Below are 288358 nucleotides of genomic sequence, written 5' to 3' on the forward strand. Positions count from 1 at the left end.
TTCAGGCTTGTTCTTTAATGTTCTCTGCAGTGAGATGAATCTGGATAAGGCCTGTTCTCTGTTGTTAGGAAGCCTGGTCCTTGAAGCCTTGAAGGGTAAGGGAGCAACCCAGCGGTCAGATTCATTTTTGAAGAATCCACTGTCCATGATTTTAAGAAACTCCTTGTCTTCTATGGATAAGGCGACTTTGTTATCATCTTTTGTTGTGTGAAACACTGTTCTCCCTAAGTCATCACCGTAGGGAGTGGGAATGATGTCAGGCTCCTGGATGCAATCAGAGAACCTTTCTTTCACTTCGTAGTGATGAAGGCATGGCTTAAAGTGAGTTGCGCGACCATTTTGGAGCACATACGTTTTACAGGCGTTGACTTCAGATGCCTTATGACTCCTATCCAGACATACATCGCCCACGATTACCCAGCCTAGGTCGAGTCTTTGGGCGCATGGAGCATCATCTGGGCCGTTGCATTGTTGGCGTACCTTGTGGACCTTCAGAATGTCCCTTCCGAGTAGGATTAGAATATCAGCATTCATGTCCAGAGGAGGAATTTCATTAGTCAGGTGCCTCAAGTGGCGATGATGAAGTGCGGCTTCCGGAGTGGGGATCTCCTCCCTGTTATCAGGTATCTGGTCACATTCAATTATGGTTGGCAAGGGTATATGCACGTTTCCCTTGATTGAAGAGACTATGTACCCAGAGGCTCTCCTGCCAGAAGTCTCAATACGACCAGAGCAGGTGTTGAGGGTGTATGGAGTCGTTTGTCCCTTTATGTTGAAGATCTCAAAGAATTTGGGCCTTGCTAGAGATCGGTTACTTTGCTCATCTATTATGGCATACATTTTAGAGGCCTTGTCGGGTTGTCCTTCTGGATAGACCTTAACCAGACATACCTTGGCACAGCATTTAGGAACGATCCCTTCTCCACATACCTCAGTACATGAGGAGGAAACAGCAGTTGCAGTTGGGTCAGGGACTTGTGGCTCCCCGCCATGCTTTTGAGCAGGGTCGGATGCTGCAGAAGGTTGTGAGTTGTGTGGAGCTGGCGTGGGATGCATGGCTGTGACGTGTTTATCACTGCTGCATTCAGTGCACTTAATGGCGGCCTTACAGTCCTTAGCGAGGTGGTCTGAGAAGGTGCAACACTTATAACATATCCCTAGCTCCTTGAGGGTGTCTTTACGCTCCTGCAGAGTTCTTGCTCTGAATCCACGGCATTCTTTGAGTGGGTGAGGCCTTTTGTGGATAGGGCACATACGGTTACTGTCCATGACTTTAGGAGCAACATTATTTGTTTTAGTGAAGGCAGGTGTAGTAAGTGGAACGTCAGTCTTTCTCACAGATACTGTGTTCCTTGAATCTCTACGTTTGGCAATGTTATCATACCTTGTAGATGATGATGATGCTGGTGAAGTAGGCTCAGTGAAGTCGAAGCTGGGATCATTCTTCTTCCGAGCTTGGTCACTGATGAACCTGGAAAAATATGAAAAGGGGGGAAAGGACACATCATACTGCCTTTTATACCGTGAGCCGTGGTCTGCCCAAGTATCCTGCATGCCGTGTGGCAACTTGGACACTATTGGATTAACGCCATGAGCAGTATCTAGGTAGCTCAGTCCTGAAAGACGTGGGTCTAATTTTGCCAATTCTATTTCCTTTAGCAGGTCGCTCAAATCTTGAAGTTTTCTATTGTCCTTGTTAGTTATCTTTGGGAAGGTTTGCAGTCTTTTAAATAAGGAACTTTCTATTGCTTCTGAGCTGCCATAGGTTTGTTCCAGTCTCTCCCAGGCTGCAATAAGACCTGCATCTGAATAGTCCACATGAACTGCCCTTATTGTCTTTATGCACTCTGCTGATTCAGGGCCTAACCAGTTAACAAGCAAATCCAGTTGTTCCTTGCCAGTGAGATTAAGGTCTTGGATCACTGCTTGGAAGGTGGATTTCCAGGCTCTATAATTCTCAGCACGATCATCAAACTTTGAGAGACTAATGTTTATTAACTCCCGGCGAATCATGTATCTGGCGAAGTCAGACATGTCCGATCTCCCGGTCATTGTTGCAGGATGAACTTGTGGTATCCGTAGGGAAGGTAAGTTCTCTGGCTTATATGACTGCGACAAATCAGGACGAAATGATGCGGCATGAGGGTTAAACTGCGGTTTAGTCTCTAAAGGTTCTGTTGGCTGTTGCCTAAATTGTGGGTTAGTGCTGGAAGTTACCTTGTCGGCAGTAGGTGGCGACATTTCTTGACTTGCGGGCACATCCGTGTTAGAAACTGGAGGTGGCGCTGGTGCAGATGTTGAATGTCTTAGCACGTAGTCAGTGGTGCGATCAGCTGCGTCCTCCATTTCTTCTGGAATAAGACAGTCCGAATTATCATCTTGTCCCAGTGCTTGTTCAAGGACCTTCAGTTTAGCAAGGGCTGTTGCTTCTTCCCTTTCTGCTTGGAGTATTTTTAATTTCCTTTGAGCTTCAATTTTGTTTCTTTGAGCTTCCATTTCAGCTTCTACCTCCACTTCAGCCTCCCTCTTAGCAAAGGAGCTTTTTACTCTAGCTTCTTCTGCAGCCGCACGGATCTCCAGTAGCTTGTTGGACAATGTTGACTTCCTGGAGTGAGATGATCTGGAAGACCGAGCTGTGATTTTGGTCGATGTTGTGTGATGTGACCTAACCTCTTGGAGGTGAGCGATGCGGAGTTCTGCTTTATCCTGAGCATCTCGGACTAATGAGGTCTTTTCTTGGAGAAGAGTTTCCCTTTCAGTTAGTTCTGCTGGGGCATCTTCCATGTCACAGTTACTCAGGAATGTGATGTACTTTACAGACAGTCTCTGGTAGCGATCATAGGCGGCAGATAAACTCTTCAATGTGGCGGTTAAACCTGCGGCGTCACTGTGATAGCGTGGAAGAGCTGCTAAATAGTGATCAACTCTGCCCCATAAATGTTCTAGGTTATCATGGAACTCGTCTCTAGTAGTCTCAAAGTTCTCTCTGGCCTTTTGTGTCGGCTTGGTTACACGTCTGGGTCGTACGTCCTGCTCTGTAGTAAGTGTGGACTCTGCTCCTGCAGCATCTATGGTGTGGGGAACCTGATGTGCTTCACTTGCAGATGGGTCCACGGTGCCCTTTGTGGACATGTTTTAGCTAAGATGGTGGACGGTTAAGACTTGCTAGCAGACAATGCATATGCACACAGACACTGTAGACTTAGATTTCTTGTTACTATTCTGCCACCGATATACGTGGATGAGATGTGTCTGAGGGATGTGATCACAAATCGCTATATAAACAATGGCGGACAGCGTTACTCACTAACTGTGCTCCTAGTCCTTATCAGCTGTGCGTGGTGATCCGGAAGGATGATGCAGTGATACATTCAACAGGTTTTATTTACAGTACCTTGGTGAGATGAGGACTGTAGGTTAGAGGTATTACAGGATCACCAGATAGAGATAGTAGAAGCTCCAGGTTAGAGGTAACAAGAGAATCCTTTCTCCAGCTCTGCAGCACATGTGAGATCTAAGATGGCACAGAGTACAAAACAGGAAAAGAAGGAAGAAGATAGGAGGAACTAAAGACAGAAAGGCATTGTGGGAAAGTTCCTTAAGGAATATTACAGTGTGATAGAGCAATGGCCAGTAGATGGCAGCAAAGTATAACAAATACAATAAACGATAGAACTAGGTATATTACCATTACATAAATGTCCATGTATGGCTGAAAGTCTATCAGAATAAACTGAACAGCACAATATATACGTGGGAAAGATCCTCAGGTATATGGTAAGTGTATTCATATCTTTTAATGATACCAAGGTAAAAAAACAGTGATATGACCCGAACATATTTTTCTCTTTATTTAAAAGCAAGGGTCAACTAAACTAAAAGGAATTATTCATCACCAAATTGCTACTGGATCTAAACATCTTTCAAGAGTAGTTTCTCCCAACAATCGAGGAGCAATATGGTGATGAACAATGCTTTTTCCAGCATGATAGAGACCATGTCACAAGTAGAGATGAGCGAACATTGTCGGCTCCCTCCTTATTCGGCAAGTTATAGCGCTTACCAAAGAAGCTGCATCTGGAACCCGGATACCTGGAGCGCTCCTGATAGGTGTCCGGCGCCACAGCTGCATGTGTCACGGCTATGTGACAGTCACAACACACAGGTTCTCCATGTATGTGATGTGACTGTCACACAGCCGCGACACAGGCAACTGCAGCGCCGGACACCTATCAGGAGCGCTCCATGTATCCAGGTTCCCGATCCAGCTTCTTCGGTAAGCGCTATAGCTTGCTGAATAAGGAGGGAGCCGACGATCATCTTTAGTCACAAGGCAACTAAGTGGCTTGATGAACAAAACACTGCCACTTTGGGTCCACGGCCATGAAACTCCCCAGATCTCAATCCCACCGAGAACCTGTGGTCAATCCTCAAAAAGCAGATGGAGAACCAAAATTGCAGAAAAGGCTCATTCGCACTACCGAATTTTTGGTCTGAATCTGTGGAAAAACCAGACCACACTCAGATCAATGTTATTCAATAGGGGACTACAGATTAGCGATTTTTTTCACTGACTGAATCTGCATGCACTAGTTTTGTCTATAGATTCGATGAGACTGACCCATTCAAATTCTGTATTATAGGAAACTATAAGTGGTGTTGTAAATGATTAATAGCTGCTGCTCTAAAAACTGATTGTATACGGATAGCAAGCGAGAAAAATATCTTCCCACTTTTCTGGATGAAACTCGTGACTAATTTGGATGAAATTCTGATGCTCCTGTGAACCTACTCAGATTGGGATAAACTCCAAGCACTGATTAGCAAGAATGGGTTGTCGTAAGTCAGGATTTGGCCCAGAAGTTGATATTTAGCATGCCAGGTAGAATTACAGAAGTCTAGGGAGCCTTTGGTCCAGTCCGATGGACATAATTTCTCATAGTCTGTGCTCCTTCTTTGCCACAAAAAGCCATCCACTAGATTTGAATGATGTGGATGACACGTCCAGCATCATCCACATAGCCAAAAGAGATCCTGCGCCTGCGCATTAGCATAGTCAGATAGCGCTGGCACACTGTGCTCTGCTCTACTGCGAGCAGAGCAAAAAACATAACTGCTTTGCCCGGGAAACTTCATTCCGGCTAATTGGTTCTGGCAAAAAAAAAATAATTAAAAAAAAAGGGCGGTAGTAATGACGGTCATTTTCAGCCATTTGTGATACCGTAGCTCTTCTGCTGAACCAGATCAGACTGGCAAGTTTTCACTCCCTACATATATCAATGAGCATTAGGCTGCCATCACACTAACAGTATTTGGTCAGTATATTACATCAGTATTTGTAAGCCAAAACCAGGAGTGGAACAATTAGAGGAAAAGTATAATAGAAACATATGCACCACTTCTGTATTTATCACCCACTCCTGGTTTTGGCTACAAATACTGATGTAAAATACTGACCAAATACTGCTAGTGTGACGGCAGCCTTAGGCTACATTTACACATCTGTGAGACACCTCCTTGTGTTGTCCATTTTTTCTCAGACAGGACGCTGACCCAGAATTTCATTGTTCCCATACACATATCAGTTTTAAAAAGAGTCCGTGTCTCCGGTCTTTGAGACTCAGAACATGGCCTATTCTCATCAGTTTTGCAGATCAGATAAAACTAGAAAGACAAGCTTTGTATTCTAAAATGTCATCTCTTTTTAAGTGTTAAGAGCCTTAAGGGGAACCTGTCACCAGGTTTTATTTCCATATAAAGTAAGGCCAGCAACTGTAAGCCCTCATACACAGCATTCTGGAATGTTGTGTATGTGTCCCCACTCCTCTCTGCAAGGCAAGAAATAAAAAACAAAACAAAACTTTTATTATACTCCCCTATGGTGCAATCCGGTCCAATGGTCATCTCAGGTCTTGATCCGACACCTCACCCCTCTTTGCGATCGCTGTCCTCCTTCTCTGCTACTTGTGAATGATGCGTCCAATGTCATACACAAAGTGGCCTCCATTGCGCTCCTATGCAGGCATACTGCTCTCTACCCCACCCTGTGGGCAAAAAGACTGAATAAATTTACATATTGATATTTGCAATCCAATATCTTATTCCAGAGAAATCCACATTTTTCTAACATGTAAACGAGCTGTTAAGATCTGTGGGCCGGACATTGATCTGCATGAGAATCTGCCTCCAGAGCTTATTTTACTTGAAAGAGGTGGTTACCAGTATGAGACATGGCACTATCACAGTACAGTGTCTTATAGCAAACAAGTAGCAGCTACAGTTTTACTATACACAATCCATCTCTTCTGATCCAGCAGTCTGGACTATAAATTTAGAAACATCCTTAGGGGTGCACGCATGTGGGGTGCACGCAAGCATCCCAGAAGCTAAGCGTCGTGATACAGCAGTTATTCCATGGCAGTCAGTCAGGGCAGGAGTCAGGTAACCCACACTCTGCTCTCCCTTCTATCCATGTGCTTTATTCCTATCCTCCTATGTTCCCTTGCAGTCCACATTCACTGCCCAATCCCCCTCCATCACAAATCATATACCGTATTTTTCGCTTTATAAGACGCTCAGGATTATAAGACGCACCCCAAATTTTGTGGAGAAAAATAGGAAAAAAATATTTTTAATAAAATGGTGGTGCTTCTTATAATCCTTGCATCTTACTGCTTACCGGGGTGGTGGCTGTGGTGAAGCGGGGTGTCATGTCGGACACTGTTCAGACCAGGTCGTCTGACAGACAGCGGTAATTCCGCGTTTGACCACTGTTTGCTCATTGGCGTCGGCTAGTTTTCGTCTGGCTGCTCCTGGGTTAATTTATCTGATCCTCGGATTGGAAGCTGGGCCATGCCCATTTCCTTTAAATGGTTCTCCTGATCTTTGGGCGTCGCCGATTATAGCTTCTGTCTTATCCGTAGTTATCTCGGTCTGGAGTGGAGAGCTGGTTGTTGGAGAATCGTTGCTGGTGGTGTATTTTCCTTTGTCTTATTTACTCCTTCCTATATTTGTATTTATTTTGCCCTGCACATTTATAGTGTATTCCTGATTGACTGCGGCGTGGTGTATATTTTCCTTTATCCTTGTTTGTTATAACTGTGGGTATTGGTCTATTGCATTCACTGGGTGGTGGGCGGTGGTGTTCAGTCTAGGGCTGAATCAGGAGTCAGGGTGAGGGTGGAGGCCTGGACATGCACACCTTCAGTGTAAACTTCAGGTAGAGGGTCAGACAGGGTTTCCCTAGTCTGAGGGAAATTGCAGGGGCCCGGGTTATTAGCTCTCGCCCTCCTTGTCTCCCCGTGACATGGGGTCTCAGCGTTGCTGCTGCAGAAGGTGGGTGTTGCCGTCGCACTCTGTCCCATGCTGCCATGTGCTGCCGTCATGCTGTGTCCACGAAGCTTGCCATAGCACTCTGTCCCTTGCTGCCGGGTGCTGTCACCATGCTGTGTCCCTGATGCTTGCTGCCACACTCTTTTACTGGGTGCTGCTGCCGCAGTGTATCCCTGATGCTTGCTGCCACACTCTTTTACTGGGTGCTGCTGCCGCAGTGTATCCCTGATGCTTGCTGCCGCGCTCTTTTACCGGGTGATGCTGCCGTGCTGTGTCCCCGATGCTTGACGCCATGGTCTGTCCAATGCTGCCGGGTGCAGCCGCTGCTCTCTGTCCCGTGCTGCATGGGGGAGCTCTGCAGTTCCATCCATGCTTTCCTGTGCAGTGGATTTCTTCCGGAAAAATGGCCGCCAGGAGGTGGCGCATGTGCAGATCAAGATCTCGGGAGATGAGATTTCAGCACTGAGATCTCATCTCCCGGGACCTCCCGGCGGCCATTTTCCTGGAAAGAATCGACTGCACAAGAAGGCATGGATGGAACTGCAGAGCTCCCCCACGCAGCACGGGACAGAGAGCGGCAGCAAGCACCTGTGCCACAGCGCGGCGGCAGCAGCACAGGGGACACAGCGCGGCGGCAGCAGCACAGGGGACACAGCGCGGCGGCAGCAGCACAGGGGACACAGCGCGGCGGCAGCAGCACAGGGGACACAGCGCGGCGGCAGCAGCACAGGGGACACAGTGCGGCAGCAGCAGCACAGGGGATACAGCGCGGCTTCAGCAGCAGCACACGGCAGCATCGGGGATAGTGTGGCGGCAAGCATCGGACACCCACAGCGGCAGCTCCGATAAGGTATGTCCGCATTGTAAGACGCACCCCCCATTTTCCCCCAAATTTTGGGGACAAAAAGTGCGTCTTACAAAGCGGAAAATATGGTACATCAGCCCCTCTATACTTCCCTCTCCCATGTACAGCTCCCATGCACTACTCACCTTCCTGAAAAACCTCAGCCCATCTTTCCCAAACACACTGCACAAAAAAACTTCATACAATTCCAAAAACTACTTGCTTTTTATCTTCCTACTCCTACTGATTTCATCTCCCCCAACCCTGGTCCACCATCCACCAACCTCAAACCCTACTCCACATCGAAACCTTAATAATCTTACTAATATTAATTGCACTCCATCTCCTTCCTTTAATTGTGCCCTTTGGAATCCACGGTCTGTATGTAACAAGCATCCTTTCCTACACAATTACTTTCTGAAAAACTCTCTTAATCTGTTGGCCCTCACGGAAACCTGGATTCAGGATTCTGACACTGTCTCCCCTGCTGCCATTTCCCATGGTGGCTTACAATTCTCACATTCCCCGAGACCCACAAACAGACATGGTGGTGGAGTAGGCATACTCCTGTCCCCACAATGCACGTTCCAGGTTATCCCTCCAGCTCCATCACTCTCATTCTCTTCTTTTGAGGTCCACACCATCAGGCTCTTTCGTCCCCTCTCCCTTAGAGTAGCGGTTATATATCGGCCCCCAGGCTCACCCACCCACTTCCTGGACCATTTCTCTGCCTGGCTGCCACACTTCATGTCCTCAGAACTACCAACTCTTATCCTGGGAGACTTCAACATCCCCATTAACAGCCCCACTTCCACATCTGCATCCCAGCTTCTATCACTAACTACTTCTCTAGGCCTCTCACAGCTCTCAACCTCTGAAACACACAAAGACGATAACACCCTGGACCTGGTCTTTGTCCGGCTCTGTTCAATCTCCTACCTAGATAACTCACCGCTTCCCCTCTCTGACCACAACATTCAATCCTTCACACTCACAATTCCTCGTCCACCCCAGCACTCTCCTACCTACCACACATTCAGAAATCTACATGCTATTAATCCTCACGTACTTTCAGACTCCCTAAACTCATCATTGTCCCCAATCTCTTCTTTTTCTTTTCCTGGTCTGGCTGTACATCACTTCAATCACTCTTAGAACACCCTTGACCAAGTAGCTCCCCTCACCCTCAGAACCTCCAAACACAGAGTGAAACAGCCCTGGCTCACATCGCAAACCCGATTTCTCCAGCAATGCTCTAGGTGTGCTGAACGCTTATGGAGGAAAACACGCACACCAGAAGACTTCATACACTTCAAAATTATGTTAAGGACCTATAACTCTGCCCTTTACCTCGCCAAAGAGACCTACTTCACCACTCTGATCTCCTCACTATCCAACAACCCCAAGAAACTTTTTGACACCTTTCACTCCATCCTCAGGCCAAAAGCACAAGACCCTATCACAGACATTTGTGCTGATGACCTAGCCTCCCACTTTATAGAGAAAATAGATAATATCCATCAGGAAATCCGCTCCCAGCCACCAAGGTCAGTGTCTCCCATCCCTCCCTGCATCTCCCCTGGCTCACTCTCCACATTCGATCCCATCACAGAAGAAGTCTCCAAGCTCCTCTCTTCTTCTCGTCCGACTACATGCACCACAGACACCATTCCCGCACACCTCCTCCAGTCTCTCTCTCCAGTCATCACAACTCACCTAACTACAATATTTAATCTCTCCCTCTCCTCTGGCATTTTACCCTCCTCCTTCAAACACTCTATCATTACTCTATTACTAAAGAAACCCACCCTCAACCCATCCTGCACAAATAACTACAGACCAGTCTCCAATTTCCCCTTCATCTCTAAACTCTTGGAGCGCCTGGTCTACTCCCGCCTTACCCGTTACCTCTCCACTCACTCCCTACTAGACCCTTCACAGTCCGGTTTCCGCCCCTTACATTCGACAGAAACTGCACTCATCAAGGTGACCAAGGACCTTCTGACAGCAAAATGTAACGGTGACAACTCTGCTCATTCTTCTTGACCTCTCTGCAGCTTTCGACACTGTTGACCACCCTCTTCTACTCTCTAGGCTCCAGTCACTAGGCATTAAGGACACTGCTCTCTCCTGGTTCTTCTCCTATCTTTCTGACCACTCCTTCGGTGTTCTGTTCTCTGGCTCCACTTCATCTCCTCTTCCTCTCACTGTTGGGGTACCTCAGGGCTCAGTCCTTGGCCCCCTTCTCTTCTCCTTCTACACAGCCCCAATTGGACAGACCATCAGCAGATTTGGCTTTCAGTACCATCTTTATGCTGATGACACACAACTATACACATCATCCCCTGACCTTACCCCCGCTGTACTACAGAACGCCACTGGCTGTCTGTCTGCAGTCTCCAACATCATGTCCGTTCTCTATCTGAAACTCAACCTCTCCAAAACTGAACTACTTCTGCTCCCGCCATCTACTATCCTCCTTAAATCTGACATTTCCCTCTCCGTGGGTGACACCATAATAACACTCCGGCAGCAGGCGCGCTGTCTGGGTGTTATGTTTGACTCCGATCTTTACTTCACCTCCCATATACAATCTCTTGCCTACTCGTGCCACTTATACCTAAAGAACATCTCTAGAATCCGCCCTTTTCTCACCATAGAAACAACAAAAACCCTCACTGTCGCCCTGATCCACTCCCGCCTGTACTACTGCAATGCTCTATTAATTGGCCTCCCCCTTACTCGACTTTCCCCTCTCCAGTCTATCCTTAATGCAGCAGCCAGGGTTGTCCATCTAGCAAATCGTTACTCTGATGCGTCTGCTCTTCGCCAGTCATTACACTGGCTGCCCATTCATTACAGGATACAATTCAAAGTACTTGTTCTCACCCACAAAGCTCTCCACAGTGCGGCACCCCCATACATCTCCTCCCTCATTTCGGTCTATCGGCCTAACCGACCGCTGCGCTCTGCAAATGACTTTCGACTAACCTCTGCACTGATCCGTACCTCCCACTCCCGACACCAAGACTTCTCCCGTGCTGCGCCAATCCTCTGGAATGCTCTACCCCAAGATATTAGGACCATCCTCAACTTGCATAGTTTTAGGCGCTCGCTCAAAACACATTTGTTCAGAGCAGCCTACCACGTTACCTAATCAAAGTCATTTTATGTTTGTGTGTGTGTAGCCCATTCACTATCTCCATCTATCCCCCATCCCCTGAAGATGGCTGGACCATCATTGTAAATACATCATTGTAAATACACACCTGTACTTTGTATCTCCCCCACCTCATTGTAGATTGTAAGCTCTCACGAGCAGGGTCATCGTATTTTGCTTTAATTATTATATTGTTAACGTTGTTACTTATGACTGTTGTGTTTGAAACTGTAAAGCGATATAAAGATTATTATTATTATTATTATATTGCAACACTATTGTCACCCTGTCTGCCTGTTAGCTGGAAGCTGAAAAGAACCTGCAGATGTGCCGTTATAATCACACACAGCTCTGCAGTGAGATCAGGAACGCAACTATTACATGTCTCACTCTAGTAATGCCCCCATTTCATTTATAACAAGCTCTGGAGGCAGATTCTCATGCAGATCAGTGTTCGGCCCATCGATCTTAACAGCTCATCTACATATAAGAAAAACATTGATTTCTCTGGAATAAGAAGTCGGATCGCAGATATCAAGCTATGATTTTATTCAGTTTCCTATTACCTGGGTACTATTATAGGGCTCCTGCTGACAGAATCAATTTAAGTGCTCTGTGATGTCCAGAGCACTTAAAACCTCATCTGTATATGAATGAAAACATGTATTACTCTAGAATGCAGCGACAGATTGAAATTTCAATCCAACAACACATTTACATTTTTAAAGACTCGCATGTCCATACTTGCAGTATGGGGTGGTTGATTTTTTGGACAGATTCCCTTTAATATAGCACATTACCCACAACAGCAGCTGCAGAATGAGCCAGAATATTATAATTAAGGGTAGATTCACACTGGTCAGATGCTAGAAAATAGTGAAATAATAAACACATTATAGGCTGTGGCAGCCTTTTGTTGTTCTCATTTGTTTCTTTATAAAAATATTAAAAAGCTTAAAAAAAACCCAGAATGAGTTCCATACCTTTTTAAAGCAATAATAAAAAAAATGCTGCAAAAAATAGAGTTTCAATAGTGTTATTTGCAAGACATGTTTTTTTTTTACCACTCACAATGGCAACAGCCGTGACCTAGATGGATACTAATGAAATCTTAATCCCCTTTGCTGCTTAATGTCTATTAACAGACATGGACAGCCTTCGTCCTAGGGTACTCGAGCTGTCCTAGTCCTAAAATGCTGGTGAATCACAGGATACATAAAAAGCTATTGAGCATTTCTGACAAACACTTCATTACACATCTTCCACATTGAAAATATACTTGCAATTAGGTGATCTGATGGCAGCAGAACACTGGTCGATTAGAGAGAAAATAAATAAGTCACAAATATTCACTATTTATTAATATCTTAATTGTTCTAGAATATAAACCACATTTCTAAATAGTTTCTCCTTTATATTAATACAAAAATATTAAATAAAATAATTAAAACATCAAGTGTTGTACAAATACATAGGTACAAGATAGGCTTGTACAGACATTTTCTATCAGCAGAACACTTTACAATCAAGAATAAAAATTCAGATATGTGGCACGAGTGATCTTAAAAAAATAAAGTAAAACTTTTATACAAATGACTTTACAGTTTAAAAATACATATTATATGTATATCTCAAAATGGTTATCCATCATGGACAATAAATGATATATGGCATATTATATAGCTGGCAATACCTTGAGGTTCTAATAGGCTGGCTGACTGGCACTGGGGCATAACTACATTATCAATAACAGGTATCCAGTCAGCAGCACTTAAAATTAGCAATGTAGTAGATTATTGCTTCTCATATCTAAAAACAAAGTTAGGACTAATTCAGACAGCTGTAATTTGGGTGCATTATAGCATTTGTATTACGATTACATGTCGTGATTGTGAATCAATGAACCTGGGCTACCGGCATCATACATCCCATTGGTGCGGTTAGTGCGCATGCTAAAACTCTAATATGCATGATAAAATGCAGCCACATTACAGACGTCTATACGAGGTTTTAATCTGGGGATAAAAGACAACTAATCCATTACTCATTCCCCCTTCCCCTACACACGCTGCTCCTATGCACTTCATTCTGGCTTCCCAAACCATGTTTGCCTACAAAGACAGCAGACATAAATAAACATTGGAAAAGCCCGTCACCTTCAGAGTCATAACTAGATGGACCTGTAATGGAGTAACAGATGAGCTATTTGTGTGGAGAAACCATAGCATACTTATTATCTGTGAGGGTCTGAAACCTACACCAATCAGCAGAACAGGACATTTTTATCAAGTTGGGGCACTTTTGTCTCCATTACAAAATGGAGAGGCAGGTCGGATTCCTGACTGCTTGCCATTCATTCTCTAAAGTTGGCTGCCAGAAAAAGCAGCCCTATAGTGAATGAATGGAGCAGCAGACTGGCAAGTGCATTCTAATGGGGATAAAGGCTCCCCGTTCTGCTAATCGGTGCTGGTCCCAGCGATTGGACATCCCCCAATCAACAGGTTATCACTTATCCTGTGGGTTGTCCAGCAAAAACAAGTATATTAGGAATATGTTCCAAATCTTTTAGACTGTTAACTACTTTGGCACACTGAATGTCTAGATATGTTATGAACACCTTTTCAGGACTACTGGATGGAGCTCCAGTAACCAACTTATGTACTATGGTTCATGGAAGACATGATTATACTATTGTGGCACCACGTTAGATCAGATGAACTATTTAATCAGTGTAACATTCATATTTTTGGATTGAAACACTGCTAGCTTTCAATTGAAGGGAATATTTCATACCCTGCTCTCTATAGGGTAGCATGGTTGTAAGAGAGACAATGTTATTGTGAGTGCATCCCAACTGTTCTAAATGGCATCATACATCTGCATTTTATGGTTTGTGTGTAGATGCCAACCAGGAGACCTGCGGCCGGCCCAGAGAACACAGCCTATAGATGTAGTGTAAAATACAGACATATGAAGTAGGCCTCATAATATACAAGGCCATCACAGATGTGGGCATGTCACTGTGACAACTGGGAACAAAAGCATTAGCATTGTCAGATAAAACGTTATAATGTAAAAATACAGTTTTAAAAAAGGACCCCCTAAAATGGAGTTAAAAACCTGGTAAAAAAGCCAGAGCTACTATTGTAGCAGAGTACGTGCAATCTCTGCGTGCAGTCCAAATGGGCATTTCTTCAGTCTTCTCTAGGGGTGTGTTCCTTCGCCCCTCCCTCACAGGCACTACAAAGCTCAGTTCAGCAGTGTCTGAGACTGATGGACTCCTACATTCTAAGCTGTGTTTGGCAACATCTGGGAAGCGTGAAGGCACACGCCCCTAGAAGAGACTGAAGAAACATCCAGTTGGACTACAAAACAGAGATTTCACACACTGCCCTCCAGAAGAACCAAATGTGAATATCTCTGCAATGCAGTGATGCAGAGAAAAACAAATGCACAGTAGAATCAGGGGAACTGAGGGATTTTTATATGGTTTTTCGCTCAGTTTTTTAAGCAAGTGATAGGTCCTCTTTAAATGTTACACAAGATATGCTTTACAAATAAGTAAATAGCAATCCACCAATATACTACTGAGTAGGTAGGAAATAATCACTTAATTTTGGGGGGGAATTTTAGATCAAAATGATGAGAGCAATTGTTATTACCAATGCTTTGTGTAATTGTTATTTAAGCAGTTCTTAAAGGGAACCTGTCACCCCCAAAATTGATGGTGAGGTAAGCTCACTGTCATCAGGGGCTTATCTACAGCATTCTGTAATGCTGTAGATAAGCCGCCGATGTTACCTGAAAGAGGAGAAAAAGACATTAGATTATACTTACCCAGGGGCGGTCCCGCTGCGGTCCGGTCCGATGGGCGTCTCAGGTCCGGTACAGCGCCTCCCATCTTCATTCCATGACGTCCTCTTCTGGTTTTCACGCCGCGGCTCCGGTGCAGGCGTACTTTGTCTTGAGGGCAGAGCAAAGTACTGCAGTGCGCAGGCGCCGGAGAGGTCGGAGAGGCCCAGCGCCTGCGCACTGCAGTACTTTGCTCTGCCCTCAACAGGGCAGACAAAGTACGCCTGCGCCGGAGCCACGGCGTGAAGACCACAAGAGGACATCATGGAATGAAGATGGGAGGCTCCGGACCGGACCTGAGACGCCCATTTGACCGGACCGCAGCGGGAACGCCCCTGGGTGAGTATAATCTAACCTCTTTTTCTCCTCTTTCAGGTAACATCGGGGGCTTTACAGAATGCTGTAGATAAGCCCCTGATGACGGTGAGCTTACCTCACCATCGATTTTGGGGGTGACAGGTTCCCTTTAACAAATAAAGTAAATTATGTCTAAAAGGTTGAACTATTAAATTCTGGGACGAATAACCGATTTAGTTGTGAAATGAATATGAAAGGCTGTACCCTAAACGTATTGTCAAGGTAGTGGTATGTATATCACCAACGGTGTTTCATCCATTGCACATCATATCATAGGGTACAGCTTATTTAAAGGCACTCTGGTATTTGCTAGGAGTCCCTCCCGGAAATCGACAACATAATAAAATAGAATTCATATGAACAAATGATATTTACAACCAGGATATAAGAAAAAGATGGCAGATCAAACAGCATCCCAGACACTAAGGACTTTCTGTTGCAACGAGGAACTGCTGAATAAATTCCTGACACTTTCTCTTGTCCAGGTTGCTGGGTGTTGACTGATCAGGCAGGGGTCGGAGCAACAGGTTTCCAAATATACTGGCTGTGAATAAAACAAAGTTATTAGAAGAGGAAAACCTTGTACTGTGTACATGCTAATCATGGCATCCATTCTGCAGGGAGCATGAGCTCAGCAGATGAAGTATGGTTTTGTCAGATTAACTTCAGGTGGAATTTATGGAGATGAGCAACCTGATTAGCGCTACCCTGGTCCAGGCCTACATGAGAGTTTGGTCTTCACTTCTGTGCCCAGAATTCTTGGCCCTTACTAGGCCCCACAAAGTTATGACGTCACAGGGCCTACTAAGCAGATTAGGCACCAAGCAAGCTGAGTGCAGAAGTCAAGTCTGGCTGCAACGGAGGTCCAGACAATGGCAGCGTGAACAGATTTTTTCATCTCTAGAGGGAGTGATTCCTTCATTTTCTATTGGATTACAGGAGATGATTTACAGCGGTCATTTAATGCCCGCAGTCCAATTGACAAAGCATAAAGCAGTGGCACATTAAGAGGGTATTCAAGAGGCCTTTTCTTAGGAGAGGTGAGGGTTTAGGTGACCAGATGCCTAGTGTTTCTCAACGCAAGCAATGAATAGCCAGGTTTATAGTCTTTTCACTAGGCACTGCTCCTAATAGCCAGTTTCCTACTCCACACTGATGAGGGGCAAATACCCCGAAACGGCTGTCTGTGGATGGATACCATGTTTTGGCATAGGTGGTTTTCCTTTATTGGATGCTGCCCTTCCCGTGGTTGTTCCTTCCCGGTGAAAGACCTGGCTATTCATTGCTTGCGTTGAGAAACACGTGATGGTGTCTCCGTGGCTTTTCTACATGCATTTGCATATTTCCCATAAGGGATGGGGGCAGTGTTCTGGATCACTGCGTTGAGAAACACGTGATGGTGTCTCCGCAGTGTTGGATGTTTTGATCTCCCCGAGGTCATTCATTCTTATGTTTATAGTTTTTCATAGGCACACTTAGATTCATTGCCTAGCACACTTCACACCATGTGTCTATTTTACTGCTATACTTAGATTGTTAATATCAGTTGCATTTCTCCCTATTACCCCAATCCTTTTTCCTGGGATTATTACCTACATCTAATAGGGTCTATTAAAATATGTGACAGCAATATATTTGAAGTAAACATTTATGCTTGCATATTATCTGGGTGTACCCACTTTTTTTTTTCTGTACCAGAGGTGTTCTCTCTTTTATATGTTTTTAAGATATCTCTAATAAACTTTATATATATCTTTTACAAAATTTACACTTTTGGCCTTACTTTTTTTGGTGTTTCTATGTGATTTCTGCTTTACGGCCATATTAATTTAGGATAATCAGTTGGTGTATTTATACTTACTTACAAGAGATCAAACACTTGGTGCATTTTTAATAATTTATTATTCAACTGTGATTAAAAATAATCAAAGTGTTGATAGTAACAACAAAAAAAACAACTTACCTAAAATGTTGACATCCAAATGATTCTGTAATGCGTTATTTAGCAGCCCCCGTAAAAATGAGATTAAGTAGTTGAAGACATTTTTATGATGCAGTGGTAACATGGAAATGATCTAGATGACATAAAAGGTTTTGTTTAGTTTTATATTAATATAAAGGGCTCATTCAGACGTCAGTGATTTTTCATAAGTGTTTGCATGCCAAAACCAGGGGTGGAACATGCAAAAAAAAAAAACTCTAATTGAAAGATGGACACCTGTTGGAGACACTCCTGGTTTTGGCATGCAAACACTGATGACAAATCACTGACCTGTGAATGAGCCCTACTTGTATTTTCAGGCACATGTTAATTCACTAAGCAAGTTTAATTGGGAAATATCACATCTTTAGAAAGGTACACTAGCTACAGTCTATATTTAGTGATTTCAATTTGTTCTGATGGATAGACAAGTGAAAAAAAAAAAAACTCCCTCTGCAGTTTTGTAACAATACATAAAAAATAATCATGTCTTCCGGGTGTAGAGTATTTTTTACGTGGATTTTAAAGTGGAACCACTTAATGTTGCACATCAAAAGCTGCTACGTTTTTCTGATTCTTTGTAATCATTTTCAACTGATGCCAAGAGAGGTTGAGTATTAATAACCCAGGATAAAAACAACTGAGCAAATACCCTGTAGTGAGTAAATGGTAATAGTACATGTAAATAACATCAGTACTTAGTTGACACTATTTTGATCAAAAGAGCGTAATAGTCATTTCACCACGACAAGGTGTGTGTACCTGATTGGGATGGTCCCTAACTAGTTCACCTTGCCATGTGATAGCAGGCCTCAAATAGATGAGGGGCAGAGCAGGACCCAGATCTGGCCACAGTGTACATGTGCATTGTTTTTATCCCCGCTTCTGTCTGTTAAGTGTGAATGTTCACTTACACATTGCACTTATACCAACACATATATGGGCCCATTTCTTCGGTTTTGTTTTAGGTTGAGCATTAAGAATAAAATATTTTATTTCTCTGAAGTTTCTAATTAAGTTCACAGGAGGGGACAACTCTTTAAGGGCTCGCTCACACTGGAATATAGTACGGAGAAGTGCAATGCGAGAAAACATCGTATTGCACTCTGATCAATGTTATTCAATTCAGCGTCAGGAAGAAATTGCAGCATGCTGCAATTGACTCCGTAAATAAGACGAGACTCGGCAATGAAAGTCAATGGGTGCGAGAAAAAAAACAAGCAAAAATCGTATGGCACGTGGACCATTCAATCTTTATGCACACATCTCAAAAAGGAACCACAAAATTTTATCAGCCAAGTACAGTACACTCACAACCAGTACCGTCAGAATAGATAGACAAGATATGTAGAATAGATTTCCTGTAGATATTTAATGTCACAAGCCCCCAACATATAATAAACTTTAACTCTTTGGTGTGGGGTGCCCCTATTTTTGATAACCAGCAAAGGTAATGCAGACAGCTGTGAGCTGATATCATCAGGTTGGGAAGGTCCATTGTTATTGGGCCCTTCCCAGCCTAAGAATACCAGCCCGCAGCTGCCCCAGAAGTGGAGTAACACATGAGATGCTCCAATTCTGCAATTCTGGCACTTTGGCTCACTCTTCCCGATTTGCTGTGGTGCACTGAGACTTGATTCGGAGCCTCTGATGAGCGGTATAGTTATTCTGAGCCGTCGGGTCTCGGAGCGCAGAGGGAGCCGGCAACTCTGATAAGTGGTGACGTCAGTACCCGTCAACTGTGAATAGCAGTAACGTTACTTACTGCTATTTACAGTTGCCGGGCCGCAGTCGGGGAATGCTGTACTACATCGGACCTGCGTGGGAACATTTTTTTTGTAATAAATTGGTGAACAAGGCACAGTGTTTTGTTTTTTTATTCTCTGTTTTTATGTTTTTCAGGTAGCCATTTGTGGACAACGTCGGATTCGGGGGACTACGGCGGACCTGCATGTTATTTAATAAATTGGTTAACCATGGAAAGGGTTTGTTTTTTCAATTAAATTATTATTTTTTTGTGTGTGTTTTTATTTTTAATTACTGAGTTAGTAGTTAGTAATGGTGGGTCTGATAGACGTCTTTCCATTACTAACACCAGGGCTTGATGCCAGATGTGAGTTTTGACAAGTCACAGCTGACATCAATCCCAATTACCATTAACCCGATTGCCACCACACTGTAATGGCAAAAATCGGGGAGAGAGAGGCAAAGCGCACCACTTCTGGAGTGGCTGCAGGCTGGTATTTCAGGCTGGGAAGTGCCCAATAACCAGGTACCTTCCCAACCTGATATCAGCTCACAGCTGTCTGCTTTACCTTTGCTGTTATCAAAAATGGGGGGACCCCATGTTGTTTTTTAATTTATTTATTTGGTTAAACAAGGTTAAACACCCTTTAGTGCCACATGAAAGCATGAAAGGCACTAAAGTGTGCAAGTTTATTATATGTAAGGGCAGAGGCATATCTAGAGGGAAGCAGCCAGGGCATGTTTCCCGGGTTCAGCCGGCGGGGGGGAGGGGCGCAATCGGACCGCCTAATGCAGCTGTCGGAAGTTTCTCCCCCAGTGGTTGGCAGTGTGAAGAACATGTACCATAAGAGGAACAGTGTGGGGTCATATTTTCTGCAGGGAATATAGTGAGGGGCAGTTATTTAATCCGGTGGCTCAGCGTAGGGCAGATATTTTTATTCAGGAGCATTGTAATGACACTGCCATCTTTAAGGGCATCGTGTGGGGATGTGCTGCAGGAGACTAAAGAAGATGGAAGTCTGCAGAAATGAGCTGTGGATGATAGAACTCACCATGGAGTCTTGACAAGATGAAGAAACAAAAGAAAGAATGACTCCAGAGGCGACGTCATCTATAAGATACCTGGGTGTAAATGTTATTTGTGATACTGGCTAATTCTCATATTTTTATTTATGTTAGGAGCATTAAAGGGGTTGTCCAAATTTATCATGAGACTGCAGTTATTCTTTGTGACTTCACACTTTTGAGTTCTCACAGTGCGCCCTGCACGCTGTCAGGATTCTCTCGTGCCAGCGATTTACATACATGTGATCATGTGCCGATGAGACATAAGTGGCCTCACTCAATGAAAATGAACTGAGCGAGGCCGGGCACGTCTAGTTGGAATGTGGCTAGAAGTATAGAAAACACATACTTGTGCTGACATGACCGTCCGCTCTTGCCACCGGTAAGGCTACTTTCACACTAGCATCGTTTGGTATACGTCGCAATGCGTCGTTTAGGAGAAAAAAACGCATCCTGTAAAGTTGTCTGCAGGATGCGTTTTTTCCCCATAGACTAACATTAACGACGCACTGCCACGTGTGGCCACACGTGGCAACCGTCGTGCGACGGTTGCGTTGTGTTTTGGCGGACAGTCGGCACAAAAAAACGTTACATGTAACGTTTTTTTTGCACGTCGTGTCCACCATTTTCGACCGCACATGCGCGGCCGAAACTCCACCCCCTCCTCCCCGGACCTTACAATGGGGCAGCGGAAGCTTTGTAAGACTGCTTCCGCTGCCCACGTCAGGCATTATTTTCACAACCGCGTCGGCACCTTGCCGACGCTAGTGTGAAAGCAGCCTAAGGAAGAATACTGAAAGTGTGCAGTGCATGTGCTGTAATAATTCAGAAACCTGCACATAGACTTAAATCTCAAACCTGGACAAGCGCTTTAATTATAAAATGAAGCCCTGCAGCCAATCCTAACAGTGTGTGTTCTCCTCACTGTCAGGATTCAGCTTTGCAGGTTCCAGCAGTCATCGTATGGCAACTTCACTCATATGCGATTTTCATACTTACGGCCATGTGACAGCTCGCATTTCTTCCTGCTTCTCTCAGTTTTTCACTGAACGTTTAGAGAATTAGTTAGAGCAGTTTGGCACATGACTAAGTGTTCAAATCGCATGTGTGTTTGTGGGTGTGTTTGTGTGGGGGCGCAAAACTTAATTCTTGCTTTGGGTGCCAGAAAACCTAGATACACCTCTGTGTAAGGGACTTGTGAAATTATATATGTGCAGGATATCTAGCTATCCATGTATCTATATGTTTATATAAGATTGCTTTATTACTTTTGTAAACTAGTTTTAAGCTACATAGAGCACTACAGTATGTAAAAGATGTTAAAAATGCATTGCATAGGCAATTCTAGAAGAAAATAATCACACACTTATTGCACTCACATGGCAAGTTCAACCATACAGATTCCACTTGTCTAACTTTTCAGGAGCAAAATTGGATGGATTTTTTTTATATGTGAATGTGAGCGAGCCCTTACAGTGATTTTATTTTCATTTTAGGGACAGTGCAGGTACAGGGATGCAGTAATAAAATGAGTTTTGCCATTTTTAAAAAAATCCTCTAAAAACTTTGGAACAAGCCATCCATCACTTAGCCTTCAGAGCCTCTGCTGGTTATGGCGTAATGTATCACCTCTTCCAGAACTCCTCTAAGAAAGCCGGGTTTGCAACATCAGTGTATATTACAATAGTGGCCATATTAGTTGTAACCCGGCTTTCCTAAACTGAGAAAACTAAGGCAGAAAAGGACAGAATTTTCAGTGACTTGCATCAGTTACATGAGAAACGTGCCAGATACTAATATGGCGATACTAATGTAGCTGAATGTTTCCTGTACAGGGGTCTCTAATGTATACACTTGTAAGGCTGAGCTCACGTGCTAGCTACACACTAAGGTAAAAGAAGCCTTTTAAAACAAAGAAAAAGAAACCTCTAGTTAGCTTTGGCTAATTACCCTAACAACTAGTAAAAGTAAAGTTAGTGACCACCTAGTGCTCTTAGGATCCAATGATTTACCCAAGAGAGAAATTCTGTCTTCTTTAACAAAAGTCTGTGAGGAATAAGAGGCCTTTTGGTCCATTGCCACCAATCAGTTTGCAGTTTCCCAGTGACTTTTAGGCCAATAATTTCTAAAATCACTGCTCTGGGCAATCACGTCACTTTTCCATGAGGTTTTAGGGAGGTTTATAAAGACTACAAAAATATTACTAAACTATTAGTTTTGCTTGTGGGTCTGGCTTCTACAACTGCTAGAGCCAACCCGGCAGGCGGCTAAATGATATGGCGATCATCATTTTTTGGCTAGAAGATAAGCAATAAAAAATGATGTACTGTACATGCAAGTCATTACCTCTCCACTGCCGATATAGTCTCCAGCATGCTGTACACATCTGTCATAGAAGCTGTAGCAGATAACAGGCTCTGGGAGGCCTTCTAGAAATAGCAGCAATGCCTCAATAATAGAATGGTTGCTTCCAGCTTGCAGAATATTAAGGAAACCAGACTGCTCCACAAAAGCACACACACGTACAAGAGCCTATCAGATTTCCATGTGGTAGAAATCTGCATATATTGAGTGTACAATACATTATGGGGCTTTCTTCACCTTAATTAAAAGCCCTGTATCAATGGAAGACTGGTCACATGAATAACTTCTTAAAAGACACTCAACGTTAACTATTCGTTATATTAGCCATGGCAGGAGGAAGTCAGCATTATTTTTATAATTATATTATGGGGTGAAGCTGTATAATTGCATTTCCACGGTGGGCGTAGACTGCTGACATTTATATACTGAATGCGATGCTAACAATCAAAGGTATACGCTGACCATGTTGTGCATCTGTCCTCTACCATCACCTAATGGCTTCCTTTTTGTACTACCAATCCTTTATTTCCCATCACAGCCATGTGTGAACAGCATGCGGCAGTTTAGCTTTTAGACTGCTGAGACTAGCTGTCCCTTTCCTGTCCACCTGTGTTTTGCTGCAGTGAGCTGGTATGTAACTAGCTCTTTGCTGGGAACCATGGATGGGGCTCCTTTTTATGTAAACCCCAGCAGACAGTCTCTTGCTGCCAGTTATTTAGTTTAGCTAGACCTAGTTAGTTACGGTTCTGAGCCATTTCTCCTGTTGTGCTACTTTGTTGATTCCATTTTGTGACTTTGGCTTGTGTTTTGTAAACCCGCTTGCTTTCCGATTTCATCACACATCTGATCTTTTGCAATCAACCCCTTCTTACCACAAGCTTGCTTCACATGTCAGCAGCTTACTGCATGGCCTCACCCCAAGGGTCACTGGGTAAGTCTAGATCCCTGTACAAAGGTTAAAAAGTGAGGGCCAGGGAAACCCCTAGTAGCTAATTAACAGAACTGCTTGTGCTAAGCCTGTCCATGGAATCCCTATTAACAGCTGCCAGCCCATGGACCGTGAGCCTGTGACACTTCCATTCTTGGCATTATAACTGTGCATGTATTGTATTTCAAATGCACATCAGTTTTTCATTGTTATTGTTATTATGTGGTCAGGGACACATTAATCCATAGCTCGACGCTAAAAGCTTTCAGGTCTGTTAATCTTTAACCCCCCACTACAGCATAGAAGAGATGCGATGGGATGCAATATTGCTAGTGAAACATAAACCAAAAACTAATGAAAACAGATGTAGCACAATGATAAAAAAGTCAGTTTTTTAAAAGCATATAGGAAAAAAAAAGGAACATCTGAATGAGCTATATTTTACCACTTAAAGGATACGGATAGACTCTGGAAATCCAGTATCTAAATAGTCTCTAATGGCTTCAAATTCAGATCTTAGCCCAGGCTGCTGAAATAAATCTTCCTAAAACAAACAGAAAAAAAATGTACAGTTATGTCTAATTCCATATCCATTATTTCATGTCACAAGCACTGAAATTAACAGATCTTCCACATGCAAAATTAGAGCTATCGGCTGCATAAAATATTTTGCTCAAAGGGGTCTATACGCCACAGAGAAAGGTCATGTGAAACTTATATTAACAGGAGAACCATCTAATGTGTCCCAACGTTTCACTGCAGATTTCAGGGGACAAAAACTGAATCACAACTGATCATGTTGAAATCCATTGTGAAAATAAAGCTGCCATAAGTGCTGCCCTATTAAGACCCATTAGACATGAATTCATGTGTAATATATACGAGTACTGTGGTGGGGCAGGATTAATAGCTGCCAACCAACGGTGCCTTATACAAAGGTTTGGTGGAGATGTATCTATTAGTGTACATTTAAAATTAGGGGGCACGGATTAGAGCGTGACAGCTCCATAGAAATACATGGCGTCATGCTCGGGTCAGGAAAGTCGCCAGCCAGTCCGAGCATAGCGACTGTCGTCCATGTTATACGCCGTCTGACTACTTTAGGGAGGAAACTGTGGTATGCAGCATGGTGGCTCAGTGGTTAGCACTGCACCCTTGTCCCACCAAGGACAACATCTGCAAGGAGTTTGTATGTTCTCCCCGTGTTAGAGTAGGTTTCCTCAGCTACTCTGGTTTCCTCCCACACGCCAAAGAAATACTGATAGGGACTCTAGATTGTGAGCCCCAATGGGGACAGTGATGATAATTTCTCTAGGCACGTGGAATTAATGGCGCTAGATGTTAGTAAAGTAAAGACATTAATATGCTGAAAAAGCTCAAGTGCAGGTGACACATACACTGTATATGAGTAATACGTTCTTCCACAAGGCATTATATTGGTATGTAGTCAAGATCTAAAGCAATCCTGTGGCATTTAGGTTTATTAGTGTATTGATGACCTGTCCATGAAAGGTTACGTTATAAAACCCATCTCTTCTACCTATAAACTCCTCAATAATGGCTCAAATTGAGTGAGGAATCGGAATAATCTGACCTGCAGGGATGCATTCCGGTATAAGTGATCCACCATCATGCACAGCTCTTTTGGCACATCTAAAGGTTTCTCTGCACCAACAAAATCATCCTTCATTTGAAGAGGCATATGTGCCTAATGTGACAAGGAAAACATGTAATTTTTATATAGTCATAAAGATATAGAGCTATAGCATTTGGACCACTATGACAGGATGACCATACCAGTTCTTGGATTTTGTTGGCAGACATGTCTCTGATGGGCTCTCTCATATAACACAACATCTGGATGGAGGATCCAAAGCTGCTGTACAGATATTCTCCGCTCACAGACAAGAAGAAATCTTTTCCTCTATCTAAGTGTAGAATCAAAATGTCCTCCAATTTCTCCTCCCCAGAGTTTAGTCGAGCCGCTGTCTGGTTATTGACGAATAACTCCAGCTCTATTTGTGCTTCTGATCCTACAAACAGAAAATAAAAGGCTTGGTTGGCCTTTTCAGACTGGTAAAATATGGATTACTATTATGTAAAATGTTAGGACACTATACAGACTGTCATTCCTGACAGCAGGAGAATAGTCATTGGAAATGCCAAAGATGTCTAGCTTGCCCTTGTACCTATAAACAGGCCACCGATGTGCAACAGTCTATAGCAGTGGCGGCGTACCTATGGCACACGCCACCTCCTCAGGACTAGTCCCACCACCACTCTTCTCAGCGCCCTCGCCATCTCCGTCATCACTAGCACTGTGGCCAATCTCCTCTGCACGCGCGCCATCCCATCAGGTCACGCATCCTCCCTCAGCCTGTGCACGGGCTGAGGAGAGTGGCGGTGCTGGTGCCCACAGGTAGGGTTGTGATATATATAGAGACCAGATCAGCATTGGAATGGGCAGAAATGAGTAGTTACCGTATATACTCATGTATAAGCCGAGTTTTCTGCATTTTTTTTGTGCTGAAAACGCCCCCCTCGGAATATACGCGAGTCATTGTGACAGAAGACGTCAGGGTAGGGGGAGCAGCGGGTCACAGGAGGCAAAGGCCGGCGGCTGCGGCTAAAGCCTGTACCTGCTGCTAAAGAGAAATGAATTTTCAATGCACTGGCAATGAATATTAATTTCTCCTATAGTGCGCACACAGTTACAGCCGCCGGCTTCCTGCAGCGGCCGGGTGATCACAGGTGCCCACTCACTAACCCCTCAACCCATGGAGCTTTTCTAAGTTTTGCGTCTTCGTTTTTTTCGCTCCCCTTCTTCCCAGAGCCATAACTTTTTTTATTTTTCAGTCAATATGGCCATGTGAGGGCTTATTTTTTGCGGCATGAGTTGTACTTTTGAACAACGCCATAGGTTTTACCATGTCGTGTACTAGAAAACGGGAAAACAATTCCAAGTGCGGTGAAATTGCAAAAAAAGTGCAATCCCACACTTGTTTTTTGTTTGGCTTTTTTGCTAGGTTTACTAAATGCTAAAAATGTTCAAAACAGCTGACATGTCCCGGCTTTGATGCGGGCTCACCGCTGGAGCCCCCATCAAAGCAGGGGATCTGCCATCGGACGTACTATTCCATCCGATGGCAGAAAGGGGTAAAGGTAATGAATATTCACCTCTCTCCACTCCCATAGGGGATATGGAGCCATGCATACAAGGATGGGGATAAGGAGCCATGCATACAAGGATGGGGATGAGGAGCCATGCATACAAGGAAGGGGATGGGGAGCCATGCATACAAGGATAGGGATAAGAAGCAATGCATACAAGGATGGGGATAAGGAGACATGCATACAAGGATGGGGATGAGGAGCCATGCATACAAGGAAGGGGACGGGGAGCCATGCATACAAGGATAGGGATGAGGAGCCATGCAATCAAGGACGGGAATGAGGAGCCATGCATACAAGGATGGGGGATGAGGAGCCATGCATACAAGGATAGGGATAAGGGGCCATGCATACAAGGATAGGGATAAGAAGCCATGCATACAAGGATGGGGATAAGGAGACATGCATACAAGGATGGGGATGAGGAGCCATGCATACAAGGAAGGGGATGGGGAGCCATGCATACAAGGATAGGGATGAGGAGCCATGCAATCAAGGACGGGAATGAGGAGCCATGCATACAAGGATGGGGGATGAGGAGCCATGCATACAAGGATAGGGATAAGAAGCCATGCATACAAGGATGGGGATAAGGAGACATGCATACAAGGATGGGGATGAGGAGCCAGGCATACAAGGATGAGGAGCCAGGCATACAAGTATGGGGATGAGGAGCCATACATACAAGGATGGGGATGGGGAGCCATGCATACAAGGATGAGGGATGAGGAGCCAGCATACAAGGATGGTGATGAGGAGCCATGCATACAAGGATGGTGATGAGGAGCCATGCATACAAAGATATAGATGAGAAGCCATACATACAAGGATGGGAATAAGGAGCCATACAGACAAGGATGGGAATGAGGAACCATGCACACCAGAATAGGGATTAGGGGACAATGCATACCTGGCTTATACTCGAGTCAATATGTTTTCCCAGTTTTGTGTGGCAAAATTAGGTGCCCCGCCTTATACTCAGGTCAGCTTATACACGAGTATATACGGCTTTTTGTTTGTTTTTTTAATGTGAGGCCATTATACTGTATAGAGTACTATGTGGGCACATTATACAATATGAAACACTATGTGGGGCCATTATACAGTATGGAGCATCGTGTGGGGCCATTATACAGTATGGAGTATTGTGTGGGGCCATTATACACTATGGAGCATTATGTGAGGCCATTATACTGTATAGAGCATTGTGTGGGGCCATTATACAGTATGGAGCACTATGTGAGGCCATTATACAGTATGGAGCACTATATGGAACCATGATACAGTATGGAGCATCGTGTGGGGCCATTATACTGCATGGACCATAATGTGGGGCCCATTACACTGTATGCAGGACTATGTGGGGGCCATTACACTGTATGGAGGACTATGTGGAGCCATTATACTTTATGGAGATCTATGTAGAGACATTGTACTGCATGGAGGACTTTATGCACCCATTATACTGTATGGAGGGCTGTGTGGGGTTTACAGTTGGAGAATCATACTGTGATGGGGTTCACCATTCTTTTTTGGGGGGACTTAGGGAGGGGGGTACAGTAGGGTCATCACTGTGCCTGTGGAGTAGTTCACTATTGGGGTATCATACTGTGTTTGGGAGCACTTTTGTTTGCATCATACTTTTATTATCAGTTTTATTTAGTGTTTTTTTTATCCTTTGTTTTTACATATTTAAATTAGGCCATTGGGACGTATGCCTTTTACTGCTGTTATATAACATATTATATTATTCCACTAGAATTCCAAAAGTTAATTGTTTTATTTGATAAGGAAAAACGTCCTCAATTGTAGACATTTTTTTTAACAAATATCAAAGCTGGCCTGCAACTTGCAAGCTTTTAACATTGGCCTTCTGTGCATTTGAGTTTGGTACCCTGCCTTAAAGGGTTTGTTCTCATCATGAAAAAGGGTTACAATTGCAAAGAGGTTGTAAAAACAAAAATTTTTTCAATTTTACTTTTGATTAAAAATCCTCTCCATTCTCAAGAACAGAAATTCACTACAATTGGTGGCTAGTATCTTAGGCTTGGAGTGCAGTGCTTACAAGCTCTTTGATATTGACTCTATAGCGTGCTAATGAACGAGTTGTCTTTGTAATCTAAAACCTCAGCATTCACAGCACTTTGCGAAAAATAAGTTGGTTTTGTATTGCAGTTTGGGCACTTGGTCTCTAAAAGGTTCACCATCACTTGTCTATAGTCTACAAATGGGATACAGGCTATGGCCAGTCAGAAACAGTCAACAGCCAGGCAAAACCTTACAGCAATATGATGGGGATGATAAGTCTCCAGTGGCATTATACTCCATATATACAAGCCTAGCTTGTAATCCACACTAATTGTTAATGGGCTCCATATACTTCTGCACCAAGGCTTCCAATATGACAAAACCAGGTACAATGCTGTACCCAGGACAGGGCCCATGGACCACACTGCCCTAATATTGGTGCCCATATGGTTTAGACAGCAAGAACAGCTCAGCCTGATCAGAAAGGGTAACATTTTATATAAATATAGCCATTGGGAGATTTAAATGCAAGTATGAAGACCGCTTAGGCCTCTTTCGTCCAATAGTTACTAGTTCACAAACACTCTTTGCAAGAACGTTTTGGCGAGTTTGAATGAGTGTAATGGTTAACATAGATGAAAATGTGTATGGCTGTGGACTCCCTAGTCATCATCATGACACACCAGTTATTCAACCATTAACCTACTTTAATAAAATATATGGCATCTGAGTTCAAGCTGCCCAAGCCTCCTCTCCCGTGACAGCTGTAGGGAAGCGTCCAGGGGGCCCATAGCTGAAATTAGCCAGCTTTGTCAGGTTTCATCGAGTATATCTGGAGGGGTGGGGTTGTGTGTCTTTAGTCTTTTTTATCTTAAAATATATAAACTGATAAATTCTAGATTCTCATGATAATTCACAATTTTTCCTTACTTGTGAAAAAGTAATGTTATTTTATGCAAGGACAACAGTAAGACATTTTATCTTGGTTTTGTACATGAAGACCGCTGTGTATATGAATTGGTGTAACCATTAGCATTTCCTAAACTGTAATAGAAAGATATTTCATTTCATAAACGGGTATGGCAGTTAGATTCACTGGGAAAATGTAGATATAATACCATACCTTATCATGGTTTCCAAATTAAAGGGTTTCTCAAGACATCTAACACAATTCCTAAATATAGATTTACTTGTGGGAATACAGTGAACCCCAGGAGTGGCGGCACACAATAGAAAGTGCACATACCTGGGGTCAGAAATCCTTTGCTTGGATTCGCTCGGAGCCATTGCTTGCTGTACGACCGTTCGTCCAGCTTACTTATGAATTCATACTGGCATGCCACCTGCCCATCATTATGAATGGTGAATGTCTGGACTTGCAGCTGCATGTACTTCACATCCTTAAAGGAAAACTGTGGAATAGATGACACATCAGAATGCTGAGTTTCCTTTATCAGTAACGCTGATCTATCGTTTCACTGTGTATGTGTGGGCATGGTATAGAAAACAAAGAAAAATTATGAAAGAAGTCTACCATCATGTTATGAATGACAAGTTTGATATGAGGTGATGGAAAGCCATCTTTAGCATGAATTAGTATTCAGTACCTAAATCACTAAGCAGAAACATTTAAAAGAAACCTAAAAGTAGACAACCCCTTTAAATGCATACATCCCCCAAGTAACATCAGAAAAGCTTAATCTCACCTTCTGCATCAGCGCCATAACAGCAATGTCGGAACCGGGTCTCTTAGTGCTCATGTGACACTGGCTGCAGTGCTCACGTCACATAATCAGTGGTAGCTGATCGGCTGCTGCTGCTCATCACTATTTCGCCAGATCAGATGTCCACTCTGATAAAATAGTAAAGGCGACCCAGTGCAGACAGACATTGCTGGAACGGCACCAGTGCGGGAGGAAAGAACAAGATTTTATTTTCCTCGGGGAACTCGGCATTTAACAAGAAGCTGTCCAAGCAGTGGACTATCCCTCTAAAACTTGACCTGAAAAAGTCAATTATTTCCTTTCTATTATCTTTAGTAGAAGTGTATGCTTATGTACATTTATATGTCATTCACGCTAGCAGTTGCACACTATGTAGAAAGCCATGTAAGGTGGGTGGCCATGTTATCTTCTTCCAACCTCAGCAAGATTGTTTGATTTTTCTTTTCCAGTTTTTCATCCCTGCATTCCAAGAACCATGACCTTTTGCCATTGTGCGATGCTGCAATCAGACATGAGTATTGTAATTCTCAACATGACAGGCAGGCTGCACATTAGATCTGCGCCTTGTCCATGCCCATGAAGTACATATCTGTTATATACAATGCAGAATTATTAGGCAGTGAGTATTCTGACCATATCATTTTTATGTAGATTTTCCAACTCCAAGCTGGGCCAAAAAAGATATTTAATTGTCTCTGAGAAATCAAAAATTAATACAAGTTTTTTCAGAGGGATGCAACACTCTTGAAATTGCTAAAATGATTATGTTTTGCTTATATAGTGCCATCATATTCCATAGTAGTACATAATACAGACATTATAATCGCTGTCTCCATTGGACCTCACAATCTAAATTCCCTATCAGTATAGAGTGTGGGAAGAAACCAGAAAACCCGTAGGAAACACACACACACAGGGAGAACATACAAACTTCTTGCAGATTTTGTCCTTAGTGAGATCAAGGATCCCGGCGCAACAGTGCTAACCACTGAGCCACCATGCTGCCCTAAGATATTGGGGTGTGATCACAGAATCATCAAAAGTTTTGTTACAACAGGGTCACAAAATGATGTTTAAAAATAGATGCACATTAACTGCCAAAGACTTCAGAAGAATCAAATGTGGAGCGACAAAGAATACGTTAGCATATTTCATAACTGCAACTTCCCTGGAGAGCCCAGAAGTATAAGGTGTTCAGTGGTCAGAGACAAGGCCAAGGTAAGGTAGGCTGAAATCCAACCACCACTGATCAAGACACAGATGTTGAAATATCAAGACTGGGCCAAGAAATATCTCAAGACATTATGGACAGATGAGATGAGAGTGAATCTTGATGGACCAGATGGACGGGCCCATGGATTAGTAATGGGCACAGACCTACACTTCGACTCAGATACCAGCAAGGTGAAGGTGGGGTACTGCTATGGTCTGGTATTATTAAAGATGAGCTATTTGAACCTATACAGGTTGCAGATGGTCTCAATATCAACTCCCAAACCTACTGCCAGTTTTTAGAAAAGACTTTCTTCTATTAGTGGTACAGGAAAAAGTTTGCATCTTTCAAGAAAACCACAATTTTGATGTACAACAATGCATTGAAGTCTCCACTGCTTGGCTAGCCATTTCTTGGCCCAGTCTTGATGTTTTAACTTCAGTGTCTTGATCAATGGTGGTAAGCAGTAGCGTAGCTACCGGGGGGGCAGAGGGTGCGAGCGCCCCGGGCCCGGTGCTCTGAGGGGGCCCACCCGGAGCTGCGCTACTGTAACTGTATCGGCGCGCACCGATACAGTTACATTCTGGTGCAGAGCAGGGAGAATCAATCTTCCTGCTCTGCCGCTATGGAGCCCTGAGAAGGCGGGGGGCCCGGTGCCATCAATGATCGCATTGATGGGAGAAGGAGCGCTACGCTCGTTCTCCCATCATCCCCCTGTCAGTGTCGGCGTCTGACGTCGCCGACACTGACAGCGGGCGCGATGACGTCATTGCCCGGCGCCCGCTGTCAGGAGATCAGCGGGAGCAGCGCAGGAACCAGGATGAAGAGAGGTGAGTATTTATTTATTTTTTTATGGGTTTTGCTGCCTTATTACAGGGTCTGCCTATGGGGGGGCTGCCTTATTACAGGGTCTGCCTATGGGGATCTGCCGCCTAATTACAGGGTCTGCCTATGGGGGTGCTGCCTTATTACAGGGTCTGCCTATGGGGGGCTGCCTTATTACAGGGTCTGCCTTATTACAGGGTCTGACTATGGGGGTGCTGCCTTATTACAGGGTCTGCCACCTTATTACAGGGTCTGCCTATATGGGGGTACTGCCTTATTACAGGGTCTGCCTATGGGGGCTGCCTTTTTATAGGGTCTGACTATGGGGGTGCTGCCTTATTACAGGGTCTGACTAAGGGGGCTGCCTTATTACAGGGTCTGACTATGGGGGTGCTGCCTTATTAAAGGGTCTGCCTATGGGGGCTGCCTTTTTACAGGGTCTGACTATGGGGGCTGCCTTATTACAGGGTCTGACTATGGGGATGCTGCCTTATTACAGGGTCTGACTATGGGGTTGCTGCCTTATTACAGGGTCTGCCGCCTTATTACAGGGTCTGCCTATGATGGTGCTGCCTTATTACAGCGTCTGACTATGGGGGCTGCCTTTTTACAGGGTCTGACTATGGGGGCTGCCTTATTACAGAGTCTGACTATGGGGGTGCTGCCTTATTACAGGGTCTGCCTATGGGGGCTGCCATTTTACAGGGTCTGACTAAGGGGGCTGCCTTATTACAGGGTCTGACTATGGGGGTGCTGCCTTATTACAGGGTCTGACTATGGGGGCTGCCTTTTTACAGGGTCTGACTATGGGGGTGCTGCCTTATTACAGTCTGACTATGGGGGTGCTGCCTTATTACAGGGTCTGACTATGGGGGTGCTGCCTTATTACAAAGTCTGACTATGGGGGTGCTGCCTATTTACAGGGTGTGCCTATGGGGGCTGCCTTTTTACAGGGCGACTATGGGGGTGCTGCTTTATTACAGGGTCTGACTAAGGGGGCTGCCTTATTACAGGGTCTGCCTATGGGGGTGCTGCCTTATTACAGGGTCTGCCTATGGGGGTGCTGCCTTATCCTACAGAGTCTGCCTATAGGGGGTTGCCTTATTACAGGGTCTGCCTATGGGGGCTGCCGTATGCTATAGTCTGCTTATGGGGAGTGCATTATATTATATTGCGGACTATTTGGTGCATTATGCTACTGTATATGGAGGCTACCTAGGGGGCCATCATACAGTATGGAGATTACAGTGTGGGGGTCATTATACAGTGTTGAAGCCATCAAACAGTTTGGGGGCTACTAAAAAGTCAGTATACTGTGTGGGTGCATTATACTGTGAATAAGAGAGCATTATACTGTGTATAGGGGAGCTGTACAGGGGGAGACTCGGGACATTATTAAATGTAAAGTGGGCACTTATTGCTATAGGGGAACTCAGGTTACTGTGGCTATCAAAGGGGCACACAGGGCAATATTACTTTCTAGGGGGCAAAATATGGGCAATGTTTTCTAGGGCACTTGCACCTGGCATTACTATATTGTAGAGAGTTGCTTTAGAATTTAGAGGGCACAGAGAACCACACAGCAGGTGCAGTAATAGGGACACATATGGCAGCAGTGGCTCAGTATTGGGGTATCAGGTGCAGTAATAGGGTCACATACGGCAGCGGCTCAGTATTGGGGTATCAGGGGCAGTAATAGGGACACATACGGCAGCAGCGGCTCAGTATTGGGGTATCGGAGGCAGTAATAGGGACACATACGGCTGCAGCGGCTCAGTATTGGGGTATCAGGGGCAGTAATAGGGACACATACGGCTGCAGCGGCTCAGTATTGGGGTATCAGGTGCAGTAATAGGGACACATATGGCAGCAGTGGCTCAGTATTGGGGTATCAGGGGCAGTAATAGGGACACATACGGCAGCAGTGGCTCAGTATTGGGGTATCAGCAGGATGAAGAGTTTGTGCAGGTTGGGAATAGATGGTGATGGGTCTGGAATATGAGAAGTGAAACGTGTCTTTGTTGTATTCTCTGCAGCCGAGTCCTGGCTGGAAGAAGTTGTCATGTCGGTCTGGGCCAGATGGAAAAGACGGGAAAAGTGACGATTCCATCAGAAAGAACGTCAGCGTTAAGTCATTATCTGTAACTGTGCTGTGATCTCTAATATGTTCTGTAGGGCTGGTATCTACCACTGACCATATGAGGGTAATATCTATGTTGGACTTTATATAGAGATTATCTTCAGTAACAGCGCGGTCATCTGCTGAGATTCTCCTCCACTATTAGGGTGCATTACCGAGTTGTAATCAAGGTTACCTGGTTAGGGTCCCACTCAGAAGTTTCGTCCCCCCTGAACCAAAACCCTAGCTACGCCTCTGGTGGTAAGGTTTCAGCCTTCCTTACCTCCCTTGTCTCTGAGCACAGAACACCTTGGAGGCTGCAGTTCTGAAATATGTCAGCACTGGAGGAATAATGGGTTCCTGGTCGTTTCACGTTTGATTCTTCTCAAATTCTTGGCAGCTAACATGGATCTTTATTTCTCAACACGTTTTTTGCGACTTGTTGACTTTTTGAAACAAAACTTCTGATGATTCTGTAATCACACCTCAAAAACTGAGTAATTTCACGAGTGCTGCATCCCTCTGTAAGACTAAACATTTTTTTTACTTTTCAGAGTCAGTTAAATCTCTTCTTCGTTTGAGGAAAACAAGCTGCCTACGAATTATGCACACTTTAAGCCTTACCCTCCTTCATTACACAAATTCACATTACATGATCTGCTGCATCCAATAAGTATTCAAGTTTAGACAGTTTAGAGAAAGGAAATTCAAATTAAAAATGATGATATGGTTAGAATACCCACTAGCCTAATAATGTTGCACACAGTGTATACTGATTTAGTGAGTGCAAGCTCTGCAGCAGAAATGGTGTAACTGCAGAGGTCCGAGATAATGCCAATAGTAGTCATTTAACCCTTTGAATGCTGCAGGCAAAAGTGCCCAAAGCTGTTTAGTGGTCCCTCTGTAATCCCGTTGCTCTGACACACACACACACACACACACACACACACACACACACACACACACACACACACACACAATTTGCCACAGCATTTAGGGTGCAAACAACGGCAGAGCTGTCTCCAATTTTCTGCATTTTTTTTGTAACCAAATCCAAAACAAATCTGCCACAGTACTAAAAATTCCAACACATACAAACCACCATATTGCTCCTTACTAATATACCTCTCGCTGAGATAAAGTAGCTGAAGGAATGCAGTCATTTTCCATCTTGTCCAAAGAACGGACAATTTCTTCAAACATTTTTCTATATAGCTCTTCATTAACCACTTTTACCTGCACAGATAAAAGATGATAAATATACTGTGTTCATCGACTATTAAATTGGTAAAAGTTAATTATATATACCACATATTATATATATATATATATATATATATATATATATATATATATATATATATATATATATATATATATATATATATACACACTGTGTTCCAAATTATTATGCAAATTGGATTTAAGTGTCAAAGATTTAATTGTTTTGTTTTTCAAATAAACTCGTGGATGGTATTGTGTCTCAGGGCTCAGTGTATCACTGAAATCAATCTTAAACACATGTGATAATTGGTTTTCCAGGTGATTCTAATTAAAGGAAAACTACTTAAAAATGATGTTCCACATTATTAAGCAGGTCACAGTTTTCAAGTAACATGGGAAAGAAAAAGGATCTCTCTGCTGCCGAAAAGCATCAAATAGTGCAATGCCTTGGTGAAGGGATGAAAACATTAGAAATTTCCCGAAAACTTAAGCGTGATCATCGTAGTGTTAAGAGATTTGTGGCTGTATCTGAGCACAGATGTGTTTATGCTGATAAAGGCATAATGAGGAAGATTTCTGCCAGGCAAGTTCATCGGATTAAGAGCAGCTGCTAAAAAGCCATTACAAAGCAGCAAACAGATATTTGAAGCTGCTGGTGCCTCTAGAGTCCCTCGAACCTCAAGGTGTAGGCTCCTTCAAAGGCTTGCTGTGGTGCATAAACCTACTATTCGGCTACCCTTAAACAGTGTTCACAAGCAGAAATGGTTGCATTGGGCCCACACATACATGAAGACTAATTTCCAAACAGTCTTGTTTACTGATAAGCGTTGAGCAACGCTGGATGGTCCAAATGGATGGAGTAGTGGATGGTTGGTGGATGGCCACCATGTCCCAACAAGGCTGCAACAACAGCAAGGAGGTGAAGGAGTCATGATTTGGGCCGGAATCATGGAGAAACAGCTGGTAGGGCCCTTTAAGGTTCCTGAAGGTGTGGAAATGACCTCTGCAAAGTATACTGTATAGAGTTTCTGACTGACAACTTTCCTCCATGGTATAAAAAGCAGAAATGTGCCTTCTGGAGAAAAATCATCTTCATGCATGACAGTGCACCATCTCATGCTGCAAAGAATACCTCATTGGCTGCTATGGGCATAAAAAGGAGATAAATTCATGGTGTGGCCACCATCTTCCCCTGACCTCAACCCTATAGAGAACCTTTGGAGTATCATCAAGCAAAAGATCTATGAGTGTGAGAGGCAGTTCACATCAAAACAGCAGCTCTGGGAGGGAAGAAATACAAGCAGAAACTCTCCAAAAACTCACAAGTTCAATGGATGCAAGAATTGTGAAAGTGATATCAAAGAAGGGGTCCTATGTTAAACATGTCACGTGGCCCGTTAGGATGTTTTGGAGTTAAATAGATTTTTTATTCAGTGAATGTGACCTCCTAATGCTGCTAATTCCACAAATGAGCATTTTCAGTTCTTTAAAACATATCAAATGTTTAGAAATTCTACTGTGCCTAATAATTTGGAACAGTGCATTTTATGTTTTTATTCATTTTGGAGATTATACTGTTATCATTGGGAGGTTTCTTCCATAAAATTCAATGTATAATCTAACGGGTGATGACTTTTATTAGACTGACTGTCATTTGCACCGACCATTTAGAAAAATCTGATAAAAATGTCAGTTGCATAATAATTTGGAACATAGTGTATATATAAACCTCGACTATGGATAAAGAAAAAAAAAAATCTCTAAAGCTGCCATTGTGTTTTTGGACTATTCTATTAAAATTATCTATTGGCTACAAGCGATTCCCCACATGAGACATTTGTAGCATGTCCACAGAATTTCAAAACGTGTTCCATAGGTAGAATTCAGAACGCTGCTCGTCTACCTCTTGTGAGATAGCGCTTCCTGAGTGCGTTGGAGACACTCGCTTGGCAGCGGGATTAAAGCACACAGGAACGTTTTCTCACATAAACAGTCTATTTGGTTTATTAACTCTGCATAAACCACATAAAGTCCATTTCATTACATCCACGAACATGTCATGACCACCAGTCTGTTCATGCAGCAGATAAACCTCTCTGCCGTATATTACAACCCCCTTTGTCTGGGGTTACCTTCCAGGAGCTCCGCTCCTCAAGCTGACTCCATGTCAGTCCTGGCTTTGCCAACACTGAAGCCGTCCCACGCTCTGCAGGTACATGGTCTCACCAGGTGCTATTCAGGAAGTCTAGTCTATCCATTGCTAAGACCTTCCAACACCGACCTTCAGTCCATGGCCTCACCATGTGCTTCCAGGAATCCAGTCCACTCCAGGACATTTCAACACTGACAATTCAGGACTTCAGATTCTGAACATTCAGGTCCATCCACTCTGAACCATGTGACGAAACCCTGGTCACATTATGTAGCTGTAACCACCCCCAGAGGTGGGAGATGTGTGTGGTTTGTCAGTCTCGCCCAGCTCTCTGACTAACCCTGCAAGCCTCCCTTTCAACTATACAAATACTTTTGGGACTACAGGTCCCACAACAACAATACTACAGGCTTACAGCGCAGACTCCCTCTGCGACACATACCGGCCATTTACAATCATGCCGGACACTGTTTCATTATCACCATTACAGATACACCTCCATGCGTATCCTGAGGAGCACATACAGCACCCCCTGGCTGTAACATGGGTCACTGCATCACACTCTGTAACTCCATTAGACTTCAACAGAGCAAGAAAGAGAACCATGTTCTCCATTCATCTCTTACTTATATGCTCATTTCTCAGACAGACATTCATGACGTATCAGTGGAAGTCTGTATGCTGACACTTTCAATGATCCTTAAATTGAAGTCACATAGTTGCTGGTTGACCATTTGGCCTCCAGTCTAAGCTCTGTACTTTCCTCTTGTCTTAGGCAGTAGTCACAGCCATTGGAGTGCTCAGACCTGACAGTAATGGCATATCACACATGAACCAACCCCTTTAACTCTATGAGGATTTTGGCAAATGCTGGAATTCCACAGAGGTCAATGGGACCTGACACACTACACAAATAAATCATAGCTACTTACCCCAATTTTAAAGACAGATCTGACTGGTTTATGGTCGCTGGTTTTTAGACACATGACGCTTTGATAATCCAGCTGTGTCACATGTTTGCCTTTCCAGAGAATGCGATCACACCAGGCAGGTGCACGGCATTTTTCACTACAAATAAAAATGGAGCATCATATTGACATCATTAAAGCAGTTACAATCACAGGACAACCAAAAATACAGTGTCAGGTGGAAATAAAATACCAGTAAACCACATAAACCTGGTATGGGCCTGACCTCTGGATTCCCAACCGATCCTGAGAAAGTAAAGCAAAAACCTGTTGCTATTTAAACTGTGTCACAGGGGTCATTGTGAATCAAAACTGTGAATAAAGCACATATGTGTCAGTGGGGTTCATGCATTTGGTCAGGATGTTATGTTATATGCTATTGACAAGACATTTGGTGGAAAATCTGTCACCACCTTTCTGTTGCCCTGAAACTAGTGGCAGCCACGCTGATTTCAGCAATGTGTATTACATGTGCCAGCAATGTAGTTTTTATGAAATGTAGATCCTTAGTCACAGCACAAGCGAGCTGGGAGCCCCAATTACTGTGTAGGGAGAGGACGGTCAATCAGCGTCCAGCGAGCAGGGTTACCCTGCAGCTCATGAATGTCGAGGACTCCTGGCTCATTGGTGCTGCTACATGCATATATAGAAGACAGTGTCCTGAAATCAGCATGTCTGTCTCTATCATAAGGGCACCATAAAGGTGTTTTCCAACCAAAAGTCTTGACATATTAATAACATATTGAATCACATCCAGACCAATGGGAAAGATGCATTGTCCCATAAAATGCCTCATTCACACGTCCATGTTCTATCCATATATTTCATGTACATGTTCAGTATTTTTCAGGGATAGAACACCTACCCATTATAATCTACGGTGCTGTTCACGTGTCTTTATGTACACAAAATAAATCATGGAGACATGTCCTTTTTTGATGCAAGATACTGATCAAAATTACCCACCTGTGTGCTGTCAGTTTTTAACATTGCACGTTTTAGGAGAAGCTTTGCAATTTACTGTACTTTTACTTCCTCATATAAATAAAATCACTAATGGAGCACGGATTTTAAAAATTGACACAATGAGGGGCGCAGATGCAAGTAGAGGAGCTTCGTACTAACCAGCCCTAAATCCAACGTAATCCATGAAAGAGATACCCTTCAGGCAATTCCAAGAGGCAAAAACAGGACCCAAGCGTCCTGAGGAGCATTTTGAGCCCTATTTTCCAGATCTGCAGGGTAATAATAAGATGAGGTCTAATATGTGGCCAGTGTATACTCTGCCGAGACCAAGGGCCCAGAGGTTTCATCCCTCTTCTCCTTTGAAGCTGCAGAGTGGATGTGGAGGACAATTAGATCCTTGACACTCTGCTTGGAAAGATTTTCTGCCCCCCAGCTGCCTGAGAGCCCCAGACATGTCCCCAGCATGCACACCAAGATTCGCATGGCCATTGCCCGCTAGCCACTGCCATTTTGTGGTCCGTTGGCTCTGCACTGTGCAAGAGCTGTGTGTTCCTGCCTTTGGCTCTTACAACCTGGGAGACGCACCTTATCTCCTCTCTGGGCTCCCACATTGTCTTTCTGCCTCACTGCCTACCAGCCTTGGTCCCTCAGAGCACTTCTGACTGCTGCCCTGTGGAGAGTAAACTTGTGAAAGTTCTCTCTACGGGAGGGTGGTGTGCATGTGTGAGTGTGTGTGTGGTTTCCAGCCATGAGAAGAGAGCTACTGTCACTTGGATTGAGCAGTCTTATCTTCTTTTAAAGTTGAAGGGACTTTCCAAACATGATATGGGAGTTCCTTCTTCAGAGAGGAAGAGGGCCAGAACTCTATTGCCACCTATTGGAAGTAGCAATCCTAAAAGTCAATACTTACTCTTTAATAAAGCTTGCCACATAACTTAGGCTGGTTTCACATTTGCGGTTGTGTCCGCAGCGTTTGTGCCGCAATTTTCCGCATGCATCGTGTATTCCTATCTTTAACATTAGGGACGCAGGTGTCTGCGATTGGTTGCATTTTGCCGCGTTTGACGACACATGCATCGTTTCGTCGTCTGCGGCTTGGCGCGGTAAACGCTACATGTAGTAATTTTAGTGCCGTCAATTTTCCGCCTAGAAACATATGCGGTTGTTAGCGGAAGGAATGCGGCAAAAAAACGCATTACGGTCTATGTGAACGCATGCGTTCGCAAGCACATGCATTTGCTTGCATTTATGAACGCATGCGTCACACCACAAGAAAACCTGTCTAGACACTGATTAGCCACCCCCCACATACAAACGGATAAAAGGGGGGAGTGGGCATTTGCAGTCCACAACTCAGCAGACTGGGAACAAGAGCAGACAGACGCAGGAACCTGGGAGGAATCAACACTCTGAACAATGTGAGTATCAAAGCCAAAGCCAATTTTCTATTTTCTGTCTCTATATGTCCTAATTTCTGTCATTTTTTTCTTTCTGCATGCATCAGAATGTCATCTTCTTCTTCTGAGGAGGAGCAACGGCCTGGGCCTGAAAAGGGGAAAATGTCAGTGAAGTGAGTACTCACCTCTTCAGATTGGTAAGTATTCACTGTCAAATCTACACATATGACATTTTTTTTTCCTTTTAGAGCAGTTCTTCCACTGCGGCAGAGGCTGAGCAGGAGCAGCGGGGAAACGGTTGGGTGGCAAGGCGGCAGCGTGTACGTATACCTGTGTCAGGACTCTGAACATTTTTTATTACCTTTTTGTGCATTACTGCCCTTTTCCAAGATGGCGTCTTTGGTCTCATGTGCACTGTGTCTTCCTGCTATAAAACTACACCCCAGCTTTCAGTCTGTGCTAGAGTATTCTGCCTTGCATCCAGCTCCTGACCTCTGGTGACTCCCTGGCTACATACCTGCTCCTGTGAACCTGTGGGGTTATCCTGCTACTCTGCTCTGAGTTCCTGCTGCATACACCAGTTCCAGTAATCCTCCTTCATCTGCTGCTCGTGTTTGCTTCCATCTGCATTTGCTGGACATGTAAGCTGTTTCTGCTCTGCAAGAACCTGAGACTATTACCCAGACCTCCCTGGTTGAGCTAAGATATTATTTGAACTGGCTTATAAGCATATCTATCTGTGTTGTGGACTAAGCAAGGACTTATTCGTGTCAAGTATCCTCAAGAATAATTGTGCTTCATAGACTTTCTGCGTTATTGCATTTTCCTCTGAAGTTTCCTATAGACTGCTGAGCTGCATTTGATATTTGCACCAAGTGTTGTGGACTTGAGTTTCTCTCTGCACCTGTTTGAATCACCATGTGATAATATAGACTTTACCACTTATAAAACTGTGTCCTGTAGTTGTCTTGTTCCACGCAAAGAGTCTCCTGAGTTATTCCATATAATTATTACAGGATACTCTAGCCTAAAAAAAAAAAGGAGACTGCTGGAACAATGACTGCAGAAAGCAGACTAGAGCCGGTGTTTTCCATTTAGATCACTGCAGAAAGATGTGGAAGGTCTGCAAAAGAAGTTTGGAAGCTTTGAACTCAATCAACAAGTGTTTGGACAGACTTTGCAAGACTTAAGCACCCGCATGGCAGCCCAGGAAAACAAACTTGCTGGCATAGAGTCCCAGTATGGACGGGCTTTTCAGGACATAAGCACGCAAATAGCTGCACAAGCGACTTTTCCCTCTGGGCAACCGCCACCAGCTAGCCCGCCTAAGTTGCCCCCATTCAGATTTAATGGTGATCGCGACAAATTTCGTTGCTTTGTGAATCAATGTATGCTATATTTTGATGTGCATGCTGACCGTTTTCCTAATGATAGATCCAAAGTATTGTGTGTAATAATGCTGCTGACCGCACGAGCGCTCGCCTGGGCAAATCCGATGATTGAGTCTCGTGACCCACGGTTAAATAACTTGGATGTTTTCTTGGCCGCTATGGAATTAATGTTTGATGATCCTAATCGCCGTGCAACCGCTGAATCTGCTTTATTGTCTTTACGCCAGGCAAAACGTTCTGTTATTGAGTATACTACTGAATTCAGGAGATTTGCGGTAGATACCAATTGGGACAGTTATGCACAATTGCCTATTTTTAAAAGAGGTCTGTCTAGTATTGTAAAAGATGAACTAGCTCGCTCTGAGTCACCACAAGAGCTAGAGACATTTATACAGCATTGGGTGCGCAATGACATTCGCCTTACTGAGCGTAGGTAAGAGAAGTTTGCTGCATATAACCGTATTTCTAACTTTTCCCTTCCTTCCAAAGATAAAGGTAAAACATCTCGGGAGGTGGAGGAGGTGGCCATGCAAATTGATTCTGTTCAGAGGCGCGAAATCAATGAGCGCCGGGAGCATCGCCTTCGTGAAAGTCTATGTTTCTACTGCGGCCAGTCTGACCACTTCTTGATCAATTGTCCTAAGTGTCCCAGACACTAACAAGGTGCTAGCAGCAGTAGGGGAGTATGACAACTGTGATGATGAATCTGACATCTCTGAATGTAGCCTGCCTTTAAACGCTGTATTCCATTCACTTTCTATGACTTCACCCCCCAAGGAGCTTAAGGAAAAGAACTCTCACTGTTCTCTCCCTATTAAGATCCTGTGTTCAGGACAGTGGATTTCCAGTGCAGCTATGATTGACTCTGGTGCAGGTAGCCATTTCATGGATATCGCATTTGCCAAGGAACATGGTATTAAAATTCAGCAAAGAGCTTCTCCAATTACCATGGAAACAGTGGATGGGTCACCTTTAATCTCTGGGCCTGTGGATCAGGAGACCGTACCCCTTGAAATTTTGTTGGAGCCTAATCATCAGGAGCAACTTTCTTTCTTGCTAATTTCTTCTCCTCATTTTCCTGTGATTTTAGGCATTCGTTGGTTGCGTTCTCAGAACCCAATTATCAACTGGGAGACCAAGGAGATTATCTTTCCAACAAGGAGCAACTCAGCGTTAACAGAAGCTGTCCCTGAGTCCACGGCTACGAAACCATATGTACAGGTATTTTCTTTACCTCCAGCATATAAAGAGTTCTCTGACATCTGTGACAAGAAGAATGCAGATCAGCTTCCTCCACACAGGCATTATGACTGTCCCACTGAGTTGCTTCCTGGGGCAGCTATTCCTTTTGGTAACGTATACCCTTTGGCGGCACCTGAGCTTCAAGCCTTAAAGGAGTATATTGATGAAAATCTGGCCAAAGGCTTCATACGCCCTTCTTCCTCACCAGCAGGGGCACCTATCTTTTTTGTAAAGAAGAAGGATGGGACCCTGAGACCCTGTGTTGACTATCGGGAACTCAATAAGGTAACCGTACGAAACCGTTACCCTTTGCCTCTGATTCCCAAATTACTGGAAAGAGTCCGCCATGCTAAGGTGTTCTCTAAACTGGATCTTCGTGGGGCTTATAATTTGGTGCGTATTTGTCCAGGGGATGAGTGGAAGACAGCATTCAGATGCCGGTATGGACACTTTGAATCTCGTGTGATGCCCTTCGGGCTTTGTAACGCCCCTGCAACATTTCAACACCTTGCTAATGACATTTTCAGAGATTTGTTGGACCAGTTTGTAGTGATCTATTTGGACGATATACTAATCTTTTCTGACTCTCTACAGGAAGATGAAGAACATGTCAAAACTGTTTTAAGACGTCTGAAAGAGAACCATCTGTATATTAAGCCAAAGAAATGCGAGTTCCATGGTTCTGAGATACAGTTCTTAGGTTATATCATCTCTCCCCAGGGGCTGAACATGGAATCTGGTAAGATTCAGGCTATCCTTGACTGGCCGGTACCCAAGAACGTTAAGGAGGTCCAACGTTTTATTGGTTTTGCAAATTTCTACAGACGCTTCATTCGAAATTTTTCTGATATTGTCTGTCCCATTACTGCCTTGACAAAGAAGGAAAAGCCCTTTAAGTGGTCATCACAGGCTCAAGCAGCTTTTGATCGGCTTAAGATGTTTCACATCAGCACCGCTGTTGATACACCCAGATCCAACACTTTCTTTCATTGTGGAGGTGGACGCTTCTGATAATGCTTTGGGGGCTATTCTCTCCCAAAGAACTGGAGAGAAGGGTCTGCTACATCCTTGTGCTTTCTTTTCCCGTAGACTAACCTCAGCAGAGAAGAATTACGACGTGGGAGACAAGGAATTGCTGGCTATTATTGCGGCTTTCAAAGAATGGAGGCATCATCTGCAAGAAGCTGCACAACAGATCATAGTGCTAACTGACCATCGCAATTTAGAGTTCCTTAGATCCGCTAGATGTCTTTCTCCTCGTCAGGCTCGTTGGAACTTATTTTTAAATCAATTTAACTTTGTTATCTCGTACCGTCCAGGTTCTCGTAATGGGAAGGCTGATGCTTTATCCCCAATCCATGCTGAGGATTCCGTACCTGGAGCCCCGTCCAAGTCCACTCTATCTGATGCCAATTTCATCGGAGTTATCCACGATCAGGACTTGTGGAAGGAGTGCAGGGAGGCCTATGACGGTGATGTATTTTTGGCCAACCCACCTGTGGATATTAATCTTGTCTTTAAGGGTGGCATGTGGTTCAGAGATCGACGTATCTACGTCCCTGAGGTCGTCCGTCTGCAGATCCCCAAGTTGGTACAAGACTCCAAGTTGGCTGGTCACAGGGGGGTACAGAAGACACAAGAGTTCCTGAGCCGATTCTTCTGGTGGCCAACTTGCCTGAAGGATACCAAGGACTATGTTCTCTCTTGCGAGGTATGTGCTCGTTACAAGACTTCTCATGTGGCACCTACGGGTCTTCTACAACCATTACCTGTTCTGTCCCGCCCTTGGGGGTCTATATCAATGGACTTTATTGTGGAGCTGCCTACATCGGGGGGCATGAATACAATCATGGTGGTAGTTGATCGCCTGACTAAAGCTGCTCATTTTGTTCCGTGCACCGGCCTCCCTTCAGCTAAAGATACAGTGAACTTGGTTATACAGAATGTCTTTCGGTTGCATGGGGTTCCGGATGAGATCATCTCTGACCGTGGAGTGCAGTTCACTTCAAGATTCTGGAAGGGGTTTTGCTCAGCACTCAGTCTGTCTCTCTTCCGCTTACCATCCCCAGACAAATGGTCAGACTGAGCGTACCAACCAGAGGCTGGAACAATATCTAAGATGCTATGTCAGTCATCTCCAGGATGATTGGCTGGAGTTGCTGCAGTTAGCTGAATTTTCATATAACAATTCTCAGAGCGCCTCCACTAAATTTACACCTTTCTTTGCCAATCTGGGTTATCATCCGTGTATCTTACCTAGGTCTCCAATTAATTCTCCGGTTCCGGCAGTGGAGGAAAGGCTGACTGCGATGAGGCAAAATCTGGAGGTTCTGAAGGAATCCCTGACCACAGCTCAAGAACGTTATAAGAGATCGGCTGATAGATTCCATAAACCTGCACCCATGTTCAAGGTAGGAGATTCCGTGTGGTTAGCAACTAAGAATCTGAAATTAAACGTTCCTTCACAAAAACTTGGGACAGAAATTCATTGGCCCTTTCAAGATCAACGGTATTGTGAGCTCTGTGGCCTGCCGGCTGAAGCTGCCTAGGACTATGAAGGTACACCCAGTTTTTCATGTATCTTTACTAAAGCCTGTATCTCCTAATACCTTCCAGGGATGTGTTGTGCCACCTCCGCAGCCTGTGGTGATTGATGGGCAAGAACAATTTGTGGTGGAGGAAATTGTTGATTCTAGGATTCGCAGGAATCGGCTCCAATATCTGATAAGATGGCAGGGATATCCTCCTGAAGAAGACTCTTGGGAACCTGTGGAAAACATCAATGCCCAACAGAAGATTTCTCCTTTTCATCAGAGATTCCCCGAGAAACCAGGTCCAGGATCGTCCTGAGGCCGCTTCTAAGCAGGGAGTAATGTCAGGACTCTGAACATTTTTTTATTACCTTTTTGTGCATTACTGCCCTTTTTCAAGATGGCGTCTTTGGTCTCATGTGCACTGTGTCTTCCTGCTATAAAACTACACCCCAGCCTTCAGTCTGTGCTAGAGTATTCTGCCTTGCATCCAGCTCCTGACCTCTGGTGACTCCCTGGCTATATACCTGCTCCTGTAAACCTGTGGGGTTATCCTGCTACTCTGCTCTGAGTTCCTGCTGCATACACCAGTTCCAGTAATCCTCCTTCATCTGCTGCTCGTGTTTGCTTCCATCTGCATTTGCTGGACATGTAAGCTGTTTCTGCTCTGCAAGAACCTGAGACTATTACCCAGACCTCCCTGGTTGAGCTAAGATATTATTTGAACTGCCTTATAAGCATATCTATCTGTGTTTTGGACTAAGCAAGGACTTATTCGTGTCAAGTATCCATAAGAATAATTGTGCTTCATAGACTTTCTGCGTGATTGCATTTTCCTCTGAAGTTTCCTATAGACTGCTGAGCTGCATTTGATATTTGCACCAAGTGTTGTGGACTTGAGTTTTTCTCTGCACCTGTTTGAATCACCGTGTGATAATATAGATTTTACCACTTGTAAAACTGTGTCCTGTAGTTGTCTTGTTCCACGCAAAGAGTCTCCTGAGTTATCCCCTATAATTATTACAACCTGGCTGACTGTTAATTGTATCCTGACTTTACATTTCTTGAATGTTCATTTCTTTACTTTCCTCTTTCTTTACCTTTTTCTTCTTGACTCCTTTTTTTACTTGACTTTCAATATTCATGCCAGTTTTCTGTCTCTGTTTTCTTTCTTTTCTTTATGTTAATGTCTCCAACATTAATATCTTTATTCATTTTTTAGGTTCCAGAACGGGATGAGGACTTCATTGAAAATGACCTCCTAATCTCCCTGGGTCCATGAGCGAGTCGTGTTGTGGGACACCCAGGTTCCACAGGACTTGGACAACGTGACGATCCGGCGGCTATGGAATGAGGTGTCCAAAGCGATGTGGGATGGCTGGGACCCCAACTCGGGTCCTAAATGGATTTTGCAAGTATTGCAATGTGGTGTGCTGCAGCAGTGACCTTGGAGGGGATCACACAACTGTGTGTGATGAGAGAAACTCTCAGGAGTTTCTCTCATCACAAACAGTTGTGTGATCACGGTCAAAAGTGCATTGTCTAACCATTATTTATATTTTTCAACAGTGCTCAGAGTCAAAACACATTGGCGTTCGATGAAGGATCGCTTCAACAAGGACCTTCGTCAAGAGAGCCGGGTTCCTAGTGGTTCTGGAGCAAGAATCCGCAAATACAAATATCACCGCATCCTTGCATTTTTGAGACCGGTCCTTGCCCAGAGAACGTAAGTATTGTTTGTGGTGTAATGGGTTGTGTTGGATTGCCTAATCTGTATTTTTCTATTCAATAGGAGTTGGCGCTTTACTATTGTAAATGTTTTGTATTAATGTATTTTTTTCTTCTTTTTCACAGCACATAGAGCAGCAGTCTTGACCCTGGTTCTGGAGCGGTTCTTCATCAAACAGCCACGGACCCGTCCCAGCCTTCCAGCAGCGCTGCAGCAAGTGGGCCTGCCATACAGACTGGAGACCAGGAAGCTGGTCCATCAGGTGTTCCCCTGTCCCAGTCCTCTGCCTCTTTTTTTTGGGCTCTTCCCGGCAGCGGCAGAGGGCCTCGGACAGGTCACTCATGCCTGAGTTTTTGCACTTGAGCTCGGTCTTTCATGATGGACTCAAGGCGATGGGTGACCGACTAGATAGTGCCATAAACCATATGAATACACTTATTCAGGAGGTCACCAAAAACCTTGACCAAGGGAAAACCGACCTCCAGAGGCCAGCACATCATTTTTCAATCTAATAGAGAAGGGCATAACGGAACATCTTACTCCTGATCTCCAGCTTAGTGTCATGCAGGCCTGCAATGCTGCTTACAGAACTGGTACAGACCCAAACCCAACAGGACATTTTACACAATAATGTCTTGCCATGCCACATGTCCAATATCAGAATCAAAATAGGCAGCAAATTGGTCCGGCATGTGGCCAACTTCAACAGTTGACCGCAGCGGGTGATGCTGGTAATCTGGCAATGGGTTTGCAACTGGTTCATGCAGTTCAATGTTGGGTCACTCCTTACCCTTTATGTAATTGTGGAGAACCACACAGGCTTTGACCACCTCATCGACTGTCTCCATTTTCAGATTAATGGCTGTCCCAAGAATGCGCCATTTTTAAACTAGAATCCCAAAGGTTTCAGTAGGTTTTCACACATCTGAAAGGCCTCATCCCCAACCATAACAAATGGCATCGGTGGGAATTGAGTGTTGGGGAGAGGTCGTGGCAGTGGAAAATGTAAAATTTTTGCCATACACACGTCGGCCCATATCAGAGTTCTTGAAAGTCTGTGAGTCATTGCCACGGCCAAAAGCTCCAATGTCCACGGCGATGAAGCGACAGTCCGCATTTGCTATTGCCATGAGCACACACACTCCAGAATTTTTCTGCAATTTCCATCTATATGTTCTCCGTGGGTAGGGGGATAAATTAATCCTGGAGAAGGTTCCACAAAGCCCGACAGGTGTCCGCAACTATTCCAGACAGGGTGGAAATTCCAAGCCGGTACTGAAAGTGGAGGGATGATAAACTCTCTCCGGTTGCCAGAAATCTGAAATAAAATTAAAAAATAAAATTACAATCAATTCCATTTATGGTGGTGTTTAGCTAAAGACATAAAGGAAAATACAAATAATACATGGCAGACCAACAATAATTATGCCAGCCATTTGTTTAGAATTATTACGTACCTTAATGTAACGAGACATTCCTCTGGTGGAATCGCTCTACGGAGCTGGTTGTCCTGTCTCCGGATGGCTCCTTGGACACGACCAAGCAAATCCCGAAAAGAGTCTTGAGACATTCAGGTATATTCCGGGAATTTGTCCGGGTTGGCATTGAACTCGCCATATAGCGTGTGATAGGCTCCACGGCTCTCCCGGAGTTCAATAATGGGGTGTCTCCGAAAACGCCTACTACGCGTCCTTCTCTGTCGTTCCCTATTTCTTTGTTGCTCCCAAGCAAACGCACAGGCAAGAAACAGCTTGATGCTTAAATCCAGGTTGAAATAAAAGCTCTCCATGTGAAGATCCATCATGACACAGGATACAGTAGCAAACTTAAGATTTCAGCAGTCCAAGGGTCTATATATAGATATCTCATAATACACGCCCACTGTAGTCCCATTGGCGGTGTCTGTTTATCTAGATTTTTCTCCTGTTTGCGTTTTCTGTGCGCATGGTAGAAAATTTAACGTATGCAAAACGCATAAAAAAAGCATATAAACGCCACTTTTTTTAACCGCTTGTGTTACCAATGCGTCTAAAAAACGCTGCGTTTGTAAACGTTTGCATGCGGTTTTTCGTGCGTTTGAGGTTGCGGATTAAATGCTGCGGATTGTAACGCAAATGTGAAACTAGCCTTAGGATAAAAGACAAACTAGATTCTCAATTTGCAGACAATGTTTCGGGGTGCTGCCCCTTATCAGTGCAAAGTGTGAGATCTGCTTTGGCTGGGTGCACTTGGTTCATAAACTCAATATAATCAAACTTTGGTGGTGCTCTACTAACACTTCTTGCAATTGCAATAATCCTTTAAAACGCACATTAAACTGGCCATATCTCAGCTATATAGGAGTTTAACCTGACTATTGAACGAATGCATTTACACAGATAATAACTTACAATGACCACAGCAGCCTATGTGGAAGCAGTGCTTGACAGCTATGTGGAAATCCATTTACCAACCTTTCAATCCCTAGAGAGAATAGTGCTGTGATCCTCAGATGTATTAGCCGTTTGAAGGATTAACTTGTACTAGCGTTCCTGTTAAAACACTGAGACTGGTATTCAGCCGTATGAGATTATAACCCTATTACATCCAACTTGAAAACAAGCCAGCTTGGGTACATTGCCCAAACATTATGGAGAGCAAACAAGTGTTATTAGTGCTCTGTGGTTCCAGACTCTTGACATGGACTTGCTCTTTTACATAGGGGATGCCTGGAAAGGAAAGCACCAAGATCATAGCATAAGATCTGCAAGGTCAGCTTCATGCTCCAAAGGAACACAAGGCAATAACATTGAATGGTGTTTTACACCTGCAATCCCGAACGCATCCTGTCCTTCCGCTAAAATGGCGCATCTGCCTAACCAGCCAGTGGGCTCGTGTGGAGCCCCTATAGCCAACTCAAGTGACCCACTGAAAAACTACAAGTATCACTTCCAGAGAGGATACCCCGTCTCCCTCTTCTTTGGACACTTATACCCGTCCTGTCAATATGAAGGACATGGATACATTACAGTCCACGCAGTCAGGTCTGCTGCTACATGTGTCATCAGTTACAAACAATACACCCTCTCTGCTGTACTCAGATCTCCAGATGTTACATGATCTCATACAAGCCTTGCCAACAAAACAAGACCTTGATTCCTTAGCCCAGAGAACTGAAGCCTACGACAAACGGGCCATTGATTCCTTACAGAACATTAACCTTCCTTCTTCTAAGACCACGGCAACGGAAAATGTCTCTACTGAACCGGATCCAAACCCTGGAGAGTAAACACAAGACCCTCAATTCTCAAATGCAGAATATAACCCTGCTTCTTGATGACCAACAAAATAGGGGGTGAAGAAATAACAGTCGCATCTAAGGTCTACCAGAGGATGCTGGCAAGGAGGATCTCAAGATGGTGATCACTTCCTTGGTCAACAAAGTCACACAGACCTTTAGATGCCCCCTATGTCATCTACGGAGTACACTGGATCACCAGAACAGGACCCCTAAAACCCAACAACCCAAGAGATATCTTGTGTAGACTTCACTACTACACACGGATATCCTGGGCCGTGCTTGGTCCTCCAATCCTATATCCATGGATTGCAAAGTGTTTAAGCTCTTCCCTGATGTCTCTGGCCATACCCTTTAAATGAGGCTTTGCTTCCCCCATCTTTTAATGGGTGATTCCTATGCTGGCCCGGGGGATGTCGTTTTCTCATTTACTAAGTGTCTAGTGTTCTACGGTACTCTGCTCCATGGTCACTCACCCCCCCCTCCAAAAGTTTGAAGGCTACTATGGATTTTTCACTGAGCAACTAGTGTTAGATTTGATCTTGTTTTGTCTTCCTTTTGGTCTTTTCTGTTTGCTTTCTGCTCTATTATTTTGACTAGGTTGTCTTTCACCTTTCTTTTCACTCCCTAATCTTACCATTCCGCCATCTTCACAACCCCTAAGAATGTAGTCAGACCATAATTATCAACTAACAGTGAGCTCCTCAAATGTTAAAGGTCTACATAGTCCTGAAAACCAGTCTATATTCCTTTATTTTCTTTATATAAGAAGGTTGGATGTTGCCTTAGTGCAGGAATCTCAGCTCCTCTTTCCCAAGGGACTCCTTACAAGCTCATATATTTGTTATAAATAAGAAAGGGAAAGATCCATCCCAATGTGCAAGCTATAGTCCAATCTCACTCCTAAAAAGTTAGATATTAAATTGTTTGCGAAAATGATAGCATCAAGACTATCCCCCCTTTATCGGATGTCATCCACCCAGACCAGGCGGGGTTCATGGAGGCAATGTACAATACTACCAAGGCATTGAACTCACACACACACATATATATATATATATATATATATATATATATATATATATATATATATATATATATATATATATATATATATATATATATATATATATATATATATATATGCAGTGCCTACAAGTAGTATTCAACCCCCTGCAGATTTAGCAGGTTTACACATTTGGAATTAACTTGGCATTGTGACATTTGGACTGTAGATCAGCCTGGAAGTGTGAAATGCACTGCAGCAAAAAAGAATGTTATTTCTTTGTTTATTTTTTTGTTAAATTGTGAAAAGTCTTTTCAGAGGGTCATTTATTATTCAACCCCTCAACCCACCAGAATTCTGTTTGGTTCCCCTAAAGTATTAAGAAGTAGTTCAGGCACAAAGAACAATGAGCTTCACATGTTTGGATTAATTATCTCTTTTTCCAGCCTTTTCTGACTATTTAAGACCCTCCACAAACTTGTGACCAGCACTCAAACATGGTCAACATGGGAAAGACAAAGGAGCATTCCAAGGCCATCAGAGACAAGATCGTGGAGGGTCACAAGGCTGGCAAGGGGTACAAAACCCTTTCCAAAGAGTTGGGCCTACCTGTCTCCACTGTTGGGAGCATCATCCGGAAGTGGAAGGCTTATGGAACTACTGTTAGCCTTCCATGGCCTGGACAGCCTTTGAAAGTTTCCTCCCGTGCCGAGGCCAGGCTTGTCCGAAGAGTCAAGGCTAACCCAAGGACAACAAGGAAGGAGCTCCGGGAAGATCTCATGGCAGTGGGGACATTGGTTTCAGTCAATACCATAAGTAACGTACTCCACCACAATGGTCTCCGTTCCAGACGAGCCCGTAAGGTACCTTTACTTTCAAAGCGTCATGTCAAGGCTCGTCTACAGTTTGCTCATGATCACTTGGAGGACTCTGAGACTGACTGGTTCAAGGTTCTCTGGTCTGATGAGACCAAGATCGAGATCTTTGGTGCCAACCACACACGTGACGTTTGGAGACTGGATAGCACTGCATACGACCCCAAGAATACCATCCCTACAGTCAAGCATGGTGGTGGCAGCATCATGCTGTGGGGCTGTTTCTCAGCCAAGGGGCCTGGCCATCTGGTCCGCATCCATGGGAAGATGGATAGCACGGCCTACCTGGAGATTTTGGCCAAGAACCTCCGCTCCTCCATCAAGGATCTTAAGATGGGTCGTCATTTCATCTTCCAACAAGACAACGACCCAAAGCACACAGCCAAGAAAACCAAGGCCTGGTTCAAGAGGCAAAAAATCAAGGTGTTGCAGTGGCCTAGTCAGTCTCCTGACCTTAACCCAATTGAAAACTTGTGGAAGGAGCTCAAGATTAAAGTCCACATGAGACACCCAAAGAACCTAGATAACTTGGAGAAGATCTGCATGGAGGAGTGGGCCAAGATAACTCCAGAGACCTGTGCCGGCCTGATCAGGTCTTATAAAAGACGATTATTAGCTGTAATTGCAAACAAAGGTTATTCCACAAAATATTAAACCTAGGGGTTGAATAATAATTGACCCACACTTTTATGTTTAAAATTTATAAAAATTTAACTGAGCAACAAAACTTTTTGGTTTGTAAGATTTATGCATCTGTTAATAAATCCTGCTCTTGTTTGAAGTTTGAAGGCTCTAACTTATTTGCATCTTATTAAACCTGCTAAATCTGCAGGGGGCTGAATACTACTTGTAGGCACTGTATATATATATATATATATATATATATATATATATATATATATATATATATATATATATATATATATATATATATATATATATATATTTTAGCATTTCACCCGCTACGGGTCTAGGGGACACTTGCTTAGGTGCGGCGGATGACACTCAGGAGACACGTTTCCTTAAAAGTTCACAGGGTTTATTGCTCCATAACCCACATTGCAACAGGAACAACAGGTAAACAGTCTTACGTTAGACAGATGATTCCTCAATGTCCATAATAGAGCTCCGCTCTCTCTCAAGTCTGTGGGCACACAGACCGTGCTATGTCCAGCACGTAGGCTCTCCAGCCTAAATGGTCTCTACTGTTCAGGACGTCTGTCCCCACGTGGAACCGTCCAACACACAGGCCACTCTGCAGTGTCCAGCCAGGACACATGGAAGTGTGTCCACCCTGACACACACCCACACACTCACTATCCATGTGCTACACACACCTCCTTACATAGGTGTAACCACACCCAGGTACCTGTCACATGGCTAGTCAGGTGAGCGTGACATCACCACAGGTCCTTCAACAAAACCATCTTACGTGTTCAGACATGCCTCTTTGGCAGGGTTAGTACGTGACTGAACCCACCCATCTCTCCAATCACCTGGAAGCCTTCCCAATGTAAACAAATCCCTCAGCAGTAGGGCCACCCACCCCTGCGATACATACCGTCCATCAATCACATGATAGCCAAAATGAAGTCCCAGTGTTATATGTAATGGTACACATCAAGGCTGCCCGCTATAACCTTTAATTTTTATACTTCCACTGGAGTCCCTCCTCGGGAGAATCGGATCTAATACTAACATTATGGGCTCTAGTATTTGCGGCTCTCCTTAGAAGACTGTTGCATATACAGATGACCTGCTTTTCTTGATCATCAACCTGGTCATCTCACTTAAAAACTTGATGGCAGAATTTCACTTATACAATAGCCTACCTAACATTAAAATTAACTTCACTAAGTCAGAGTTCCTGAATATTAACACTTCTTCCTCCATTCTAATGCCCTTAAAATATGCCATTAGTTTTAAATGGGCCAACTCCCTAAATATTTTAGAGCTATTACCAAGAAACTTAACTTCCCAAAACTACTCCAATCGGTACACGAGAACTGCTTAAGATGGACAAGGAACGCTTTTACCTTGTTTGGTAGAAGCACAATCTTTAAAAAGAACATTTACCCTCGGATCTTGTACGTTATACAGGCTCTCCTGGTTGTGGTTCCCTTGTCTTTCTTCAGGAGTCTCGCAGTGGTCCAAACTCAGTTCAAAAGGTCTGGTAAACCTCCACGTATCAGAAGAGCTATTTTATATCATTCTAAGACATCAGAGGGTATAGCTTTGCCAGATGTCAAATCTTATTACATAGCTTTCCACCTCGTGTGGTTCGCAATTGAGCAAAGCTTCACAAATATGCCTACTTAAGAGACTCTATGGCTGGACTTGTCTCTGGTTAAATCACTCAAAACACAACACACTATCGGGGCTACTCTTTGCTTGTTGCACCAATCCTGCAGTCCGTTCATATATTATACTGCAATCCTCCTCCATGTATCCCATCTTGGGTAATCTGCTTTTTCCCCCGGGTTTGGAAGACAATGTTTTCCAAACTCGGGTAAACAATGGATGCTTCAAAGTGTCCCATTTTAGAGGTAAGCGTGTTTGGCTCTCAAAGATAGACCTTCTCGTCATCGCTATGTCCACTACCCTGGGAACTTGAAGAGTTGGTCAGCTTTCCCATTTTTTTTCATTCATTCCCAACCAGACCTTTTTACAGTAATGTTCAGACGTCTTTTGAAGCAGCATGCATGGGTACAGGACCCCTAAGACATACTTTATCCTTCTCACACTCCTTGCTGATTGAACCCCCAGACCAACCTGCCACCCATTCCCAAATCCAATTGGAGGGCGATTTAGGACTCTCCATCAAAAGAACAGTGGAGGTATATCTTCACTTTAACACATAAATCATTTATTTGCTCTTGTTTTCAAGAGGCTGGTTATAAAATTGCTGTCTCAGTAGTATAGAGTCCCAACTCACCTACACTCTATTTCCCCTATAGCCAATCCCATGGGTTGCAGATGTAGAGAAGAGGAATGTGATCTCTTATTTTTTGGTCCTGCAAACTCCTTATTCCTTTCTGGGAAAACGTGCAACTCGTTTTGCATAAATTCGCAGACCTTACAATTGATCGTAACCCAGCTCTTGTCCTTCACCACCATTGCGACATTCCAATAAAAACACCTATGCACTCTATATTAAGGCATTTAATTGTGACTGCTCAAGCATGTATTCAGCTGCGGTGGAAAAAATATTACAACAGTTCCCCTCTGTTTTTCTAAAATAAATGAAGCGATGTTAAGGGAGGAACTAACCTCTACTGTCAATTATTCCTATGATTGCTTCTTTAAAACCTGGTTTTATTGGCTGGAATTCAGATCCTCTGTGGAACACTGACCCCTTATTGGGGAAAATTGAATTGGTAAACACAGGATCTCATGCCTGCTCACCTCTCCCTCTTCTCTCACCTTTCCTCCCTTCTGCCTTTTTCTTTTCTCGCAAAAATGTTGGGTCAGCCGTAAATTTTTTATTTCCACAAGGGTGAGAGGAGAAAATAGACAGTGCAATATGTTGTGCAATTTCCCCTGAGTAAGGCTGGCTTCACATTTGCGTTTTTTGCCGCTGGATTTTAGCGCAAAAAAACACATGCGTTTTTTTTCCCTATATTTAACATTAAAAACGCATGTGTTTTTTTTATATGCGTTTTGCTGGGAACTTTTTCCCACGCTCGACGTCATATGAGGACATCCAGCAGAGGGCGCATCACCGCGACTGAAGGTAACTATAGGTCATTGACCTACATTACCTTCATTCCCCGGGGTTTACAAGCAGGAGAACAGCTGCATTATAGCAGAGCTCCTGCCTGTAAAATATTTTAACCCCTTCAGATGGATTTACATCGTGGGACGTTACAGATCTACGGAAGGTATGCATATTGTTGGTTTATTATTTTTAATTTGTTACAGAACAATGGTCTTCAGGTGGATTGAGAGAGCAATAAAATATTACAACAACCTGTGTGTTTATGACTGCGGAGACCCGTGTATCGTAAATAGTGCCTTCCCCCCTACCACCAATCCCAAAAAGACAACACGAACAGGCTCGGATGGGTTGAACTAGTCGGTCACAGTTTATTAATTTAAAAAGCAGGGAGGGGCAAATTACATTTCGCAACGGGCTCACAGCCGTGGGCCCAGTCTGCGACCGACCGGCGGACAGCCAATGAGCGGCTACGAAGCTTCGCCCCTCCCTCCATTTCCGCTGTGACTTAAAAATAACAGTATTATAATCATCAGCTTTAAATTTCAAGTAATAAAAACATTTTAAAGTCATAAACACAGTAGTTAATATGTAGGGGAGGGAGGGTGGGACAATTGCTTCCAGAGGGTCAGCCGGGGAGAAAGAGGAAGGAACCGACCCCGGCACCTGGATTTAACCCTTGTGGGTGTGGCCAGACGCCCCTTCCTCTCTCTTCCCGTTGGTCAGCTGGGTGTCCCAATTAGTGCATCACCTGGGGGAGTAGTGTGAGGGGGGAATAGGCACTGCACGGTGTTTTCCTATTAGCTTTTTCCATAAGGGGCTCCACAGTCAGAGGCACATTCCCTATGGGTACCGTGCCTGCCAGACTGCGGAGACCCGTGTGTCGTAAATAGTGCCTTCCCCCCTACCACCAATCCCGAAAAGACAACACGAACAGGCTCGGATGGGTTGAACTAGTCGGTCACAGTTTATTAATTTAAAAAGCAGGGAGGGGCAAATTACATTTCGCAACGGGCTCACAGCCGTGGGCCCAGTCTGCGACCGACCGGTGGTCAGCCAATGAGCGGCTACGAAGCTTCGCCCCTCCCTCCATTTCCGCCACGGAGGATCATGTGTACTACCTACACGTGACTCCGACCCCCACCCTTCAGCCTTAGTGCCTGTTCGATACCGTCTTGTAGACCTGACAAAAATATATCGAGACCAATGTCTGTGAGATGAATGCCGTCGGGCCTCAGCATTCCTGATTGGTCGCCTTCCAGCAGGTGGTGGCGAACCACAATGCCGAATTTTGATTTTACGAATCTTGCCACTCTCAGGTTGACCTTTTTTCTTGATCGTCCTAAGCCTCTTGGGTTCTTAGCCCCGTGCCAGACCGCACACGGCACCATCTCCGACCACACCAATATCATATCGGGTAACAGGTGGAAGAAACGCTCGATATCAGCAGTCATCGTTGAACTGAGGTCAATACATCTCCGTTTTCCCAGATCGTTGCCACCAGCGTGCAAGACTAGTATCACCGGCCCTTTGGCCCTCTTAGCGATGTCGATGACTTCTGGGAAGATTTTTGGCCACTGTAGGCCTCTTATCCCTCTGTTATGATCTGGTGGCCTAAGAGCAGCATGGGACGTACTCTGGAGAAGGTGGTACCTGTACTGACAGCAGACCCTGAACCTAACACCGCAACTAGAAGTAGCCGTGGAATGTACCTAGAGCTCCCTAGACATCTCGACACAGCTGGAGGACTAATTACCCCTAGAGATAAAAAAGGGAAAACCATCTTGCCTCAGAGAAAATCCCCAAAGAACAGGCAGCCCCCCACAAATATTGACTGTGAGAGGAGAGGGAAAAAACATACACAGACTGAAATGAGAATTTAGCAAAGGAGGCCACTTCTAGCTAAATAGAAAGGACAGGACAGAGTACTATGCGGTCAGTATTAAAATACTAGAAAATATCCACCACAGAAAATACAAAAACTCCACAGCTAACTAAAGACATGGAGGGTATATCTGCATCTCCAGAGATACCAGCTTGGCTAAAAAAATCCTTATACAGACCAAGCTGGACAAGACAAAACATGGAAAATAACTGAACAATAAGACCACAGCATGTGGACAGCAAAATAAAGGCCAGAACTTATCTTTGTTGAAAAGAACTGCAAAGCAGAAGAGACCAGGCAGGGATGTGAATCCTCCAGGAACAATGGACAGCTGGCACTGACTAAAGGGTGAAGCAAGACTAAATAGCCCTGTCCAAATTGCAAAAAGTGAAAACACCTGATAAATGCTGTGATTCAGAGACAGCAGCGCTACCACTTACAACCACCGGAGGGAGCCCAAGAGCAGAATTCACAACAGTACCTCCCCCCTTGAGGAGGGGTCACCGAACCCTCACCAGAGCCCCCAGGCCGATCCGGACGAGCCAAATGAAAGGCACGAACCAAATCATCAGCATGAACATCGGAGGCAACAACCCAAGAATTATCCTCCTGGCCATAACCCTTCCATTTGACAAGATACTGAAGCCTCCGCCTCGAAAAACGAGAATCCAAAATGTTCTCAACCACATACTCCAACTCCCCATCAATCAACACCGGGGCAGGAGGATCAACAGAGGGAACAACGGGCACCACATATTTCCGCAACAAAGATCTATGAAAAACATTATGGATGGAAAAAGAGGCTGGAAGGGCCAAACGAAAAGACACTGGATTGATAATCTCAGAAATCCTGTAAGGGCCAATAAACCGAGGCTTAAACTTAGGGGAAGAAACCTTCATAGGGACATGACGGGAAGACAACCAGACCAAATCCCCAACCCGAAGCCGGGAACCAACACAGCGACGACGGTTAGCAAAACGCTGAGCTCCTTCCTGAGACAACACCAAATTGTCAACAACATGAGCCCAAATTTGCTGCAACCTGTCAACCACAGAGTCCACCCCAGGACAATCAGAAGGCTCAACCTGCCCTGAAGAAAAACGAGGATGAAAACCAGAGTTACAAAAGAAGGGTGAAAACAAGGTAGCAGAACTAGCCCGATTATTAAGGGCAAACTCGGCCAATGGCAAGAAAGCCACCCAATCATCCTGATCAGCAGACACAAAGCATCTCAAATAAGTTTCCAAAGTCTGATTAGTTCGCTCGGTTTGGCCATTTGTCTGAGGATGAAATGCGGAAGAAAAAGACAAATCAATGCCCAGCCTAGTACAAAAGGCCCGCCAAAACCTAGAAACAAACTGGGAACCTCTATCGGACACAATGTTCTCCGGAATGCCATGCAAACGAACCACAATCTGAAAAAACAACGGAACCAAATCAGAAGAGGAAGGCAACTTAGGCAAAGGTACCAAATGAACCATCTTAGAAAACCGGTCACAAACCACCCAGATAACTGACATCCTCTGGGAAACCGGAAGATCCGAAATAAAATCCATAGAAATATGCGTCCAAGGCCTCTCAGGGACCGGCAAAGGCAAAAGCAACCCACTAGCCCGGGAACAGCAAGGCTTGGCCTGCGCACAAGTCCCACAGGACTGCACAAAAGAACGCACATCCCGTGACAAAGAAGGCCACCAAAAGGACCTACCAACCAAATCTCTGGTACCAAAAATCCCAGGATGACCGGCCAACACAGAACACTGAACCTCCGAAATCACTTTACTAGTCCATCAGTCAGGAACAAACAATTTCCCCACTGGACAGCGGTCAGGTTTATCAGCCTGAAATTTCTGAAGAACCCGTCGTAAATCAGGGGAGATGGCAGAAAGAATCACCCCTTCCTTCAGAATACCGACCGACTCAAGGACCCCAGGAGAATCAGGCAAAAAGCTCCTAGAGAGGGCATCAGCCTTAACATTCTTAGAACCCGGAAGATACGAGACCACAAAATCAAAATGGGAGAAAAACAGGGACCATCGGGCCTGTCTAGGATTCAGCCGTTTGGCAGACTCGAGGTAAATCAGATTCTTATGATCGGTCAAGACCACAATACGGTGCTTGGCCCCCTCAAGCCAATGCCCCCACTCCTCAAATGCCCACTTCATAGCCAACAACTCATGATTGCCGACATCATAATTGCGTTCCGCAGGCGAAAACTTTTGAGAAAAGAAGGCACACGGTTTCATCAAGGAACCATCAGAATTCCTCTGAGACAAAACGGCCCCTGCCCCAATCTCAGAAGCGTCAACCTCAACCTGAAAAGGAAGAGAAACATCCGGCTGACGCAACACAGGGGCAGAAGTAAATCGGAGCTTAAGCTCCTGAAAGGCAGAAACAGCCTCAGAGGACCAATTAGCTACATCAGCGCCCTTCCTCGTCAAATCGGTCAGGGGTTTAACCACACTGGAGAAGTTGGCAATGAAACGGCGATAAAAATTAGCAAAGCCCAAAAATTTCTGAAGGCTCTTCACGGATGTGGGCTGGATCCAATCATGAATGGCCTGAACCTTAACCGGATCCATTTCTATAGATGATGGAGAAAAAATGAAGCCCAAAAAAGAAACCTTCTGTACTCCAAAGAGGCACTTAGACCCCTTCACAAACAAGGCATTATCACGAAGGACCTGAAATACCATCCTGACTTGTTTCACATGAGACTCCCAATCATCTGAAAAAATCTAAATATCATCCAAATATACAATCATGAATTTATCAAGATAATTCCGAAAAATATCATGCATGAAGGACTGAAACACAGATGGGGCATTAGAGAGTCTGAATGGCATCACAAGATATTCAAAATGGCCCTCGGGCGTATTAAACGCAGTTTTCCATTTGTCACCCTGCTTAATACGAACAAGATTATATGCCCCTCGAAGGTCAATCTTAGTAAACCAACTAGCCCCCTTAATCCTAGCAAACAGATCAGAAAGCAAAGGCAAAGGGTATTGGAATTTGACCGTGATCTTATTCAAGAGGCGATAATCAATACAGGGTCTCAAGGAGCCACCTTTTTGGCAACAAAGAAAAAACCTGCTCCCAATGGTGAAGAAGATGGCCGAATATGCCCCTTCTCCAAGGACTCCTTCACATAGCTCCGCATGGCGGTATGTTCTGGCACAGACAGGTTGAAAAGTCGGCCTTTAGGGAACTTACAGCCTGGAATCAAGTCAATAGCACAATCACAGTCCCTATTCGGTGGAAGGGAACTGGACTTGGGCTTATTGAATACATCCTGGAAATCTGACAAAAACTCAGGAATTTCAGAAGAGGGGGAGGAGGCAATTGACATCACAGGAACGTCACCATGAACCCCCTGACAACCCCAACTAGTCACAGACATAGATTTCCAATCTAATACCAGATTATGCACCTGTAACCATGGGAAACCCAGCACAATAGCATCATGCAAATTATGCAACACCAGAAAACGACAATCTTCCTGATGGGCTGGCGCCATGCACATGGTCAGCTGTGTCCAAAACTGAGGTTTATTTTTAGCCAACGGTGTAGCATCAATGCCCCTCAAAGGAATAGGACTCTGCAAAGGCTGCAAGGGGAAACCACAACGTCTGGCAAATTCTAAGTCCATTAAATTTAGAGCGGCGCCTGAATCCACAAATGCCATGACAGAAAATGACGATAATGAGCAGATCAGGGTCACAGATAACAGAAATTTAGGTTGTACAGTACTGATGGTAACAGAACCAGCGATTCTCTTGGTACGCTTAGGGCAATCAGAAATAACATGAGCAGAATCGCCGCAGTAAAAATACAACCTATTCTGACGTCTGAATCCTTGTCGTTCAGCTCTAGACACAATCCTATCACACTGCATAGGCTCAGGACTGTGCTCGGAAGACAATGCCATAGTGTGCACAACTCTGCGCTCGTGCAAGCGCCGATCAATCTGAATGGCCAGAGACATAGAATCACTCAGACCAGCAGGCGTGGGGAACCCCACCATAACATCTTTAACGGATTCAGAAAGACCCTTTCTGAAGATTGCCGCCAAGGCATCCTCATTCCATTTAGTCAGTACAGACCATTTTCTAAACTTCTGGCAATATGATTCTGCCGCTTCTTGACCCTGAGACAGGGCCAACAAGGTCTTCTCAGCATGATCCACTGAATTAGGTTCATCATACAATAACCCAAGCGCCTGAAAAAAGGTGTCTACATTAAGTAACGCCGGATTCCCAGGTTCCAGGGCAAATGCCCAATCCTGGGGGTCACCACGCAGCAGAGATATAATAATTTTAACCTGCTGGATGGGATCACCAGAGGAACGGGGTTTCAGAGAAAAAAACAGTTTACAGTTATTTTTAAAGCTCAGAAATTTGGACCTATCCCCAAAAAACAAATCAGGAGTTGGAATTCTATCTAAAACTGGTCTGAACGACATATAATCGGAAATACCCTGTACTCTAGCAGCAAGTTGATCCACACGAGAAGCCAATCCCTGAACATCCATACCAGCGCCGAACTCCTGAGCCACCCAGAGGCAAAGAGGGAAGAGAAAAAAAAAACACAACAGACTACAGAAAAAAAAAATGGATCAGCACTTTCCTTCCCTTCTTCTGAGATGCGGTTAACTCATTGTTGGCCAGTTGTACTGTTATGATCTGGTGGCCTAAGAGCAGCATGGGACGTACTCTGGAGAAGGTGGTACCTGTACTGACCGCAGACCCTGAACCTAACACCGCAACTAGAAGTAGCCGTGGAATGTACCTAGCGCTCCCTAGACATCTCGACACAGCCGGAGGACTAATTACCCCTAGAGATAGAAAAGGGAAAACTATCTTGCCTCAGAGAAAATCCCCAAAGGATAGACAGCCCCCCACAAATATTGACTGTGAGAGGAGAGGGAAAAAACATACACAGACTGAAATGAGAATTTAGCAAAGGAGGCCACTTCTAGCTAAATAGAAAGGACAGGACAGAGTACTATGCGGTCAGTATTAAAATACTAGAAAATATCCACCACAGAAAATACAAAAACTCCACAGCTAACTAAAGACATGGAGGGTATATCTGCATCTCCAGAGATACCAGCTTGGCTAAAAAAATCCTTATACAGACCAAGCTGGACAAGACAAAACATGGAAAATAACTGAACAATAAGACCACAGCATGTGGACAGCAAAATAAAGGCCAGAACTTATCTTTGTTGAAAAGAACTGCAAAGCAGAAGAGACCAGGCAGGGATGTGAATCCTCCAGGAACAATGGACAGCTGGCACTGACTAAAGGGTGAAGCAAGACTAAATAGCCCTGTCCAAATTGCAAAAAGTGAAAACACCTGATAAATGCTGTGATTCAGAGACAGCAGCGCTACCACTTACAACCACCGGAGGGAGCCCAAGAGCAGAATTCACAACATCCCTCTCCAGTTGACCACTACGTTCCTGAAGCCTAGATTCATGCCCCCGGGCCGATGTTCGGCCCGCTTCTTTGCCCAGTAGATGTATGAATGTCCAACCACCCAAACTGCAGGTTTTTTAGCGCCTGGAAAAAAACAAGACATGTTACTTAAGCAGGTCGGGTCTTATGTATCTGGCGAAGCATGCGGATTTCCACCGACCCAATCGCTGCACTTCAGCCTCGGGGATACCGGCCTTAGCCGCCTCGGTGGCAGCCCCTATACGGAAAGAATGTGTACCGTATTCCGACGGATCGACGCTAATGGCTTCGAGACACCGATTAAAAATTGTGTGGAACTGGTATTTGGTAAGGGGGGAGCCATCAGCATGTGCCAGAAAGAATCTACCTGCGCGTTTCATTTCCGTGTATCTTTTTACTACGTTTAGTGGGCATACGGGGCCATCCGATGACTTAACGAGGACCCACGTCCCTCTCCCGGCAGGGTCGCATTTGGATTTGCGCACCTAATGCGCAGTGCCTCGTTACATATGACGAGGTCTTCCTTGATTAGCCCGCCATCTAGTGAGGTTTTTGAACGCGGCACCAGCTCGCTGATCTGAAGCGCTCCGAAAAAGGCGATGGCAAACGCGGCTGACACTAGGACTGACTCGTAATGGGAGGTGCACACCGACGGGGAAATCGTGATAATATCGTGTAGTAAACTCAAAGAAATGGGACGACGACACTCCTGACTAGGTTGGAGCCTTTTCCAGCCTTTTACGGCTTGTCAGATGAAAAAATATTTCGTCACGTCTGCCCACCCCGAAAGCTGGAAGAAAAAGGCTAATCCCGAGAGATGTCGCTGCGCTGATGTTCCCGACGCGCCTCTGCCTGAGCAAATTCAAAAGATCGACCAGCACTTCGCATCTCGCCCGATCGCACCTATCGACTGGTCTTCCGTGAATTAGTGAGCACCACTCGTCCCATGCCTTACCGTAAACCTGCCAGGTAGCCGGCGTAACTGATGCGCGGACCAGTGGCATCATTGATTGGCTACCGTGTCCAAAAGGAGTGTTGGACACTGGACACCCGATGGTTGCGCGGTCGGAAGGAGAGCTTTGAAAGCCTGCCAATCGGAGAATAACAGAGCGTTAACAAGATTATCATCAACCGACGTAACTGTGGCACGACACCAGATGTTGTGCTTCAAGCATAGTAATGCCAGGCGGTGTAGCAGCGCGAGTAAAGGTGGGGATGCAGAGGACATGCTGTTCAAGCTCTTTGCTGTGCCGGGGTGTTTTGTGGAGAATCTTATGTTCCTGTTCTCTAGTTGTGTGCCCCAGAGCTCTACTGCGGCTACGATCGCAAAGACTTCTAGCAGGGCAGGGTCGCGGCCCCAATTGGCGGAGGCCCATTGGTCTTGGTAGATTGCCACAAACCCGTCTCTGAGACTTCCACCTGCTGCTAGCCCTAGCTCTTTGCTTGGCGTTTCCTGGGACATGAGGCAAGTGTGGCCGTTGTAGGAATATAGGAATGTTTTCCAGACTAGCAAGTCTTCCTTCAGTCTGCGAGTAAGCCTATTTCTATGGCCTGGCTGGGAGATGCCCTTCGTTGCTAGCGATAGTCGGCGTGAAAAGGTTCTGCCCACTGGCATTACGCGGCAAGCAAAGTTGAGTAAACCTAGCAGGGACTGCATCTGTTGGAGGGTGACTTTTTTAACCCTGCAGAAATCTTCGACCGTTTTCAGCAATTTATCCTCTGGCAATCTAAACACCATTGCGTTAGTATCTATCTCTATGCCGAGGAAAGGCAGCACATTACACGGGCCGACCGTTTTTTTCTGTTGAGAGAGGCACGCCGAAATGGCTGGCTAGAAATTCAAATTTGTTTAGGAGGAAATAACAGAGTTTCGAGTCTTTTGGCCCCACGAACAGGAAATCGTCGAGGTAGTGAACCTTCGAATTGCTGCCGGTTTCGTAACGTACTACCCAGTCAAGAAAAGTGCTGAAAAGCTCGAAGTAGTGACAGGAGATGGAGCAGCCCATCGGTAGGCACATGTCAAAGTAAAAGAGCTGGTCCACCTTACAACCTAACAGGTGGAAGCACTCAGGGTGAACGGGTAGTAGGCGGAAGGCTGACTCTATGTCTGATTTTGCCAGCAGGGCACCGGGCCCGGCGGTCCGCACGAGATCGACTGCCCTGTCAAATGAAGCGTAGGTTACTGATGCCTCTTCAGGGAGTATCGCGTCGTTAACCGAATCGCCTTTAGGGTATGAGAGGTGATGGATTAACCGATATTTTCCCGGTTCTTTTTTAGGGACGATGCCCAGGGGTGAGATTCTAAAATTCCTGAATGGCAGTGATGTAAATGGGCCCGCCATCCTGCCTAGTTCTACCTCTTTTTGAACTTTTTCCCTTAAGATCTCGGGAAATTCACGAGCGGATTTAAGATTATTTGCCGATTTCGTTTCGCGACTAAAGTTAAAGGGGATAAAGAAACCAAATTTAAAGCCGAGATCGAGTTGCTGCGCGGCCTCTTTATTGGGGTAGAGGCTTAGCCAAGGGCCCATTGCGGTAGCGTTCACCGGGGTTATGCCGTGAAGGTGCTTGGCGGGTACATCTCGCTGCGGGGTGTCCGCCACCACAGGAGGAGCAGTCGTGTTTGTATCTACAGGAACCGTGAAAGCGGCAGTACCCCTCGTTGCACAGCAAGCAGGCCCCTGGTCTCCGTACGACCACTGAATTTTGGCCTGCGGTGGCTGGGTAATTAGTGGCCGATGACGAAAAGGGGGGCTGTTTTTGGGATAGTATAAGACACAGCCAAACATCCGTCGCTTTTACGCCCCAGCCTAGGTCGGGCTGCATAGCAAGCCGCCTGCAGAATTCTTCGTCGTACCGCCTCCACGCTGACCCGCCGTGAGACTTATACGAGTTATATACTAAGTCTTGGTATATGAAGAGCTCGGAACAGCGTTCCGGGTGTTTTTGACCCATGATGCAGCCTAAGACTGCGAAGGCCTGAAGCCAGTTATTCATGGTTTGGGCGATCTTAGGTCTCTTTCTTTCGAATCCTGCCCTCCGCTCCTTATCTACGGATTGTTGGTCTTCTGACAATAGCGACCATATATCCACGTAATCGTTATCCCATTTTTCTGTTTTATCTCTGGATCCACGTGTGTACCTAGGGGACTAATTCCGCAGAAAAAGGCATCTTTGTGGAGGCTAGCAAGGCTAGCTGATTGAGCTGTCCTTGTGTCAGTTGGTCCGGCCGAGCGAGTCAGCTGGTGGACCAGCGCCCTGATAGTGGATGCTAATTCTCCTTCCCCTGTGATATGTATGGCGTGATGCTCGCCAAATTCAGAGCTCTTACCGTTGTCTGACGCAGGCCGAGTGTCACCCGGTAGTGGGGGTACTCCGACTCCCGTCGTAGCTATAACTTGTTGGCAGGAAACCCAGGGAGGTAGATTGGTAGCCCGGGGACATGAGGGTAGGTATCCCCTGCCGGTAGCCGAGGCTAGGGACGTTGACGGCAATGGCTCGTCGTGTGGCTGAGCGGTTACCGCTAGTGGTGTCGCTCCCGCCACGTTGATGTGTGGCTGAGCCGTTACCGCTGATGGTGTCGCTCCCGCCATGTTGACGTGTGGCTGAGCCGTTACCGCTGATGGTGTCGCTCCCGCCATGTTGACGTGTGGCTGAGCCGTTACCGCTGATGGTGTCGCTCCCGCCATGTTGATGTGTGGCTGAGCGGTTACCGCTGTTGGCGTCGCTCCAGCCCTGATGGATCCTCGGGGTGAGCGCCGCCTCCTACGGTAGCGCCTCTCGCTGCACTCGGAACGGTCAGACTGTCCCGACGTGGATGGCGAGCGCCACCTAGCGGACCGAGATCTGTGGCGATAAGTATGCGCGCAGCGTCTACAGGGGGAATAGTGGGGATTTGGGGGGCCGTGGACGTAATGTTGGGAGTCTTCGGAGGAGGATGGGGACGGTCTGCGGCGTATACGCCTGTGACTGTCGTGGTTAGGGGATGAGACTGGGGCGCGCTGGCTGTGTGTCATAGCTGGCGGTGTGGGGCGCGGCGACTGCGTTGGCGATAAGGCGACGGCGTTAGCCCCCGGGGGTGTGTGGGAAGGGACCGTGGAGGGTGTATTAAACAGCTCCGTTTGCGCCTGGGTGTATGGGGGTGTCGGAGGCGCGCCGTTTATTAGTGGTGTGTATGTGTTGCGTGTGCACGTGTTTGTGCCATACTGTACTGGTTGCGGAGCGCGCTGGTTGGACGAGATGGCCCGATCAGCGCGCTCTGTGACCGCGTTGTTGGGTGAAAGGCCTGACCCCACGACCCCTCGTGCAGGCATTGCAGCGATGCCTGCTGGAAGGGCGCAGTGGGCCAGGCCGCGGCTGACGGATGATCTGTGCTGGGGTGGTGGGTGGACGAGTGGGACCAGACTTGGGGGGCCAGACCGCGCTGCCTGTGAGGCACCCCCACGGATGATTTGGTGTGCAGGGGCCCCACAGGCTAGCGCTGTGCTCACTGAAAGTGCAGGGGCGGAAGTGGGTGAGGCGTAATCGCCCCGAGCAGGCAGCAGGGAGGGGGATCTGACTGCAGCTGCGGGGGCTGTGCGGCGCGCCCGGGCTGTTTGGTGGCGCCGCACCGCTATCCCGCTGAGCGTCTGGCGCGCAGCCAGGCTACCAGAGGCGGCGGGCGGTCCCCCGTGATGCCCGGAGCTCCGGGCGGAAGTGGGCGTATCCCTGCCGGCCGGCGGTGCGCTCTGGGAAACAGGGCGGGCCTGCATCCATGAGGAGTGCAGGGGTTGCTCCACGCGCACCGGGCCCCGGTCTGCAGGGCAGGGACCGGAAGTGACTGGGGCCTGCGCGTATGTAGGAGGAGGGGGGCAGCGTGGACAAGCCCGATGTTGTGGGACCTCGCGGCGTGCAGCAGCGCCCGGCGAGGACGACCCAGTGCGCGGGGCGGCAGACAGAGCGCGGCGGCTTGGAAGCGCCGGCTCCCCGCCGACACGCAGGCGCTCGGGGGGGCGTGAGGAACGCCCCGAGCGTCTATCAGGAGGAACTGCAGCAGCATGGAGAGGAGCGCCGGTGGCACAGTACGGAAGCTCCGGCGGAGCGGAGGAGGAACCGCCTGCAGCACCGGCGATTGACCGAGGTGGGTCCGCGGGTGGGGGAGGGGGTGCAGGCAGTCCGGGAGAGGGGGCGGCGGTAGTCCGGGAGACCCCGAGGTCCGCGGGCAGGGGAGGGTGATTTGTCAGCCCCGGGACGGCAGGAGAGGACGAGGACCCGGGAGAAAGTGTATGGGAGGACGGAGCCCTGGGAGACGGCGAGGAGGCTTGAGGGGAGACTAGGGGGTGAGGAGAGGGCACTGGAAGGTGAGCGCCCAGGCCAGAAATAAGGGAACGCAACCATTGCTCACTTTCCTGTGCAGCTCTCCGTTGTATGGCCTCGATCATGGGGTCAGACATGGCAGGCAGGATATCCGGGGACAATTGCTTCCAGAGGGTCAGCTGGGGAGAAAGAGGAAGGAACCGACCCCGGCACCTGGATTTAACCCTTGTGGGTGTGGCCAGACGCCCCTTCCTCTCTCTTCCCGTTGGTCAGCTGGGCGTCTCAATTAGTGCATCACCTGGGGGAGTAGTGTGAGGGGGGAATAGGCACTGCACGGTGTTTTCCTATTAGCTTTTTCCATAAGGGGCTCCGCAGTCAGAGGCACATTCCCTATGCGGTACCGTGCCTGCCATTCATTAAAATACTTTGCAATATTGTGTGTGTGTTTTTTTTAACCATTTCATACAACTGGATTAATAATGGATAGGTGTCATAATTGACGCCTCTCCATTATTAATCTGGCTTAATGTCACCTTACAATAGCAAGGTGACATTAACCCTTCATTACCCCATATCCCACCGCTACACGGGAGTGGGAAGAGAGTGGCCAAGTGCCAGAATAGGCGCATCTTCCAGATGTGCCTTTTCTGGGGTGGCTGGGGGCAGATGTTTTTAGCCAGGGGGCGGCCAATAACCGTGGACCCTCTCCAGGCTATTAATATCTGCCCTCAGTCACTGGCTTTACCACTCTGGTGGAGAAAATTGCGCGGGAGCCCACGCCAATTTTTTCCGCGATTTAACCCTTAAATTTAATAGCTACAGCGCCGAAATTTTGCACATACACACTACTAACATTAGTAGTGTGGAATATGCAAAAAAAAGGGGGATATGACATGCTTTACTGTATGTAAACCATGTCTCATACCATGTCGGGCAATCGGCTTTTCTGCTATATTGCGCTGAAGTAAATATATATATATATATATATATATATATATATATATATATATATATATATATATATATATATATATATATATATATATATATATATATATATATATATATATATATATATATAACAAAACCCGACTTTGCCAAAAGTCGGCGACTTTTGAAATTGGCCGATCTCTTTCGCTCAACCCTAATTTTGATGATTGGCAGCTGTCACACGCTTCTCAGCATGCGTTTCAAAAACGCAAACGCAGGAAAAAACGCATGTAAACGCGGCAAGACGCCGCGTTTTTTTACCGCATGCAAAAACGCAGCGTTTGCACGCGTTTTTTCACCACCTGCGTTTGCGTTAAAAACGCTGCGTTTTTAAACGCAAATGTGAAACTAGCCTAACGCGTATACCCTAAATATGGTGGAAAACTACTGTTTGGGCACATGGCAGGGCTCGGAAGGGAAGGAGTGCAATTTTAGCTTGATTAAATTGCATGTCTAATTTTGAAGAGCGCCTGACATGCCAAACTACACTTCTTCAGGAACTCATCTAGTGGAGTAGTGAACATTCATTTTTAACCCTCATGTGATTCACATAATTGTATAACATTGGTCTGTGTGATTGGAAAATTACCATTTTTTCCACTAAAAATGTTGCTTTGGCCCCAAGTTTTCAAAAGGGATAATAGGAGAAAATGAACAGTACAATTTGTTAAGCAATTTCTTCCAAGTATGTCAATACTGCATAAGTGGCCAAAAACGATTTTTGAGTCACAATGCAAAGCTCAGAACGAAGGGAAGACGCATCATATTGGGAGTTAAAATTTTACTGGAATGGTTTGAGGGTGCCGTGTTCCATTGGCAGAGCCCCTGGAGGTTACAGACAGAACCCGTCCATAAGTGACCCCGTTTTTCAAATTACATCTCTTAATTAATTCATCTACGGGTGCTCTTCATATCATATGTGATCATATCGACACCACAGGTGTGTCACTGAATTTTATACCATTGGGCAGCGAAGAAAAAATTACATTTTTACTACAAAAATGCTGTTTTAGCTGCAGATTTTACATTTTTACAAGGTGAAATGGGCAAAAATAGAAACAATATTTGTCCCACAATTTCTGCTGAAAGTGGCAATACCCCATATTTGGCTGTACAGTACTGCTTAGCCATACGGAGAGACTCGGAAGGGAAGGAGTGCCATTTGACTCTCAAAAGAACAAATCTTAGAATACCAGACACTAAAAGTAACACACTGGCGCTATGTTCTGGCCCGAAACTCCAGCTGCAGGCACCTTGGCACGTGGTGTGCGACCCTGCCAACCAGTAATCAAAATCAAAATAAACATATAGGTGCCGCGCTAACAGGAGGAACTGTGACTACGAATGAATCTCAGTCACCTACCTCGCTGTTATGAACTGACGTGTCCACTCGGGACACTGGGCTGCTGCAAAACGTCCTCTGTAGTCTTGAAAGATCTACGATCCACACAGTGCAGCAGCACTGGCAATGCACTACCAGCCAGGAAGCGTCCTCCCGTAGTGCTAGAACCCCACTAGTCTCGCCGCTGTAGTTCCCGGCAGGCAGCTACGGCCGATAACGCCGCCGAGCAGAAATGTACTACACTCCTCCCAGCATACCTGAAGGATACAGGGGATACTATTAGGGCATTAGAAACTGTAAGGTGGTCTGAGAAGTATGTATTGGGCACCTTAGATGTTAAATCATTGGACACAATTATTGATTACGATAAGGGGTGCGTAGCAGCGGAACATTTCCTCAAACGTTTATCTATTTATGATGTTACTCAGGTCTCATTCATTGTTGAGAGTATTAAATTCATTTTAACCCATAATTATTTTGTTTATGGTAAACAATTTTATTTGCAAACCTGGGGCACTGCAATGGGGACGAAATTTGCCCCAAGTTATGCTAATGTTTATGTTGGATTATGGGAGGAGTAACATATTTACAGGGGGGGGCCAATTGCACAAGGGCCTTATTTTGGGGCGTCGCTTCATTGACGATGTGCTTTCTATATGGGAGGGGTCACAAATGGACCTACAAAGCTTTTTAGCCGGACTTAATGATAATGCCTTTGGCCTTGAGTTCACTCCCACAATAAGTAGCACTGATATTAATTTTTTAGATTTGAATATTTTCGTAGATCACGATAGGCTCTCTACTAAGTGTTACCGGAAGGAGGTTGATTGCAACAGCTATATACATACGGATAGTTGTCATCTACCAGCATGGTTGTTAAACATTCCAAAGAGTCAGTTCACACGTGTCAGAAGGAACTGTACTAGAGATCAGGACTATGATGTGGAATCTAAGTATTTGCTGGATCAGTTCACAAAAAAGGGTTATCATTTGCCATTCCTGGAGGAGGCAAGGGAAAAGGCAAAAACCCTATCGAGAACTCATTTGGTTCATGGCGTAAAACCAAGAAATGGGGCTCGTAATATAGCAGAAGAAATCGGAAACCTTCCGTTTATTACTCAATTTCATGTTAACAGGAAAAAATTTACGAGCATCATACAGAGACACTGGTCCATCTTAAAAGAGGACAAGAATGTGGGGGAATTATTACCGGTTAATCCCAGGTTCATTTATAGAAGGGTCCAAAACATTGGGAGTATTATGGCCCCCACCATGAAAATGGGTATGGGGGGCCTGGGACATAAACCAACTGGCCACCAACAGTCCATGAATATAGGATTTACTAATTGCGGAAGGTGTTCGTGTTGTGTACGTACAGAGAGTAAACATTCGGTTCAAAAGCTGTTCTGGAATGCGGATAAAACTAAGTAATTCAAAATCAGGGATAGTATCACCTGCCACTCTAAAGGGGTTATTTACATTGTGAGATGCCTGTGTGGCAAACTCTATGTAGGCCGCACGAAAAGGCAGCTTAAAGAGAGAATAAAGGAACACCTGGATAATATTAGAAAAGGTTTTTTGGGGCACCCTTTATCTCGCCATTTTGCGGACAAACATAATCGGTCATGTAGTCACACCTCCTTCTGTGGGATTCAATTAGTAAAGGAAAATCCAAGGGGCGGAGATTATCTGAGAAGCATGTCACAAGTGGAATCCAAATGGATTTTCACACTAGATAGTTTGGCTCCTAAAGGACTCAATTATGAAATTGAATTGTTTGCCTTTTAACAGGTAGGGTCCTTTTTAAATTTGCACGGGTTCAAACAAACAACACAAAAAAGTTTTATGGTTTGGATGAGGTTTCGAGTGTTATAATTATTATAATCATTAGTCCAAAATAGTTTTAAAATAGTTTTAAAATTGTTTTAATAATAAAAAAAATTTTAAAAAAGAAAATGGATTTTTTGCAAACGGCGTATAGTTATCCCCATGTGTATATTGTTGGGACTTAGAGATCTAGGGGTGGGGTTCACTAACAGTTTTTGGCATTTTTTTATAAAATGAGGAATCGTCAGGTTTTATTGAGTGTAATGGTTTTAGGGTAACTTATTTATTTGTCTAGGGGTTTATACTATGCATTATAATGTTTTTTAGAGGTCTAATAAAGGTATATAGTTTTAACTAGTAAAGAGAGCTTTGGTTATGGGATAGCAGAAAGGGGTATCTTCCATGGGGAAGAGTGGCGTAACAAGCATTTTTCCACTAGTATTTTTTCCCCTGGCATTATCACAGGGTTTAGGTATCCTCCAGTGGGTCACCCGAAGGGGTGGCCAGTATGCATTTGCTTGTGATCTGGTTTCTGCAGACGTCCCCAGGTAGTGGGCGGCTCTACGCTGTGCATGACATTAGGAAGTGTGGCTATAAAGTAACCAGTGCTGACAGGGAAGCCATACCTTGACAAAGAGGGTCGGTACCCTCGAAACGCGTCGGGATTGGCCCTTGTGAGTGTCCGTCATACGGACTGGTGACGTCACCTATTAGCCACGCCCCCCACTCACCACACCACTGCTCGGCGGCGTTATCGGCCGTAGCTGCCTGCCGGGAACTACAGCGGCGAGACTAGTGGGGTTCTAGCACTACGGGAGGACGCTCCCTGGCTGGTAGTGCATTGCCAGTGCTGCTGCACTGTGTGGATCGTAGATCTTTCAAGACTACACAGGACGGTTTGCAGCAGCCCAGTGTCCCGAGTGGACACGTCAGTTCATAACAGCGAGGTAGGTGACTGAGATTCATTCGTAGTCACAGTTCCTCCTGTTAGCGCGGCACCTATATGTTTATTTTAAATCTTAGAATAGTTTGTGGACTCCATATACAGATCCCTCAAGTGCCAGAAGAGAAGAATCCCCCCTCAAGTAACCCCACTGTAGAAATTACACCCCGCTGGGAGTTTATGTACAGTGTACAGGTGTAGAGACTATTTGGGCTCCGTGGGTGTTTTCCAGAAACAAGCAGCAGTGGATAATGCTGAGGCGGAAAAAAATTAAATAAATGTAAATAAAAAATCGTAAATCTGTCATTGTAGTGCCCTGTACATTATGCCCAGCTCATGCTTCTGGAGACACGCACCTGTAAATTAGGCGGGTTCACATCTCTACAGAAATGTCAAACATGGAGAACTAAATGTAGTTTAGGCACACTGGGGCTCAGAAGGGAGGGAGGCATTTGGATTTGGGAGCACAGAATTAGCTGGATTTCTTTTGGGGGGCTAGAGCCATAGCGCTGCTCCAGAGCCTTTGTGCTACCAGTAACGTGGAAGCCCCCTATATTTCCGTTGACAGATGATGGAGCTGAGTAGGGCTGTCATGATCCATTTTTTGATTTGTGACAGCTCTGGCTCTGCTTTAATTTAAACGTTGTTTTTTGTTTTGTGCCAGCATGGGTTACTGTCAGTTTTCCTTGCTGTAAGCTTCTGAATTGCTAGGTCAACTGATGTGGGTGGTGACCACTCCTACCATCCTTTAAATAGTCACATGATGCATCAGCTGACTGTTGGTGATAGAATTATTCTATGTAGACCAGCCCTGGATTGTGCAGCTCTCTGGTGTCAGTCCTGTATCAGCTATTTCTGTTTCCGTGTCCCCTGTTGTGTGGAGCTAAGTTACTTGTCTATTTTCCCTGTCTGTCTCGCGCTTGTCACTACCCCCTGTGTTTATATCATCTGCAGTGGTTAGGCTAGAATCCTTGCCAGCCAGTGCACTAGCCAGAGTTAAGCGAGGTGACAGCTAGGGAAGTTGGTGACAGCGGCGTGGGTGGGTGGGTGGGTGGGTTGGTGGTGGGGAGGACCCGCATAGGGCGTTAGGGGAGCTTAGGGATGGGCACATGGTTAGTTAGGAGGTGCCCCACCCTCATTACCTACTATTAGGGCCTTCCTCCCTCGTTTCCCATCCAGTTGTTGGTGTTTGTTGTGCAGTGTGCTGTACCGACCCTTGTGGTCGTGACAATGGCCTTTTTATGTGGAAGGAGTTGAAGCTTTTATTGGGAACAGTTTACATAACATTTTGAATCACATATATCTACACTGAGCACTTACATCGGGGTTTCATTGAAATTTCCGAATGACGCGATTCAGATGAAACTAAGGAATTAATTCACTATAATGAGGCAGCAGAGTTACTCTGGAGTCCGTCTAGCCTTTTTTCAGAGGTGCACAAAACTGTGGTTGACCTCGCTTTTATGCACGCTTAACCCCTTCATGACTGGAGGCATTTTTGGCTTTGCGTTTTCGTTTTTTGCTACCCTTCTTTCCAGAGCCATAACTATTTTATTTTTCAGTCAATATGGCCATGTGAGGGCTTGTTTTTTGCAGGACGTGTTGTACTTTTGAATGACACCATTGGTTTTAACATATCGTGTCCTTGAAAACGGGAAAAAAATTAAAAGTGGGGTGACATTGCAAAACAAGTGCAATCCCACAGTGGTTTTTTGTTTTGCCTTTTTACTAAGTTCACTAAATGCTAACACCATTATGATTCTCCAGGTCATTACGAGTTCATAGACACCAAACATGTCTAGGTTCCTTTGCATCTAAGTGATGAAAAAAAAAATCTAAACTTTGTAAAAAAAAAAAAAATGTGCCATTTTCCGATACCCGCAGCGTCTCCATTTTTCGTGATCTCGGGTTGGGTGAGGGCTTAATTTTTGGTGCAGAGTTGACGTTTTTAATGATACCATTTTGGTGCAGATACAATCTTTTGATCGCCCGTTATTGCATTTTAATGCATTGTCGCGGCAACCAAAAAAACATAATTCTGGCATTTTTACTTTTTTTCTCACTATGCCTTTTAGCAATCGGGTTAGGCCTCTTTCACACTAGCGTCGTGCACTGCACGTCGCTATGCGTTGTTCTGTAGAAAAAACGCATCCTGCAGAATTGCTTGCAGGATGCGTTTTTTTTCCATAGACTTGAATTAGCGACGCAGTGCGACGCACTGCCACACGTCGCAACCGTCGTGCGACGGTTGCGTCGGACAATCGGCACAAAAAAAGTTACATGTAACTTTTTTTGTGCGTCTATAGCGTCTTTTCCGACCGCGCATGAGCAGCCGGAACTCCGCCCCCGCCTCCCCGCACATCACAATGGGGCTGCGGATGCAATGTAAAACAGCATCCGCTGCCCCCGTTGTGCGGCGCTTCCACACTATGCGTCGCTGCGCTGCAACGTCGCATAGCGACGTGCAGTGCACGACGCTAGTGTGAAAGTAGCTTTAATCTTTTCTTTTTTTATATATATATATCCGGCGATTCTGAACGCGGCCATACAAAATATGTGTATATTTGATTTTTTTATTGTTTTATTTTGAATGGGGTGTAAGGGGGGTGATTTGAACTTTTTTATTTTTTTATATTTTTAAAAACTTTATTTTTTTTCTTTTGGAATGCTTCAATATAACCCAATCAGCTATGCTACATGCAGGTGATGATCAGATCTCCTGCATGTAGCAGAATAACTCACTTGCTATAAGCGCCGACCACTGGATCGTAGTGGAGATAACCATCCACAAAAAGCCACCGGTCAGACTCTATATACATGATCACTGCTCTATAGATGATATGAATCAAACATCATTGCAATTATTTACTATATGTTATAGGATTATGTATGAAGCCCTATTATGGGCAATACATGGTGAATGAGCTGTGGTTTTGCAGAGCCCTATTCTTGACACTATTATGTATTATGATGTTGAACAGTACAATCTTTATAGAGTCTGACCGGCAGCTTTATGTGGATGGTTATCTCCGCTACGACTGTTACCCATTATAGTTCAAAAGAACGCAAGGTCATTGTACCATGCTATGCACAATCAGATGCTACTTTAACTGTTTATTGCATGTAGTGACTCTGTATATGGGTAAGGTATAGCTAAAGAGTCGTTTATTGCGGAGCTCCATCCATCTCTTTTTATTAAGTACTAGGACAAATTAAACAAATGCATATCTTCTTGTAATTTATTTGCCCAGACTGCATTTAGACATTTCAGTCTCAATAGAGATATTCAGAGGTGAACTATCTATTACAGCCTCTATATTAAGGATTAAATATCCCCTTTTTAATTAATTATTATATTTTGTGTGTTTTTTAATTTTTTTCATTCTTTTTGCAATTTTGGCTTGTTTGTTTTTGTTTTTTGCGCAATGGGTGTATTGGGACACAATTTTAGTTACCATAGGGATTTGCAGGGATATTAGGGCGTCGTTGTTGAGTGGGGGCGCCTACCACTTAAACTTAGGGTGCCAACCTCCGCTGCCAGGCAGGAGTCAGTACAGTGGACCTGTAGGGCACGATAGAACACACTATTGAGATATAATATATTTCCTATGGTAATCTATGTATAATTGCTGCTTTGTCTCCAATTTTGGAATATTTTTTTACTTTATTGATTAAAAGTTATATTTTAGGGATCCTTGTTCTTTTGGTTTTTGTGTCTATTTGGGCCTGCCAGTCAAGGTAGCGGTCCTGTGCAGTTATTTACAGCCATTTCTGTATGTACATGTATACCGACACTAAAAATTTGATCCAGCTCAACGCCAAAGACATCTCGGAAAATACTGTGTCAAAGAAGAAAATGGAAAACCAGCTCAACGAAATGTAAACATACTAAATTCAGGAAAGTGCTTGATGGAGGATAAAACAGGTAGTCAGCAGTACAGCTTACATGGTATGCGACATCTACACGTTTCAGGTGACCTGCCACCATTAATCATGAAGGATGCCCGGTCACCTGAAACGCGTAGATGTTGCATACCATGTAAGGTGTACTGTCGTTTTATCATCTATTAAGCACTTTCGAGAATAAAGTCTGTTCAAACTTTGTCGAGCTGGATTTCCACTCTCCTCATATCCTGGAAGATTGTCAGTTACTAGCTGCATTTGTAAATGTCACCATTCTGGAGTACATATAACATCTAAACTTACTGGGGAAAAAAACATGCAATTTCACTTTTTTTGGTCAATTTTACACCATTCACGGTGCAGTATAATTAATGTGTTATCTTTTTTTCTTTGGGTCAATACAGTCATGAGGCTAGCAAACGTTTTAGAGATTCTTTATACATATTTATGGGATAAAAGTTTTTACGAATTTGCAGCATTCTAAAACCTATACCTTTGTATGAGGGTTATTTTACCTGTGGACAATTTATTTTTACACATGTTTCAGCACAGACTTGTGGGACGCAATATTCATTGCGGGTCATAAAGATTACACAACCAATGCCATATAAATATACATGGATATCAGTCACCTTGGTTGTATAATCAGCAAGACACACATTTACAGAGATCCGTGAGAACTACGCCTCGCAGCTCAGCTGAAATTTATGCGCATATTTAAAAAAAAATTAAAAAAATCCAAAATTAGCGATATATCACTTTTCTCCCTCCTTATAGGTACTACAGCAATAACAAGTTGGTGACTTAACCGGAATAGTGATAAATTGATTAACAAAATAACAAACAATCAGTTGGAAAGTTACACTATGATAAGCAACTTCTCTACTCATTGTATTTACTTCCTCAACCTAGACAGACTAAACAATGGCCATTAAGTGCAAACTATGAAGAGAAATTCCCGCTGTGCTTTCCACAGCTTGAGTAATCATTTCTACAATTAGAATTTAAGTAGAAGAATCAGGATACATATTAAGTCCACCATTTCACAACCCCTGCCTAATCAGCAGTGTCCCACAGAAAAGAAAAATGATGTATCTAACTCCTGTAGTTCACCGTATACAAATAACTATATGCTACTAGTTTAAAATCATATCTTTCTTTAAGACCGCACACCTGTCCCAAAAGTAATATAGAGGAGAAAAGTACACCAGAGATAGATGGCATAGAACAAAAGGAGATATCCAAAAAGGTAAAAATGGACTGCAAAGGTTTTAACATTTTTACCATTATTCTTAGCATCATGCTCCCATTTAAAAAAAATTAACAATAACACACAAAAAAATTAGGGGGCTGCTTGATCAGCTTTTACTGAATTTCCCATAGGCTTAAAAGAGTATTTCCATCTCCAAGATCCTATCTCAATATGTAGTAGTCGTTATAATAATAATATTAGCAAATACCACAAATTGTATAATTTTTCACATTTACTATGTCGCTTACCTTATGTACAGGGCATTGCAGTAGCATAGGTATCCATGGTTATTATGACCACTCATATAGAGACAATTAGACAGCTCTTTGTGGTTGTAACCATGGATACCTAAGCTACTGCAATGCCCTGAACATCAGGTAAGTGACATAGTGAATGTGAAAAATTATACAATTGGAGCTATTTGCTAATATTATTATTATACCGTCTATTACATATTGAGATAGGATCTTAGAGATGAAAATACCCCTTTAAATAGAGAGACTAGAGAGAAGTGCATGAAAATGCAGCTTTCAATGTTATTGTGTAATAGGTGGCCACTTTGCATTGCTAAACAGGGCTAGAAGAACTCTATTCTCCCAAAAGGTTGGGGATTCCAGAGGTCACACCCCACCTATCAGGCACTAATACGCTATACACGCTTCTGGAGGAAATGGAGCTTTACTCTTCAGCGTAGTGAAGAGCAATTGAAATCACTTCTTTTTTTGTTCACTTTCCATCACCTACCTTGTATCCCATTCATCAGAACCAGTGTCATACTTGTAAGTAGGTTGAAACTGTATTTCTCCCTCTGTGAAGCCATCAAAAACTGCTTTGTCGTCCATCTGCTGTTTCAGCTTAAAAAAAAAAAAAGAGAAAAAAAAAGATTAAACATGAAATGGTTGGGTGACAGTACTTCTCAACTTAAAAAAAAATATACTTTACCCACTGGCTTACAATAGAATAAATACATTTTTTTTCTTTCTACAACTTAGTTCAGGAAGAAACCTCTCCTTATGCAGTAATTATTACTACAAAAACCCCCACCCACCCCCAAAAATAAACAAAAAACAAATGACACTAAAGGTACTGTCACACTCAGCGACGCTGCAGCGATATAGACAACGAGCCGATCGCTGCAGCGTCGCTGTTTAGGTCGCTGTAGAGATGTCAAACACAGCAGCTCCACAACGATGCAGGAGCGATCCAGGGACGTAACGGCGACTCACTTATCGTTCTTGCTGGTCGTTAGCTCCATTACATCCATTGTTAGCGTCGTTGCTTTTGATGTCAAACACGACGATACACGCCGACCTGGCGACGAAATAAAGTTCTGGACTTCTAGCTCCGACCAGCAATATCACAGCAGGATCCAGATCGTTGCTGCGTGTCAAACACAACGAGATCGCTAACCAGGACGCTGCAACGTCACGGATTGTTGTCGTTCTCGTTGCAAAGTTGCTGAGTGTGACGGTACCTTAAAGTGGGCAAGTCTTGTTGTTGGCAAATCTTGTTTAAATAATGTCTTTTTCTGGAAACTTAGCGATTACAACAGAAGTTTCTAAATTACTTTCTCGGTGTACTTCCAATAGGGGGTGCTAGAGTCCTCCCTCTCTGAAGAGGCTACTTGCATAGCTAAAGCACCACTCCAGTCTGTTTTCTTTCTTATTTCAGTGTTGGGGGGAATTATTGTAAGTTCCCTACCCCTAGGAAGATACTTACCAACCGTCGTCTTCTGGTCGTGATTTGCCATCTTGTGAGTGCAGCTTCTCACTGACCAGAAGTCAAGGCTAACAAGCTCTCATTCTGACTCTCATAGACGTACATTGTAAAGTGACCTCCGGCTCGCCAAGCAAACACTGGAGTGATCCAGCAAGTCACAAACTGCAGAAGATGACCAAAGCGAACACCAGAAGATGGCAACTGGTAAGCATATTACTAGGGGCAGCGAGCTTACATTAGTGATATCACTCCAGTGGCCAAAAACCCCACAAAACAAAAAGCCCCCTCTTAAGGTGGTGGTTTAATTTCAGAAAAAATGAATTGCGTGGCTTATAAATCTCCTTACACCGGCTTGGCGCTCCACAAGGAGAAACGTTTCTCTGTAGCCACCTAGTAATAATAATGCTTTATCCTGATGGCAGGAGATTTCACAAACAACTTGAAGTCATAATTCATACCTGGTCAAACTTGTAGAGCGTTTTGAAGTCCTTGCATTCAATGAGCTTCTTAACTTTCTCCATGTCAACGTCCTTTAATCTGTAATTTAGATCTCCGAGCCATAACACAACACTGTAAAGCAAGGTGTAATTATTTGCAGCATAAGTCCAATAATAAGAATGCACAACTCTCTAAGTATGCAACCTAAGGCCAAAGATGAAGCTCTTTCTACCATTGCTGTACCTCCAGGGACTTAGATCCCCAGCTCTCCTGAGAGCGGCAGAAGCGAGGATGATGCCAAAGCCACCTGCAGTGTCTCCTGGCCTGGTACTGACCATCAGAGGGGACCAGCTAGTGTGCTACATCGCCAGAAATACACTTTAGTGTTGGTGCAATACTGCTGCAAAACTTACTACATGCAAACATTTATATCAGTCCAGATAGAAAACCATGATCCTTACCCCCTTAACGCTGAGAACATTGTCACTTTTGTTCCATAATGGATATACACTCACCGGCCACTTTATTAGGTACACCATGCTAGTAACGGGTTGGACCCCCTTTTGCCTTCAGAACTGCCTCAATTCTTCGTGGCATAGATTCAACAAGGTGCTGGAAGCATTCCTCAGAGATTTTGGTCCATATTGAAATGATGGCATCACACAGTTGCCGCAGATTTGTCGGCTGCACATCCCAAAGATGCTCCATACAAGGCAGGATGGATCCATGCTTTCATGTTGTTTACGTCAAATTCTGACCCTACCATCCGAATGTCGCAGCAGAAATCGAGACTCATCAGACCAAGCAACGTTTTTCCAATCTTCTACTGTCCAATTTCGATGAGCTTGTACAAATTGTAGCCTCAGTTTCCTGTTCTTAGCTGAAAGGAGTGGTACCCGGTGTGGTCTTCTGCTGCTGTAGCCCATCTGCCTCAAAGTTCGACGCACTGTGCGTTCAGAGATGCTCTTAGGCCTACCTTGGTTGTAACGGGTGGCGATTTGAGTCACTGTTGCCTTTCTATCAGCTCGAACCAGTCTGCCCATTCTCCTCTGACCTCTGGCATCAACAAGGCATTTCCGCCCACAGAACTGCCGCTCACTGGATTTTTTTTCTTTTTCGGACCATTCTCTGTAAACCCTAGAGATGGTTGTGCGTGAAAATCCCAGTAGATCAGCAGTTTCTGAAATACTCAGACCAGCCCTTCTGGCACCAACAACCATGCCACGTTCAAAGGCACTCAAATCACCTTTCTTCCCCATACTGATGCTCGGTTTGAACTGCAGGAGATTGTCTTGACCATGTCTACATGCCTAAATGCACTGAGTTGCCGCCATGTGATTGGCTGATTAGAAATTAAGTGTTAACAAGAAGTTGGACAGGTGTACCTAATAAAGTGGCCGGTGAGTGTATATGTCATGCTGATTGCAGGGTACACCTTCAGTACCAGCGTGATCGGTAACCCCTGTCAATAGTGAGAACGACACACAAGGAATCTGACAGTGGCAGAGTGCCCTCTCCATCAGCCCAGCAGCACCCTTGCAGACTGATCGCAGTGTGCTGCTAAGTGGGTAAGACAACCAGGCGCCTGACAATGACATCTACAATAGTAGTGCTGTGTATTACCTATGCAATCATAGAATTGCATATTCATGTCCCCTAGGAAAACGAAGTTGTAGAAAAAATTTTTTTATATCTTTGAATGAATAATAAGTAAAATACACCCCCCTCAAAATCCCTATATTCTTAAAACAAAATAAAAAATTGTTTGCTTAACATATAAAACAATAAACATACCTTAAAAGATATAAAATTTGTACCAACACAGTACATTACATCATTATTTATTCTGCACAGTCCAATCATCCCCCTCAAAAAAAAAAAAAAGTAAAAAAAATGCCAGAACTGCAGGAAGTGCCTAGCATTCTTTATGTACTACTTAATTCATCTATTTGGATTACTAAATACTGGCTTAGAAAGATGCACAATAATTTTCAGGGATTTGGTTTGGAGAAGAGGAACACCTAGGATAAAACTGGAAAAGTTGCAGCTGCCTAAAAACCTAGGGCGATTGGCATTACCACGCACCTGGGGATACCTTCTAGCCTCTCAGTTCCAGCAATTTAGAGGGTGGGCTATGGATGGGATCAAAGGGGCATGGGTCCTAGTACTAAAATTTCAGGGTTGGAGTGGAAATCTGATAGATAATCTAGAGACCCGTAAGTTTAAAGGGAATCTGTCACCCCTTCAGGCGTTTGTAACTAAAAGAGCCACCTTGTGCAGCACTAATGCTGCATTCTGACAAGGTGGCTCTTTACATTTGAAAAAACTGACCGTCACATCCATCCATCATGGATGTGACGGTCAGTTTTTTCAAATGTATTATTTTGCTTTCTGACCGAGCACTCCGCCTCCTAGTCACTGGTGTTTTAATTACAGCAGGTCCATTACCCCTCCACAGAGAGAGAGAATGGTAGTCTCACAAGAGGTTTTCATAGGCACCCATTCAGATGGAGACGTTTATTCTCAGTGAGGAAGGAAATCGTAGGAACTGGTATAAGAGAGATGCCGTAAAGTGGCTACCAGGTACACATAAAATTGGCCTTTTTTATGCGCTAAACGCTATCATTTTTCATATTTCTAGTGCAGTAATGCAGTTAAAAATTTTCATGTTTCATGTTTGCATGTTTCAGCGCTACAGTGTGCTACCTTATTTGCTTGAAGGTGGCTCTTTAGTTACAAACGCCTGTACACGCTGAAATAGACACTTATAAAAAGTGCCCCCACATACCATGAATCCGTCCCGGAGGCGGGACTTTGCTTCCTAATCAGACGCCGCACAGCCGTCACTCCGGGCCTGTGCGCGCCGGGTGCCGCCTCCTCTTGCTGCATTATCGTCCCCGGTGCCTGCGCTGTAAGGTTTTTTTCCGGGCATGTGCAGTTGCGCTGCCCTTCGTACTTACAGCGCAGGTGCCTGGACGATAATGAAGGAAGAGGAGGCAGCGCCCAGCATGTGCAGGCCCGAAGTGACGGCTGTGCGGCGTCTGATTAGGAAGCAAAGTCCCGTCTCCGGGACGGATTCATGGTATGTGGGGGCACTTTTTATAAGTGTCTATTTCAGCGTGTACAGGCGTTTGTAACTAAAGAGCCACCTTGTCAGAATGCAGCATTAGTGCTGCACAAGGTGGCTCTTTTAGTTACAAACGCCTGAGGGGGGTGACAGGTTCCCTTTAAAATTCAATTCTAGACGTTTTCTGACTCTTACTCTTTTTCATAAAATTTGGTGGTCCTTTAACCCCTTCACGCTGCAGCCCTTTTTCGTTTTTGTGCTTTCGTTTTTCGCTCCCCTTCTTTCCAGAGCCATAGCTTTTTTATTTTTCCGTCAATATGGCCATGTGAGGGCTTGTTTTATGCGGGACGAGTTGTACTTTTCAACAACACCATTGGTTTTACCATATCGTGTACTAGAAAACGGGAAAAAAATTCCAAGTGCGGTGAAATTGCAAAAAAAAGTGCAATCTCACACTTGGTTTTTTTGGGGGCTTTTTTGCTAGGTTCACTAAATGCTAAAACTGACCTGCTGTTATGATGATGGAAAAAAAAAAGCGCGCCATTTTCCGATACCCGTAGCGTCTCCATTTTTCGTGATCTGGGGTCAGGTGAGGGCTTATTTTTCACGCGCCGGGCTTACGTTTATAATTATACCATTTTGATGTGGATACGATCTTTTGATCGCCCGTTATTGCATTTTAATGCAATGTTGTGGCGACCAAAAAAAGTAATTCTGGTGTTTCTAATTTTTTTCTTGTTACGCCAATCAGCGATCAGGTCAATCCTTCTTTTTTTTTTATTAATAGATCGGGCAATTCTGAACGCGGCAATGCCAAATATGTGTATATTTGACTTCTTTTATTGTTTTATTTTTAATGGGGCGACTTTAACTTTTTTTTTTCATATTTTTTTTAACTTTTGCCATGATTCACTATCCTCCATTGGAGGCTAGAAGATGGCACAACTCGATCGGCCCAGCTACATAGGAGCGAAGCATACATTGCTCCTATGTAGCTGAATTACTGCATTGCTATGAGCGCCGACCACAGGGTGGCGCTAACAGCAAGCCGGCATCAATAACCCTAGAGGTCTCAAGGAGACCTCTGGTTGTTATGCCGATGCATCGCTGACCCCCGATCACGTGACGGGGGTCAGCGATGCGTGCATTTCCGGCCGGATGGCCGGAAGTGGTAGTTAAATAGTTAATAGCGGTGGGTGAATCGTGATTCTACCCGCCGCTTATTGCGGGCACATGTCAGCTGTTTAAAACAGCTGACATGTCCTGGCTTTGATGTAGGATCACCGCCGGAGCCCGCATCAAAGCAGGGGATCTGACCTCGGACCCGTCCGAGGTCAGAAAGGGGTTAAACGTTTATTTTTTTCATATTTTTGAAAACTTTTTTTTTTTTAACTTTTGCCATGCTTCAATAGCCTCCATAGTAGACTAGAAGCTGGCACAACATTAGGTCGTCATATTGAATATGTCTTCATTTGTGTTAAGCGCAAGTGCTGGCTACTCCAGTTCGCATCAGGTGCTCGAGCAACATGCTTGTGTACTGCCCCACATATTTTGCGGCTGACACCCCAAACAATGCGGGGACAGCCTGTGTATGGCAGACAATCCCCGTATGTTTTTTGGCTGTCTAAAAGCAGTGAAACTTGCAGGGTGTAGACTAGAGCATGTCACTATAGCGCCTGTGATACTTGGTGCACACCCAATCACTCCGATGCAACTAGAGTAGCGAGCACCTGCCATCAACACTAGTCATCATATCGTCGTCATTTTTTTAACTTAACTTTTGAAATAACCCTAACCCCAACCCTAATGACAAAAAATGGAAGAAATGAAAACAATACAATAAAAAAAAATAAAAAAATTAATTTGACTAAGGGGATGGGTAGGGAATGTGACATACTAATCATTGGCTTTTGATCACTGTCATTGGGTCTATCACAGTGATCAATCGGAATCAACAGAAAAAGTCCCTGCTGTTGCTGGCCGGCTGGCGCATTCAGGCTGTGCCTGACAGTTTATTTTCAGGAAGAGGAGGCGAAGGGCCGGAGGACATGATTTCTCTGACATGTTCTTCACGTCAGAAGAGAGAAATTAAAATCTGGCCTGGATAATGTTGTCTAGGGTAACTGAGACCCCGGACAGAGATACTGAATGCAGTGGCAAACGCTTTGTGAACGCAGCCTAATTCATTAGGATTGGTTCTGACCTCTCAATTCATCAGAACCCCTATAATTCATGTTTCATTTTTTCCCAAATTAGCTGTAGGAAATCAAAACCACAGTAGTGGTAAAGTTGTAAAATGGGATACATACTCATGCTTGTGAATAGTCAGGGGGAGTGCTGGGTCCACCTCAGGAAACTGCATCCTGGAGCAGATGTCTCTGAAGTCCTGGTTCCTCCTCTCATATTCATCAACGTGAGCAGCCAGATGGGAGTTAACAACGCAAATGTGAGTATTATGGAATCGAAAACGGATCGCCACACCTCCTTTGTTACCCTGCAGAGTGCACATGGAAGAGACACTTTAATCATTAGCTGTAGTCTAGTAAAACAACAAAAACCATCACTTTTAAGTCAAACTTCATAAAACTGATTTTGGATTGTTACTGAAAATAATGACTAAGAACTGGTTTGAGCAACCCCAAGCAATGTAACAGAAGATGTCAGGAGGTCCTAATGTCCACACCCTCCACCAGTCATGAGCTAGCAGCCTTTTTAATAAAGCACTCAGACAAAGTAATGAAACATTTGTAGTCCATATGAAAATAATTGACATGAATGTTATTAAATGCTTACATTATAAAAATGTCAATTATAGGTTTGTGTATTAGAGAGGACCTGTCACCATGTCAAAAGTTGGTGGTTTTTGTTCTTATTGTATTCCCGCTGATCACCTGCTTTGTTTTTACATCAGCCAAATGGTTAAAGAGATATCGGCCTTTTTATTTGGTGGTAATTTCTACGGCCTTTACCAAAGTGGTATTGCTCACAGGATTCTCTGGGGGCATGTCTGAAAGCAACTCTAGATTACGGTATTACTCTATGAGGCACACACACTTCAAAGGACCTAATTAGTGCTAAAAGAAAAGGCCCAGGACTATATGCAGCATTTCAAAAACACACAGAAAAAACACAGAAAAGGAAAGAAAATAAGATCAAATACTGGCCACTTCTAACCAGGTAACTGGTCCACTTTAAAGAGCACACACAGCAATTCTTATATTATACCAATACCAGTCACAAGATGAGAGAATCCCAGCTCTATAATATGATCACTTATGTTGCCCAATCAAACAAATACTTTCCTTGCACTATAAACTCACCACAGATACAAGTGTTTCAAGGTTCAAAATGCATCATCATAAAAAAAAAATGTTTATACCCCATTCTGGTTTTAGTTGTTGCTCCTTGATGTGTATTAAATGTTAATAATACTAAAATAATAATCTTTATTTTAATATATATTACATTGTAAATTAACTTTATAATAAAGGTAATATTCAGTTTATATCAGAAATGATTTTTGATTTAATACTACTTAGGTGGAGACCAGATAGATTTTTTTTTTCCGTCTGTGCATCTCATGGACAATCCCTCTGAATCCATTAGCCAAGATGATTCTGCTTATTTATATAAACTCACCATCCTTCCCATGATTCCTGTGCCCACAGTCTCGGCTTCCACCTCTGAAACGTGATTTGCCAGATCCTTCTTCACATACAGCAGCAACATTATCCCCACAAGTCGGATCAACTTGATCTACAGACACAATAAGGAGTAGAAATGACATTTCTGGTGAATTATCCACTTCTCATAGTCAGTGAGACATGACAGATCACTAAAGTTAGAGGTCTTGGAACTGTTCTAAGATTCCTTAATACTGGAGTGCTGATAAATTATACAACATACCAGTTTTCCGTATGGCCATGACCAGGACACGATTTGAAGCAATCCTGTTTGCATTGTAGTGATAATGAGCAGTGTCCTCCCCAAGACGATTCTAACTTTGATTGTCTATATAATATGCATCCAGTAGTTGTCCACTTCAGCAGAAAATTTGCTGAGGTATACAAACCCCAAAGGGACATTTGTATAGATGAATCTCTAATTCATTTCAGAGGGAGGCCAAAATCCTGACAATACAGGGTAAGATACAAAATTTAAATATATAAGCTGTGCAAAAGTACCTCAGCATGCACCCACAGATTTAGGGTTTGTGAAGACAGGGACATCCAAACTGACCCTTCTGCCCTGGGAGCGAAGTGAAAAATTGAGGGGGAAATGGTATACCTACTGCTGGATAAGGGTTAATCCCACTCTGCAAGACCCTCTCTGTCAGAGGTACAGTTGCATGCGGCACCGTGCAAAGATATCAGAGTTCTCCCTAAGCCGCTAATTGGGCAAGTGCTGAGAAAGTGAGAGAACAGAGCACAATGTAGCGACAAAGTGATAGTGGTCAAGTATTAGGACAGGAGGGATGTCCTTATCTTGACCACAATACACAGTGACAACAATTCCCTTGTCACTGTACGAGGCACCACAACACAAGTCCCAAAGCCAGATTGTATCATGGATTATAATTCATGGAGGTGTAGATCTCTCAGATCATGCAGTGCATGCGAAAACAGTATGGTACAAAAAGTTAGCCGTGCAGATTGTGCAGATGGCACTGCACAATACGTTTGTGCTTTTTCGACATGTAGGCAATTTGGGATGCTTCCTTGCAGTTTCCAAAATGGGATCACTTGTGGGGGGGTTTCTGCTGTTTTGGCACATCAAGGGGTCTGCAAATGCAACATGGAGACAGCAAACCATTACAAAACTTCGCTCCTTCCTTTCGAGCCTGGCTTTGCGCCCAAACAGTAGTTTTCCACCACATTTGGAGTATCTGTGTACTTAACAGAAATTGCACACAAAACTTTAGGGTCCATTTTCTCGTTACCATTGTGAAAATGAAAAATTTGTGACTAAAGCAACATTTTCGAGGGAAAACATTTTTTTTTATTTTCACGGATCAACATTTTCAAACTTTGAAATTCTGTGAAGTACCTGCAGGTTCAAGGTGCTCAACACACCTCTGGATAAATTATTTGAGGGGTGTAGTTTTTAAAAAGGGGGTAATTAATGGGGGATTTACATTTTTTAGGCACATCAGGGGCTCTCCAAATATCACATGGCATCCACTAACTATTCCAGCCAATTTTGCTTTCCAAAAGTCAAATGTACCACTTCCCTTCAAAGTCCTGCAGTGCTCCCAAACAGTGGTTTTCCACCACATATGGTGGGGGAGGGTGGAATTGGTGTACTTAGGGAAAAATGCACCCCAAAATTTGTTGTGAAATTTCTCATCTTACCCTTGTGAAAATTAAAACTTTGGGGCTAAAGCAACATTTTTGTGGGAAAAATTAAAATGTAATTTTTTTCCTTCCAAATAGCTTTAACCCCTTTCTGATCTCGGACCGGATAGTACGTCCGAGGTCAGATCCCCTGCTTTGAGGTGGGCTCTGGTGGTGAGCCCACCTCAAAGCCGGGACATGTCAACTGTTTTGTACAGCTGACACGTGCCCGCAAATCACCTGCCGCTATTAACTAGTTAAATGCCACTGTCAAACACGGACAGCAGCATTTAACTAGCGCTTCCGGCCATTAGGCCGGAAATGCGCGCATCGCTGACCCCCATCACTTGATCGGGGGTCTGCGATGCTTCGGCATGACAACAAGAGGTCTATTGAAGACCTCTATGGTTGTTGATGCCGGATTGCTGTGAGCGCCACCCTGTGGTCGGCACTCATAGCAATGTAGCAATTCTACTACATAGGAGCGATCTATGCGATGTAGAAAGAGGTGGTCAAAATGTTGTATCTAACCAAAAAATGGTATAAATAAAAACATCCGGTCAGGGCGCAATAAACAAGCCCTCACATAGCTCCATCTCCTGAAATTTTAAAGCATTATGACTCTCAGAAAATGGCAACCCAAGCATTTGTTTTTTTGTTTACTTACAACTTTATGATTTTTTTTTCCACTTATATAGAACAAAAACTATGCATATTTGTACTGACCTGGAGAATTATATTGTCAGGTCCTTTTTGCCATAAAAAAAACCCTCTAAAAACAAAAATGGTGGAATTGCGCTTTTTCCACTATTTTGCCATACTTGGAATTTTTCCCGCTTTCTAGTATATCACATGATAAAATGGATGGTGTCATTCAAAATTACAACTAGTCGCAAAAAGAAAGCCTTCAAAATGCTATGTTGACAGGAAAAAAGTTATGGCTCTTGGAATAAAGGGAAGAAAAAACAAAACGAAAAAAAAAAAGAAAAATTGCTGAGTCAGGAAGGGGATTAAAAAAAAAAAAAAAAATCTATAGAAATTTCATATTGCTGTAAATTAAAAATTACCTGTAGAATCAAATTGATGTCACAGTGAACAAAGGAGATAAATAATAAAAACAAATGCCAAAATTCAAATACGGTAATTCAAAATACAAAAAAAGTTATAAAAATCTGCTGTAGGTACATCTTACATGCCCCAAAGCAATATCAATGAAAACGTGAGCTCATCCTGCAAAACACAAGCCTATTGGAATGGAAAAATAAAAAGCTATCTCTCAGAATATGGTAACAAAAACATGTGTACGTAAAAGTAGCAACAAATAAGAAAAACAATCCCAACGATTATCACAATCCTTAGGCCGGGGTCACACATGCGTGTTTTACGGACGTAAGAGCGCAGAAACTACGTCCGTAAAACTCGCATTACATACGGCACAATGATTCTCAATGGGTCTAGTCCTATCAGGCATATATTACGGATCCGTAATATACGGCGTTGTACGGGCGTAGAAAATCGCAGCATGCTGCGTTTGTCAGCGTATTGCACAAAAAAAAAAATCGCCAATGAAAGTCTATGGGGGCGAGAAAAATACGGATTCCACACGGACCAGCAGTGTGACTTGCGAGAAATTCGCAGCGGTGTTAGTGAAAAGTCGGTAATTCAATTGCCGGCTTTTCATTTCTCCTGCACAAACCCGACAGGATATGAGACATGGTTTACATAAAGTAAACCATCTCATATCCCCCTTTTTTTTGCATATTCCACGCTACTAATGTTAGTAGTGTGTATGTGCAAAATTTCAGCGCTGTAGCTGATAAAATAAAGGGTTAAATGGCGGAAAAAATTGGCGTGGGCTCCCGCGCAATTTTCTCCGCCAGAATGGTAAAGCCAGTGACTGAGGGCAGATATTAATAGCCAGGAGAGGGTCCATGGTTATTGGCCCCCCCTGGCTACAAACATCTGCCCCCAGCCACCCCAGAAAAGGCACATCTGGAAGATGCGCCTATTCTGGCACTGGGCCACTCCCTTCCCACTCCCATGTAGCGGTGGGATATGGGGTAATGAAGGGTTAATGCCACCTTGCTGTTGTAAGGTGACATTAAGCCAGATTAATAATGGATAAGCGTCAATTATGATGTCCTATCACGTCCAACGAGGTAATCCATCTGAAGGGGTTAACTAATATTACAGGCACGAGCTGCGATAAACCACTCGCTCGTGCCTGTAATCCCTGGGTGCTGAAAGGAAAGCTGGATCTGTACTTACATTGAGTCGCGGTGATGCGCCCCTGCTGGATGTTCTCATGAACTGCAGCCTGGGAACTTTTTCCCACGCTCCAGGTCATATGAGGACATCCACCAGGGGGCGCATCACCGCGACTGAAGGAAATGTAGGTCAATGACCTACATTTCATTCATTCGCCGGGGAATTACAAGCACGAGCACACAGCTGCATTAGCAGGGCTCCTGCCTGTAAAATATTTTAACCCCTTCAGATGGATTACCTCGTGGGACGTGACGGTTCAGCAGAGGGTATGTATCTTGTGCGTTTATTATTTTGCCAAGCGAGGGCCTGCAAATGGATTGAGAGAGCAATAAATTATTAAAACAACCGCTGTGTTTATTTCATTAAAATACTTTTAAATCATAAGTGTGTGTGTGTTTTTTAACCCTTTCAAACAATTGGATTAATAATGGATAGGTGTCATAATTGACGCTTCTCCATTATTAATCTGGCTTAATGTCACCTTACAATAGCAAGGTGGCATTAACCCTTCATTACCCCATATCTCACCGCTACAGGGAGTGGGAAGAGAGTGGCCAAGTGCTAGAATAGGCGCATCTTCCAGATGTGCCTTTTCTGGAGTGGCTGGGGGCAGATGTTTTAGCCACGGGGGGGCCAATAACCATGGACCCTCTCCTGGCTATTAATATCTGCTGTCAGTCACTGGCTTTACCATTCTTGCGGAGAAAATTGCGCGGGAGCCCACGCCAATTTTTTCCGCCATTTAACCCTTTATTTTAGCAGCTACAGCGCTGAAATTTTGCACATACACACTACTAACATTAGTAGTGTGGAATATGCAAAAAAAAATGGGGATATGAGATGGTTTACTATATGTAAACCATGTCTCATATCCTGTCGGGTTTGTGCAGGAGAAATGAAGAGCCGGCAATTGAATTACCGGCTGTTCACAGATATCGCGCTGAATGAAATCTATATACAGAATATATATATATGTGTCTCAATGACATATATATATATATATATATATATATATATATATATATATATATATATATATATATATATATATATATATATATATATATATATATACTGTATATATGTTTTCCCGAACATTTGAGCACATAAATCCATTAGATGTCGGTTTTGCAAGCCTTCGCGAAAATCTCGCAGTACGGATGCCATACGGATTACATACGGAGGATACCATGCGCAAAATACGCTGACACACCCTGACTACGGATCAATATTTTGGGAACATTTCTCCGTATTACGGCAGTAGTACGGACGTATAATACGTGGCGTATTGTCTTACGCCAAGTGTGACCCCAGCCTTACTGTTACCACGTCTATCATGTTATCTCAGAGCCTCAGCAACTGGTTACATTGCTATGTACATCACCAAATGCACCCCTTCATTCATGAGCCCTGTCATTTGTCTAGGCGGAACGTTAGGGCCACATTTAGGGTGATTATAAAACCAGGAAACACAGTATAATAATTAGGAAACTTTGTGTCGGACTCCTCTAAGTATTTGTGCGGCATAAAATACCTTGAAATGTGGCTATAAAGTTGCGCAACTCGAAATTACAAATAAATGTTGTGATATTTGGCATTTTTACGCCAGTCCCGGACAGCTACACCTACAGAGCTTGGGGAGGATGGGGCAAGGAAAGGTCCACCTGGCAACTTCATCAAAATTGACGCCACTTGGTGGCACAAATTATGCCCGAAATGTACTACCATCCCTGACCGGAGTAACATTTCTAGTGGCGACGCATAGCAGTTTTAACATGTACGTAATGCATTACGAATTGTGCACCCCTTAATGAATTAGTTGCATCTTACTCCAGTGGCGTCCTCTTTAAGAGTGGCAAGCAAAGTGCCAGTCTAAATGAATTGCGCTTTGTGCTTTTACAGTGGCACAAGCTGGGCATAATAGACAAGTACTGAAATGACAAAACTGAAAAAAATACGTAGGATCTAAGTACTGTACCTATCATGCCCCTATATGAATTTGATTGAGGGTATAGTTGACAAAATAGAATCACCCTGTACTGGTACCTCAGGGGCTCTGAAAATACGACATGGCGCCAGCCAATTATTCCTGTCACATCTGCGCTCTAAAAGCCAGTGGCGTTCCTTCCCTTCCGAGCTCTCCTGTGTGCCCAAATAGCAGTTTATAACCACACATGGTGCAATATTAAATTCCAGAGAAATTGCGTAGCAAACTGTAGGTGCTTTTTTCCTACTGATAGAATTACATTTTTTTATACAGAATAGAAGCTTGCAGATGATGCCCTGTTATTTGTGGGTAATCGGCAGTCAGACAGGAGGACCTCTGGCAAACTAAATCATTTTGGTGACCTCTCTGGTTTAAGGGTAAACGGAGGAAAGCCCATGTTGGTGCCCCTGAATAAGTCTTTCCCAGGTCCGGGTTTGCAGGTTGTATAGAAAGATCAAGGTTTTAAATATTTAGACATCAATTTACCAAAAGACCTGAGGGATTTGATTACATTTAAAATGGTTTAGTTATTTATTAAAATTAAATCATCACCTTGAAAATTATCTGGCTGTATTTGGTCAAACAAATACGGTAATTAACTTTCCCCTAATGTGATTGCTGGAATTGCTGTTCTTTGAGGCTGAGATGGTAGTGGTGTTCTTGATGTTGTTACAACTGCTTTTTCGGGTTTGTCTTGGTCTGGAGCACAGTCGACTCTTTGTAAAGAACTTGCAGCAGTAAGTCGTTCCAAACGTAAATGTATCGCACACTGCAGGTCTCCAAACAGTGGGAAATTCATCACTGCTCAAGTTACATTTATAGCGCTTAAGCAGTGGGAGGTCCGAAGAATGCAGTTATATCCAAAATAATAGCAGCGCGTTTAACACAACTGAGACAAAACTCAATCCTTCATACATAAATGCACTGGGACCAGTGCACATTTAATTCCAAATGAAAATATGAACAACATATCAATTTGTAAACTAAAAATGAAGAAAATGAATAAAAGGCTAATAAAAAAACAAACAAAAAATAGTATGCATTTTCATTTACAAACTTGAATATATACAGTGTGGTAGAGCGCCTAACTCAGCTGGACACAGAGGTATCTCTGGAACAGAGTCTCTTTAAGAAACTGCTTGGTTTATTGTAGCAACATAAACCAAGCTTAAAAGTAAACACAGCCCTCCGGGCAAAACAGCAAGTTAAAAGAAACAAAAGAAAGGAAACAGTCCTTTTTCTTAGTGGTATTAGACCGCTAACACACAGCAATATGCACGGTTCAGTTAGGGCACACAACTTCCTGGAGTCCTCTCTCTCCAGGAACCACTGAGCACTGGAAGCTCTGGCTGGGCCTCTCTGACCTTTCCCGGCGCCTGCGCACTGCAGTACTTTGCTCTGCCCTCAACAGGGCAGACAAAGTACGCCTGCGCCGGAGCATGACTAATAGAAGAGGACGTCATCGTAAGAAGATGGGAGGCCCCGGACCGGACCGTGACGCCCATCGTACCGGGACTGCCCCTGGGTGAGTATAATCTAACCTCTTTTTCTCATCTTTCAGGATACATCGGGGGCTTATCTACAGCATTACAGAATGCCTCTGATGCTGGTGGGCTTAGCTCACCTTCGATTTGGGGGGTGACAGGTTCCCTTTAAGCCCTGACCTTGTCACTCCATCATGTGACTGATCACATGATTCTGACATCACACAGGTCCTGGCAATTTTTTTAGGAGGAGATACATGGACATTATCCTTCCCGCTTTATGAATGTCCACATTAACCAGCCCATTATATAATTTTATATATACCGTCCCAACACACACTGCTGGAGGAAGCTAATCTGGTTTCACATCACTGATGCGATCATGCACAGCGACATGTATCTCCCCTCCATCACTTCACCAGTGACTGTCACAACAGTCTAAAAAATTTGGTTACAGACTCAGCTTTTCTTTTAATTACTGCACTATTATTTAGTTGTATAACCTTTATTTCTGATAATCATACATCTGTGTGCCATGGAGCCAACTAACATCTGACAGCTGCTAACAGATACTCCAGCCCAAGATGACTACTACATTCCACAGTTCTTTTGCATTCTTAGGTTTTATATCAAAAACAGCATTTTTTATGTCACTCCACAAATTCTCAAGCGGATGGAGGTCTGGAGATTGGGAAGGTCACTTCATAACATCAATCTAGTAGGTCTGGAACCAGGATGTTGCCCACTTGCTGGTGTGTTTGGGGTCGTTGTCCTGCTGAAACACTCATTTCAAGGGCATTTCTCTTTAGCATAAGGCAACATGACCTCTTCCGGTATTTTGACATATTCAAACTGGTCCATTGTGCCTGGTATGTGATAAATAGTATAAGAAACATCCCCAAACCATTATGCTTGCACCTCCATGTTTTACATTCAAGATACTGAGGCTGCTGTGAACACATCCCCTATGAGACACGCAGACAGCTGTATATACATCCCATAGTAGACACAGACTGCTGTATATACATTACATAGAAGACAATGAAATCGCTGTATACACATCACATAAGAGACACTAGGGCTAAAAGATATACATTACATAGGAGACATTGTATATGCTGTGTAACATAGCTGATGGCAAAAGGGAATTTAAATTATTTTGATGAAACATGTACGGTAATCCCTATAAAACTAATAATATAACTCAAGCACCAGCAATGAGTGATATAGATATAAAAATAACTTAATGTTTTTGGTTTTTTTATTACCGTGAGCTCCCAGTTATCAGCATACATGTCCCACACCACTATTCATTATACCCAGCTCATGAATAATTATTTTTTTTACAACAAGGATGGATAGGGAGTGTTAGCGAGAGACACCATTGAGTAGAGGCGCCATAACTCACCCCATACAGGCTAGGCAGTAACAGTTGAAGTTATCAGAGCAGGGATTCACAGGTTCCTTCAGGTGGATCAAAACTACCATAACTACCTAATGAACCACGTTACAATACTGTGGGTCTACCAGATTGAATATCCTGTGTTTATCCGTTTGTCTAAATGTTGGCTTTTTTGGTGTTTTTAAAATATTTATTAAAATATTATTTTTATAGAGATTACAGGTCACACAGAGACACTATATATGCTATGGACTCTCATCTTTAACTTGAAGGTATTTACATCCTAATTGGAGAAAAGGTTTAGGAATTACAAAATTTAATATGCAGCTACCTCTTTTTAAAAGGGACCAACAGTAATTGGACAATTATCTCAAAAGCTCTGTAAGGGGCGGCATGGGCTATTCCCTTGCTAGCCCATTAATTAAGCAAGTTAAAGGTCTGGAGCTGATTACAGGTGTGACATTTGCATTTGCAATCTGTTGCTGTGAAACCACAACATGCGGTCGAAGGAACTATCAATGAAAACAGACCATCATTCATGTCATGACTCGAACCCTGTGCACCAGCTCTTCCCATTGAGCTATTCAGCTTGCTAGACAGTTTCTTGCTAACCCAGATAATAGTACCTATTTTGTTCCTGATTGTCTCCACCCTGTGATCTCCTCATTGAACACCCTACTTAAACCTAGCAGTGCACTTCCTTCCTTGCGAGACTGCTTTTCCTCACAATTATACTCCAGCTACCGTGTACCGACCTCTGGCTATGGCCGGGGTTACACTTGCGAGTGCAACGAGTGCAATGCGAGAAACTCACGTGTGTCTCTAGCCTCAATACCTGGCACTGTTGCCGGCACTCGGAACCGGAGTGTGATGCTGCATGTATTTCTATAACTCAAAAAGGCCTGGATGTTCAAGGAAGACAAGTGTTGGATGATCACAGAATCCTTTCCATGGTGAAGAAAAATCCCTTCACAACATCCACCCTAGTGAAGAACACTCTCCAGGAAGTAGGTGTTTCAGTATGTAAGTCTACCATAAACAGAATTTATGAGAGAAAATACAGAGAGGTCACCACAAGGTGCAAACCATAAATAAGCCTTAAAAATATAAAGGCCAGATTACAATCTGCCAAACAAACATCTAAAGAGGCAAAATTCTAGAAAAGCATTCTTTGGATAGATGAAGCCCAAAACAAAACTTAAAGAAGTTGTGCAAATATGAAAAACAAGTCAGCTCATCTGTTCAGGCTCCTCCTCATCTGATCCCGCACAGAAGGAAGGTAGCCGAGCAACTGGTTAGAAATACACATGTGGAGAAAATCCAGCGGGATATAGGTACTTTATGGATAAATAAATGTTATTTTTTATCCATAATTAAAAAAAGTTTAATGGATGTACCATAAGGAATATATTGTGAACATCAACACATAGCAGCATATGACACTACAACAACTTTAGCCTACGCGTTTCGACAAGATGCCTCATTTATGGCTTAACCCCTTCACCCCGAAGCCTGTTTTCAACTTCCTGACCAGGCCATTTTTTTCAATTCTGACCACTGTCACTTTATGAGATCATAACTCTTAAAAGCTTCAACGGATCCTGGTGATTCTGAGACTGTTTTCTCGTGACATATTATACTTTATGATAGTGGTAAAAATTTCTTCGATATGACTTGCGTTTATTTGTGAAAAAAAAAGAAATTTGACAAAAATTTTGAAAATGTTGCAATTTTTAAACTTTTAGTTTTTATACCCTTAAATTAGAGAGTCATATCATACAAAATAGTTAATAAATAACATTACCCACATGTCTGCTTTACATTAGCACAATTTTGGAAACATTTTTTTTATGTTTGGAAGTTATAAGGGTTAAAAGCTGACCAGCGATTTCTCATTTTTACAACAAAATTTGCAAAACCATTTTTTTTAGAGACCACCTCACACTTGAAGTGACTTTGAGGGGCCTATATGACAGAAAATTCCCAAAAGTGACACCATTCTAAAAACTGCACCCCTCAAGGTACTCAAAACCATATTCAAGAAGTTTATGAACCCTTCAGGTGCTTCACAGGCATTTTTGGAATGTTTAAAAAAAATTGAACACAACTTTTTTTCACAAAATTTTTACTTCAGATCCAATTTAGTAAAATAACCAAGGGTAACAGGAGAAATTGGACCACAAAAGTCGTTGCACAATTTGTCCTGAGTACGCTGATACCCAATATGTTGGGGTAAACCCCTGTTTGTGCGCACAGGAGAGCTCGGAAGGGAAGGAGCGCCATTTGCCTTTTCAATGCAAAATTTGCTGGAATTGAGATTGGACACCATGTCGCGTTTGGAGAGCCTCTGATATGCCTAAACAGTGGAAACCCCCACAAGTGACACCATTTTGGAAAGTAGACCCCCTAAGGAACTAATCTAGATGTGTGGTGAGCACTTTGAACCCCCAAGTGCTTCACAGAAGTTTATAATGTAGAGCCGTAAAAAAAAAATCATATTTTTTTTCACAAAAATGATCTTTTCGCCCCAAATTTTTTATTTTCCCAAGGGTAACAGGAGAAATTGCACCCCAGAAGTTGTTGTCCAATTTGTCCTGAGTACGCTGATACCCCATATGTGGGGGGGGGGGGGACCCACCGTTTGGGCGCATGGCAACGCTCGGAAGGAGCGCTTTTTTGGAATGCAGACTTTGATGGAATGGTCTGCAAGCGTTATGTTGTGTTTGCAGAGCCCCTGATGTACCTATACAGTAGAAACCCCCACAAGTGACCCCATATTGGATACTAGACCCCCCCAAGGAACTTATCTAGATGTGTTGTGAGAACTTTGAACCCACAAGTGTTTCGCTAAAGTTTATAATGCAGAGCCGTGAAAATAAAAAATATATTTTTTTCCACGAAAATGATATTTTAGCCCCCAAATTTTTATTTTCACAAGGGTAACAGGAGAAATTGGACTGCAAGAGTTGTTGTCCAACTTGTCCTGAGTATGCGGATACCCCATATGTGGGGGGGAACCACTGTTTGGGCGCACGGCAGAGCTCGGAAGGGAAGGAGCACCATTTTACTTTTTCAAAGCATAATTGTCTGGAATTGAGATCGGACACCATGTCGCGTTTGGAGAGTCCCTGATGTGCCTAAACAGTGGAAACCCCCCCAATTCTAACTCCAACCCTAACCCCAACGCACCCCTAAGCCTAATCCCAACCATAACCCTAACCACACCCCTAACTCAAACACACCCCTAACTCTAATCCCAACCCTTACCATAACCCTGACCACACCCCTAACCCCAACACACCCTTAAACCTAATACCAGCCCTAATCTCAACCCTAACCATAACCCTAACCACACCCCTAACCCTGACACACTCCTAACCCTAATCCCAACCCTAACCCCAACCGTAAACATAATTCAAACCCTAACTTTAGCCCCAACCCTAACTTTAGCCCCAACCCAAACCCTAACTTTAGCCCCAGCCCTAACCCTAACTTTACATAGTAACATAGTTATTAAGGCTGAAGGAACACTTTAAGTCCATCTAGTTCAACCCATAGCCTAACCTAATATGCCCTAACATGTTGATCCAGAGGAAAGCAAAAAAAACCCATGTAGCAAAGAGTAAGCTCCACATTGGGGAAAAAAATTCCTTCCCGACTCCACATACAACAATCAGACGACTAGTTCCCTGGATCAACGCCCTATCAAGGAATCTAGCATATATAACCTGTAACATTATACTTTTTGAAGAAAGGCATCCAGTCCCTTCTTAAATTTTAGTAATGAATCACTCATTACAACATCATACGGCGGAGAGTTCCATAGTCTCACTGCTCTTACAGTAAAGAATCCAAAACTTTAGCCCCAGCCCTAACCCTATCTTTAGCCCCAACCCTAACCCTAAATTTAGCCCCAACCCTAACCCTAACTTTAACCCCAACCCTAACGTTAGCCCCCAACCCTAACCCTAATGGGAAAATGGAAATAAATACATTTTTTAATTGTATTATTTTTCCCTAACTAAGGGGGTGATAAAGGGGGGTTTGATTTACTATTTATAGCGGATTTTTATAGCGGGTTTTTATGTTTGGCAGCCGTCACACGCTAAGAGACGCTTTTTATTGCAAAAAATAGTTTTTGTATCACCCCATTTTGAGAGCTATAATTTATCCATATTTTGGCCCACAGAGTCATGTGAGGTCTTGTTTCTTGCGGGACGAGTTGACATTTTATTGGTACCATTTTTGGGCACATGACATTTTTTGATCGCTTTTTATTCCGATTTTTGGGAGGCAGAATGAACAAAAAACAGCAATTCCTGAATTTCTTTTAGGGGGCCCGTTTATACCGTTCCACAATTGGTAAAACTGATAAAGCAGCTTTATTCTTCGGGTCAGTACAATTACAGCAATACCTCATTTATATCTTTTTTTATGTTTTGGCGCTTTTACACAAACTATTTTATATAAAAAATAATTGTTTTTGCATCGCTTTATTCAGAGAGCTGTAACTTTTTTATTTTTCTGCTGATGACGCCTTATGGCGGTTTTTTTTGCGGGACAAGATGACGTTTTCAGCGGTACCATGTTTATTTATATACGTCATTTTGATCACATTTTATTGCACTTTTTGTTCGGCAGTATAATGATAAAGCATTGCTTTTTGCCTCGTTTTTGGGATAGTTTTATAGAGCGGGTAGTTACGGACGCGGCGATACCAAATATGTGTATTTTTATTGTTTTTTTATTTACATAAATAAATTGATTTATTGGAAAACATTTATTTTTTCTTTATTTGAGGATTTTTTTTTTTTTTTTTTTTTTTTTTTTTACTTTATAACATTGTCCCAGAGTGGGACATCACTATATTACAACAGATCGCTGATCTGACACTTTGCATAGTACTATGTCAGATCAGCGATCTGACAGGCAGTGCAGGAGGCTTTCCGGCGCCTATTCTCAGCAGGCGCCTGTTCTCAGCAGGCGCCGGGAAGCCACCTCATTTCAGGACCCGGAAGGAGCCCCGCTGCATTTTAGATCCGGGGACTCCATGGAGGACACCGGAACAACAGGATCGCATAGCGTTGTTTCGGTGGGAGAGCGCATGGAGCCCCGGTCCCTGCGCTATGCCCCTTTATGTCGCTGTCACCACTGACAGTGGCATCAGAGGGGTTAAATGCCCACGATCGGAGCTAGCGCTGATCGTGGGCATTGCTGCGGGGTGTCAGCTGTCACATACAGCTGACACCCGCACGCGATCTCCGCAGTGCTCACCGTGAGACCGCGCGATTGTGCCGCCGTACTAGTACTGCGATTTGCGGAAACTCAGTTCTTGCAGAGCAGTACTAGTACGGCGCATGTCGGGAATGGGTTAAAGAAGTTGTCCACTATTTGAACAACAACTTCTCATACCTCTCGCTTGGCCTCGATAAAATAAAGCTTATACTCCCCTGACATGCTTGCACCGTTCTCACGGTGTCGGCACTTTGTCACCCGGGGCTCTTGTGCTGTTATTGTGACGCCGGTGCCCAATCAGGGCTGGCGTCACTGTCCCCGCCTCCTGTTGAAATGACCAGGAAGAGGAAGTCCAAGCTTAGCTGGAACCCGGACATCCTCTTCTTGTTCGATTTGTCCGAAGGCGGGGACAGGGATGCCAGAACTGACAGAGCCAGCATCACAACCGCATTGGAGCCCCTGGAGAGCAAGTGCCAACACCACAGAAACGGCACTGGCACGGGAGGAGAGTATACGCTTTATTATTTTATCAGCACCAAACATTTTGATCAAGAAGGGGCTTGTCCTAGTAGTGGACAACCCCTTGAAGGCAGAAAAACCCACAAACAAGCAACAACTGAAGTCAGCTGCAGTACAGGCCTGGTAAAGCATCACAAAAGAGGAAACCCAGAGTTTGGTGACATCCATGGCTTCCAGACTTCAAGCGATCATTGTCTGCAGTCTGCAAAGGATTTTCTATGAAGTATTAAAAATGAATATTTTATTTAGGGTACAGTTAATTTATTCAATTACTTTTGAGCCCCTGAAATGAGGAGGCTTTGTATGAAAATGGCTGCAATTCCTAAACGTTTCACAGGATATTTTTGTTCAACCCCCTTTAATTGTCACGACATGACCAAACTCAGTTAATTAATTTTCGTTTTTGCCTCCCTTTCTTCCCAGAGTCATAAACTTTTAATTTTTCTGTTACCGAGAGCTGCTACTGCGCAGGTGGCATTGAAGTAGGACATTTTTTTTTCTTCTCCAGCAAGATGGCGCCGCCGGCGCCTGCACAATAGCAGCTATCGGATCTCTATAGACACCGATAGCAGCTATTGCGCAGATGCAGTGGGCGCTATTTTGAAATTGATTTTTTATTTTGTTTGTACTAGCTCAATAACATCAAGAACAGTTATTACTAGGACACTAAACATGCGATTATGCTGCAGCGCAGGGGCCACAGCTGGCACCTGCCTGCAGAAGTGTTTTTTTAATTCAGTATGTACATGTATTCATTATGCAAACTAGGGGGCATGTCACTGAGGGATCAGTGACCTGTCAGCAGTCTGCATTATGAATATCTAATCAGAGCCCTACACAAAGAACCCCCCCTCCAGGCCCACCCCGGGGCACAGGTATATCATTAACTAAAAACTGAAAATAAAGAGTAACAACAACCACAAGACGGATTTCATCACAGGTATCATTGTAATCAGAATAACGGCGCAGACCTGACACTGTCTGTAGGTTACTGTGCACAATCCTGCTGTCAGGTTCCCTTTAATAGTCTCTTTAGGAAACTTGAAGCTGCGATCGTCTGATCGCTTGTGCTATATACAACAACGCTGCATATAGCAAAAATCACAGATTCCTTTGAAGCCTGGCCACAGGCTGGGTTTCAAAAGAGCTCCGTAATGACAAGCACGGGAGTTTTCAGCAGACGTCCGGCAGTCATAGCAACCTATCAGCAGCCTGCGATTACGTCATGGGTCCGCCGATGCGCATGGAATGATGCTCCCCTTGCTGGCATATGTTAAATGCTACTGTCAAAAGTTTGAGAGTGCATTTACAAGGTAAACAATAGTTAGAGGGAGGTCCTGCCTGTAACATGCAGCCATCACCTGCCAAGTATGGGGCAGGCTCTCCCCATGAGCTCTCTCAATACATCTGCTTCCGGCGTTCATGTTCGGCACGTCGTGAAGGGATTAATTAAACCTGAAAGTCTTCACTTCAAATGCATCACAGTTGTTTAATTTTAAATGTAAAAAGTGGGACACAGAGCCCAAATCACGAAGAGTCAGTCACAGGTCCAAATACTTCTGGATCTAACTGTATATAAGACGAGAGATGGGAGGAATATGAATGCCTACACTGGGTAACACAAGCAATACCCATATTATTATATTATGCAAAAATATGCATAATTTACTGATGTGTCAATAAAGTGCTCAGTTAAAATAAAACATATTGGAGTAAGGCAAATCAGAAGTTTTTAAAAAAAAATTTGCCACAGACTGTAGGATCATGGGAAACAGCTTAGAGTTTTTGTTTTAGTTTTACAGAAGGAGGGGTAACTAGGGTTGTTTATGTGCTACAAGCTGTTTCTGACCTCACAGGCAATCACTCCTAAGTGATTTGGGCCTATTATATATTGTAAAAATTAAACTTTTTTTTTTTTTGTCGTATCCCACTTTGCAATAATTGCTGAAAAGCACCGGAGGGGTTTATAAATTTGCTGAAATAGGGTTTGAATACTTGAGGGCTGCAGTTTGTAAGATAGAGTACATTGCTGGAGGATGGGTGGTGGTAACAGAAGGTTTAGAATACATAACCCTTGAATTATATTAGCCGTGGAAAACAGTTTTTGGAAGTTTTGTTAAAAACATATGAAAAAAAACCGCTAATTTTATAAACCTTATAACAACTCCAAAAACAGAAAGACCTTAAAAAAAATAGATGCCCATGTCAATAAAACATTTGGCGATTGTTATTTTTTAGCTGTTCTGATTGATATAAGTATCCGGCTTATAAGCATATAAAAAAATTACTAACTTTTCCAAATTTGTCATTAACTTTTAGATTTTTTTGTTATAAATAAATACAAATCGTATTGACATAAATTTACCAGTAACAAAACACAATGGCACCGATTCATTAAAGCGACTACGTCATAAATATAGAGTTAAATAACTAGGAAAAAATATTTGCACAACAAAGACTTTTGGCATTTTCACACCAATTTTGTCCAGCTCTGCCAAAATGGACTGATCATGGACAGGATGGGATGTGGCGTACTTTACACCAGAAAATTTGACTGAGACTGGAGTAAGATTTCTTGTGAGGCATGTGCCACTTTTCAGACCTGTCTCCTAATGAATCAGCAGTGTCTGACTCCAACACCCCCGCTCATCAAGTCCGGCATTGTTCACGTTGGGCTTGATGAATCATGGCCAGAGTGTCATGAAAAAAAAAACCTCAAAAATAAAAACACAGTTTTAGTATCACTGGGAATGTAAAGGCATTTTAAAAGGTATTACAACCAACTGGAATGTCAGATTTGAAAATGAGGCTGTGTCAAGGAGAAAACTAGGAGCTATAGGAATAGGCAAATGGCTGGTATATATACACATTGTTCTGCCCATTCTAACGAAGGACAGGGTGTTCCGTTTCATGCATTAAAGTTTCACTACTATTAGTGTTTTGGTTTTTGCTGTGTTATAGCACCACCCAGTGGTGGTTAAATTTATTACCTGTGTTTTTTAGTAATAATCAGAGTGTTGCATCATGGGATAGCGAAATTCCATTTTCTCTCTGTGTACTTCCCGAGACACACGTGTTTATCTGCTGTGGTGGAAATACCTTACTTGCCATCCTGGTTAAGTTTATCCGGTAAGATCATTATCCCTGTTCTTCCAATGTAGTGTTGTACAGAGTGTGATTAACTGTATAGCAGCCAGTACACAGAAAATGTGATTATCAGTCACCTGTTATATGTAGAAGTTGCATCATCCTGTATGCTTTCCCTGTTAGTTGCAGTTGTGTTATTATTTGCCCAATACTTACCCATATCATTTGTATTCTTATAGTTTTACCGCGCTCATGTTTACCAATAAACAAGTTAGACTACAGAAAACAGTCTGCTTATTTGGGAGACAGAAGTGGTTTATGCCGTATGTCGGATCACACACCGTATCAACGTGTATGAAGACAGAGCACACATACATGATACAAATATATACTACAACACAGACGAAAACTGTTTGTTATGGCACTCTGAAATCATAATATTTCTTCTACCTTTGCATATTTGGCTCCAGGGTGTAGCGCCTCGGAGACGGCTTTAAACCATTCTTCTTCCTTAGGCGTGTCATTGAAGAAAAATGCTTCCTTGCTTAAGTCAAGCTCTTGAAATCTGGGAGTGAGAGGAAGCTTTGATTTTCATCTTACAAACACAATCACAGTCAATGGGATTTTACAACAGTTAATAGGAATGCATTGTCAGAAAGTGAGCCACAGTGTAAGCCAAGTTACTAGATTAAACACACATACATACATACATACATACATTATATACACACACAGTTGAAACCATAAGTTTACATTTACTATATAAAAAGACACATATGCATGTTTTTCTCAATATCTGTCATGAAATCAGAATAAACCTTTCACGTTCTAGGTCAATTAGGATTACCATAACTATTAATATTTCCCAAATGCCAGAACAATGAGAGAGAGAGAGAGAATATTTAAGGCATTTTATTACTTACTGCGTAGTCAAAAGTTTATGTACAATAAGATTACTTTGCCTTTAACCCCTTAACGACCGCCGATACGCCTTTTAACGGCGGCAGTTAAGGGTACTTAAACCACAGCGCCGTTAATTAACGGCGCTGTGGAAAAAGTGAATAGCGCCCCCCAGAGTCGGATTTTCTCTGGGGTCTAGGTTGCCGGGGGTAGCCGAGATCCCAGAGAACATGATTCGGGGTTTTTTTTACCGACCCCGGGTTGCGATCGCTGGTAATTAACCGTTTACCGGAGGTCGCCAAAAAAAAAAAAAAAACGCGATTTCCCATTTAATTTCTCTGTCCTCCGATGTGATCTCACATCAGAGGACAGAAAAATGGGGTCCCCGATCGCCCCCCGATACTCACCTGTCTCCCCCGGTGCTCCTCGTGGCTCCCGATGGGCGCCGTCATCTTGTTCCGGCCAAAGAATGGCGGGCGCATGCGCAGTGCACCCGCCACCCGGAAGATCTTTGGGGTCTCGGCTGCCGGGGGTAGCCGAGACCCCAAAAAACATGATCGTGGTCAGTTTTTACCGACCCCTGTTTTGCGATCGCCGGTAATTAACTGTTTACCGGCGGCCACAAAAAAAAAAAAAAAAAGTGATGTGTAATTCTCTGTCCTCTGATGTGATCGCACATCAGAGGACAGAGAAATAGGGGGATTCGGGGACCCTGTTATACTTACCGGTGTCCCTGGGTCCTCCTGCGTCCCCTCCTGCCCGCCGGCTTCTTCATCCGTCCGATCTGACGGCCGGCAGCTAGAGGAGTTGGGGCTAAATTTAGGGTTAGGGTTGGGGCTAAATTTAGGGCTAAGGTTAGGGTTGGGGCTAAATTTAGGGTTAGGGTTAGGCTTCTTTCACACTTGCGTCGGTACGGGGCCGTCGCAATGCGTCGGCTCGACGTACCTACTCACGTTGTGAAAATTGTGCACAACGTGGGCAGCGGATGCAGTTTTTCAAAGCATCCGCTGCCCAGTCTATGTCCTGGGGGGGGAGAGGGCGGAGTTACGGGCGCGCATGCGCGCTCGGAAATGGCGGACGAGACGTACAAAAAAACGTTACATTGAAATTTTTTTGTGACGACGGTCCGCCAAAACACAACGGATCCAGTGCACGACGGACGCGACGTGTGGCCATCCTTCGCGATCCGTCGGCAATACAAGTCTATGGGTAAAAAACACATCCTGCGGGCACATTTGCAGGATTCGTTTTTTGTCCAAAACGACGGATTGCAACGGATGCCACACGACGCAAGTGTAAAAGTAGCCTTAGGGCTAGGGTTTGGATTGGGGCTAAAGTTAGGGCTAGGGTTAGGGTTGGCTAGGGTTAGGGCTGGGGCTAAAGTTAGGGTTGGGGCTAAATTTAGGGTTAGGGCTAGGGTTAGGGGCTAAAGTTAGGGCTAGGGTTAGGGTTAGGGTTGGGGCTAAATTTAGGGTTAGGGCTAGCGTTAGGGTTAGGGCTAGGGTTGGTATTAGGGTTAGGGTTGGCATTAGGGTTAGGTTTAGGGTTAAGGTTGGGAGTGTATTGGGATTAGGGTTAGGTTTGAGGTTAGGGTTGAGATTAGGATTAGGGATGTGTTGGATTTAGGGTTTTGATTAGGGTTATGGTTAAGGTTGAGATTAGGGTTGTTTTGGGGTTAGGGTTGTGATTATCGTTAGGGTTGTGATTAGGATTATGGATCGGGTTGGGATTAGGGTTAGGGGTGTGTTGGGGTTAGGGTTGGAGTTAGAATTGGTGGGTTTCCACTGTTTAGGTACATCAGGGAGTCTCCAAACACGAAAGCCAATTTTGCGCTCAAAAAGTCAAATGGTGCTCCCTCCCTTCTGAGCTCTGCCGTGCGCCCAAACAGTGGTTTACCCCCACATATGGGATATCAGCGTACTCGGGATAAATTGGACAACAACTTTTGGGGTCCAATTTCTCCTGTTACCCTTGTGAAAATAAAAACTTGGGGGCTAAAAAATCTTTTGTGTGGAAAAAATTTTTTTTAAAAATTTTCACGACTCTGCATTCTAAACTTCTGTGAAGCACTTCGGCATTCAAAGTTCTCACACACACATCTAGATAAGTTCCTTTGGGGTCTAGTTTCCAAAATGGGGTCACTTCTGGGGGGTTTCTACTGTTTAGGTACATCAGGGGCTCTGCAAAAGCAACATAACGCCCGCAGACCATTCTATCAAAGTCTGCATTCCAAAACGGCGCTCCTTCCCTTCCGAGCTCTCCCGTGCACCCAAACAGCGGTTTACCCCCACACATGGGGTACCAGCATACTCAGGACAAATTGGAAAACAACTTTTGGGGTCCAATTTATCCTGTTACCCTTGTGAAAATAAAAACTTGGGGGCTAAAAAATATTTTTTGGAGAAAAAAAATATATTTTTTATTTTCACGATTCTGCATTATAAACTTCTGTGAAGCACTTGGGCATTCAAAGTTCTCACCACACATCTAGATAAGATCCTTGGGGGGTCTAGTTTCCAAAATGGGGTCACTTGTGGGGGGTTTCTACTGTTTAGGTACATCAGGGACTCTGCAAACGCAACATAACACGCGCAGACCATTCTATCAAACTCTGCATTCCAAAACGGCGCTCCTTCCCTTCTGAGCTCTGCTATGCACCCAAACAGTGGTCCCCCCCACATATGGGGTATCAACCTACTCAGCATAAATTGCACAATAAATTTGGGGGTCTAATTTCTCCTGTTACCCTTGTGAAAGTAAAAATTTTGGGGTGAAAAGATCATTTTTGTGGAAAAAAATTTTTTTATTTTCATGGCTCTACATTATAAACTTCTGTGAAGCAGTTTGGGGTTCATAGTGCTCACCACACATCTAGATAAGCTCTTTGGGGGGTCTAGTTTCCAAAATGGGGTCACTTGTGGGGGGTTTCTACTGTTTAGGTACATCAGGAGCTCTGCAAATGCAACATGACGCCCGCAGACCATCCCATTAAAGTCTGCATTCCAAGCGGCGCTCCTTCCCTTCCGAGCCCCGATGGGTGCCCAAACAGTGCCCCCCCCCACATATGCGGTATCAGCATACTCAGGACAAACTGGTCAACAGATTTTGGGGTCCAATGTCTCCTGATACCCTTGAGAAAATAAAAAATTGCACGGCTCTACTTTATAAATTTCTGTGAGGCACTTGGGGGTTTAAAGTGCTCACCACACATCTAGATAAGTTCCTTAAGGGGTCTAGTTTCCAAAATGGGGTCACTTGTGGGGGGTTTCTACTGTTTAGGCACATCGAGGGCTCTTCAAACGCGACATGGCGTCCGATCTCAATTCCAGCCAATTCTGCATTGAAAAAGTCAAACGGTGCTCCTTCTCTTTCAAGCTCTGCGGTGCGCCCAAACAGTGGTTTACCCCCACATATGGGGTATCAACGTACTCAGGAGAAGTTGCACAACAACTGTTGTGGTCCAATTTCTCTTGTTACCCTTGTGAAAATAAGAATTTGTGGGCAAAGTGATCATTTTTGTAGAAAAAATGCGATTTTTTATTTTCACGGCTCTACGTTATAAACTTCTGTGAAGCACTTGGGGGTTCAAAGTGCTCACCACACATCTAGATAAGTTCCTTAAGGGGTCTAGTTTCCAAAATGGTGTCACTTGTGGAGTGTTTCCACTGTTTAGGCACATCAGGGGCTCTCCAAACGTCACATGGCATCCGATCTCAATTCCAGCCAATTCTGCATTGAGAAAGTCAAACGGCGCTCCTTCTCTTCCAAGCTCTGCGGTGCGCCCAACCACATATGGGGTATCGGCTTATTCAGTAGAAATTGCACAACAAAATTTATGGTTAAATTTCTGTTTTTACACTTGTGAAAATAAAAAAAATGGTTCTGAAGTAAAATGTTTGTAAAAAAAAGTTAAATGTTCATTTTTTCCTTCCACATTGTTTCAGTTCCTGTGAAGCACGTAAAGGGTTAATAAACTTCTTGAATGTGGTTTTGAGCACCTTGAGGGGTTCAGTTTTTAGAATGGTGTCACACTTTGTTATTTTCTATCATATAGACCCCTCCAAATGACTTCAACTGTGATGTGGTCCCTAAAAAAATGGTGTTGTAAAAATGAGAAATTGCTGGTCAACTTTTAACCCTTATAACTCCCTAACAAAAAAATTTTGGTTCCAAAATTGTGCTGATGTAAAGTAGACATGTGGGAAATGTTATTTATTAACTATTTTTTGTGACATATCTCTCTGATTTAAGGGCATAAAAATACAAAGTTTGAAAATTGCAAAATTTTAAAAATTTTTCGCCATATTTCCGTTTTTTTTCTCATAAATAATCGCAAGTAATATCGAAGAAATGTTACCACTAACATCACGTACAATATGTTACGAAAAAACAACCTCTGAATCAGCGGGATCTGTTAAAGCGTTCCAGAGTTATAACCTCATAAAGTGACAGTGGTCAGAATTGTAAAAATTGGCTCGGTCATTAAGTACCAAATTGGCTCTGTCACTAAGGGGTTAAACCTTTCTGGACTGCCCATATGATGATGTCATGTGTTTGGAAGCTTTTGATTGTTAATTAGATACACACCTGTGGATGTAGTTTAATGCACACCTGAAACACACTGCTTCTTTGTGTAGCATCATGGGAAAGTCTTAAGAAATCAGCCAAGATATCAGGAAGAGAATTGTGGACTTGCACAAGTCTGGCTCAAACTTGGGTATAATTTCAAGATACCTGAATGTGCCTTGTTCATCTGTACGAACAATTATACACAAGTACAAACAAGATGGGAATGTCCAGCCATCAAACCACTCAGGACGGAGAAGGGTTCTGTGTCCCAGAGATGAACGTGCTTTGGTCCGACATGTGCATATCAACCCAAGGATAAAAGCAAAAGACCTTGTGAAGAGGATGGAGGAAGATGCTATTACTCCAAAGAATCCTAAAAAAAGCCAGACTAATTGTTTGCAAATGCACACAGGAACAAATTCCTTAATCCTTGGAGACATGTCCTGTGGTCTGATGAAACAAAAATTGACCTTTTTGTGCATAATGACCATCGTTCCGTTTGTAGGAAAAAGGGAGAAGCTTGGAAGCCAAAGAACACCATCCCAACTGTGAAACACTGTGGCAGCATCATGTTGTGGGGTTGTTTTGCTGCAGAAGGGACTGGTGCACTTCACAAAATAGATGGCATCATGAGAAAAGAAGATTATGTGGCACATACACACACACACACTAAGTCACTCCCTGGATACGCCTTCCCAATTAAGGGAATCTGTCACCAGGTTTTCCCAACATAAGCTTTAAGACCTTTTTTTTTTCTTCCAGTATTCTAGTAAGTGTTCTGTACATCTCCAATACCCTGTCACGGTTTGGTTTAGGGATTCGATCTGGTTCCTATGTCTGCTGAGCTGCTGCCCTTTCTTCCCTGTCCAACTGTTTTTGGTTTCTATTGTCTTTGTTTTCCCTTCTTGGTTTGCTCCTCTCCAGGTGTTTTTTCATTTTTCATTTGGTCTGCCCTTCCGAGTTGGGTTTACCCTTCACTGCACTTCCTTGCTGGCTATACCTCTTGGTGGATGTGCACTCAGTAGTTCAAGCCCTTCAGCTAAGTGATTTACCTTTGGTAAACTCCAGTTGTATTCCTGCAGTAAGTCTATTTGCTTCCTGCCCAGCATCTTTATCTTTTACCACTGTTAGGTCTCTAGACGGTTACTTGTTCCCTTTATTTTTAAGTTTTTCCTCTCTACCCAATATGATTGCGTTTTCGTTTCTCGCCATGGGTTTTCTTATCTTACTTCTCACTTTCCTCTTTCCTTGTTTGCAGTGTGTTGCAGCCTGGCCTATAGTTCCTCAGGAAGTACAATCAACTCCTCGATGTCCTTTTACATAGCTAGGTCCGTAGAGGTGTTTTTAATTGTGTGGCTAGGTCCTTTCTAGTGTGTACAGGGACAAGTTGGGTATAGGTGCGGAGTTTCTTTGGGGTTGAATCTCCCTTTTTACATTACCTGTGTGTGTGTGTGTGTACACGTTCATAACATACCCTCTGTATAGTATAAAATATAACTTTTTTCATACCCCCCTACAGTGCAGTCAGGTCCGATGAGCGTCGCTGGTCTTCCTTCGGTGCCTCCTTCTCTGGTCACCAGCACTGTCCTCCTGCCTTGCTCCATGTGGATGATGTGTCAAACGTCATCCACACAGTGTCCCTCAATCATGTGTCACATGAAGCAGGGCCGGCGGACAACGCTTGTGAAGAGGAGGTGCCAAAGGAAGAACAGCGACACCCATCAGACTGGACCACATGGTATGGGGTATAATAAAACTTACATTTAGTACTATGCAGAGAGGATTAGGGACTTATGTACAGCATACTAAAATACTGTTATAAAAAAAAATAGAGAGAGACCCTAAAAGGTGGTGGCTGCACTTTATATTGGGAAATCTTGGTCAACATAACCAACTAGTAGAGTGACAGTTCTGGCAAAATGGATGCGCTCATAATTAAATAGAGAAAATAATAAAAAAATTGGAAAAAAAATCTGTAAGTATATGTTTCAATGTAAAGTTGGAATTGTCAATCTCTCAAAATTGCTATTATTTTTAGCATTCCTTTTAAATAATCTCATAGGTCAGCGCCAGCTCTTACTAATTATACAGGGACACATAGTTAGGCCTATTTGCTATTCAGGTGTACGGGGAAGCCTATGAACCACACTAGCTTGCACCCATATACACATTTGTGATGGAATAAGTTTAGGAGCCCAGTTTTAGCATATGAAATACTTTGTAAGCAACATGCTTCATCTATAAGATATTCCAATACCTTTTAAGAATATAATTAGACTTTTAGTACATACCCAATACAATAGACATCAGGTGGCTCAGGATCCCCTCTGAGCCAAGGTTGCAAGTCCTCTTTTGGGGACTGTCCATTGACATTGTATGTTCCAACAAAAAACCTGTAATAAACATGAAAAATCTTGTTAATCTGTAAACATATTGTAATTATGACTGTCATTGGGATGAAATTTACTATATTACTTGAGATTACTTTTCTGTTTGGCACGCATATTAAAATTAACCCATGATGTAACAAATATTCTGATATTTTGACAATCAAAATACAGTTTACATTCACGGTACCTAAAGTCTTGAATGGATGTATAGGTTGGTTCTTTCTTTAAGAGTTCAGACTTTATTAAGTTGTCCCGCAGACCAAATTTGGGGAAGGGTAACATTTCCACTTTGTTAGTAGAGATCACATCTGCTGCTCGGACCATGTCGGTAATGTCAGATCTCGTTTTATGAAGTCTGAGATTTGAAAATGATAAAAAAAAAAAAGGGAAAAAAAAACCACAGGGTCAGAATTTATTTGGTAAACCTCAGACAAACGAAAGGGGATAAATGAAAGCTAGTGCAAAGAAGAATAAATTATTGCCTGTACAAATCACCAGTACTAGACTAGTTGCTGTATTATTTGTGCTCATTTCATGTAGAGAAATTAAAGGAGGCAGTTTATGGATTAAAGAAGGGCACATCCTGACTCCAAGCGGATGACAGATGACAGCTTTATTTTAGCTAATTGGATAGTGGAAAAAAGGGTTCCTTCTATCTGGAAGCTTGCAGGGAAGATTTTAGAAATTGATGCCATATTGACAAATTGTAAACTCAGTATATCTATACAGATTTTTGCAATGTAAGCAGAGAGAAGCATGATGTAGGGACACAGATTCCAGCAATATGTCACTTACTGGTCTGAATGCTGTCAATTATATACAATTACTGTTTTCTCTGCTGAAGATCTAGCAGTACTCAGAATGCTGAGCCCTGTATAACCCCACCCCCACCACCGATTGGCAACTTTGTGTACATGTATAAGCAAAAAGATGCTAATCAGTGGTGAAGGCGTGGCTACATGGAGTGGCCGACTAGTAGGCACATGACAACTAGTCCAACATTCATGCGCAATGAAGCATTGATGGATATCCAGCAAGGCGACTGTGAATTCAGTGGCTCCTGTATTTGAATGAGTGCACAATAACTACACACATCCTATGTGCCCTGACTTAGCAGTGGTTTAATCAGGCTTTACTCCTATGACCAGTGATCGGCAGTGTAATTCATCTATGAAGACAATGTTTGCTTTCCAGGAAAGTTAAACAACTGCTATATTCCACAGTGAATATTGATCTGAAACTAGAACCTGCCTTTCCATTCCTCTTTTTTTCTACATCCTCTACACTGATTCCCTATACCCATGATCTTAAACAAACTGAGAACGTTATAGTTTTAAATATCAGTTATCTTTAATGCAGGCCATGAATATTTCACTACTAGTAGGACTTGTGAAAAACTGCTAGTGTTTCTTCATTAGCTTTACCCCAATAGCTGTACACTTAGGGTATGTACACATGGCGTTATTGCAGCGTTCTTTGTTACTGAAGCCAAAACCTTCACTTTTGGCAGTAAAATTGCTGCAAATAGCTGCATTTTGCATGCGTGATTTGTCTAGAGTACAAGTTAATAAAGTCAAGGTTTTTCAGAGTGTTCCCTTTCCACAGTTAAAATCCACAGCAAAAACGCTGAAAGAATTGACATGCTGCAGATTTTTAAAAATGCTGCTGTGCTCCGATTGCGTAAAAAAAATAAAAAATTATATATATTTATATATGATATCATGAGGGCAGCATGTACCAGGAACTGGCAGTCTGGTCCCAGCAAGGTGGGTTTGACTCTCAAACGCTGCAGCATTTCAGAGGAAAACATACTTTTAATAGCCACTGGAGACCGGACTGCATGACATACTAGTAAGACAGGCAGGTGCCCGATGTCTTCTCCCTGCCCGCTGCCCTGGGCAAGAAGCCGCCAGGATCCCATCTGTCCTACTAGTATGTCATGCAACCAGGTCCACGGCAGTCATTAAAAGTATGTTTTTTTCTGAAAGGCCGCAGCATTTCACACCTGATCAGGATAATACAGCCAGTGCCTGATACATGCTGGTTGTTTGTAAAGTAGCACTGTGGAGACCTTTCTTTTTTTTGTAGACAGAACAGTGCTGGGGACAGGAGAAGAAGACAGCAACTGGTAAGCATTTGAATTGATGTACTGTGCACATAATTATGGATAATGTGCACATGAAAAAAAATAATCATGTGAACTAGGCATTATTAGGGCACATTGCGTCCTCCGAGAGGAAGGGGATTAGAACTCTAATGCCACCTATTGGATGTAGCAATCCTAAAAGTCAATGTCGACCACTTCATGAGCCAAACCAGAATCTCACTAGAATTGAAGTCCTCTTCCTTTCTGGAGAGGCAATTTGGATATTTAATTTCCCACAGGAGCATTGCATGGCCTATAAGTCTCGTTACCCTGGCATGTCACACTCTACAATGAGAAAGGATATCCTTTAGACCTTAATCTAATATTATACAATCTGTTAACGGCATAGTGAATGATGGAGGTGAAAGCTAAAAATGTTTGTTATTTTGCAGCTATTCTTTCAATGTGTTCATAAAGTCACGCAAAACTATTTTAGAAGTTGTTTTGGTGAAAAAAAAAAAGACTAAAGTAAAAAAAATAATAAAAACAAAGTTTCCTATACCTGGGTAGAGTGTGTGGAGAGCGTGAAGGCTCATGTCTCTGGGCAGTCATCAACCACTGACCGTTCTGCTGGAGCTGTTCAGGACTGTGCTCTGCGATGGAACAGAAAGTCTGTGAATGTGCCATGGCGCTGAAGGGTTAGTGCTTTGCCTTTACAGCCACACCGTGCACACAGTACATAAACACCATCAGGATAACTATAGATGGGAAGCAACAGCCTTTGTAGCGTCATTCCTTACTATAAATCTCAGATCATTACCGAGATGTCTGACTACATTACTGAGAAGTTGCGGACATAATTCTTGCTAAAATGGTAAATTACGGGTCAATTCTACAAATACAAAATCAAAAATTATAACTCTCCCATGCTTAAAAGGCCTTCCTATTATACTGTTCTAACATATTCAACTGATGCGTTCATCCTCAGAATATCAGTGAGGCAGCCTTCACACTTTAGTATTAGTTGGATCAATATTTTTTCTACAAATGCCACTTCAGAAATCAGCATAGGAGAAATCAGCAGCGGTCCCAGCAGCTCCACTACCGGCTTATGTGCTGACACATAATCAATGCCGAGAATGAAGGTGGCTGACTGATGATCATTTTCCACATCTATTCAAGGGTGTCATATCACACCCCCTGACTAAGAAAAGGCGAAACGCGCGTTAAGGCAGCGGATACACTACTGTAACCACTATATATACACATGTAAGTGCATCTTATCTTGAATCATAACTTGTTCTGCAGCATCCATCATGATATATTATATACTAACAATAATCAAGTCTATATTTTCTATGATTTAGTATTTGTATTATAATACGTTAGATTCACGGCACTTACCACTTTATACTCTACTCTGTAATCGGAGTCATATATACCATATATAAATTACAAGGTGGTAACTACGGTCGATAGCGAAATATGGAGTGTTGAGCACTGCATTTCGCTGTAATTTTACCTTTGTTTACTTTTATTATATATCAATAGAGTTTTATGTTAAATATACTCTGGTTGTTGGGCTTTTTCGGTGCCCGCATTGATATCCTAATATCACGGCCAATACATAGACGGAGCACAAGTAAAATTTCGAATTATTTCCTAAATACTAGTTACAAATTTTACCATCCCAGAAATCTGTTAAAGCGAATGTAATGGTACATACTAAATGGCCTTATTATAAACAAGAGTATAGGTAAAAGTCCACACTATGAATCCCCAACGCTGATGTCATGGATTATAATGTATCAGGAACACTGATGGGCTGTCTTTTAGAGAGAAACTGAAATACGCCAGTCACTGCGAAAAACAACAGGTACACGGATCAGATATAAATTACATACAGATTCATTAATTTTAGTAAAAACACTCCATTTTCTAGAAATGGATGAGTGTACACCAATATATACTCCCATGTGAGAAGAATTACAGAAAGAAAAAGCAGCATGAAACCAGACAATGGCCAAATATATTTTACTCAAACGCTGCAACATCTCAGAGAAAACATTCTGAATATGTCTCGGATGACTAATCCAAGACTGGTAACCAGCAGCTTCTCCCTGTCCCTTAACCAATCACTAACAGGTCTCTTCCTATAAGCACACACCGGACGAGACCGGTCAGTCATAAGGAGCATGGTGGGCAAACATCAACTGGGGACCACATTGGACTGTACTAGTAATCTAAGATTTCAGAATGAAACATACCTGACTGCAAGCTACCTGAGCTACATTTCATTGATGCCATCATAAATTCACATATGTGCTGCTTTATATTGAAAGAAGATGTCACTAGCACCAACTGGTAGATGTAATTTTTTTTCTAAATGCATGGTGCCTACAGTAAACTATGGTGGTGGCTGTATCCTTATGCGAGGCTGCATGAGTGCTTCAGCTGTCAAGGAGATACATTTCATTGATATTATGAATTCTTAGATGTACTGCTCTATATTGAAAGAGAAGATGATATCATCAATCCGTGTCCTCGGTAGACATGCATTTTTCCAACATAAGGCTATGTTCACATGTTGCGTTTTTTCCGGCAGGTAAAAACTGCTCAAAGAAGCTACAAAAAAAAAACACAAACATGTTTTACAGCGTTTTTGTTGTCTTGTGCATTCTGATAAAGTTTAGAGTCCCCAAAAACTCATGATACAACTTCCTTAAGGTTTTTGCAGCAAAACCTGATACCTGCATTTTTGCACTTACTCATTGCTTTCTAAGCACACACCGGACGAGACCGGTCAGTCATAAGGAGCATGGTGGGCAAACATCAACTGGGGACCACATTGGACTGTACTAGTAATCTAAGATTTCAGAATGAAACATACCTGACTGCAAGCTACCTGAGCTACATTTCATTGATGCCATCATAAATTCACAAATGTGCTGCTTTATATTGAATATATTGAGAGTGCTTCTGCTGGGTGAAAAAAACACTGCAAAAACACTGAAAGAAGTGAACTGCTGCAGTTTTCAAAAACACAGCGGTTTTCCAAATCAGTCAGGAAAAAAAACAATATGTGTGCATGAGATTTTTGAAATCTCATAGCCTTTGCTGGTACTGTAAAAACCAGATTAAAATTTGCATTAAAAAAATGCTGCAAAACCGCAGAGAGTGAACATAGCCCAACAATTATCCAAAACACACATCTAAGGCCACTGTAACATTTCTGAAAAAAAAATAAAAAGAACAGGGTGAAAGTGATTCAGTGGCCAAATGTCTCCTGATCTAAACCCAAACAAAACATCTATGGGGAATTCTAAATAGACAAGTTGAGCACCACTCTCCATCCAGCATAAAGGCTCCACAAGAGGTCATTCTTGAATACTGGGAAAAGTTACATGTTGTAAAATCTCACCAACTTGTTAATTACAGGAGGTCATACAAAATACTAGACAGTAGTTTTTTATGTGGACTGTATTCATGATTGAATCAACTAATTTGAGAAAAACTGGAAGATTTTGTAATGAAAGTTATATTATTAAACTTACTTTCATTTTATGGGTTAACAAAAATGTTCTATAAAACTCATTTTTGTAACAATTTTGGACATTGTTCTTGTATTTAGTGAGATATTGAACACACACACACACGACAATTTACCACTGTGATACTGGATGGTACAGAGGAAGCTAGTCTGGTCTGTCTGGAAGCAGAACTTGTGGTCAATCATCTCACATAAAGTCTGTTATTCACATACCGTCTAGCAGTACAGTTATAGTAAGTGCTATTACTGACAAGCAACGAACCTAGCATTTCCTAACTAAACCACACTGACATTTGTAGACCTGCACAAGCAGCTTGGTGGGAAGGCAACAACTGTTGGTGAAATTATTAGAAAATGTGAAGAAACACAAGATGGCTGTCAATCTTCCTTGGTCTGGGGCTCTATGCCAGATCTCACTTAGTGGAGTAAGGATGATTCTGAAACAGGTCAGGAATCAGCCCAGAACTTCATGGCAGGACCTGGTCAATGACCTGAAGAGAGCTGGGACCACAGTCTCAAATATTACTGTCCAGTCTTGTGTTTGCCATTATTCACCGAATAATGGCGATCACTAAAAAAAAAGTCCAATTTAAAAATTAATTTCTATCTCCTCTGATATGACCTAACATATCAGGTAAGAGAGAAATTAGGTCCCCCGAGAACCCCCGATATCTCCGCCATCCAACAGTCCTTCCTCCTTCATCCCCTGGCCCTCTGCATCATCTTTCTGGAAAAAAATGGCGGGCGCATGCGCAGTGCGCTTGCCGAGATCTGCCAGCCATCACTCGGCAACAATAGGGATTTTTTCCTATTGGTTTCTGTTGATCACTGTGATAGGGTCTATCACAGGGATCAAAATAAAGCAAATAGTAAATCAAACCCCCCTTTGTCACCGCCTTAGATAAAAATTATAAAATACATTTTTCCATTGTTTGCAGTTAGGGCTGGAGTTAGAATTGGGGGGTTTTCAAAAGTAAATTAAAAAAAAGGATGATCTGATGGCTAGTGCTGAGCACAAGTGACCGCTACTCCAGTTTGCTTTGGCAGCTTGTGTATGCACGAAGCATTGCGAGTCCCCACATTTTATTGGGGCAGGGGCTAGAGCATGTTAATCAAGCACCCACGATATTTAGTGCATACCCAAGAACCCGATGCTAACTGTAGTAGCAAGCACTTGCGCTCAACACTAAAGACAACTTATTCAATACGATGACCTAATGTTATCAAATTCTGTGTTGTACCTGTGGGTCAAAATGCTCACTATACCCTTGGATAAAATCCTTGAGGGGTGGGGTTTCCACTGTTTAGGCACATCAGGGGTTCTCCAAACACGACATGGCATCCGCTATTATTCCAGTAAATTTTGCATTAAAAAAATTCAAATGACACTTATTCCCTTCCGGGCCCTGCCGTGCGCTCATACAGTGGATTTCCCCCACATATGGGGTATCTCGTACTCAGGACAAACTGCACAACAAATTTTGTGGTCCATTTTCTCTTGTTACCCTTGTGAAAATTAAAAAAAAAGTTAAATGTTCATTTTCTCCCTTCCACATTGCTTCAGTTCTTGAGAAACACCTGAAGGGTTAAACTACTTGAATGTTGTATTGAACACCTTGAGGGGTGCAGTTTTTAGAATGGTGTCACTTTGGGGTATTTTCCGTCATATAGACCCCTCAAAGTCACTTCAAATGTGGTGTGGTCCCTAAAAATGATAAAGCATTCCAGAGTCATTACCACATAAAGTGACACTGGTCAAAATGGTAAAATGTGGCTTGGTCATTAAGGTCAAAATTGGCTCAGTCACTAAGGAGTTAAGGCTCCATACACGGTAGATTAAAAGTTGATGAAATTGAACGATTTCACAAAAACTGAACAACTGCCAGGTAGAAAGTGGTGAACAATCGTTTTAGCTGACAAATCACCTGCCATCTTTTGTCTTTGAGTGAAAGATCTTGTGAACGTAAGAATAAAACACAAAAAACAGACAGCTTATCCATGAATATTCTATTCCAAGACTGTTCGTTTGTCGACAGGAATCAATGAACTTGTGTGGCCAGGTAGAATGACAGCAAAAGGCAACATGAACTAAAATGTGGAGGTGTCAGTGTTATGATTGGTTGTTAAATGATTGTTCAACCAGCAACTTATGTTAACACTCTAAAGATATACTGGTAAGTAATTTAGATTAGGAGGCCCAATGATGATAATGTCTGTAAAGCCTTGGGGAATATGATGGCACTATATAAATAAGTCTAAAGGCCCCGTCACACTTAGCGACGCTAAAGCGATCCCGACAACGATACGACCTGTCAGGGATCGTTGCTGCGTCGCTATGTGGTCGCTGGTGAGATGTCAAACAGTGAGATCTTCCCAACGATGCAGCAGCGATGCGGCGACCTGTAGCGACCTGTACAACGATGTCGTTGGTCGTTGTGACCCTGTCACATGGCAGCTATTATGACGATTCAGACCTCGATGAGGGACGTCCTGTGTGACGTTGTAGTCAACGAGGTCGTTGGTAAGGTGTCAAACACAGCGATGTGTGCTACCCAGCGGGACCTAAACGATCAAAAAAAGGTCCAGGCCATTCCGACACGACCAGCGATCTCACAGCAGGGGCCTGGTCGCTGCTACTTGTCACACATAGCGAGATCGCTACTGAGGTCGCTGTTGTGTCACAAAACTTGTGACTCAACAGCGATCTCGCTAGCGACCTCGCTTAGTGTGACGGGGGCTTAATGTGTATGGAAGCCTTTATGGCAGACAGTGTTTACTTTCTCAGAAGGGTCCTACCTGGGTACATCTGCATAATGAAGGAGACATGGCGCTCAAGTCACTGTTCCTTTGTAAACATTGAAGACCACCTTTCAATCTTCTCATCAGCCATGGTCACAGGTGTGAAACCAAGATCCCAAAAGCAGTCATAGAGTTTCAATAACCGTTGATTGACCAGACAACAGCCATTCTGCCTCAGTCCCCTCCGTTGCACTTTGTTGGACTGAGCATGCATTTCATTCAAGAAGAAGACTAAAAGGATCGGGTGGAGGAATTCAGTTGTAAGACTGTAGCTGTACTAAATGTTAAAACTTGCCTTATCCTGTAGGCAGAATACAAATGAGTCCCACTCAGCCTCAATGCAACCTCTTCCTCAGAGATAACACATTTGGGGCTCATGCACACAAGTTGTGGTTCACCATAAATAACCCAAACTATTTGGAAACATACTAGAAGGCTCCTGACTGATGGGGCATGTTTACCTGCGTTATGGCTGATAACACAATCTTTATATCTACCCACTGTCTATCCTGCATCAGGTATTCTTTGTACATTTCTCCCTACATTAATCCAGCCACGAAATCACACTTCATTCAAACTTGGGTTTTATTTCTTTGATAATTACTACATGGTAGCCAAACAGCAGCCACAGATATGGTCACCACACTTCGACGACTATGCCTTTTTCACGACCAGGTACAGCATGGCATTGCAGGACACCTGTAATGTTAAGACCACTGCTTTTTAAAATGGGCTCTATGGTGGAGTTTCTAGGATTCTGGTTTTGGGAAACGGGCCGGCAGACAGACTTGGGCCTCATTCTTATGTCAGCAATTTTTCTCGTACTTAAAAACACAATCCGATTTCTATCAATATTTTGGATTTGATTTTGATCTGTGTGTAAGTTTTTGCCATCAGTGTTTCATCAGCGATTTTCTCGTATGAGAAAAATAAATTGCAAATCTTCTACACGATAATGTTAATCACAGACAGGGATTGAAGGGGTAAGGTGATATGCCAGGTCTGGCACTCCAGCATGAGGAGACAAACGCCTTGCATGCTCCTCTGGGAAATTAAATATGTAAATTATCTCTTCAGATAGTAAGAGGACTTGAACTCTAGTGCCACCTATTGGAAGTAGCAATCCTACAAGTCAATATCAGCTCTTTTAAGTCTTAACTTCTCATTTAGCCAAATCAGATCTCATACTTTGCACTGATGAGGGGCAATTCCCCGAAACACTGTCTGCAAATTGAGATTCTGATTTGGTTTTTATCCTTAGGTCATATTGCAAGGTTCATTAAAGGATCGATATTAACTTGTAGGATTGCTGCTTCCAATAGGTGGCGCTAAAGTTCTGGTCCTCTTCCTCTCTGAAGAGACAATTTGCATATATAATCACAGACAGCATTCCGTGTGCGGTCTGTGATTTTCAAGCACCCATATACTTGTATGTGTATTTATGATCTGCAACTCGATTCAAAATCAGAAATAGCTGATTTTTTGTGGACACATGATCTGCAAAAATAAGGACGTGAACAGCTCCATAGACTATAATGGGTACATGTTCTATTCATGAAAATCACTTATAAAACATATACATGAAGAACCAAAGCGTGTGTGAGGCCTTGGTTATGCTAGTTTCATGCTTTTGTCTGGTGACAGCTTTCAGTGTTGCCAATAGATAATATTGGCATGTGACCATAGGCAGCAGATCTTTAGTCTGGGGTGTGATACACACTAGTTCACTTCTGTTAAATCCTTCAGACAATGGCTACATAGAGGTCAAATTGCTGTGCTTTGTTTAAGGAGACTGTACCTCAAAGAAAACACTGTTCTTCAGTTATCCATCATCAATCCATCCGACTGGAATAGACACACATCCATGTCATTAGCTGTGCGGCAGAAAGGGGTCCCGTAGATAATAGCATAATCCTGCATGAAGTGGCACGTGTACCCATCTACTATGCACCACTTACTTGATGAAATATTTCAATTCACAGATGTATGGAAAATACGTCTGAGTGGTGGAAGACAAGCAATGCACACGGTGTATATGGAAAGATAACTACTACCACTATGGAAATTACAATAATGACCAGCTTTCACAGGAAAACAAAGACAACTGTATGAACACAAACAATACTAAAAGGAAAAAAAGGTAGCTGGATACTGAAAACTACCCTCCCACACAATGAGGTCTAGAAGCACAAAATCAGGGGCACTTATCACAGTGGCCATAGCTATAGCCTACTTTTCTCAGCAGTCTCCTGGGCAGTTGCATTTGCCATCTGCTACCCCATTGAACTCCTCTCGGTGATGGTCTTTTGATCAGGGGAGAATGGGGGACATACACCAATCTAATCAGAGGAACCCACACCAACGTAACCATTATCAATTCAGTAGATAGAAATGTGAGTAACCTAAAATACAGCTGTTTTTTGCTTCTTTTTTTTTATAATCCTGAGTCTGGAAGGGGTTGTAGTGCTTACAAAGGTGGTTTCCTAACAGATATTCCCTTTTGGGAATACATTTGGGTATACATCAGACAAGTGCTATCCAATGTTTTATCGGAAATCACTCGGACCAATGTTAATTTATGGGGCATTGCTGATCAGTGTTTTTCTCAGGGTTCATTAGCACTTGTGATGAAATCAAATGAAAAAAAAAAAAAAAAAAACAACACACAATTGGATTGCACTCACCACAATGTTTCTCTATGGGGCAGCTCACATCTGTGATTATTTTATCATGCCGATCCAGCATGCGAAAACAATTGCACCAAAGAATCGGATGGCAAACACCCATACAAGGCTATGAGACATCCACCCGAGGGCAGTGCGATTCTCACCGACGCCAGCAGCAGAGGAGACGGGGAAATTAATTTCTCCGTCTCCTCCACTATTGTGCTGCGATCCTCTCATGCGAGAAAATTGGAGCACTGACACTCGGCTCACACTCACAGCAGAGCAGGAGCCAAGGGTCATTAGCATATCGCATCCGATGCTGCTCATTAGCATAGCACATCCGATGCTCGAGCATGAGAGGATCATCTGATGCCATACGCTATTGGGACCCCAGACTTATACAGATTCTGCATGAGAGAGAAAGAAAAAATAAACATAGCATGCTGCAATTTGCAGCGTAAATCACAAGTCACACACCCAAGTCTATGGGTTTGTGGAAATCATCAGACTGCATTCAGATGATGTCCAAGTGCAGTCTGATATCCGCGGACTCACACAATGGAGAAACTTTGTCCTGTGCTACAATTCTTTCATCAGAGACAATAGGGTAACACTAAGCTGACACTCTGATCAGAGTGTGATCCAAGTGTAATTACCATAATCAATCCAATTCTCATCATCGCTCGTTTGAACAAGCCATTATTGTGGGAGCCGGCAGCTCCAGCGAGAACAAGCGATTATACAGCTGGCTGCTCATTACGACTACTAGAATAAAACCACTGCGGATTAGCAGATCTTAGCTCTGATTCATAAAGGCGGGTCCAACATGACGTACTGTGGTTTCCTGACAGACAGGTTTTAAAGGGACTGTCCAGTCATTAGCTGAGAAGCCACTTCCAAGTCTGTACCTTTAGGTAATGCTAACCTGAGATTTATTCTCCTTGGCATTTGCTCTTTGTGATCTGTAACTCCACGGCTGTGGAGTCATGACTCACTTTTGGAGGAAATGATAGATGTATAAACATTATATACATGTGGCCAATTACTAATAACTGTAGATGAGCCAATTATAAAGAAGTTGGAATTTTTGCTCATTCATCAACAAGAGCATTTGTTAGGTCCGACAGTGCTGATGGATGAGCAGGCTCGCAATCTCCACTCTAGTTCATCCATAGCCATATAATGGGACAGAGGTCAGGGCTTTGTGTTTCCTAGCAAAAATCAGCCAGCGTTTATGTACCTTCCTTTGTTCACTGGGGTACAGTCATGCTAGAACAGAAAGCAAATGTCTTTGTTTCCGACACTTAAGGGTCTGTGTACACGTTTGATGTTTTGTCTTTTTTGGTCGCATTTTTTTCTACACAGATTTGTCAAAAAACCTGAAGGATTTTCTAGTGCCAGCAAAGTGAATGAGATTCCTTAAAGGGCAAGTTCACTCTAGGTGTTTTTTCAGCGTTTTTTTTCTGCATCAAAACCTGATCTCTTGGAAAGAAGCTGCAGGAAAAAAAAAAAAAAAAAAAGCAGGTTTCGCTTGGTTTTTCTTGAGTTTTTTTTGCTGCGTTTTTGGCATGCTAGATTTGTCTTTTGTGCATGCTGATAAAGTTTAGTGCAAAAAAGTCCCCTTCTACAGAATCACGTTTTGGGACAAGAAAAGGCGCAAAACCTGAAACCTGCGTTTTTGCAGCGTTTTTTCACCACCCATTCATGTCAATAGGTTAAAAATGCTGAAAAAAACATTAAAAAAGTGACATGCTCTATTGTGAAAAAAACCATGCAAAGCACGAAATACTGATGACTGCAACAAAAAAAGCGCCTATTTTACACAGCGTTTCTCATTCCAATAGATGCAGAAACTTATGCTGCAAACTCATACCCTTAAAATTTCTCTTCACTAGAAATAAGGGGCCTATGCCAACCCACGAAAAACAACTCCAATACTTTATTCCCTCCTGCACCACAGCTGCTGGGCAGTGGAGATCCAAATCATGAAGCTGCTGGTGCAGTTCTTGTAGCCTGGATATCTGCCACCACACAGTCAGCAGAGCGTTGGCAACTTATGTACTATGCAACTCAGGACCAGGCGGCCCAGTCTGGAACTTTACGTGGTCAAATTGCAGTAGTTCATTCCTCTTTTCAATAACACAAGTCACAGCTGACTGTGGAATATTTAGACAGGAGGAGATCTCACTTACTGACTTGTTACAATGATGACATCCTATTCCAGTAGGTAGGTCTTTAGACGACCATTCTTTCACAAATGTTTATAAGAGGCAGGCAGCATGGTGCAGGACTGGATATTATACACCTTAGGCAACAGGACCGAATGTTAAAACAGTTCACAACGATTAAGGCTATGCTCATATTGCGTTTGGGCAATACATTAGTAACTCTTTCAGGGCTACTGTTTAAAGCCCTGAAAAGATGGGATTTGGAGTTAACACAAGGCCCTTAAAAGCAATGAGGCAGAGAGTCAGCCATGCTTTTGTGCCCTTCTCAAGAAAGCAGACACTGAACAAAATGACGCCAGCTGCCTCATTATAATAAATGGGTCCATCAGGGGTTCCGTACAAATCCAGATATTCAGGGATTTAGACAAAAGCCACAGACGTGAGGTCCAAACGCAATATAAACATAGCCTTAGATGTGTGTTCCAATCCTTTTCTCCATATAGTCTACATCAGGTGTCCCCAACCTGTGGTTCAAGAGCCCGTGATGTGTGGCTATCAGCCAGCTTGATGCATTAGGCCCAAGTCTAGTAAATAGCTACAAAGAGCAGGTCCACAGATGGTGACTTTTCTGAGCAGCCCCAAGCAGAAGAGCAGATTTGGGTGTGGGGAGGCAACTTCACTATGCTATGCTGGAGACAGCATGATACTGCCAGGCAGAAAAGATTGTGGGTACACCAAATAGGGGTAGGGTAGGTATACTGCCTCTGTGGGATTTCTGTGGGAAAGATTTGGATGTCATTGTGCTGGTAATAGGCACTGTTTGTCAGTACTTTGGGGAGGGATCAGAAACTGGATATCATTACTTGAGGGGCTCTGGATGTGGCTTGCGACCCTCTCAGAACTAGATGTGGTTCTCAAGGTAAGAAAGGCTGGAGAGTCTTAGTCTGCTCTATAAGAAGACAATCAGCAAGCACAACCATCCTATTTCATGTTCCTTCCACGTGTCATATGTTTAATGTAAACGATGCCCTGCATAAATGGCTTTGTTTTGCATGCTCTTATGGGAGCTGCCAGGTGATCATGACACATGCTCTAGAGTACTCACTTGACTAGCGAAGTCACAACAGAAAGTTCAAAAGAACAAATCCCTCAGGTAACAGGAACCAGGATTCTGCCTGTATGAGAACGTTCACTTTTCATGGGAAATTACTTCAAAATTATTTCAGATGTTTCATTGGGCAACAATTCAGAAATCCGTATGAAACAAAAAGTCACTTTTTGCCTCATCGAGTCAACACTGAAATCTGCAATAAAATCCTCATACAACGCAATTTTTCTGCGGAAACAATGTCGATAATCCTCATTAAATCTGCTAGGTGGGCAGGCACCCTATAGGTGGGCAGGCACCCTATAGGTGGGAAGGCACCCTATAGGTGGGAAGGCACCCTATAGGTGAACACTCACTTTGGAAATGCTGCAGGTTTTCTGCTCAGATTTGATCAAAGTACCTGCAGCCTACTGTGGAGTTTCAGAGCACATTTCACCTCTAGATTGGTACATTTACAGGTTTGTCATTGTGAAGCAGAGTCTGTCCCTAAGGCAAGGTCCAAATGACCGCATTTTACGCATGTATGCTGTCCATGTTAAAATCAGATAGCCCATGGACCATCAGCCAAGCCTTCTCTCACACAGACAGTGTCGGTATGAAAACATTCCCAGCATGCCACACTCTAAGGCCATGTTCCCAAGATTAACTTTTCGTGAGTTTTTGCTGTTGAAGATTTCCTGCACCATTTCTGCACCGATTAAGTAAATTAGGTTACTAGCGTTTTGTACATTGCATTTTTTTAGTGCGTTTTTAGTCTTGTCGGTACGTCATGTTTTATATAAAACTGCTTTCTTTTTGATATTTCTGGATATTTGACAAAACTTTAATCATACAGCCAGGTGCGGATTACATACATTTTTGGTACATTTCCATTGCAGAAACATTAAACATGCATATGCGTTTTTTACCTGTAGATTTTCCGCATTTAATGTAAGTCTATGGGAAAAATTTGCACATAAAACGCTAAGTAAGTACCTGCAAGAGAGATTGACATGTTGCAGATTTGAAACACAAATCACAGGTGAGTTTACGCTGATTAAAAAAAAACATGTACATGTACTGTATTTACGTGAAAATCTGTATATGATGCGAAACGTGTCATGTAAGTAAAGAGATCTCCTTTTTCAGCTTACTGGGATGAACCATATACAGGGCTTTTCGTGGATATTATGATAGTCATTTTAAGTTTTGAAATCCCCAAGGAAAGTTCCCCGTGACCACCACAAAAAATGACATTAGGACAAAAATGAGATTAGGCTGCTGTGACACAAATGAGGTATGAAAGAACTCCATTTGTCCTTTCTGAAAGTGTTCATCTTATCAGATGGTCAATTAAACATAGTCTGAAAAGATGGACCCTTTCAGAAAAAAGTACAAATGTTCATTTGAACTCCACTTGTGTTGTAACAGCCTATGTCTCCTTCAAGGGTTCACCTGCATCCTGTTTTTTTTTAGGCCGGTTTCACACGTCAGTGGCTCCGGTACGTGAGGTGACAGTTTCCTCACGTACCGGAGACACTGACACACGTAGACCCATAAAAATCAATGCATCTGTGCAGATGTCATTGATTTTTGCGGACCGTGTCTCGGTGTGCCAAACACGGAGACATGTCAGTGTTCGTGGGAGCGCATGTATTACACGGACCCATTAAAGTCAATGGGTCCGTGTAAAACACGGACCACACATGGACCTTCTCCGTTTGCAGTCCGTGTGGCGTGCAGGAGACAGTGCTACAGTAAGCGCTGTCCCCCCCACTGGTGCTGAATCCGCGATTCATATGTTCCCTGCAGCAGCGTTTGCTGCAGAGAAAATATGAATAATAGTGTTTAAAATAAAGATCTATGTGTCCGCCGCCCCCCCACCCCCTGTGCGCCCCCCCGCTGTTCAGAAAATACTCACCCGCTCCCACGTTGGCTGCCGTTGCTTCCTCTCTGCCCCGCGCCTTCTAATGTATGCGGTCTCGTGGGGCCGCTCATTTACAATCATGAATAGTCGGCTCCGCCCCTATGGGAGGTGGAGCCGCCTATTCATGACTGTAAATGAGCGGCCCCACGTGACCGCATACAGTGGAAGCCGCGGCCAGACCAGGAAGGAGTGACAGCCAACGAGGGACACGGGTGAGTATTTTCTGAACAGCGGGGGGGCGCACAGGGGGTGGGGGGGGCGGCGGACACATAGATCTTTCATTTAAACACTATTATTTATATCTTCTATGCAGCAAACGCTGCTGCACAGAAGATATGAATCGCGGCTTCAGCACGATGCAGGGGACAGCGCTAAACTTTAGCGCTGTCTCCTGCACGCTCCGTGTGGTACCCACTCGCCACACGGGCGGCACACGTGTGCCGCACGTATGGCCTACGTGAGCTCACGGGCACACGGAAAACTCCGGTACCGATTTTTTCCGGTACCGGAATTATCTGGATGTGTGGGACAGCCCTTAGGGGAAGTCCTAGACCACTCCTCTCTGCTTCACACCTGAATGCACTTTTTTGCACATATATTGCATAGCATAAGTCTGCCAAGACATCAGTCTGCCCCGTGTATCACATAAGTGTATCATAGAAGTGTGATGCTCAGAATTAATTCCAGAAATAAACCAGAAGGGAACTGAAGGTAACTGGATACAGTCACTGCAAACAATGTTTGACCCCTACAATCCTTCACTTTCTACTACCCCCCCAATCCCTACACCTAAGGCTACTTTCACACTAGCGTCGGTACGGGGCCGTCGCGCTGCGTCAGCCCGACGTACCGACGCATACTGTGCAAGCGCCGCACAACGGGGGCAGTGGATGCTGTTTTTCCACGCATTCGCTGCCCCATTGTGAGGTGCGGGGAGGTGGGGGCGGAGTTCCGGCCGTGCATGAGCGGTCGGAAATGGCGGACCATCGGCACAAAAAACGTTACATGTAATGTTTTTTGCAGCCGGCGGTCCGCCACAACACGACGCAACCGTCGCACGACGGTTGCGACGTGTGTCAATAAGTCGCAATGCGTCGCTAATGTTAGTCTATGGGGAAAAAACGCATCCTGCAGACGACTTTGCAGGATGCGTTTTTTCCCCAAACGACGCATTGCGACGTATGCAAAAAAACGCTAGTGTGAAAGTAGCCTAATAAGGAAATGTTTATCTCTCCCTCCATTCTCCCCATTCATCTCACCTCCTCCTCTGAACTGCTCCTCAATATACAATCCTCTGCCTCCAAACAAACACAGACAGCCACCTCATACCCTCTCCTGCTCCCACCTGCTAACACTTTGTCTGCTCCTTCTCACTCCTGGTGATACCTCTCCAAATCCTGGTCCTCCTCACCATATCCCCACAGTCATTTCTAACTCCCATCCACGCTCTATCACAAATTTACGTAAACTCTCTAACCTTATACCCATTCGCCCAGCCACTGCTTCCCCAGTCCCACTAACAGGAGCTCTATGGAACGCTCGCTCTGTCTGCAACAAACTTTCCTACATCCATGAACTTTTCATTAATCACAAACTTTCCTTCCTCGCTTTCACCGAAACCTGGCTCACCCCCTGACACAGCCTCCCCTGCTGCACTTTCATATGGTGGATTCCACCTTTCACACACACACCCCACCCCAGCAACAAGCATGGCAGAGGAGTGCAATTCTGAGAAAAGATGCAATAGCACTCACCAATGAGGTGCAATGACGGTCCTTTTTATTGAAGAAACAGGTGCATGAACAAATCTTCACGGCATCGGGGGTGAGAAAAGGAAGTGAGCAGGGGAAGGCAAGACGACGGCAACCGTTTCGCGCTAATCCAGCGCTTCTACGGGTCTCAATGGCAGAGGAGTTGGTTTTCTCCTGTCAGATAACTGCTCCTTCACCCCAATCCCACAGCCACAATCTGTTACCCTCCCTTCCTTTGAGGTGCACTCTGTGCGCATCTACTCCCCCACCAACCTCCAACTGTGTCATTTATCGCCCTTCAGAGCCAGCAACCACCTTCTTTGATCACTTTACCACCTGGCTACTTAATTTCCTGTCCATTGACATCCCCACTATCATCATGGGTGACTTCAACATCCTCATTGACACTTCCCTCTCAGCTGCCACTTAACTTCTATCTCTCACTTCCTCCTTTGGCCTCGCTCAATGGTCTTTTGCAGCCACTCACAAAGATGGCCACACGCTGGACCTCATCTTCACCCGCCTCTGCTCCATATCTAACCTCTATAACTCACCTCTACCTCTTTCTGACCACAACCTGCTTACATTCTCTTCCCTCTCCTCTCCAGGTCCACAATCCCCACCCCACAAACTTGCACACCTCGCAGAAATTTCAAACACCTAGATCTACACTCACTCTCTGAATCTCTTCTCCCTCTTGCAGACATAAGTTCCATACACAATGTGGACGCCGCTGCGGCTTTGTATAACACCACAATAGCTGCAGCTCTTGAATCGGTCGCCCCTCTCGCACATACAAAAGCTCCCAAAATGAACAGACAACCCTGGCACACCAGCCTGACCAAAGAACTGAGGAGGGCTTCCAGGATTGCTGAGCGGAGATGGAAAAGATCACACTCCAACGAGGACTTCACCGCATTCAAACAATCCCTCACTAATTTCAAGACCACACTTGCTGCAACAAAACAAACCTACTTCTCATCTCTCATATCCTCACTGTCTCACAACCCTAAACAGCTATTCAACACCTTCAATTCTCTCCTCCGTCCCCCAGCACCTCCTCCCTCTCCACTCATGTCAGCTAAAGACTTTGCTTCATTCTTCAAACAGAAGATAGATAACATCAGAGAAAGCTTTGGCCTACAACCCCCACAACCCCTATTCTTAACTACTCAGCCCTCCTCCTCCAAAACCAGATTCTCCACCATTATAGAAGACCAACTTTCCACCCTACTCTCAAGATCACATCTCACCACCTGTGCACTTGACCCAATCCCATCCCACTTCATCCCAAACATCACCACAGTTTTCATCCAAACTCTAACCCATCTCTTCAACCTATCAACAACAACTGGTGCTTTCCCCTCATGCTTCAAACATGCCTCAATCACACCTATCCTCAAAAAGTCCTCTTGACCCATCCTCTGTATTTAGCTATCGTCCAATATCACTTCTCCCCTTTGCTTCAAAACTACTGGAACAACATGTCCACTTCGAACTGTTCTCCCACCTCTCTTCCTGCTCCTTCTTCGACCGCTTACAATCTGGCTTTTGGCCGCATCACTCTACTGAAACTGCCCTAACTAAAGTCACCAATGACCTGCTGATTGCCAAAGCCAAGCGACACTAATCTGTCCTCCTTCTACTGGACCTGTCCTCTGCCTTTGACACAGTGGACCACTCCCTATTACTACAGACCCTCTCATCTCTTAGCATCACAGACTTGGCCCTACCCTGGATCGTATCATACCTAAAGGATCGGGCATTCAGTGTCTCCTACTCACACACCACCTCCTCACCTCGACCCCTATCCGTCGGAGTCCCGCAAGCAAGGTTCAATCCTAGGGCCCCTGCTCTTCTCCATTTACACCTTCGGACTGGGACAGCTGATAGAATCTCACGGCTTGCAGTCTCACCTCTATACTGAAGACACACAATCTACCTCTCTGGACCAGATGGACCATCTTTCAGGGAGACCTCATCCAGGATGTGAACCTAGTTCACAACCGGATGAGGATATTGATGATATTCTGGTTTTTTTGGGACGGCATTTTGGATGGTCTGAATAACTTCATGAATATATTGAATGATAACAACATAATATAAAACTTACCGTTCGTTCTGGCAGAGGCCTGGATTTTTTGGACCTCAGTATCAGTGTCTCCAGATGGTCGTTTGAACACTGACGTATTTAGAAAGCCTATGGCAACAAATTCTCTACTTCAAGCAGATTCTTCTCATCCCAGATCTACCATCAGAGGTATTTTTATTGGGCAATTTTTACGAGTTAAAAGAATTTGCTCGGATGACAACCGATTTGAGGATCAAACTGTGGACCTGACATGCAGATTTACAGCTAGAGGATACAGTGCTCGCTGCATTAAAAGGGGCTACATGAGAGCTAGGAGGACCACTTGTCAGTAACGATCTGTATATGATCCTGAACGTTAGGCCTCTCTCACACTTCCGTCTTTCATCTCCCGTCACAATCAGTCGAGTTTTGAGAAAACAGGATCCTGAAAAATAATTAGCAGGATCCTGCATTTCCTCATAGACTTGTATAAGCGACGCATCACGACGTATGGCCACATGTTCCGTCCGTCGTACACTGGATCCTGCAGAATTTAAACGGCCCGTCGTTTGGAAAAAGCGTTCAAAGAAAAGTTTTTTATCTGCAGTGGAAAAACGTGCCAGGACGCCTACTGCATCATACGTCGTTCCACAGAATGGGAGCCTATGGACGCAGGATCCTGCGGTCACTGTGAAACGCAGGAATCCAGTGACGGATCCAGTTTTTACATTTGAGCATGCCTGGAAGCATTTTCCAAGCCGGGGAAAAAAAATCTCTCTCGTCCCCGAAATCCTCCTTCTACACTATAAAAATTCAGACAGCGCATCCGCCTAAATACTGGAAACGTTGCGTACGTTTTAACACTATTTTCTAAATGTAGGTTGCTACGTCTCGGCGACGCATTAGGATGGGACACTGCCGACGGAAGTGTGAAAGAGGCCTTAAATGGAAGATTATGGGCGCAGGATGCGTCGCTGACTGTGAAAAGCAGGAATCCAGCGACGTATCACGTTTTTGTGTTCTGAGCATGCCCGGATTTTCTAGTCAGAAAAAATTCTCTCTCTCGATTTCGTTTTCCACTATTTTCAACACATCCGTAGATACGTCGCTTCACTGTATTATTACGCACCCTGACCGACGGAAGTGTGAAAAAGGCCTTATACAGAGTTTAAAATGGGCTTTCACTTTTTTGCAAGTTTTTAACCATGTCATAATTAAAGGTTTTATGTTTTGTTTTACTTTTTTTTGTGGATACTGAACATTCTACAACTGTGGTGTGTCCTAGCATAAATACCTGAGACTTGGCTGAGTGTCGCTGCACCTGGGATCACTCAGTACGTGTCTGGGAATGATGAGTGCTTTCTCCTCTTTTTTTTGTGGGAGGGGTGGAGGAGAACCCAACTAGAAGACATTGGACATGGGTAACCTAGTAATAGCGGCCTGGACCATGAAGTGATGTTCCCGCTCCACCAATTCCATCTGATGAGGACCTCAATGGCACTCTTAGCATTATTACTGGTCTGAGGAGTGGATGAAGTGGGCTTGTCACACGATTGGAGGCATCACAAGGAAATGCTCCATTCCTAGGACCCCCCGATAAGTAGAAATTTAGTATTTATGGGTACTGACACCATGGCACAGCACAGGTGTCACACAGCACAGGCGTCATGGCACAGAACAGCACAGGGGTCATGGCACAGAACAGCACAGGTGGCGCACAGCACAGGTGGCACAGCACAGGCGTCATGGCACAGAACAGCACAGGTGGCGCACAGCACAGGCGTCATGGCACAGAACAGCACAGGTGGCGCACAGCACAGGCGTCATGGCACCGAACAGCACAGGTGGCGCACAGCACAGGTGGCACAGCACAGGCGTCATGGCACAGAACAGCACAGGTGACATGGCACAGGCATCATGGCACAGCACAGACATCATGGCGCAGAACAGCACAGGCGGCACAGCACAGGTGGCACGGCACAGGCATCATGGCGCAGAACAGCACAGGTGGCACAGCACAGGTGACATGGCACAGAACAGCACAGGTGGCACGGCACGGCACAGCACAGGTGGCACACACCATCAATACAATCACAATAACCATTCTTGGTGGTGTCTGTTGGGCAGCATTAGTAGATGCAGGACTCTGTGTCCGTATACAGAAGTGACTGACACTATATACCTGGCCCAAATCCTGACAGGAAACACTTGCAGGAAAAATAACAGCTAAAGACTAACAAAGCTGCCACTCATTCACATCACCAGCCGCCTCTCCCTTACCACCGAGCTCCGTCCCCCTGGCAGCGCACATCTCCACAGCGCTTCCTGCTGTTCTGTCAGAGAACCCAGCCTGTCACCCATGGCTACCACAGCCACCTATCCGCCGGCCAATCAGCACCAACACCCAAGCTGACTCCGCCCAACCAATCACACCTGCTCTTCGGGACAGAGGCTTGACACGCTTGTCTGGGTCAGTGCAGTCAGTGGGGTGAAGCTCAAGCTAGGAAGGAGCGCCACGTGACTAGTGACTGCAGCACTGAGCGCGGCCTCCTCCGCTATTGAGTCTCTTCGTGTGACATTCCGCGTGTTCTACAGGCACAGTGTTGTGTGAAGGCACGGAGGGCAGAGCTGTGGTGAAAGTACCAGCCATATTCATGCAGCGTGTACCTCTGGTCAACCTCTACCCGGACAGTAAACAGTATGGCCGACTACCCAAAGCTCAGCGTCCTACTGAAATCATGGAGTCATAGTCCCCTCTTACTGTATGTCTCCCAAGTGGTGCACCCCAAAGCCCAGCTCCTCTTAATATCTACCACAACCATACATACGTACCCCAAATCCCAGCCCCTCATCTGCCACAACCATACATACGTACCCCAGCCCCTCCTGCGCGCATTGTCCCTGGGCTGTGGCATCCCTGCGCGCATTGTCCCTGGGCTGTGGCATCCCTGCGCGCATTGTCCCTGGGCTGTGGCATCCCTGCGCGCATTGTCCCTGGGCTGTGGCATCCCTGCGCGCATTGTCCCTGGGCTGTGGCATCCCTGCGCGCATTGTCACTGGGCTGTGGCATCCCTGCGCGCATTATCCATGGGCTGTGGCATCCTTGTGCGCATTATCCATGGGCTGTGGCATCCCTGCGCGCATTGTCACTGGGCTGTGGCATCCCTGCGCGCATTATCCATGGGCTGTGGCATCCTTGTGCGCATTATCCATGGGCTGTGGCATCCTTGTGCGCATTATCCATGGGCTGTGGCATCCCTGTGCGCATTGTCACTGGGCTGTGGCATCCCTGCGCGCATTATCCATGGGCTGTGGCATCCTTGCGCACATTATCCATGGGCTGTGGCATCCCTGCGCGCATTGTCCCTGGGCTGTGGCATCCCTGCGCGCATTATCCATGGGCTGTGGCATCCTTGTGCGCATTATCCATGGGCTGTGGCATCCCTGCGCGCATTGTCACTGGGCTGTGGCATCCCTGCGCGCATTATCCATGGGCTGTGGCATCCTTGTGCACATTATCCATGGGCTGTGGCATCCCTGCGCGCATTGTCCCTGGGCTGTGGCATCCCTGCGCGCATTATCCATGGGCTGTGGCATCCTTGTGCGCATTATCCATGGGCTGTGGCATCCCTGCGCGCATTGTCCCTGGGCTGTGGCATCCCTGCGCGCATTATCCATGGGCTGTGGCATCCTTGTGCGCATTATCCATGGGCTGTGGCATCCCTGCGCGCATTGTCCCTGGGCTGTGGCATCCCTGCGCGCATTATCCATGGGCTGTGGCATCCCTGCGCGCATTGTCCCTGGGCTGTGGCATCCCTGCGCGCATTGTCCCTTGGCTGTGGCATCCCTGCTTGTATTCTCCGGCGCATTGTCCCTGGGCTGTGGCATCCCTGCGCGCATTGTCCCTGTGCTGTTGCATCCCTGCGCGCATTGTCCCTGTGCTGTTGCATCCCTGCGCGCATTGTCCCTGTGCTGCGGCATCATTGCGCGTTTTCTCTCTGTTCTATGGCATTCCTGCATGTTTTGTCAATGTGCTGCGGCATCACCCTACATTCTTTGACGGATACCGCGTCTGAAGGAAGCACTCTTCTCCCTTCCATCGGCATTACTTCTGCTTATTAGGTACTACAGCCCACCTGAGATACTATCATCTTTGGCTTTTTGACACCATTACTAAGCGTATATCACGTTCTCTACTAGTGCTACATAGGGTTCATCCTCCACATCTTGGCGGATTGCTTCCATCACCTTGTTGTTGCCTGGCCCCACAGGCCTACACTGGCACGTGACTGATGAAAGTCCATGATAGGACTGAAACGTTTCGAGTGCTACAAAATAAAACGTCATTTAACGTTCACTGAAGTTGAGTGCTAGACTTTCTTTTGACTATATAAACGGTTTAGGAACCTAGTCTATGCACCACAGAGTGACTGTGCACACGGTGTTTTCACATGCTTGTATTCTCCGGCGCATTGTCCCTGGGCTGTGGCATCCCTGCGCGCATTGTCCCTGTGCTGTTGCATCCCTGCGCGCATTGTCCCTGTGCTGTTGCATCCCTGCGCGCATTGTCCCTGTGCTGCGGCATCATTGCGCGTTTTCTCTCTGTTCTATGGCATTCCTGCATGTTTTGTCAATGTGCTGCGGCATCACCCTACATTCTTTTTTACATTCATTGTGTGATTTTTCAGATGGGTTACAAGTCTGCGCCAAACCTTTCTGATCAGTTCCTGAAGGTATTACACCACTGTTTAATTCACGTCAGTGCTGTGATACTAGAAACACTATATACAATAGGTGTCCATTAGACGGATCCCCACTGATGTGTTATTGATGGCCTATCCTATAGATAAGCAATCGTTTTTTAAAGTTTGATTAACCGATTTTAAATTGATCCATTTTTTGTTGAGAACCTTTGTGTGTGGCGTATTTTTGGAGAGCATTGTGTATATTGCACGACAGGTACTGTAGTAAAGACTTCACGGCCTTTTTTTCCTTGCAGTATAAAGCTTAGTAATCATGATGGCAGTAATGGAGCATGTAGTCTCAGACAAAGCAATCTTGTTCTGATGTGAGAATACAGAGAGCTAACCCAACTGTCCTACTCCCAGCCTCCTCCATGTAAAAGACAAACATTTACTGTAATGTACATTAAAAGGAGTTGTCTGAGAAAAACATATCAAAGACCTCATAAATATCAAATCAGTGGTGTCCAACACCTGGCAGGCAGTCTTCTGCCATTCTGGTGGCATTTTGGTCTAAAAATTAGAGTGGAATTATTTTGTTTTCTTTTTTTTTAAATTGCTTACGGTATTTTATGTATGCACCAAGACTGGATGCGAACGCTCATCCATGAAATAGGGGATAAGGAAATTATTCCCTATCCTGGGGATAACTTCCAATCTTGGCATAACCACTTTAAGGCCGGGGTCACACTTGCGAGTGAAATGCGAGAAAATCGTGTCAATACCCGGCACTGCCGCCGACACTTGGGACCGGTGCATGCGGCTGCATGTATTTCTATGAAGCTGAACGCTCCGTTCCAGAGTGCCGGCGGCAGTGCTGGGTATTGATGCGAGAGACTCGTGCGAGTTTCTGGCACTGCACACGCAAGTGTGACACCAGCCTAAGGGAAAGTTTGATGTAGTGCAGCAGACAAACAGATCACACACTGAAAGGCAATATTGTGAAGGTTAGTGGATGGAGGAAACACAAGGAGTTCAGTTTCTGATAGATTCAGTTTCAGATAGAGGGAGGACATGATGTTGGAGACAGCTGACTGACAATCACTGGTATTTTGTATCAAGGTGGGGGTGAGGTTAGGAGAAAAGGTGTATAATTGGGCGTCATCAATATAGAGAAAACCAAATCTACAGATGGTTTGTCCAATAAGGGTGGTGAATAGAGAGAAGAGGGCCTAAGACTGAGCCCTGAGGAACAACAACATTAAGCGGAAGAGGAACCAGTGAAAGATACAGTGAAGGAGTGGTCAGAGATGTAGGAGAAGCAACAGAGAAAGCTGGTGATGCACAGTGTCGAATGCTGTAGAGAGATCCAGAGGAATCAGCAGGGAGTAGTGACTATTAGAATTAGCCGTTAGTAGTAGTTATTTTTTCAAATGGGAAGAGGGTCATGTGACATCAAACTTATTGAGAATTTCACAAGAAAAACAATGGTGTGCTTGGTTATAACATAACTTTATTCGTTCATGAGTTATTTACAAGCTTATGACCACATTTAAAATGTGTTCAAAGTGCTACCCATTGTGCTGGATTGTCAATGCAACCCTCTTCTCCCACTCTTGACACACTGATAGCAACACCACAGAAGAAATGCTAGCACAGGCTTCTAGTATCCATTGTTTCAGATGCTGGGGTCATCTGAAGGCAATTGTCTATGCTGTGAAGATATGAGATGTGCAGCATCTGAAACAACAGATACTGGAAGCCTGTGCTAACATTTCTTCTGCGGTGTGGCTATCAGTGTGTCAAGAGTGGGAGAAGAGGGTTGCATTGACAATCCAACACAATGGGCAGCACTTTGAACACATTTTATAAGTGGTCATAAACTTGTAAATGACTCATGAAAGAATAAAGTTACGTGATCAATAAGTTTGATGTCACATGACCCTCTTCCCATTGGAAAAAATAAAGTTGGATCCAAAATGGCCAACTTCAAAATGGCTGCCATGGTTACCGCCCATCTTGAAAAGTTTTTTCCCTCCCATATACTAATGTGCCACAAACAGGAAGTTGATATCCCCAACCATTCCCATTTTATTTAGGTGTATCCATATAAATGGCCCACCCTGTTGTTTGGGAGAGTCTGTGGGATAACATTGTGCGGGGCAATGTATTTTGGGGGCATATAACAATAGTCTCTGTATGTGCTTTCTTATTTTTTAAAGCTGTGAGGTATGCATACACAAGCATTACAGGTCAGATGTCTGAATCATTACATACCCGTCTCAACTTTCTCTATGAAGACATTGTTTTGTTCAGGAGCTTCTGTGTGCGTCAGACTGTTCAATAAGAGGCTGTTAAGGTTTGGAAGACTTCTTCGCCAATACTTGCGCAGCCACATGAACTGTGAGGAAGGGAGTCCAGGAAGTCTTCCTAGTGAAGATAACAAATGTGCCATTGATTATTGCTGAGCCAGCAGACAGCCGGGTGCATTGTAGACCTCACGTACTGGTTTCTAAATCTACTGATAGCTTATATAAAGTAGGCAAAACTTGGGAAAACGCTGCATCATTTTTGTCGATTTTAAACCATGCCTCTATGATGGAAATATTTCCCTATAAAGATGTATTTACACAATACGTTTTATCTTTTTATCCCGTTAAAGCAAACTGCAGTGTTTTTTTTTTACCATAAGCCTTCAAGGTCTTGCCACATATTAGCATATGTTCACATGGCATGGGTACAATATGGACTTTCTAGGCAGAAAATCCATTGTGGCTTATAGTAGCAGAGTTGTGTGTGGCATTTCATCACATCTCATCCACTCTCTGCTGAAAATAACTGTGTGGATCTGCAAAGTGTTGAAGGGTTAGTCTGAAGTCCAAAGTAATTTTCCTCCTAAATACCTATTAGCGCCATAATCTAAACTATTTTCTAATATACCGTACTTGAATTAAAAAAATCCCTATTCTTCCCTAACTTCACAGTCTAACTGCTTTTCTTTTTTTTTCCCTAGGTTTTTTTTTTAGGACGCTCCTTTTGAGAATCCCAGTACATGCTGGGACACTCAAACTAAGCGTCATCATAAAAAAAAAACAACAAATTGGTATCTCCACATTTGCGAAAGTTGGATATATCAAAATATATGAATTAACACTATTGGTAAATGCAACGGTGACAAAAAATATAAAAACATCAGAATTGAGGTTTTGGGTTTTTTTAATCAACACACTTCCCTTTAAAACAGTAAAGTGAAAATGTCATGTACTGTGTACCTCAAAATGGTATGAATGAAAACTTAAGTTATCCACACAAAAAACAAGCCCTCAAATGATGGAAACACATGCAGTAGTCTGCTGTATATTATGGGGTCTAGCTCCTCACCACTGACTGAGAGCCACCATGAATCCTGGCAGACACAACAGTGATGTACTGGTATTTTTTATATACAATGGGATAGACAATATCTGTATACTTTTTCACAAACACAGGAAAGGGGAAAGTGAAAGCATAGTCACTCTTATCGCTCATGAATGCACAGTTTTTATCAATCCCATGTACGTGTGAATGCTCCTGGTATGATGGCAGTGCTAAACTCTGCTGTGCTACTATTCTCCAAGCTCTGAGCCATCAGTTGTCTCCACACCTCTGCCCCTACTTACTACACCTGCAGTCTCAATACAGAGAAGAACAAACTGCCCCTGCACCCTACACCACTGTCTCCTACCCTAGACACTTTTTGCAGACTCAAAGCATTTCCAGAGCTTGCAGGCAGTGAAAGAGGAACTACATGTTGCTGAAAAGTTAGGTACATGCCATTTGAATGATTTGTGCAGAAATGACATTTTGATCACTGGATACAATTGCCCAAACCATGGCATTTAGCTGTTATATGGCTTTGTGACTAAGCATGCTACAAAAAGGGGGGTTGACGGACGTACCCCTTTCTATCACATCTATATGTATTCCCAGGTTATATAGACGGGTTCTTTAACATCCTTCACTTTCATATTGCAAAACGTACAGTGTGGTTCCCTTCAGACAGTAAGCCACAAGTCAGGTTTAGCTGTACCACACTAGCAGGCATGTGTCCCTGCTATTTCTTCTAACCCGTCCAACACACGTCATCACATATCTGACTGTACATAGCATTGCACACTTACCCTGTAGGGGTCTACCACTTTCTGAGGATTTCCAACTTGTATCCATATCAAGGAGTGCAATATCGGTTTTTAAAATGACAACTGAGCAAAGTAGACTTTGTCCCTGTTTTCCCCCCAAAAAATAAAAGATCAAATAGGCCCCAGTTTTTAAAGTCCACCCCGAAAAGCAAAGAGTGTGTGCTTGACAATATCCAGCGTCTCTATAGACTGCTTCATACCCTTCTGTCTCTGCTAAGATAAATAAAAGGAAACAGTGCTGCAGATAGTCCGAACACTATTAACCTCTCCATTACTCAGCGACTCCTCAAGGACTTGCTGCACTGTTCATAAACATCTCTGCCATACCAGCACACCAGCAGTGCTCCAGCTAGCATTGAGAATTGGCTAAACAGAGTCTTTCCTACAGGATTTACTGTTTTTGCTAAGTAGCACAAGAATACATAATGCCCGTTGGCTAGTAGAAGGTATACGACTGAAACACCATACTCCTGTTTAATCTTAGGGCTCGTGCTGACAACGGTATTATGGGTCCGAGTGCGATCCGGCTAAACATCGGATCACACTTGGACCAATATTATGCTATGGGGTTGTGCATATGTCCGATTTCTTTCCATGGACAGAGTTTGAAGCGATATTTGGATCGCACTTGGTCACGCAAGGCAATGAGTGGAAGGAAGCCATCTGACTGCACTTAGATGACAATTGAGTGAAGTCCAATTTCCACATACTGACACAATGGAGACATTTTATTCTCCATCCTCTTCTTATCGAAGAGAATCGGAGCTCAGTATTCTCACACTCTGATCATACTCTGATTAGAGTTTAATCATAGTGTGATTAACAAAACATTTCTCAGATGTCAAAAAATACCTAGCCTTAGGGTTTATATAGAAGATGAGACAAGCCCTTTAAATCCATATATTCTTAAAGTATACATTTACTTTGCTTTTAGCCATATGCTTATTGACAACAGCATGTTACAATTCCTCTTGTCAACGGGATTTAGCCATACACAGTCTGATACTGAGCAATGAATGAACACAGCTCTTTGACAACAGAGATTGTAGCACCTACTTGTCAATTTACTCACACAAGCAGACGCAGGACATACTGTTCAGCCATAACAACCAGCTAGCACAGAAAGGTGTTATTGGCCACCAATCTGGTAAGGCAGTTTTGGTAAACAGTTCAGGGCCTGTGATCCAAATTTGCTCTGAAATGGCTTGAGGAACATTACAAAGGTGGTGGCTTGATTTCTAAATTCCCCAGATCTTAATCCAATCAAGCTTTTGTGGGAAGTGCTGAAAAAATAAGAAGTATTAATAGAGGCCCAAGCTCACAATTTAGTAAGGTTTTACTCAATTTGCCCACAAAGAGGGAATGTTATAAAACAGGGAAATTGCCAATTCTTTCCACTCTATTCGGTCTGAAATCACATCACATTTGCAGTGTACATGTTGGAAAATGCCTCCCCATGTATTGGAAGAGCTGTCCATAGACTTCCGAAGACAACGCCATGCCAAAAGGCACACTTTAGAAATACTTTGTTGGGGCTATGTTACAATTCTGAAGCTTCATTTGTATTGACAAAAAGTAGTCAACCGCACTTTTCAATACAAATTAAAGAAAAAAAAAAGTACACTGGGCTGATTTTTTTTTTTTCGTTCAATGATGGTGCTTAACAAGGTGTAAAATAATCTAAAACATGACAATGTAAAAAGCATATCCTAATGATTACAAGTATATTTTCATTTTACAAACATTACATTAGATCATCAGGTATCCAGTGTCTTTTTGCAATTATGCTTGAAACATAGGAAACATGTGAAAACCTAATCTGGCTTTAAAAGTTTCCAAAATGTCCACAATGACACTGTACAAGTAGCGGTGTGCAATGAAAGGGTTACGCTTTTGCATTCCACAAGTTACAACAAAATGTGCCACATGAGATCCTCCCTCACTGGTGCTTGGGAATAACGCAAGGGCCACCCATCTTAACTAATAAGGAAATTTCTGACCTTTTGACTGCCAGCTCCAAAAATAGAAGCAGATGTTAAGATAACATGGGGATGTGCAATTATTTTTATACAAGACTTGAATTTAGCACACTGCTGATATTTCAAGAGTCATTCCTACGAACATTGAGGCTAGGTCGCACAAGCGTGTATTCTCTCCTGCGACAGACTCAAATCGATTATTTAATGACACTCCAACCAAACTCTGATCTGAGTTTGATCACAGTATCAGCTTAGTGTGATCCCATTCTGTCGGATGAGAGAATCATAGCACTTTGAGGAGAAAATGGAGAACAGAATTTCTCCATTTTCTCTATTCTGTGAGTTCGAGGAAAAAAGACAACACTTGGATTTCATTCGAGTGCAATCCCATGATTTCCATGCACCCATACACTGGAATGGATGCATGCCATCCAATTTGCGAGAAAAATAGGATAGCACTTGGCCAATGTATACACTGGCGTGAGCAGGCCCTGAGAGAGATTTACTGAATGAGGCTCAACACCCTCTCCATTAGGGCTCGTTCAGAGCGGCATATAGTTGGTTCGTGTGCTGCCCCTTTGCACCACATTCAGAGTATTTGAGCCCATTCTAGTCAGCAGGACCGGGGCAAGGTATTTTGGTACCTTAGGCATATGAGGCCAATGGTGTTCCCCCCCTGAAAAGGAATGGGTCAGAGAGTAGTCATGAGCGAGTATACGCGGTACTCGAGATTTCCCGAACACGCTCGGGTGTCCGACGAGTATTTTTTAGTGCTCGGAGATTTAGTTTTAATAGCCGCACCTGAATGATTTGCATCTGTTAGCCAGCATAAGTGCATGTGGGGATTCCCTAGTAACCAGGCAACCCCCACATGTACTTATGCTGGATGTAAATCATTCAGCTGCGGCACTGAAAACGAAATCTCCGAGCACTAAAACATACTCTGAGGACAACCGAGAATGCTCGGGAAATCTCGAGTAACGAGTATATTCGCTCATCACTATCAGAGAGTAAGGTAACAGGATCCCTGGCACATCCAGCCCCCAGGTGGGTCAGGTAACAAGCCCTGACAACTACTTCCACCAGTATTTTCTTACCTTTTTCACCAAAAAATGGCAGCACAAGTAAGGGTACCGTCACACAGTACCATTTACATCGCTACGACGGCACGATTCGTGACGCCGCAGCGTCGTATGATTATCGCTCCAGCGTCGTAGACTGCGGTCACACGTTGCAATCACGGCGCTGGAGCGATGCCGAAGTCCCCAGGTAACCAGGGTAAACATCGGGTTACTAAGCGCAGGGCCGCGCTTAGTAACCCGATGTTTACCGTGGTTACCAGCGTAAAAGTAAAAAAAAAAAAACAGTACATACTTACCATCTGATGTCCGTCAGGTCCCTTGCCGTCTGCTTCCTGCTCTGACTGAGATCTGGCCGTACAGTGAGAGCAGAGCGCAGCGGCGACGTCACCGCTGTGATCTGCTCTCACTTTCCGGCCGGCAGACAGTCAGAGCGGAAAGCAGACGGCAAGGGACCTGACGGACATCAGATGGTGAGTATGTACTGTTTGTTTTTTTTTACTTTTACGCTGGTAACCACGGTAAACATCGGGTTACTAAGCGCGGCCCTGCGCTTAGTTACCCGATGTTTACCCTGGTTACAAGCGAACGCATCGCTGGATCGCTGTCACACACAACGATCCAGCGATGACAGCGGGAGATCCAGCGACGAAAGAAAGTTTCAAACGATGTGCTACGACGTACGATTCTCAGCTGGGTGCCTGATCGCAGTAGCGTGTCAGACACTGCGAGATCGTAACGATATCGCTAGAACGTCACGGATCGTACCGTCGTAGCGATAAAAATGCCACTGTGTGACGGTACCCTAAGAAAAAGTGTAATATAAAGGTGTATCTTAATAAGGAGTACATTGTTTGGGACTGTTTACACAATACCAAGGACAAATTGCGGTCTTTTATCTCTCTCATTCTATATTTAAATGTGAAACGAAATGATAGTCATGGAAACTAATACAGATTGTCTATAATGGGGTCTGTTTTGGTTAACCCCTTAGTGACAGAGCCAATTTTGTGCTTAGTGACCAAGCCAATTTTTACCATTCTAACCACTGTCACTGTATGAAGTTATAACTCTGGAACGCTTCAACAGATCTTGGCGATTCTGAGACTGCTTTTTCGTGACATATTGTACTTCATGTTAGTGGTAAAATTTCTTCGATATAACTTGTGTTTTTTATGAAAAAAAAACAGAAATATGGTGAAAATTTTGAAAATTGATTTGTGGTGTCACACAAAACCCTTATGAACCATGGCTGTCCCTTCTCCACTCTTTCCCTTTATTATCTCTTTATGTTAACCTGTCTCTATGCTGTGCCCATATCATGCTGCCCACACTCCATATTCATACTATGCTCTCATACTGCCCACTATGCAGCTCTCTACAAACTGTGCCCTATCATCAAACTGCCCTACCACCACACATTATGCTTGTCAGGACACCCCCACTACCCCTGAGTATTATTATTACAACATTTTAAAACATTTAAGCCCTTCACAAACTTGAGATTTTCCATTTTTGCTTTCCCGTTTTCTCCCTTACTTCCCAGAGCCATAACTTTTTATTTCTATATCAATATGGCCATGTGAGGGCTTGTATTTTGCTGGACAGGTTGTACTTTTGAACGACACCAGTGGTTTTGCCATATCTTGTACTGGTAAACAGGGAAAAAAAATCAAAGTGCAGTGAAATTGCAAAAACAGTGCAATTCCACAATTGTGGGGGTTTTTTTTTACCATGTTCACTACATGCTAAAACTGACCTGCCATTATGATTCTCCAGGTCATTACGGGTTTGCAGATACTAAACATGTAAAGTTTTTTTTAATTTAAGTGGTGAAAAAAAAATCCAAAGTTTGGAAAAAAAGGCGAAATTTTCCGAGACCCGTAACGTCTCCATTTTTCGGCATCTTGGGCTGGGTGAGGGCTTATTTTTTTGCACTTAGAGCTGACATTTGTAATGATACCATTGTGGAGTAGATACAATTTTTTTTCTCGTTATGCCGTTTACCCATTGCATTAATTCTTTTTATATTTTGATAGATCGGCCATACCAAATGTGTATTTTTTTTATTTTGAATGGGGCAAAAGAGAGGTGACTTGAACTTTCATATTTCTTAAGTTTTTTAAATATATTTAAAAACTTTTTTCTACTTTATACTTGCTTCAATAGTTTCCTTAGGAGACTAGAAGCTGCGTTCATCCAATCGCCTGTGCTACACATAACAGGGCTTCAGCCCTACAAGGTGTAGCTAAAATGATCATCTTCAATGAGCGCCTGCCTTAGGGCTCATAGGAAATCGTCAGTGGCAGCCACAGGCATCTCCTGCAGACTCCTAGTTGTTATGCCAACCCATCGGCGCCCCTTGGTCATGTCACACAGGGGCCGTTGGGTGAGATTAGTGACACTTTTTCGGCGCGACCACGTTAAATGTCACACAACCTGTGAGGTAGATAAGGGAACAGAAGGGAAACTAATCAAATTGCAGATGATTCAAAGCTAGGAGGGATAGCTAACACTAGAAAAGACAGAGAAATGATTCAGAAGGATCTAGATAAGCTTGAACAATGGGCAGCAACTAATAGAATTGTATTTAACAGGGCAAAATGCAATATTTTACATATGGGCAAGAAAAACAAAAATTACATCTACACAATGGGAGGAATAGAACTAAGCCACAGCACATGTGAAAAAGACTTGGGCAGGGGCGTAACTACCGCGGTCGCAGCGGTCGCCATTGCGACCGGGCCCCGCAGGTCAGGGGCCCCGGGTTGGCAGGTCAGTGCAGGGCCGGACTGGCCATCGGGCACTTCTGGCAAATGCCAGAAGAGCCGGTGCCAGTAGTGGGCTGCTGCACTGTTCCCCCCGCCCCCCGCCAGTGCCGCCGCCGCCGCATTTAACTATACCGGCGTCTATGACACCGGTATAGTTCAATGCAATGATGGAGGAGAGAGCGTCTGCTGACGCCCCCTCTCCCATCATTCCCCGCTCTGCCTCTGACAGTACACTGCGGGTGCGCGATGACGTCATATCATCGCGCACCTGCAGTGTACTGGGCAGACTGCAGCCGCCGGGAGCAGCGCGGGCAAAAGGAAAGGTGAGGAGAGGTTTTTTTTTTTCTTTTTAACTGGACTGTGGGGCCATTATCGGGGGGGGGGGGAGATGAGATGTGCGGGCTCTGCTGTATATAGCCCTGTGCGGGCTCTGCTGTATATATCCCTGTGTGGGCTCTGCTGTATATATCCCTGTGCGGGCTCTGCTGTATATATCCCTGTGCGGGCTGTGCTCTATATACCCCTGTGCGGGCTGTGCTCTATATATCCCTGTGCGGGCAGTGCTCTATATACCCCTGTGCGGGCTCTGCTGTATATATCCCTGTGCGGGCTGTGCTCTATATACCCCTGTGCGGGCTCTGCTGTATATATCCCTGTGCGGGCTGTGCTCTATATATCCCTGTGTGGGCTGTGCTCTATATACCCCTGTGCGGGCTCTGCTGTATATATCCCTGTGCGGGCTCTGCTGTATATATCCCTGTGCGGGCTGTGCTGTATATATCCCTGTGCGGGCTGTGCTCTATATATCCCTGTGCGGGCTCTGCTGTATATACCACTGTGTGGGCTGTGCTGTATATATCCCTGTGCTGGCTGTGCTGTATATACCCCTGTGCGGGCTGTGCTGTATATACCCCTGTACGGGCTCTGCTGTATATATCTCTGCGGGCTGTGCTGTATATATCTCTGTGCGGGCTGTGCTCTATATACCCCTGTGCGGGCTCTGCTGTATATACCCCTGTGCGGGCTCTGCTGTATATATCCCTGTGCGGGCTCTGCTGTATATATCCCTGTGCGGGCTCTGCTGTATATATCCCTGTGCGGGCTGTGCTCTATATACCCCTGTGTGGGCTGTGCTCTATATATCCCTGTGCGGGCTGTGCTCTATATACCCCTGTGCGGGCTCTGCTGTATATATCCCTGTGCGGGCTGTGCTCTATATACCCCTGTGTGGGCTGTGCTCTATATATCCCTGTGCTGGCTGTGCTCTATATATCCCTGTGCGGGCTGTGCTCTATATACCCCTGTGCGGGCTCTGCTGTATATATCCCTGTGCGGGCTGTGCTCTATATATCCCTGTGCGGGCTGTTCTGTATATATCCCTGTGCGGGCTGTGCTCTATATACCCCTGTGCGGGCTCTGCTGTATATATCCCTGTGCGGGCTGTGCTGTATATATCCCTGTGCGGGCTGTGCTCTATATATCCCTGTGCGGGCTCTGCTGTATATACCACTGTGTGGGCTGTGCTGTATATATCCCTGTGCTGGCTGTGCTGTATATACCCCTGTGCGGGCTGTGCTGTATATACCCCTGTGCGGGCTCTGCTGTATATATCTCTGTGCGGGCTGTGCTGTATATATCTCTGTGCCGGCTGTGCTCTATATACCCCTGTGCGGGCTGTGCTCTATATACCCCTGTGCGGGCTGTGCTCTATATACCCCTGTGCGGGCTGTGCTGTATATATCCCTGTGCGGGCTGTGCTGTATATATCCCTGTGCGGGCTCTGCTGTATATATCCCTGTGCGGGCTCTGCTGTATATATCCCTGTGCGGGCTCTGCTGTATATATCCCTGTGCGGGCTGTGCTCTATATACCCCTGTGCGGGCTCTGCTGTATATATCCCTGTGCGGGCTGTGCTCTATATACCCCTGTGCGGGCTCTGCTGTATATATTCCTGTGCGGGCTGTGCTCTATACAGGTCCTTCTCAAAAAATTTGCATATAGTGTTAAATTTCATTATTTACCATAATGTAATGATTACAATTAAACTTTCATATATTATAGATTCATTATCCACCAACTGAAATTTGTCAGGTCTTTTATTGTTTTAATACTGATGATTTTGGCATACAACTCCTGAAAACCCAAAAAACCTGTCTCAATAAATTAGCATATTTCACCCGTCCAATCAAATAAAAGTGTTTTTTAATAACAAACAAAAAAAACATCAAATAATAATGTTCAGTTATGCACTCAATACTTGGTCGGGAATCCTTTGGCAGAAATGACTGCTTCAATGCGGCGTGGCATGGAGGCAATCAGCCTGTGACACTGCTGAGATGTTATGGAGGCCCAGGATGCTTCAATAGCGGCCTTAAGCTCATCCAGAGTGTTGGGTCTTGCGTCTCTCAACTTTCTCTTCACAATATCCCACAGATTCTCTATGGGGTTCAGGTCAGGAGAGTTGGCAGGCCAATTGAGCACAGTAATACCATGGTCAGTAAACCATTTACCAGTGGTTTTGGCACTGTGAGCAGGTGCCAGGTCGTGCTGAAAAATGAAATCTTCATCTCCATAAAGCATTTCAGCCGATGGAAGCATGAAGTGCTCCAAAATCTCCTGATAGCTAGCTGCATTGACCCTGCCCTTGATGAAACACAGTGGACCAACACCAGCAGCTGACATGGCACCCCACACCATCACTGACTGTGGGTACTTGACACTGGACTTCAGGCATTTTGGCATTTCCTTCTCCCCAGTCTTCCTCCAGACTCTGGCACCTTGATTTCCGAATGACATGCAAAATTTGCTTTCATCAGAAAAAAGTACTTGGGACCACTTAGCAACAGTCCAGTGCTGCTTCTCTGTAGCCCAGGTCAGGCGCTTCTGCCGCTGTTTATGGTTCAAAAGTGGCTTTACCTGGGGAATGCGGCACCTGTAGCCCATTTCCTGCACACGCCTGTGCACGGTGGCTCTGGATGTTTCCACACCAGACTCAGTCCACTGCTTCCTCAGGTTCCCCAAGGTCTGGAATCGGTCCTTCTCTACAATCTTCCTCAGGGTCCGGTCACCTCTTCTCGTTGTACAGCGTTTTCTGCCACATTGTTTCCTTCCAACAGACTTACCATTGAGGTGCCTTGATACAGCACTCTGGGAACAGCCTATTTGTTGAGAAATTTCTTTCTGGGTCTTACCCTCTTGCTTGAGGGTGTCAATGATGGCCTTCTTGACATCTGTCAGGTCGCTAGTCTTACCCATGATGGGGGTTTTGAGTAATGAACCAGGCAGGGAGTTTTTAAAAGCCTCAGGTATCTTTTGCATGTGTTTAGAGTTAATTAGTTGATTCAGAAGATTAGGGTAATAGGTAGTTTAGAGAACCTTTTCTTGATATGCTAATTTATTGAGACAGGTTTTTTGGGTTATCAGGAGTTGTATGCCAAAATCATCAGTATTAAAACAATAAAAGACCTGACAAATTTCAGTTGGTGGATAATGAATCTATAATATATGAAAGTTTAATTGTAATCATTACATTATGGTAAATAATGAAATTTAACGCTATATGCTAATTTTTTGAGAAGGACCTGTATATCCCTGTGCTGGCTGTGCTGTATATATCCCTGTGCGGGCTGTGCTCTATATACCCCTGTGCGGGCTCTGCTGTATATATCCCTGTGCGGGCTCTGCTGTATATATCCCTGTGCGGGCTGTGCTGTATATATCCCTGTGCGGGCTGTGCTCTATATACCCCTGTGCGGGCTCTGCTGTATATATCCCTGTGCGGGCTCTGCTGTATATATCCCTGTGCGGGCTGTGCTGTATATATCCCTGTGCGGGCTGTGCTCTATATACCCCTGTGCGGGCTCTGCTGTATATATCCCTGTGCGGGCTCTGCTGTATATATCCCTGTGCGGGCTGTGCTGTATATATCCCTGTGCGGGCTGTGCTCTATATATCCCTGTGCGGGCTCTGCTGTATATACCACTGTGTGGGCTGTGCTGTATATATCCCTGTGCTGGCTGTGCTGTATATACCCCTGTGCGGGCTGTGCTGTATATACCCCTGTGCGGGCTGTGCTGTATATACCCCTGTGCGGGCTGTGCTCTATATATCCCTGTGCGGGCTCTGCTGTATATACCACTGTGCTGGCTGTGCTGTATATATCCCTGTGCTGGCTGTGCTGTATATACCCCTGTGCGGGCTCTGCTGTATATATCCCTGTGCGGGCTCTGCTGTATATATCCCTGTGCGGGCTCTGCTGTATATATCTCTGTGCGGGCTGTGCTGTATATATCTCTGTGCGGGCTGTGCTCTATATACCCCTGTGCGGGCTGTGCTCTATATACCCCTGTGCGGACTCTGCTGTATATATCCCTGTGCGGGCTCTGCTGTATATATCCCTGTGCGGGCTCTGCTGTATATATCCCTGTGCTGGATATACCACTGTGCGGGCTGTGCTGGATATACCACTGTGCGGGCTGTGCTGGATATACCACTGTGCTGGCTGTGCTGGATATACCACTGTGCGGGCTGTGCTGGATATACCACTGTGCTGGCTGTGCTTGATATACCACTGTGCGGGCTCTGCTGGATATACCACTGTGCGGGCTGTGCTGGATATACCACTGTGCGGGCTGTGCTGGATATACCACTGTGCGGGCTGTGCTGTATATACCACTGTGCTGGATATACCACTGTGCAGGCTGTGCTGGATATACCACTGTGCTGGCTGTGCTGGATATACCACTGTGCGGGCTGTGCTGGATATACCACTGTGCTGGCTGTGCTTGATATACCACTGTGCGGGCTCTGCTGGATATACCACTGTGCGGGCTGTGCTGGATATACCACTGTGCGGGCTGTGCTGGATATACCACTGTGCGGGCTGTGCTGTATATACCACTGTGCTGGATATACCACTGTGCGGGCTGTGCTGGCACCCAACACCATGTTGCAGTGCAGGAGATTCCTGCGACAGTCCAAGGCATATCTAGGGCAAGGTGGGGGGGTGGGGGGGGTTGAGGCGGGGGGACCCGGGGTGGGGGGGGGCCATTTGGAAGTTCGTACCGGGGCCCATAACTTTGTAGTTACGCCACTGGACTTGGGTATACTAATAGTGATCTGAGTCAACAGTGTGATGCAGAAGCAAAAAAAGACAACCACAGTCTAGGATGTACTAAGAGAAGTATAGAGTCTAGATCACATGAAAAAACACCAAAAAAAACAGGCAAAGGTCTAAATCACATGAAGTAGTTATCCCCCTCTACTCCTCCTTGGTCAGGCCTCATCTGGAATACCATGTCCAGGTCTGGGCAACGCATTTAAAAAAAAATACATTTAAATACTCTAGCAAGTTCAGAGAAAACCTTCTAAGATGTTGAGCTCACTGCAATGTATATCCTACAATGAATGATTGAAGGATGTGGGAATGTTTAGATTGCAACAAAGAATGCCAAGATGAGACTTAATAGCAGTCTACTAACATCTGACGGGATGTCACAGTGTAGAGGGATCATCCTTATTCTCATTGCACATGGAAACAGTAGCAGCAATGGAATGAAACTGAAAGGGAGAAGATACAGATTAGATATTAGAACAAACATTTGACAGTGAGGTTGATGAATGAGTAGAACAGGCTATCACGAGAGGTGGTGAGTTCTTCAATGGAAGTCTTCAAATAGAGGCTGGACAGACATCTGTCTGAGATAGTTTAGTGAACACTGCATTAAGCAGGGGCTAGACACGATGAGGTCCCTTTGAACTCTAACGTTCTTTGAGATATATATATATATATATATATATATATATATATATATATATATATATATACAGTTAGGTCCATATATATTTGGACAGAGACAACATTTTTCCAATTTTGGTTATAGACATTACCACAATTAATTTTAAACAAAACAATTCCGATGCAGTTGAAGTTCAGACTTTCAGCTTTCATTTAGGGGTATCCACATTAAAATTGGATGAAGGGTTTAGGAGTTAGCTCCTTAACATGTTCCACCCTGTTTTTAAAGGGACCAAAAGTAATTGGACAGATTCAATAATTTTAAATAAAATGTTCATTTTTAGTACTTGGTTGAAAACCCTTTGTTGGCAATGACTGCCTGAAGTCTTGAACTCATGGACATCACCAGACGCTGTGTTTCCTCTTTTTGATGCTCTGCCAGGCCTTCACTGCGGTGGTTTTCAGTTGCTGTTTGTTTGTGGGCCTTTCTGTCTGAAGTTTAGTCTTTAACAAGTGAAATGCATGCTCAATTGGGTTGAGATCAGGTGACTGACTTGGCCATTCAAGAATATTCCATTTCTTTGCTTTAATAAACTCCTGGGTTGCTTTGGCTTTATGTTTTGGGTCATTGTCCATCTGTAGTATGAAACGACAACCAATCAGTTTGGCTACATTTGGCTGGATCTGAGCACACAGTGTGGCTCTGAATACCTCAGAATTCATTCGGCTGCTTCTGTCCTGTGTCACATCATCAATAAACACTAGTGACCCAGTGCCACTGGCAGCCATGCATGCCCAAGCCATCAGACTGCCTCCGCCATGTTTTACAGATGATGTGGTATGCTTTGGATCATGAGCTGTACCACGCCTTCGCCATACTTTTCTCTTTCCATCATTCTGGTAGAGGTTGATCTTGGTTTCATCTGTCCAAAGAATGTTCTTCCAGAACTGTGCTGGCTTTTTTAGATGTTTTTTAGCAAAGTCCAGTCTAGCCTTTTCATTCTTGATGCTTATGAGTGGCTTGCACCGTGCAGTGAACCCTCTGTATTTACTTTCATGCAGTCTTCTATTTATGGTAGATTTGGATATTGATATGCCTACCTCCTGGAGAGTGTTGTTCACTTGGTTGGCAGTTATGAAGGGGTTTCTCTTCACCATGGAGATTATTCTGTGATCATCCACCACTGTTGTCTTCAATGGGCGCCCAGGTCTTTTTGCATTGATGAGTTCACCAGTGCTTTCTTTCTTTCTCAGGATGTACCAAACTGTAGATTTTTCAACTCCTAATATTGTAGCAATTTCTCGGATGGTTTTTTTCTGTTTTCGCAGCTTAAGGATGGCTTGTTTCACCTGCATGGAGAGCTCCTTTGACCGCACGTATACTTCACAGCAAAACCTTCCAAATGCAAGCACCACACCTCAAATCAACTCCAGGCTTTTTATCTTCTTAATTGAGAATGACATAACGAAGGGATTGCCCACACCTGTCCATGAAATAGCCTTGGAGTCAATTGTCCAATTACTTTTGGTCCCTTTAAAAACAGGGTGGCACATGTTAAGGAGCTGAAACTCCTAAACCCCTCATTCAATTTTAAAGTGGATACCCTCAAATGAAAGCTGAAAGTCTGAACTTCAACTGCATCTGAATTGTTTTGTTTAAAATTCATTGTGGTAATGTCTATAACCAAAATTAGAAAAATGTTGTCTCTGTCCAAATATATATGGACCTAACTGTATATATATATATATATATATATATATATATATATATATATATATATACAGTACAGACCAAAAGTTTGGACACACCTCCTGATTTAAAGATTTTTCTGAATTTTCATGACTATGAAAATTGTACATTCACACTGAAGGCATCAAAACTATGAATTAACACATGTGGAATTATATACTTAACAAAAAAGTGTGAAACAACTGAAATTATGTCTTATATTCTAGGTTCTTCAAAGTAGCCACCTTTTGCTTTGAGGTCTGCTTTGCACACTCTTGGCATTCTCTTGATGAACTTCAAGAGGTAGTCACCAGGAATGGTCTTCCAACAATCTTGAAGGAGTACCCAGAGATGCACTTGTTGGCCCTTTTGCCTTCACTCTGCGGTCCAGCTCACCCCAAACCATCTCAATTGGGTTCAGGTCTGGTGACTGTGGAGGCCAGGTCATCTGGCGTAGCACCCCATCACTCTCCTTCTTGGTCAAATAGCCCTTACACAGCCTGGAGGTGTGTTTAGGGTCATTGTCCTGTTGAAAAATAAATGATGGTCCAACTAAACGCAAACTGGATGGAATATCATGTCGCTGCAAGATGCTGTGGTAGCCATGCTGGTTCAGTATGCCTTCAATTTTGAATAAATCCCCAACATTGTCACCAGCAAAGCACCCCCACACCATCACACCTCCTCCTCCATGCTTCACGGTGGAACCAGGCATGTAGAGTCCATCCGTTCACCTTTTCTGCGTCGCACAAAGGCACGGTGGTTGGAACCAAAGATCTCAAATTTGGACTCATCAGACCAAAGCACAAATTTCCACTAGTCTAATGTCCATTCCTTGTGTTCTTTAGCCCAAACAAGTCTCTTCTGCTTGTTGCCTGTCCTTAGCAGTGGTTTCCTAGCAGCTATTTTCCCATGAAGGCCTGCTGCACCAAGTCTCCTCTTAACAGTTGTTGTAGAGATGTGTCTGCTGCTAGAACCCTGTGTGGCATTGACCTGGTCTCTAATCTGAGCTGCTGTTAACCTGCGATTTCTGAGGCTGGTGACTCGGATAAACTTATCCTCAGAAGCAGAGGTGACTCTTGGTCTTCTTTCCTGGTGCGGTCCTCATGTGAGCCAGTTTCTTTTTAGCGCTTGATGGTTTTAGCCACTGCACTTGGGGACACTTTCAAAGTTATCACAATTTTTCCGTCTGACTGACCTTCATTTCTTAAAGTAATGATGGCCACTCATTTTTCTTTACTTAGCTGCTTTTTTCTTGCCATAATACAAATTCTAGAAAAACAGAAAAACTTTTCAGCTCAACCAGTAGAAACATTCGTCTGTAGTCCACATAATGTCCGAGCAAGGAAAAAACATCTCTGTCTGACGTTGAAACTTGTGCACATGGAAAGAAAAATCCCGCTCCAGCAATAAAAAGTAGCAAAAATTTATTTAAACATATTAAAATTTGGAAAACTGCTGACAAGCGAAAAATTACATCATTTGGATGGAAGCTACCATGTAGTCGCTAGACGCGTTTCGAGCACAAACGGCGCTCTTAGACTTCAGCTGAATTTTCCTTTCCATGTGCACATAATACAAATTCTAACAGTCTATTCAGTAGGACTATCAGCTGTGTATCCACCAGACTTCTGCACAACACAACTGATGGTCCCAACACCATTTATAAGGCAAGAAATCCCACTTATTAAACCTGACAGGGCACACATGTGAAGTGAAAACCATTTCCGGTGACTACCTCTTGAAGCTCATCAAGAGAATGCCAAGAGTGTGCAAAGCAGTCATCAAAGCGAAAGGTGGCTACTTTGAAGAACCTAGAATATAAGACATAATTTTGGTTGTTTCACACTTTTTTGTTAAGTATATGATTCCACATGTGTTAATTCATAGTTTTGATGCCTTCAGTGTGAATGTACAATTTTCATAGTCATGAAAATACAGAAAAATCTTTAAATCAGAAGGTGTGTCCAAACTTTTGGTCTGTACTGTATATATATGTCATAGGTTGTGAAGGGGTTAATGATATCCTTTAAAACTTAACTATATAATTAAAAGTTCTATTTGAAAGTTATTAAAAGTTATTTTTGAAAAATCGTCTCAAGCCCTTAGGCTGTGTGCACACGTTGCGTTTTTTTTGCATTTTTTTTCGTATTTTTAAGCTTTAAAAACGCATACCTATGCATCCTATCATTTAGAATGCATTCTGCAATTTTTGTGCTCATTATGCGTTATTTTCCGCGAAAAAAACACATTGCGGTAAAAAACGCAGCATGTTCATTAATTTTGCGTTTATATAATGCATCAGGAAAGCTCCTGGAAAAAAATGCGAAAAATACGCATGCGCATTACCCTTAAATGGACTTTTTAATCAACAACTGGTGCTTCCCTCCAAGAAACCCACTACCAAATATTTGCCAGATTCTATTTCACTCCAGTAAAACTAAACAAAATATCACCTAAGTGTTGGAGGAGTTGTAACCAAACAAGTGATACGCTACACATTATCTGGAATTGTCCGTACATAAAAAAAATTATGGAAAGAAGTACATGAACTCATTCAGAAAATAAGAGAACATAAATTTACCCTATCCCCCCAACTTGCTCTTCTATCTTTGGACTACCCCTTGAGAAAGCAAACGAATATCGGAGCGAAACGCGCGTCAGGGGTGTCTCCCTATTCATTCCACCTCCTATTCATCGGTAAGAGGGTTAACTTAGGATTATGGGACTCCCTTACGCCAGTGAGCATATTACTTTAATTTTTCTGGGGGAGTTTTCTCATGGTCCGTTCTGAACCCAGGATCACAGACTAAATATACTTATCACAGTCAGTGTCTGTACGTTGATCCTTGTGTGGGTTCAGAATTGCGTACTCTCCCACTTTTTAGTGGAATTCTAATGGTTGGTTAGTATTTATGGTTCTACTGATTTACAGGAGTTTTGTGGTTGGTGTCCGTAATTTTATGCATATGTATGTATGTATGTACGTGTTTCAATAAAATTTTGATATTTTTATGATTAATTTTGAAAACTCCTGTTTTTCTCCTCTATTTGGTTAAACTATTGTCTGGAGTTATATATATGGGTGCCAGGACATGGTTCCTGGATACTCTTTAACATGAGTCTGGGTTTATATATATTTATCTTTGGACATTGATGAACTACCTCCAAAAATTAGACCTGTTACCATTCGTATATTAGCTACAAAAATTCCTATCGCATCTAAATGGAATCAATTAGAACTGCCTCTTATAACAGAAATTATAGAAAAAGTCACTTTACATAATACAAGTGCTTCTCACTAAATTAGAATATCATCAAAAAGTTAATTTATTTCAGTTCTTCAATACAAAAAGTGATCTATTTCAAGTGTTTATTTCTGTTAATGTTGATGATTATGGCTTACAGCCAATGAAAACCCAAAAGTCACGGTAGCCCCTTATATAGTATAATGTTTCCCAAAGCCCCCTATATAGTGCATAATGTCCCATACAGGCCCCCATACAGTATACTGACCACCACAACCCAATATACATAGTATAATGTCCCGCAGAACCACTATATACACAGTATAATGCCTCTCACAGCCACCCATACAGAATAATGTCCATAATAGCCACCATACAGTATGATGGCCTCCACAGGAAACACCTGCACACAGGCCGCCACTAAGCACAGTCTGTCTCTATGATGAGGAACATGTTTGTGCTTTGGGGCAGCCTGTGGGCAGGTATTTCCTTGGTTTCTCTGTCTTAGGGTACTGTCACACATTGAAATTTCGATCGCTACGACGGCACGATTCGTGACGTCGCAGCGTCGTACTATTATCGCTCCAGCGTCGTAGACTGCTGTCACACGTTGCAATCACGGCGCTGGAGCGATGCCGAAGTCCCCGGGTAACCAGGGTAAACATCGGGTTGCTAAGCGCAGGGCCGCGCTTAGTAACCCGATGTTTACCCTGGTTACCAGCGTAAACGTAAATAAAACAAACAGTACATACTCACATGCCGGTGTCTGTCCCTCGGCGCTGTGCTTCTCTGCACTGTGTAAGCACAGCGGCCGGAAAGCACAGCGGTGACGTCACCGCTGTGCTCGCTTTCCGGCTCTGGTGCTTACACAGTGCAGAGAAGCACAGCGCCGAGGGACAGACACCGGCATGTGAGTATGTACTGTTTGTTTTTTTTACGTTTACGCTGGTAACCACAGTAAACATCGGGTTACTAAGCGCGGCCCTGCGCTTAGTTACCCGATGTTTACCCTGGTTACAAGCGAACACATCGCTGGATCGCTGTCACACACAACGATCCAGCGATGACAGCGGGTGATCAAGCGACGAAAGAAAGTTCCAAACGATCTGCTACGACGTACGATTCTCAGCAGGGTGTCTGATCGCAGTAGCGTGTCAGACACAGCGATATCGTAACGATATCGCTAGAACGTCACGAATCGTACCGTCGTAGCGATCGAAATTTCAATGTGTGACAGTACCCTTAGAGCAGGAAGATAAGACTTTGCCTACTGTCCCGCCCCGGAGCACAAGTATATCATACTTAAAACTTCTAACACGGATTACACAAGAACCACAAGATGGATTTCTTCACCCCAGGCATCATTTTAATCAATTTAACAGTGCCAACCTGACAGTGTCTGAAGGTCTCTTAGCAAAATCCTGCTGCCAGGTTCACTTTAAAATGTAAAGACCTGCACGCTTATATATGTCCTGTTGGGGGTTTGTTATTATTGACCTTCCATTTAAAAGAAACCACAATAAAACACATGCACAAATTGTTACAAAATTAGATATTCTACACACAAACAATTGAATCTCTCCAATTTTTAAGTAGAAAAAAATAGTGTATATCAGTGAGCCTTGAGGCCTCATTTAGACATCCGTTTTCCACGTACGTGTTCTATTTGTGGTTTTCACGGATAGAGCACGTACCCATTGTAGTCAATGAGACTTTTTACATGTCCCTCTAATTTAGTGGACCACACGTCCGCTAAGAAAAAAAACACATTGACATGCTCGATATTGATCCAAGTTACAGATAAAAATCACATAAACGACCATATGGGTCAATGAAAAGTACAGACACCACTCAGATGCCATCTGTGTACTGTCTGTTTCTAATATTACAATGGGTAGAAGTTTGCAATTTAGTAATTTCCCCTCCGTCAGGAACAATGGATCTGACAGGCGCAGCTCTTCTACTTTCATTTCTCCCTACTCACCAGATTTTCAGGAAACCCCCTCCCTCTAGATAGTCTCCTGGCTCTAGCTGCTGTGTGAAACCTGATACCACAGTTGGTCTGCAGAGCTTCAGGAAGGAAGATATAGCTGTGCTGGCTTCTCAGGCTCATTGGTCCCGAACACATCACACTTTCTAAGGTTGGTATGTAATGTTTTTAGTCATTACTATTGTTTATTTAGCTTGTTTTATGAATGGATAGAGAAAGATTTGTGGATATTTCATATAAATAAGGCAGATTTTCTTACAAATGAAAGTGTGCTTCTCAGGCACATTGTTCCCTAATGCAAATTCTCTCTCTTGCTTCAGATTATCTTCTGAAATGGAGAAGAAAATTTATGATCTTTCAAAACCCCATCATGTTGAGGAAGTGAGAAACATGCTATTAGATGATGATGATGATGATGATGCAGACCCCACAATGAATGAGGATTTTGAAGAAAGTGAGATTGATTCTCATGATGAGGTGGAAGTCTGTGAACTAAATTCTGAAACAGAGCAAGATGGTGACAGTGATGAGGAGGAAGAAGATATAGAATCTCATTATATGGGAAAAGATAAAAAAAACAAATGGAACAAGAATCCACCCATAAAAAAACGTATGGAACCTCATAACATTATCACTCACCTTCCTGCAGTTATGGGAACAGCACGTAATGCAAAATCTGCAGCTGAATGCTGGAATACTTTTTTCACAGATGACATTCTGGACTCTATTGTCATATACACTAATCAATATATAGACAATATAAAGCACAAGTTCATCTGTGACAGAATCCTGAAGCCCACGGATGAAATCGAACTGCGTGCATTTTTTGGATTATTATAGCTTGCAGGAGCTTATAGGGCAAATCGGCAAAGTTTGGAGGAACTTTGGGGTATAGAAAGTGATGGAATTGAAAAATTTAGCCTTGTTATGTCTCTAAAAAGATTCAAGATCCTAATTCGTTGCCTTCGGTTTGATGACAGAACTACCCGAACCGAACGTAAAACATACGACCGACTTGCTCCAATTTGCGATGTATTCCAAAAATTTGTGGAAAACTAAGATAAACTATCGCCCTGGGGCAAATGTCACAATTGACGAAATGCTCCCTGGTTTTCGTGGCAGATGCGCATTTCGTCATTACATACCATCAAAACCTAGCAAATACGGAATAAAAATGTATGCCCTTGTTGATGCCAGTAAGACCTACACATACAACATTGAAATTTATTCTGCAAAACAGCCAGATGGTCCTTACTGTGTCAGCAACAAACCCACTGATGTTGTGAAAAGAATGTCTGAGCCCTTATTTGGATCAGGTCGCAATATAACTGCTGATAATTGGTTTTCAAATTGTGATCTTATTGATTATCTAAAAACGCAGAAGCTTTCATATGTTGGAACTGTAAGAAAAAATAAAAAAGAATTGCCGCCACAGCTTGTTACTGTGACAGGGAGAAAACAGTACAGCAGTATGTTTGCATTCCATGATGGAAAGGTTTTGGTTTCCTATGCACCACGCGGAAAAAAATAGAATTATTCTTACCGTTAATTCGGTTTCTAGGAACCTTCCACGACGGCATATGGAGGTTGTCTCTTTGCCCTAATGGGGAACAGGAAACACAGAGAGGTTAAAAGGACCTCCCACCTCCCACTTGCCAGTGACTTACAACTGAGACCATAGCACCGGTTTACCTTCTGAATCCCAGAATTAATCCAGGAATATATAGAGGGCGGGAATTAGCGCCGTCGTGGAAGGTTCCTAGAAACCGAATTAACGGTAAGAATAATTCTATTTTCTCTAGTCACCTTCCACGACGGCATATGGAGGAATACCAACTAATTTGATACTAGGGAGGGACAACGGCCTGAAGAACCTTGCGGCCGAAGACCAAATCCTTGTTGGATAACACATCCAACCTATAATGTTTGGAAAGGTGTGAAGTGAGGACCACGTAGCTGCCCTGCAGATCTGCTCCGGAGATGCGCCTGCTCTTTCTGCCCAGGAAACTGACGTAGATCTGGTTGAGTGGGCCTTGATCCCTACCGGAGGAATTTTATTTTGAGCAAGGTAGGATTCTGTTATAGCTTTTTTAATCCATGTAGCAATGGTATTTATGGCTACCTTTTTCCCCTTATTTTGTCCTGAGGAATGGACAAAAAGGTTATGATCAATTCTAAGATCTCGAGTTTGATCCAGGTAATGAAGCAGGATACGACGAACGTCCAGAGTGTTAAATTTCCTTTCCTCTGAGTTTGCAGGTTTGTTGCAAAAGGTAGGTAGAACGATTTCTTGAGAATGATGAAATTCAGAGACCACTTTAGGAAGGAAAGAAGGATCCAGACGGAGTATTATTGAGTCATCTCTAACCAGTAAATAAGGTTCTCTTATTGATAAGGCCTGTAATTCACCCACTCTTCTGGCTGAAGTTATAGCCACCAAAAAAACAGTTTTGTAAGCAAGATTTTGTGGGGAGCAGGAAGACAGAGGTTCAAAGGGTGGACCCGTAAGACCTTGAAGTACAATGTTAAGATCCCATGGAGGAACTATGATTTGTTGCCTAGGGTTTAAATCTGATTTCTGAGGTCATGAATCTTTTGATCCAGCGATGGTCTGCTAGATCTTGATCGAACATAGAACTGAGCGCAGAAATCTGGACCTTCAGGGTACTGGGTTTCAGGCCCATTTCCAAGCCTTTCTGTAAGAAATCTAATATCTTAGGTATATCCGGCCTGAGAGGGTCTGGAAGAATAGGTAGGCAAAAAGATGAAAACTTTTTCCAAATTTTATTGTAAATGGCGTTTGTTACTGGCTTCCTGGATTTTTGTAAGGTGGCTATGACAGGGATTGATAGCCCCTTTGCTCTCAAAACCTGGGCTTCAGAAACCACGCCGCTAAATTCCATTTCTGAGGGTCTGAGTGGAGAACTGGCCCCTGAGAGAGGAGATTGTCTTTTATTGGTAACATAACCGGCCCGTCCACTTGTAGTTGGATGATCAAGTTGAACCAACTTCTTTTGGGCCAAAAAGGAGCAATCAGAATAGTTGGAGTCCCTTCCATCCAAATTTTCCTCAACACCTTTGCAAGGATTGGGATTGGTGGGAATGCGTAGGCCAGATGAAAGTGCCAATCTTGAACTAGAGCATCCACTGCTCTGGGATTGCCTGTTGGGTTCAGGGAAAAAAATGTTTCGACTTTTGCATTTTGATGGGAGGCAAAGAGGTCGACATCCGGGAGACCCCCACCTGCTTACTAAAAGATTGAACGTTTGAGGATCCAGACTCCATTCGCCCGGGTGGATGTCTCGCTGGCTCAGATAATCTGCCTGAATATTGGCAGTACCTTTCAGGTGAGTTGCCGTCAGGGAAAGCAAGTGATTTTCGGCCCAAGCAAAGATTCGAGCAGAGATCTTCTTTAAGCTGGCGAATTTTGTACCGCCCTGGTGTTTGATATGAGCCACCGTGGTCATGTTGTCTGAGTGTATCAGAACATGTTGGCCAGAAATCTGATGATCTGCTGCCAAGAGAGCTTCTTCCACCGCTTTGAGTTCCCGGAAATTCGAAGATCTACCTCTGATCGTCTGGTCCCAAAGACCCTGATAAGGAACCTGATTTATCACGGCTCCCCAGCCCCTCTTGCTGGCATCTGTCTTGATTGTAGTTATTGGGGACTGAACCCAACTCACACCTCTGAGAAGATTTCTCGATCTCATCCACCATGTTAAGGATGCTTTCACCCGACCTGGTGTGCGAATCCTTTTGGTCAGTGAGCTGGGACGACCATCCCAATTGTCTAAGACATGGGTTTGAAGAATTCTTGAGTGGGCTTGAGCCCAAGCCACCGACTGAATGCATGCTGTCATGGAGCCTAACAGCGACATTCCCTCTCGGAGTGTAGGAGATCTCATCTCCTTGTATTTCCTGATCTTTACTACTAATGGTAGTCTGTGATCGTCTGGAAGAAAGGACATTTGTTTTATTGAGTCCAGAACAACTGCTAAAAACTTCCTGGTTTTTGAGGGTTAAAGCTGAGATTTCTTCATATTCGGAATCCAACCCAGAGAATTCAATATCTCGAATGTAGCTGACACATGGGATATTAGGGTTGCCTCGGTGGGAGCTACTATCAGCAGATCGTCCAGATAGGGCACTACACAAACCCCTTGTCTCCGGATAAAGGACACTGCCTCCGCCATTACTTTGGAGAACACCCTCGGGGCTGATGAAATGCCGAATGGGAGGACTCCGAACTGATAGTGCTCCACCTGGTGATTTCCCTGTATCGCAAACCTGAGGTATTTTCTGTGTCTCGGGTGGATAGGAATGTGGAAATATGCATCCTTTAGATCTATAGTTGCCATAAAGGAGTGTTGATTTATTAAAGGGATGGCTGATTTTACAGACTCCATCTTGAATCTTCGATATTTCACGTACTGATTCAGACCCTTTAAATTTATAATAATCCGAACTTCCCCTGATGGTTTGGGAACCAGAAATAAACGGGAATAATGTCCTAGACCCTGTTCTGACTGAGGAACCGGGGAGATCACGTTTGATCTCAGAAGATTTCTGAGACCCAATGTTAACAAATTGTGATGTCTTGCCGGAAGGGAAGTAATTTTTAGACCCTGAGGGGGGGGGAGAAATTAACTCGATCAAAAGGCCCTGCTTGATAACATTGAGGACCCAGTGGGAATTGGTGATGTTTTCCCACTGATCCACATATTTTGAGAGTCTTCCCCCCACCGGGTCGGAGTCATTGTTTATCTTGTTGGGATGACTGCTGCTGCTGCTGTTGAGGGACGAAAATATTTTTCCCTCTCCCTTTTGCATAGCTCCACCTGCCGGTTTTGCCTTTACCCCTCGGTTGAGAGGGCTGCGACATTGGGGCACGAAAAAAACGTTTTTTCGGTTGTTTTTGCTCCGGGAGCGCTTTTTTCTTGTCAGTTGCTTTGTCAAGAATGTCGTCTAATGCTGGGCCAAACACATAGTCTCCTTTAAATGGAATGGCGCACAATTTAGCTTTAGAGGTGATATCGCCACTCCATAGCTTGAGCCAGAGAGCCCGTCTGGCAGAGTTGGAGAGTACTAGAGACCTGGCAGCGACTCTAACGGATTCCAGAGAAGCGTCCGCCAGGAACCCAGTAGCTCTAAGCAGTATAGGAAGTGAATCCAACATTTCCCCTCTAGGGGTACCCTGCGATATGTGAGACTCTAGTTTTTCTAGCCAGCAGGAGAGGGCTCTGGCTACGCAGGTAGAGGCGATATTAGCCTTTAGGACAGATGTAGAGGATTCCCAAGACTTCTTCAGGAGACTCTCAATCTTCCTGTCCATAGGATCTCTCAATTGCGAAGAGTCCTCAAAGGGGAGTGCCGTTTTTTTGGCGACTCTGGCAACCTGCACATCAACTCTGGGAATGTCTAGTTTGACAAAATCACCCTCTAGAGGAAATCTATGTTTCATCTCTGAAGACATGCTAAGGCGCTTTTCAGGGAGTTCCCATTCCTGCTCAATCATGTTAATCACATTAGCATGAACGGGGAACCCTGTCTTTTTCTCCGATCTGAGCCCACCAAACATATGATCCTGTATGGACTGTGGTACAGGTTCCTCTTCAAGTCCCATCGTGTTACGTACAGCAGAGACTAGGTCCTCGATATATTCTGAGGAAAAGAGGTATTTCCTGACCTCAGCCTTAGGGGATGCAGGATCTTCCCAGCCAACAGATGAAGTTTGAGAGTGGTCTAAATCAGAGTCTGATTCAATGACCTGTATCTTCCTCTTCTTAGCTGGGGAGTGTGGTGGCGGAGGTGGAGGTGGAGGTGTGAAAGCTGCCAAGGAAGATTGTACCTCCTGTTTAACAAGAGAGCGAATCTCATCTAGTAGTGATGGTTGCTCCGCTTTAATTATCTTGTCAGTGCAAGGCTGACAGAGTTTTTTATCCCAGTTAGGAGGGAATTTAGCAGCACAGACCGGGCACTTCTTCCTATAGTTAGCCTTGGGGGTAGACCTTTCTCCCTGAAATAAAGAGGGAGAGAGGAGTGAGGAGCTAAACCCCCTAAGGGAACTACCTCCCGGATCCCGTCCCTGCATACTCACAGTAGCAGGGGCAGCGCTGGGCTCTGCAGATGCAGGGCATAAGGAACCGTCCATACTGAAGAATTTTTGGTCTTACCTCAGTGGTGGTTCAGCAGGTTTTTATGGAGAGCGCTCCCAGCACCTGCCTCCAGCGGCCGAATCTCCCCCTCCGGTATCCATGTGTGGGACGCCATTGCTCCGAACACGCCGGCCGGCGAAACCCGGAAGTACCGGCTTCAGGGAGCATACGAAAAAACCGGAAGTGACGCGCGCGACCGCTGACGTCACTTCCGGAACGCCGAGCCGAGCCGCATGGAGGAGAAGAAGCCGGGAAGCTCAGGAGGATCCCGGCTGGGGATCCAGGCCTGCTTTACCCTCGCGGGGGCGCAGGAAGGCCTGGAGGGGGTCCCGAGGTACCTGGCATACAGGACGACGGGAGCAGCGTAAGGGGAGGCACAGAGCGACGCCAGCTGCCCGGCTAAACAGGTAAAACCCGCATAAAGAAAAAAACACACTGTAGCCGCCAGCCACTACAGCATATGGAAAAACCTCTCCCTGTCCCAAAGGGGAACAGGAAAGACACTGGCAAGTGGGAGATGGGAGGTCCTTTTAACCTCTCTGTGTTTCCTGTTCCCCATTAGGGCAAAGAGACAACCTCCATATGCTGTCGTGGAAGGTGACTAGAGAAAAATGTACTTCTCTCAACGCTTCATAATGATGATGCCATCGATCCTAAATCTGAAGCACAACAAAAACCAGAGATTATTACATTTTATAATGAAACCAAAGGGGGTGTTGATACAGCTGATCAGATGTGCTCAACTTTCAGCGTCAGTAGAAACACCAAGTGCTGGCCAATGGTCATATTTTTCGCTAAGCTAAATTTGGGTGGTATAAATTCACAAATCATTTACCTTGAAAACCAGCTTGAACCACTCCGTAGACGATTGTACCTGAAAAAATTGGCCCATGAACTAATGCTTGGAGAGCTACGCAGGAGAAGTATGAAAACCATCGGTATCCCCTCTGGCCTTCAAGTTAGGCTCAAAAGATGCCGCCCAGATATTGATACTGAAAATCCAACACCTGTACCACCTCCCAAAAGAAGGAGATGCACCACCTGCACCATGGAAAGCGGGAACAGAAGGCTTTCTAATTATGAATGTCTCAAATGTCATCATGCAATCTGCCTGATACATGCAAAAATGTATTGCAATTCTTGCTCTTTGCTTTGCAAATGTGTTTTTTCTGGGGAACCTTCAGGATCTACTTCAGATTAATTCTGTGTGTAATATTATTCTAGATGCCTAGAAAATGTTTTTGTGCCAAAATGTTCTCTTTTTAATAACCGTTACTTGATATCATTGGGGGCTATTTGGTGGGAGTTTTGAAATTTGTGTATATCAAAGTTATTACTTTTATGTTGAGTAAATGGGTTTGTTTTGCACCTGATAATGTGTAGTCTCTTTTATTACATCCCTATGAAGGTCTCTGATCACTTTTAGATCACTGAAATTGAGAAAATTAGATATTCTAGGCATTTTTCTAGCCTGCGCTTGACAGGCACATTGTTCCATTACGAGTTAGTGTGAATATTGTTCCTGACGGATGGTTAAAAATTCACTGATAAAACTCTTTAAAATCGGACCTGTTATTTGAACACCAGAACAATCCCTGATGTCTAAATGAGGCCTAAGGCTGAATTCCCATGCTGTAGATTTCATGGTAAAAATGTCAGCGACTGACAAGTGGCTCCGTTCATCTGAATATTGTTGTTTCAGGAGAGATAGTTGTAAAACAACTTCCTGCAACAAAATTCTCAGTGAATGTGCAAAATGTTAAAATATTATAAAGTTGGCTATACAACGAGATGGCTAGCTTATGTAGGAAACGTTTTAGAACATAGGTATCAGCTATAACATAACTATTAAACGCAATCTGTGTTCAGGTTTTTGTCATCTAATCTGAAAGCAGTATAATGTAGAGACAGATTACTGCAAAGTGTCACTTAGGCCATGTGCACACGTTCAGTATTTTTCGTGTTTTTTCACTATAAAAAGCACGAAAAAAAGCTTACATATGCCTCCCATTATTTTCAGTGTATTCCGCATATCTTGTGCAAATGTTGCATTTTTTTCCGCGAAAAAAATCGCATTGCGGAAAAAAAAGCAACATGTTCATTAAATTTGCGGAATTGCGGGGATTCCACACACCTAGGAATGCATTGATCTGCTTACTTTCCGCATGTGGCTATGCCCACCATTCGGGAAGTAAACATCATGTGCGGTTGGTACCCAGGTTGGAGGAGAGGAGACTCTCCTCCACGGACTGGGCACCGTATAATTGGTAAAAAAAAAGAAGAAAAATAAAAAATAGTCATATACTCACCTTCGATGGCCCCCAGAGTCTTCCCGCCTCTCAGCTGTGCACGCTGCCGCTTCCGTTCCTATAGCTGCTGTGTGTGAAGGACCTGTGATGACGTCGCGGTCACGTGACCGCGATGTCATCAAAGGTCCTGCACACACACACCATCTATAGGAACGGAAGCCGCTGAGGAGATCGGCTGTTATGATCCGGTGACCTTGGAGCCGCATGAGAGACTTTCTCAGGAGTAGGTGGTACCTGTACTGACCGCAAACCCTAAACTGACACCGCAACTAGAAGTAGCCGTGGGGTGTACCTAACACGTCCTAGACACCTCGACACAGCCGGAGGACTAAATACCCTTATAGGTGGAAATGGGAATTCTGTCTTGCGTCAGAGCAGAACCCCAAAGGATAGGCAGCCCCCCACAAATATTGACTGTGAGTATAAGAGGAAAGACACACGCAGGCAGAAAAACAGAATTTAGCAAAAGAGGCACTTCTAGCTAAATAGAAAAGGATAGGACAGAATTCTGAGCGGTCAGTATTAAAATCCTAAAAATATCCACAGCAGAAAATACAAATATTTTACATCTAACTAAAGACATAGCAAGTATATCTGCAACTCCTGAGAATCCAGCATGACTGAAAAATCCAAACAAAGTCTAAGCTGGACAAAAACACAATGAATTGCACTGAATTGCAAAGCACACTGCATGTGTGCACAGAGACAAAAAAACCAGACACTTATCTTAGTTGAATTGGCAGCAGAGCATGAGGAACCAGAGAGAGATGCAATCCCTCCAAGAACAATGGACAACTGGCCAGGAGTAATGGATCCTGCACACCTAAATACCTAGTAGACCTGCAATCAGCAGAAACACCTGCCCTGGATTACAACCCCAAGACAACTGCACTACCACTAACAACCACCGGAGGGAGCCCAAGAGCAGAATTCACAACAGTACCCCCCCTTGAAGAGGGGTCACCGAACCCTCACCAGAGCCCCCAGGCCGATCAGGACGAGCCAGATGAAAGGCACGGACCAAATCAGCAGCATGGACATCAGAAGCAAAAACCCAAGAATTATCCTCCTGGCCATAACCCTTCCATTTGACAAGGTACTGAAGCCTCCGCCTCGAAAGGCGAGAATCCAAAATCTTCTCAACCACATACTCCAACTCCCCATCAACCAACACAGGAGCAGGAGGATCAACCGAGGGAACAACGGGCACCACATATTTCCGCAATAAAGATCTATGGAAAACATTATGGATGGCAAAAGAGGCCGGAAGGGCCAAACGAAAAGACACCGGATTGATAATCTCAGAAATCCTATAAGGACCAATAAACCGAGGCTTAAACTTAGGGGAAGAAACCTTCATAGGAACATGACGGGAAGACAACCAGACCAAATCCCAAACCCGAAGCCGGGAACCAACACACCGACGACGGTTAGCAAAACGCTGAGCCTCCTCCTGAGACGACACCAAATTGTCCACCACATGAGCCCAAATCTGCTGCAACCTGTCAACCACAGAATCCACACCAGGACAATCAGAAGGCTCAACCTGCCCCGAAGAAAAACGAGGATGAAAACCAAAATTACAAAAGAAGGGCGAAACCAAGGTAGCCGAACTAGCCCGATTATTAAGGGCGAACTCGGCCAATGGCAAGAAAGCCACCCAATCATCCTGATCAGCAGACACAAAGCATCTCAAATAAGTTTCCAAAGTCTGATTAGTTCGCTCGGTCTGGCCATTTGTCTGCGGATGAAACGCGGAAGAAAAAGACAAATCAATGCCCAGCCTAGCACAAAAGGCCCGCCAAAACCTAGAAACAAACTGGGAACCTCTGTCGGACACAATATTCTCCGGAATACCATGCAAATGAACCACATGCTGAAAAAACAACGGAACCAAATCAGAAGAGGAAGGCAATTTAGGCAAAGGCACCAAATGAACCATTTTAGAGAACCGGTCACAAACCACCCAGATAACCGACATCCTCTGGGAAACCGGAAGATCTGAAATAAAATCCATAGAAATATGCGTCCAGGGCCTCTCAGGGACCGGCAAAGGCAAAAGCAACCCGCTAGCACGGGAACAACAAGGCTTGGCCCGCGCACAAGTCCCACAGGACTGCACAAAAGAACGCACATCACGCGACAAAGAAGGCCACCAAAAGGACCTACCAACCAAATCTCTGGTACCAAAAATACCAGGATGGCCTGCCAACACAGAACAATGAACCTCAGAAATCACTCTACTAGTCCATCTGTCAGGAACAAACAGTTTGCCCACTGGACAGCGGTCAGGTTTGTCAGCCTGAAATTCCTGCAGAACCCGTCGCAAATCAGGGGAAATGGCCGAATGGACCACCCCTTCCTTCAGAATGCCGACCGGTTCCAGTACCTCAGGAGAATCAGGCAAAAAACTCCTAGAGAGGGCATCAGCCTTAATTTTCTTAGAACCCGGAAGATACAAGACCACGAAATCAAAACGGGAGAAAAACAAGGACCATCGAGCCTGTCTAGGATTCAGCCGTTTAGCAGACTCGAGGTAAATCAGATTTTTATGATCGGTCAAGACCACAATACGGTGCTTGGCTCCCTCAAGCCAATGTCGCCATTCCTCAAACGCCCACTTCATAGCCAACAACTCCCGATTGCCGACATCATAATTGCGTTCAGCAGGCGAAAACTTACGGGAAAAGAAGGCACACGGTTTCATCAAGGAACCAACAGAATTCCTCTGAGACAAAACGGCCCCTGCCCCAATCTCAGAAGCGTCAACCTCAACCTGAAACGGAAGAGAAACAACCGGCTGACGCAACACTGGGGCAGAAGTAAATCGGCGTTTAAGCTCCTGAAAGGCAGAGACAGCCACAGAGGACCAATTCGTTACATCAGCGCCTTTCTTCGTCAAATCGGTCAGGGATTTAACCACACTGGAGAAGTTAGCAATGAAACGGCGATAAAAATTAGCAAAGCCCAAAAATTTCTGAAGGCTCTTCACGGATGTGGGCTGAATCCAATCATGAATGGCCTGAACCTTAACCGGATCCATCTCTATAGATGAGGGAGAAAAAATGAAGCCCAAAAAAGAAACCTTCTGCACTCCAAAGAGACACTTAGACCCCTTCACAAACAAAGCATTATCACGAAGGATCTGAAATACCATCCTGACCTGTTTCACATGTGACTCCCAATCATCGGAAAAAATCAAGATATCATCCAAATATACAATCATGAATTTATCAAGATAATTCCGGAAGATATCATGCATGAAGGACTGAAAAACAGATGGAGCATTAGAGAGTCCGAATGGCATCACAAGGTATTCAAAATGGCCTTCGGGCGTATTAAACGCAGTTTTCCATTCATCACCCTGCTTAATACAAACAAGATTATATGCCCCCCGAAGGTCAATCTTAGTAAACCAACTAGCCCCCTTAATCCTGGCAAACAAATCGGAAAGCAAAGGTAAAGGGTATTGAAACTTGACCGTGATCTTATTCAAGAGGCGATAATCAATACAGGGTCTCAAGGAGCCATCCTTCTTAGCAACAAAAAAAAATCCCGCTCCCAACGGTGAAGAAGATGGCCGAATATGCCCCTTCTCCAAAGACTCCTTAACATAACTCCGCATGGCGGTATGTTCAGGCACAGACAGGTTGAAAAGTCGGCCCTTGGGAAACTTACAGCCTGGAACCAAGTCAATAGCACAATCACAGTCCCTATGCGGTGGAAGGGAACTGGACTTGGGCTCATCGTATACATCCTGAAAATCAGACAAAAACTCTGGAACCTCAGAAGAGGTGGAAGAGGAGATTGACATCAAAGGAACGTCATTATGAACCCCCTGAAAACCCCAACTAGTCACAGACATAGACTTCCAATCCAACACAGGATTATGTATCTGCAACCATGGAAAACCCAGCACAATAGCATCATGCAAATTATGCAACACCAGAAAACGACAATCTTCCTGATGGGCTGGCGCCATGCACATGGTCACCTGTGTCCAAAACTGGGGTTTATTTTTAGCCAAAAGTGTAGCATCAATGCCCCTTAAAGGAATAGGGTTCTGCAAAGACTGCAAGGGGAAACCACAACGCCTGGCAAATTCAAAGTCCATTAAGTTCAAAGCGGCACCTGAATCCACAAACGCCATGACAGAAAATGACGACAATGAGCAGATCAAGGTCACAGATAACAGAAATTTAGGTTGTACAGTACTGATGGTAACTGAACTAGCGATTCTCTTTGTACGCTTAGGGCAGACAAATGACATGAGAAGCATCGCCACAATAAAAACACAACCTATTCTGACGTATGAATCCTTGTTGTTCCATTCTAGACAGAATCCTATCACACTGCATAGGCTCAGGCATCTGCTCTGAGGACAACGCCACAGCGCGCACAGTTCTGCGCTCCCGCAAGCGCCGATCAATCTGAATGGCCAGAGACATAGAATCACTCAGACCAACAGGCGTGGGAAACCCCACCATAACATCTTTAACAGATTCAGAAAGACCCTTTCTGAAAATTGCCGCCAAAGCATCCTCATTCCATTTAGTCAGCACAGACCATTTTCTAAATTTCTGACAATACAATTCTGCCGCTTCTTGACCCTGAGACAGGGCCAACTAGGTCTTCTCCGCTTGATCCACAGAATTTGGTTCATCATATAATAATCCTAGAGCCTGAATAAAGGCGTCTACATTAAGCAAGGCCGGATTCCCAGATTCCAGTGAAAATGCCCAATCCTGAGGGTCGCCACGCAACAGGGAGATGACAATTTTAACCTGCTGAATGGGATCACCAGAGGAACGAGGTTTCAGAGCAAAAAACAGTTTACAGTTGTTTTTAAAACTCAAAAATTTAGACCTGTCCCCAAAAAACAAATCGGGAGTAGGAATCCTAGGCTCTAAAAGCGGAGTCTGAACAATATAATCAGAAATCCCCTGTATCCTAGCAGCAAGCTGGTCTACACGAGAAACTAATCCCTGAACATCCATGCTAGCACAAGTCTCCTCAGTCACCCAGAGGAAAAGAGGGAAGGAAAGAAAAAACAGGCTACAGAAAAAAAAATGGCTCAACACCTTTCTTCCCTTCTTCTGAGATGCATTTAACTCATTGTTGGCCAGTTGTACTGTTATGATCCGGTGACCTTGGAACCACATGAGAGACTTTCTCAGGAGTAGGTGGTACCTGTACTGACCGCAAACCCTAAACTGACACCGCAACTAGAAGTAGCCGTGGGGTGTACCTAACACGTCCTAGACACCTCGACACAGCCGGAGGACTAAATACCCCTATAGGTGGAAATGGGAATTCTATCTTGCCTCAGAGCAGAACCCCAAAGGATAGGCAGCCCCCCACAAATATTGACTGTGAGTATAAGAGGAAAGACACACGCAGGCAGAAAAACAGAATTTAGCAAAAGAGGCACTTCTAGCTAAATAGAAAAGGATAGGACAGAATTCTAAGCGGTCAGTATTAAAATCCTAAAAATATCCACAGCAGAAAATACAAATATTCTACATCTAACTAAAGACATAGCAAGTATATCTGCAACTCCTGAGAATCCAGCATGACTGAAAAATCCAAACAAAGTCTAAGCTGGACAAAAACACAATGAATTGCACTGAATTGCAAAGCACACTGCATGTGTGCACAGAGACAAAAAACCAGACACTTATCTTAGTTGAATTGGCAGCAGAGCATGAGGAACCAGAGAGAGATGCAATCCCTCCAAGAACAATGGACAACTGGCCAGGAGTAATGGATCCTGCACACCTAAATACCTAGTAGAGCTGCAATCAGCAGAAACACCTGCCCTGGATTACAACCCCAAGACAACTGCACTACCACTAACAACCACCGGAGGGAGCCCAAGAGCAGAATTCACAACAATCGGCTGTTTGCAGAAGGTGAGTATAACCATTTTTTTATTTTTTTTATTATTTTTAACATTCTATCTTTTACTATTGATGCTGCATCTATAGTAAAAAGTTGGTCACACTTGTCAAACACTATGTTTGACAAGTGTGACCAACCTGTCAGTCAGTTTTCCAAGCGATGCTACAGATCGCTTGGAAAACTTTAGCATTCTGCAAGCTAATTACGCTTGCAAAATGCTAAAAAAAACGCGAAAAAAATGCAAAAAGAAACATGCGGATTTCTTGGAGAAAATTTCCAATTTTCTTCAGGAAATTTCTGCAAGAAATCCTGACGTGTGCACATACCCTTACTGGGCTGCTTGTTGTAGTTTTGATAAGAAAACTGTTTTGTCAGCAGATTATCACCAGAGGACTAATAAACCTTATTCCATGTAGTCCTTCATATTCATGAACTCTAAATAACACTGCCCCCACCATTGATTGGCAGCTTTATGCCTAAGCACAGTGTACACAGAAAGCAGCCAATCAGTGGTGTGGGTGAGGTTACACAGAGCTAAGCATTCAGAGAACTGGTAGATCTGCAGAAGATAAAAGTTTTGATGCTGCATATTTTCGGTGTTGCATTAGATGCGGAAACTCTAAATCTAAAAAATGCATATTTTTAGTATGTTTCCATAGCATGTAATATGCACATGATTGTACAATTGTGGCCAAAAGTATTGACACCCCTGCAATTCTGTCAGATAATACTCAGTTTCTTCCTGAAAATGATTGCAAACACAAGTTCTTTGGTATTATCTTCATTTAATTTGTCTTAAATGAAAAAACACAAAAAGAATTGTCCTAAAGCCAAATTGGATATAATTCCACACCAAACATAAAAAAGGGGGTGGACAAAAGTATTGGCACTGTTCGAAAAATCATGTGATGCTTCTCTAAATTGTGTAATTAACAGCACCTGTAACTTACCTGTGGCACCTAACAGGTGTTGGCAATAACTAAATCACACTTGCAGCCAGTTGACATGGATTAAAGTTGACTCAACCTCTGTTCTGTGTCCTTGTGTGTACCACATTGAGCTTGGAGAAAAGAAAGAAGACCAAAGAACTGTCTGAGGACTTGAGAAACCAAATTGTGAGGAAGCATGAGCAATCTCAAGGCTACAAGTCCATCTCCAAAGACCTGAATGTTCCTGTGTCTACCGTGCGCAGTGTCATCAAGAAGTTTAGAGCCCATGGCACTGTGGCTAACCTCCCTAGATGTGGACGGAAAAGAAAAATTGACAAGAGATTTCAACGCAAGATAGTGCGGATGTTGGATAAAGAACCTCGACTAACATCCAAACAAGTTCAAGCTGCCCTGCAGTCCAAGGGTACAACAGTGTCAACCCGTACTATCCGTTGGTGTCTGAATGAAAAGGGACTGTATGGTAGGAGACCCAGGAAGACCCCACTTCTTACCCCGAGACATAAAAAAGCCAGGCTGGAGTTTGCCAAAACTTACCTGAAAAAGCCTAAAACGTTTTGGAAGAATGTTCTCTGGTCAGATGAGAGAAAAGTAGAGCTTTTTGGGCAAAGGCATCAATATAGAGTTTACAGGAGAAAAAAAGCGGCATTCAGAGAAAAGAACACGGTCCCTACAGTCAAACATGGCGGAGGTTCCCTGATGTTTTGGGGTTGCTTTGCTGCCTCTGGCACTGGACTGCTTGACCGTGTGCATGGCATTATGAAGTCTGAAGACTACCAACAAATTTTGCAGCATAATGTAGGGCCCAGTGTGAGAAAGCTGGGTCTCCCTCAGAGGTCATGGGTCTTCCAGCAGGACAATGACCCAAAACACACTTCAAAAAGCACTAAAAAATGGTTTGAGAGAAAGCACTGGAGACTTCTAAGGTGGCCAGCAATGATTCCAGACCTGAATCCCATAGAACACATGTGGAGAGATCTAAAAATGGCAGGTTGGAGAAGGCACCCTTCAAATATCAGGGACCTGGAGCAGTTTGCCAAAGAAGAATGGTCTAAAATTCCAACAGAGCATTGTAAGAAACGCATTGATGGTTACCGGAAGCGGTTGGTCGCAGTTATTTTGGCTAAAGGTTATGCAACCAAGCATTAGGCTGAGGGTGCCAATACTATTGTCTGGCCCATTTTTGGAGTTTTGTGTGAAATGATCAATGTTTTGCTTCATTCTCTTTTGTGTTTTTTGATTTAAGACAAATTAAATCAAGATAATAATACCAAAGAATTTGTGATTGCAAACATTTTCAGGAAGAAACTGAGTATTATCTGACAGAATTGCAGGGGTGTCAATACTTTTGGCCACAACTGTATCAATAAAGTTTCGTATGCAAAATAACAGGAAGAAAACAAAAAAGCTTTATTTAAGACATGACATGCGAAAAAACACGTAAAAAAACGGGATAAAAAAAGAAGTAACCTAATTTACTTAACACCTTCATGATTGGAAGTATTTTCATTTTTGCTTTTTAGTTTTTTGCTCCCCTTCTTATTTTTCCATCAATATGACCATGCGAGGGCTTGTTTTTTGCTGGACAGGTTGTACTTTTGAACGACACCATTGGTTTTAACATATCGTGTACCGAATAACGGGAAAAAAATTCCAAGTGCGGTGAAATTGAAAAAAAAAGGGCAATTCCACAGTTTTTTTTTACCATGCTCTTTATGTGCTAAAACTGACCTACCACTATGATTCACCAGGTCATTATGAGTTCATAGCCACCAAACATGTCTAGGTTCATTATTATTTAAGTGGTGAAAAAAATTCCAAACTTTGATAAAAGAAAAAGGCGCCATTTTCCGAGACCTGTAGCGTCTCCATTTTTCGTGATCTGGAGCCGGGTGAGGGCTTATTTTTTGCACACCGAGCTGACGTATTTATTGATACCATTATGGTGTAGATACGATCTTTTAATCACCCATTATTGCATTTTATTGCAATGTAGGGGCGACCAAAAAAACAATTCTGGTGGTTTGAATTTTTTTCTCCATACTCCGTTTAGCGATCGTGTTAATTATTTTTCTATATTGATAGATCGGTCGATTCTGAATGTGGCAATACCAAATGTGTAAATTAGAATTTTTTTTTGTTTCATTTTGAATGGGGCGAAAGGGGGGTGATTTTAAATTTTTTAAATATTTGTAAAAACATTTTTTTTTACTTTTTGCATGCTTCAATAGTCTCCATGGGAGATTAGAAGCTGCAGTTGTCTGATCGCCTCTGCTACACACAGGCGGTGATCAGATCGCCTGTATGTAGCAGAAATGCTCACTTGCTATGAGCACCGACCACTGGGCGGCGCTCATAGCAAACTGGCAATGACAGCCTAAGAGGTCTGCTTCAGACCTCTGGTTGTCAGGCCAATTCATCAGTGACCCGCGATCATGTGACGAGGTCACCAATGGGCGGGATTTCCGACGCGCTTCTGGTAAGTACAAATTAAATGCCGCTGTCAGAGATTTAACAGCCCATTTAACAGGTTAACAGCTGCGGGTGGATCACGATTTCACGCCTGGCTGTTAGAGGCACATGTTAGCTGTTCGCCAGAGCCCACATCAAAGGGAGGGATTCTGACGAGGACGTATTATTACACACAACGTCGGAAAGAGGTTAATAGATGTGAAAAATCTGCAACATCTACAACCCCTGGCAAAAATTATGGAATCACCGGCCTTGGAGGATGTTCATTCAGTTGTTTAATTTTGTAGAAAAAAAGCAGATCACAGACATGGCACAAAACTAAAGTCATTTCAAATGGCAACTTTCTGGGTTTAAGAAACACTAAAAAGAAATCAAGAACAAAAAAATGTGGTAGTCAGTAATGGTTACTTTTTTAACCAAGCATAGGGAAAAATTATGGAATCACTCAATTCTGAGGAAGCAATTATGGAATCATGAAAAACAAACAAACAAAAAAACACTCCAACACATCACTAGAATTTTGTTGCACGACCTCTGGCTTTTATAACAGCTGTCACGGGAAGCCTAGGTAAACAAGAGCTAATAACCCAGGCCCCTGCGATTTCCCTCAACTCTGGGAACCCCTGACTGACCCTCTCCCAGAGTTTACACTGATGGTGTGCATTGTTGTGAATTCTGCTCTTGGGCTCCCTCCGGTGGTTGTAAGTGGTAGCGCTGCTGTCTCTGAATCACAGCAATTATCAGGTGTGTTCACTTTTTGCAAATCTGACTGGGCTATTTAGTCTTGCTTCACCCTTTAGTCAGTGCCAGTTGTCCATTGTTCCTGGAGGATTCACATCTCTGCCTGGTTTCTCCTGCTTTGCAGTTCTTTTCAACAAAGATAAGTTCTGGCCTTGATTTTTTGATGTCCACATGCTGTGGCCTTATTGTTCAGTTCTTTTCCATGTTTTTTGTCTTGTCCAGCTTGGTCTGTATAAGGATTTGTTTAGCCAAGCTGGTATCTCTGGAGATGCAGATATACCCTCCATATCTTTAGTTAGCTGTGGAGTTTTTGTATTTTCTGTGGTGGATATTTTCTAGTGTTTTAATACTGACCGCATAGTACTCTGTCCTATCCTTTCTATTTAGCTAGAAGTGGCCTCCTTTGCTAAATTCTGATTTCAGTCTGTGTATGTTTTTTCCCTCTCCTCTCACAGTCAATAATTGTGGGGGGCTGTCTATCCTTTGGGAATTTTCTCTGAGGCAAGATAGTTTTCCCTTTTCTATCTCTAGGGGTAATTAGTCCTCCGGCTGTGTCAAGATGTCCAGGGAGTGCTAGGTACATTCCACGGCTACTTCTAGTTGTGGTGTTAAGTTCAGGGTCTGCGGTCAGTACAGGTACCACCTTCTCCAGAGTACGTCTCATGCTGCTCTTAGGCCACCAGATCATAACAGTACAACTGGCCCACAATGAGTTAACCGCATCTCAGAAGAAGGGAAGGAAAGTGCTGAGCCATTTTTTTTTCTGTAGTCTGTTGTGTTTTTTTTTTTTCTTCCCTCTTTACCTCTGGGTGGCTCAGTAGTTCGGCGCTGGTATGGATGTTCAGGGATTGGCTTCTCGTGTGGATCAACTTGCTGCTAGACTACAGGGTATTTCCGATTATATCGTTCAGACTCCGGTTTTAGAGCCTAGAATTCCAACTCCTGATTTGTTTTTTGGGGATAGGTCCAAATTTCTGAGCTTTAAAAATAACTGTAAACTGTTTTTTGCTCTGAAACCCCGTTCCTCTGGTGATCCCATCCAGCAAGTTAAAATTGTTATATCTCTGCTGCATGGTGACCCCCAGGATTGGGCATTTGCCCTGGAACCTGGGAATCCGGCGTTGCTTAATGTAGATGTAGCGCCCCCACCGCCGCAGGGCCAAGGGGTACCCGGTACCGGGCCTCTGAGTCTCTGCTCTGGGGTTGTCACGGTGGCTAGGCCCCGGTCCGTGACCCTGCCGTGGGGCGCACAGTGAATGAGTAGGTAGATGTAGATGGTGGTGACTGTAACGGTGCAGTTGTGGGGTGCAAGTCGCAGTAAATAACGAGGACACCAGGTTGCAGTCTCTTTACTGAAGATCTCTGGGTCCTCAGTCCAGAATACGGTTCACCAGGCTGCGCAAGTCCGGCCGGTCCGATGGCACCTCCAGAGTTCTCTTCACAGGTGGAAATCTGTGCCTTCCTGCTTGCGCTATGTGTTGTGGTCCTTCCCTGCTGTGCTTACGGAAAGTCCCCACAACTGTTGTGTCTGTTTCTTAAGTTCCCTCACAACTCGATTAGATGATGTTCTGCTAATCCTCCGTCCCTCCCTGATGTTCTGGTTGGGACGGCACCCGTTTGACGGGTAGGCTCGGAGCTCTTCCGGGACCCTAGAGTCGCCCCTCTCCACAAGTTGCCCCCCAAGACTGCATAGGTGATTTAAGTTAGACAGCCCGCCTTAGACTGACTGTCCTGCCGCTGTTTAGAGTATTGCTTGAAGCTGGATATTATAATACTCCCTCGGCGTTCCGGCCACCGGTTATGCGCCTCAGTAGGATGTTGCCTCGGTCTTACAGCACGACTCCTACTGGTATTCTCCTATTGCTATGATCTCGTTTCTCACTCAGCACAATCTATCTCGCTTCTGGTCCCTCCTTGGGCACCGCCGCTATCCTGAGCAGGCACGGTCCCGTTATGTTCGTTCAAGTTGCCAAGCCTCTGTCAGGATCCCACCCCTGACAGAGACCCTACTGTATCTTCCCCCACAACACCCTCTGCCACAAGGTGTTGCCTGGTTCCAACCCAGTCAGCTTCTGATCTAACTTCCTGCCTGACCCCCAGTTTACCCACTATGGTGGGGAGTGGCCTAGTGAATAGAACCCTTAGCTCCCCCCGGAGGCCCGGCTGTGAAATGTATTGGTGTCTGTGATACCTGGTCAGATGAACTCCTTCAGTGCCATCAGACGTACCATAGCTCCCCATAGTGGCGGAGCCACAGTATTGCAACGACCAGGACTCTGGGGCGCTGCATAGACACCTTTTTTCAGGCGCTTGGGTTATTGTATGACGAAACTAATTCAGTGGATCATGCTGAGAAGACCTTGTTGGCCCTGTCTCAGGGTCAAGAAGCGGCAGAATCATATTGCCAGAAGTTTAGAAAATGGTCTGTACTGACTAAATGGAATGAGGATGCCTTGGCGGCAATCTTCAGAAAGGGTCTTTCTGAATCCGTTAAAGATGTTATGGTGGGGTTCCCCACGCCTGCTGGTCTGAGTGATTCTATGTCTCTGGCCATTCAGATTGATCGGCGCTTGCGCGAGCGCAGAGTTGTGCACACTATGGCATTGTCTTCCGAGCGGAGTCCTGAGCCTATGCAGTGTGATAGGATTGTGTCTAGAGCTGAACGACAAGGATTCAGACGTCAGAATAGGTTGTGTTTTTACTGCGGCGATTCTGCTCATGTTATTTCTGATTGCCCTAAGCGTACCAAGAGAATCGCTAGTTCTGTTACCATCAGTACTGTACAACCTAAATTTCTGTTATCTGTGACCCTGATCTGCTCATTATCGTCATTTTCTGTCATGGCATTTGTGGATTCAGGCGCTCTAAACTTAATGGACTTAGAATTTGCCAGACGTTGTGGTTTCCCCTTGCAGCCTTTGCAGAGTCCTATTCCTTTGAGGGGCATTGATGCTACACCGTTGGCTAAAAATAAACCTCAGTTTTGGACACAGCTGACCATGTGCATGGCGCCAGCCCATCAGGAAGATTGTCGTTTTCTGGTGTTGCATAATTTGCATGATGCTATTGTGCTGGGTTTTCCATGGTTACAGGTGCATAATCCGGTATTAGATTGGAAATCAATGTCTGTGACTAGTTGGGGTTGTCAGGGGGTTCATGGTGACGTTCCTTTGATGTCAATTGCCTCCTCCCCCTCTTCTGAAATTCCTGAGTTTTTGTCAGATTTCCAGGATGTATTCAATGAGCCCAAGTCCAGTTCCCTTCCACCGCATAGGGACTGTGATTGTGCTATTGACTTGATTCCAGGCTGTAAGTACCCTAAGGGCCGACTTTTCAACCAGTCTGTGCCAGAACATACCGCCATGCGGAGCTATGTTAAGGAGTCCTTGGAGAAGGGGCATATTCGGCCATCTTCTTCACCATTGGGAGCAGGGGGTTTTTTTGTTGCCAAAAAAGATGGCTCCTTGAGACCCTGTATTGATTATCGCCTCTTGAATAAGATCACGGTCAAATTCCAATACCCTTTGCCTTTGCTTTCTGATCTGTTTGCTAGGATTAAGGGGGCTAGTTGGTTTACTAAGATTGACCTTCGAGGGGCATATAATCTTGTTCGTATTAAGCAGGGTGACAAATGGAAAACTGCGTTTAATACGCCCGAAGGCCATTTTGAATACCTTGTGATGCCATTCGGACTCTCTAATGCTCCATCTGTGTTTCAGTCCTTCATGCATGATATATTTCGGAATTATCTTGAAAAATTCATGATTGTATATTTGGATGATATTTTGATTTTTTCAGATGATTGGGAGTCTCATGTGAAACAAGTCAGGATGGTATTTCAGATCCTTCATGATAATGCCTTGTTTGTGAAGGGGTCTAAGTGCCTCTTTGGCGTACAGAAGATTTCTTTTTTGGGCTTCATTTTTTCTCCCTCATCTATAGAAATGGATCCGGTTAAGGTTCAGGCCATTCTTGATTGGATCCAGCCCACATCCGTGAAGAGCCTTCAGAAATTTTTGGGCTTTGCTAATTTTTATCGCCGTTTCATTGCCAACTTCTCCAGTGTGGTTAAACCCCTGACCGATTTGACGAAGAAAGGCGCTGATGTGACGAATTAGTCCTCTGCGGCTGTTTCTGCCTTTCAGGAGCTTAAACGCCGATTTACTTCTGCCCCTGTGTTGCGTCAGCCGGATGTTTCTCTTCCTTTTCAGGTTGAGGTTGACGCTTCTGAGATTGGGGCAGGGGCCGTTTTGTCTCAGTGGAATTCTGATGGTTCCTTGATGAAACCGTGTGCCTTCTTTTCTCAAAAGTTTTCGCCTGTGGAACGCAATTATGATGTCGGCAATCGTGAGTTGTTGGCTATGAAGTGGGCATTTGAGGAGTGGCGACATTGGCTTGAGGGGGCCAAGCACCGTATTGTGGTCTTGACCGATTATAAGAATCTGATTTATCTCGAGTCTGCCAAACGGCTGAATCCTAGACAGGCCCGATGGTCCCTGTTTTTCTCCCGTTTTGATTTTGTGGTCTCGTATCTTCCGGGTTATAAGAATGTTAAGGCTGATGCCCTCTCTAGGAGCTTTTTGCCTCATTCTTCTGGGGTCCTTGAGCCGGTCGGTATTCTGAAGGAAGGGGTGATTCTTTCTGCCATCTCCCCTGATTTACGACGGGTCCTTCAGGAATTTCAGGCTGATAAACCTGACCGCTGTCCAGTGGGGAAATTGTTTGTTCCTGACAGATGGACTAGTAAAGTGATTTCGGAGGTTCATTGTTCTGTGTTAGCTGGTCATCCGGGGATTTTTGGTACCAGAGATTTGGTTGGTAGGTCCTTTTGGTGGCCTTCTTTGTCACGGGATGTGCGTTCTTTTGTGCAGTCCTGTGGGACTTGTGCGCGGGTCAAGCCTTGCTGTTCCCGCGCTAGTGGGTTGCTTTTGCCTTTGCCGGTTCCTGAGAGGCCTTGGACGCATATTTCTATGGATTTTATTTCGGATCCGGTTTCCCAGAGGATGTCAGTTATCTGGGTGGTTTATGACCGGTTTTCTAAGATGGTTCATTTGGTACCTTTGCCTAAGTTGCCTTCCTCTTCTGATTTAATTATTGTGTCCGATAGAGGTTCACAGTTTGTTTCTAGGTTTTGGCGGGACTTTTGTGCTAGGCTGGGCATTGATTTGTCTTTTTCTTCCGCATTTCATCCTCAGACAAATGGCCAAACCGAGCGAACTAATCAAACTTTGGAAACTTATTTGAGATGCTTTGTGTCTGCTGATCAGGATGATTGGGTGGCTTTCTTGCCATTGGCCGAGTTTGCCCTTAATAACCGGGCTAGTTCTGCTACCTTGGTTTCACCCTTCTTTTGTAACTCTGGTTTTTTTGGGCTCATGTTGTTGACAATTTGGTGTTGTCTCAGGAGGGGGTTCAGCGTTTTGCTAACCGTCGTCGGTGTGTTGGTTCCCGGCTTCGGGTTGGGGATTTGGTCTGGTTGTCTTCCCGTCATGTCCCTATGAAGGTTTCTTCCCCTAAGTTTAAGCCTCGGTTTATTGGCCCTTATAGGATTTCTGAGATTATCAATCCAGTGTCTTTTCGTTTGGCCCTTCCAGCCTCTTTTTCCATCCATAATGTTTTTCATAGATCTTTGTTGCGGAAATATGTGGTGCCCGTTGTTCCCTCTGTTGATCCTTTTCCCCGGTGTTGATTGATGGGGAGTTGGAGTATGTGGTTGAGAAGATTTTGGATTCTCGTTTTTCGAGGCTGAAGCTTCAGTATCTTGTCAAATGGAAGGGTTATGGCCAGGAGGATAATTCTTGGGTTGTTGCCTCCGATGTTCATGCTGATGATTTGGTTCGTGCCTTTCATTTGGCTCGTCCGGATCGGCCTGGGGGCTCTGGTGAGGGTTCAGTGACCCCTCCTCAAGGGGGGGGTACTGTTGTGAATTCTGCTCTTGGGCTCCCTCTGGTGGTTTTAAGTGGTAGCGCTGCTGTCTCTCAATCACAGCAATTATCAGGTGTGTTCACTTTTTGCAAATCTGACTGGGCTATTTAGTCTTGCTTCACCCTTTAGTCAGTGCCAGTTGTCCATTGTTCCTGGAGGATTCACATCCCTGCCCGGTCTCTCCTACTTTGCAGTTCTTTTCAACAAAGATAAGTTCTGGCCTTGATTTTTTGCTGTCCACATGCTATGGCCTTATTGTTCAGTTCTTTTCCATGTTTTTGTCTTGTCCAGCTTGGTCTGTATAAGGATTTGTTTAGCAAAGCTGGTATCTCTGGAGATGCAGATATACCCTCCATATCTTTAGTTAGCTGTGGAGTTTTTGTATTTTCTGTGGTGGATATTTTCTAATGTTTTAATACTGACCGCATAGTACTATCCTTTCTATTTAGCTAGAAGTGGCCTCCTTTGCTAAATTCTGATTTCAGTCTGTGTATGTTTTTTCCCTCTCCTCTCACAGTCAATAATTGTGGGGGGCTGTCTATCCTTTGGGAATTTTCTCTGAGGCAAGATAGTTTTCCCTTTTCTATCTCTAGGGGTAATTAGTCCTCCGGCTGTGTCAAGATGTCCAGGGAGTGCTAGGTACATTCCACGGCTACTTCTAGTTGTGGTGTTAAGTTCAGGGTCTGCGGTCAGTACAGGTACCACCTTCTCCAGAGTACGTTTCATGCTGCTCTTAGGCCACCAGATCCTAACAGTGCATGTCTGGGCCTCCACCCTCGCCCTATCTCCTGTTTCAACCCTAGGCTGAAACCTCCACCCACCACCCAGTGAAGAGACCACTAACCAATACCCACAGTTAGCACAGACAAGGATAACGGAAAATATACACCACGCCGCAGTCACTCAGGAATACACAATAAGTGCACAGGGCAAAACAAAATACAAATATAGGAAGGAGGAAAATATGACAAAGGGAAATATACACCACCAGATACGATACTCCTTTTCCTAGACCACCACTCCAGACCGAGATAACCAAGCACTAGACAGAAGCTATAATCGGCGACGCCCAAAGCCCAGCAAAACTATTTAAAGGCAGTGGGCGTGACTCAACCTTCAACCCGAGCACCAGCCAGATTAACCCCGGACAATCTGGATCATATCTAACCGGCGCCACTGAGCATATAGTGGACGAAAGAGGAATTACCGCTGTCTGTCGGACGCCCTAGTGCGAACAGCGTCCGACATGACAACAGCTTGCAGTCTCTGAGGCATGGACTTAATGAGTGTCAAACAGTACTCTTCATCAGTCTGGCTCCAACTTTCTCTGATTGCTGTTACCAGATCAGCTTTGCAGGTTGAAGCCTTGTCATGGACCATTTTCTTCAACTTCTACCAAAGATTTTCAATTGGATTGAGATCCGGACTAATTGCAGGCCATGACATTGATTTTATGTGTCTTTTTTCAAGGAACGTTTTCACATTTTTTGCTCTATGGCAGGATGCATTATCATCTTGAAAAATGATTTCATCATCCCCAAACATCCTTTCAATTGATGGGATAAGAAAAGTGTCCAATATATCAACATTAACTTGTGCATTTATTGAAGATGTAATGACAGCCATCTTCCCAGTGCCTTCACCTGACATGCAGCCCTGTATCATCAATGACAGTGGAAATTTGCATGTTCTCTTCAGGCAGTCATCTTTATAAATCTTATTGGAATGACACCAAACAAAAGTTCCAGCATCATCACCTTGCCCAATGCAGATTTGTGATTCATCACTGAATATGACTTTCATCCAGTCATCCACAGTCCACGATTGCTTTCCCTTAGTCCATTGTAACCTTGTTTTTTTCTGTTTAGATGTTAATGATGGCTTTAGTTTAGCTTTTCTGTATGTAAATCCCATTTCCTTTAGGCGGTTTCTTACAGTTTGGTCACAGACGTTGACTTCAGTTTAATCCTATTTGTTCCTCATTTGTTTTGTTGTGCATTTCCTGTTTTGGAGACATTGCTTTAAGTTTCCGGTCTTGACGCTTTGATGTCTTCCTTGGTCTACCAGTATGTTTGCCTTTAACAACCTTCCAATGTTGTTTGTATTTGGTCCAGATTTTAGACACAGCTGACTGTGAACAACCAACATCTTTTACAACATTGAGTGATGATTTATCCTCTTTTAAGAGTATGATAATCCTCTCCTTTGTTTCAATTGACATCTCTCGTGTTGGAGCCATGATTCATGTCAGTCCACTTGGTGCAACAGCTCTCCAAGGTGTGATCACTCCTTTTTAGATGCAGACTAACGATCAGAGATAATTTGATGCAGGTGTTAGTTTTGGGAATTAAAATTTACAGGGTGATTCCATAATTTTTTCCTCAGAATTGAATGATTCCATAATTTTTCCCCTATGGTTGGTTAAAAAAAGTAACCATTACTGACTACCACATTTTTTGTTCTTGATTTCTTTTATTGTTTCTTAAAGCCAGAAAGTTGCCATTCGAAATGACTAGTTTTGTGCCATGTCTGTGATCTGCTTTTTTTCAACAAAATTCAACAACTGAATGAACATCCTCCAAAGTCGGTGATTCCATAATTTTTGCCAGGGGTTGTACAACTCATCAAATACTCATCATGGGAATGTAGCCCAACTGTTACTAAAGAGAGGCAAATCGATGTGCCAATAAGGCCAGATGAGATGGTAAAAAAACTTGTTTCATGATGTTAAATAACCAGATAACATAAAACTGATAAAAATAATAAGTATACATTAATGTACATTTGTGTTTATATTTATTGAATGGATTTCCATTCATTTTGCAAAAATCCTCAAAATATTTGCCGCTTACCCTGAAGTAACTGACTGACTTTATGTAGAAATTCCTGTGTGTGGGAACCAAATGGAAGCCGAATCTCAAGCTCGGTGTCTGGAGTTTTTATCCTCACTGTGATGTCAGAGCCTGAGAGGTAAATAGAAAGATAGCAGACATTTATTATTTTTCTATATACACTTGTGTGAAAAAGTGTTTGCCCCCTTATTGATTTCCTATTCTTTTGCATGTTAGTCACACTTAAATGTTTCAGATCACCAAACAGATTTAAATATTAGACAAAGATAACATAGGTTAACACGAAATGCAGTTTTTAAATTAAGGTCTTCATTATTAAGGTAAAAAGAAATCCAAACCTACAGGGCCCTGTGTGAAAAAGTGATCCCCCCACACTGTTCCATGTTTTCACCATTTGTGGATAATAGTTATCACTGTGGTTCCAGAATTTCTTTGGATCAGGGCATGATGTCTAGCTTTTGAGGATCTTTTGGTCTACTTCACTTTGTCAAGCAGGTCCTATTTAAGTGATTTCTTGATTGAGAACAGGTGTGGCAGTAATCAGGCCTGGGTGTGGCTAAGGAATTTGAACTCTGCTTCCCTAAGATGTAATAAACCACAGTTAATTTATGTTTTAAGTGGGGTGTACCTGTCCAGATGCATCAGTGATGTTATCGCTAATCACTGAAGCTGCCGTTCGCAGCCGTGCTGAACTGGGATGACCTCTGGAACGTTGGAAAATGAACAGGCATTTTCCTATGCTCGAGAGTTCAGTGCAGGTCAGGCTGTGAGGGACCACAGCTTCAGTGACAACATCGCTCGTCACTGAAGCTCCGCTCCCAGCATCTCCTCATTTACCAGTAGTTTTCTGCCAGGGCAGTCGCATCTTGGCACCATCCTGATTGAAAACTGTATATACCCCAGGTATTGATTATGGCGTGGGACAAAACAATGGACAGGTATGGTTTATTGTTGGTTTATTATTGTACTTTTATTACAGGAGATCGAGGGCATCGCAAGGATTAGGAGTAACAATAAAATGGTCAAACTGTGTTGTATTTTATTTCATTAAAAGACTTTATTCCGGCTGTGTCTTTATTTAGCATGTACCAACTATAGGATTAATAATGGATATGTGTCTTACTGACACCTCTCCATTACTAAGGCGGGCTTGATGTCACCTTTCAATACAAAGGTGACATCAAACCCACAAATATTACCCCACTTGCCATCCCTACAGGGCAAGTGTTAAGAGTGAGGCTAAATGCCGGAATTGGCGCATCTTACAGACACGCCTTTTCTGGGGCGGCTGAGTGCTGATGTTTTTAGCCGGGGGGGCAATATCCATGGCCCCTTCCTAGGCTTTTAATATTAGCCCGCAGGTGTCTGCATAGCCTTTGCTGGTTATTAATTATGGAGGAACCCGACGTCATTTTGTTTGGGGTCCGCCATTTTAATAGTCAGTAAAGGCTAAATATACAGCTATGAGCTGATATTAATAGCCTGGGTGCTACCCCCTTCCCAGGCTATAAACATCTGCCCCCAGACGCTGCTTTCCCTATGCTGGTTTTCAAAATTGCGCGGTAGCCCACAACATTTTTTTCCAATAAACAATTGTTTATTAATTAAATACATGTCCAGTAATTTGCACACACTGTACTAATTGTATTTGTCACTGACATCAATATATCTACCTATTCTATATGTATTTACTGTTTGTAATCCATCTCTTCTATCCTGTCGGCTCCTGCAGTGATTTTACAGAAGCCGGCAGATGAATTACCGGCTTTTATTCTATCTATCTTTCAGTTCAATATAAATATATATATATATGTGTGTGTTACTGACATGTATATATATAATATATATATATATATATATATATATATATATATATATATATATATACAGTATGTATTCTCTGTGTATATTTCTATTCTATTCTAACCTGTCAGTGTGACTTTTACAGTAGCCGCATATGACTTGCCGGCTTTTCAAAGGACACCAGTGCGTAAAAAACGGACGGCACTTGCATGGTGCGAGTGCTGTGCGTTTTTTTCTCACATACATTGACTTGCATTGGTGAGTCTCGTCCGAGATACGCAGCAAATAGCAGCATGCTGCTATTTTTTTCTCAGTCCGATTTCAGCTGAGAAAAAAATTGCAGATGAGCTGTCATCCTTTGAGTAACATTGGTCTGAGTGCAATCCGATTTTTTGTAGAAGACATAAATTACTCCAGATTTTTTATCGGATTGCACTCGTCCGTTTTTCTCGCAAATGGGCATGAGCCCTAAAAGTTATGAACTCTCCCATCAGAATGAGCTCGCTGGTGGATTCTCAGTTACTTCATTCAGCAATAGGCAGTGCAAAATAAAGGCTATAGAAGGTAAACAGTGCAACATTTTTGAAGAAAACCCAATTGCAAAAATGATTTTTTGCCAAAAATACATGCATACAAGTAGATCTAAACCATATTGTAGCCTAAAAAATGAAAATATATACACACATATAATTTAGTGAATATTTGATCAAATCATTCTTAAAACAAAAGTCCCATAGTATTTTGTTGTAAATTTAGAAACAAGCATGTTTTCCCTGTAATAAAGACATGAATAAGGTTTCCATATCTGGCCCAATTACACATTAAACGGAACTTGCCATGTCATTTTTTAGCAAATAAACTGTCCCCAGTGTGTTGTCAGTGATGCAATGTGTGGTCACAGAGCCAGCTGGCGCATGCGCACATAGTCAATGAAGGTGGGTACATATACCCCGATTCAGTGGGCAGGTAGCTGCTCGTTACTGCAGAAGCGCGGGGAGCCACTCGACACTGTGCAAGCTCAGGATTTTAGTGCAGCACAAGTGCAGTATTTTAGAGCAGATTCCTGTGACGTCAGTACACCTCAGAGCATCAGAGCGTCAGTGAGCAGGTTGCGGGATACAGTGACACACGAGAGGCAGAACAAGGGTTAACAATTTAATTTAACAGTGGGATACTCCACACAGGGAGGCAAACAGTTAAATGAGGGAATAAACAGTTAAATTGTAACGGATACACAGAGTTAATGAACAATGAATGTGGTAACAGCAGTTCTTTCAAAAACTTATCTGGTCAGATGTTCCTCCGGCTGCAGATGATGCTTGGGAGTCAGTAGCGCCAACAACGGCACGGCGCGATGCTTGTTCAATGTGGTCCTACAGGCAACAGTAGTCTGTCTTCTGGTGGCAGCGGTCGGTCTCCAGTACCTTCCGCCGAGCTCCTAGTCCATACTTGAATGCAGCCAATGCAAACAAGGCTGCAGTACTGTCAGGGAAATGGTCGAGCGGCGTGGCAATGTCCGGCAAGGAGAGCAACAGCGTACAGTCCTGCACCCTTCTCTGGCCCTCAAGCTTACGTGCAGCGATCAGCTGTAGAGGGCTCTCGGCTCCCTCCCTGTTACTGCGGTGTGCCCCAGCAGTGTTCTGGCATCTGGTCAGCCGTGTGTCACTACGGCCTGGTTGCGCACACCGCGGAGCATGCTGTGCACGCACCTCGTCTCTGTCACTGCTGGCATGAAACTGGCTGATGCTTCAAGCTTTCACTTTTAACTGCGCCCCCCCGGCTTCCGGGTCAGGGCACCTGTCTGAGACTTTTTGCCTTCCCCCGGACAGCATGGGATGCAGCCTCTGTAACTGCTGGTGGGAAACTGGTTGATGCTGCGCACACTTTCACTTTTAACCGCGCCCCTGGCTTCCGGGTCAGGGCACCTGTCTGAGCCTTTTTGCCTTCCCCCGGACAACATGGGACGCACCCTCGACAGTTCCGGACCCGGTTTAATACAGGTGCCCACGGTCCGTTCTTCCTCCTTACATGTTGACGATATGATGAGCTCGTGACTGAAAGACAATGAAGGGCGTCCCCTATGACTGAAAGAGAAGGTACTATATAGCTATACAATGTAATTTTTGGAGATGATTACAGAGCCGTTTTTATTGAAAACAATGTGTTAGTGATGCACACTGCATCACTAACAACACACTGGGGACAGTTTAGTTGCGAAAAATAAAGTGGCAAGTTCTATTTAATTTACTGAGAAGCTCCAGTAGAACACTCCACTATGATGTGAGAGGCTCCAGTAGGACACTCCGCTATGATGTGAAAGGCTCCAGTAGGACACTCCGCTATGATGTGAGAGGCTCCAGTAGGACACTCCGCTATGATGTGAGAGGCATCAGTAGCACCCTCTGCTATGATGTGAAAGACTCCAGTATGACACTCCGCTATGATGTGAGAGGATCCAGTAGGACACTCTGCTATGATGTGAGAGGCACCAGTAGGACACTCCGCTATGATGTGAGAGGCATGAGCAGCACCCTCCGCTATGATGTGAGAGGCATCAGTAGTACCCTCCGTTATGATGTGAGAGGCGCCAGTAGGACACTCCGCTATGATGTGAGAGGCGCAAGTAGGACACTCCGCTATGATGTGAGAGGCACCAGTAGGACACTCCACTATGATGTGAGAGGCGCCAGTAGTACACTTCGCTATGATGTGAGAGGCACCAGTAGGACACTCCGCTATGATGTGAGAGGCACAAGTAGGACACTCCACTATGATGTGAGAGGCGCCAGTAGTACACTTCGCTATGATGTGAGAGGCACCAGTAGGACACTCCACTATGATGTGAGAGGCACCAGTAGCACCCTCCGGTATGATGTGAGAGGCATCAGTAGTACCCTCCGCTATGATGAGAGGCGCCAGTAGGACACTCCGCTATGATGTGAGAGGCTCCAGTAGGACTCTCTGCTATGATGTGAAAGGCGCCAGTAGGACACTCCGCTATGATGTGAGGCGCCAGTAGGACACTCCGCTATGATGTGAGAGGTGCCAGTAGGACACTCCGCTATGATGTGAGAGACTCCAGTAAGACACTCCGCTATGATGTGAGAGGCGCTAGTAGTACCCTCTGCTATGATGTGAGAGACTCCAGTAGCACCCTCTGCTATGATGTGAGAGGCGCCAGTAGGACATTCCGCTATGATGTGAGAGGCGCTAGTAGGACACTCCACTGTGATGTGAGAGGAGCCAGTAGGACACTCCGCTATGATGTGAGTGGCGCCAGTAGTACCCTACGCTATGATGTGACATGCGCCAGTAGGACACTCAGCTATGATGTGAGAGGAGCCATTAGGACACTCCGCTATGATGTGAGAGGAGCCAGTAGGACACTCCGCTATGATGTGAGAGGCACCAGTAGTACACTCCGCTATGATGTGAGAGGCACCAGTAGGACACTCCGCTATGATGTGAGAGGCGCCAGTAGGACACTCTGCTATGATGTGAGAGGCACCAGTAGGACACTCCGCTATGATGTGAGAGGCACCAGTAGGACACTCCGCTATGATGTGAGTGGCGCCAGTAGTACCCTACGCTATGATGTGACATGCGCCAGTAGGACACTCCTCTATGATGTCATTATATATGGGCATAACCCTGACAATACAACTGAAGTCCACACATATAACAAAATGAAATAATATGAATACAACATTTGTTTTTCCACACAATTACCGTAATTAGCTTTAAGCGATCGCTATATTCAATCTTTAAAACTACTGATACAAAAAATCTAATAACTTACCAATGATGTGGAATGTTTCATACGGTGTCACTACAAATGAATCCAAAGAGTCACAGGTTAGAAATGTGTTAACCGTAGTGATGAGTGAATGTACTCAGATGGTAACCAAGTGTCTTCGGCGTGTTTAAATAATATATTCGAGTCTCCACAGCTGCATATCTTGCGGCTGTTCGACAGCAACAGCACATGCAGGGTTTACTTAACAAACAGGCAATCCATGCATGTGTTGCTGCTGTCGTACAGCCGCGAGACATGCAGGTGCGTGGACTCGAACATATTATTCGAGCACGCCGAAGATATTCGGTTAGCACATGAGCATGTTCAGATAACACCTTATTCAGACATGGTCGCTCAGTCATCACTAGTTAGCAGTAGAGTTGAGCGACTTTTACTTTTTTAGTATCGAGTCGGGTTTTGCGAAACCCGACTTTGTCAAAAGTCGGGTCGGGTGAAATCGGCCGATTATTTCGAAAAGTCGGGGATCCGACTGAAACACGAAATCCAATGCAAGTCAATGGGGAAGCAAAGTCGGCAGTGAGTGGAGGACAGGAAAACACCTACAGTGGCCATTTTAATGCCAAAAACATCAATTCTTGTTACTTAAGCTTGTCAATCTTAATTTACCTTATAATAATAGTTAGGCATTGAAAATTTGGGGTCATTTGGCTAAAGTTGTGGGGGGGGTAGGGCTGGCTCAAGTTTTTTGTGGGCCCAGGAAACGCGGACTACGTCACGGCGGTGGAGCAGGGAGAGGTAAGTATTTCAACTTTGCAAGTGCTGTGATCCTGAGCAAGCAGGGGGGCACACTCGTTCGCATTGGCACTGGCACAGGGCCCCTCAAAGTACGGCGGTGTGTTTGACGGCGGGGGCACCTCCCACCGGCAGAGACACTTTTGCGTACTATGAGGGGCCCTGTGCCAGTGACGTCGCCAACGAGTATGCCCCCCCACATGATGAAGAAACCTGCACTTTCATCTGCACCTTCCTCTTTGTCCCCGTGTAAGGTGGTATAGTATGCGGGAAGGGGAACCTGACTTTCAGCAGGGTCAGATACTAGCTGTGTAGAGTGCAAGGGGAATGTAGTGGTCTGGGTCAATGTACCAGCAGACTCATCTAGCAGTGACTGGGCAATGGGCAGGATGAGGAGGAAACACAGATATAGGCCCAAAGAATAAAGTAGGCTAAATGTAGTTCAAAATTGGTAACAGGACTAAACAAGCGGCATTGCTTTGTTCAGTGGAGGACAACTGTAATGAGTGGCAGACACAGTTAGTAGGCCCAAATAATAAAGTGGGCCAAATGAAGTTCAAAATTGGTAACAGGAGTAAACAGGCGGCACTGCTTTGTTCAGTGGAGGAGAAAAGCAAGGAGCGGCAGACACCGTTAGTAGGCCCAACCAAACAAGTAGCCCAAATGCAGTTTAAAATTTCCTATAGGCTGAAAGCCTGAAAATTGAAGCTCAGCTTTTTTCAGTGGAGGATAACAACAAGCAGCGGCAGACACCGTTAGTAGGCCCAACCAAACAAGTAGCCCAAATGCAGTTTAAAATTTCCTATAGGCTGAAAGCCTGAAAATTGAAGCTCAGCTTTTTTCAGTGGAGGACAACAACAAGCAGCGGCAGACACCGTTAGTAGGCCCAACCAAAAAAGTAGCCCAAATGCAGTTTCATATTGTAAATATAGGCTGAAAGACTGAAGATTGAAGCACAGGAGAAAAGCACAGAAGAACACCAAGGAGCGGCAGACACCGTTAGTAGGGCCCAACCAAACTAGTAGGCCAAATGCAGTTTCATATTCAAAATATAGGCAGAAAGCCTGAAGATTGAAGCTCAGCTTTGTTCAGTGGAGGAGAACACCAAGGAGCGGCAGACACCGTTAGTAGGGCCCAACCAAACTGGTAGCCAAAATGCAGTTTAAAATTTCCTATAGGCTGAAAGCCTGAATATTGAAGCTCAGCTTTGTTCAGTGGAGGACAGCAGTATTGAGTGGCGCAGACAGACACAGGTAGTAGGCCTAAAATAAAAAAGTAGGCTCAATGCAGTTGAAAATAGGTTACAGGGGTACACAGGCAGCATTGGTTTGGTCAGCAGAGGACGATTGCAAGGAGTGGTGCCGACTTACTAGGCCTAAAATAAAAAAGTAGGCTCAATGCAGTTTAACATGGGTTACAGGGGTACACAGGCAGCATTGCTTTGGTCAGCGGAGGACGATTGCAAGGAGTGGCGCAGACTTACTAGGCCTAAAATAAAAAGTAGGCTCAATGCAGTTTAAAATGGGTTACAGGGGTACACAGGTCAGCGGAGGACGATTGCAAGGAGTGGCACAAACTTACTAGGCCTAAAATAAAAAAGTAGGCTCTATGCAGTTCTAAACTGGTAACAGGAGTAAACATGCGGCACTGCTTTGTTCGGAGGAGGACAACTGGAAGAAGTGGCTGACACAGTAAGTTGGCCAAAATAGTAAAGTGGGCTAAATGTCTGCAAAAAAAATGTTCCTAAATAAACAGGTGGCAAAGCTAGGTACAGGGGTGGGTTCCTCTGCTGAGTAGCAGACAGTGGTAGTTCGCGCACAGTATTCACAGGTCTAAATGGAGGGCAGGACCCCTGTATATTTTTACTATCATTTCAACAAACTTGTATTGGCAGTGCCATTGAAGGATTTAACAGCACAGACTAAACATGGGGGGAGCAGTGAGAGGTAAGTATTGCAAGTGGTAGAGTACTGTTTGAGCTGGGGGGAACACTCTCTCGTGGGTGGCGGTACTGGCCTAGGGCCCCTCATATTACGACGGTGTGTCTGACGTTGGGTGTGCACCACCACCGCCAGAGACACTTCATTGTACTATGAGGGACCCTGTGCCAGTGCCGTCGGCGAAAAGTGGGCACACCCACCTGTCCAGGCAAATGGCACTCACACGGGTGCTTGCGCCAAGTGGTGACCACGGCCCCGTGGGGGGAGTCAGCCCATTTAGGGAGGTGTAAAAATGGCCTATGGTGGACATTCAGCAGCTGCAAATGCAGGAATTGGAGCAGTCAGTAAGAGGAGTCCAAAAGCAAGACCTTTTCACAGGAAAGCTACGTGTCAGCAGGGGAAGGTGGGGCAAAATAATTAGAAATCCATGATTGGTTCATTTTAATGAAGGTTAGATCATCAACATTTTGGGTAGCCAGACGAGTCCTTTTTTCGGTTAATATTGAACCAGCAGCACTGAATACTCTTTCTGATAGCACACTAGCAGCTGGGCAAGCGAGCTCCTGTAATGGATATTCTGCCAATTCAGGCCAGGTGTCTATTTTAGATGCCCAGTAATCAAAGGGGAATGACGTGTGAGGGAGAACATCGATAAGGGAGGAAAAATAGTTTGTAACCATACTGGACAAATGTCTCCTGTCACTTTGAATTGATGCAGCAGTACCTGTCGTGTCTGCGGTCATTGCAAAATTACTCCACAACCTGGTCATAAAACCCCTCTGTCCAACGCCACTTCTGATTTGTGCACCTCTAACACCTCTGCCATGTTGCCCCCTGCAGCTCGTGTGAGAACCATCACCGCCGCTGTGTGCTGTGAATGTCTGAACCAAACGGTCTACAAGAGTTGCTTGTTTGGTAGCCAATATTTGTTCAAGGTTCTCATGTGGCATGATATTTTGCAATTTCCCTTTATAGCGTGGATCCAGGAGGCAGGCCAACCAGTAATCGTCATCGGTCATCATTTTGATAATGCGGGGGTCCCTTTTTAGGATACGCAAGGCATAATCAGCCATGTGGGCCAATGTTCCAGGTGTCAAATCACTGCTTGTGCTGGGTTGAGGAGCACTTTCTGGCAAATCAACATCACTTGTCTCCCGCAAAAACCCTGTACCTGACCTTGCAACACCACCAGTTTCTATTGCCCCCCTGAGAAGCTTCCTTCTCCCATAAATATTCATCCCCATCATCCTCCTCCTCCTCCTCTTCGTCCGCCACCTCGTCCAGGAGAGTTCCCTGAGCAGACAATGGCTGACTGTCATCAAGGCTTCCCTCATCCTCGGCTGCAGACGCCGGCTCCTTAATGTGCGTCAAACTTTGCATCAGCAGACGCATTAGTGGGATGCCCATGCTTATGATGGCGTCGTCTGCACTTACCAGCCGTGTGCATTCCTCAAAACACTGAAGGACTTGACAGAGGTCTTGTAGCTTCGACCACTACACACCTGACAACTCCATGTCTGCCATCCAAGTGCATGCCCGTGTATGTGTATCCTCCCACAAATACATTACAGCACGCCTCTGTTCGCACAGCCTCTGAAGCATGTGCAGTGTGGAGTTCCACCTTGTTGCAACGTCAATTATTAGGTGGTGCTGGGGAAACTTCAACGATCGCTGATGGTTCTGCATACGGCTGGAGTGTACGGGCGACCGGCAGATGTGCGAGCAAAGTCTTCGCACCTTCAGGAGCAGGGCTGGTAACCTGTTATGATCCGGTGACCTTGGAGCTGCATGAGAGACTTTCTCAGGAGTAGGTGGAAATGGGAATTCTATCTTGCCTCAGAGCAGAACCCCAAAGGATAGGCAGCCCCCCACAAATATTGACTGTGAGTATAAGAGGAAAGACACACGCAGGCAGAAAAACAGAATTTAGCAAAAGAGGCACTTCTAGCTAAATAGAAAAGGATAGGACAGAATTCTAAGCGGTCAGTATTAAAATCCTAAAAATATCCACAGCAGAAAATACAAATATACTACATCTAACTAAAGACATAGCAAGTATATCTGCAACTCCTGAGAATCCAGCATGACTGAAAAATCCAAACAAAGTCTAAGCTGGACAAAAACACAATGAATTGCACTGAATTACAAAGCACACTGCATGTGTGCACAGAGACAAAAAAACAGACACTTATCTTAGCTGAATTGGCAGCAGAGCATGAGGAACCAGAGAGAGATGCAATCCCTCCAAGAACAATGGACAACTGGCCAGGAGTAATGGATCCTGCACACCTAAATACCTAGTAGAGCTGCAATCAGCAGAAACACCTGCCCTAGATTACAACCCCAAGACAACTGCACTACCATTAACAACCACCGGAGGGAGCCCAAGAGCAGAATTCACAACAGTAACCCCGGATAACTTTTCAGGAAGCACTGCACCACAAGGTTCAAGGTGTGAGCCAGGCAAGGTATGTGTTTCAGTTGTGAAGTTGTGAAAGGGCTATGGCAGCCATAAAATTCCTTCCGTTTTCACTGACTACCTTACCTGCCTCAAGATGTACACTGTCCAGCCATGAATGAGTTTCTTGATGCAAGAACTCGGCCAGAACTTCCGCGGTGTGTCTGTTGTCGCCCAAACACTTCATTTCCAACACAGCCTGCTGACGCTTACCACTAGCTGTTCCATAATGGGACACCTCGTGTGCAACACTGGCAGCTGCGGATGGAGTGGTCGTGCGACTGCGCTCTGTGGACGAGCTTTCTCTTCTGCTGGAGGAGGAGGAAGAGGGGTGGCGAATGCCTACAGCCAACTGTTTCCTAGACCGTGGGCTAGGCAGAACTGTCCCACTATGGCTGTCCCCTGTGGACCCTGCATCCACCACATTAACCCAGTGTGCCATGATGGACACGTAACATCCCTGGCCATGCCTACTGGTCCATGCATCTGTTGTGAGGTGCACCTTTCTACTGACTGATTGCCTGAGTGCATGGACAATGCGGTCTTTGACATGCTGGTGAAGGGCTGGGATGGCTTTTCTCGCAAAGAAGTGTCGACTGGGTAGGACATAGCATGGTACTGCGTAGGCCATAAGGGCTTTGAAAGCTTCGCTTTCAACCAACCGGTAGGGCATCATCTCTAACAAGATTAGTCTAGCAATGTGGGCGTTCAAACCTTGTGTACGCGGATGAGAGGATGAATACTTCCTTTTCCTAACGAGAGTCTCTTGTAGGGTGAGCTGGATTGGAGAGCTGCATATGGTGGAACTAGCGGGGGTGGTGGTGGACAAGGCAGATTGAGAGAGGGTTGGTGATGGTATTCTTGCTGTTGGCCTACATACAGTGTTTCCTACCAACAACCTGGTGATTCCCTGACTGCTTTGGCCTTGCGACGATACCTCCACATTTGCTGCAGGTGGTGTCCTAAACGGTGGGCTTTCAGTGAGGGAAGCAATGTAGCATTGCTGACTAGCTTCATTCTGAGCGGGTGCACCTACGTTACGGGACGTTTGGTAGTTAGTCCAGGCTTGCAAGTGCATGCTGGTCTACGCATGCACGTTGTATTTAAATTTTTGACATTCTGCCCTCTGCTAAAGGTCATTGAGCATTTCTTACAGATAACTTTGCACTGATCATTCGGTTCTTGGTTAAAAAATTGCCAGACTGCACTCTTCCTACTATCGAATATCTTTTCAGGCATTGCACGCTGTGCTACTTTTACCGGATGGCCACGCTGTCCTAAAACTGTTTTTGGTTTTGACACACGGTTTTGGCCAGATACTGGCCTGCCAGATGAAAGCTGTTGCGATGTTGATGCCTGCTGCGGCTCATACCCCTCTGCTTCAGAGCTACTGCCAGCGGCACCCTGTTCCCCCAATGGCTGCCAATCGGGGTCAACAACTGGGTCATCTATCACCTCCTCTTCAATGTCCTGTGCACCTTCCTCTGTGTCACCGTGTAAGGTGCTATAGCGTTCGGGACGGGGCACCATAGTCTCATCAGGGTCAGATTCTGGCTGAGTACACTGCGATGGCAATGTTGTGATCTGAGTCAATGGAACAGCATAATAATCTAGCTGTGGCTGTGCATCTGTGCACTCCATGTCCGGTTCATCTTGTAATGGCCTGTTAACAATTTCCCTTTCTAACCCAGGCACGGTATGTGTAAAGAGCTCCATGGAGTAACCTGTTGTGACGCCTGACGCATCCTTCACTGTTGTTCTGGGTGAAGGACACAAGGAAGGGACTTGCCCCTGACTGGGAGCATCCACTGACGACTCGTTTCTTTTATATTTTGAACTTTCCGAAGAGGAGTCGAAAGAGCTAGAGGCTGAGTCAGCAAGGAAAGCAAAACTTTTTCCTGCTGCTCCGGCTTTAAAAGCGGTTTTCCTACTCCCAGAAAAGGGAGCTTTCGAGGCCTTGTGTAGCCAGACGATGACGCTGGCTCAACAACTCGAGCCTTAGGTGCTATTTTGCTTTTCCCACTACCACCAGATACTCCAGCACCACCACCACCATCATTACCAGCTGGCAATGACCGCCCACGGCCACGACCTCTTCCACCAGACTTCCTCATTCTTGGGAAAATGTAACCAAACTAATAACCGTTATATGGTACTGTAAAACAAGGTAGAAGGTGTATGTAAACTTGTTGTGAATTTAAATCTCCCTTTCTATATGTGTGGGAGACTGCTGCAAAAATCAGGCCCACTGTATTACACTACACAGCGTACGTGGCAGAAAGTGGCTGGCAGATATACGCCAAACAGAACTGACGCAGATACACTTAGTGGCAATATTAATCTGCCTTTTTATGTGTGGGAGACTGCTGCAAAATTCAGGCCCACTGTATTACACTACACAGTATAAGTGGCAGAAAGTGGCTGGCAGATATACGCCAAACAGAACTGACGCAGATGCACTTAGTGGCAATATTAATCTCCCTTTTTATGTCTGGGACACTGCTGCAAAATTCAGGCCCACTGTATTACACTACACAGTATAAGTGGCAGAAAGTGGCTGGCAGATATACGCCAAAAAGAACTGACGCAGATGCACTTAGTGGCAATATTAATCTCCCTTTTTATGTGTGGGACACTGCTGCAAAATTCAGGCCCACTGTATTACACTACACGGTATAAGTGGCAGAAAGTGGCTGGCAGATATACGCCAAACAGAACTGACGCAGATGCACTTAGTGGCAATATTAATCTCCCTTTTTATGTGTGGGAGACTGCTGCAAAAAAAAAGCCCACTGTATTACACTACACAGTATAAGTGGCAGAAAGTGGCTGGCAGATATACGCCAAACAGAACTGACGCAGATGCACTTAGTGGCAATATTAATCTCCCTTTTTATGTGTGGGACACTGCTGCAAAATTCAGGCCCACTGTATTACACTACACGGTATAAGTGGCAGAAAGTGGCTGGCAGATATACGCCAAACAGAACTGACGCAGATGCACTTAGTGGCAATATTAATCTCCCTTTTTATGTGTGGGAGACTGCTGCAAAAAAAAAGCCCACTGTATTACACTACACAGTATAAGTGGCAGAAAGTGGCTGGCAGATATACGCCAAACAGAACTGACGCAGATGCACTTAGTGGCAATATTAATCTCCCTTTTTATGTGTGGGAGACTGCTGCTGCAAAAAAAAAGCCCACTGTATTACACTACACAGTATAAGTTGTAGAAAGTGGCTGGCAGATATACGCCAAACAGAACTTACGCAGATGGGCTTATTGGCAATATTAATCTCCCTTTTTATGTGTGGGACACTGCTGCAAAATTCAGGCCCACTGTATTATACTACACAGTATAAGTGGCTGGAAATATTTATAAAAAAAGGGACTGTACTACAATAAAAATCTCCCTACAATGATCTCAGGAAAAGTATGGCAGCCAGCAATAAAAAGGACAGCTGCAAACAAATGGGTGGACAAATAAACAATAGAACTGTGCAGAAAGGAGCAACAGGACTTTTGCTTTTAAAAAGCAGTTGGTTTGCACAGCGGCGTACAAACAGCAATGCAGGTATCAGGGAGCCTTATAAGCTACAGAGCTGATGCACAGAAATCTAGCCTCCACTGTCCCTGCAAAGAAAAGGTGGTGTTGGACAGTGGAAATTGCTACAGCACAAGCAGTTTGGGGGTTAATATTTCCTCCCTAACAATATCCCTGCTTCTGGCGAAGCTGCAGCAACCTCTCCCTACGCTCAGATCGGCAGAAGTAAGATGGCGGTCGGCGTGCACGCCCCTTTATAGCCCCTGTGACGCCGCAGAAAGCAAGCCAATCACTGTCATATCCTTCTCTAAGATGGTGGGGACCGAGACCTATGTCATCACGCTGCCCACACTCTGCGTCCACCTTCATTGGCTGAGAAATGGTGCTGAAAGCGTCATACGAAACACGACTTTGGCGCGAAGATTGCCGACAGCATGGCCGATCCCACGCTGGGATTGGGTCGGAATTCACGAAACCCGACTTTGCCGAAAGTCGGCTATTTTTGAAAATGTCCGTTCCGTTTCGCTCAACCCTAGTTAGCAGTGATGTCTCTTCTATGCTCCATTGTATGTCTCATATCTGCCACCCACTGGCAGCAGTAGAGAACTGCAACAAAATATTCAATATTTTTAGGGTCTTTTCAACGAAAATCTATTACACCCTCTCAAAGAAGTATTTCAAGACAAAAGTGAGATTTATACAGCGAGATGAAAAACTGCATGAACCGTCTAGGACCAATTCAGATGAACATAATTTTCTTTTAGTGTGCTGCCTGTGTGCCTAATGGACCGTACATGCAGCATGCCCTCGTCTTGCGGGTTTTGCAGAAGAAACATGACTAGTCTAAGTTGTGCCATATGTCACATAACTCGGATTCCGCAGCGTTTTACACCTGCTCCTCAATAGGAATCCGCAGGTGTAAAACCGCAGGTGAAATCCGAACAAAAAAAGCAGGACTTCCATGGTAAATCCGCAGTTAAAGCGCAGTGCGTTTTACCTGCGGATTTTGCGAAAACAGTGCGGAAAAATCCGCACAAGAATCCGCAACGTGGGCACATAGCCTCACAGTTTTGGACACTTAAATTCAGTCCTGAAATGTCTCTCCTCCATCATCATCTGTCAGGTGGCCCCTATACACATTAGACGGTCGGCCAGTCCATCTGAAATTGACAGGTTAAAGTGACTTTAATCTAATGTGTATGGTGGCTTCAAAAAGGGTTTCCCAACAATTGTTCTTTCCCATCGGCTTGTACACATATATTACCTCTACAGTCAATCACTGGGCTCAGCAGCGATGTGGAGATAATTGTACTATGTAGCCTGTTAATTTTATGGCAATGGTCTACAAAAAGAAATTTCCTGAAAAAACTGCTAAACTAAATATGGAGGAAACAATCATGGACTATTCCAGATTGACAGAGCTTAACCTAGTTTACCTTCTTCAATGGTAATTCCTTTCACCAGTGGGATGATTGCATCCAATGACACATCCTCCGCACTGATGGCCATTCTTCTGTGCTTGTAGAAAAACAATCTGTGAAGACAAATTACAATCAATATCTACTAATGTCAACCAGAAGCCTGCATAAATTAGAAAACAGAATGGAAGGATGGCAATGTACTTTAATTAGGACTTATTCAGACATTCATTTTTTTTTGCTTATAACTGTTACCTAAGTTTTCACGTAGCATTCGTACCTATAATAGTAAATGGGGCCATTCACATGTCCATGATGTTCCGTGGACCAAGAAGTCGGTGCAAAATCGCAGAGACATGTTTGATCTTGATCTGAGAGTTGGATCGAAATTGGCAAAGCAAGTCTATGGGTCTGTGAAAAACTAGGACAGCACTCGGATGCGATCTGAGTGTGAGGCAATTTTCACAGACTATTAGACAGCATAAGGTGAATATACCGTAATTTCTTTTCCACATGTTAGAAAAAATGAAGAAAATTGGACCTAACTCTAGTAAAAATTTGACCAAACTTTAATGAAAATCAATGATGAAACTTGGTTCTTTTCTTTCAAGTATGTGAAAACAATTGACCTTTGAATGAGGCCTAAGGTATCCCCCAAGACCTCATTCAGACATCAGTGATTTTTCTCACACGCCAAAAGTGACCGATTTTCATGAGTGCTTTTGATCAGTGTCATCAGAGTTTGGTCACTGTATCAGTGTTTATCATTGCTGATCAGTTTCTTATGCAGTCAGTAAAAAACAGCATATGGAAGGCGTCCATGTGCTCTCTGATTTTTTTTTCATGGCTCTTGCATTGGTGACCATAATCTGTGATCACTAGTTCTGCAAAACTACCCTAACATGTAAACATTCCCATAGTCTATAATTGGCATGAGTTCTATTTGCGAAAAATATAGATAAAACTCGCAAATGAAGAATTGATTTCTGAGTGAACCATTAAGGTATCCGCGCCTATTGAGTATTTGCTTGCAGAAATTTCTGCAAGGTTTCTGTATCTTTTGGCAGTAAAAATCCGTTTTTCTGTGGTTTTGTATGTGTTTTTTTGCACAGCAATAAATGCTTTTTTGAGCTAAATAAAGATTATTTTTTTAAATGTTTTTTGATGATATTTCTTGGTTCAGCACATTCTTTTTAATTCTGATGCAGTGGCATCAGGGTAATGGGATTAGAGCTTGGCATCAGCAGCTGTTGCTGACACCAAGCCCTAGGTTTAGTAATGAAGAGGTGTCTGCCAGGTACTCTCATCACTAAACCGGTAAGTAAAGAGTTAAGTAAATACACACACATTGTCACCAGCCTATGTAGAAGTGTTAACAGAATGAACCTACATAAGCTGTAACCAAACATCAACTGTTATTTTTTACAAACAAAATTGTGTGTGAAATTTTCATAACAAGCGTTATGAGGGAACGTCGATGGCTAAGGCCTGGTGTTAATATTCTGTGAAGGGGCCAATAGCCATAAAGTTTCCCAGGGTATTAAAATCAGCTCTCAGCTGTTTGCTCAGCCTTTACTGGCTAGTTTACAGGGTGACCCCAGAAAAAAATTCACATAGAGTCCCTCTATAAAATCTAACCAGCAAAGGCTAGGCAGACAGCTGCTGGCTGATATTAATAGCCTGGGAAGGGACCGTTGTTATTGGTCCAATTCCAGACTAAAAACATCATCTCTCAGCCACTCCAGAAATGGTGCAGCCATCAGATGCACTAATTCAGGCACTTAGCCTCGCTCTTCCCACTTGCCCTGTGGTGGTGGCAAGTGGGGTTATAGTTTTGGGGGGGTTGATGCCACCTTTGTATTTTCAGGTGACATCAAGCTCAGAGGTTAGTAATGGAGAGATATCTATAAAACACCCCCATTACTAGCCCTATAGTCCTATTATAAAAAACACCCAGAATAACGTCATTTATTTAAAATAATGACACAGACTCCTTTATTGAATCTAAATTAAACCATACTCACCGAACGCCTAATCCGCTGAAGCCAATGTCTCCTGTAAATGAATTAAAATAATAAACAACAATATTCCTCACCTGTCCTCCTAGAAGATAATATTCCATAATGTCCCATGACAATCCTGATTACTTTGAGAGTAGTCACTGATGTGACTGCTCTCAAGGACAGCTGGCTACACACTGACACAGGAATGTGTAATCGCTCCTGCAGTGTGTAGCGATGAGCTGCAATGGGAAAGTTCACTGCAATGGTGGTGACATGAGTGACATCAAAGCAGCTCAGCACTATACACTGTCAGTGTGTGGCCGGTGGCCGGTTAGAGAAGTCACATAACTCGATGTGATTGTTCTACAAGTGAGATTGCCATGGGACACTCTGGATTATGTGGGCTATGGCAGACAGGAGCGTACATGGTTGTTTATTCTTGATTTTTTTTATATATTAGACAAGGGCATTGGGGATTTGGTGTTAGGTGAGTATAATGTGTTTTTCATTTTAATTAGAATATGTATTGATTTATTTTAAATGTTTTTGTATTTTTTTTTAAGTTTGAACACAGGTGCCGCTGATCAGAGACTACTTCTGCCATCAGCAGCTCCTGCTTTCACTGTTATCAGTGACAGAAGACGTAGCCTCATTGGAGTAGTAGTCTCTCCTCAGCCGACACCTGCTGACCTGCGGTAAGTTTTGTACTGCAGGTCAGCAGTCACAGCTGCGGTGTGACAGCGTGACCCTGCAGCGCTCTGACGGCAGTAATGATCTACTGGCGGTAACGTTAGCGCCAATCAGAACTGCTGCGCTGTTGTTTCCCACGCTGTCACACAGATGACAGCGTGTGAAACACCATAGGAAGTCCGTAAAAACTCAGTAAACCTGCAAACATTTTTATACCTGTGTTTTTGCTGCAGATTTGACTGACTCAATAAAAGTAAATGGGTGAAAAACACTAAAAATCCATACAAAGAATTGACATGCTGTTAAAAAAAACGCACTGATATATTCAAAGGAAAATTACTGATCATGTACATAGAACTTCAGGATTCTCACTCAATTAGCTGGCATAAGGATTCCATAGCATTTTGAGCCCATTTCCGAGCGGAAAAAACACAGCAAAAACGCACCGCGTGCACATATAGCCTTATGGCTGGCCATCTTAAAATGGTGGACACCACAAACTTCTTGTCACCACTATGACATTTTCAGAGTGAATCTATCCTAATTAGTGTTCCTAATAATCTAATAATCACAATCAATTGTTGTGTCCTTCAAAACTTCTCAATTCTAAACCCATTATTTCCAACCTTGGATTATTTTGAAAGGAGCATTATCAAGTAAGTAAAAAGTTCTCACTAATAAAAGTTAGGGGAGGGGTACATTTCTTGAGCATATATGATTAGATATTCTAGAACCTTATTTTTCAAAAAAATACCAATATACCAATCATTCAAGCATTGCAAAATGTTTCCGCTTTTATATAATAAAACAAAACATTTCAGTACACTTTTCAAAATCTCTAGCACCCTCTCCATTTTTCTTTGTCTCTCCTTGTGTGTTGCGTCCATTGCGCCTACTTAAAGGAATTGTCCACTACTTAGAACAGGACATCAGTATCAGATCACACACATCACCCCCATCAATCAGGTGTTTTCAGCTTTGCTCATGCCCCTTAGTAGACAGTGAACTGAGCTACACAGTACTAAGCCCTAAGAAACTGACAGTGCGGGGAAGAGGAAGTGAAGAAGAGCCAGCATTTGATACACTAAAGGAGAGGTCAAGAGGTAGAAGGAGAATCAAGACAAAACAGTGTCCTTGAGGCCGATAGAGCGGAGCATAGTGAGGAGGAGCTGCTGATCCACAGTGTCAAATGAAGCAGAGAAATCCAGGAGAATCGGTAGGGAGCAGTGACCATTAGATTTAGCTGTTAGTTGATCATTAGAGACTTTAGTGAGGGCGGTTTCATAAAGAGCTGAAACGGAATTGTAAAGAGTCAAGAAGAGAGTAATCTGAGTGATAGCGGATTAGACAAAAGTAGACCGAGCTTTCTAGGAGTTTAGAGGACGCCAGTTAAGTGTTGGGGTAAATGCAGTCCAAACTGCAAGCATCATATTATAGAGCCAGGGGAACGGAGCAGATCTATAGTTTTGTGAGAAAAGATCTGGTAGAAACTGTGTTTTCATCATTTAAACCTCTGCTTTTTCTTGGGTTCTCAGGGCCACTAACTGGACCATCAGTGACTGACAGCTTTTCTTTTTAGAAATGTTCATACAAAGATAAGACAGACAAGTGTCCAAACATCCACCATATTGTTTATCCAGAATGATCTGCTGTGATTTAGGAATGTCTATTCAGTCTGCACTGTCTAACTATTGAACAGGATTAGTAAATATGCCTAATTGCTGAAGATTTCCAAAGGTAAACTGTCTAGTGTAAAAAAAAAGAGATTTCTGTGGTTTAAGTACTAATCATAGAACCAAAGCTTCTTTATCCCCTTCATGAAGTTTGACCTACCCATATGCCATCTTCAGGTAGGGGTTCCTGACCTTTTATGTGTGTACCTTTTGGGTGTGTCATGGCGATCGTGCGTGGCTCAGGAGCTGTGCCGTTACGTTTGACGAGGGAGCTCGGCTTACGTGATAGCTGAAATCTGGCTGTCACTGCCCCTGGCTGTTTAACCTCCTAAATGATGTGATTGATATCGATCGCAGCATTTGGGAGGCTAGGAGAGGGCTCCCTCTCTCTTCCGATTGGCACCTCATTAGGGCCTGATCGTGGTAATGGAATTGCAATTGCAGTGCTGGTGCATTGCAATGCATTATATCAGTGATCAGACCAATAAAACTTAAAGTCCAAGTAAAAAATATATATATACAGTATATATACTGTATAAAATAATCATAAAATATGTACAAAAATTGAAAATAATATTATACCAATAAATAGGTATATTATGTAAAAACAAAAATAAACAAAAAAAAGTACACATATTTGATGCCACCGTGTCTGGAAAGGAACTCTGCTGCCTCATTATAGTGAATGGATCCCTTAGAGGTTTCATCTGAATCAAGTCATTTGGAGATTTAGATGGAAACCCTGATGTAAGTGCTCAGCATAAAGCACAGGATAAATGTGATTCAAAATATTATGTAAATTAACTCAATCCAAAAAAAGCCCCCACTCAGGACAATCATCTGTCAATGGAATTATAGGCAGCTTCCATATTACTGGTAGCACAAAGGCTCTGGAAAAGCTAAGTGCTATGGTGCCTCACCACCAAAAAGAAATCCAACAAATTCTGTGCTCTCAAATCCATAAAAAACAAACAAACATTTTTTGTGATGACAAAGTAGTTATTTTTTTTTTCACTGTCTAACGTCTAATATTCTATGATACATCTGTCTTGTCAATATGATCACTGCATCCTTAGATGAATTAATTGAAAGATGTAGTTTGTAAAATGGGGTCATTTATGGAGGAGTTCTGCTGGTCTGGCTCTTCAGGGGCTCTTCCAATGTGACAGGGCACCCTCAAACCATTCCAGCAAAATCTGAACTCCAATATGGAGCCTCAAAAGTAGTTTTTGACCACATATGAGGTATTGGCTTACTCAAGAGAAACTGAGTAACAAATTGTATTGTCCATTTTCTTGTATTATCCGTTTTGAAAATTGAAAACTTGAGGCCAAAGAAACATTTTTGTGGAAAAATTTTAATTTTCCAATTACTCAATGTTATACAATTTTATGAATCGCTTGAGGGCCACAAATACTCACTACACCCTTACATGAATTCCTCAAGAAGTGCAGTTTCCAAAATAGTGTCACTTGTGGGGGTTTCTGCTGGTTTGGTATGTCAGGGGCTCTTCAAGCATGACATGGCATCTGCAATCTATTCCAGCCAAAATTACGCTCCAGAATTCAATTGGCTCTCCTTCCCTTCCAAATCCTGCCTTGTGCCCAAACAGTAGTTTTCCACTACATATCAGGTAACAGTGTATTCAGGAAAAATTGCTCAACATTTTCTCTTATTTCCCTCATGAAAATGAAGAAATTGGGGCTGAATCAACATTTTTGCTAAAAAAATGTATTTTCCGTATTCACAGCTCAATCTTATAAAATTCTGTGAAGCATCTGTGGGTTCACGGTGCTGGTAGGCGGCTGCTGCAGTGATGTTGCCTTTCCTTCTGGGAGAGTAATGTCATGCTTAGAGGCAATGGAGTTCTGTTCACCAGGTAAGGCACCCACAAACAACACATTCCAAATCCAGGCCAGGAGGGGGAGCTCAGGACCAGGATTCAGGGGAGCTTCCCTAAGCTATATGTATCCTGACCTGGATGAGGAGCTAGACAGTTGGTCCAGGGACACCAAGCAGGACAGTCTGGGAGAGACACTGAAGTAGAAGGAAGTCTGGAACTGAGTGCAGACAGAGAGGCCTGGCAGCCACGAGGGAGCTGCAGCCTCTGGAAGGAGGAAGACCTGAGGGGTTGAATGTGGAGGAGCCAGAAGGGAAGGAGCAAAGGAGAGGAACAAGGCTCAGAGGGGAACTGTGACGGGCACACTCAGAGCCGAAGCGCAGTACCGGGTACCGGGAGCCCGAGGCCTTAGTGGAACTGTACGACACTTGGCAGAACCAGAGGGCTCAGAGCTTTATGTATTGGCCCACACCACGCCTGGGACGCAGCAGCACCTAGGAGCCCGGGGCATGATAGAGTCCATGTAAAAAGGCGCAAGCTGCCTGTCATGTAGGTTCCTGTCTCAGGACAGGGAGAATAGAGGACTCTGCAGGAAGCTTCAGGCAGCAAGGACCTCACTTTAGCAGGCACTAGTTGGAAAGGCGCCCGGACCTCTACTGGAACAAGGGAACCCTCCATTGCCTCTGGGCCGGCCGGGTCATACTATCATCCGTGCCTGGTACCCTGGACTATGGCCTGCCAACTACAGTAAACCAGGTAAAGACTTACAACTTGTGTCCTTTACTCATTTACTGGCAACCGTCATCACCACCATACATCTTAGGACCCCTGGGGACCCCGCTTCACCTGTGGGAAGTGTACCATCAGTGCTGCAATAACATCCCCCAGAGGACCTCTTTAACGCAGCGTCGGTCCCGCTTTTGACCGAACACCACAGGTGGCGTCATGACAGACTTATAAACATTTTTCCCTTAAAACACTGTTCCCCTTTTGTTTGGGCGCCCAGGGCCACAGACCGGGTCGCAGCCACCGTGACTTCCCCTTTAATACTGGACCCGGTACCGAGTACCCCACTGCCCTGGTTAGGGCGCTCCACATTCACTACATATTCCATCCAATTTAGCACTCCAAAAGTCAAATGGTGCTCTTTCTTTTCCAAGCTTTGCCGTGCACCTAAACAGTTGTCTTCCACCACATATCGGATATCGGTGTACTCAGGAAAAATTGCACAACAAATTGTATCATCTGTTTTCTCTTGTTTCCCTTATGAAAATGAACAAGCTTGGGGTTAAAGCAACATTTCTGTGTGAAAAATGTGATTTTGTTTTTATTTTCATGGCTCAATGTTATCAAATTCTGCGGGTTCAAGATGCTCACCACACCTCTAGATAAATTCCTTGAGGGGTGTAGTTTCCAAAATGGAGTCACTTTTGTGGGGTTTCCATTGTTTATGCCCATCAGGGGCTCTGCAAACGAGACATGGTGTCCACTATTTATTCCAGCTTATTTTGCGCTACAAAAGTTGAATGTTGCTTCCTCCCTTCCAAGCCCTGCTGTGAACCCACACTCTAGTTTTCCACCATATTTGCGGTATCGGAGCACTCAGGAGGAATTAGACAACAAATTATGTGGCTCGTTTTCTCTGTTACCCTATTGAAATGCAAGATTTTACTTCAGGTTTGAGAATTTTGATAATGACTGATCAATTTAGGCAGAGAAGGTAGATTTCTCTGATAATGTATACTACACAGTTACTTATTTTCATGTATATTATTGATTTATGAATTAAAAATTAAAACAATGGTTACTCTTTAGGTGAACATTTTACTTAGGATGGTCTCTTGTAATATTTGATGCAGCAACACTCTTCATAAATGCTCCATTTTGTTGTTTTTCTTTATACTTACGCTGCAGTTTCCTTGTTCTTTACCAGTCCCATGATTCTGCTTTCATTGCTGTGAGAGTTCATTAAGACTCCTTGAACCGCATGATAGAATAGATTAAGGAGGACAATGAGGATAATTCATGTTACTAGTTTGATGTTTTATTTTTATTTATTGATTTTACTCATTAATTTCTCAGCACTTTACAGACTTTGTCCACACTGTCCCCATTGGGGCTCACAATCTAGATTGTCTTTTAGTATGTCTTTGGAGTGTTAATGGTTTTTTTTAAGCTTAGAATATTGATTCCCTTTCCCAAACTTTGGCCATAAATATTCATTCAGTTGGAGTCTGACTCTTCCACCGCAGCCCACAATGAACAGCTGTCACGATATTATGAATATGCCATGTTTTGAGTATATACCTAAAAGATCCATGGCTTTTCAGACACACGCTGTGGGCTTTTCCGACCCCCCCTCTTCACTCTGCCTAGAAAGTTCTTCTCCTCTTTTTGCCTGCAACTCCTTCCCCCCTGCTACTGTATGTAGTGTAATGTGAGCCCAGTGTGCCAGCAACACTCACTGGAATCCTGAAGAATTTTTATGGCTCCGAGCTGTGAAAGCCAGTCTTTTCCTAACTCCTCATTCCCCCTCCCGCCCATTACCAGCCAAAACTGGTACAGACAAGCAAACCTACATAGAAAAGAAATACCAAATGTACTAATAAATAAGAAAATAGGATACTATAAACACAGATAAATCCAAAAGAAAGAAAAAAGTATCCAAAAAACCAAGATAACAATTAAATAGACTTTATTAAATAACCATAAGAAAAAAACATGATTGTACAACAGAATTAAAAAAACATGCATGGCATGCTGGGACACAAATAATAAAACCAAATAATGGGGTGAGGGGGCACAGTATGCCAGCATAAATAATCAATCAATAGAATAAAGTCAATCAGATATTAAATAGCTAGAGTAGTAATGGTAATGCTGCTTATAACAATTCATTCAATTTATATCCATACATATGTACAGTATATCACAATGCATAGTGCATAATATAACATATTCCAATATGATGTCAATAAACATAGGCTGCATTGAGCAGAAAAAGAATAGAACTGGTAGATTGTTAATACTTAAGATACTGGTGGTAATATCGCCCAACGTCTGGCTCAACTGGAAGCACGCTGGATTTGGACCTTGAACACGGTCCATCCGCATGGTCTAAACGAAAATGTGAACTTTGCTTCGTTTCTGTGATCCTAGCCTGTGGTGTGCAGATGTGCCCATTGGCACTTGTGTGGCATTGATTTTAACCGGTTTTAACATTATTTCTTCTATCTATTTGTATTTTAAGTATATTCACTACGTCTTTCCTAGTTTATGTTTGTTGTTTTTATCGTCTCCTCAGATCCGGAGGTTGGATACCATGACTACCGCATTTTGGAAATGGAATTTCTCATGGAATTCATCAGGAGAATCATACAATAATCTAATGTCGGTTGACATGTATACCTGCATTATTTGGGAATTCGATAGGATTCTATTGTTGTATTAGGTGTTATGGGGTATTGGGGCTTCCATATGGGATTGATTCTATTTTGCTAATGTTATATCTACATTTTATGAGGTCCCCTTTTAGATCTATTTCTATCTGCTAGCCCTATACTTCCTTCTTTGATGGTAAGAATAGTATCTGAATTGATGGTATATCTGTGCAAGGTATGTGTGGCCAAGGCGCGGCTTGGTAACCCGTGCATCTTGAGACCCGTCTATGTTCAACTATTAATGGAGTTCTGTTTACTCCTGTGGTGTATAGATCTACCACCACCTTAGGCATGTTATCCTAATTATGATCATTAGAATAGTAGATGTGGTGGTATGAATGATATTAACCTTAGCCCTTCTTTTGACATCACCGCGGGTCTGTACGCATTCACGCCCTGCCCCGGAACTCTGGGTCGCTTTCGGCGTCTTTATGTGTGGGCGGTTGCCATGATGTTACACCAGGTTCCTCCCTTGCATGACGTCGGCGCTACCTTGAGTCCCGGGTTGCCATGGCTGTGATTGTGTCACTTCCGGTCCGCGGCTCTGTCACTTCCGGTCAGGCGGATATTTATATTCCCGGTGTAGTCTAATTGCTATGCCCCCTGACGAAGGACATCCGAAACGCGTGTCGGGGCGACGCGCCAGCCCTGGTAGCTGTCTTATGCCACTCACTTGAGGTAATTATTGTAACTTTGGCATGTACTATTTGACTGATATATTTAGGCACCTTTTATAATATATTACATACAAATGACCACACGTGGTCCAGCCAGCTGGTTTTGTTACACATGGTGCAATAATCAGTGAGATATTTAGAGATACTTGTGACTGGCTAAAAATGTGTTCAAAAAAAAAAAAACAATACCAATGGAATCCTAGACTACTACACCAAACCAAAACATAAGGATTCCTAAAATATAACTTTTAATGTTCAAAGTTAAAATACACAGTTCTAAAATTGAGGACAATACAATGAAAATAAGTCACAAGGGAACTAACTAACCCCTGTCAAACCCTATTTCTATCCACTACCTATTTGCGGGGGTAGGCACCCTAAGTTTCTGCGGTTGGTGCCCCCGCTCCTCGAGGACTGGCCCTATAGGCCCTACACATACCCTATAGTGCCTAGAGAGGTAGTGTCATAAATATGAGCCCAAAACCAAAACTATCATAAAAAATTAGCAAAAATAGTATAAATAAATAAGAAAAAATTAGAAAAAACAAACTAAACAAAAAAACAAAAAAACACAAAAATTAGTATTTTTGCCCAAGCTGGAGACCCTAAATAGGGTGTTCACATATCATATATTTTTTGGGGTAAATAGCAGAAAAAGCAATAGAGAACCCCAATCGCCTCCTCTACAGTGATCTGCAGATTTATCCTTAAGCAAAATTATCATAAAAAATAAACAAAAAATTGTATGAACAACATATTATAACAAATAATCAAAAACAAACAAAACAAAAAAACTGAAAAATAGTTCAGTAACGTGTATAAACCAGATATAACTCTTTGGGCCAATAGAGAGGGAAAATATTAATGTCCCATTTATGCAGAAAAAAACTCAGTTATGGGAAACCACTCAAATGACAAAAAAAGGTCCATATACGGTTCTCACACAGTGGTGGGATCAGCAAAAACTAGATCCATAAAAAAGCCTCCTTTAATACAACGGCTAGTTCAAAAAAAGTCATTTCAAAGAGTGGAAATACCAGAGTATGATGCAATTTTTCCCAAAAATATGGGTATAACATATATCAAAACAGTCATTCTGATGGCTATATCGTATGTGAACCAAATAAGGCGTATTTCACACAGAGAAGAGATGAGGATATGGCCCGTCCAGTATGTCAAGGTCCTTCAATCCTATTATAAATATGGATCCAGCAGTCATCCAGATAACCGCATATTATGCAGCAAAAGATAGTCATTAGGCCATATCAGGCATATCGGTGCGGCAACCATTTATATGGCCATATCATATGCAGCAATAACAGTCATTAGGCCGTATTTGGCACTTAACTCATCTGATTTCACAGAGATCTATTCACCAGTACTGCAGATATCGGTCCAGCCACCACGTCTCCAAGGTGTAATCATCAGGCCAAATCGAACCCTTTACTCATCTGATACGGAGAAAGTCCTTCAACAACGCTGTAAATATTAGTCCAGCCATCAGAACATCTTCATCCAGGATAACATCCCTTACAGTGCCCAACGCGTTTCCCCCCCGTGGAAAAACCGGGGGTTCATCAGGGGTGCTGTCCGTCCGAACAATACAGACGATACAGAGATAGTGACAAACCGTTCATTCAAACTTCATATACAGTTAGGTCCATATATATTTGGACAGAGACATCATTTTTCTAATTTTGGTCATAGACATTACCACAATGAATTTTAAACAAAACAATTCAGATGCAGTTGAAGTTCAGACTTTCAGCTTTCATTTGAGGGTATCCACATTAAAATTGGATGAAGGGTTTAGGAGTTTCAGCTCCTTAACATGTGCCACCCTGTTTTTAAAGGGACCAGAAGTAATTGGACAGATTCAATAATTTTAAATAAAATGTTCATTTCTAGTACTTGGTTGAAAACCCTTTGTTGGCAATGACTGCCTGAAGTCTTGAACTCATGGACATCACCAGACGCTGTGTTTCCTCCTTTTTGATGCTCTGCCAGGCCTTCACTGCGGTGGTTTTCAGTTGCTGTTTGTTTGTGGGCCTTTCTGTCTGAAGTTTAGTCTTTAACAAGTGAAACGCATGCTCAATTGGGTTGAAATCAGGTGACTGACTTGGCCATTGAAGAACATTCCACTTCTTTGCTTTAATAAACTCCTGGGTTGCTTTGGCTTTATGTTTTGGGTCATTGTCCATCCGTAGTATGAAACGACGACCAATCAGTTTGGCGGCATTTGGCTGGATCTGAGCACACCGTATGTCTTTGAATACCTCAGAATTCATTTGGCTGCTTCTGTCCTGTGTCATATCATCAATAAACACTAGTGACCCAGTGCCACTGGCAGCCATGCATGCCCAAGCCATCACACTGCCTCCGCCGTGTTTTACAGATGATGTGATATGCTTTGGATCATGAGCTGTACCACATCTTTGCCATGCTTTTCTCTTTCCATCATTCTGGTAGAGGTTGATCTTGGTTTCATCTGTCCAAAGAATGTTCTTCCAGAACTGTGCTGGCTTTTTTAGATGTTTTTTAGCAAAGTCCAGTCTAGCCTTTTTATTCTTGATGCTTATGAGTGGCTTGCACCGTGCAGTGAGACCTCTGTATTTACTTTCATGCAGTCTTCTCTTTATGGTAGATTTGGATATTGATACGCCGACCTCCTGGAGAGTGTCAGTCACTTGGTTGGCTGTTATGAAGGAGTTTCTCTTCACCATGGAGATTATTCTGCGATCACCCACCACTGTTGTCTTCCGTGGGCGCTCAGGTCTTTTTGCATTGATGAGTTCACCAGTGCTTTCTTTCTTTCTCAGGATGTACCAAACTGTAGATTTTGCCACTCCTAATATTGTAGCAATTTCTCGGATGGGTTTTTTCTGTTTTCGCAGCTTAAGGATGGCTTGTTTCACCTGCATGGAGAGCTCCTTTGACCGCATGTTTACTTCACAGCAAAACCTTCCAAATGCAAGCACCACATCTCAAATCAACTAAAGGCCTTTTATCTGCTTAATTGAGAATGACATAACAAAGGGATTGCCCACACCTGTCCATGAAATAGCCTTGGAGTCAATTGTCCAATTACTTTTGGTCCCTTTAAAAACAGGGTGGCATATGTTAAGGAGCTGAAGCTCCTAAACCTTTCATCCAATTTTAATGTGGATACCCTCAAATGAAAGCTGAAAGTCTGAACTTCAACTGCATCTGAATGGTTTTGTATAAAATTCATTGTGGTAATGTCTATAACCAAAATTAGAAAAATGTTGTCTCTGTCCAAATATATATGGACCTAACTGTATATAGCCACTTACCGGCTACATCTCCAGGTGGAACCAATCTCCACCCACCGATAGTGTGCGCCGCCATCCATCCCTCTGGAACGCACGCTGCCGCCCACATAGATGACATAAGGGCTGACAGCGTTCATGTGGGACTCAACTCCGCCCACCCTTCTAAGCGCCGTCGTATCCTTGTGGAACGCACGCTACAGCCCACATAGATGACATCAGGCTGACCGCGTTCATGTGGGACTAAACTCCGCCCACCAATTTGGCCTAATGACTGTTATTGCTGCATATGATATGGCCATATAAATGGTTGCCGCACCGATATGCCTGATATGGCCTAATGACTATCTTTTGCTGCATAATATGCGGTTATCTGGATGACTGCTGGATCCATATTTATAATAGGATTGAAGGACCTTGACATACTGGACGGGCCATATCCTCATCTCTTCTCTGTGTGAAATACGCCTTATTTGGTTCACATACGATATAGCCATCAGAATGACTGTTTTGATATATGTTATACCCATATTTTTGGGAAAAATTGCATCATACTCTGGTATTTCCACTCTTTGAAATGACTTTTTTTGAACTAGCCGTTGTATTAAAGGAGGCTTTTTTATGGACCTAGTTTTTGCTGATCCCACCACTGTGTGAGAACCGTATATGGACCTTTTTTTTGTCATTTGAGTGGTTTCCCATAACTGAGTTTTTTTCTGCATAAATGGGACATTAATATTTTCCCTCTCTATTGGCCCAAAGAGTTATATCTGGTTTATACACCTTATTGGGACTTCCAAGCTGTTGGTTACTGAACTATTTTTCAGTTTTTTTGTTTTGTTTGTTTTTGATTATTTGTTATAATATGTTGTTCATACAATTTTTTGTTTATTTTTTATGATAATTTTGCTTAAGGATAAATCTGCAGATCACTGTAGAGGAGGCGATTGGGGTTCTCTATTGCTTTTTCTGCTATTTACCCCAAAAAATATATGATATGTGAACACCCTATTTAGGGTCTCCAGCTTGGGCAAAAATACTAATTTTTGTGTTTTTTTGTTTTTTTGTTTAGTTTGTTTTTTCTAATTTTTTCTTATTTATTTATACTATTTTTGCTAATTTTTTATGATACTTTTGGTTTTGGGCTCATATTTATGACACTACCTCTCTAGGCACTATAGGGTATGTGTAGGGCCTATAGGGCCAGTCCTCGAGGAGCGGGGGCACCAACCGCAGAAACTTAGGGTGCCTACCCCCGCAAATAGGTAGTGGATAGAAATAGGGTTTGACAGGGGTTAGTTAGTTCCCTTGTGACTTATTTTCATTGTATTGTCCTCAATTTTAGAACTGTGTATTTTAACTTTGAACATTAAAAGTTATATTTTAGGAATCCTTGTGTTTTGGTTTGGTGTAAAAATGTGTTCACCACGTGGTGGGTCCGTTTTATATTGAACAACATTTGTATTGCCCGTTTGCTACCCGGGCTGGGGCGTTTGTCTTCTCTGCATGATTGCCATAGCGGCTACATTGTTTATGTCTCGTTCCTGTTGATTCACCTGCATGATATTTAATGTTCAAATAAAGCATGATTTTTTGGACTTTTGGGTCGTTTTCATGTTTGTGGTCCCCACATCCTCCTTGTATGTTCATATTAACATACTGACCAGACAGCACACACCGCCCCCTCACTACACGCGCGTTTCACTGCCACTTTGTTAGGTACAGAAACTTCATGGGACTCTTTTGCTCTTGTAAAGTTATGTATCCTGGCACCGATCTGGGCTAGAGATATAAGGATTATATATTCCGGATGTCCATCGAGAGATCTATAGCTCACTGAAATCGCTAGGTGCTAAACCCAACTAGTTGCAAGGTGCAGATTTCTCCGTTAGCAGGTCATGTAACTACACCGTGTTTATACTTAAAGGAACCCCCCTTACGTGGTGAACATACTGATCATAGTGTCGTTCTCATATGGGGTTCATACAGCGAGTTATGTATAGAAATGGTTTGTCATAACTCTAAGAAAAGGGAGGAATCAGCCTCTGAGTGAGGTCACTACAGGGGGAGTGCCTTGGTTTTAGGCTGGGAGATAAGTGAGTGAGACAGCTGTCTTCAGTGTCTTTTGTCCTGGGTCTAGCTGCGAGACTGATCTGTAATGCATCTGGATATATGTTCGCCCCTCCTCAACAGCACATGGTCAGCCATGAGATGAAATGATATGAATTAAATGTTTTTTTTTCAACGTTAATCCTTTTTTATTTGTAATTTTACTGTACATACACTATTTGTCTTCTTTATAATACCTTTTTATACTTCTGTAAACACTGCCTACCTTTTTTGGAGTAAAATATATAAAATTACTAGCTTTGTTTCTCCTTGCTCTATAACGAACTGTCGCATCTTCTAAACTGAATTACGCTACTAATTTGGGTTGGCTCCAGACCCGTTAATAATTAAGAAATTGGAGCTGGTGGCAGCGGATTTGTCCTGTGCTTTTGGGAGGCTTTGTAGCAACTGGCGACGTTGATAATTATTGTTCCCGCCTGAGTGGGAGTAGTTATATTGCCCTTTAGTGTGCCCATTTAGCCAGTACAAAGTAAGGTTCATGACAAATTGGTGTGAGTGGTGGGGATGATAAAGGTATCCTCCCCGCGGACCGTGACAACAGCTCTATGAAGTGGCTGAAGATTTCTGAAGGTGGCAGTGGTATAACTATAGTAGATGCAGTCGTTTGCATTTGCAACTGGGTTCTAGAGTCTAGGGGTGTTCCAAAAGTCCCTTTAGCTCATATGTGAAGACCAATAAAAAAACCTTGTGACAGTTAGTGGCCTTGTTAGAAATGTTGCATTGGTGCCCATCAGCTTTAACTTACGCCCTTGGCAACTGCTGGAGCATCTTCTACTCCATCTACTTGCATGCCATTTACACAGTAACACATAGTTGCAGCTTTTCTGTGCATTGCAAAATGTTTCCATTCACTTCAATAGAATAACTGTAATTGTGATTGATCTCAAAAAAGGGAAATAGACAGCTATAGTAGATTACAAAATAGAGGATAAACTAATGGATGGAAAGTGGATACACAATTACTGTCATTTCCTAATCTTTAGAATCAATAAGTGAACAAAATTAAAACTAAGGCTAATTGACATCACGGGGTCACATATTTTGGATCCCTCTTGTTCTAGAAAACATTTTGGTAAGAGTAGTCAAGTCACAATTCAAGATCTGTACTGTTTGGGGGAAATCACAGAAGACAGGCTCATACTACAGGAGACACCATATCCAGTGTCGGACTGGGGTGCCAAGGGCCCACCATTAACAATGACTTTGGGGGGACCACTTTTCATATCCATACGAATATTATACTACCCTTTTTCTCAAATTTACCTATATATTTATATAATAATAAACTAGGTAGCTTGGTTAATGAATTATGAGATGCTGTTTTTTCTGTACAGAGTAAATCATGTGAATTATTCCAAGTATTACCCATATAGTAGGGTTGGGGGTCCGTGTCTGCACAGGGGCCCAGTGGGGGATTCCCCTATTCCCCTATGGGCCAGTCCGAGCATGACCATATCCTACAGATATGCGATAGAAGACGGCATGAATTGTGTGTCCCTATATAGCCGTGGTGGATTTACCCACAGCTGTCTGTTTAGCCTTTGCTGATTAGAGTTTATAGGGGGACCCTCTATATTTATTTTTTCTGAGGTTCTCTTGTTATTCATAGCCTTGGATCCTTTTGGGATATTGTTCCCTTTCCCACATTAGAAACATCAGCCTCAGCCGTGTGCTTTCTCTCTGCTGGTTATCAAAATTACGAAGGAGACCACGCCAATTTTTTTAATTCTTAATTTTATATTTTTACACACGATGTTTACAGCAGGTGCAAAATGCAACTTCCATCATTGTCGTCTGGTCGCGCTGAGTTCAGAGAGACCAGGCAACAATGATCAGAGATGTCTTCAGCACCCAGCGCCTTCGAACAGCAAGAACTGTACCTCTTTTTTCCAGGGGCCGGCATGTGTCACATTGATGACACACGAATGTCATCCGTGTGTCATCAATGTGTACTTGTGCAGGAGGTTTTGTGGTCCGTGCTGCTGATAAAAAAACAGACATGGTCCATGTGAAAAACCTGACATGTGCACACCACCATTGAATACAATGGGTGTGCGTGTGTCCATATTTGTGGTCCTTAAACAACGGACTGCACAAAGACATGAAAAACAGACGTGTGAAGGAGGCCTAAGCGCCATTAGTAGGCTGCAAGGATTTTAATATAGCTTTATACAACACAAATCAATTGTGAGCATGAGATGACAAAGACAAACTACCGTAGCTTCAATATTTGCAGATAGTGTACTATAAAGGATACTACAGTGCAGTATTCTCCTTCGTCCAGTGTGTCCTGGATTGCTATAGACTGGTCCATAATTTCATCTGTAAACACACAATGGAAACAAGTTACAGAATTCACTTCCAATCATTTCATACACTGCCTTACACCTAAAAAAGAGAAAAAAGCTGTAGTCCTTTGTGATACTGTGTTCACTAAATGGAGTCCTATACTGTAAAGGTCCCCAAACCTATATAGTTTATGTAACTTATTTTCAGGGGATTGCTGAGTTAGTAGTTGGGTTCAGAACCCTCTTCTAATTGTCTGAGCAGAGAGCGACTACAGAAGAGAATTTCTCACTGGAGGACCTAGAATGTATGTGATTACAATGACTGTCCCATTGACTTCAGTGGGAAATCTTGGCACTGGGATCCCCCCAGATTATAATTCACTACAGGTGGTCCTAGTATGATCAGCCTATTGTTAAGGGACCATTGTAATGAAAATGGTTCAAAGGAAGAACACAATTCTAATGGAGATGCACAGTATCAAGGTGGATTTAATAATTATAGAACAAGACATTTAGTGGCCACTCCATGTATGAATGTGTGGTATTCTGTAGATCAGGGGTAGGGAACCTCTGGCCCCAGGGCCATTTACGGCCCTCGATAACCTTTTATCAGGCCCCGAGCAGATTCTCAGGGACCGCATTCTTGGGCAGGGAGGTGTATTTTGATTACAACCAGCTCATTAATTTCTTCTTGCTCTGTTAGCACACACATGCAGTGTTCACTACTAAACACTGAAGGGCATGCAATGGAAGATTACGTCCTAACATCAGTGCCAGAGTCAGGATGTACTTTGTGGGCAGAGTTTGTACGGCCCCCGAAGGATGGTATAAATATCCAAATGGCCCTTGGCAGAAAAAAGATTCCCCACCCCTGATGTAGATGAATGTTGGACACTGCACCAAAACAATGTTTTATCAAAGGGCTGCCGGAACTTGGCATTAATCCCTAGGATAGGTCAATATCAGATTGGTGGCTGTCCAACATCTGGCACCCACATTGATCAAATGTTTAATAGGGAAATACTGGACACAGCAGTTGATATATACCAAATTACATAGATCAATATGTCTATTAATTTATAAAATAAGTGGTATATATCTGCTTAGTAGATGAATGGTCGACCATTTGTAAAGGTAGTGAAAACCGAAAAAAAGAAGAACCAAACCTTTGATCAGAATAATATGGGATGAGAAGATATATGTAAATAAAATACCTCTATTAACAAATTGGTAAGAAGTAGCACCGCATACAAGAGGTGTCCGCACCATATAAAATAAGAAAATGGTAATATATCAAAGATAAAACAATTTCAAAAACCAACCCAGAGGCAACAGAGGATATATATTATTTTTCCACATGTGCCATATTGTAATCAAAAACCCAAAATCCCATATATCATAAATCAAATTATAATCCAAAACCCATATATCATCAAGTGCAATGTGCACAAAAGGTAATAATATATAGATGTCCAGTAGTTAAGATGTAAATGACAGTATATATGGAAAATGCCCGAAAAATAGTTGGAATACAATTGGTTAAGTATTGAAAAAATGTGTGTCCAAAAAGTAAAAGCATATCCCACCAAGTGTATGTATAATAAAATTTCAATATCTCCTAAAAATAATATTCAAATAAAAAGAAAAAAGTGGGTGCAAAAAGCAAGCTGTAAGTGCTCCACAAGTGAATGAACACATATTTATGTAATGAGGTCAAGCATATCAAGCCTGGGTAAAAACAAAAAATACTGGAAATGTAGTGCAAACATGGTGCAATAAACCATTAAAGTGCAGTAGTGCAATGAACCATTAAAATAAAGTAGAAAAAATGCTAATAAACACTGGTGAAAAATAGAATACAAGTGGGCAATCTGCAATAGTACAGCAAAAAGGTAGCCAAAGGACACTGCAATGCAATGAAATAATCAAGCATCATATATTACTTGTCTCCCACTGCTAAGGGGGAGAGAGAGTGAAGTAGATATAATAGGGCAAAAGATGTCAATGCGGCCAGAGGGCACTGTGACACAATATAATGCTAAAGATGTATATACAGCGCTTGCAAAAATTAAGAGACTACTGCAAAATGTTCAGTTTGTCTGATTTTTCTCTTTATAGGTATATTTTTGAGTAAAATGTAAATTGTTCTTTTATTCTATAAACTACTGACAACATGTCTCCATAGTTCCAAGCAATACATTTTGTATTTACCTTCTGAAAATGAAAAAAGGTCAAAATAACAAAAAAGCAGTGCTTTCAGACCTCAAATAATGCAAAAAAAAAAAAACCCAGTTCATAATCATTTAGAAACAACAATACAAATGCTTTAACTCAGGAAGAGTTCAGAAATCAATATTTTGTGGAATAACCATGATTTTTAATCACAGCTTTCCTGCGTCTTGGCATGCTTTCCACCAGTCTTTCACACTGCTTCTGGGTGACCTTATGCCACTCCTGGTACAAAAATGTAAGCAGTTCTTCTTTGATAGCTTGTGACGATCCATCATCCTCTTGATTACATTCCAGAGGTTTTCAATGGGGTTCAGGTCTGGAGATTGGGCTGGCCATGGCAGGGATTTTATGTGGTGGTCCTTCATCCACACCTTGATTGACCTAGCTGTGTGTGGGATGTGTGACATGGCGTATTGTCCTGCTAGAAAAACCAGTCCTCAGAGTTGGGGAACATTGCCTGAGCAGAAGGAATCAACTGTTTTTCCAGGATAACCTTGTATGTGGCTTGATTCATACGTCCTTCGCAAAGACTAACTTGCCCAATTCCAGCCTTGCTGAAGCAACATCACTGATCCTCCACAAAATTTCACAGTGGGTGCAAGACACTGTGACTTGTACGCGTCTCCAGGTCTCTGTCTAACCAATAGACGACCAGGTGTTGGGCAAAGCTGAAAATTAGACTCATCAGAGAAGATTACCTTACTCCAGTCCTCTATGGTCCAATCCTTATGGTCTTTGGCAAACTTCAGCCTGGCTCTCATTTGCTTCTCATTGATGAAAGGCTTTTTTATAGCTTTACATGACTTGAGTCCTGGCTCTAGGAGCTTACTACGAACTGTTCTTACCGTGCACTTCACCCCAGCTGCCATTTGCCATTCCTTTTGTAGGTCACAGATGATCACCTAATCACTAATCAGAAGCACATTAAGTAGAATAATGATGTGTACTCAGGCTGGAATTCAACTGACACTGGAATGGAATGGCTGTCAGACATGTAGAGAAGCTGGTTTTTATAAGGCTATGTGCACACGTTGCGGATTAGGCTTAGGAATTTTTGGTACGGATTCTGTATCTTTTGGCAGAAAATGCATCTGCAGATTTGACGCTTTTTTGTGTGGATTTGCTGCGGATTTACTGCGGATTTACTGCGTTGTTTACCCCTGCGGATTTCTGTAATGGAATGGGTACAAAAACGCTGCAGATCCACAAAAAAGAAGTGATATGTTACTTCTTTTAATCCGCAGAGTTTCCGCAAGGAATTTTCCGCACCATCTGCACAGCGGTTTTTTTTTTACCATTGATTTACATTGTACTGTAAATCACTTGTGGATCTGCAGCGTTTCTGCATGGCAAAAAGCGCTGCGGATCCGCAGGAAATCCGCAACGTGTTCACATACCCTAAAACTGTGCAGTGGTCTCTTAATTTTTGCCAGAGCTGTATGTTACCTAATCAAAGAATTACCTAGACAAACAATACACAGGGTTATACCAAATTAACCCTATGTCCGTCAGGAGATAAATCCACCTTAACGGTCCCGTACAACAAAACCTACAATGACCTACAATGATTTGTACACATCAGACCTCGAAGTACAAAAAATTACCCACATTTTATTAAGAATAATACAAGACAAAAAATCACAGCAATGATGAAAATAGGTACCAATACATTGGCACCCCAGGCCAGAGGCAAGCTTGTTACAAAAATTAAGTCCTCCGCCACATAACCTAGACCTCTTGTGGCTCCATAGTTTAACTTGCCATAGGCGTAGCTATCATATATACCCACAGATATGTCCTAGCACATTCGGCATTATTAAGAGTATCAATGCTAGTGTTTACATTACCTCTGGTCCGATGGTGCCACAACCCCTACGAGCGTTTCGGCCGCGTGTGCCTTCTTCCGGGGGAGCCTCCTATCTTCATTCCATGACGTCCTCTTCTGGTCTTCATGCCGCGGCTCCGGCGCAGGCGTACTGATTTGCCCTGTTGAGGCGCCGGGCCTCTCTGACCTTTCCGGCACCTGCGCAATGCAGTACTTTGCTCTGCCCTCAACAGGGCAGACAAAGTATGCCTGCGCTGGAGCCGCAGCGTGAAGACCAGAAGAGAACGTCATGGAATGAAGATAGGAGGCGCCGGACCGGACCTGAGATGCCCATTTGACCGGACCGCAGCGGGACCGCCCCTGGGTGAGTATAATCTAACATCTTTTTCTCCTCTTTCAGGTAACATCGGGGGCATTACAGAATGCTGTAGATAAGCCCCTGATGACGATGAGCTTACCTCACCATCAATTTTGGGGGTGACAGGTTCCCTTTAACTACTGGACATCTACAGTACGGTATATATTATTACCTTTTGTGCACATAGCACTTTATGATATATGGGTTTTGGATTACAATTTGATTTATGATATATGGGCTTTTGGGTTTTTGATTACAATATGGCACATGTGGAAAATCAATATACACTCACTGGCCACTTTATTAGGTACACCTGTCCAACTTCTTGTTAACACTTAATTTCTAATCAGCCAATCACATGGCGGCAACTCAGTGCATTTAGGCATGTAGACATGGTCAAGACAATCTCCTGCAGTTCAAACCGAGCATCAGTATGGGGAAGAAAGGTGATTTGAGTGCCTTTGAACGTGGCATGGTTGTTGGTGCCAGAAGGGCTGGTCTGAGTATTTCAGAAACTGCTGATCTACTGGGATTTTCACGCACAACCATCTCTAGGGTTTACAGAGAATGGTCCGAAAAAGAAAAAAAATCCAGTGAGCGGCAGTTCTGTGGGCGGAAATGCCTTGTTGATGCCAGAGGTCAGAGGAGAATGGGCAGACTGGTTCGAGCTGATAGAGAGGCAACAGTGACTCAAATCGCCACCCGTTACAACCAAGGTAGGCCTAAGAGCATCTCTGAACGCACAGTGCGTCGAACTTTGAGGCAGATGGGCTACAGCAGCAGAAGACCACACCGGGTACCACTCCTTTCAGCTAAGAACAGGAAACTGAGGCTACAATTTGTACAAGCTCATCGAAATTGGACAGTAGAAGATTGGAAAAACGTTGCTTGGTCTGATGAGTCTCGATTTCTGCTGCGACATTCGGATGGTAGGGTCAGAATTTGGCGTAAACAACATGAAAGCATGGATCCATCCTGCCTTGTATGGAGCATCTTTGGGATGTGCAGCCGACAAATCTGCGGCAACTGTGTGATGCCATCATGTCAATATGGACCAAAATCTCTGAGGAATGCTTCCAGCACCTTGTTGAATCTATGCCACGAAGAATTGAGGCAGTTCTGAAGGCAAAAGGGGGTCCAACCCGTTACTAGCATGGTGTACCTAATAAAGTGGCCGGTGAGTGTATATTCCTCTGTTACCTCTGGGTTGGTTTTTAATATTGTTTTATCTTTGATATATTACCATTTTCTTATTTTATATGGTGCGGACACCTCTTGTATGTGGTGCTACTTTTTACCAATTTGTTAATAAAGGTATTTTACTTACATATATCTTCTTGTCCGATATTACTCTGATCACAGTCTCGGTTCTTCTTTTTCTCAGTTTTCATTGATCAAATGTTTGCAGCTCCTGCTGCAGCTAGTAGCAAACAGTGTACAGAGCCAGAACACCACTGTGCCATATATTGTGTAGTGACCATTCTTGGGTACTGTAGTTCAGCTTCTGCTCACTTTGATCAGTTATAAAATGATCTAGAGGAGAGCAATTTCTTGCACAGTTTGGTGTCCCCTTGTTTTCAAAGGCCCTTTTTTTAAAGGGCCCTTTTTTTAAAGGGTCCTTTTTTAAAGGGTCTCCGTGACTTGGAGTTCTATGGATCTGTTTACTACTTGTGTTGGGAGCCTTATAGGTGCATGAAATTAATTGAAAAAAAAAGAAAGAAATTGTTACATAACATAACTACTTGTATGGCTTTCAGCGGGATGTCAGCAGCTCCCTTTGCTTTACCTACACAGAATCGCAGCTGGCTGTGTGTCAAAAGTTGCTCCACATCCTGATCGTTTATGTCTTTGTAATCTTATTTTGTGTAGGTTTTAAAGATTGCATTGGGTGAAACGTGATGCACTGAAGGAGATTTGAACGTAATGAAGTTCTTCCCCAGTCTAAACCTTGAGAAAGCATTTGGAAATGCGTAGGCTGAATCCCGTGTCCTCCTTGCTTTTATTCCAGTTCTCTACCCTAGTTTTAATGAAATAAAGAAGTTTCATTATTTGGTGAACTTAGGCCATAGCTTCCTTTCTGTACCTGGATTGATTGGTTATAAAGCACCACCATGGCATTTAGAATGTGCCGTGAATCCTTCCTGGCCTTTAGGAGTAGTGGCTGACACCAGCGAGTAGTGCTGAATACTGCCTCTATTGGTCACATCCTGATTGTTGCTTATAGAGCTTTCACCATATGATGTAGAACCCCTTAACAACAAACCTTTTGCTCTTAACTTAAAGTAAACCTGACCAAAAAAAACTCTATTTACCTGCAGCTATAGGGTTAGGGCTCATTTCCACTTGCAATGAAATTGGACGAATGCAACACTATTAAAAATATATCTATATCTTGAAGAATATTTCCTTGGAAAACTATGCGTAAATGACAGAGAATTAGGCCGGCGTCACACTCAGCGTATGAAAATACGGTCCGTTTTTTACGGCCGTAATACGCAGAAATGTTCCCAAAATAGTGATCCATATGTCATCCGTAGGCAGGGTGTGTCAGCGTATTTTGCGCATGGCATCCTCCGTATGTAATCCGTATGGCATCCGTACTGCGAGATTTTCTCGCAGGCTTGCAAAACCGACATCTAATGAATGTATGGGCTCAAATGTTCGTTAAAACATATATACAGTATATATATCTATAATATAACGCTGGGAGCGTCACTCTGTCCGAAGCCTCTATAGACTGCGCAAGCGCAAGCGCCGGCGCAGTCCGGACCGCACAGAGCGACGCTCCCAGGAGATCGCGGTATGCGTAAGCGCTGAACGCACACCGCGATCTCCACCGGACAAGCAGGGACGAGCCAGGAGGCGGAGGGTGAGTATACTTACCTGACCCGTTCCACCGACGCGCTTCCGGGCCGTGACTGTCCCCCTGCTCCCGGAATCGGCGCCTGCGCAGTCCGCGCTTTCCGGCGCCATTTTCTTGAAGACACATTGCAGTGTCTTCAAGAAAATGGCGCCGGAAAGCGCGGACTGCGCAGGCGCCGACTCCGGGAGCAGGACCAAGAAAATGGCCGCACCCAGCACAGCCGCCGCGCCCAGCACAGCCACGCACAGTCGCCCACAGCAACGCACAGCCGCCGCACCCAGCACAGCCGCCCACAGCCACGCACAGGCGCCCACAGCCACGCACAGCCACACCCAGCACAGCTGCCCACAGCCACGCACAGCCACCCATAGCCACGCACAACCGCCGCACCCAGCACAGCCGCCCACAGCCACGCACAGCCGCCCACAGCCACGCACAGCCGCCGCACCCAGCACAGCCGCCGCACCCAGCACAGCCATGCACAGCCGCCACAGCCATGCACAGCCGCCTACAGCCACGCACAGCCGCCGCACCCAGCACAGCCGCCCACAGCCACGCACAGCCGCCCACAGCCACGCACAGCCGCCCACAGCCACGCACAGCCGCCCACAGCCACGGACAGCCGCCGCACCCAGCACAGCCGCCCACAGCCATGCACAGCCGCCCACAGCCGCCGCACCCAGCACAGCCGCACCCAGCACAGCCGCCCACAGCCACGCACAACCGCTGCACCCAGCACAGCCACCCACAGCCGCCGCACCCAGCACAGCCGCCGCACCCAGCACATCCGCCGCACCCAGCACAGCCGCCGCACCCAGCACAGCCACGCACAGCCGCCACAGCCACGCACAGCCTCCGCACCCAGCACAGCCACGCACAGCCGCCCACAGCCACGCACAGCCGCCTACAGCCACGGACAGCCGCCGCACCCAGCACAGCCACCGCACCCAGCACATCCGCCGCACCCAGCACAGCCGCCCACAGCCACGCACAGCCGCCGCACCCAGCACAGCCACCCACAGCCGCCGCACCCAGCACAGCCGCCGCACCCAGCACAGCCATGCACAGCCGCCACAGCCATGCACAGCCGCCCACAGCCACACACAGCCGCCGCCCACAGCCACGGACAGCCGCCGCACCCAGCACAGCCGCCGCACCCAGCACAGCCGCCCACAGCCATGCACAGCCGCCCACAGCCACGCACAGCCGCCCACAGCCGCCGCACCCAGCACAGCCGCCTACAGCCACGCACAACCGCTGCACCCAGCACAGCCACCCACAGCCGCCGCACCCAGCACAGCCGCCGCACCCAGCATATCCGCCGCACCCAGCACAGCCGCCGCACCCAGCACAGCCACGCACAGCCGCCACAGCCACGCACAGCCTCCGCATCCAGCACAGCCGCCCACAGCCACGCACAGCCGCCTACAGCCACGGACAGCCGCCGCACCCAGCACAGCCACCGCACCCAGCACATCCGCCGCACCCAGCACAGCCATGCACAGCCGCCACAGCCACGCACAGCCGCCTACAGCCACGCACAGCCGCCGCACCCAGCACAGCCGCCCACAGCCACGCACAGCCGCCCACAGCCACGGACAGCCGCCGCACCCAGCACAGCCGCCCACAGCCGCCGCACCCAGCACAGCCGCCCACAGCCGCCGCACCCAGCACAGCCGCCCACAGCCACGCACAACCGCTGCACCCAGCACAGCCACCCACAGCCGCCGCACCCAGCACAGCCGCCGCACCCAGCACAGCCGCCGCACCCAGCACATCCGCCGCACCCAGCACAGCCGCCGCACCCAGCACAGCCACGCACAGCCTCCGCACCCAGCACAGCCACGCACAGCCGCCTACAGCCACGGACAGCCGCCGCACCCAGCACAGCCACCGCACCCAGCACATCCGCCGCACCCAGCACAGCCATGCACAGCCGCCACAGCCACGCACAGCCGCCTACAGCCACGCACAGCCGCCGCACCCAGCACAACCGCCCACAGCCACGCACAGCCGCCCACAGCCACGGACAGCCGCCGCACCCAGCACAGCCGCCGCACCCAGCACAGCCGCCCACAGCCGCCGCACCCAGCACAGCCGCCCACAGCCGCCGCACCCAGCACAGCCGCCCACAGCCACGCACAACCGCTGCACCCAGCACAGCCACCCACAGCCGCCGCACCCAGCACAGCCGCCGCACCCAGCACATCCGCCGCACCCAGCACAGCCGCCGCACCCAGCACAGCCACGCACAGCCGCCACAGCCACGCACAGCCTCCGCACCCAGCACAGCCGCCCACAGCCACGCACAGCCGCCTACAGCCACGGACAGCCGCCGCACCCAGCACAGCCACCGCACCCAGCACAGCCGCCGCACCCAGCACAGCCGCCCACAGCCACGCACAGCCGCCGCACCCAGCACAGCCTCCCACAGCCACGCACAGCCGCTGCACCCAGCACAGCCACCGCACCCAGCACAGCCGTCCACAGCTGCCGCACCCAGCACAGCCACGTCACATACAGCCGCCTGCACTCAGCACAGCCACATACAGCCGCCCGCACTCAGCACAGCCGCCCGCACTGATGGGGGCGCAGGATGGAGCAGCACGTGATAGGATGGGGGCGCAGGATGGGAGCACATGACAGGATGGGGATGAGGATGGAGCAGCACATGACACGATGGAGCAGCACATGACACGGTGGAGTGGAACATGACAGGATGGGGGCGCAGGATGGAGCAGCACATGACACGGTGGAGCAGCACATGACAGGATGGGGGCGCAGGATGGAGCAGCACATGACACGGTGGAGCAGCACATGACAGGATGGGGATGCAGGATGGAGCAGCACATGACACGGTGGAGCAGCACATGACAGGATGGGGGCGCAGGATGGAGCAGCACATGACACGGTGGAGCAGCACATGACAGGATGGGGGCGCAGGATGGCGCAGCATATGACAGGATGGGAGCAGCACATACCAGGATGGAGACCATATTCCAATATAAATGCTCGCCACCCGGGCGTAGAACGGGTTCAATAGCTAGTATATATATATATATATATATATATGTGTCATTGAGACACACACACACACATATATATATATATATATATATATATATATATATACTGTATTTATATTTAATTCAGCGCGAGATATGTGAAAAGCCGGTAATTCAATTGCCGACTTTTTCTTTCTCCTTCACAAACCCGACAGGATATGAGACATGGTTTACATACAGTAAACCATCTCAAATCCCTTTTTTTTTGTATACTCCACACTACTAATGTTAGTAGTGTGTATGTGCAAAAGTTGGGCGCTGTAGCTTGTAAAATAAAGGGTTAAATTGCTGAAAAAATTGGCGTGGGCTCCCGCGCAATTTTCTCCGCCAGAGTGGTAAAGCCAGTGACTGAGGGCAGATATTAATAGCCAGGAGAGGGTCCATGGTTATTGGCCCCCCCTGGCTACAAACACCTTTATTTTAGCAGCTACAGCACCCAAATTTTGCACATACACACTACTAACATTAGTAGTGTGGAATATGCAAAAAAAAAGGGATATGAGATGGTTTACTGTATGTAAACCATGTCTCATATCCTGTCGGGTTTGGGAAGGAGAAATGAGAAGCCGGCAATTGAATTACCGGCTTTTCACATATATCGCGCTGAATTAAATATAAATACAGAATATATATATATGTGTCTCAATGACATATATATATATATATATATATATATATATATATATATATATATATGTTTTAACGAACATTTGAGCACATAAATCCATTAGATGTCGGTTTTGCATGCCTGCGAGAAAATATCGCAGTACGGATGCCATACGGATTACATACGGAGGATGCCATGCGCAAAATACGCTGCCACACCCTGCCTACGGATGACATACGGACCACTATTTTGAGGACTTTTCTGTGTATTATGGCCGTAAAAAACGGACCGTATTTACATACGCCGAGTGTGACGCCGGCCTTAGTGTCACCTTACAATAGCAAGGTGACATTAACCCTGCATTACCCCATATCCCACCACTACACGGGAGTGGGAAGAGAGAGGCCAAGTGCCAGAATAGGCGCATCTTCCAGATGTGTCTTTTCTGGGGTGGCTGGGGGCAGATGTTTTTAGTCAGGGGGGGCCAATAACCATGGACCCTCTCCTGGCTATTAATATCTGCCCTCAGTCACTGGCTTTACCACTCTGGCGGAGAAAATTGCGCGGGAGCCCGCGCCAATTTTTTCCGTGATTTAACCCTTTATCTTACAAGCTACAGCGCCCAAATTTTGCACATACACACTACTAACATTAGTAGTGTGGAATATGCAAAAAAAAAAAAGGAATATGAGATGGTTTACTGTATGTAAACCATGTCTCATATCCTGTCGGGTTTAGGCAGGAGAAAGAAAAAGCCGGCAATTGAATTACCGGCTTTTCTATAGAACACCGCTGCGTATTTCTCGCAAGTCACACTGCTGGTCTGTGTGTAATCTGTATTTTTCTCGCCCCCATAGACTTTCATTGGCAATTTTTTTGCGCAATACGGTGACAAACGCAGCATGCTGTGATTTTCTACAGCCGTACAAGACCGTATAATACGGATCAGTAAAATACGGCTGATAGGAGCTGGGCCATAGAGAATCATTGTACCGTATGCAATCCGTATTTTCTGCACCTCTCATACGTCCGTAAAACACACCAGTGTGACGCCGGCCTTACTCTATGTAAAAGCTCATGTAATGCAATCCGATCACAATGGCACTGCATTAGGATGTCATTCGGATGCCAGGTGTGAAAAATCGCATTGTAGCGATTGAAGCATTCTCGATACCACAACCCCAAACATATCAGCTGCATGCAAGTGGGTGACAACACATGTACAGCAAACAGAATTATCTGTAATAATGAATTTACCGATTACGTCTGCAAAATGGAAGTCACTGGATGATGTTTTCCTCTTCAGGCAGGGTGAGTACAAGAATACAGAACAGTTACTCCCTCACTGGCCTGCAATCTGCTGGGCTACGTCAGCATTTCCTTTCCCATCCTGTCACCAGTGATTTCCCAACGTTACCACTAGATGGAAATAAAGCACATGAAGTTTTACTGTTTGGTCCAAAATATTTAGAATTGAGAGTCTTCAGTGGTTGATACCTTTTAAAGGGGTTGTCCACTGCTTTCAATTAACCCCCCAATGTATCCCCCTGGGGCCCCTAATGAATTGAGCAAATACCTGCCGTTGCCGTTTTTGCCTGTGAGCGGCGCTATTCCGGCGGCTGAGTCCGGGTCACGTGACCCCCAGGCTGCAGCCGCCGCTTATTTCCGCCGACGTTACGTCAATTTCCAGACTCTGGAAATTGACGTGACGTCAGCAGCAGGCGTGACCCAGCCTCCACAGGCAGCAGTCACTCATCAAGAGTCACTCATCAAGAGTGACTGGGCTGTTGGCAGGGCTGTGGGCTGCCTGCGGGGCTGTGCTGGGGGTGGGCGGGGCTGTGCTGGGGGCGGGCGGGGCTAGGCAGGGATGATTGTGCAGGCGCCGGTATGTTCGGGCCGGCGCCAGGGCTCTGTGTGCCGGCGCCGGTATGTGCGGGCCGGCGCCGGGGCTTTGTGTGCCGGCGCCGGTATGTGCGGACGGTGTTGGGGTCTGCGGTGGGTCTGCTGCGGGGGGTGGTCATTGGTGTGTGTGTGTGTGTGTCTCTGTGTGCAGGCATCGTCCGATGGGACTACAAGTCCCATCGGGCTCTGCCTGCTACAGTGACAGTGAATGACACATTAGCCAATGATGGGACAGTAGTAGTCCCATCATCCGGCTAATGTGTTGAATGTAAAAAAAAATAAAAAAAAAAATACACATATACAGTACATACATACAACACACACCATGTGACATGTAACATGTGACAACATGTAACATGTGACAACATGCGACATGTGACAACATGCAACATACGACATGCAATGACATGCAACATGCGACAACATGCGACGATATGCGATGCGATGACATGCAGCATGCGACGACATGCAACATGTGACATGCACCATGTGATGACATGGGACAACATGCGACGACATGCTCCATGTGACGACATGCACCATGCGACATGCATCATGCGATGACATGCGACATGCACCATGCGACGACATGCACCATGCGACGACATGCGACATGCGGCTACATGCACCATGCGACGACATGCACCATGCCGGGGCTCTGCGTGCCGGCGCCGGTATGTGCGGGCCGGCGCCGGGATTCTGCGTGCTGGCGCCGGTATGTGCGGGCGGTGTTGGGGTCTGCGGTGGGTTTGCTGCGGGGGGTGGTCATTGGTGTGTGTGTGTGTGTCTCTATGTGCAGGCATCGTCCGATGGGACTACAAGTCCCATCGGGCTCTGCCTGCTACAGTGACAGTGAGTGACACAATAGCCAATGATGGGACAGTAGTAGTCCCATCATCCGGCTAATGTGTTGAATGTAAAAGAAAAAAAATGCACATATACAGTACATACATACATACATACAACACACACCATGTGACATGTGACAACATGCGACATGTGACAACATGCAACATACGACATGCAATGACATGCAACATGCGACGACATGCACCATGCGATATGCGATGACATGCAGCATGCGACGACAGGCAACATGTGACATGCACCATGTGATGACATGGGACAACATGCGACGACAAGCACCATGTGACAACATGCACCATGCGACATGCACCATGCGATGACATGTGACATGCACCATGCGACGACATGCACCATGCGACGACATGCGACATGCACCATGCGACGACATGCGACATGCGACGACATGCACCATGCGACATTCGCCATGCGACAACATGCACCATGCGACGACATGCACCATGCGATGACATGCGACGACATGCGACATGCACCATGCGACATGCACCATGCGATGACATGCACCATGCGACGACATGCGACGACATGCAACATGCGACGACATGCACCATGCGACGACATGCAACATGCGACATGCAACATGCCACATACAGTACGTACATACATACAACATACATACAGACATACAGTACATGTAACAGAGTACATGCTCAACATCACTTGTCACCTTGATCCCCGAAGCCATTGTCATCTGTAAAAAATATTAAAATAATAAACAAACACTATACTCCCTGATCCGCAGAAATCCAATTAAATCGAGTGTCCCTCGACGATCTCCCATGGAGAGCAGGAGCATCAGCTGATGCGACCGCTCTCCAGGGGCTCCAGGAATACAATGATGGAAGGTATCCTTCCATAATGTATTCCTCACAATGTATTCCTGCGCCCCTGTGAGAAAATAGTCCCTAGTCTCACTTTATGCCATTGCTGTGTGAGAAATTTTCCCAGGCACCAATTGCCATAAAGTGAGACTTTGTCCTAAGGTAAACTCTCAGTGATGCACTGCAGGAGCCATTGTCTCCTGTCAGTGTGTCACTGAGGGTCCTATTGAGCGGTGACATCACCCGATGTCATTGTTCTATAGGGGAGATCATTGTGGGACACTTGTTATTAATTGGACTACTGCGGACAGGTAGTATACAGTTTATTACTTAACGTTTTTTGCAGGCACTGAAGTATGGTAAGTATGGTTAAATGAAGACTATTAAAATACTTTTTTCCTAATGTGTGTGTGTTTTATTAACCCTTTACTAGTATTGGATTAATAATGGATAGGCGTCTTATTGACGCCTCTCCGTTATTAACCCGGCTTAATGTCACCTTACAATAGCAAGGTGACATTAACCCCTTATTACCCCATATCCCACCGCTACACGGGAGTGGGAAGAGAGGGGCTAAGTGCCGGAATTGGCACATCTTACAGATGCGCCATTTCCGGGGCGGCTGCGGACTGGTATTTGTAGCCGGGGGGGAACCAATATCCATGGCCCCTCTCTAGGCTATGAATATCAGCCCGCAGCTGTCTGCGTAGCCTTTCTGGCTATAAAATATAGGGGGACCCCACGTCATTTTTTGGGGTGGGTCCCCCTATTTTAATAGCCAGTAAAGGCTGCAGCAGACAGCTGCGGGCTGATATTCATAGCAGGCTACAAATATTGGCCGTCGGCTTTCCCCCTCTGGTGCAGAAAATTGCGCGGGAGCCCAAGCCATTTTTTTCCGTTTTTTTATTAAATTAATCGCTCATTAAGGCCTCTTTCACACTTGCGTCGGTACGGGTCCGTCGCTATGCGTCGGGCCTACGTACTGACGCACGTTGTGAAATTTGTGCACGACGTTGGCAGCGGATGCAGTGTTTCAACGCATCCGCTGCCCATTCTGAAGTCCGGGGAGGAGGGGGCGGAGTTTTGGCCGCGCATGTGCGGTAGAAAATGGCGGACGTGACGGCCAAAAAATCATTCACTTGAACGTTTTTTCGTGCCAACGGTCCACCAAAACATGACGGATCCGTTGCACGACGGATACGACGTGTGGCCATCCGTCGCGATCTGTCACTAATACAAGTCTATGGATAAAAAACGCATCCTGCGAGCACATTTGCAGGATCCGTTTTTTTCCCAAAACAACGGATTGCGATGGATTGCTAAAAACGCAAGTGTGAAAGTAGCCTTAGAAACATCGGCCTTTCTATTATATATCTATGGATATATCTATCTATAGATATATTTATAGATAGATATATCTGTAGATACATAGATGTATCTATCCATATATCTGGCTGCTTTCACACATCAGGTTTTTGCCGTCAGGCACAATCCGGCGAGTTTTGAAAAAAACGGATCCATTTTTTCCGCTGGATCCATTTTTTTCTCATAGAGTTGTATTAGCGTCGGATTGCACCTCATGGCCACACGTTTCATCCGTTTTTTGCCGGATCCGTCAAAAAAACTGTTTCTGCCGGACGGAAAACACATACAGAGGAACGTTTTTTCTGTCCGGCGAAAAAACGCACAGCGACGGATCCGGCAAAAAACATATGAAACTGAGATGTGAAATGATGAATCCGGCCTCGGAATCCGTTTTTTCATGCATGTTTCCATTCAAATCATGCACATTTTCCGTTTATTTCCAAAAACTGCATCAAAACCGCGCAAAAACTGCACCAAAAACAGCATCAAAACTGCACCAAGAACTGCATCAAAACTGCACCAAAAACTGCATCAAAATCTGGTGCAGTTTTGCAGTTTTGGTGCAGTTTTGATGCAGTTTTTGGTGCAGTTTTGCAGTTTTGGTGCGGTTTTGATGGAGTTTTTGGTGCGGTTTTGATGCAGTTTTTGGTGCTGTTTTTGCGCGGTTTTGATGCAGTTTTTGGTGCAGTTTTGATGCAGTTTTTGGTTCGGTTTTGGTGCAGTTTTGATGCGTTTTTTATGTAGTTTTTAGCACGGTTTTGATGCATTTTTTAATTCACTTTTGGTGCGGTTTTTGCGCGGTTTTTATGCGTTTTGGTGCGTTTTTGAAAGATAAATAAAGATGTATTATTGAACAAAAAAAAAAAAGATTTGTGATGTCATTAGTGTCCAACCTCCTCTTTTACATTTTTCCAACCCACACTCCATTACACACACAGATAGACAAATAGATGATAGATGAAATGGATAGACAGATCTACATATAGATAGATCTATAGATGCATACATCTATCTATTCATATATCTATCTATAGATATATCTGGATAGATATATCTATTGATAGATGTATGGATAGCGTAGGGTGTGTGTCGACAGTCCAGATTACATCCGAATTAGCTGCAGATTGGATGCTGCGTACTTGTAGTCCCATTGGATGATGCCTGCACACACACCCCAAAAGACCCCCCGCACAGCCCTGCACACACCCGAACAGTCCCACACACACCCGAACAGCCAGGCACCCACCCGAAAAGCCCGGCACACACCCGAACAGTCCCGCACACATCCGAACAGTCCCGCACACATCCGAACAGCCCGCAGACCCAGCACACTCCCGAACAGTCCCGCACACACCCGAACAGCCAGGCACCCACCCGAAAAGCCCCGCACACACCCAAACAGTCCCGCACACACCCGTACAGTCCCGCACACACACGAACAGTCCCGCACACATCCGAACAGCCCGCAGACCCAGCACACACATACACGCACAGTCACCGCCCACACTCCGCCCACACACTTCCCTCCTCCTGAACTACAGCGTTTCTCGGACCCACATCCGCATCTAAACTGCAGATGTTTTTTACATCTGCGGTTTTGCTGCGGATGTGCCCGACGCAATGAAAGTCTAAAGGTGCAGAAACGCTGCAGTTCCGCACAAAAGAAGTGACATGCTGCGAGAAAAAAAAGCTGCATTTCGGTGCGGCTTTTTCCGCAGCATGTGCACAACAAGCGGCTCCCATAGACTTACATTGGTTATGCACTACACTGCGGATTTGATGCAATTCTGTGCGGCAAAAAACGCTGCGGATCTGCAATCAAATCCACAACGTGTGCACACATCCTTAGCATTTAGTGAACCTAGCAAAAAAGCCAAGCAAAAAACAAGTGTGGGATTGCACTTTTTTTGCAATTTCATTGCAGTTTGAATTTTTTTCACATTTTCTGTTACACGACATGGTAAAACCAATTGTGTAATTCAAAAGTAGAACTTGTCCCGCAAAAAATAAGCCCTCACATGGCCATATTGACAGAAAAATTATGGCTCTGGAAAGAAGGGGAGCGATAAACGAAAACAAAAAAGCTCCAGGGGTGAAGGGGTTTAGAAACATGGATATGGACATATCTATGGAAATAGACATAGATATATAGATATATCTGTATGTATTCATCTATCTATTTGTTATCTATCTATCTATCTATCTATCTATCTATCTATCTGTGTGTAATGGAGTGTGGGTTGGACAAATGTAAAAGAGGAGGTTGGACAGAAATGACATCACAAATCTTTTTGAAGATAGAGGAGGGAGAGGAGGGAGGGGTTTGGGTGTGTTTTGGAGTGGGTGTGCCAGGTGCAGAGTTACAGGCGAGTGCAATGCATCATGGAACTTGTAGTATTAGAGCACAATAAGTCAGGAGAAAGGAAGTTGTCGATTAACCCCATGAGAGCTGGATCCAGCACTAAAGATGTGCTGCTACAGCATGATAAAAGGTAATATTGCTAAAATAAACACAGTAGATGTTTTCAGTGGCACATAATAGCAAGATTTATGAAAAAAAAAAAAAAGTTATAGTAGTGGACAACTTCTTTAATGGCTAACTGAAAAGATGGTAACAAATTGCAAGCTCAGGTCTCTTCATCAGGCACAGACTAAAGCAAATTCTGAAGAATCACATATTTATACTCAGCACAGCACAGAACTGTCATTATGGGAGAGTGATAAGTGATAAACAGTTGTGTCCATTAGGGTTGAGCGAAACGGATCGTTCATTTTCATAAGTCGCCGACTTTTGGCAAAGTCGGCGTCTCATGAAACCCGACCCGATCCCTGTGTGGGGTCGGCCATGCGGTACGCGATTTTCGCGCCAAAGTCACGTTTCAATGACGCTAAAAGCGCCATTTCTCAGCCAATGAAGGTGGACGCAGAGTGTGGGCAGCGTGATGACATAGATCTCAGTCTCCACCATCTTAGAGAAGGGCATTGCAGTGATTGGCTTGCTTTCTGCGGCGTCACAGGGGCTATAAAGGGGCGTTCCCGCCGACCGCCATCTTACTGCTGCTGATCTGAGCGTAAGGAGAGGTTGCTGCCGCTTCGTCAGAAGCAGGGAGAGCGTTAGGCAGGGTACATTCACCCCCAAACCGCTTGTGCTGTAGCAATTTCCACTGTCCAACACCACCTTTTGTTTGCAGGACAGTGGAAGCTACATTTTTTTTTCCTCAGCGCTGTAGCTCATTGGGCTGCCCTAGAAGGCTCCCTGATAGCTGCGTTGCTGTGTGTGTATGCCGCTGTGCAAACCAACTGCTTTTTTCAAAGCACAAATCCTGTTGCTCCTTCCTTACTGCACAGCTATCTTGTTTGTTTGTCCACACTTTTGTGTGCAGCAGTCCTTTTTATAGCTGCCTGCCATACTTTTCTGAGATTACTGCAGGGAGATAAAGATTGGCAAGTCTGCCTCTGTGCCAGTGCTGTGTGTGGCATCTGTCTCTCATTGTGTGCCACAGAAAACCTAGTGTGTAATTTTTTTTTTTTAATTCTCCCTGAAAAAAAATAAATAAATAAATAGTGGGAGATAAAGATTGGCAAGTCTGCCTCTGTGCCAGTCCTGTGTGTGGCATCTGTCTCTCCTTGTGTGCCACCGAAAACCAGTGTGTAATATTGGGCCATTTTTTTGGGGGGTAAATTCTCCCTGTAAAAAAAAAAAATAATAGTGGGAGATAAAGATTGGCAAGTCTGCCTCTGTGCCAGTGCTGTGTGTGGCATCTGTTTCTCCTTGTGTGCCACTGAAAACCAGTGTGTAATACTGGGCCATTTTTTTTGGGGGGGGTAAATTCTCCCTGTAAAAAAATTATTAATAGTGGGAGATAAAGATTGGCAAGTCTGCCTCTGTGCCAGTCCTGTGTGTGGCATCTGTCTCTCCTTGTGTGCCACCGAAAACCAGTGTGTAATACTGGGCCTTTTTTTTGGGGGGGTAAATTCTCCCTGTAAATAAAAAAATAAAAAGTGGGAGATAAAGACTGGCAAGTCTGCCTCTGTGCCAGTGCTGTGTATGGCATCTGTCTCTCCTTGTGTGCCACCGAAAACCAGTGTGTAATACTGGGCCATTTTTTTGGGGGGGTAAATTCTCCCTGTAAAAAAAAATTATTAATAGTGGGAGATAAAGATTGGCAAGTCTGCCTCTGTGCCAGTCCTGTGTGTGGCATCTGTCTCTCCTTGTGTTCCACCGAAAACCAGTGTGTAATACTGGGCCTTTTTTTTTTCTTTTGGTAAATTCTCCCTGTAAAAAAAAAAATTAAAAGTGGGAGATAAAGATTGGCAAGTCTGCCTCTGTGCCAGTGCTGTGTGTGGCATCTGTTTCTCCTTGTGTGCCACCGAAAACCAGTGTGTAATACTGGGCCATTTTTTTTTTTTGGGTAAATTCTCCCTGTAAAAAAAATTATTAATAGTGGGAGATAAAGATTGGCAAGTCTGCCTCTGTGCCAGTCCTGTGTGTGGCATCTGTCTCTCCTTGTGTGCCACCGAAAACCAGTGTGTAATACTGGGCCTTTTTTTGGGGGGGGTAAATTCTCCCTGTAAAAAAAAAATTAAAAGTGGGAGATAAAGATTGGCAAGTCTGCCTCTGTGCCAGTGCTGTGTGTGGCATCTGTCTCTCCTTGTGTGCCACCGAAAACCAGTGTGTAATACTGGGCCTTTTTTTTTTTTTTTTTTGGTAAATTTTCCCTGTAAAAAAAAAAAAGTAAAGTGGGAGATAAAGATTGGCAAGTGTGCCTCTGTGCCAGTGCTGTGTATGGCATCTGTCTCTCCTTGTGTGACACCGAAAACCAGTGTGTAATACTGGGCCATTTTTTTTGGGTGGGTAAATTCTCCCTGTAAAAAAAACTATTAATAGTGGGAGATAAAGATTGGCAAGTCTGCCTCTGTGCCAGTCCTGTGTGTGGCATCTGTCTCCTTGTGTGCCACCGAAAACCAGTGTGTAATACTGGGCCTTTTTTTTTTTTTTTTTGTAAATTCTCCCTGTAAAAAACAAAATTAAAAGTGGGAGATAAAGATTGGCAAGTCTGCCTCTGTGCCAGTGCTGTGTGTGGCATCTGTCTCTCCTTGTGTGCCACCGAAAACCAGTGTGTAATACTGGGCCATTTTTTTTGGGGGGTAAATTCTCCCTGTAAAAAAAATTATTAATAGTGGGAGATAAAGATTGGCAAGTCTGCCTCTGTGCCAGTCCTGTGTGTGGCATCTGTCTCTCCTTGTGTGCCACCGAAAACCAGTGTGTAATACTGGGCCTTTTTTTTTGGGGGGGGGGGTAAATTCTCCCTGTAAACAAAAAAAATTAAAAGTGGGAGATAAAGATTGGCAAGTCTGCCTCTGTGCCAGTCCTGTGTGTGGCATCTGTCTCTCCTTGTGTGCCACCAAAAACCAGTGTGTAATATTGGGCCATTTTTTTGGGGGGTAAATTCACCCTGTAAAAAAAAAAATTAATAGTGGGAGATAAAGATTGGCAAGTCTGCCTCTGTGCCAGTCCTGTGTGTGGCGTCTGTCTCTCCTCGTGTGCCACCGAAAACCAGTGTGTAATATTGGGCCATTTTTTGGGGGGGTAAATTCTCCCTGAAAAAATAAATAGTGGGAGATTAAGATTGGCATTTCTGCTTGAGTGCCGGTCCTGTGTGTGCCATCTGTCTCAAATTATTGGGGCACAGAAAACCTAGTGTGTAACATTGGGCCTGATTTTCCTTTCAGTGTCAGGCACCTATAAAGGTATATATAAATCCTACAGAAGTTTGAGTTCACCTTATAAGTTGTTTTACAGTAACAAATACCGTTACTTTGGTTACGTTTTGCAAACAATGAGGAAGTCTACTGGAAGAGGTCGTGGCCGTGGGCGGTCATTTTCAGCTGGTAATGATGGTAGTGGTGGTGGAGCATCAGGTGGTCGTGGTAAAAGCAGTACAGCACCTAAGTCTCGAGTTGTTGAGCCAGGTTCGTCGTCTGGCTACACAAGGCCTCGAACGCTCTCTTTTCTGGGAGTAGGAAAACCACTTTTGAAGCCGGAGCAGGAGGAACAAGTATTGGCTTTCATTGCTGACTCTGCCTCTAGCTCTTTCGCCTCCTCCTCGGAAAGTGCCAAATGTCAGAGCAGTGTATCGTCAGTGGATGCTCCCGGTCAGGAACAAGTCGCTTCCTTGTGTCCTTCACCAAGAACAACAGTGAAGGATGCGTCAGTCGACACAACAGGTTACTCCATGGAGCTCTTTACACATACCGTTCCTAGGTTAGACAGTGAAACAGTTAACAGGCCATGCCCATTAGAAGTTGAATCGGACATGGAGTGCACAGATGCACAGCCACAGCCAGATTAGTATGCTGTTCCTTTGACTCAGACCAGAACATTGCCCTCGCAGTGTACTGAGGCAGAATCCAAACCAGCGGAGACTATGGTGCCCCGTCACGAATGCTATACCACCGGCTTACACGGTGACACAGACGAAGTTGCACACGACATAGAAGAGGAGGTCATAGATGACCCAGTTGTTGACCCCGATTGGCAGCCATTGGGGGAACAGTGTGCAGGCGGCAGTAGTTCTGAAGCGGAGGAGGAGGAGCCACAGCAGGCATCAACATCACAACAGGTTCCATCTGCCGGGCCCGTATCTGGCCAAAAACGCTTGGCAAAACCAAATCCAGTTGGAGGACAGCGTGGCCATCCGGTTAAAGAAGCTCAGTCTGCAATGCCTGAAAAGGTATCCGATAGTAGAAAGAGTGCAGTCTGGCATTTTTTTAAACAGCATCCAAATGATCAGCGCAAAGTCATCTGTCAAAAATGTTCAACTACCTTAAGCAGAGGTCAGAATCTTAAAAGTCTAAATACAAGTTGCATGCATAGACATTTATCCACCATGCATTTGCAAGCCTGGACTAACTACCAAACGTCCCTAAAGGTTGCAGCACCCTCAGCCAATGAAGCTAGTCAGCAACGCTACATCCCTTCCCTCCCTGTAAGCCCACCATTTTCCGCACCACCTGCAGTATCTGTGCAGCTTTCGTCGCCAGGCCAAAGCAGTCAGGGAATCACCAGGTTCGCAGTAGGAAACACTGCATGTAGGGCACCGGCAAGAATACCATCTCCAACCCTCTCTCAGTCACCCATGTCCACCGGCACCACCGCTAGTTCCACGATCTCCAGCACTCCAGTCCAGCTCAACCTACATGAGACTCTTGTTAGGAAAAGGAAGTACTCATCCTCGCATCCGCGTACACAGGGTTTGAACGCCCACATTGCTAGACTAATCTCATTAGAGATGATGCTCTACCGGTTAGTTGAAAGCGAAGCTTTCAAAGCGCTGATGGACTACGCTGTACCACGCTACGAGCTACCCAGTCTACACTTCTTTTCTAGAAAAGCCATCCCAGCCCTCCAACATGTTAAAGACCGCATCGTCCATGCACTCAGGCAGTCTGTGACTACAAAGGTGCACCTGACAACAGATGCATGGACCAGTAGGCATGGCCAGGGACGTTACGTGTCCATCACGGCACACTGGGTGAATGTGGTGGATGCAGGGTCCACAGGGGACAGCAATATTGGGACAGTTCTGCCTAGCCCACGGTCAAGGAAAGAGTTGGCTGTAGGCGTTCGCCCCCCCTCCTCCTCTTCCTCCTCCTCCTGCAGAAGTGAGAGCTCGACCGCAGTCGCACATCCACTCCATCCGCAGCTGCCACTGTTGCACACCAGGTGTGCCATTATGGGACAGCTAGTGGCAAGCGTCAGCAGGCTGTATTGGCAATGAAGTGTTTGGGCGACAACAGACACACCGCGGAAGTTCTGTCCGAGTTCTTGCAGAAAGAAACTCAGTCATGGCTGGGCACTGTACATCTTGAGGCAGGCAAGGTAGTGAGTGATAACGGAAGGAATTTCATGGCTGCCATAGCCCTTTCCCAACTGAAACACATTCCTTGCCTGGCTCACACCTTAAACCTGGTGGTGCAGTGCTTCCTGAAAAGTTATCCGGGGTTACCCGACCTGCTCCTCAAAGTGCGCAGACTTTGCTAGCATATCCGCCGTTCGCCCGTACACTCCAGCCGTATGCAGAACTATCAGCGGTCTTTGAACCTTCCCCAGCATCGCCTAATCATCGACGTTGCAACAAGGTGGAACTCCACACTGCACATGCTTCAGAGATTGTGCGAACAGAGGCGTGCTGTTATGTATTTGTGGGAGGATACACGGGCAGGCAGTTGGATGGCAGACATGGAGTTGTCAGGTGTGCAGTGGTCGAAGCTACAAGACCTGTGTCAAGTCCTTCAGTGTTTTGAGGAATGCACACAGCTGGATAGTGCAGACAACGCCATAATAAGCATGAGCATCCCCCTAATGCGTCTGCTGATGCAAAGTTTGACGCACATAAAGGAGCAGGCATCTGCAGCCGAGGAAGAGGAAAGCCTTGATGACAGTCAGCCATTGTCTGGTCAGGGCCGTGTAGAGGACGCGGTAGCGGGCGAAGAGGAGGAGGACGAGGACAATGATGGGGATGAGTACTTTTTTAATGAGGAAGCTTCTCCTGGGCCAACAGAAATTAGTGGCGTTGCAAGGCCGGGTTCTGTTTTTTTAAGGGAGACAAGTGACGTAGATTTGCCTGTAACTGCCCCTCAAACCAGCACAACCGCAGATTTGACAACTGGAACTTTGGCCACATGGCGGATTATGCCTTACGTATCCTCAAAAGGGACCCACGCATTATTAAAATGATGAGCGATGACGATTACTGGTTGGCCTGCATCCTTGACCCTCGCTATAAAGGCAAATTGCAAAATATTATGCCACATGAGAACCTCGAACAAATATTAGCAACCAAACAAGCTACTCTTGTAGACCGTTTGATTCAAGCATTCCCAGCACACAGCGCCGGTGATGGTTCTCACACGAGCTGCAGGGGGCTACAGGGCAGAGGTGTTAGAGGTGCACAAATCAGAAGTGGCGTTGGACAGAGGGGTTTTCTGACCAGGTTGTGGAGCGATTTCGCAATGCCCGCAGACAGGACAGGTACTGCAGCATCTATTCAAAGTGACAGGAGACAACATTTGTCCAGTATGGTTACTAACTATTTTTCATCCCTTATCGATGTTCTCCCTCAACCGTCATTCCCATTTGATTACTGGGCATCCAAATTAGACACCTGGCCTGAATTGGCAGAATATGCATTGCAGGAGCTTGCTTGCCCAGCAGCTAGTGTGCTATCAGAAAGAGTATTCAGTGCTGCTGGTTCAATATTAACCGAAAAAAGGACTCGTCTGGCTACCCAAAATGTGGATGATCTAACCTTCATTGAAATGAACCACTCCTGGATTTCAAATTATTTTGCCCCACCTTTCCCGGCTGACACCTAGCTTTCCTATAAAAAGGTCTTGCTTGTGGACTGGTCTTACTGAGTGTTCCAATCTCTTAATTTGCAGCAGCTGTTTGTCCAGCATACGACATGTTTACACCTCCCTCAATGGGAAAACTCCCCCCACGGGGCCGTGGTCTCGCCACTTGGCGCAAGCACCCGTTAGAGTGCCGTTTGTCTGAAGAGGTGGGTGTGCCCGCTGTTGGTCGACGGCACTGCCACTGGGTCCCTCATAGTACAATAAAGTGTCTCTAGCGGTGGTGGCGCGCACCCAACGTCAGACACACCGTTGTAACATGAGGGGCCCTGGGACGGTACCGCCGGCCACAAGAGAGTTCACCCCCCCCCATCTCAAACTGTGCTCTACCACGTGCAAAATTATCTCTCACAGCTCCACCATTGTTTAGTCTATGCGCTGACATCATTCAATGCCTGGCACTGACAATACCAATTTGTTGACATCTATGATGCTAGTTAAAGTAGTCTGGGTCAGTGTCCTATATTGACACCAGTAAATACTTACTGCCAAATTACTATGTCAGAAACTCAGCAGATGAGCCCACCCCTGTACCTAAGTATGCCACACTTTTTTTTATTTATTTATTTTTTTTTGCCAAACATTAACATCTATTTATTTTTTGTGAGTACTAACTGTGTCAGACACTCCTTGCAATCGTCCTCCGCTGACCACACCAATGCTGCCTGTGTACCCCTGCGAGATAACTCTAAGTGCCTTGAGCCTATTTTTATTTATTTTAGGCCTAGTAAGCCTGTCTGCGGTCCCTCCTTGCAATCATCCTCCGCTGACCACAATGCTGCCTGTGTATCCATGTAACCGATTGAAAACTGCCTTGAGCCTATTTTTAGTTATTTTAGGCCTAGTACGCCTGTCTGCGGTCCCTCCTTGCAATCCTCCTCCTCTGCTGACCACAATGCTGCCTGTGTATCCATGTAACCGATTGAAAACTGCCTTGAGCCTATTTTTAGTTATTTTAGGCCTAGTACGCCTGCCTGCGGTCCCTCCTTGCAATCATCCTCCGCTGACCACAATGCTGCATGTGTATCCATGTAACCGATTGAAAACTGCCTTGAGCCTATTTTTAGTTATTTTAGGCCTAGTACGCCTGTCTGCGGTCCCTCCTTGCAGTCCTCCTCCTCCGCTGACCACAATGCTGCCTGTGTATCCATGTAACCGATTGAAAACTGCCTTGAGCCTATTTTTAGTTATTTTAGGCCTAGTACGCCTGTCTACGGTCCCTCCTTGCAATCCTCCTCCTCCGCTGACCACACCAATGCTGCCCGTGTATCCCTGGAACCTATTTTAAAGTGCATAGAGCCACTTTTTGAAATTGTAGGCGTACTACGCCTGTCTGCGGTCCCTCCTTGCAATCCTCCTCCTCCGCTGACCACACCAATGCTGCCCGTGTACCCCTGGAACCTATTTTAAAGTGCATAGAGCCTATTTCTTTATTTTATGTAATATTAAAAAAGCCATGATGGACTACGCTGTCCCACGCTACGAGCTACCCAGTCGACACTTCTTTTGCAAGAAAAGCCATCCCAGCCCTCCACCAGCACCACCATGTCCATGCACTCTGGCAATCTGTGAGTACAAAGGTGCACCTGACAACAGACGCATGGACCTATAGGCATGGCCACGGAAGGTTACGTGTCCATTACGGCGCAATGGGTTAATGTGGTGGATGCATGGTCCACAGGGGACAGCCTACTAAGTCTGTCTGCAGTCCCTAATTCAAATTTTCCTCCACTGTCTAAATCTGAGCTTCAACCTTCTGGCTCTCATTAAGTGCTTTTTTTTAAAAAAAAATTGGTGTTTGGGGCCTAATACCTCTGTTTGCCGCTCCCTGGTGTTCTCCTCAACTGAATAAATCTGAGCTTCAACCTTCTGGCTCTCATTTTTTATTTTTTTTTTTTAAATTGGTGTTTGGGGCCTAATACCTCTGTTTGCCGCTCCCTGGTGTTCTCCTCAACTGAATAAATCTGAGCTTCAACCTTCTGGCTCTCATTAAGTGCTTTTTAAAAAAAAATTGGGTGGTTGGGGCCTAATACCTCTGTTTGCCGCTCCCTGGTGTTGTTCTCAACTGAATAAATCTGAGCTTCAACCTTCTGGCTCTCATTAAGTGCTTTTTTTAAAAAAAAATTAGTGGTTGGGGCCTAATACCTCTGTTTGCCGCTCCCTGGTGTTCTCCTCAACTGAATAAATCTGAGCTTCAACCTTCTAGCTCTCATTAAGTGCTTTTTTTTAAAAAAATTGGTGGTTGGGGCCTAATACCTCTGTTTGCCGCTCCCCGGTGTTCTCCTCAACGGAATAAATCTGAGCTTCAACCTTCTGGCTCTCATTAAGTGTTTTTTTAAAAAAAAAAAAATTGGTGTTTGGGGCCTAATACCTCTGTTTGCCGCTCCCTGGTGTTCTTCTCAACTGAATAAATCTGAGCTTCAACCTTCTGGCTCTCATTTTTATTTATTTTTTTTTAAATTGGTGTTTGGGGCCTAATACCTCTGTTTGCCGCTCCCTGGTGTTCTCCTCAACTGAATAAATCTGAGCTTCAACCTTCTGGCTCTCATTAAGTGCTTTTTTAACAAAAAAATTGGTGGTTACGGCCTACTAACGGTGTCTGCCGCTCCATGGTATTGTCCTCAACTGTATAAAGCTGAGCTTCAGTCTTTAGGCTTTCGGCCTATAGTATCAGATATTAAACTGCATTTGGCCTTCAACTTTGGTTACGGCCTACTAACGGTGTCTGCCGCTCCCTGGTGTTGTCCTCAACTGTATAAAGCTGAGCTTCAACCTTCTGGCTCTCATTAAGTGCTTTTTTAACAAAAAATTGGTGGTTACGGCCTACTAACGGTGTCTGCCGCTCCATGGTGTTGTCCTCAACTGTATAAAGCTGAGCTTCAACTTTCTGGCTCTCATTAAGTGCTTTTTTAACAAAAAATTGGTGGTTACGGCCTACTAATGGTGTCTGCCGCTCCATGGTGTTGTCCTCCACTGTATAAAGCTGAGCTTCAGTCTTTAGGCTTTTGGCCTATAGTAGCAGATATTAAACTGCATTTGGCCTACTAGTGTGGTTGGGCCCTTAAAACAGTGTCTGCTGCTCCTGGGTTTGCTACTCCACTGAACAAAGCAATGCCGCCTGTTTAGTCCTGTTACCAATTTTGAACTGCATTTAGCCTACTTTATTCTTTGGCCCTATATCTGTGTTTAGTACTCCTCATCCTGCCCATTGCCCAGCCACTGCTAGATGAGTCTGCTGGTACATTGACCTAGACCACTACATTCCCCTTGCACTCTACACAGCCATAATCTGACCCTGCTGAAAGTAAGCTTCCCCTTCCCGCATGTTATACCACCTTACACAGGGACAAAGAGGAAGGTGCAGATGAAAGTGCAGGTTCCTTCATCAGGTGGGGGGGCATACTCGTTGGCGACGTCAATGGCACTGGGCCCCTCAGAGTACGCAAAAGTGTCGCTGCTGGTGGGAGGCGCCCCCGCCGTGCAAACACACCGCTGTACTTTGAGGGGCACTGTGCCAGTGCCAATGCCAACGAGTGGGCCCCCCCTGCTTGCTTAGGATCACAGCACTTGCAAACTTGACATACTTACCTCTCCCTGCTCCACCGCCGTGACGTAGTCCACGTTTCCTGGGCCCACTAAAACCTTGAACCAGCCCTACCCCCCACAACTTTTGCCAAATGACCCCCAATTTCCAATGCCCAACTATTATTATAAAATTAATTAAGATTGACAAGCTTCAGAAACAAGAATGGATGTTTTTGGCATTAAAATGGGCACTGTAGGTGTTTTCCTGGCCTCCACTCACTGACGACTATGCTTCCCCATTGACTTGCATTGGGTTTAGTGTTTCGGTCGATCCCCGACTTTTAGCGATAATCGGCCGACTGCACTCGACTCGACTTTGGACAAAGTCGGGTTTCGCAAAACCCGACTCGATCTTAAAAAAATGAAAGTCGCTCAACCCTAGTGTCCATAAATATTGGAAAGTTCCTAGATTAGGAGTGAATGTTTTCTTGTCCTCTGATTGGGGTCTGGTTCTGTTATGATGACCCCACATGGTCTGAAGTGCAAATTCCTTAATTGATGTAAAAAGACATAAATCCATGTGACATATTCATTCCTGCACTAAGTGTCAAAGGTCGTCATAAGTTTATACTCCCAGATTCTCCTGTCTCTCTGAGATTTGAAGCTACCTTTCAATACAAGTAATTTCAGGTCCATGGTGCTATGATCAGGCATACAAAAATGTTTGGCCACAGGTAGATCCATTCTTTTTTCTTTTATTGTATGGCGGTGAGAATTTATCCTTGTTCTCAGTTTGTTTGTTCAAGAATCTATTATGCACAGTATCTGTTCACATTCTGCATCCAAAAGCTAGGCATCCTTTTACCCCGATCATAACATATCTCCATTCACTGACACCCCACCACCATTTCTGCAAATTCAATTGAAAGAAGCTGGGCCGAACTTGTCTGAATAGTCAATGGCCATGAGCACTGCTGTGCAAATAAAGTACAGTGATAAAACCAAGGGGCAAGGTGAGGAATTTAATGATATAGCACAGGGCCCAGGGCCATTTACGGCCCTTGATGGCCTTTTATCAGGCCCCCGAGCAGATTCTCAGGGACCACATTCTTGGGCAGGGAGGTGTATTTTGATTACATAGTTACATAGTTACATAGTTATTAAGGTTGAAGGAAGACTTTAAGTCCATCTAGTTCAACCCATAGCCTAACCTAACATGCCCTAACATGTTGATCCAGGGGAAGGCAAAAAAAAACCCATGTGGTAAGAGTAAGCTCCACCATGGGGAAAATAATTCCTTCCCGACCCCACACATTACAACCAGCTCATTAATTTCTTCTTGCTCTGTTAGCACACACATGCAGTGTTCACTACTGAACACTGAAGGGCATGCAAGTGTAGGATGCTAGCAGGTGCGTAGGATGCAGTGACACACAGGAGACAGAGCAAAGGTTAACAGGTTCTTTATATAAAACAGTGATGGAATAAGCAGGGGGTAAAGGATATGAATTTGCGGATGGGGGAAAGACAAATACAGCCAGTAACAAAAGGTTAACTTATCAGTCTCTATGTAGTGGAGGAAGGTGGCTGGAAGATCCCTCGGTGGTTCCATAAGCGGCACAGGATGTCTCCGATCCGGTCCCGCAGAAACGCGATGCACTGTCTCCTTGCGGTGATGAATCCTCTGGGTCCTTTGGCACGTGGTCTCCTGGTTCGGGCATGTGGTGGAGGTAGAGATGGAGGTCTGCGGCACAGCGGAAGAAGCAGAAAGTTCAGTAGACAAGGCTGCAGTAGAAGTGTACAGTCCAGCGGACACAGTCACAGGCGCGGTCCAGTTCTCAACGGGCACCGCAGGGATATGACTAAGCGGTGCCTCTGCGGTGGAGAGGGGAGCAAAGGTATGCACTCTGTACTGGTCACTACACGGTGCAGATGTCTCTCTGGGCTGTCGGTAGCACGTCTCAGCAGATTTGCTAGCCAGGTGTGAAGGCACAGCTAGCTGGCGTGGGTCCGTTGATAGGGAGTCAACCATCTCTCTGCTCACAAGCTCGTTCCCCGCCAAGAGTCCCATCTTCCCGCGCACACTATTTAAGTCGGACCCGCCCCCATCAGTCAGGTGTCCTGAACTGTCAGAAATCTCTTCCCCCCCGGAATAATGGTGACAGCCCCGATAGTTCCAGCCCAGACACGCAAGAGGGACCCTTAGCCTGGCTCTCCTCCCTACACTCCCCCACTCTTTTTCCTCATCATTCCATGGGCGAGACTCTTCAAGGAGTGTGTGATTGTCTCTTTTTCCATGTGAATTGTTGCCAGATGAAATTCTCTTGTTCATAGAGATTGGGGGGGCTTGCCAGCTGTTTTTCGTTCGGAGTGACTCAGATCAGGAAAAGTAGCAAAGTTCTCTTGTGGGGCAGGATCCAACTGTTAGGGCACAGCCATGGGTGAGGCTATATTCTCTGGTTCTAATCTCTCAAAACCCTCAGAGCTCAACTCTTCGCCCCCTTCTTTGTCCTCTTCTGTTACCGGTGTCTGGATTGTTTCGGGAGCCTCGGGCTCCTCTTCCACCTGTACAAGAATTTTAGATAAGCAGAGTCAGAGCATTTTCCGGTGGAGAGTTCAAGAGGGGGCATCATCCCTTCCCTCAGGCTGGACTTCATACATGGATCCCTCAGGACTGACTCTTCTCTTTACCCGATACTGGTCTTTCTCCCAATGGTTTTCCAGCTTGTCCCGAGGACGCTTCTCCCGCACTAAGACACGGTCTCCAACTTGAAACTCTGTTGCCCCAGATGGGGTCTTCTCTGCATATTCTAGCTCTCGATGTTCCCGAACCCAGGAGGACACCCCCGTCCGCGGATAGTCCTCTCCTGGGTCCAATGCCACTTCAGAGATTCCCTTTCCATCTCAACCAACCAGGAGGAAGTAAGGCGTATATCCTGTGGTTCAGTGTACTCGATTATTATATATCCACACCAGTTCAGGAACATATTCAGGCCACCGGACCTTTCGCTCTTGTTATGTCCCATGAATGAGACATTTTACAGACTGTCCTGTACATTTTACATGCTGTATTGCAGTCTCTCATATTGTTTATTGTTGCTATGTGTTCCTGGGTTTTCTTCCCGCGCACCCTATTTAAGTCGGACCCGCCCCCATCAGTCAGGTGTCCTGAACTGTCAGAAATCTCTTCCCCCCCGGAATAATGGTGACAGCCCCGATAGTTCCAGCCCAGACACGCAAGAGGGACCCTTAGCCTGGCTCTCCTCCCTACACTCCCCCACTCTTTTTCCTCATCATTCCATGGGCAAGACTCTTCAAGGAGTGTGTGATTGTCTCTTTTTCCATGTGAATTGTTGCCAGATGAAATTCTCTTGTTCATAGAGATTGGGGGGGCTTGCCAGCTGTTTTTCGTTCGGAGTGACTCAGATCAGGAAAAGTAGCAAAGTTCTCTTGTGGGGCAGGATCCAACTGTTAGGGCACAGCCATGGGTGAGGCTATATTCTCTGGTTCTAATCTCTCAAAACCCTCAGAGCTCAACTCTTCGCCCCCTTCTTTGTCCTCTTCTGTTACCGGTGTCTGGATTGTTTCGGGAGCCTCGGGCTCCTCTTCCACCTGTACAAGAATTTTAGATAAGCAGAGTCAGAGCATTTTCCGGTGGAGAGTTCAAGAGGGGGCATCATCCCTTCCCTCAGGCTGGACTTCATACATGGATCCCTCAGGACTGACTCTTCTCTTTACCCGATACTGGTCTTTCTCCCAATGGTTTTCCAGCTTGTCCCGAGGACGCTTCTCCCGCACTAAGACACGGTCTCCAACTTGAAACTCTGTTGCCCCAGATGGGGTCTTCTCTGCATATTCTAGCTCTCGATGTTCCCGAACCCAGGAGGACACCCCCGTCCGCGGATAGTCCTCTCCTGGGTCCAATGCCACTTCAGAGATTCCCTTTCCATCTCAACCAACCAGGAGGAAGTAAGGCGTATATCCTGTGGTTCAGTGTACTCGATTATTATATATCCACACCAGTTCAGGAACATATTCAGGCCACCGGACCTTTCGCTCTTGTTATGTCCCATGAATGAGACATTTTACAGACTGTCCTGTACATTTTACATGCTGTATTGCAGTCTCTCATATTGTTTATTGTTGCTATGTGTTCCTGGGTTTTTTATAGCTGAAATCCTCCCTTTCCATGAAGTCTGTCTCCCTGTCTCCCTCTGCTGGGTGTGATGTCACTTCCTTCTTCTTCTCCCTGTGTCTCAGTCTCCATCTTGGCTTCATTAGAGGCACATGTGCTTTTAGCCTGTCTGAAGAAAGTCTTTTTTACCTGCTGCTGTTTGTATGCATTCAACAAGAATTCTTGAAGAAATCAAAGTCTCTTCTGGATTCTTCATAACATGTGTGCCTGCAGCTAAGTTAAGCTACCTGCAACCGTCGCCAATTGTAAGTAAGGTGAAGAGATCCAGCATCTCACAGAGCAATATTTTCAGCCACAGGCCCCGGGGACAGAATAGTGAAAAAGACTTACCAGATTCATCTGTAAAGCCACCCACAGCTTCTATAAAGCTACAGAACTTCCTGCAGAGCATCCGCTCTCAGTGTGCAGGAGGAGACGACGGCCGTTTCGCGCTTGAAACAGCGCTTCTACGGGTCCATGTCTGAAGGAAGTGACGCTAGAAGAAATAGGTGAGTATGCACAAACTCCACCCGCGTCATAAGCCAATCAGACATGAAAGGTGCATAATGTTGTCATGGGGAGACTAGGTGAGCGAGAGCTAATAACCCGGGCCTCTGCAATTTCCCTCAGACTAGGGAAATACTGACTGACCCTCTACCTGGAGTTTACACTGATGGTGTGCATGTCCAGGCCCCGAACCTCACCCTGTCTCCTGTTTCAACCCTAGGCTGAAACCTTCGCCCACCACCCATTGAAGAGGTAATACACCAATACCCACAGTTAGCACAGACAAGGATAAAGGAAAATATACACCACGCCGCAGTCACTCAGGAATACACTATAAATGTGCAGGGCAAAATAAATACAAATATAGGAAGGAGTAAATAAGACTAAGGAAAATACACCACCAGCAACGAATGTCCAACAACCAGCTCTCCACTCCAGACCGAGATAACAACGCACAAGACAGAAGCTATAATCGGCGACGCCCAATGATCAGGAGAACTATTTAAAGGCAATGGGCATGGCCCAGCTTCCAATCCGAGGATCAGGTAAATTAACCCCGGAGCAGCTAGATAAAATCTAGCTGACGCCAATGAGCAAATAGTGGTCAAAAGCGGAATTACCGCTGTCTGTCGAACGACCTGGTCTGAACAGCGTCCGACATGACAGTACCCCGTCTTCTACGAGGGACCCCAGGGCCCTCACAGCTTATAGGACCCAAGCAAATAAGGTAGCACACTGTAGCGCTGAAGCATGCAAACATGAAACATGAAAATTTAACTGCATTACTGCACTAGAAATATGAAAAATGAGAGCGTTTAGCGCATAAAAAAGGCCAATTTTATGTGTACCTGGTAGCCACTTTGCGGCATCTCTCTTATACCAGTTCCTACGATTTCCTTCCTCACTGAGAATAAACGTCTCCATCTGAATGGGTGCCTATGAAAACCTCTTGTGAGACTACCATTCTCTCTCTCTGTGGAGGGGTAATGGACCTGCTGTAATTAAAACACCTGTGACTAGGAGGCGGAGTGCTCGGTCAGAAGGCAAAATAATACATTTGAAAAAACTGACCGTCACATCCATACATAGACTAAGTGTGAACAGGTGCTAAACCTAGAGTCGCCAACTCCTATACATTCAAGCAAATAAGGTAGCACACTGTAGCGCTGAAGCATGCAAACATGAAACATGATGCCGTAAAGTGGCTACCAGGTACACATAAAATTGGCCTTTTTTATGCGCTAAACGCTCTCATTTTTCATATTTCTAGTGCAGTAATGCAGTTAAATTTTCATGTTTCATGTTTGCATGCTTCAGCGCTAGCACCTGTTCACACTTAGTCTATGTATGGATGTGACGGTCAGTTTTTTCAAATGTATTATTTTGCCTTCTGACCGAGCACTCCGCCTCCTAGTCACAGGTGTTTTAATTACAGCAGGTCCATTACCCCTCCACAGAGAGAGAGAATGGTAGTCTCACAAGAGGTTTTCATAGGCACCCATTCAGATGGAGACGTTTATTCTCAGTGAGGAAGGAAATCGTAGGACCTGGTATAAGAGAGATGCCGTAAAGTGGCTACCAGGTACACATAAAATTGGCCTTTTTTATGCGCTATACGCTCTCATTTTTCATATTTCTAGTGCAGTAATGCAGTTAAATTTTCATGTTTCATGTTTGCATGCTTCAGCGCTACAGTGTGCTACCTTATTTGCTTGAATGTATAGGAGTTGGCGACTCTAGGTTTAGCACCTGTTCACACTTAGTCTATGTATGGATGTGACAGTCAGTTTTTTCAAATGGCTTATAGGACCCGGCTTGTCTGGATGGCGACGATGAAAAAACCTGACCAGCCGATCCGCATGAATATCCAAGGCTGGTACCCAGGACCTCTCCACAGGCCCATAACCACGCCAGTGTACCAAGTACTGTAAAGTGCGATGCACTACACGAGAGTCAACCACCTTGGAGACTTCAAACTCCAAATTACCATCCACCAAGACTGGAGGTGGCATAGGCGCTGCGTCCACAGAACCCACCACCTTCTTTAGAAGAGACCTGTGGAACACGTTGTGTATCTTATACACGATAGGGAGCTCCAATCGGTACGCTACTGGGTTAATGACGGCGGTGACCCTAAATGGACCAATAAACCATGGACCCAATTTACGGGACGGTATTTTGAGTCTTATGATTTTTGTGGATAACCACACCCAGTCATCCACACTCAGGTCCGGACCTGGCAAACGCCTACTCTCAGCCACACGTTTGTACCTAGCACCCACACTCAACAGGCGCTGTTTAACTCTCCTCCAGACTGATGACAATTGTGCTCCTAACTGATCCTCCACTGGAACGCCGGAAGAGCCCCTCTGACTCAAGGTACAAAATTGAGGATGTAGCCCGTAAACACAAAAAAACGGAGACTCCCCAGACGACTCCTGGTGGTGATTATTGATGGCAAACTCAGCCAAAGGAAGAAAGGTAGACCACTCCTCCTGGTTATCAGAGACAAAGCAGCGTAGGTACTGTTCCAAAATTTGGTTCATACACTCAGTCTGACCATTTGACTGAGGATGGAACGCCGAAGAATGAGACAACTTGATCCCCAGCCGTGAGCAAAATGCTTTCCAAAATTTTGCCACAAACTGAGACGGCAATATGACACGCTCATTGAGGCGAGATTTAGTCTAATAACATGCCGACGGTATCACCGCTGTAACACATACGAGAGGGCATGTCTAGCCACCTATCTGGACTACAACAAAATGGTGGCTAGAGTTCTGGCTCTAATGTTTTTCCCTGGATACCGCCCACATGATTACCAGTGCACATATTTATAAGTGGACTTATCCTGACTCCATGCAGCATCTACATATCAAGGCCTCCTGATGAGCCGCTTAGGTGAAACGCGTAGAGGCGGATGAATTAACATCTCCTGATGAGTATCACTCTCTCTCACTCCCTGTTATTATATTACTATATGCATATGTATGTGGCTTTTCAGCTAAGGATGGGAGCTGATTTTTGCTGTTTTCTATCTGGTTCTATATGCTAATTTAAGCATTGGTTAAACCCCTGGAGCTCTGCTATTAATTATCAGTAGGGACTTCTAGGGATAGCCGCCGATGAGTGGGGGCGCCATATCCGCTGTAAAGTAGGGTGCCAACCTCCACAGTCAGGCAGGCATTTACAGCAGCAGGGTATAGTGAGAGAGGTTTTTGTTTTTTCACGAGCACTTTTTATTTTTTGCACTATTGTTTGTGTACGTGCCACTCACCCTGCCACAATAAAAAATCAATATACATGCGTATGTGCTTTTATATACATACACATGTTATGGTAACCTATCCATATTGCTTATTTCCGTCTAAATGCTGGCATATATGAGACACCATAATCAGGGTATACCATAGGAGAAAAAGGGTCAGCCGACGGTGAGTGGGGGCGCCATTCTCGTATCTGTGTTGTAGGGTGCCAACCTCCACTGATAGGTAGGTTGACATAGGTCTATCAGTTGTAGGGTGTTAATAGATTGCACGGTTGTATGTGGTCTTTGTGAAATTAATGTTTGTAGTTGTTTCATGGTTTTAAAGGAATATTAATAAACTTTAGTTTTATCTTAATCATCAAAAACTATATAGGGGTACTTTCTGATTTTTTCAAATTTATTTTTTGACCTCAGGGCTGTTTACCAGCTTTTGTTTGACTCCACAAACTGAGACCCCCTATCAGACATGATGTCAGACAGAACCCCATGAAGTCTGACCACCTCCTGCACAAATACCTGAGACAGAGTCTTAGCGTTAGGCAACGAAGGCAAAGACACAAAGTGCGACATTTTAGAAAACCGATCAACAATCACCAAGATGACCGTGTTCCCAGCTGATGAGGGCAAATCAGTGATGAAATCCATGGAGATTTCCGTCCATGGCTTACTAGGTACTTCAAGAGGAAGTAGTGTGCCAACAGGACGGGAGCGGGGCGTCTTAGCCCTAGCGCACGTGGTACAAGCTGACACGTATGAGACCACGTCCTGTCGGATCTTGGGCCACCAAAACCGACGTGACACCAACTCCAAGGTACCTCTAACCCCTGGGTGGCCAGCCAGGACAGCATCATGATGCTCCGCCAAAACCTTTAGGCGGAGATGAAGCGGTACAAAAGATTTGTTGATGGGAAGCTCAGATGGTACCTCCTCCTGAGCCTCGGCAATCTCAGCCTCAACCTCGGTAGTGAGAGCCGAAACCACAACACCTTTTTGGAGGATGGGTACTGGATCTTCCCGAGGTTCACCCCACGGAAAACACCTGGACAGAGCATCCGCCTTAGTGTTTTTAGACCCCGGTCTGTAAGTGACAACAAAATTGAACCGCGTGAAAAACAATGCCCAGCGAGCCTGCCTGGGGGACAGACGCTTGGCTGACTCCAAATACAGCAGATTCTTATGATCGGTAATAACAGTAACCTGATGAACCGACCCCTCCAAGAAGTGTTGCCATTCCTCAAAGGCCAACTTGATTGCCAACAACTCCCTGTTGCCGATATCGTAGTTACGTTCGGCGGACGACAGTTTCTTGGAGAAATAGGCGCACGGACGCAAACCACTCAAAGATGAGCCTTGAGATAGTACCGCCCCCACACCAACCTCAGACGCATCGACTTCCACAACAAAGGGTTTTGATACGTCTGGCTGCACAACAATGGGGGCTGAAACAAAACTGTTCTTAAGAAATTCAAATGCGCGCACAGCAGCCTCAGGCCGAACGGAGAAATTGGTACCCTTTTTAGTCATGTCAGTTAGCGGTTTAGCAATGATGGAAAAATCCTTGATAAATTTCCTATAGTAGTTAGAAAACCCAAGGAACCGCTGAAGTGCTTTCAGGTTATCAGGACGTTCCCAATGCAGCACCGCTTGCACCTTAGCAGCGTCCATTTTAAAACCAGAAGCAGACACAATATAACCCAAGAAAGGCAACTCTTGAACAGAAAATACACATTTCTCAAGTTTAGCATACAGCTTATTCTCTCTGAGAAGCTGTAACACCTGCCTGACATGATCTAAATGAGTATCTCGGTCGCAAGAATATATGAGAATGTCATCTAGGTACACGATAACGAATTTCCCCAAAACATGCGAGAACACATCATTGATGAAATGTTGGAACACTGCAGGTGCATTAGTCAACCCAAAAGGCATCACCAAATTTTCAAAATGACCCTCAGGGGTATTAAAAGCCGTCTTCCACTCATCACCTTGACGGACTCTTATGAGGTTGTACGCCCCCCTGAGGTCAAGCTTGGTAAACCACTTAGCACCCGCCACCTGGTTGAACAAATCTGGTATCAGTGGCATCGGGTATGGATCACGAACCGTAATCTGGTTCAACTCCCTGAAATCCAAACACGGGCGTAATCCGCCATCTTTCTTCTTCACGAAGAAGAACCCTGCTGCCACCGGCGAGGATGACGGCCTGATGTGCCCTTTGCTCAAGCTTTCAGCAATATAATCTTTTAACGCTTGTCTCTCCGGACCGGAGATGTTAAACATCCTTGCTTTAGGCAACTTGGCCCCTGGTTTAAACCTGATAGAACAGTCATAGGGACGATGTGGCGGCAACTCTGAACAACCCTTTTCAGAGAACACATCCACAAAATCCAGAAGTGACTCCGGAACGCTTGAAGTCACCGCAGCCACACATGTGGCCAGGCAATTTTCCTGGCAGAACTCGCTCCACTGAATTATGTCCTGAGTTTTCCAGTCAATTACGGGTTGTGCATGGACAACCAAGGAAAACCCAAAACCACCTGAGCAGGAAGATTCCTGAGCACCTTACATGTAACCCGCTCGGAATGTAGAACCCCAATGTGGAGTTTCACCTCAGCCACAAATTCAGTAATCTCCCCCTGAGAGAGAGGAGCAGCATTGATGGTGACCACGCGGATAGGATGAGACAGTTTTTCAATCCTAAAACCTGCTGTGCGCGCAAACTCCTCATCAATGAGATTTGTGGCTGAACCACTATCCACAAAAACAGTAATTGGCAGCTCACTGCCAGCGATAAAAACCTTAGCAGGGAGCATACATTGAGAAACCACCATGGAGGATATACATAAGCTCAGATTGGTCTCCTCCACACCCTCTGAGCTTAGAAGTTTTCCGCCGTTGCGTTTTTCTTAGACAGCAGACGACAGATGATAATAAAATGACCAGTTTTACCACAGTAAAATCAGGCTTCCTGCTTCCTGAGCTCAGGGGCTCGACGCTTCACATGTGACACCCCTGTGATTTGCATAGGCTCCGTGGGCTCACTTGCAGCAACCTCACATGAACCTAAACCCTCTCCCATAGGCGGTGTCTCATGCTCCCCCTGACGCAAATGGCGATCAATGTGGACAACCAGACTCATAGCGGAATCTAGAGAAGCAGGAGTCTCGTACATCAGAAGGGCTTTTTTAACCCTTCCAGAAACCCCAAGAATAAACTGACTCTGCAATGCTGGATCATTCCATTGTGTATCGATCGCCCAGCGACGAAATTCAGAACAGTAATCCTCTGCCACTCGCTCCCCCTGGCGAATAGTGCGTATCTTAGATTCTGCTAGAGCCATTCTGTCAGGTTCATCGTAGATTTTTCCAAGAGAGGAAAAAAAACTCTCCACAGAGTCAAATGCAGCAGAGTCAGATGGCAAAGAAAACGCCCATGCTTGGGGATCCCCGCTTAACAATGACAACACCAGGCCCACATGCTGAGACTCATTACTCGAGGAGATCGGGCGCATACGGAAATATAGTTTGCAAGCTTCACGAAAATAAACAAATTTACTGCGTTCCCCAGCAAATTTTTCAGGCAAAGGGAATTTAGGCTCAGCAACTCTTCCTGTTGCTCCAGCTTGCACATTAGATACTGCTAGTCCCTGTTGCTGAACTGCCCCCCTCAACTCAGTGACCTGTAGGTACAGCGCCTCCAACTGGCGGGTTATGGAAGTCATGGGATCCATGACAAAAAAAAAAAAAAGAAACCCCTTTTTTTTTTTTGTCGTTGGACCGATTATAATGTCACGGGGAGACTAGGTGAGCGAGAGCTAATAACCCGGGCCCCTGCAATTTCCCTCAGACTAGGGAAATCCTGACTGACCCTCTACCTGGAGTTTACACTGATGGTGTGCATGTCCAGGCCTCGAACCTCACCCTGTCTCCTGTTTCAAACCTAGGCTGAAACCTCCGCCCACCACCCAGTGAAATGGTAATACACCAATACCCACAGTTAGCACAGACAAGGATAAAGGAAAATATACACCACGCCGTAGTCACTCAGGAATACACTATAAATGTGCAGGGCAAAATAAATACAAATATAGGAAGGAGTAAATAAGACTAAGGAAAATACACCACCAGCAACGAATCTCCAACAACCAGCTCTCCACTCCAGACCGAGATAACAACGCACAAGACAGAAGCTATAATCGGCGACGCCCAATGATCAGGAGAACTATTTAAAGGCAATGGGCATGGTCCAGCTTCCAATCCGAGGATCAGGTAAATTAACCCCGGAACAGCTAGATAAAATCTAGCCGACGCCAATGAGCAAATAGTGGTCAAAAGCGGAATTACCGCTGTCTGTCAAACGACCTGGTCTGAACAGCGTCCGACATGACAGTACCCCGTCTTCTACGAGGGACCCCAGGGCCCTCACAGCTTATAGGACCCAAGCAAATAAGGTAGCACACTGTAGCGCTGAAGCATGCAAACATGAAACATGAAAATTTAACTGCATTACTGCACTAGAAATATGAAAAATGAGAGCGTTTAGCGCATAAAAAAGGCCAATTTTATGTGTACCTGGTAGCCACTTTGCGGCATCTCTCTTATACCAGGTCCTACGATTTCCTTCCTCACTGAGAATAAACGTCTCCATCTGAATGGGTGCCTATGAAAACCTCTTGTGAGACTACCATTCTCTCTCTCTGTGGAGGGGTAATGGACCTGCTGTAATTAAAACACCTGTGACTAGGAGGCGGAGTGCTCGGTCAGAAGGCAAAATAATACATTTGAAAAAACTGACCGTCACATCCATACATAGACTAAGTGTGAACAGGTGCTAAACCTAGAGTCGCCAACTCCTATACATTCAAGCAAATAAGGTAGCACACTGTAGCGCTGAAGCATGCAAACATGAAACATGATGCCGTAAAGTGGCTACCAGGTACACATAAAATTGGCCTTTTTTATGCGCTAAACGCTCTCATTTTTCATATTTCTAGTGCAGTAATGCAGTTAAATTTTCATGTTTCATGTTTGCATGCTTCAGCGCTAGCACCTGTTCACACTTAGTCTATGTATGGATGTGACGGTCAGTTTTTTCAAATGTATTATTTTGCCTTCTGACCGAGCACTCCGCCTCCTAGTCACAGGTGTTTTAATTACAGCAGGTCCATTACCCCTCCACAGAGAGAGAGAATGGTAGTCTCACAAGAGGTTTTCATAGGCACCCATTCAGATGGAGACGTTTATTCTCAGTGAGGAAGGAAATCGTAGGACCTGGTATAAGAGAGATGCCGTAAAGTGGCTACCAGGTACACATAAAATTGGCCTTTTTTATGCGCTATACGCTCTCATTTTTCATATTTCTAGTGCAGTAATGCAGTTAAATTTTCATGTTTCATGTTTGCATGCTTCAGCGCTACAGTGTGCTACCTTATTTGCTTGAATGTATAGGAGTTGGCGACTCTAGGTTTAGCACCTGTTCACACTTAGTCTATGTATGGATGTGACGGTCAGTTTTTTCAAATGGCTTATAGGACCCGGCTTGTCTGGATGGCGACGATGAAAAAACCTGACCAGCCGATCCGCATGAATATCCAAGGCTGGTACCCAGGACCTCTCCACAGGCCCATAACCACGCCAGTGTACCAAGTACTGTAAAGTGCGATGCACTACACGAGAGTCAACCACCTTGGAGACTTCAAACTCCAAATTACCATCCACCAAGACTGGAGGTGGCATAGGCGCTGCGTCCACAGAACCCACCACCTTCTTTAGAAGAGACCTGTGGAACACGTTGTGTATCTTATACACGATAGGGAGCTCCAATCGGTACGCTACTGGGTTAATGACGGCGGTGACCCTAAATGGACCAATAAACCATGGACCCAATTTACGGGACGGTATTTTGAGTCTTATGATTTTTGTGGATAACCACACCCAGTCATCCACACTCAGGTCCGGACCTGGCAAACGCCTACTCTCAGCCACACGTTTGTACCTAGCACCCACACTCAACAGGCGCTGTTTAACTCTCCTCCAGACTGATGACAATTGTGCTCCTAACTGATCCTCCACTGGAACGCCGGAAGAGCCCCTCTGACTCAAGGTACAAAATTGAGGATGTAGCCCGTAAACACAAAAAAACGGAGACTCCCCAGACGACTCCTGGTGGTGATTATTGATGGCAAACTCAGCCAAAGGAAGAAAGGTAGACCACTCCTCCTGGTTATCAGAGACAAAGCAGCGTAGGTACTGTTCCAAAATTTGGTTCATACACTCAGTCTGACCATTTGACTGAGGATGGAACGCCGAAGAATGAGACAACTTGATCCCCAGCCGTGAGCAAAATGCTTTCCAAAATTTTGCCACAAACTGAGACGGCAATATGACACGCTCATTGAGGCGAGATTTAGTCTAATAACATGCCGACGGTATCACCGCTGTAACACATACGAGAGGGCATGTCTAGCCACCTATCTGGACTACAACAAAATGGTGGCTAGAGTTCTGGCTCTAATGTTTTTCCCTGGATACCGCCCACATGATTACCAGTGCACATATTTATAAGTGGACTTATCCTGACTCCATGCAGCATCTACATATCAAGGCCTCCTGATGAGCCGCTTAGGTGAAACGCGTAGAGGCGGATGAATTAACATCTCCTGATGAGTATCACTCTCTCTCACTCCCTGTTATTATATTACTATATGCATATGTATGTGGCTTTTCAGCTAAGGATGGGAGCTGATTTTTGCTGTTTTCTATCTGGTTCTATATGCTAATTTAAGCATTGGTTAAACCCCTGGAGCTCTGCTATTAATTATCAGTAGGGACTTCTAGGGATAGCCGCCGATGAGTGGGGGCGCCATATCCGCTGTAAAGTAGGGTGCCAACCTCCACAGTCAGGCAGGCATTTACAGCAGCAGGGTATAGTGAGAGAGGTTTTTGTTTTTTCACGAGCACTTTTTATTTTTTGCACTATTGTTTGTGTACGTGCCACTCACCCTGCCACAATAAAAAATCAATATACATGCGTATGTGCTTTTATATACATACACATGTTATGGTAACCTATCCATATTGCTTATTTCCGTCTAAATGCTGGCATATATGAGACACCATAATCAGGGTATACCATAGGAGAAAAAGGGTCAGCCGACGGTGAGTGGGGGCGCCATTCTCGTATCTGTGTTGTAGGGTGCCAACCTCCACTGATAGGTAGGTTGACATAGGTCTATCAGTTGTAGGGTGTTAATAGATTGCACGGTTGTATGTGGTCTTTGTGAAATTAATGTTTGTAGTTGTTTCATGGTTTTAAAGGAATATTAATAAACTTTAGTTTTATCTTAATCATCAAAAACTATATAGGGGTACTTTCTGATTTTTTCAAATTTATTTTTTGACCTCAGGGCTGTTTACCAGCTTTTGTTTGACTCCACAAACTGAGACCCCCTATCAGACATGATGTCAGACAGAACCCCATGAAGTCTGACCACCTCCTGCACAAATACCTGAGACAGAGTCTTAGCGTTAGGCAACGAAGGCAAAGACACAAAGTGCGACATTTTAGAAAACCGATCAACAATCACCAAGATGACCGTGTTCCCAGCTGATGAGGGCAAATCAGTGATGAAATCCATGGAGATTTCCGTCCATGGCTTACTAGGTACTTCAAGAGGAAGTAGTGTGCCAACAGGACGGGAGCGGGGCGTCTTAGCCCTAGCGCACGTGGTACAAGCTGACACGTATGAGACCACGTCCTGTCGGATCTTGGGCCACCAAAACCGACGTGACACCAACTCCAAGGTACCTCTAACCCCTGGGTGGCCAGCCAGGACAGCATCATGATGCTCCGCCAAAACCTTTAGGCGGAGATGAAGCGGTACAAAAGATTTGTTGATGGGAAGCTCAGATGGTACCTCCTCCTGAGCCTCGGCAATCTCAGCCTCAACCTCGGTAGTGAGAGCCGAAACCACAACACCTTTTTGGAGGATGGGTACTGGATCTTCCCGAGGTTCACCCCACGGAAAACACCTGGACAGAGCATCCGCCTTAGTGTTTTTAGACCCCGGTCTGTAAGTGACAACAAAATTGAACCGCGTGAAAAACAATGCCCAGCGAGCCTGCCTGGGGGACAGACGCTTGGCTGACTCCAAATACAGCAGATTCTTATGATCGGTAATAACAGTAACCTGATGAACCGACCCCTCCAAGAAGTGTTGCCATTCCTCAAAGGCCAACTTGATTGCCAACAACTCCCTGTTGCCGATATCGTAGTTACGTTCGGCGGACGACAGTTTCTTGGAGAAATAGGCGCACGGACGCAAACCACTCAAAGATGAGCCTTGAGATAGTACCGCCCCCACACCAACCTCAGACGCATCGACTTCCACAACAAAGGGTTTTGATACGTCTGGCTGCACAACAATGGGGGCTGAAACAAAACTGTTCTTAAGAAATTCAAATGCGCGCACAGCAGCCTCAGGCCGAACGGAGAAATTGGTACCCTTTTTAGTCATGTCAGTTAGCGGTTTAGCAATGATGGAAAAATCCTTGATAAATTTCCTATAGTAGTTAGAAAACCCAAGGAACCGCTGAAGTGCTTTCAGGTTATAAGGACGTTCCCAATGCAGCACCGCTTGCACCTTAGCAGCGTCCATTTTAAAACCAGAAGCAGACACAATATAACCCAAGAAAGGCAACTCTTGAACAGAAAATACACATTTCTCAAGTTTAGCATACAGCTTATTCTCTCTGAGAAGCTGTAACACCTGCCTGACATGATCTAAATGAGTATCTCGGTCGCAAGAATATATGAGAATGTCATCTAGGTACACGATAACGAATTTCCCCAAAACATGCGAGAACACATCATTGATGAAATGTTGGAACACTGCAGGTGCATTAGTCAACCCAAAAGGCATCACCAAATTTTCAAAATGACCCTCAGGGGTATTAAAAGCCGTCTTCCACTCATCACCTTGACGGACTCTTATGAGGTTGTACGCCCCCCTGAGGTCAAGCTTGGTAAACCACTTAGCACCCGCCACCTGGTTGAACAAATCTGGTATCAGTGGCATCGGGTATGGATCACGAACCGTAATCTGGTTCAACTCCCTGAAATCCAAACACGGGCGTAATCCGCCATCTTTCTTCTTCACGAAGAAGAACCCTGCTGCCACCGGCGAGGATGACGGCCTGATGTGCCCTTTGCTCAAGCTTTCAGCAATATAATCTTTTAACGCTTGTCTCTCCGGACCGGAGATGTTAAACATCCTTGCTTTAGGCAACTTGGCCCCTGGTTTAAACCTGATAGAACAGTCATAGGGACGATGTGGCGGCAACTCTGAACAACCCTTTTCAGAGAACACATCCACAAAATCCAGAAGTGACTCCGGAACGCTTGAAGTCACCGCAGCCACACATGTGGCCAGGCAATTTTCCTGGCAGAACTCGCTCCACTGAATTATGTCCTGAGTTTTCCAGTCAATTACGGGTTGTGCATGGACAACCAAGGAAAACCCAAAACCACCTGAGCAGGAAGATTCCTGAGCACCTTACATGTAACCCGCTCGGAATGTAGAACCCCAATGTGGAGTTTCACCTCAGCCACAAATTCAGTAATCTCCCCCTGAGAGAGAGGAGCAGCATTGATGGTGACCACGCGGATAGGATGAGACAGTTTTTCAATCCTAAAACCTGCTGTGCGCGCAAACTCCTCATCAATGAGATTTGTGGCTGAACCACTATCCACAAAAACAGTAATTGGCAGCTCACTGCCAGCGATAAAAACCTTAGCAGGGAGCATGCATTGAGAAACTACCATGGAGGATATACATAAGCTCAGATTGGTCTCCTCCACACCCTCTGAGCTTAGAAGTTTTCCGCCGTTGCGTTTTTCTTAGACAGCAGACGACAGATGATAATAAAATGACCAGTTTTACCACAGTAAAATCAGGCTTCCTGCTTCCTGAGCTCAGGGGCTCGACGCTTCACATGTGACACCCCTGTGATTTGCATAGGCTCCGTGGGCTCACTTGCAGCAACCTCACATGAACCTAAACCCTCTCCCATAGGCGGTGTCTCATGCTCCCCCTGACGCAAATGGCGATCAATGTGGACAACCAGACTCATAGCGGAATCTAGAGAAGCAGGAGTCTCGTACATCAGAAGGGCTTTTTTAACCCTTCCAGAAACCCCAAGAATAAACTGACTCTGCAATGCTGGATCATTCCATTGTGTATCGATCGCCCAGCGACGAAATTCAGAACAGTAATCCTCTGCCACTCGCTCCCCCTGGCGAATAGTGCGTATCTTAGATTCTGCTAGAGCCATTCTGTCAGGTTCATCGTAGATTTTTCCAAGAGAGGAAAAAAAACTCTCCACAGAGTCAAATGCAGCAGAGTCAGATGGCAAAGAAAACGCCCATGCTTGGGGATCCCCGCTTAACAATGACAACACCAGGCCCACATGCTGAGACTCATTACTCGAGGAGATCGGGCGCATACGGAAATATAGTTTGCAAGCTTCACGAAAATAAACAAATTTACTGCGTTCCCCAGCAAATTTTTCAGGCAAAGGGAATTTAGGCTCAGCAACTCTTCCTGTTGCTCCAGCTTGCACATTAGATACTGCTAGTCCCTGTTGCTGAACTGCCCCCCTCAACTCAGTGACCTGTAGGTACAGCGCCTCCAACTGGCGGGTTATGGAAGTCATGGGATCCATGACAAAAAAAAAAAAAAGAAACCCCTTTTTTTTTTTTGTCGTTGGACCGATTATAATGTCACGGGGAGACTAGGTGAGCGAGAGCTAATAACCCGGGCCCCTGCAATTTCCCTCAGACTAGGGAAATCCTGACTGACCCTCTACCTGGAGTTTACACTGATGGTGTGCATGTCCAGGCCTCGAACCTCACCCTGTCTCCTGTTTCAAACCTAGGCTGAAACCTCCGCCCACCACCCAGTGAAATGGTAATACACCAATACCCACAGTTAGCACAGACAAGGATAAAGGAAAATATACACCACGCCGTAGTCACTCAGGAATACACTATAAATGTGCAGGGCAAAATAAATACAAATATAGGAAGGAGTAAATAAGACTAAGGAAAATACACCACCAGCAACGAATCTCCAACAACCAGCTCTCCACTCCAGACCGAGATAACAACGCACAAGACAGAAGCTATAATCGGCGACGCCCAATGATCAGGAGAACTATTTAAAGGCAATGGGCATGGTCCAGCTTCCAATCCGAGGATCAGGTAAATTAACCCCGGAACAGCTAGATAAAATCTAGCCGACGCCAATGAGCAAATAGTGGTCAAAAGCGGAATTACCGCTGTCTGTCAAACGACCTGGTCTGAACAGCGTCCGACATGACAAATGTGTAATAAAAACAGATAAAAATAAACCATAACTCACATAAAATAACAATAATGGACAAATCAACATAACAAATTCTATTCTACCAAATTCTAACCTTACACTCTTTGACCAATTGGCACAATATGCGCAAGACAAACGGACCATTAGCATATAAAGGGTAGGCTTACCGTGCTTATCACAAGGTAACAGAGCCCGTAGATAACAAGGGTATCAGAGTATAGAGAAAAAATCATATGATTATGCAGAATTCTATTACTCATAGGACATATACAATATTGATGTTAATATTGGAAAGAACAAGATCTACAAGATGCAGGCCTTTAACCAAAATGCACACTCTGTGTGCATCTACTCCCCCTCCAACTGGCTGCCATTTACCGCCCCCCAGGGCCAGCCACCACCTTCTTTGACCACTTCACCACCTGGCTACTTCATTTCCTTTCTGCGGACATCCCCACTATCATCATGGGCGATTTCAACATCCCCATTGACACTTCCCTCTCAGCTGCCACTAAACTTCTATCTCTCACTTCCTCCTTTGGCCTCACTCAATGTTCTTCTGCAGCCACTCACAAAGATGGTCACACACTGGACCTCATCTTCACCCGCCTCTGCTCCCTATCTAACCTCTCTAACTCACCTCTTCCACTCTCTGACCACAACCTTCTCACATTCTCATCTCTCTCCTCTCCATGTCTACAATCCCCACCCCACAAACTTTCACATCCTCGCAGAAATCTTAAACATCTTGACCTACATTCATTCTCGGAATCCCTCCTCCCTCTCACAGACATAAGTTCCATACACAATGCGGATGAGCTGCCGCTCTATATAACACCACAATAGCTGTAGCTCTGGAATCTGCTGCCCCACTTACACATACCAAAGCTCGCAAAATCAACAGACAGCCCTGGCACACCAGCCTGACCAAAGAACTGAGGCGAGCTTCCAGGGCTGCTGAGCGCAGATGGAAAAGATCCCACTCCAACGACCACTTTATCGCATTCAAACAGTCCCTCACTACTTTCAAGACCACACTCGCCACAGCTAAACAAACCTACTTCTCATCTCTCATATCCTCCATGTCTCACAACCCTAAACAGTTATTTAACACCTTCAATTCTCTCCTCCGTCCCCCAGCACCTCCTCCCTCCCCACTTATCTCCGCTGAAGACTTTGCCTCATTCTTCAAGCAGAAGATTGATAGCATCAGAGACAGTTTTTGTCAACAAGCCCCAGAGCCCTTCCTCCCGACTTCCCTGCCCTCCACCTCCAAAACCGACTTCTCCACCATTACAGAAGATCAACTCTCCACTCTACTCTCAAGATCGCATCTCACCACCTGTGCGCTTGACCCGCTCCCATCCCACCTCATCCCAAACCTCACCACAGTCTTCATCCCAACCCTAACCCATCTCTTCAACCTATCACTAACAACTGGTGTTTTCCCCTCAAGCGTTAAACATGCCTCCATCACACCTATCCTCAAAAAGCCCTCTCTTGACCCATCCTCTGTATCTAGCTATCACCCTATATCACTTCTCCCTTATGCCTCCAAACTACTGGAACAACACGTCTACCTTGAACTGTCCTCCCATCTCTCTTTTTGCTCCCTCTTTGACCGCTTACAATCTGGCTTCCGGTCACACCATTCCACTGAAACTGCCCTAACTAAGGTCACCAACGACCTCTTAACCGCCAAGAGCAAGTGACACTACTCTGTTCTCCTCCTCCTCGACCTGTCGGCTGCCTTTGACACAGTGAACCATTCCCTATTATTACAGATCCTCTCATCCCTTGGCATCACAGACTTGGCCCTATCCTGGATCTCATCATACCTAACAGACCGGACATTCAGCGTCTCCCACTCACACACCACCTCCTCACCTCGCCCCCTATCTGTCGGAGTCCCACAAGGTTCAGTCCTTGGGCCCCTGCTCTTCTCCATTTACACCTTTGGCCTGGGACAGCTCATAGAATCTCATGGCTTCCAGTATCACCTCTATGCTGATGACACACAGATCTACATCTCTGGACCAGATATCACCTCCCTACTAACCAGAATCCCTCAATGTCTGTCCACTATTTCATCCTTCTTCTCCGCTAGATTTCTGAAACTTAACATGGACAAAACAGAACTCATCATCTTTCCCCCATCTCACGCGACCCCCCCAACGAACCTAACCATTACAGTAAATGGCTGCCCACTCTCCCCAGTCCCACAAGCTCGCTGCCTCGGGGTAATCCTTGACGCTGATCTCTCCTTCAAACCACATATCCAAGCCCTTTCCACTTCCTGCCAACTTCAACTCAAAAATATTTCACGAATCCATTCATTCCTTAACCAAGAATCTGCAAAAACCCTAGTCCATGCCCTCATCATCTCTCGCCTTGACTACTGCAACCTCCTGCTCTGTGGCCTCCCCTCGAACACTCTCGCACCCCTCCAATCTATTCTAAACTCTGCTGCCCGACTAATCCACCTGTCCCCCCGCTATTCCCCTGCCTGTCCCCTCTGTCAATCCCTTCACTGGCTCCCCATTGCCCAGAGACTCCAGTACAAAACCCTAACCGTAACGTACAAAGCCATCCACAACCTGTCTCCTCCTTACATCTGTCACCTCATCTCCTGGTACTTACCTACACGCAACCTCCGATCCTCACAAGATCTCCTTCTCTACTCCCCTCTTATCTCCTCTTCCCACAATCGTATACAAGATTTCTCTCGCGTATCACCCCCTACCCTGGAACCCTCTACCACAACACATCAGTCTCTCGCCTACCATCGAAATCTTCAAAAAGAACCTGAAGACCCACCTCTTCCGACAAGCCTACAACCTGCAGTAACCACCGATCAACCAAACCGCGGCATGACCAACTCTATCCTCACCTACTGTATTCTCACCCATCCCTTGTAGATTGTGAGCCCTCGCGGTCAGGGTCCTCTCTCCTCCTGTACCAGTTATGACTTGTATTGTTTAAGATTATTGTGGAGCGCCCCCACACCGCCGCAGGGCCGAGGGGTACCCGGAGCCGGGCCTCTGGGATCTCAGTCCTTGGGTTGTCACGGTGGCTAGACCCGGTCCGTGGCCCTGTCTGTCAGTGGGGGACGTCCGGTGCAATAAGTGGTGTTGTAACGGTGCAGTTGTGGGGTGCAGGTCGCGGTAAATAACGAGGACACCAGGTTGCAGTCTCTTTACCTCTTTACTGAAGATGTGGGAGACCTCAGTCCAGAGCGCTGTTAACTGGGTTTTCAGAGACCGGCCGGTCCAACGACACATCAGGAGCTCTCTTTACAGGTGGGAATCAGTATCTACCTTCTAGCGCTGTGTGTTGTAGTTCTTCCCTGCTGAGCTCCCGGGATAGTCCTCACAACTGTTTCTTTCTGTCTCTACTGTTCTTTCTCCGTCCTCCAGTTGATATGGTAGGACGCACCCGTATGACGGGGTAGGCCTGGAGTTCTTCCGGGACTCTAGAGTCGCCCCTCTCCCACAGCTGCCTCCGTTGTCTGCTTAGGTGTTAAGTGAGACAGCCAACCTGTAGTTAGCTGCCCTGCCGTGGTTTGCAATGTACTTAAAGTCTCTTACTTGCTCGGCGTTCCGGCCACCGACTGTTTGCGCCTCAGAAGGATATTGCCTCGGTCTAACAGCAAGACCCCTTCTGGTATTTCTCCTTTTCTGTATTCCCGTTGTTTACTGGTTAGTTCTGCTCTGAGGAGTCTGCCAGGATCCCATCCCTGACAGGTCCTCTCACTAGCTCTTCCCAGCTACTTCTCCCTGTCTTCCTGTCCAACCCCCAGTTTTACCAGAGTTGTGAGGAGTGGCCTACTAGATAGGACCACCCCCCCTGGTGGCCGGAGTGTGAAGTGTGGTGTGAGTGTACCTGATCAGAGAAACTCCTTAGTGCAATCAGACGTACCATAGCTCCCCGTAGTGGCGGAGCCACAGCACTGCAACAACCAGGACTCTGGGGTGCTGCACTCCCCCCCGGTTAAATCCAGTACTCCGGGACTGGGAAAACAAGAACAATAATACATGTTAACAGAAAACACACAAATTTTTGAAATAGCATAACAATTGAACATAACAATGCTTCCCTTTACGGGAGGTGAGGATTCTTGAACGTTGCAAAAGTTAGGTCATGCACAGTTTATGACTCTCAGTTCAGTGGTTGAAACAGCGGGGACCCCGGGTAAACAAAGGGGCCCCCCTTGTGGAAGTTTTTGAGCAATTCACCGTCCATTACTCTAGTGTCCATTTAAAAACCTGTAACAAAAGGATATGCATACAAACATTTTCAATTACATAGCAGCCCTATCAATACCTCCAAGTTTTGTAGCGGAGGGGAGTTTGATTTTGAGTGCTGCGTGTGGACCTTCGCAGCGCAGGGGTTGCTATTGGCCTAACAGGGCCCGCTATGCTTGCTACCGCTGGTGTAGTGCGCTGTCTTCTAACTACACTTCTAGTGAGTCTGGGTAGCACTGGCAGGTTGGGGCTCTCAGAGCTGCTGCTATCAACAGTGGGTACGGCAGGCTCACTGATAGCAGAGGGAGGATTTGCCGGTTCAACGGTTGGCATGGCTTCTTCAGGCAAGGCTTGTTGAGGTTGCGGGACCGGATGATCTGATACCACCATTGTTTCTGGTGGGTCCGGCTGTGGAAACGTTAGAACAGGTACCGCGATGGCCTGATTTATCTGAGTCCAGGACTGGGGAAAGTCACCAAGGACAGTATGGAACATCTTCTCCTTTTCCACCGGCGGGGAGATTTCTGGGGCCGTGCCCCTCTCTTTCAACTTATCGGGGCAGACCTTAAGGTGATCCCTGGATACCGCTGTCGAGGTCTCCCCTCTGTCCTTGCTGATGAGACAGATCTTAGTGTTGTCGAAGTCGGATGGCAAGATGGTATACGGTTCCGCTTCCCATTGGTCATCAAGCTTGTGTAACCTCCTCTTTCGTTTAAGCACTTGCTCACCAGGTGACAGGGGAATCGCAGGAGCGTGTTGATTGTAGTCCCTTTCTTGTTTCTGCCTAGCCTGGGCGAGACTTCTCTCCACACACTCCTGTACTTCGCGGTATCTTCGCTGCCTTTCTGTATCCCAATCTGCCTCCGGCGAGGTATCTTCGGGTACTAGGACCCCCATGCCCAGATCAACGGGTAACCGACTAGACCTTCCTCGCATCAGGTACGCTGGAGTACAGTTGGTGGAACTTACTGGGATGTGGTTGTACATATCCACCAAGTCAGGCAACTTTGTCGGCCACAGGTTCCGTTCCTCCACAGGCAAGGTCTTCAATAAATCGATTACTACCTGGTTCATCTTCTCGCACATCCCGTTGGTTTGGGGGTGGTACGGTGTAGTTCTGATCTTCTTACACCCGTACAACTGGCAGAATTCTTGGAACACTTCCGCTTCGAATGCAGGCCCCTGATCGGTCAGTACTTTCTCTGGGTAGCCATGGGGTCTACAAAAGTGCTGCTGGAAGGCCCTGGCGGCAGTCCTAGCTGTTAGATCCTTGACAGGCACAACCACCAAAAACCTGGAGTAGTGGTCCACGATGGTAAGGGCATAGATATAGCCCGACCGGCTAGGCGTCAGCTTCACATGATCCAGCGCGACCAGTTCGAGCGGCCGTTTGGTGATGATAGGCCGCAGGGGAGCCCGTTGACTGTCACGGTCCTTCCTTCGCAGACTACACGGACCACACTCTCGACACCACTTCTCAATGGTTCTCTTCATGCCAATCCAATAGAACCTCCCTCGGAGCAGCTTCTCCAGCTTCCTCCATCCGAAGTGTCCGGCTCCATCATGGTAGGCTCCCAGAACCATGGGCGCATCTCGCCTTGGCACCACTATCTGCCACACCAATTCATGAGTACGTGGGTCGATGCTCCTCCTGCACAACTTGCCATCATGGATAAACAGTTTGCTTCTCCCCTTCCACAGCTGTTGAGTTTCTTGTGGATCATCTGGGCCAGGGTGCAACCCAGCCTGCGTCAAGAGTTCCTTCACCTGACGGACCGCGGGGTCACTATCCTGGGTTTCTGCCCATCCGTGGTGGGGCAGGGGATTCAGCGTGGCATCCGGTTGGTTCTTGTGCCTGTTCTTCACATGGTGAGAGTTCTGAGTGGCTTTGGGGCGATGGAAGGCAGGCAGCTCCACCTCTTCAAGTGCCTCCGGGTCTTCTCCCACTTCTGGTAGATTGGGCATTCGGGACAGAGCATCGGCATTGGCATTCTGGTGTCCTGCCCGATATTTGATGGTGAAATCATAGTTGGACAGCCGGGCCATCCACCACTGTTCCAAAGCCCCGAGTTTGGCAGTACCCAGATGCGTTAGCGGATTGTTGTCCGTGAAGACGGTGAATTTCGCGGAGGCCAGGTAGTGCTTAAACCTCTCTGTCACTGCCCAGACGAGGGCCAGGAATTCCAGCTTAAAGGAACTATAGTTGTCAGGGTTCCTTTCCGTGGGACGGAGTTTCCTGCTGGCGTAAGCGATCACCCTTTCTTTGCCGTTCTGAACCTGGGACAGCACGGCTCCTAATCCCACATTACTGGCATCTGTGTACAGCACAAACGGTTGATCGTATTCGGGGTAAGCCAGTATCTCTTCTCCCGTCAGTGCCGACTTCAAACAGGTGAAGGATTCCTCCAGCTCTTCGTTCCAATCAAAGGGGGTTTTCCTCCCCTTGGTCTTCTTTGGTTGGCCCACCAGCAGATTTTGCAAGGGTGCGGCCTTCTTGGTGAAATCCTTAATGAATCTCCGATAGTAACCTACCAACCCGAGGAACTGCCGGACTTCGTGGAGGTCACTAGGCTTTGGCCAGTCCTTGATCACTGTGACCTTGTCGGGGTCTGGGGCCACTCCTTCAGCGCTCACCACATGGCCCAGGTACTGCACTTTAGGTTTGAGCAGATGACACTTGGACGGTTTCACCTTTAAGCCGAATTTGGACAGGGCTTCGAACACCTCGGCCAGGTGCTTCAGATGGTCTTCGTAGGTCTTAGAGAAGACAATGACATCATCCAAATACAGCAGCACAGTTTCAAAGTTCATGTGTCCTAGGCAGCACTCCATCATCCTCTGGAACGTTCCTGGAGCATTGCACAGTCCGAAGGGCATGTAGTTGAACTCGCAGAGACCCATTGGTGTCGTGAAGGCCGTCTTCTCCTTGTCCGCCTCCGCTACAGGAACCTGCCAGTACCCACTGGTGAGATCTAAGGTAGAGAAGTAGTTAGCAGATTTTAAAGCAGCCAGAGATTCCTCTATCCTGGGCAGTGGGTATGCGTCCTTATGTGTAATGCGATTCAACTGCCTGTAATCAACACACATCCTCATTGTACCATCTTTCTTTTTAACGAGGACTAACGGAGCTGCCCAGGGGCTACAGCTGTCTCTCACCACCCCAGCCTCCTTCATTTCCCGCAACATGTCCTTGGCGCACTGGTAATGAGCTGGGGGTACAGGGCGATATCTCTCTTTTATGGGTCGATGATCTCCCGTGGGGATGTGATGTTGGATCCCTTTCACCTGGAAAGTGGTGACCACGGCACTCAAGGACTTTAGGGAGGTGCTCAAGTTGGGGATCCAACCCGTAAATGTAGTAAGAAATATACTTGGCACTCAGGAGAAATTTGTAGCAAAGTTCAAAAGTAGATTTTTCAATAGTAGATTTTTTTATTTTGGTGCATCCAGATCAACATATAAACGTTTTCGGTCTCGACAACTGAGACCTTCATCAGATATAGTTGTAAGAGCTGGAGACCAACAGTAGTGTATGAGGGTTACACACTAGGTGTATAGCCTGGGAACGGGAGCGCAGGGCGCCTGAGACAATGAAGGACAAAGAGAGACGCTTATAGCAGAGCGAGATACTCGCAGGGTAAAGAGCGCTGAGTGATGCTGCTGCCAGGGGCAGTGTGGACACTAGTGTGTAGTGTGTGGGGGTCACACACTGGGTGTCTAGCCTGGGAGCGGGAGCGCAGGGCGCCTGAAACAGTGGAGAGCAGAGGGAAGCGCTTGAAACAGGGCGAGGTACTCGCAGGGTGAAGAGCGCTGAGTGATGATGCTGCCAGGGGCCGTGTGGACGCTGCGCTGCTGGGTAGACGCTCCAGGGGCTGCAGCCCATCACTCAGCGCTCTTCACCCTGCGAGTACCTCGCCCTGTTTCAAGCGCTTCCCTCTGCTCTCCACTGTTTCAGGCGCCCTGCGCTCCCGCTCCCAGGCTAGACACCCAGTGTGTGACCCCCACACACTACACACTAGTGTCCACACTGCCCCTGGCAGCAGCATCACTCAGCGCTCTTTACCCTGCGAGTATCTCGCTCTGCTATAAGCGTCTCTCTTTGTCCTTCATTGTCTCAGGCGCCCTGCGCTCCCGTTCCCAGGCTATACACCTAGTGTGTAACCCTCATACACTACTGTTGGTCTCCAGCTCTTACAACTATATCTGATGAAGGTCTCAGTTGTCGAGACCGAAAACGTTTATATGTTGATCTGGATGCACCAAAATAAAAAAATCTACTATTGAAAAATCTACTTTTGAACTTTGCTACAAATTTCTCCTGAGTGCCAAGTATATTTCTTACTGGATCCCTTTCACCTGCCCAAAATCTGAGGGGTGTTTGCTGAATACCTGCTCGTACTCGTGTACCACCCTGTAAGCCCCCTGTATTTGATGAGACGGGGTGGAGTCAGTGCCCACATGCAGTTCCCGACACCAGTCTTTCGAGTGCTCTGCAGAACCTTTGTTCTCCGCCACGTTTGACGGGACCAAGGGTTCAGGTGTCTGTATTACACTATTATTGACAGTGAACAATTTGGCGAGCGTGGTATACTTGGTTAGGTGGACCTCTTCCTCCCCACAATTGAGGACACGTACGGGCACTCTCCCCTGTCGGACGTCAACCACCCCCCGGGCTGTCAGAACAGTAGGCCTATTGTCTGAATATACAGGTTCCACCAAGGCCTGGTAGTCCTTACCCCTGAGGCCTATGGCTGCTCGACACCATATTAACATTTCACTCTTGGGAGGTATCGCGATGGGGTTTGAATCACTTACAGTGACACGACCAATCTCACCACCAGTCAGCTCTACCTGCTGTCTCTGCATCAGAGCTCTGATTTCCTTCTGCAGGGCACGTTGCTCACTGTGGCCAGCGTTTTCTGCCACCTGTTGCAACAAAACAATCACTTCTGCAAGACAATTTTCTATAACATTAGTACCAAGAGTCATCATGGGATTACATTCTCGACGATCAATATCTACAATCACAATCCCTTGGGCTTTCAATTCCACCCGCCCCACTTTGATGGTGACCTCCTTATACCCCACTTGTGGCAACGGCTGACCATTACTGGCAATTATGGTGAAATCATCGTCAGGGCCACGAGTAATATCAGCGTCCTCCCAATACCGTTTGTAGAGCACGTAAGGTATAGTCGTCACCTGAGAACCGGTGTCCAGCAAAGCATTCAAGGGGATTCCATCAATCACTACAGGGAGAACTGGTCGTCCTCCAATATACTTGGTTCTCCAATGCTGCGGGCCTGACCGTCCTACTCCTGGGGGTTGGCCCTTTGCCCCAGGGGTTGCTCGTTTAAAGGACAGTACCTTGCAAGATGGCCCACCTGATGACAGCGGCGGCAGATGGGTCGTCCATCCTGGTGGAAGCGATCGTCGGGCCGGCTCCTGGTCGGCGGAGTCCTCCTCCGTCGCATCCAAGGGACATCCTCCGGGCTGGAAGCCAACTGGATCTTCTCTTTGGGGGCCTCCTGTAGGGACTGCACCGTCCGGGCCAGGGCAGCAACGCTCTTGGTTAGCTCTTGCATCTGGAGACGGAGTCCTGCAGGGGAGTCATCCTCGAAGCTCTGGGCGTCGGCCTCCGCGGCAACTGGGGTATCCGATGCCACCTCCTGGTGGTAGGTGAGAGCGGGGCGCCTGGGTGGTACTGCGCGGCTGGGCTGTCGCTCCTGCAATGCCTGGATAGCTTTATCTTTAAACTGCGCAAAAGTCAAGTCTGGATTTTGCATGGCCAGGAAGTGCAATTGGCCCCGCTGGTGACTGCACAGGAGCCCCTCAATGAACCGCTCCTTCAGGATTTTATCCTCATCCTGCATGCTGCCGGGGTCACTCTGCTTAATGGCCCGCATCGCTTCCTGGAGATTAAGGGCATAGTCCCGTAAGCTATCCTGCGACCTCTGTTTGCATCCATAGAAAGTCAGTTTAATCTCTGTGGCAGTGCGAGTATCAAAGGTGGCTTTAAGCTTGGCAAAAATCTGTTGTGCAGTTCCTTTATCCTCAGCGGGCCAGGATTTCACTTCTCTCAGAGCCGCCCCAAAGAGTTGACCGGTTATCATATGGACCTTCTGGGACTCGGTTAGGGGATAGAACTCGAGCAGGCTGCAGAGCCCTTCTTTAAAGTCAGTGAACGTATGCGCCTCCCCAGAGTATCGTGGGAGCCAGGCCGCTCCGGGCAGGTAGGGCATGGAGAAGGGCATTATGGCTTTCGCATTAGCGGCAGTGTCCGACTGGCTGATGGGGGCAGCGGGTTCTGCGGCAGCCAGTGGTGGTATTAGGGCCGCGGCTTCGCCCGCTGCGGGGACCGGAGCTGCCCCTGCGTCCGCGGCTGCGACCGCCACCTCCTCTCCTCCCGACTCGGACATGGCCGTCCCTTCCTCCCACTAACCTGCTGGAGGTCGGAGTTCCTCTTCCGGGATTGGCGCCTCACCGCGCTTTCCGTTCCGCGCTTCTTTTGGCTGATTCCGCCCACGTAGCTATGGCTCCGCCCTCCGCGCGCGGCAATGGCGAATTTTGGCGGTAACTTTCCGCGGCAAGCAGTAGCACACAGTTCTCTCAATAAAGTACAGTCCAAGCACGATAAATCACAGTTCCAAGGCACACATGACCTGATTCTTCAGGCTTAAGTAGATCCTGTTCGTGACGCCAAGATGGAGCGCCCCCACACCGCCGCAGGGCCGAGGGGTACCCGGAGCCGGGCCTCTGGGATCTCAGTCCTTGGGTTGTCACGGTGGCTAGACCCGGTCCGTGGCCCTGTCTGTCAGTGGGGGACGTCCGGTGCAATAAGTGGTGTTGTAACGGTGCAGTTGTGGGGTGCAGGTCGCGGTAAATAACGAGGACACCAGGTTGCAGTCTCTTTACCTCTTTACTGAAGATGTGGGAGACCTCAGTCCAGAGCGCTGTTAACTGGGTTTTCAGAGACCGGCCGGTCCAACGACACATCAGGAGCTCTCTTTACAGGTGGGAATCAGTATCTACCTTCTAGCGCTGTGTGTTGTAGTTCTTCCCTGCTGAGCTCCCGGGATAGTCCTCACAACTGTTTCTTTCTGTCTCTACTGTTCTTTCTCCGTCCTCCAGTTGATATGGTAGGACGCACCCGTATGACGGGGTAGGCCTGGAGTTCTTCCGGGACTCTAGAGTCGCCCCTCTCCCACAGCTGCCTCCGTTGTCTGCTTAGGTGTTAAGTGAGACAGCCAACCTGTAGTTAGCTGCCCTGCCGTGGTTTGCAATGTACTTAAAGTCTCTTACTTGCTCGGCGTTCCGGCCACCGACTGTTTGCGCCTCAGAAGGATATTGCCTCGGTCTAACAGCAAGACCCCTTCTGGTATTTCTCCTTTTCTGTATTCCCGTTGTTTACTGGTTAGTTCTGCTCTGAGGAGTCTGCCAGGATCCCATCCCTGACAGGTCCTCTCACTAGCTCTTCCCAGCTACTTCTCCCTGTCTTCCTGTCCAACCCCCAGTTTTACCAGAGTTGTGAGGAGTGGCCTACTAGATAGGACCACCCCCCCTGGTGGCCGGAGTGTGAAGTGTGGTGTGAGTGTACCTGATCAGAGAAACTCCTTAGTGCAATCAGACGTACCATAGCTCCCCGTAGTGGCGGAGCCACAGCACTGCAACAACCAGGACTCTGGGGTGCTGCAATTGTACTTGTTTTTATTATGTATAACCCTCCTCACATGTAAAGCGCCATGGAATAAAGGGCGCTATAACAATAAATAATAATAATAATAATAATAATAATAATGCAGATAGAAAGCCTTCTCATGCTTTTCCAAGGTCAACTGAAATTCAACTTTTTGGCTCCTCCCATTCAAATTTGCATAATTCATTCTATTTTGGCCTACTCTCAACAAAAACAATAAGACTCTTTTTTTTAAATATTTGGACTTTGCAAGCTAATCAGGAGTACTATGCTGCATCCTGCTGTATGTTTTTTGCTCTTAATGGAAAAAGTATCATTTCCCCATTCACTCTCCCTAAGTTTGGGAGATGGCCATGCGGCGCCGTATATATATCACTGACAGTCTCCAGATGCCCGTGCTTGCTTCGGCAGCACATATACTAAAACTGGAACGATACAGAGAAGATTAGCATGGCCCCTGCGCAAGGATGACAAGCAAATTCGTGAAGCGTTCTATATTTTATTTGTCCTCTTTTCGAACGGATGAAATTAAAGGATGCGCCCATGCAGATCGAAAGCCTTCTCATGCTTTTCCAAGGCCAACTGAAATTCAACTTTTTGGCTCCTCCCATTCAGATTTGCATAAATTGCCTACTCTCAACCAAAACAATAAAACTCTTTTTTTTTTTTTTTTTTTAAATAATTGGACTTTGCAAGCTAATCAGCAGTACTATGCTGCATCCTGCTGTATGTTTTTTCTCTTAACCCCTTAATCCCATATGACGTACTATCCCGTCGAGGTGGGGTGGGCCTTAATTCCCACCGACGGGATAGTACGTCATACGCGATCGGCCGCGCTCACGGGGGGAGCGCGGCCGATCGCGGCCGGGTGTCAGCTGCATATCGCAGCTGACATCCGGCACTATGTGCCAGGAGCGGTCACGGACCGCCCCCGGCACATTAACCCCCGGCACACCGCGATCAAATATGCTCGCGGTGTACCGGCGGTATAAGGAAGCATCGCGCAGGGAGGGGGCTCCCTGCGGGCTTCCCTGAGACCCCTGCAGCAACGCGATGTGATCGCGTTGCTCCGAGGGTCTCCTACCTCCCTCCTCGCCGCAGGTCCCGGATCCAAGATGGCCGCGGCATCCGGGTCCTGCAGGGAGGGAGGTGGCTTACCGAGTGCCTGCTCAGAGCAGGCGCTGGTAAGCCTGCAGCCCTGTACAGCAGATCGCAGATCTGACAGAGTGCTATGCACACTGTCAGATCAACGATCTGTGATGTCCCCCACCTGGGACAAAGTAAAAATGTAAAAAAAAAAAATTTCCACATGTGTAAAAAAATAAATTAAAAATAAATTCCTAAATAAAGAAAAAAAAAAAAATTATTCCCATAAATACATTTCTTTATCTAAATAAAAAAAACAAAACAATAAAAGTACACATATGTAGTATCGCCGCGTCCGTAACGACCCAACCTATAAAACTTTATCACTAGATAACCCCTTCAGTAAACACCGTGAGAAAAAAAAAAAAAAAAAAACGAGGCAAAAAACAACGCTTTATTACCATACCGCCGAACAAAAAGTGGAATAACACGCGATCAAAAAGACAGATATAAATAACTATGCTACCGCTGAAAACGTCATCTTGTCCCGCAAAAAACGAGCCACAATACAGCATCATCAGCAAAAAAATAAAAAAGTTATAGTCCTGAGAATAAAGCGATACCAAAATAATTTTTTTTTCTATAAAATAGCTTTTATCGTATAAAAGTGCCAAAACATAAAAAATGATATAAATTAGATATCGCTGTAATCGTACTGACCCGACGAATAAAACTGCTTTATCAATTTTACCAAACGCGGAACGGTATAAACGCCTCCCCCAAAAGAAATTCATGAATAGCTGGTTTTTGGTCATTCTGCCTCACAAAAATCGGAATGAAAAGTGATCAAAAAATGTCATGTGCCCGAAAATGTTACCAATAAAAACGTCAACTCGTCCCGCAAAAAACAAGACCTCACATGACTCTGTGGACTCAAATATGGAAAAATTATAGCTCTCAAAATGTGGTAACGCAAAAAATATTTTTTGCAATAAAAAGCGTCTTTCAGTGTGTGACGGCTGCCAATCATAAAAATCCGCTAAATAACCCGCTATAAAAGTAAATCAAACCCCCCTTCATCACCCCCTTAGTTAGGGAAAAATAAAAAAATAAAAAAAAGTATTTATTTCCTTTTTCCCATTAGGGTTAGGGTTAGGGCTAGGGTTAGGGTTAGGGCTAGGGTTAGGGCTAGGGTTAGGGCTAGGGTTAGGTCTAGGGTTAGGGTTAGGGTTAGGGTTAGGGCTAGGATTAGGGCTAGGGTTATTGCTAGGGCTATTGCTAGGGTTAGGGTTAGGGCTACGGTTAGCGCTAGGGTTATTGCTAGGGTTAGGGCTAGGGTTAGGGCTAGGGTTAGGGCTAGGGTTGGGGCTAGTGTTAAGGCTACAGTTAGGGTTGGGGCTAAAGTTAGGGTTAGGGTTTGGATTACATTTACGGTTGGGAATAGGGTTGGGATTAGGGTTAGGGGTGTGTCAGGGTTAGGGGTGTGGTTAGGGTTACCGTTGGGATTAGGGTAAGGGGTGTGTTTGGATTAGGGTTTCAGTTATAATTGGGGGGTTTCCACTGTTTAGGCACATCAGGGGCTCTCCAAACGGGACATGGCATCCGATCTCAATTCCATACAATTCTGCGTTGAAAAAGTAAAACAGTGCTCCTTCCCTTCAGAGCTCTCCCGTGTACCCAAACAGGGGTTTACCCCAACATATGGGGTATCAGCGTACTCAGGACAAATTGGACAACATTTTTTGGGGTCCAATTTCTCCTGTTACCCTTGGGAAAATACAAAACTGGGGGCTAAAAAATAAGTTTTGTGGGGAAAAAAAGATTTTTTATTTTCACGGCTCTGCGTTGTAAACTGTAGTGAAACACTTGGGGGTTCAAAGTTTTCACAAGACATCTAGATAAGTTCCTTGGGGGGTCTAATTTCCAATATGGGGTCACTTGTGGGGGGTTTCTACTGTTTAGGTACATCAGGGGCTCGGCAAATGCAACGTGACGCCTGCAGACCAATCCATCTAAGTCTGCATTCCAAACGGCGCTCCTTCCCTTCCGAGCTCTGCCATGTGCCCAAACAGTGGTTTACCCCCACATATGGGGTATCAGCGTACACAGGACAAATTGGACAACAACTTTTGCAGTCCAATTTATCCTGTTACCCTTGTGAAAATACAAAATGGGGGGCTAAAAAATCATTTTTGTGAAAAAAAAAATAATTTTTATTTTCACGTCTCTGCGTTATAAACTGTAGTGAAACACTTCAGGGTTCAAAGTTCTCACAACACATCTAGATAAGTTCCTTGGGAGGTCTAGTTTCCAATTTGGGGTCACTTGTGGGGGGTTTCTACTGTTTGAGTACATCAGGGGCTCTGCAAATGCAACGTGACGCCTGCAGACCAATCCATTTAAGTCTGCATTCCAAATGGCGCTCCTTCCCTTCCGAGCTCTGCCATGCGCCCAAACAGTGGTTCCCCCCCACATATGGGGTATCAGCGTACTCAGGACAAATTGTATAACAACTTTTGGGGTCCAATTTATTATGTTACCCTTGTAAAAATACAAAGCTGGGGGCTAAAAAAATCATCTCTGTGAAAAAAAAGAGGAATTTTTATTTTCACGGCTCTGCGTTATAAACTGTAGTGAAACACTTGGGGGTTCAAAGTTCTCACAACACATCTAGATAAGTTCCTTGGGAGGTCTAGTTTCCAATTTGGAGTCACTTGTGGGGGGTTTCTACTGTTTGGGTACATCAGGGGCTCTGCAAATGCAACGTGACGCCTGCAGACCAATCCATTTAAGTCTGCATTCCAAATGGCGCTCCTTCCCTTCCGAGCTCTGCCATGCGCACAAACAGTGGTTCCCCCCCACATATGGGGTATCAGCGTACTCAGGACAAATTGGACAACAACTTTTGAGGTCCAATTTATTATGTTACCCTTGTAAAAATACAAAGCTGGGGGCTAAAAATCATCTCTGTGAAAAAAAAGAGGAATTTTTATTTTCACGGCTCTGCGTTATAAACTGTAGTGAAACACTTGGGGGTTCAAAGTTATCACAACACATCTAGATAAGTTCCTTAGGGGGTATACTTTCCAAAATGGTGTCACTTGTGGGGGTTTTTAATGTTTAGGCACATCAGGGGCTCCTTTCCTTCTGAGCTCTGCCATGCGCCCAAACAGTGGTTTACCCCCACATATGGGGTATCAGCGTACTCAGGACAAATTGTACAACAACTTTTGGGGTCCATTTTCTCCTGTTACCCTTGGTAAAATAAAACAAATTGGAGCTGAAATAAATTTTGTGTGAAAAAAAGTTAAATGTTCATTTTTATTTAAACATTCCAAAAATTCCTGTGAAACACCTGAAGGGTTAATAAATTTCTTGAATGTGGTTTTGAGCACCTTGAGGGGTGCAGTTTTTAGAATGGTGTCACATTTGGGTATTTTCTGTCATATAGACCCCTCAAAATGACTTCAAATGAGATGTGGTCCCTAAAAAAAAATGGTGTTGTAAAAATGAGAAATTTCTGGTCAACTTTTAACCCTTATAACTCCCTAACAAAAAAAAATTGGGTTCCAAAAGTGTGCTGATGTAAAGTAGACATGTGGGAAATGTTACTTATTAAGTATTTTGCGTGACATATGTCTGTGATTTAAGGGCATAAAAATTCAAAGTTGGAAAATTGCGAAAGTTATATCGAAGAAATTTTACCACTATCATGAAGTACAATATGTCTCGAGAAAACAATGTCAGAATCGCCAAGATCCGTTGAAGCGTTCCATTGTTATAACCTCATAAAGGGACAGTGGTCAGAATTGTAAAAATTGGCCCGGTCATTAACGTGCAAACCACCCTCGGGGCTTAAGGGGTTAATGGAAAAAGTATCTTTTCCCCATTCACTCTCCCTAAGTTTGGGAGATGGCCATGCGGCGCCGTATATATATCACTGACAGTCTCCAGATGCCCGTGCTTGCTTCGGCAGCACATATACTAAAATTGGAACGATACAGAGAAGATTAGCATGGCCCCTGCGCAAGGATGACACGCAAATTCGTGAAGCGTTCCATATTTTATTTGTCCTCTTTTCGAACGGATGAAATTAAAGGATGCGCCCATGCAGA

General features: G+C 44.8%; 1 protein-coding gene and 2 non-coding genes across 7 annotated transcripts; 2 read left to right on the forward strand and 1 right to left on the reverse strand.

The window, feature by feature from the left end:
• Positions 1-15641: 15641 nt before the first annotated feature.
• INPP5B (inositol polyphosphate-5-phosphatase B) lies at positions 15642-235364 on the reverse strand. Of its 5 annotated transcripts, XM_077295945.1 has the most exons (24): positions 235231-235364; positions 222992-223057; positions 213106-213184; positions 205011-205108; positions 194883-194912; positions 189281-189391; positions 141545-141697; positions 117129-117219; positions 114668-114835; positions 114382-114483; positions 107072-107186; positions 88946-89062; positions 87616-87800; positions 82260-82371; positions 80827-80936; positions 39018-39153; positions 35835-35945; positions 30075-30240; positions 25427-25662; positions 25224-25337; positions 24089-24173; positions 22684-22811; positions 17509-17620; positions 15642-16089 (listed from the first exon to the last, which is right to left on the reverse strand). In XM_077295945.1, the coding sequence occupies exons 2-24, from the start codon at positions 223047-223049 to the stop codon at positions 15968-15970; spliced, it is 2739 nt and encodes a 912-aa protein (XP_077152060.1). In that variant the 5' UTR covers positions 223050-223057; positions 235231-235364; the 3' UTR covers positions 15642-15967. The 5 variants fall into 5 exon arrangements, with proteins under 5 accessions (XP_077152060.1, XP_077152062.1, XP_077152063.1 ...); XM_077295947.1 differs by lacking the exons at positions 189281-189391; positions 194883-194912; positions 205011-205108; ... (1 more) ...; positions 222992-223057; positions 235231-235364 and adding an exon at positions 143428-143571; XM_077295948.1 differs by lacking the exons at positions 141545-141697; positions 189281-189391; positions 194883-194912; ... (2 more) ...; positions 222992-223057; positions 235231-235364 and adding an exon at positions 136866-136972.
• A 48188-nt stretch (positions 235365-283552) lies between these two features.
• Positions 283553-283659, forward strand: LOC143763959 (U6 spliceosomal RNA). Its single transcript, XR_013212953.1, has one exon. It is a non-coding gene; the product is annotated as a U6 spliceosomal RNA (small nuclear RNA).
• A 4544-nt stretch (positions 283660-288203) lies between these two features.
• LOC143763324 (U6 spliceosomal RNA) lies at positions 288204-288310 on the forward strand. Its single transcript, XR_013212395.1, has one exon. It is a non-coding gene; the product is annotated as a U6 spliceosomal RNA (small nuclear RNA).
• The last annotated feature ends 48 nt before the right edge of the window (positions 288311-288358 follow it).

Source organism: Ranitomeya variabilis, chromosome 3 (assembly GCF_051348905.1).
Source record: "Ranitomeya variabilis isolate aRanVar5 chromosome 3, aRanVar5.hap1, whole genome shotgun sequence".
NCBI classification, from domain to species: domain Eukaryota; kingdom Metazoa; phylum Chordata; class Amphibia; order Anura; family Dendrobatidae; genus Ranitomeya; species Ranitomeya variabilis.

What these genes read in the sequence shown, in the direction of transcription:
- INPP5B (XM_077295945.1), bottom strand. Translation starts at nt 223,049, where the DNA reads ATGGACCAGTCTATAGCAATCCAGGACACACTGGACGAAGGAGAATAC. An exon ending in ACATCCATTCAAGACTTTAG is followed by an intron (nt 114,484 to 114,667) that starts GTACCGTGAATG and finishes TGTTTATTACAG; the next exon opens with GTTTTTTGTTGGAACATACA. An exon ending in CTGGAGCCAAATATGCAAAG is followed by an intron (nt 89,063 to 107,071) that starts GTAGAAGAAATA and finishes TTGTGTCTGTAG; the next exon opens with ATCAAGTTGATCCGACTTGT.